Below are 261,847 nucleotides of genomic sequence, written 5' to 3'. Positions count from 1 at the left end.
ACCCTTCCTTTGACTACTCTCCAATGAGAGCCCAAGTCTTAAAATACACACAGATTTGTTGGATACTACAGAACATATACAATATTCCCTCTCTCGGTGAGCTTACTTCTGGCCAAGGATGATTAGAGGTGAGGGGGAGAGGGGGTGCTGTGTGGTTATGCCTAAGAATTCTAGCTGGCTGAGAAATTGGAAGGACTAATGAATCAGGAGTTAATGAGGCAGAACTGAGTTTGCACAAAAGTGATCAATATATCTCTCCCTTGGCCATTTTTGTGATTTTCCTTCATGGTAGGGAGTAAGGCAAGAACTAGGATGAGTCTCTAGGTTGGGGTTAGGGTAATGGTTGCCCTAACTCCAGTCATATTAGCAGTCTCCATGAAAGGGGGAAGAAGGAAATAAAGATTTATTAAGCACCTATTATTAAAGCACTGTGCTAAATACTTTAGAAATATTAACTTATTTAATCCTCACAACCCTGGGACATAGGTGCTATTATTTTCATCATATATTTCAGGAAACAAGAAGAAAGAGGTCAAGTGACTTACTCAGGGACATAATAGCTAGTAAATATGTGAAGGGAGATGTGAATTCAGATCTTCCTGATTCCAAGTCTGGTGCCTTATCCACTGCACCACCTAGTTGTCTATGAACAGAGGTTTCATTAATACCACCATCATTCTTTTTTTTTAAATGTTTTTTATTTATTTTAGGCAATGGGGTTAAGTGGCTTGCCCAAGGCCACACAGCTAGGTAATTATTAAATGTCTGAGGGCAGATTTGAACTCAGGTCCTCCTGACTCCAAGCTCTATCCACTGTGCCACCTAGCTGTCCCCATCATTCTTTTTAAAATGCAAATTGGGGCGGCTAGGTGGTGTAGTGGATAAAGCATGGCCCTGGAGTCAGGAGTACCTGGGTTCAAATCTAGTTTCAGACACTTAATAATTACCTAGCTGTGTGGCCTTGGGCAAGCCACTTAACCCCATTGCCTAGCAAAAACCTAAAAATAAAATAAAATAAAATGTAAATTAATTAATTTAAAAAATTTAATTGTTTTTATTCTGACCTTAAATTCCCTCCAAAATGGTTATCCCTAGCTGATGACCATGAAGATTGTATGTGAAACCACAAATCTCTATTTCATACAACATACTTTAAATAATTATAATAAATTATAATTTTTAAACTTTAAAAACTTTCCTACTTGTTTGTACTTCCTACAAACTTCCTTCTGTTTTTTCCTGTTAATTTTAAAATGTCCCAATGGTCCTCTTTATTTGGCATCATCAATTCTTTGTCTCCCAATTTTAAAAAATGAAAGAAAAAGTTCTTATAAAAAATAAACAGTCAAGCAAATGAATCTATAGTGTCCATGTCTAAAAATATATTTTTCTTTCTTCTTGTTGTCTACCATCATAGTCCTAATCATATTTTTAACATTTAGATTTTTTCTTTCTTCCTTCCTTCCTTCCTTCCTTCCTTCCTTCCTTCCTTTCTTTCTTTCTTCTTTTCTTTCTTTCTTTCTTTCTTTCTTTCTTTCTTTCTTTCTTTCTTTCTTTCTTTCTTTCTTTCGGTTTTTGCAAAGCAATGGGGTTAAGTGGCTTGCCCAAGGTCAATACAACTATTAAGTATTAAGTATCTGAGACTGGGTTTGAACTCAGATCCTCCTGACTCCAGAGCCAGTGCTCTATCCACAGCACACCTAGCTTCCCCTCATTATTTATTTTAAGCATTTTCTTTTTAAATTTTGTGTTCCAAATTCTCTCCCTTCCTCCTACTCCCGCCCACAACACTGAGAAGACAAGTGATATGATATCAATTATCCATGTGAAATCATACAAAAAAGTGAGGAAATTAAACTTTAATTTGCACTTAGATTTTATTTTTTTTTCTGGAGGTGGGTGGGTAGCCTTTTTTATAATCATGTGTCCTTTGGAACTATCTTGGATCATTGTATTGATCATCGTAAAGGCAGCTGGGTGGTTTATTGGAGAGATTATTGGGCTTGGAATCAGGAAGATTCTGAATTTAAATCTGAGCAATGATTTGATCTCTATTTGCCTCAGTTCCTCGTCTGTAAAAAGGGGAAACGCTGGAGAAGTAAATGGCAAACAACTACAGTTTCTTTGTCAAGAAAACCCCATGCATCAGATCTTGATGAGTCAGACACTACTGAACAAAAACAATTGATCAGTGTAACCAAATCTTTTATAGTTGGTCATCAAAATAATATTACTATTAATGTGATAGGATCTAATTCAGGTTATTTTGCATTGGTTTATATAAGACTTGTCATGTTTCTCTGAAACAACCTCCCTCATTTCTTTTAGCCCAGTAATATGCCCAGGCAATCATATGCTACAACTTGTTTAGTCATTCCCTAATTGAGAAGTATTCCCTTGATTTCTAATTCTTTGCCACTACAAAAAGAGCTGCTACAAATATTTTTGTATTCATAGATACTTTCCCTTTTTTTTGTCTCCTTGGAATATAGACCTAGTAATGATATCGTGGGGTCAAAAGGTTTGCATGGTTTTATTGCCTTTGGGGTATAGTTCCAAATTCTCTTCTAAAATGGTTGAAGTCACTTTTTGAGTAAACAGGAAGAAAGTGGTAAAGAGGTCAAGTGACTTACTCAGGGACATATAGCTGGTAAATATCTGAGGGGAGATGTGAACTCAGATCTTCCTGCCACGAATACCATTCAATCACAATTGGAGGATAGCATGGATAATTCACATGGATAATACTTTCCATATAGCTGGTAAAGTGATTTTCCTAAAACAAAAACCTGATTGGGTTACCTTTTACTCAATGAGCTCCAGTGCATCACAGTGAGCTGAAAGATCTAATATAAACTCTTGTATAATACCATTTAAAGGTTTTCACAACTCAGTCCCATTTTTATTTTCCAGTCTTCAAAAGTCTCCCTGCTCTCATCTTTGGCCCAACCAAGACCCAACAAACTGTCCATTTTGCTATTCCTTATAGTCCAACACAGATGGATCTACAGATTACATCTACACTTAACTTATAAGCTAATTCTTTTTTCGGGGTGGGGGTCAAGAACAAGGAGATTCTGTCAAATTAATAGTAATATTGTTTTGATGATCAACTGTGAAAGATATGGTTACACTGATCAAGTGTTGTTCAGTAGTGTCTGACTCAAAGAACTCAAGCCTAGGAAACTAGAGTCACCCCTTTGCTACTGGTCTGGTTTTCAGTCTATAGAGGTAATTGGGTCTGGAGTTCCCAAGACCTGAATGTAAAAGCTGATTTGAGACATTTACTAGCTATATCTGCTTCTAGACGTAACCTCTGTCTCTGTAGGAGAGGATTGCAATGATTCAGATAAAAAGTGATTTCAACCAGTGTTGTGATGATCACTTAGCATGGTACCTACACATGGTAGGTGTTTGATAAAGGCTTTCTCCATCCACTCCCATTTTTTGCCTTTTGGCTACACCTTTGCTTATCAGCCAGAGGAGGGGGTGGGGCAAGAAGGTTGATGAAGTGGAGAATCCATCTAGGACTGGAGTTTCCTTGGCAGCGATTCAGATGAAAGATTTGTTGGAGGTAGAGGTCAAAGCTCTTAGACAAAATGGGATTAGGGGTGAACCGTGTCTTTCAATTATCTAGCTTGGCCCTAGCTCCAGAGAGCATTGGTGAGCTAAAGTTGCACATGAAGGTAGAGTTCCTTTCTCCACATGAGCTTGTTTATGTGACACCTTGGCAAGGGTAGCAGGAAGTCAATGATACTCTGTTTAACCTGAGACTAAGAGGTGAAGAGTGAGCTAGGGTCACACAACAGGGAGCCAGAGGTTCTCCATTTACTGAACTCTTTCTCTTCCTTGATGTAAACTGAAAAGAAAGAGAGACATTTTTGGAATGACAGGAGCTAAAGAAGTTATTGGGATAGAGACTATGTATCATGAAAGGATTTGGATGATCTGGTCTCCTTACTCTCTTCATGAAGTGTGTTGGTAGTGTTAGTAGCTCCTTGTCACCGGAGCTACTAAAGGAGATGCTTTCCAAGTTCATCTCATGTTCCTTTTCAGGGGATGCTGTCTTGTCATTTTGGTAACTGAAGCTCACTGGTTCCTATTAAAGATGAAAATGGAACCATTGCTCTTGATGTAGGTGAATGAATATTCATGGGCCACCTTGAGTTTTGATCTGGGAAGAAGACAACAATAAAAACTTTGACCTATGGAGAGCAAGAGAACCTAGATAGGATGAGCTATCCTGCCCTTCATAGGACTATGGAAGCTAGTTGTAGACTTGGGCTTGAAATTAGAAGATTTAGAAAATCAGAAGACCATGACTAGTAGAATGACCTGAATGGGTCAATTAACCCTCTTGACCCACAGCTTCCTCATCTATAGAAATAGAGATAATACACCCTAGACTATAGGTGTTAGGATGACTTAAGATAAGGGGCAGCTAGGTGGCGTAGTGGATAAAGCACTGGCCCTGGAGTCAGGAGTACTTGGGTTCAAATCTGGTCTCAGACACTTAATAATTACCTAGCTGTGTGGTCTTGGGCAAGCCACTTAACCCCATTTGCCTTGCAAAAATATATAAAAAAAAAAGGATGACCTAAGATATAATATGTAAAGTACACTATAACCAGAAGGAAGTATTTTGGAAATTGCTTATTATAATTATCTAGTTTTGTCACAATGCTAAGAAAATTATCCAGTTGTAATGCCAACACTCACTCTGTGACAATCAATGTGTCATTTGTTTATATAGTAAAATTTTGACTAGTACCAATTAGATTAACCAGTCTTCCTCTATTACAATGCTTAGTCAGGGCCCTGAGCTATTTATTGTTAGTAGAATTGAGAGAAACAGGGAAAAAAATTTAAAAAGGGAGAGTGAGTCTGACCGAACTTCAGATAGGAGACTAAATTTGCAAGAGAGCAGGTTGTAGCTGGCTGAATTCCAAAGTCAGATATGAATTCATCCATTCAACAAAGATTAAGTGCCTGACAGGCAGTTATGGTGAAGTAAGATAGAGGCCACTTGGACTTAGACAGGCAGAACTGGTTTTAAGCTCTGGCTCATATCTATCCTAACTGTATGACTGTGGTCAAGCATTAAGCTTTCTAAGACTAGAAGTTATAAATGAGTTGTCAATCTGCCTCAGATGAAAGGTGTTTCCATGCTAGAATTTCCCCTATTGATATACTCACAAATAATGAAAGGCAACTCCATTAAGCATACAGGGAGACACTTAGAAGCCTGAGCTGTGATTACAAACTAATTAGATTGAGGTTTTTGTTTTTGAACAAACATGCCAGAACATGCATGACAAACTCAAACTTGTTTCCTTCAAAGTTCTCACCCTGGGAGGCTGTATACTTATTCCAACAATGTCGTTGCTCAAGTCATTTATTTTTCTGAATTTCCTTTTTTTTTTAAAAAAAAACAATTGCCTTCAGAGAAAATAGCACATATTTTTTAATGTCCTCAGTGGGGGCAGGGTAATTTTTTGTCCGTTGAGGGTTGATTTTATTTTTAAAAATAGCTTAAAGTTGTTTGGAGTCTCTTATGGTGAAAAAAATAGGCGATTAATCAGGACACTATTGGTTTTGCTACAAATGGTTCACAGAAAGTTCACAGAGCAAAGACCTCATGGTGAATGAGTCATTTGCAAAACCACAATTTACTCCTTTTGTCTCACAAAGGATCTTTGCAATGTTTTGAGGGTTATATATGAAAAGTCTGATAAATTGTTTGACCCTGTTGGATCAGTTCAGAATGCATAGTGCCACTGATATTAAAGAATGATCATTGAGTCAGGATCCTACAACCTCTAATTATAAGGATCTCATGATTTAGGAGAGAGGTTCACCTGCAAGTCTTAGGTTTGGGCACAGAGACAGGTTTGGGCACAGTTGCAGTGACAGCATTGATTCTAACTTCTAGGCTGGTGGATTGGGAGATTCCTAGCAGCAGATTAGCAGAATAGATCAGTGCATGAGATTCTCCCTGAGGACACTGGCATTTTGGGAGTACAGATACGGATGAACTTCCCTTCCAGAGTTATAATTCTGTGACAAAAAGAAGCTTCTCTTGCTATCTTTCTGATCAGTCAATTTTGCTGTAGAAGAACCGGTCTGGGAAAAACCAATCCAGAAGTCTGATTAAGTCAACTTTTTTTTTTAATTAGTTATAAAGGACCTCAGTTTGGGAACAAAAAGCTGGTGCCTTTCTTAGGCTTACTAGACACCCTGGTAGTGCTGCTTCCCTGACCCACAGATCAATTGTTCTGTTTCAATAATTGGGAAAATGTAGGATTCCCTTCACTAGTAATTTGGACATATTTGCTTTCTTGGACTTGGGAGATCAAATTTTTCTGTATTCATATTTTGTCTCAGACATATACTAGCTGTGTCACTCTAGACAAATCTCTATATTTTAGCTTCCTTGTTTACATAAATGGATCTGATAATGACATTGCCCTCGGAGGGCTAGTGCCATCAGATAAGACTAATATATATACAGTTTTTCACTGAGGTTCCTGTCAAATGACGAGGTAATCAGGGATACATAGACAGGAGCAGTAACTCACAGACTTAATCCTTTCAGGCTAGGGCAGAGATTCATTGTTTTGTTGATTGGAACTTGTCTTGTATGTGGGGATAGGGATTTACCAGGAGTCCTTTTTAGGGAGGATGGAAGTAATTCATTAAAAGTTTATCTTATCCCAATAACTTGGACAAAGGGATGGGAGTAGGGATCAGTGCAAAGGCAATAGATTAATTATAGAACATATTTCTCTGTAAAATATTTCTTTGGGGCGGCTAGGTGTTGCAATGGATAGAGTACTGGCCCTGGAGTTAGGAGGATCTGAGTTCAAATCCAGACTCAGACACTTAATAATTGCCTAGCTGTGTGACCTTGGGCAAGCCACTTAACCCGCTGCCTTGCAAAAAACCCAAAACAAAACAAATATTTCCTTTACTATATCAGGGGGCAGGGATTTACTGGAGTCCTTGTCAGGGGGCAAAAGGTGCTTCACTGAGGTTCAGTGACCTCATTATTTATGTATAGAAAGTGTTTTGCAAAACATAGACATGTGAAGTTTCATTCTTGTTTCCCCCCAATTCTCTAGGGCCTCCAAAAAGTTCAGAACAAAAATAAAATAGTGGTTCTTAGCCACATAATATTTGACATGGTCTTATTGGGAGATAGTTTTAGTAAAGAGAATGATGGACTCAGAGACAGAAAAATGGGGTTTGAATGTCCTTTCCAACATATATTTTCTGTGTGACTTTAAGCAAATCACTTGACCTCTCTGGGGCTCAGTTTCTTCACCTGTAAAATGAGTATAGTGAGTTAAATGAAATACACAGATCCTAAAGTTACAAATATGAATTATTATAAATCATTACAGAAACAGACTTCTATAGTGGCCAGAAAATGTGGTCAGTTTAGCATTTTAAGGGTTTGAGAAAATGTGAAAGAATTCACTTAAAAGCTTAACTCTTATCCAGAAGAATTAAGGGACAAAGAAAGTTTATTTATGTATTGCTACAAGTTAGTAGAGAGATTAGCAACAGCAGCAACAGCAGTGAGAAGATAAGCAGTAAGGAAAGGTATAAGAGCAAGAGAGTTTATCTGAGGACACTCCCCAAGAGTGGTCCTTTCCAAAGGAAGACAAGCAACTCAAATAGAGGGTGAACTTTTAAAGGGTCAAGAAAATGAGGTAATTTAGGTTTAGTTGATGGGGGCAGTAACTCAGAGAGCAGAGATGGGATACTGAGGGATATGAAGATGAGGCTAGTAGCTCAAAGACTTAATCCTTTCAAGTTTAGGGTAGAGATCCGTTGTTTTGTTGATGGGGGGGGGGGTTGTTTGGGGCCTGAGGGCAGGGATTTATTGAGTCCTTGATAGGGAGGGGCAAAGTATTTACTAAAATAGTTCACAGATGGGGTGGCTAGGTGACGAAGTGAATAGAGCACCGGCCCCTGGAGTCAGGAGTACCTGGGTTCAAATCCGACCTCAGTCACTTAATAATTAATTACCTAGCTGTGTGGTCTTGGGCAAGCCACTTAACCCTATTTGCCTTGCAAAAACCTAAAAAAAAAAAAAAAAGTTCACTGACCTCATCTTAATAGCTCAGACAATGAGATGGAGTTCTGTGTTAATGTAAGGTAAGCTCAATGATCAACTATTTGATAAGATTAGTGTAGAGGGAACAGATTAATTATAGAGCATATTTTCTTCACAGTTGAATATTTCATTTAAACCCTTCAGCTATTATTTCCACAGTTAATCATCTATTCAATCATCATTCAATACCTCTGATTTGGCCAATATCTTCATTATAGAAATTGGTTTTATCATAGGTATTTCCTTACCTTCCCTAGAATAGTGTAATTTTTTTGCTTTTTTTTTTTGCAGGGCAATTGGTTTAAGTGACTTGCCCAAGGTCACACAACTAGGGAAATTATTAAGTGTCTGAGGTCGGAGTTGAACTCAGGTCCTCCTGACTCTAGAACTGGTGCTCTATCCACTTTGCCACCTAGCTGCCACAAAAGCGCATATTCTTGACATTCCTTTATGACCTGAGGCTTCTCTTACCATATATCAGATGTCTCAATTGCAGCATTAGCTTTCTCCAAATTTTGATACCAATTTGTTTTTGTGTGTGTGTGTGGTTTTTTTTTAGTTTTTGCAAGGCAATGGGGTTACGTGGCTTGCCCAAGGTCACACAGCTAGGTAATTATTAAGTGTCTGAGGCAGGATTTAAACTTAGGTACTCCTGACTCCAAAGCCAGTGCTCTATCCACTGTGCCACCTAGCCCCCCAATTTGTTTCTTCTTATGAACCATTCTCCATTTTTAACCAATATGAAATAGGCAACATAAATGGTGCAGTCATTGCACCATAGGATGAGTCTAACCAGTTCTAAGCACTTCACAGCATCTTCTTCAGCTGGTTTCATGGCCTTTGGAACAAATTGTTCTCCTCTGCCCATTCCACCAGTGGAAGACTTCACATGCTTGGGGAAGAATTAATGTCAAGAGATTAGAGTGTCTCTCTGAGCAGGAACAGTTTGTTGCTAACTTGGAGGGAAAATTGAGCCAACACATAGCTGGCAATAGTGGAGTAGAAAAGTTATGGGCAGCTTTCAGAGATCTGGTGTACAACACTGCATTTGCTCATTTGGGACAGAATACTTGCACACACTAAGCTGCTAAATGAAAATCGAGAACTCCGCAGGGTTTGCCAGCAAGATAGTTCATCCATTTCTAAGGAGGCAGCATTTAATTCCATCAAAAGGAAAGTCCAAGTGAAGCTTAGAAAGAAGCAGGGCTCTTGGCTCAGTAAGAAGGCAGATGAAATTCAATTTTATGCTGACATTTGCAAACCAAAATGCTTTTATGATACCCTGAAGGCTATTTATGGGTCAAGCACATGGTGTATCTCAACCTCTCTGTGCTGATGGCTCCACATTGATTAATGACAGGGACATGATCCTAGAAAGCTGGGCTGAACACTTCCATAGCGTTCTTAACAGACCATCATCAATCAATGCAGAAGTCATTCACTGCTTACCTCAAGCTGAAGTCAATCAGTCCCTAGCTGAAGTTCCAACTCAAGAAGAGGCTTTGAGTGCCATTAGGCTCCTTTCAGTGGCAAAGCACCTAGTGCTGATTCTATTCCAACTGAGATCTACAAGGTGGGGGGTCCTTGCTCATCTAAAAACTGAATGAAATTTTCTGGGTTATAGGGCATGAGGAGGCTATTCCCCAAGAATTCAAGGATGCCTCCATCATTCATCTCTATAAAGGTAAAGAGAATAGATTGTCCTATGACAATCACAGGGGTGTTTCTCTTTTAGTCATTGCTGGTAAGATCCTTGCTAATGTTCCTTGCTAATGATCCTTCACCTGGAAATTGGTCACCTCCCTGAGAGCCAGTGTGGTTTCAGAAAAGGGTACAGGAACAGTTGATAGAGTGTTTGCTGCCCAACAATGGTAGGAAAAATGCCAGGAACAGAACAGAGGTCTGTATACAACATTTGTAGATCTGACCAAGTCTTTTGATCCTGTCAGTCACAAGGGTTTATGGAAAATTATGTCAAAATTTACTTACCCAGAGAAATTCATCAGTACTATACATCAATCTTATGACAACATGAATGCCTGGGTTCTGGATAGTGGACAATGCTTCTGAGATTTCACAGTCACCAGTGGAGTGAAACAAGGATGTGTCCTTGCTCCATGCTTTTTAGCAAAGGCCAAATTGGAACTCAGATACTCCTGACTCCAGGAGTATCCACTGTGCCACCTAGCCGCCCCCCAATTAGATGTTAATCTAGTTCTCATGCATTCCAGTTTTGCAGTTCTGCATTAAATCATATTGCCTGAGCAACTGCTTTTGGGGGGGGGTATATAGAATTTTATTTTTTCCAATTATATGTAACGATAGTTTTCAACATTCATTTTTTATAAGATTTTGTGTTCCAAATTTTTCTCCCTTTCCTCTCCTCTTCCCAAGATGACAAGCAATCTGATATAGGTTGTGCATGTTAAACACATTTTCACGTTGGTCATATTGTGAAAGAAGAAATAGAACAAAATGGAAAAACCATGGTGCAGAAAAGTGAAAATAGTATGCTTTGAGCTGCATTCAGATTCCACTGTTCTTTCTCTGGATGTGAATGTCATTTCCATCATGAGTCTTTAGGAATTGTATTTGCTCACAGTATTGCTGAGAAAAGCTAAGTCTATCAATGTTGATCATCACACAATGTTCCTGTTAATGGGTACAATGTTCTCTTGGTTTTGCTCACTTCACTCAGCATGTAAGTCTTTGCAGGGTTTTCTGAAAACTGCCTGCTCATCACTTATAACACAATAGCATTCCATTATATTCATATACTACAACTTGTTCAGTCATTCCCTAACAAAGACCATTCCCTCAATTTCCAATTCTTTGCCACCACCAAAAGAGCTACTATGAATGTTCTTGTACATGAAGGTCTTTTTCCCTTTTTTTATGATCTCTTTCGGATAAAAACTAGTAATGGTATGTATTGCTAGGTCAAAGGAAATGCATAGTTTTATTGCTCTTTGAATATACTTCCAAACTGAACAACCCACTCTTGCTGCTCTCATTTTATATTTGGATCCCTAAGCCTTTACACAGTGTTTTGCACATTTTAGGGGACTATCCATATCTTTGATTTCATTGCTAATGTAGGTGTAGGGAATTATCATTATGGAAACCCACTCCCCTGATGCCTATTCTCAACTCATTTCTAAATTAGAGATTAATGTCATTTCCCAATAGGTTTTGGATGTCATCTGATTATGTGAAGTCTTTTTCCTGAACTCTATTTTTTATTCTAATTCTAAGTGCAATGATTTTTTTCTTTTCCATAGCCTTTCAATTTCATATAATCAAGGAGAATGATGATATTATATCTAATATTTTTGTGTTCTGTGCGAATCACAAACTCAGTTCTTTTATGTTTAAATTAAGAAAAAACTTTTTAGATGATTGTTTATATCTGTCTTTTATAATCTCTTCTATTTCCACATCTGGTTGTGAATTCTTTCCATAATTTTGAAAAATATACCTTTTCATTCTTCTCTAATTTTTTATGGCATGGCATTTTCTATTTGTATCATTTAGTCATTTGGAATTTATTGTGGTAGATGGTGTGTTCCTCTTAATACAACATGCTTGATGTCAGAAAATCACAAAATTAATATAAAATACAGTCACTGTTCTCAGGGAGCTTACAGTCTGATAAGGGAAGATTTCAATATAGATATATAGATAGCTATATATTTCCTGATAAAATTTATGAGATGAAGGGGAAGACTATGAGTAATAATGAATATTTATTAAGTACTTATTTCATACAAGATAATTAACTAGGTGTTACAGATACAAAGATAGAAATAAAATAGTTCCTTTTCTCAAGTAGCTTACATTTTATCATGGAAGATATATAAACAAACAAAAGAATATGTATATATATATATATATATACACACATATATATATGAATTTATAAGTATATACAAATACATACACACATAGATGTAGAATAATATTGTACATGTAAAATATATATCTATGGAACAGGGTTTTTCTAAATGCATGTCCTGAGGAGTCCTTGTTAGATATTTGAGGAATTTTGCCTAATCCTCTTCAAGGGAAACTTTGATTTCTTTCTAGAAGTGAGCAGGGGTAAAGATCACAAGGCTAGATTCTTTGTTTTTTTTCCAAAGGGGGAAATACTGGCCTAGAATTATTTTTATCTACTCCCCACACTTAACCCTGTTTACCTCAGTTACCTCATCTGTAAAATGGAGAAAAAAATGGCAAAGAGGCTTTGCCAAGAAAATCCCAAATGGGCCCATGAAGTGTCTGAAATGACCAGTAACAACAAAAAACAAATGCTTGTTGACTAATCCATCAAGTGATTGATAACAAAAACAACAAACAATATCTTCAAAATGTTAATTTTAAATCCTAGATATAACTACATGAATTTCTTAAATGTTAGCATTTCTTTGCAGAAAAGTAATTTTCTTTTCTCTGACTCAACAATCTTTCTCTCCTTCTCCTGGTTTTAAATCTCTCTTTTCCTGGCATTTTAATTTTTTTTAAGCCAACAAAGGAGCTTTTTCCCTTTTCTTGTAAGCTTCCCAATCCAATGTATTATTCAATTATACCTTGACACTTCTCTAGTTTTTCAGCTTTTAAAATATTTTCTTTTTAAAGAAACCCTTCCATTTCCTTCTGTCAGTCTCTCAAATGCAGATCAGGTAAGAGACCCTTCAAATTCCTGATACACATGTCCATTGGGGGGCACCCTGTGCCTTTAATAACTTGTGAAAGAGTCGGGATTTTTGAGTCAAATTCCAATAAAAAGCCCAAGCAGTCTATTTCCATAGACCCAGAACTCCTTAGATTCCCCATTAGTACTGCTGCTGTCCTCTGGCATGCAGCATTTGACAATGTTAGATATGTTTACCTTCTTGAACTTTATTCTTGACTCTTTTACATGAAATATCTTAGCTTATTCTACCTCTCCTTTCTCTTTCTCCCAGTACATTTCCCTTTCACGCACTGACTCCATTTTTACAATATATTATATCTTCAAATTCAGCTCTCCTGTGCCTTGTCTACATATGCTCCTTCTAACTGCTCTAATAAACGAGAAGGTGCATATGAGTTTATCAGTGTCATCTTCCCATGCAGGAGTACGCACAGTTCAACATCATTTGAAACCCTCATAATTTACCCTTCTCATCCACCCTCTCTATGATTCATCTTGAAGATTAAACTTTCTGTCGAACTTTATTCTTGTCTAGGTTTTCATGACACTATACTAATCTAGTTCTTTTCCTGTCTTTCTTGTTCTCGTTCTCTCTCTCTCTCTCTCTCTCTCTCTCTCTCTCTCTCTCTCTCTCTCTCTCTCCCCTTTGTTCATATCACAAGAAGACAGAAAATCTGAATCCAGGAATGATTTCTTTTTTATCTGACTTTGTTCTCAGTGCTTTGCAAATATCAAGGTCAGTGATTATTGAAAATTTTGAATGGAAGAAATCTGATGATTCTATCTTGAAGGAGTCCTCTGTCAGAGGACTCACCGAAATGTGCCAATAAAACTAATCTTAGAGAAATCCCACTGGAGAAAACCTGATATTGAAACTCCAAGTGTGTCAGGGTCTAAATCCAAGATTCACATATTCTTTCCCCAAACACATGATATCCTATCATTATTCAATCTCTGCAATAAGGAAAGTGACTGAGCAACCCCATCCAACAGGCTTTTTTTGCTCTGCAAGGCTATGCAAGACCCTCCCTACCCCTCTTTGTTTTTTGTCTTCACTATCCAACTGCTCATCAGTTGATGCAAATTAACTTTTCATCATCTAGTTTATCTCCTGAATGACTGCCTAGGAATCAAACAGATCAAAAGTAAGAAGAGTTCTCCAGGAAGATCTTTGGACCCCTAGGTTGAGGATTCCCCCAAAAATCCTTAAGTCAGTGGAATGAAAAAATCAAGTTTGATAATGCTCCATGAAACAGAACTAGACTGAATATAACAAATACGATATTGGATTTAAACATTATTACATTGAACAAAGGAGACTGTTGTTAAAGAAAGATTTACCATCTGTTTCAAGATCCCTATCATCAATTCAAAGCAAAAGTAAACTTGACAAAAAAGAGCCAACAATGTAGTGAAAGCATAAAAAATGTTAATAAAGGAATGTAATCAATGAGAAATAAAATCATGAAATTGGAATTTAAACTGTCAGAATCAACAGCAAAACTAATATGTCAACCAGGAAAAGAAGGGAATGAGGTAATTTCCTTGGGTCCTCTTCAGGATAACCTTTGATCATCATAATTACTTAAAGTTCAGGGGTTTTTTCCCTTTTAATACTTGGATGTAGTCCTTGTATATACTGTTTTCCTAGTTCTGTTTACCACATTTTGGACCATTTATATGTCTTTTCATGCTTTTTTCTTTTTCTTTTTTGTATTGGAAACAAATTTTATAATTTTTTCTGTACTGTTAAAGTGTTTTTTTTTTCCTTCTGTATGCTCATGCACAGGATGCAGTAGATATTCCTTCACACCAGGTATTGATCACCCATTAAACTGAGGGCTGTTTCTCCTACCACAGAAGCATATTTAAAGAGGTCTGACCCTCTGACCCTCCCTTTTTCCTGCCAACTCAGCTTGGCAGCAGGTTGCCTATTTTCTTTCTCCTTTTCTCCAGGCTCTATTCATGTGATACTAATTCCTTTTGCAGTTGTACCCATGTGGTCCCAGATCTGTGCTACTGGGACCATGATGACCTACGCCCAGTTACCATGTTGTAGCTGTTTCCCTTAATTACCTTTCTTTACTATCTTTTGCTCATTTTGTAATTCCCTTCTTTACTTAACCTTACTGTCTTATTAAAAGCTCTTCTTTACCATGTTAAAAAACCCAATTTGTGAACTTTTTGTAGTAATCTGAACAACACAGGAATTAAAATCTATGGCTTTTCTTATCCTTTTGAGTCAGAGTCTGGTGATTTCATCACTCAAAACCAACCACAACTATCTCTCTTGTATCACCACACCCCAGCTGCTCTGGCAGCAGTTTCTTATATAATATTTCATTATCTTCATGCACCATAATTTGTTTAGACATTCCCTTATTGATGAACATCTATTTTGTTTCCTGTTCTTTACTATTACAAAAAAGTGCTATTCTAGATATATGTATATGAGAACTTTCAATCTGTCTTTGATTTTTTGGGGGAAAATGCCTAGAAGTGGAATCATATTGAGTGTGAGCATTTTAGTCATAATTTGGAATTATTCTCCAAAATGACTGAAACAGTGTTTCTTTTTTTTTTTTCACAACATGACTAACATGGATATATGTTTTACATTATTGCTCATATATAGACTATATAATATTGCTTAGAAGGGGAAGGATGGAGAAAAATGGAACCCAAAATTTTATATAAAAATGAATGTTAAAATTATCTTAACATATAATTGGAAAAAAAAATAGAATATTATCTACTGGGGGGGAAGCCCCAAAATTACTGGAACAATTCAAAGCTCTACTAACAGAATATACTAAACACTTTTCCCATAAAATTTCTCAAGAAAATTTCCCAGTAGTATTAAGTTTAAAGGACAGACTACAGATTAAAAGAATTTACTAGAAACACTCAGAATGAAATGTCAGGTTCAACTCAGTCTGATATGTCATCAAACTTCAGAGCTAATAAGAAAAGTCCAAATAATTAAAAGAAGAAATATTATTTATCAAGGCAGCCCAATCAAATCATAAATAATTGTTCTTCCATCATGAGAAAAAATATCAAAAAGCCAGATTTAGAGCAAATCTAGGAAATAAAACTTCCTCCCCAGAAATTTCCACTGTTAACTGAAAGATGATATTTGAAGATTTTTAAAAAAAGTTTTATCCCTTGTAACATTTTCAAGCATTTCTATAGGGACAGGAAGTTTCTATAAATACTATAAATTTCCATAGGAATAAAATGCCTTTGATTTGCTGGTCAATATAAGAACAAAACTCTAGGAAATTCCCAAAGAGGAAGCAGATGGGGATATTTGATAAACAAATAATTGGTGTGCCTCAGTTATGATCAGCTTTAAAACTCTGAATCACTAACTCTTTTGAAGACATAGAAGATCATATATGAATTTACATTATTGATTAGAGAAAGGAAAATTAAAACATCTCTGAGATGCTACCTCATACCTCTCAGATTGGCCAATATGACTAGAAAGGATAATGATCAACGTTGGAGGGGATGTGAGAAAACTGGAGCACTAATGCATTGGTGGAGTTGTAAACTGATCCAATCTTTCTGGAGAGCAATTTGGAATTATGCCCAAAGGCCATATCCTTTGATCCAGCAATATCACTACTGGGTCTGTAGATGCCACATATTAAAAAAATATTGTAAAATGTGTTAAACTAAAAACCATGTAAAAAATGATTGGCAAAAACTACTATTGCATATACTTGGAAAAAAACATAAAATATTTAAAATTTTTTTTAAGAAAGATCATAGATGGGGCAGCTAGGTGGCATAGTGGATAGAGCACCGGCCTTGGAGTCAGGAATACCTGGGTTCAAATCCAGTCTCAGACACTTAATAATTACCTAGCTGTGTGGCCTTGGGCAAGCCACTTAACCCCATTTGCCTTGCAAAAAAAAAAAAAGATCATAGATTTAAAACTGTAAGTTACCTTAAAGGCCATTTTTTTTTTAGATTTTTCAAGGCAATGGGGTTAAGTGGCTTGCCCAAGGCCACACGGCTAGGTAATTACTAAGTGTCTGAGGTCAGATTTGAACCCAGGTACTCCTGACTCCAAGGCCGGTGCTCTATCCACTGCGCCACCTAGCCGCCTCTAGGCCATTTCTTTTAATGAAAGATTTTATTTATTTTGAGTTTTACAATTTTCCCCCTATTCTTGCTTCCCTCCCCCCAGACTCCACAGAAGGCAGTCTGTTAGTCTTAGATTGGTTCCATGTTATACATTGGTCTAAGTTGGATGTGATGAGAGAGAAATCATATCCTTAAGAAAGAAAAATAAAGTTTAAGAGACAGCAAAATTACATAATAAGATAACAGTTTTTTTTTCTAAATTGAAGGTAAAAGTCTTTAGTCGTTTTTCAAACTCCATAATTCTTTCCCTGGATATAGATGATATTCTCCATCACAGACAGCCCAAAATTGTGCCTGATTGTTGCCCTGTTGGTATGAACAAGTCCATCAAAGTTGATCATCACCCCCATGTTGCTATCAGGGTGTACAATGTTTTTCTGGTTCTACTCATCTCGCTCAGCATCAGCTCATGCAAATCCTTCCAGGCTTCCCTGAATTCCCATCCCTCCTAGTTTCTAATAGAACAATAATATTCCATGACATACAAATACCACAGTTTGCTAAGCCATCTCCCAATTGAAGGACATTCACTTAATTTCCAATTCTTTGCCACCACAAACAGGGCTGCTATGAATATTTTTGTACAAATAATATTTTTACCCTTTTTTCATCACCTCTTCAGGGTATAGACCCAGTAGTGGTATTGCTTGATCAAAGGGGATGCACATTTTTGTTGCCCTTTGGGTGTAATTCCAAACTGGAATTGGTCAGTCTGAGAGCTGTGAGGTGGTGCCTCAGAGATGCTTTAATTTGCATTTCTCTAATAAGTGGTGATTTAGAACAATTTTTCATATGACTATGGATTGCTTTGATTTTAAAGGCCATGCTTTATAGATGAGGAAACTGAATGTCATAGATGTCAAATAATTTATCCAAAATTCCAGTACCAGAATTTAGCTAATGGCTTCTGTGTTTATATCTAATACTCTCCCTACCACAGGAAATTTCATCAAAATGTTGCATAGAGTTAGCAAAATAACAGTGTGAATATTATTCTCTGAAAATGTCTCAGGGTGTGAAAGGATAGAACCATGTAGGATATCTATTATCACTCTTACCAAATATTCAGAGGGATTGTTTTGAACTTTGATTGTCTTAGTGGTTTGGAGGAGATAATCTCAGGAAGGGAATTCCATTAAAATGTTGTATAAGGTTAATAGAAGAGCAGCAGACTGGAGAAAGATGTCTTCAAACAATAAGGCTAGAAAGCATATCTGAGAAGGTGCAGCATGATGACTAACATGTTTGTCATGTTTCTCCACTGGATCAAGCATGGAGGATCATCAAGACAACAAATAACTTTTTTTTTTGCAAGGCAATGGGGTTAAGTGGCTTGCCCAAGGCCACATAACTAGGTAATTATTATGTGTCTGAGGTCGGATTTGAACTCAGGTACTCCTGACTCCAGGGCTGGTGCTCTATCCACTGTGCCACCTAGCCACCCCTCAACAAATACTTAGCAAGAACATTTTTGTTGCTAAATAAACACAAATGTGCTTGGTAGGAGAGGAAAAGTTCAATGAGGCATCTAAGTGATGTGGTAGACAGAGCACTGGACCTGGAGTCAGGATGACTTGTATTTATATCCTGCCTCAAATGTTGTCTGGTTATATAATCCTGAGCAAGTCATTTAGTTTCCCTATGTCTCAATTTCCTCAACTAAAAAAATTAGGATAATAATGTACTATCTCTCAGGGTTGATGTGAGAATTAAATATAAGATAATAATTGTAAAGCATTTAGGAAAACGAAGTGTTAACAATACATCAAAGTTAAAAAAAAAGAAAGAAATTGTTTTTGGAAAAAATTCATGTCAGACTAATAATTCAGGCACAGTGACAGAAGGCTCTGGACCGCAAAAGTTCAACCTAGTACCCTGGATAGCTACTTTGGGGTGGGGGAAGTGCTTTTTTTGGGGGGAGGTTTGCAAGGCAAAGGGGTTAAGCAGCTTGCCCAAGGTCACACAGCTAGGTAGTTAGTTATTAAGTGTCTGAGGCCGAATTTGAACTGACTATAGGGCTGGTACTCTATCCACAGCACCACCTGGCTGCCCTGGGGTTAAGTACTCGAATGAGAATCTGGGAACATTCTGAGGGCTCTAATCCTCACACATATAACTTTATAGATTACTTAGACCATAGAGCTAGAGCTGGAAGGTATTTGTGAGACTTCAGACTTAGATGGGTGGTTCTGCTCTCTCTCTCTTTTTTTTTTTTTTTGAGTTCTCCATTTGTTAAAAATATCTTTGTCCTGAGGGGGAATCCTCCACATTTTGTCAAGAGCATTTTGTTTTCTTCTTTGGATTGAACATCCCTCTTCTCTCAACCCCATATCTTCTGTTTGATTCAGGGCTCCATAAGAATTCCCTTGGAACCTTAGGGATTTTAATATGCTGGTTGGGAGAGGGATGCCCCCACAGTAATACAGCACAGAAGCTAGCATTGTTACACCTGGGAGAGGTATGGTTAAAAATAAACCTAGTCAACAGAACTATGAGCTGGCAAACTTCTGTCATGTTTGAATCCCTACTTGACTTCCCTTTGCTTTCCCACTGCTTGTACGGAAAAAACATCTGGTTTGCTTTCATACCTTTCCATTACCCATTCACAACTTTTCATGGGTTTGTGTGTTCAAATTATACTTCTTTGATAGCCCTGAATTATAAAGACTTCTTTGCTTCATACTTAGTAAATTACTTTCCAGGTATCCGATTTACCTTGTAGTAAATAAGGGGGTGGGCAGAGAAATGATTAACTCACAATTGATAAACTTGGAGTTGCAAATGAAGGAATCGGCTTCAAGAGACTATATTGGATTCCAAGGACAGCTAGGGTGACTGTAACTAGAAAACACAACTTTGCAGAGGAAGATGAGACTGCTTATAGAAGAAATCAAATAGTGACTACAACAGTTGGTCTGTCCTCAACCAAGTCCAATAAGCTAGTATAAAACTTTTCAGGGCATCTAACTTTCTGGTTCATTTAAGCTTGAATCTACAATCAAACCAGGACATTCCTTTTATTTCAATGATCAAACCAGGATACATACTCTTCTAGTTACTGGTTAATTCCTCAAGTGTGTCTTCCCCTTATAAAATGTTAGCTCATGGAGGTCAGGGAACTGCCTTGGCCTGCCAGAATTCTTTCTTTCTGTCCTCCTTCCTTTTTCTTCCTCCCTCCCTACTTTCCTTTTACTTTCTTCCATCCTTTTTTTCCACCCTTCTTTCCTGTCTTCCTTCAATCTTTTCTTTCCTTCTTTTTTTTCCTTCTTTTTTTTTACACTACATTACAATTAGATGGCCCTTTCATAGAAAGTAGTATGGCAGAAGAAAAAGATTTTTGCCTTTCCCCTCCCCCTGTATTCAATAACAAGCAATGATATTAAAAAAAAAACCAAAAAGTTTAAATATTTTTATAAGGACATTATACTTCCTTTTTTTTTTTAACTGGGACTCCAATTTATCAGTATAGGTAAGGAGGTCTCAATGAAAAACTTCCTTTAGTAATGCAGAGCTCTACCTTTACTGCAATTTAAGAGTCTTAGAGAATTACAGGGGCATTTAGAGATTAAGTGAATTGTCTAGAGTGGCATAATCAAAATGCATCAGAGAGGACATGAACCAGGTAAGTAACCTGAAACTGAAAAAAAACAAGCAAACCTGTATATGACCTAAATGTCCAATGCCAGCAATAAGAAAATAGTTAATTAAATTGTGGTATGTTAATGTAACCATAATAGAATTATAACACAATTAAGAACAAAGAGTATGAGGGATTAAAAAAAAGTCTGGGGAAAAAATCTTTTGAAATAATGTAAAGTAAACTGAATGGCAGAATCGGGAAAATATGCACAAATGACAGTGTTTTGAAGAAACAAAAGAATTAATGGTCAAAGAATCTAATGGGGACTTAGAAGATGAGCCTAAAGAAGAGTGAAAATACTTTATTCATTTTAATTAAATTTAAAGTGCCCCTTTTTTTCATTCACAACTCAGATCAACCACTTGATACATGAGAATTTTCCTAGATTACTCAGATTACTCCTCTTAAAATTGCATGCTATTTATTTTGTATGTACCTCTGTAGGGTTATGTAAATGTCCTTATAAATTAACTAAATGTAGCTCATGAGATGACTTTGACAGCTATTTCAGGAATCTTTTCTGTAAGGTAACAAGAGATGAAACCTCCAGTAACCTGGCCACCCTGTTCTCAGAAAGGGAAACTGGACTAGAATTATATCTATCTGTCCCCAGTGTTGCTAGTTGTTGTTTTTGTGGTTTTTTTAGTTTAAAACTGGTTTTCTAGTTATTTTCCTTAAAGAGGAATGGGTGTTACACACACATCTGAAAGCTTTGTTCCTTCTCATCAAATTCTAGCTTCACAAAAGATCATCCCAGAGGGTGAATAATGAGGTAACCCATTTATTCAAGTTGATAGCATACAGAAATAATGGAAATTATATGGATTAGAGTATATCAAACACAAAGGAAATGAGTTCTTCCTTCTAAAGCTAGAAGGTCTCCAATCTCACCTAGAGGGAAATTCCCTAGTCTCCAATGAAGGCAAACTACAAATCAGGAACATATTGAGGTGCTGGCTCATCTATATGTCTTCCACTTCCCAAAGACTTCTTTCTCTCCAAAACTCACCTATTTTTCTCTCAAAATAGTAAGGAATGCTTCCTTTCTCCCAGGGTTTCTCACCTACTCTGTTCCTCCTGTAGGGCACAGAACATTGAATCATCCTTCTTTCCACCCATGAGGTTCCAGGCTTGAACACAGTTTTGCAGTTAAATGAATTGATGTCCACAGAGATTAAATGACCTGTTTCACCACCACCTAGGCAGTCCTTAATGAAGCTGTCATTTTAACCCAGGTCACAGGATCTGAGAACCGAAAGATACCTGAGAAATCATATAATTCAATCTCTTCATTTTACAGAGGAAGACACTGAGGCTTAGAGAGGTTGGGACTGGCTCAAGTCATACAAGTAGTGGTGTCAGATTTCAATCTAGCCTTCTCACTCCAAATCCTATTTTCTCTCTACTCTAATTTGTTGAGTCATGTGACTTAATAATAGATCTCAAAGTTACATTAAGAAATAGCAAGATGGGGGAACTTAGTTATAGCTTAGTATTGTGATGATTAGAGGTAGCTTTGGTTGTAATTTTTTATAGCTAAAGCATTGTAAGTAATAATTAATGAGCTTATTTTTATTATTTATTATACTATTAGTATAATCTATACTACTAGTAAATTGTATAGATAGAAATTTGATGTTTATTTAAACTTAGAAGATTAGGGGTTAATATATATTTATATATAATATGGCTATAAACAAACACATATAGATTTATATCAGTGTGGGCATACACACACACACACACACACACACACACACACACACACACACACATAAAAGCTGCCTTACCTTATTTACCTAAGTTTCCTCATCCTCCCAACCCAGGACTTCTTTCATTACATATAGAAGGGCTAGAAGGGTCATGATTCATTGGTAGTAACTGATTCCCTGCAGAGAAGGCAGAACACTCATGCAAGTATTATCAAGGATAAATAATCAAATCAAGCCAAAATAAGGAATATAGATTTACTCTAAATTTTTAGTCCCTAACAAAGTAGAACATAGCCATAGCTAAGAAGAAAGGTTTTTAAAGGTTTTGTCTTTGATGTTTTTTTGTTTTTACATCACCTTCATTTCCTAATTGTTTGCTTCACTTTGCAACAGTTTCAATAAGTCTTACTATACTTTGAAATATTTTTCATATTTAGCATTGCTTTCAACATAGCACCCTTGATTCTACCTCATCCTGCCTCCTTAGGCCACTGATTCCACTATCTTGTCTCCTCTCACTTTTATCAGCAATCTCTACCTATTTACAAGTTTCTTTTCTGGTAACTACAAACATTTCCAGGTTTCCGCTAGCCTTGAAAAATCCTCACTCCATCCCTGCCAGTTTATCATCTTCTAGCTCATCTCATTCTTAGTCAACACTTTGAAAAAGTAGTTTTTATTTGTCAATTATACTTCTTTTCCTTTTACTCTCTTTTTTTCTCCTTGAAATCCGATGATATCACTCAAATGAAGTGATCCCTTCTATGTTACAAATGAACCCTAGGCTGCCACCTCTAATGGTCTTTTCTCAATCTTCATCTTTGTTGACTTCTCCTGAGCACTGGTGGCCATTGAGGTCTCTGTCCACTCCTCCTGGTTCTGCTCTCCTCTATGTGTTTTTGTGAAATTGTTCTCTCTCAATTCTCCTCTTATTTTCAATCTCCTTTACTAGATCCTCATCAATGTCCCACTCATTCACTGAGGATATGCCCCAAGATTTTGTTCCAGACCCTCTCTTTCTCTTGGTGGCCTCATCATCTTTATCTTCCTGAGAAGGGGAGGTAGTATGTAAGTATATATAATATATATATATATATTATACATAATATATATATATATATATATATTATACATAATATATATATATATTATACATAATATATATATACATATATTTATGTATAATATATATTTTTGAGAATCCATTCCAATCTCCATGTCCACAACCACCATAGTGGTTTCTCTCCCTCTGCCTCATCTGAAATGTTGGATTTTCTCTGTTAGCAGAATGTTTTACGGCTGCCCCTGCTAAACATTTTTGCATGGAGAGGAAAGAGAGAAAGGCATGACGTGGTTAAACAGGAAGATTGGTTTTTTCCACCTAATTTCTGCACCTATGTTAGAAGACACATCCCAAACATCAACCATGTTTCACTGATGCTGTTATCTTTTTTTTTAATAAAAGAAAGATCTTACTTATTTTGAATTTTATAATTTTTCCCTTAATCTTGCTTCCTCCACCCCCCCACCCCCCACAGAAGGCAGTCTGTTAGTCTTTACATTGTTTCCATGGTATACATTGATCTGAGTTGAATATGATGAAAGAGAAATCATATCCTTAAGGAAGAAAAATAAAGTATAAGAGATAGATGCTGTTATCTTTAATGCCATTGAGCGAAGTATGCCAATTCAACAAACCTACCACTGCAGAAACTCTGTGCTAAATACTAAAAGTAAATTTTGATGTGGTTTCATACCATTGGAGCTAAAAGACATGGATTTCACTAAAAAAATAAAAACTTTAGATCAAATGAGTTAATCCATTCTCACCCAGGAATTTTGCATTGGTGGGGGGGGTATTAATTTGGCCACACAGTAATAATAATGGTTTGCAATAATAGGGTTTGCAAAAATGCTTTATATGGGTTGTCTTCTTTGATCCTCACTACCACTTGGTGAGATGTGGGGAGGGATGAATGTTGTTATGCTCATTTTACAGATGAGGAAATTAAGACTCAAAGAGGTTAGGTGACAGCCTTTCTAGTTCCAAGTCCCATGTTCTTTATCTATTTCCCCACCTCATTAGCACTACTAAATGCCAATTTTGTTTGGAGGCAGCACAGGATAGTATTAATCAGAAAACCTGAGCTTAAGTCCTCTCTCAGTCAGGTCACCTAAATTCTCAGTGCTCTAAGACAGTAAATCTAAGAGACCCCTTACAAGGTTCCCTCTACCTAGTTTCCTTATGCAGAGTTCTTAATACTAAAGAAGTCATGGGACTACTTTAAAAAATGATGAAAGCAACAACAACAAACCCTCAACTGGATTTCAAATTAAGACTCAGATTAATAAACTTCAAAGTTGAGCTGTGCAGGCTGGGGTGGTGGGGTGGGCAGTATCTTGGGCATAACAACTGCAAAGGGTGGGGTCTGAGTCCAAGGCCAAGTCTGAGTCCAAAGGATCAGAAACATCTATCTTACAGCAGGAGCTCAGTCACAGGAAACAGGGGCTGGCCAGGGCTCAGAGATGATGCAACAGTGAAGGGAATGGTTGACACAGAGAGAGCCAAGATTTAGCTGGCCAACAGCCTGGGGCCAGCTGCTGCCAATCACTTCCTGGTGGCAGTGAATGGAGGCAGGCCTCTAGGAGACACACTAGAAACATTTACTAATGCCAGTGACCTTGAGACCAGCCAAATCATTTTAAAGTTCTAAACCTTTTTTTTTTTTTTTTAATTACCATACAGAACTTATTAGGACAATTCATAAAACCACAGGCTCACTTGGATTCAGGATTATCTTGATTTGCCAGCCTAGCACTTTTCCATTTATGCGTTGGGGTAGTTCCTTGGGGTAATTCCTTTCCATTTATGAGTTGGGGTAGTTCCATTTATGAGTGGGAGTAGTTTCCCTGCAGAGAAATTTAGCCCCACGAGTTTGGGGACCTGTTGATTTTTGGTTTAATCTGACTGACTCAGTTGTACCCCTAATTCACTCCCACCTCCCAGAGAAAAAGAAAGATAAACAGGTACCTTATTGGAATTCCTTTTCTTTAGGGACATACCCAGACAATAGGAACTTTCTAGGGCTAAGTTCCATTGTGGGGAATCTGCAAGGAGCCAGCCCAAATCATACTTGGAAAAGTACCTCGCCAGCACCCCAAAATAATCACCTATAGGAAATGGGAGTCAGATACAGCAAAAATCATCTTGTGCTGATTTCTAGGTTCAAGCTCTGTTGACATATTTTTCTTCTATTAGACAGAGCTGGGGCAGGGCACTAGGTTATTTACATAGGTTTTCATCTAAACTATATTTCCCAGACTTTTATTTTAATGACATTTTTTTACAATAACATATAAAGACAATGTTTAACTTTTTTAAAATTTAGAATGCCATATTTTCTCCTTTCCTCCCTATTTTCTTCCCTGAGACAGTAAACAATGTGATTTGGGTTATACACATGCAATCATGTAAATCATATTTCCATATTAGTCATTTTGTGGAAGAAAATTGGAAGCAAGTATAAGCAAGTAAGTAAGAAACAAAGAAGGAAGGAAGGAAGGAAGGAAGGAAGGAAGGAAGGAAGGAAGGAAGGAAGGAAAAATATTATGCTTCAGTCTGTATTCAGACTCCATCAGTTCTTTCCCTGGAGGCAAATAGTATTTTTCATTATAATTCCTTTGAGATTGTCTTGGATCTTTGCTGAAAATTGCTAATTCATTGATGTTGATCATTATACAATATTGCTTTAACTGTGTACTATGTTCTGGTTCTACTCACTTCACTCTCCATCAGTTCAGGTAAATCTCTTCAGGTTTTTCTGAAATCATCCTGCTTGACATTTTTTTCTTTTGTTTTTTCAATTACTTGCAAAAGTAGCTTTCAACATTCATCCACTTTCAAGTTTATGAGTTTCACATTGCTCTACTATCCTTTCTTTCCTCTCCCCTTCCCATGGCAGAAAGCAGTCTGGTAAAAGTTGTACATGTATAATCATGTTTAATATATTTCCTTATTAGTCATGTTGTGAAAGAGAAATTAGAACTAAAGGGAAAAAACGTGAGAAAGAAAGAAAGAAAAAAACATAAGAGAAATCTACTTATTTTTTATAGCATAATAATATTTCATTACAATTATATACCACAACGTGTGCAGCCATTCTCTTCCATCTCTAAGTCTGAACCACTACAAAAAGAGCTGCAATAAATGTCCATGTATAAATAGGTCCTTTTCCTTTTTAAAAATAAATATTTTATTACTAATTTGTAAACATGTTTAACAAATTATGCTAGCCTGACTTTTCCCTGATAAGAGAAGGGGGTGGGAAGGGAGGGTGGAGGGAAATTTTGTAACTTTGAACTATGTATGTTCAAATGGATGAAAATAAATTAATTAATTCAAATAAAAACATAAATATTTTATTTTCCTCCAATTACATGTGAAAATAATTTTTACATTTGATTTTTTTTTTAGTTTTGAGTTCCAAATTCTATCATTCCCTCCCTCCTTCACTCCTTCCTGAAACAAAAAGCAATCTGACATAGGTTATACACATATAGTCATGTAAAACTTTTTCATATTAGTCATTTTAAGGAAGAAAATAATTTAAAAAATACTTTTTTTCAGTTTGTATTTAAACACTATTGGTTCTTTGGAGTCAAGGGGACTTTTTCTTTTTTCTTTTGAATTATAAAGATTTTATTTTGAGTTTTACAATTAGGCAATTTGCCAGTCTTTACATTGTTTCCATGGTATACACTGATCCAAATTGAATGTGATGAGAGAGAATTATATCCTTAAGGAAGAAAAAATAAAGTTTAAGAGATAGCAAGATCAGACAATGAGATATCAGCTGTTTTCCTAAATTAAAGGTAATTGTCCTTGTTCTTTTGTTCAAACTCAACAATTCTTTCCTCTGGATACAGATGGTATTCTCCATGGCATACAGCCCCAAATTGTCCCTGATTGTTGCACTGATGGAATGAGCGAGTCCATCAAGGTTAATCACCCCCATGTTGCTGTTAGGGTGTACAGTGTTTTTCTGGTTCTTCTCATCTCACTCAGTGTCAATTCATGCAAATCCCTCCAGGCTTCTCAAGAAGATTTTTTCATCACGAGTCCTTGGGGATTGTCTTGTATCATTGTAATACTGAGAATAACTAAATCATTCACAGTTGTTCATCATACAATATTGCTGGTACTTTATACAATGTTCTCCTGTTTCTACTCATATTAATCTGAAAAACATCATGAAAGTATTTCCAAGTTTTTCTGGAAATCATCCTGCTTAACTTTTCTCATAGCACAATACTATTCCATAGCTTTATCTATAAATCTAACAAGTAAACTATTTTATGTTTTCCTAATTTATTTATGGTGTTACTCTTTATGTCTAAATCACATACGATTTTGACTTTATCTTGTTATATGGTATGAGATGTTGATGACTAGTTTCAGCCATACTATTTTACAGTATTCCTAGCAGTTTTTGTCCCAAATTACTATGATCATTTACTACAATGTACTGTATACCTAATCTATTCCTTCGATCCACCACTCGATTTCTTAACCAGTACCAGATTTTTTTTGATGCTTACCACTTTGTAATACAGTTTGAGATCTGAAATGACTGGTCAAATTTCTTTCCCTTTTTTTTTTGTTTGGGGTTAAGTGACTTGCCCAAGATCACACAGCCAGGTAATTATAAATTGTCTGAGGCCAGATATGAACACAGGTCCTCCTGACTCCAGCCAGGGTTGGTGCTCTATCCACTGAGCCACCTAGCTGACCCCCTTCATTCTTTTTTTTAATAGATTACTTTGACATTCTTGACTTTTTTGTTTTTAATGATGAATTCTTTTTCTAGTCTATAAAATAATTTTTGGTAGTTCAATTGGCATGGTATTGAATAAGTAGACTAATTTATGTCAAATCATCATTTTTATTATTTTGGTTCAACCATAAACAACTGATATTTTTTCTGATTGCTTAGATCTGATTTTATTTGTGTGGAAAGTGTTTTATAATTGTGTTTATATAGTTCCTGGGTTTGTCTTGGCAGGCAGACTTTCAAGTATAGTATTTTATATTGTTTGATAGTTATTTTAAATGGAATTTCTCTATCTCTTGCTACTGTACTTTGTTGATAATATATATAGAAATGCTTATGATTAGGGAGGTTTATTTTATATCCTACAGCTTTACTAAAATTTTTATTTGAACTAGATTTAGATGATTCCATAGGATTCTTTTTTGTTAATCTTTTTTTTAATGTATTTGTTTTTGAATTTTACAATTTCCCCCCAATCTTGCTTCCCTCCCCCCCCCCAGAAGACAGTCTGTTAGTCTTTACATTATTTCCATGGTATATATATTGATCTCAGTTGAATGTGTTGAGAGAGAAATCATACCCTTAAGGAAATAAAAAAAATATAAGAGATAGCAAAATTACACAGGATTACAGTTTTTTTAATTTAATTTTTTGGTTGTTTTTCAAACTCCACAATTCTTTCTCTGGATACAGATGGTATTCTCCATCGAAGATAATCCCCAAATTGTCCCTGATTGTTGCACTGATGGGATGAGCAAATCCGTTAAGATTGATCATTGACTCCATGTTGCTGTTATGATGTAGTACAATGTTCTTCTGGTTCTGCTCATCTCACTCAGCATCAGTTCATGCAAATCCTTCCAGGCTTCTCTGAATTCTCATTGCTCCTGGTTTCTAATGGAAAAATAGTCTTCCATAATGTACATTTACCACGATTTGTTCAGCCATTTCCCAATTGATGGACATTCACTCAATTTCCAGTTCTTTGCCACCACAAACAGAGCTGCTATGAATATTTTTGTACAAGTAATGTTTTTACCCTTTTTCATAATCTCTTCAGGGTATAGACCCAGTAGTGGTATTGCTGGATCAAAGGGTATGCACATTTTTGTTGCCCTTTGGGCATAGTTCCAAATAGCTCTCCAGAAAGGTTGGATGAGTTCACAGCTCCACCAACAGTGTAATAGTGTCCCAGATTTCCCACAACCCTTCCAACAATGATCATTATTCTTTCCAGTCATATTGGCCAGCCTGAGAGGTATGAGGTGGTACCTCAGAGAAGCTTTAATTTTCAGTTCTCTGACAAGTACTGATTTAGAGCAATTTTTCATGACTATGGATCGCTTTGATCTCCTCATCTGTAAATTGCCTATGCATATCCTTTGACCATGGCAATTAGGGAATGGCTTGTTTTTTTAATGAATTTGACTTAATCCTCTCTCTCTCTCTCTATATATATATATATATATATTTTAGAAATGAGTCCCTTGTTAGAAATACTAGCTGTAAAAATTGTTTCCCAATTTACTACCTCTTTTGATCTTGGTTACAGTGCTTTTGTCTGTGCAAAAACTTTTTAATGTAATGTAATCGAGATTATCTAGCTTGTTTTTTAATGATGTTCTCCATCTCTTCTTTGCTCAAAAGCTGCTTCCCTTTCCATAGATCTGACAGGTAAACTATTCCTTGATCTCCTAGTTTACTTATAATATTGCCTTTTTTGTCTAAATCCTGTATCCATTTTGATCTTAACTTGGTATAGGGTGTGAGGTATTGATCTAATCCAAGTTTCTGCCATACTAACTTCCAATTTTCCCAACAGTTTTTATAGAAGAGAGAGTTTTATCACAATAACTGGACTCTAGGTTTATCAAAGAGCAGATTTTTTGCTATTGGACCCAGTCTGTTCCACTGATCTACCACTCTACTTCTTAGCCAATACCAGACAATTTTGATGACTGATGCTTTATAATATAATTTTAGATTGGATAGGGGCTAAGCCACCTTATTTTCCACTTTTTTCATTAAATCCCTGAAAATTCTTGACTTTTTATTTCTCCATATGAATTTACTAACAATTTTTTTCTAACTTATCAAAGTAATTTTTTGGAATTTTGATTGGTAGGGCACTAAATAAGTAGTTTGATTTAGGTAGTATTGTCATTTTTATTATAGTAGCTCGACCTATCCATGAGCAGTTGATATTTGCTTAGTTATTTAAATCTGATTTTATTTGTGTGAGAATTGTTTTGTAATTGTTTTCATAATGTTTCAGAATCTGCCTTGGCAGTTAGACTCCCAGGTATTTTATATTGCCTGAAATCACTTTGAATGGGGTTTCTCTTTCTAGCTCTTTCTGCTGTATCTTGCTAGTCATATATAGAAATGTTGAGGATTTATGACGGTTTATTTTATATCCTGCTACTTTGCTAAAGTTGCTAATTATTTCTAGCAACTTTTTAGATGATTTTTTGGGGATTCTCTAGGTATACCATCATGTCATCTGCGAAGAGTGCGACTTTTGTTTCTTCCTTCCCAATTCTAATTCCTTCAATTTCTTTTTCTTCTCTAATTGATGAAGCTAACATTTCTAATATGATATTGAATAGTATTGGTGATAATGGGCTTCCTAGTTTCACCTCTAATCTTATTGGGAATGCCTCTAGCCTATCCCCACTGCATATAATGCTTGTTGATGGTTTCAGATAGATATTGCTTGTTATTCTAAGGAACAATCCATTTATTCCTACACTTTGTAGTGTTTTTAGTAGGAATGGGTGCTGTATTTTGTCAAAACTTTTTCAGCATTTATTGATATAATCATATGATTTCTGATAGGTTTGTTATTGAAATAATTAATTATACTAACAGTTTTCCTAATATTGAACCAACCTTGCATTCCTGGGATAAATCCTACTTAATCATAATGTATTATCCCAGTGATAACTTGTTGTTGTTTTAATTGTTATACTAAGATTTTGTTTAAGATTTTTTGCATCTCTATTAATCAGAGAGATAGGTCTATAATTTTCTTTTTTTTTTTTTTTTTTTAGGTTTTTTGCAAGGCAAATGGGGTTAAGTGGCTTGCCCAAGGCCACACAGCTAGGTAATTATTAAGTGTCTGAGACCAGATTTGAACCCAGGTACTCCTGACTCCAAGGCCGGTGCTTTATCCACTATGCCACCTAGCTGCCCCCAATAATTTTCTTTCTCTGTTTTGACTCTTCCTTATTTAGGTATCAGCACCATATTGGTGGTGTCATAGAAAGAGTTGGGAAGATTTAGTTCCTCACCTATTTTTCCAAAGAGTTTATATAGAGAATTGGAACCAACTGTTCCTTAAATGTTTGATAGAATTCACTTGTGAATTCATCTGGCCCTGGAGATTTTTTCTTAGATTTTTTTTCTTTTGATGGCTTGTTTAATTTCTTTTTCTGAAAGAGGGTTATTTAAGTATTTAATTTCCTCTTCATTTAACCTGGGAAACTTATATTTTTGCAAATATTCATCGATTTCACTAAGATTATCAAATTTATTGGCATACAGTTGGTCAAAATAATTCAGAATTATTACTTTAATTTCCTCCTCATTGGCGGTGAGTTCAACTTTTTTTTTTTATCATTTATGATACTAACAATTTGGTTTTCTTCTTTCTTTTATTTTAATCAAATTGGCCAGAGGTTTATCAATTTTATTGTTTTTTTATAAAACCAACTCTTGATTTTATTAGTTCAAAAGTTTTCTTGCTTTCAATTTTATTATTATCTCCTTTAATTTTTAGAATTTCTAATTTGATATCTAATTGGGAGTTTTTAATTTATTCTTTCTCTAATTTTACAGTTGCATATTTAGTTCATTGATTTCCTTTTTCTCTAATTTATTCATATAAGCCTTTAAAGACATACTATACCCCCTGACAACTGCCTTAGCTATATCCCATAACTTTTGTTGTTTTGTTATTGTCATTATCTAGGATGAAATCATTAATTCTTATTATAATTTGTTGTTTGATCCTTTCATTCTTTAAAATGAGGTTATTTAGTTTCCAATTAGTTTCCAATTTAGTTTTATCTCTCCCTTGCCCATTATTGCATGTGATTTTTATTGCATTATGATCTGAGAAGGATCTATTCACTATTTCTCCCTTTCTGCATTTGATTATTAGGTTTTTATGCCCTAGCACTTGGTCAATTTTTGTGTAAGTGCCATATACTGCAGAACAAAAAGTATATTCCTTTCCATCCCCATTCAGTTTTCTCCAAAGGTCTATCATACCTAGGGTTTCTAACAATCTATTTATCTCCTTAACTTCCTTCTTGTTTACATTTTGGTTAGATTTATCTAAATCTGAGAGTGGGAGGTTGAGGTCTCCCACTAGCAGAGTTTTGCTGTCTAAGTCTTCCTGAAATTCATTCAGCTTCTTCTCTAAGAATTTGGATGCTATACCACTTGGTGCATACATATCTAGTATTGAAATTGATTCATTGTCTATGGTACCTTTTAGGAGAGTATAGCTTCCTACCTTATCTCTTTTAATGAGATCTATTTTTGCAGCTTCTTTGTCTGAGATAAGGATTGCTACCCCTGCTTTTTTCACTTCAGCTGAAGCAAAATATATTTTGTTCCAACATTTTACCTTTAATCTATATGTTTCTCACTGCTTCAAATGAGTTTCTTGTAAGCAGCATATTGTAGGATTCTGTTTTTTGATCCACTCTGCTATTTGCTTATGTTTTATGAGCGAATTCATCCCATTCACATTCAGAGTTATAATGACTAACTCTTTATTGCCTTCCATGCTACCTTTCCCTCTGTTTGTGTTTTTCCCCTTTTTATACTTTATCCATATTCCCCAGGATATTGTTTCTGAATACCACCACCTTCAATTTGCCCCCTTATATCCATCCCCCTCCCCTTTCTTTCCTCTTTCCCTTTGCCCCTTCTTCCTTCCCTTCCTTCTATTAATTCCTCTCTCCCCCCCCTTTCCCTTTTAATACTTGAAAGGTAAGATAAGTTTCTTAACTGAGTGTGTATATGTTAACTTTAAGCTAAATCTGATGAGAGTAAGATTCAGGTGGTTTTCACCCCCTCCCTTCTTCCCCTCTATCTCCCTTCTTTCCCTCTATGTAGGATTCTTTAAGTATACCATTACATCATATGCAAAGAGTAATAATTTTGTTTCCTCATTGCCTATTCTAATTCCTTCAATTTCTTTTTTTCTTCTCTCACTGCTATATCCCGCATTGAATATTAGTAGTGATAATTTCCCAGAGTACTTTAAAAGGAAGAAGGTCATGTGAAATTACCCTTGTGCATCTTTAATATTGGGTCGCTAGGTAATGTAGTAGTTAGTGTCAGAAGGACCTGAGTGCAAATCTGGTCTGGGCAAGTCACTTGACCCTGTAAAATGAGGATAAGAATAGCATCTACCTCACAGAATTGTTATGTGAATCAAAGGAGATGGTATTTGTAAATCATTTAGCATAGTAGTGCATGGAACATAAGAAGTCCTTATAAACACTCATTAACTTTCCATTTCTATTTTTGCTTGTTTTCTGTGTGTGTGTGTGTGTGTATGTGCGCGCGCGCGCACGTACGTGCGCCAGTGGAGTTAAGTGACTTGCCTAAGGTCACAAAGCTAGTAAGTATCAAGTGTTAGAGGTCCTATTTGAAATCATGTCCTCCTGACTCCAAGGTTGGTGCTCTGTCTACAGCATCACTTATCGCCCACTCTCATACTTCTTTTAACAAAGATTAAAGCTGTTCAACAAAATCAGCCAAAACTTCAACTCTGTCTGGCAATAGTTTTGGCTCCTGCTTAGTAATTTTAAAGATTTTACATTGTTGTGATTATTGTGCAAATTACTTTTTTGGGTTCTGTTTAATTCTGAATCTGTCACTATGTCTTGACATGTTTCTCTGAACTCCTCACAACTGACATTTTTTGCTATATTGTATTATTTTATATCACATTTAGGGTTTTTTTTTTTTTTTGCAAGGCAATGGGGGTTAAGTGGTTTGCCCAAGGCCACACGGCTAGGTAATTATTAAGTATCTGAGGCCGGATTTGCACTCAGGTACTTCTGACTCCAGGGCTGGTGCTCTATCCGCTGCACCACTTAGCCGCCCCATATATCACATTTAGATCAACCATTAGCTGATGCCTGGGTAACCTATTTTGTTTCTAAGTCTTTGTGCTTAGCATAGTGTCTGGCACATGTATTGTTCGGTCATTTCAGTCACATACAATTCTTCATGACTCCTTTTGGGATTTTCCAGGCAGAGATACTGGAATAATGGCTTGCCATTTCCTTTCCCAACTTATTTTACAGATGAGAAAACTGAGGTAAACAGGATTAAGTGACTTGTCCAGAGTCATATAACCTGGAAGTGTCTGAGGCCAGATTTGAACTCAGGAAGAAGAATCCTCCTGACTCCAGGCCTGGCATTCTCACTATGGCATCATCTAGCTGCCCAAAGTAAGCACTTCTCAAATATTTGTTGCCTGCCATATGTGGTTATGATTATTTTGGCATAGATTTGACATTTACTTCTCCCTTTGATCTCTTTGGAATATTTTTCCAAGAATGGGCTGATTGGGTTTAAGGGTATATGTTATGGAGCAAGATATTAGGGGAACTGGAGTATCTTGAGTCTTGAGACTCTATGGTCATATTATCAACTGAGGCTATTGGGCATCTTTGTCCAAAGTTGAATTGATCTGAGGCAAAACTATGGATTCTTTGAGCAGGGAGTATATAAGAACAGTTTAAGAAGTCTGACGGTACAAAGTGTGTGGGTCCTGAGATGACCCTCACCCCAATTTCCCTTTTTTCCTTCTATTATTTTCCTGTAGATTACTTTTTAATGTTCCTTCAATTGCTTTAACTTGAAAATCCCTGAGTATTGTTTTTTCTTAAAGGCACTGTTTATCTGAAGCCTCAGGTTTTGAGTGATTCATTGCACTTATAATCAAACCAGGAGTAGTAAAGAATTTAGTCACTTTTCTTGGGTAGTTCCAAAGTGATATCAAAAATGGTTGGAATAATCCACAGGTCTTTCAATCAAATATTGGTGTGCTAGGTAGTTTTTTGCTTTTAAAATGTTAGTGTTGTCTTTTGTTTTGTGTTACATATATTTCTCAACTTATCCCCTCCTTTCTTCCTTACCCAGAGAACCACTCCTTATAGCAAAGAATAATAGAAGGGGAAAAATAGTTGGGCAAAACCAGTGAATATATCAAAAAAGTCTGATATTCTATGTTAAGTTACATAGTCATAGTCTTCCACCTCTGCAAAGAAGTAGGGTCAGGAAGCATTAGGCATCTACCTATCTATCTATGTATCTATCTACCTATCATCTATCTTTCACTAGACATAATTTTATTTTTTATTTTTAATAGTATTTTTTACAATTATATGTACAGACAATTTAGACATAATTTTCAAAAGAAAATATGGATGCCATTACTAAAAAACAACAGGGTAGCCAAGCTAGGCTTTGGAATGTGAACCAGTTTTACAACAAAACAACCAAAGATCTTGGGAGAGGTTTTTCAAAGTAATCATCCTAAACTTTATTACTGAAGAGTGGTTATATACATTTGAATTTAATATTCAAGTGCCTTGCCCTTCAATTCATTGGCCCCAGAATGTATGGTTAAAACTGTAAAAATATAATGAGTTGACTTTGGAGAGATCTCTCTTCCCATACCTCCTCCTAAGCTGATGAAGTCATTTGTTTGTACCAGTTACCCATGCCCAATTTCAGGAACTCTTCCTGAGTGACAAGAAACCAGAAATAAGCCAAATTGGCACAAGTACTAGGCTGATTCTAACCACAGCTATGGTCATTACTTACTTCCCAAATTCTGGTGCCCATTGTAGGTGTGTATGCTGGAAACCCAGTATAATAACTCTTCCCTATGTCCTTCATCCTTCCTTTACACACACACACACACACACACACACACAGACACAATTCAGAGAAGAGACTTGGAATCAATACTGGAGTGGAGGAGGTTTTGCAACCAGTCTCTCCACTATGTGCTGATGGTAAAAATGTGCTTACAACCATGTTCTCTTACCCTGAATAAAGGCCTGTTTCTCCACATACTATTAAACTTTTTTTCCTTAAATACTGTAATAGAAATGCTGGGGGGTGAGTGAGATGAGGGATGGCCAATCAATTGCTTTCTTTTTTTTAATTTATTTTTATTAAAGATATTATTTGAGTTTTACAATTTTCCCCCCAATCTTACTCCCCCCACCACCACGGAAAGCAATCTGTCAGTCTTTACTTTGTTTCCATGTTGTACATTCATCCAAATTGAGTGTGATGAGAGAGAAATCATATCCTTAAAGAAGAGACAAGAAGTCTAAGAGGTAACAAGATCAGACAAGATATCTGTTTTTTTCTAAATTAAAGGGAATAGTCCTTGAACTTTGTTCAAGCTCCACATCTCCTTATCTGGATATAGATGGCACTGTCCTTTGCAGACAACCCAAAATTGTCCCTGATTGTTGCACTGATGGAATGAGAAAGTCCATCAAGGTTGATCATCACCCCCATGTTGCTGTTAGGATGTACAGTGTTTTTCTAGTTCTGCTCATCTCACTCAGCATCAGTTCATGCAAATCCCTCCAGGCTTCCCTGAAAAATCCTGTCCCTCCTGGTTTCTAATAGAACAATAGTGTTTCATGACATACATATACCACAGTTTGCTAAGCCATTCTCCAATTGAGGGACATTTACTTGATTTCCAATTCTTTGCCACCACAAAAATTACTTTCTTCTTCAAGGGTTCTTCACAGAAGTAATTTTGCTCCAGAAAAATCTTTAAGGTGCACCCCCTGTACTTAATCCTGATTTTAGGATTTGGGCCATTGGGGTCCTCTTAACTTTAATTAGTTTTATGTGCAAGTCATGATATCACTTTTCTGATGTTGTGATCTTCTTTTATACTGAAAAACAACTACCACCACTACCACCCAGTCCCACAAGGTCTGCTATGCTTATAATAGCAACAATAACTGAGTTTCCCCACTGAAAGGCATATTTTAGATTACAGTTTCACCGCTTATTTATAGATGGAGTGGGGAGAGGAGGTAGAATCAAATATAAAAGTACGTTTTAGAATGTTGAATTATTAAAATGAATAAGAAGTTAGAGAATGTAAGGGTGTTAAAGAGGTGTTAACAGTCTATAAAGGTCTTTAGGAGATGAGTTATAAACACCAGTAGTTAAAGAAATAAGACTGAGAATCCAGAACTCTTCAGTGACTTGCATTAAGTGTATGTTTGTATTCGGTCAAACCAAATGAATGATCTATGTATTAAGTATAAGCTTATCTCCCTCTTTTCTCTTTCCTTCACTTTTGGGTGAAGGGTCTTGAAGAGAAAATTGCCACACTCTAGGTTGTAGGGGCAATGAAGTGTACTTAAAAAGAAAGGAAGTGGAATTATAGGGGAGAAAATGAATCTGAAGTGCAGAGGGTAAACAAGACCTTTGTTAGGAGATTGAAGTAAAGAAGAATGTCACATAGAAGAGGAAGGGAAGAAAAAAGACAGCTGAACCCTTTGAGCTAAAATACATTTGAAGCTCTTCCTCAAGAGGAGGAAACTGAATGTTCTTAGAAGAAGGCAGCTATTTGTCCTCCAAAAAATAATAAATTTTAGTCACAGGAGACAATCCATTAATGGTTAGAGGAAGAAGAAAGGGGTAGTGGTGGTGGGTTATTCCTTGCTGAGGGTACTAAGGCAGCTATTCATGACCAACACTAGAGCTCTTGTCTTCCCAGGAGATGTATTCAAGATAAAACAGAGAACTTCTCAAGGCTTGTGAAAACAGATCACTACTACCCACTTCCAGTAAGCTAGGTGGTGCCAGAGAGCACAGAGTGCTGAGCCTAGAGTCAGGAAAACATCCATCCTGAGTTCAAATCCAACCCCAGACATTTACTAGCTGTGTGACCCCAGGAAAGTCACTTAACCCTATTTGCCTTAGTTTCCTGATCTGTCAAATGAGCTGGAGAAGGAAATGACAAAGCTCTTCAGTATCTTTGCCAAGAAAACCCTAAATGGGGCCATGAAGAGTTCAACTGAAAAAACAATTGAGCAGCCCCCACTTTTGGGGATTTGATAGATTTGAATGAAATTGTCAGAAGAAACCAAGAAAGTATTGCAAAATTTTCAGTCTTAGGCAAAAAAATCACAGAACAAAAAGTGGTATTTTCTTCTCCTGATGCTCATTGAAAGCATTTAGGAAATGAACGGACTAAAAAGATGGTATCTGAAAGAACAATTTCAGTGTCTTCTTTTTAAAAAAAAGATTTTATTTATTTTGAGTTTTACAATTTTCCCTTTAATCTTGCTTCCCTCCCCCCACCCCCACAGAAGGCAGTCTGTTAGTCTTTACATTGTTTCCGTGGTATACATTGATCTAGGTTGAATGTAAGGAGAGAGAAATCATATCCTTAAGGGAGGAAAAATAAAGTATAAGAGATAGTAAGATTATATAATAACAGGTTTTTTCCTAAATTAAAGGTCTTTATTCAAAGTCTACTATTCTTTCTCTGGATACAGATGGCATTCTCCATAGCCGACAGCCCCAAATTGTCCCTGATTGTTGTGCTGATGAAATCAGCAAGTCCATCAAGGTTGACCATCACCATGTTGCTGTTAGGGTGTATAGTGTTTTTCTGGTTCTGCTCTGCTCTCTCAGCATCAGTTCAGGCTTTCCCGAACTCCCATCCCTCTTGGTTTCAGTGTCTTATTATTATTGAAGGGAAATTTAGCATGTAGAATGCCACCCATGTGCAATAAGTATTGACTTAGACACTCCTTGGGAACTGTCCCTGTGGCATATTAGAGAGTACCTGGAGCCCAGGGCACCACCCTTTGTCCCACCTACCAGAACGGATATTGAGTGGAGTTGCTAGATGTAAACTCACTTTCTCTCTCTGATCTCTGTCTATCTGCCTGTCTGTTTCTGGCTCTGTGTCTCTGTCCCTGTCTCTCTCTCAGCTACAATATGGCCTTAACTCCATGTGGTTGGATCTATGTTAATTTAAGATTCTCTCTTTTTCTTTTCTCTGTCCTCAACTTTTTTTCTCTTTCCACTTTTTTTTTGCAAGGCAATGGGGTTAAGTGGCTTGCCCAAGGCCACACAGCTAGGTCATTATTAAGTGTCTGAGACTGGATGAGGTCCTCCTGACTCCAGGGCCAGTGTTCTATCCACTGCGACACCTAGCCGCCCCTGCCCCCTCTTTCCATTTTTAAATTTGATTATTTTCCCAACTAGTTATTGCTATGACTCTACTTTAATTTGCTATCTTATTGCCTCTCCAGAGAGCTTCACCTGTGAACTGTTTGTGGTCACCCCTGAACTTTATGTAATAACTTCTAAACTTTCTGTACTAACATGTGAACTTTCCAGTAAGTGGTGAAATAAAATTTAGCCTTTCTTAACTCCGGAGGTCAGTTGGTCTATCTATATTGGGTTTTAGAACAAACCCAAAATTTAAGCCACCTTCCCCTGAAGGGAGCATTTTCCTGTTATCATTATATATATGTCATTCTATCATTTTATATCATTATAGTTACCTCATAGAGTTTTTGTTATTCAGCCATTTCCATTGTATCCATCTCTTTGTGGTCCCATTTTGGGTTTTGCTTGATAGAGACATCAGAGTGATTTGTCATTTCCTTCTCCAGCTCATTTTAGAGATAAGGAAACTGAGACAGAGTTAAGTGACTTGCCCAGGATCACACAGCTAGTAAGTGTCTGAGTCTGGATTTGAATTCAGGAAGATGAGTCTTCCTGACTTAGGCCTCAGTACTCTATCCATTGTGCCATCAACTGCCCCTCATAGGAAATGATGTGTGTAAAGTTCAGTATCTATGAATGTACTGAGAATGAGTCCTGGTGTGCAAATTCCCTCTCCATATGCCACTCAGAACCTTGGGCAGCTAAGTGAAACAGTTGATAGAGTACTGGACATAGCAACAGGAAAATTTCAAACTGTGCCTCACTCTTATTAACTGTGTGATGATATACACATCATTAAGGGCTTACAGACTCAGTTTCTTCAATTGTAAAATGAGGGGGTTGGATTTAATAGCATCTAAGGTGCTTAGGTTTAAATCTTGTGATTTATAGTCCTATGACTTAACAAAAGATGACAAGCGTGTATTTGCCAGGTGTCTTTCTGTTAACACAGAAAGTAACTGCAGAGAAGAAAGAATAGCAGCTGAGAAATCCAGCTCACAGGTGACAAAATTCAGGAAAGGAGCCAATAATTGCTCATTGTCTCATATGTCTGTATACAAGTGCCCAAAATGTAGGCAACAATCCAGATAATCTAGAGTTCCTATTAAAAGAAAACAAATTGTATTTAATATTCTAGATATCTCTCAGATTTGGTGGGATGAAAATCATGACTAAAATACAATTCAGAATGGATATCTATATTTTTAAATAATACTTTTATTCCCTCAATATATCTAGAAACAATTTTTAACATTCATTTAAAATTTTTAAAAATTTATTTCTTTATTATTTTATTTCCCTCCAGTCACATTTTAAAATATTTTTAACATTCATCCTTTAAAACTTTTTGTCTTCAAATTCTCTCTTCCTTCCACTCCCCCTCACTCCATTGAGAAAGCAAGTGACCTGAAATAGGTTAAAAATGAACAGTCATGCAAAGTATTTCCATAATAGTCATTAACATTCATCTTTTAAAAAAGTTTTGAGTTTCAAATTCTCTCCCTTCCTCTCCTAAGCTGGTAAGCAATCTGATATAGGATATATATATATATATATATATGCAATCCTGTAAAACATTTCCATATTAGTCATTTTTGTGGGGGGAAAAAACTCAAACAAACAACAAAAAGAAAGTCAAAATAGTATGCTTCAGTCTGTGTTCTGAAACCATCAGTTCTTTCTCTAGAAGTGGATAGCATTTTTCATCATTTTCTTGAGGATGGTTTTATTGCTGAGAATAACTAAGTCATTCACAGTTGTTCATTTTACTGTACTGCTGTTAATGTGTATAATATTCTCCTGGTTCTACTCATTTCATTCTGCATCAGTTCATATCTTTCCATGTTTTCCCAGAAATTATGGATATATTTTGACAAACACTGAGTGGAGTTGCCAGGATCTCAGGTCACAGACCAATGAATTGCCTGGGGCTCACCAGATTAAGTCACTTTCATCTTCCCAAGATGTAGATTTTCCAAACTCCCCTCTCCAAAGATTCCCAAGCTTTCTTTAGGGAATTTTGCTAGTTATGTAAAACAACTTCCCTAGTAAAATAGGGAGATGCCTAACCTCTTCCTCAAGGAGCTTGGTCATTCTCTCTACCTTAGTAATTTATATAAACCTGGTTTCCAACCTCTTCCTGGGATACTCCCGTGATTGCTGTACCCACTTACTCTGATTAAAGATCTTCGTTGTAATGACTGCTGTCTTTTAAAATTCATATTGACAACTTTAATACAAAGAAATAAGACAGATGAAATAGAAGCTAGACCTAGAGTGAGAAAGCCTTGAATTCAAATATGGGTTGAGACAGGCTCACTTAAGGTCACTCAGCTTCTCTGTGTCTCAATTTTTTCTTTTATGAAATCGAGATAATGGTACCTTTCTCAGAGGGTTGTTTTGAGGATCAAAGAAATGAAGATATGAGAAGCACTTTTCAAACCTCAAAGAATTATTTAAATGTTAGCTGTTGGTCAAAAGGAGAGATGAATTTGCATTATAGGAAACTATATTCTTGTGAAGAAAAGCAGAAATGAGAGGGGAGAAGACTGGTGGAGAAGATTTGGGTGATGATAATCAGTGGAGGAAAAAACATTTTTGGCATCAGAGGTCAGAGTCTTCCCCTCCAAGGTTGCTGTGTATTTGGTTTGTATGTTTTATAAATGTTGTCTTCCCTTTCAAACTTCTGGTCTAAGGGGCAAGTAACCAAAACTAGGAGATAAAGCAGGGTGCATTTCATTCAGCTATCATTTACACCTCCTTCAGATTTGATTGAATTATTTTATATCTTGAAAAGGATACAAGTCTTTGATTAGGCTCATTTGTACCACAGAAAGTAAGTGAAACTGTGAGGAGTTTATTTGCATATGAAAAGGACAAGAAAACAGCTGGGTCCCTAGCCAAAACAATGAACTTGTCCCTTGAGCATACATTGCTTCTACTTTTTCCCCACCAAAAGAAAATTGATTATTTTTTTGAACCTAGTCCCATGAAAGCTAGATTTTTTGATTACTTGATTATTTGACAAATGGCTATTGCCAATCTTGCAGAGGTGAAGATTTGGAAAATAAACTGTATGGTTGCTTTATGCTAGAGTGAAATTTCTCACCAAGGGGCAGCTAGGTGAAGCAGTGGATAGAGTACTGGCCTTGGAGTTAGGAGGATTAGGAAATCCAATCCAGCCTCAGACTAGTTGTGTGTCCTTGGGCAAATTACTTAATCCTGATTGCCTTGAATCCAGGGCCATCTCCAGTTGTTCTGTTTCCTATCTGGCCACTGGACCCAGATGGCACTGGAGGAGAAAGTGAGGCTGGTGACTTAGCATAGCTTCCCCCTCACTCAAATCCAATTCATGTGCTTGTCATGGCATGGCATAGGCACCTCTCCAAAGTCATGGTCTTCTTTCAGAATGAAGGACAAAACAGAGTGAAGTTCACCAAGGTAACTTAGTTTTGTGTTAGGAAGAGGTGTTGAATGAGAATATTTCTGCCTAGCTCTCTTAATATTTCACTGAAGCAGGGTACAGGGAAAATGCTGTAATCTTTGGGGGCTTTTCTGTATTGTGGAGGACTTTCTCTATTCTCTAAGTTTCTGAAGCCATGTCAGACTCAAAGGTCATGCCCTTTGGAGCAGGAAAGGCTTCGCACTTGGTGCTTGTTGGGGTAGAGAATGCCATCCATGTGCAATGAGTACTGTCTTAGCCATTCCTTGGGGATGGTCCCTATAGCATAGGCATTGTAGAATATCTGGAGCCAGGTGTGCACCCTTGTCCCATCCCCTGGAAACATGTTTGAGAGGATTTCCAAGGAAGAACTCCTCCCCTTTTCCTGCTTGCTCTTCCCTACTAGAAGCAAGCTTTTCTTCTCTTGTCCTTTTTAATGTGATTATTTCTCTTTAACAATATGACCCCAGGTCCATGTGATTGCATCTATGCTAATCTAAGCATTTCTTCTCTTTCTCTCTTCCCTCTCCTAAGCTTTTCCTCTCTTCTCCTTTTTAACTTGACTACTTCTTTTCCAGCTTGTAACTACCAATATGGCCCCAGCTCCATAGTAGATCCATGTGGTCTAAGTCCAGTTACATCTTGTGACTGCTTCCTTTCCATTCTTCTTTTCCTTTAAGCACTTTAGCCTCAACTCTTGTTAACTAGCCTATCCTTTTAAGTAGCTCACTATCTTGTTGTCTCTCTAGAGGGGCTAACTTGTGAACTGTCTTCGGTGGTCTGTGAGTTTTAGGTACTAACTTATGAGCTTTCTGTAATAACATGTAAATTTTGTAGTAATCTGTGAATTAAAATGTATGACTTTTCATATCTCTGGGGTTATATGGTCTGCCTAGTGAGATATTCAATTAGAAGGAGCCCCAATTCTCTGAAGTCACCCCATTTTCCCATCATCACCACAACAACCTACAAAAATGTGATAGATTGAATTCTGATCAGGGTAGTCAAGAAAAAGTCACAGTGAGTCATTTTTTTTTTTTTTGCAATAAAAGGCAGCTTAGGAAAATAGACTAAAAGGTCTGAACACTGGGATGGGGGGTTTTTCAGGAGTGTAGCTTGGTGGCAGAGGAAATGGTAACAGATGAAAAGGAATGGAAATGGAAAGGGGGAAAGGAAGCCAAGACAGAAATCCCAGATGATCCCTGAACTAGAACTGGAGCAGGAATAAGTGCCATCTGACAGCTCTGTCACCCATAACCTTTGCAGGTCATAGATCCAGAGAAGAGGGACATGACTATGACTAATCGAGGAATTCTAACTGAATACTAAAGCACAAAACAAATTCAAGAAATTTAGCTGTTTGATCACAGAAGCAGAGCAGTGACGAAATTCTTACCTTTAACCTAGTACATAGTAGAATGTATATAGTAGAAAAATTAGGGTAGAAGTCAGCAGTTCAGTCACTATGAACCCATGGAATCTCAAAGCAGGTTTAAGGTACTAAATCCAGTCAATTATACACAAAGCAGTAGATCCAAATCTGGGTCAGAAACTTGCAGAGTTTAGATAAGGAGGACACTGAAAACCTGCAGGTCCTCAGGATAGTAAAAGGATAGTAAAGGATAGTAAAGATATCCCACCCAGGAAGTGAGCAGAACACAACATTAACATAAAGTCCAAAGTCCAAGAAGTAGACAAAAAAAGTGAGCAAACAACAACAAAAAAACCTGATCATAAAAAGCTACTATGGAAACAGGGAAATTTAAGGCACACACAAAGTAGAAGGCAATGACTTGAAAATATCTACAAGCAAAACCTCAAAGAAAAATATAGATTGGACATAAACTGAACAAGTATTCTCAGAAAGTTAAGGAAAGTAGATTTTTTTTAATGAGCAAAAAAATTGATATAAAAAAAGCCACATAAAAGTGGCTTTTTATATTTCTCTTGAGTCCTGTCTCTGAATGTCAAATTTTCTATTCAGCTCTGGTCTTTTCATTGAATGTCCTCCATTTTTTTCTTATGGGGAAAAATACTGGGGAAAAGAAACAAAAGATATGCAAGAGAGTTAAGAGAAGAGAATTGACAATATTTCTGAAGAAAATAACTCCTTAATAAATTGGTGGAATCAAAGCTAATGATGCTATGAGACCAAGAAATGGTAAAACAGAGTCAAAAGACTGAAAAAAAGAAGAAAATATGAATATCCCATAGAAATTACAACTGTTTTGGAAAATAGATCCTTTAAGAATCAATAGGGGAGGCTAGGTGGCGTAGTGGATAAAGCACCAGCCCTGGAGTCAGGAGTACCTGGGTTCAAATCCGGTCTCAGACACTTAATAATTACCTAGCTGTGTGGGGCCTTGGGCAAGCCACTTAGCCCCATTTGCCTTGCAAAAAAAAAAAACAACTAAAGAATCAATAGAGGCTGCTAGGTGGCACAGTAGATAGAGCATTGGACCTGTAGTCTGGAGGACCTGAGTTCAAATTTGGTCTCAGGCCCTTAGTAATTATTTAACTGTGTGACCTAGGGCAAGTCACTTAACCCCATTGCCTTGCAAAAACAAACAAAACAAAAATGAATCAATGCATTACCTGAAAGCCATTAGTTTAAAAAGAGCCCAAAATTCAAGAAATTCTAAAAGAAAACTGCTCTGGTATCTTCAAGTAGAAATTGAAAGGATTCATGAAAGGTCACCTTCTAAAAGAAACTACAAAGTGAAAACTCCCAGAATTATTGGTAGCCAAAATTCAAAATTCCCAAGTCAAGAAGAAAATACTATAAGTAACTATAAAGAATTATTACTGTGATTCCATAATCAGGATCACACAAGATTTAGCAGTCACCACTTTTAGAGAAAGGAGGGCTTAGAATATTATATTTTATGATTGTCTAGAAGGCAAAGAAATTAAAATAATCTATATGAAAAAACTGAATATCATTCTATATGGAAAAATGTTTAATTAATGAAATTTAATTAATTCAAGAGAAATATAAAAAGGAAAATGTGAGTGAGAATTCAAAGCACATAAAAAGGTTAAATTGGTTCCATTATTTTATGGGGAGATGATACATTTAATCCCTCAGAACTTTATCATGATCAGAGGACTTGGAGTCTAACAAGACAGAGAGTCTGGATGTGTTTTTATTATTTTTGGATGATCTCAAAAGGAGAAATGAAGGATCAGAAAAAAAAGACATGCACTGAATGGGGCAAAGGAGGAAAAATGGGGAAATTATCTCACATAAAGGGGGTATACAAGGAAATATCTGTACAATGGCAGGGGACTTGGGGGGGGGAGTGGACAATACATGAACCTCATTCTCTTTTTTTTTGTTTCCATGGTATACATTGATAGCAGTTGAAAATGATGAAAGAGAAATCATATCATTAAGGAAGAAAAATAAAGTATAAGAGATAGCAAAATTATATAATAAGATAAAGGATTTTTTTTTTCTAAATTGAAGGTAATAGTCTTTGGTCTTTGTTCAAACCCCACAATTCTTTCTCTGGATACAGATGGTATTCTCTATCGCAGATAACCCAAAATTGTCCCAGATTGTTGCACTGATAGAATGAGCAAGTCCATTAAGGTTGTTCATCACCCCCATGTTGCTGTTAGGGTGTACAATGTTCTGTTCACCTTGCTCAGCATCAATTCATGCAAATCCTTCCAGGCTTTCCTGAATTCCCAGCCCTCCTGGTTTCTAATAAAACAATAGTGTTTCATGACATACATAATACCACAGTTTGTTAAGCCATTCCCCAACTGAAGGACATTTACTTCATTTACAATTCTTTGCCACCACAAACAGAACTGCTATAAATATTTTTGTACAAGTGATGTTTTTACACTTTTTCATAATCTCTTCAGGGTTTAAACCCAGTAGTGGCATTGCTGGATCAAAGGGTAGGCACATTTTTGTTGTCCTTTGGGTGTAATTCCAAACTGGAATTGGTCAGTCTGAGAGGTGTGAGGTGGTGCCTCAGAGATGCTTTAATTTGCATTTCACTAATAAGTGGTGATTTAGAACAATTTTTCATATGACTATGGATCGCTTTGATTTCCTCAACTGTAAATTGTCTTTGCATATCCTTTGATCATTTGTCAATTGGTGAATGGCTTGTTTTTTTTGAAAATTTGACTTATTTCTCTCTATATTTTAGGAATGAGTCCTTTGTTAGAAATGCTAGCTTGGGGGTGGCTAGGTGGTGTAATGAATAGAGCACCGGCCCTGGATTCAGGAGTACCCGAGTTCAAATCCTGCCTCAGACACCTAGCTGTGTGACCTCGGGCAAGTCATTTAACCCTATTGTCTAACCAAAACAAAACAAAACAAAAAAGAAATACTAGCTGTAAAAATTGTTTACCAATTTACTACATTTCTTTTGATCTTGGTTACAGTAGTTTTGTCTGTGTAAAAGCTTTTTTTTGTGTAAAAGCTTTTTAATTTAATGTAATCAAAATTATCTAGTTTGTTTTTAATGATGTTCTCCATCTCTTTCTTGGTCATAAACTGCTTCCCTTTCCATAGATCTGACAGATAAATTACTCCTTGATCTTCTAGTTTGCTTATAATATTGTTCTTTATGTCTAAATCCTGTATCCATTTTGATTTTATGTTGGTATAGGGTGTGAGGTGTTAGTCTAATGTAAGTTTCTTCCATACTAACTTCCAGTTTTCCCAACGGTTTTTATCCCAATAGTTTATCAAACAGCAGATTACTAGAATCATTTCCTGCTATTGAACCTAGTCTATTACACTGATCATGTCCTAGGGCATAAAAACCTAATGATCAATAGCAGAAAGACAAATAGTGAATATGTCTTTCTCAGATCATAATGTAATAAAAATCATATGCAATATTGGGCCAGAGAGATATAGACCCAGAACTAATTGGAAACTAAATAACCTCATTTTAAAGAATAAGTGGATCAAGCAACAAATTATAGAAAGAATTATTTCATCCTGGATAATGACAATAACGAAGCAACATACAAAAACCTATGGGATACACTCAAGGTGGTTGTCAGGGATATATTATATCTTTAAATACTTATATGAATAAATTAGAGAAAGAGAAAATCAATGAACTAAATAAGCAACTAAAAAAATAGAGAAAGAACAAATTAAAACCCCCAATTAAATACCAAATTAGAAATTCTAAAAATTAAGAGAAATTAATAAAATTGAAAGCAAGAAAACTATCGAACTAATAAATAAAACCAAGAACTAGTTTTATGAAAAACACAATAAAATTGAGAAACCTCTGAGTCAATTTGATTTAAAAAAAAAGAAAGGAAAAAACCATATTGCTAGTATCATAAATGAAAAAGAACGCACCACCAAGGAGGAGGAAATTAAAGCAATAATTTGGAATTATTTTGACCAACTCTATGCCAATAAATTTGACACTCTAAGTGAAATGGAAAAATATTTACAAAAAATATAAGTTGCCCAGATTAAATGAAGAGGAAATTAAAAACCTAAGTAACCTTATCTCAGAAAAAAGAAATTAAACAAGCCATTATTGAACTCTCTAAGAAAAAATCTCCAGGGCCAGATGGATTCACAAGTGAATTCTATCAAACATTTAAGGAACAATTGGTTTCAATTCAATATAAACTCTTTGGAAAAATAAGTGAAGACGGAACTCTGCCTAACTCTTTCTGTGACACCAATATAGTGCTGATACCTAAATCAGGAAGAGTTAAAACAGAGAAAGAAAATTATAGATCTATATCCCTGATGAATATAGATGTAAAAATCTTAAATAAAACCTTAGCAAAATGATTACAACAAGTTATCACTAGGATAATACATTATGATTAAGTAAGATTTATCCCAGGAATGCAGGGTTGGTTCAATATTAGGAAAACTGTTAGTGTAATTAATTATTTCAATAACAAACCTATCAGAAATCATGATTATATCAATAGATGCTGAAAAAGCTTTTGACAAAATACAGCACCCATTCCTACTAAAAACACTAAAGAGTATAGGAATCAATGGATTATTCCTTAGAATAATAACCAGTATCTATCTGAAACCATCAACAAGCATTATATTCAATGGTGAGAGGCTAGAAGCATTTCCAATAAGATCGGGGGAAAAACAAGGATGTTCATTATCACCACTACTATTCAATATTGTATTGGAAATGTTAGCTTCAGTAATAAAGGAAGAAAAAAAGAAATAAAAAGAATTAGAATTGGGAAGGAAGAGAAAAACTCTCACTCTTTACAGATGACATGATGGTATCCCTAGAGAATTAAAAAAAATCATCTAAAAATTACTAAAAAGAATTGACAACTAGCAAAGTCTCAAGATATAAAAATAAACCCTCATAAAGCCTCAACATTTCTTTTTTTAATTTAATATTTATTCTCATTTTGTACAAATAATGTTTTTCATACATTAATAAAATATTCTTGTTTAAGAGTAAATGAAATACCCCCTCCCCCCATAAATATAGACTTGCTTGAGCAATAAAGTAAAGGGGAGAGAACAAAAATTAAAATAAAAAAATAATAGTAATAATTATAGGTATGACCAGGAGGTGCAATGGATGGAGGACCAGCCCTGGAGCCACGAGCACCTGAGCCCACATCCGGCCCCATACACCCAACAATCACCCAGCTGTGTGACATGCAAGCCACCCAAACCCCACTGCCCTGCAAAAAACCAAAAAAAAAGGTGGGAAAAAAAGACCCAAAATAAAATAAAATAGTAATAATAGTAGGGATGGCTGGGTGGCAGACAACGCATTGGCCCTTGAGCCAGGAGCACCCGGGTCCAAATCCAGCCTCAGACACCCAACAATCACCCTGCTATGTGGCCCCAGGCAGGCCACCCAGCCCCATTTGCCCTGCACCCCCCCCAAAAATAATAATAATAATAGAAAATGTGCTTGAGTCTTTGTTCCAACACCAACAACTCTGTCATGGGTGGATCACATTCTTTATGATAAGTCCATCACAAAAGCTACTTCCATATTTTTCCACTGTTGCCATTGCTGATCGCAACTCCCTCCTTTCTTATTTCTCTACTACCATGTACTATATTTTCTCTCCCCTTTCACTCTGACTCTGCTGTAGGGTAGCTGAGTGGCGCAGCAGATATATCCCTGGTCCTGGGACCAAGAGGCCCTGAGCCCCCATACCACCCCTTAGGCTCAGCATCCACCTGGCCTTATGGTCCCGGACAGACCATCCAATCCAAGCCCCTTGCAAGAAGTAAAAAAAAAAAAATGTGTTATATCTGACCACTCTCCCCCCATGGTCCATCCTCTCTTCCTTCATTCACATCTTCACCCCTTCCCCCCTGTCTCCCCCCTTATTACTCCAGATGCCTATACCCCATTGAGTATATATGATGCTGTTTCCTCTCCTAGTCACCTCTGATGAGAGCAAAGATTCCCTCATTCCCCCTTGCCTCCCCCCTTCCATATCATTGCAATAGCTCATTGTAATAAAGAAAAATCTTATTATATGAAATATCTTGGCCTATTCCCCCCTCTCCTTTTTCTTTCTCCCATTACATTTCCCTTTTTTTCTGTTGACTCCATTTTTACATCATATTTTATCTTCAAATTCAGCTTTCTCCTGTGCTTTAACTATAAAAGCTCCTTCTCCCTGCTCTGTTAACTCAGAAGGTTCATATGAGTATTATCAGTGTCATTTTTCTATGCAGGAATACATGCAGTTCATCATCATTAAGTCCCTTATATTTCCCCCCTTTCCTCCAATCTCTATGCTTCACCTGCATCCTGTATCTGAAGATCAAACCTTCTGTTCAGCTCTGGTCATTCCAACAGGAACATTTGAAATTCTCCATTTCATTGAAAGTCCATCTTTTTCCCTGGAAGAGGACATTCGCCTTGCTGGGTAGTTCATTCTTCGCTGCATTCTAAGCTCTTCTGCCTTCTGGTATATTGTATTCCAAGCCCTATGAGCTTCTAATGTAGCTGCTGCTAAGTCCTGTGTGATCCTGACTGCAGCTCCATGATATTTGAACTGTGTCCTTCTGGCTGCTTGTAATATTTTCTCTTTGACTTGGGAGTTCTGGAACTTGGCTATAATATTCCTAGGGGTTGGTTTTTTGGGATCTCTTTCTCAGGGGGATGGGTGGATTCTCTCCATTTCTATTTTGCCCTCTGCTTCTAGAATATCAGGGCAATTTTCCTGTAGTAATTCTGTGAAAATGATGTCAAGGCTCTTTTCCTGATCATGACTTTCAGGTAATAAAAAGATAATTTTTAAATTATCTTTCCTAAGCCTGTTTTCCATATCAGTTGTTTTTTCAATGAGATATTTCACATTTTCTTCTAATTTTTCATTTTTTGGTATTGAAGTATTGAGTCCTGATTTCTCATAAACTCATCAATCTCCCTGAGTTCTATTCTTTGTCTGAAGGATTTGTTCTCCTCAGAGAGTTTTCTTATCACTTTTTCCATCTGGCCAATTTTGCTTTTTAAAGCATTCTTCTCCTCAATAACTTTTTGAACTGTTTTATCCATTTGACCTAAGCTGGTTTTTAGCATGCTATTTTCTTCAGCATTTTTTTGGATTTCCTTGACTAAGCTACTGATTTCATTTTCATGTTTTTCCTGCATCTCTCTCCTTTCTTTTCCCAGTTTTTCTTCCAACTCCCTCATTTGATTTTCAAAGTCTTTTTTGAGCTCTGTCATAGCCTGAGCCCAATTTCTGTTTTTCTTGGAGTCTTTAGATGCAGGAGCTTGTGCTTCCTCATCTTCAGACTGAGCATTTTTGTTTTTGTTTTTGTTTTGCAAGGCAATGGGGTTAAGTGGCTTGCCCAAGGCCACTCAGCTAGGTAATTATTAAGTGTCTGAGACCAGATTTGAACCCAAGTACTTCTGACTCCAGAGCCAGTGCTTTATCCACTGTGCCACCTAGCTGCACCCAGACTGAGTATTTTGATCCTTCTTAGGCTCATATGCAAAATATTTCTCAATGATTCCTCTTGTTCCTCTGCTTGCTCATTTTCCCAGCCTGAGCCTGGTTTTTGGGGTGCTTCCTGAGCTTTTGGGACACTCCCATAAGGGTCTCAGTGTGTGAGGCTCTGTCCTCCCTCCTGGTCTGTGAATGACCATATGCACCCCCCTCTGCCACGGGGCTGAGGTGGAGGGGGCCCCTGCTGTTCTATGGGGGGCCTAGATGGCAATTGGGATCTGAATGTGGTCAGAACCCCAGAGTCCTGGTCCAGGGGTAGAGGACAGAGCTGCACTGGCTGCTCTCTGTGTGCCCTGAGGGCTGGCCTTCATGTGCTTGCTCTAGCAAAGGTCCCCCTGCTGTTCCCCCAATTTGTGCCTGATGTTCCCTGGGGTGTAGCTCAGGAGACTCGTTTTATGATAGAGCAACTAAGACAAGCTCCGTTCTTGTTGCCATCTTGGCTCCACCCCCTCAACATTTCTATATATGACTAGCAAGGTACAACAGGAAGAACTAGAAAGAGAAATCCCATTCAAAGTAACCTCAGACAATATAAAATATCTGGGAGTCTACCTGCCAAGGCAGACTCAAAAACTTTTTGAAAACAATTATAAAACACTTCTCACACAAATAAAATCAGATTTAAATAACTGGGCAAACATCAACTGCTCATGGATAGGTTGAGCTATTATAATAAAAATGACAATACTACCTAAATTAAACTACTTATTTAGTGCCCTACCAATCAAAATTCCAAAAAATTACTTTGATGAGCTAGAAAAAATTGTTAGTAAATTCATATAGAGAAATAAAAAGTCAAGAATTTTCAGGGATTCAATGGAAAAAAAGGGCAAAAGAAGGTGGCTTAGCCTTACCAGATCTATAATTATATTATAAATTATCAGTCATCAAAACTGTCTGGTATTGGCTAAGAAACAGAGTGGTGGATTAATGAACCTCATTCTCAGCTGAATTTGCATACAGAATTTCATTTCATCCAGAAGAGAAATAGGAAGAAAAGGGCTTAAGAAAAACGTAGGGGCTGAGGAGAAAAGGGAAGGTAGATTAAGAGAGGTAGTGGTCAGAAGGCAAGAGGACTCTTAAAGGTTGAACAAAATTAAAAAAAAAGAGGATATTATAGGATAGGATGAAATAATAATTATGAATATGAATAAGATGAACTTACCTGTAAAATATAACCAAGTGATTAAAAACCAGACTCTAGCAATATGTTGTTAATAAAAAACATACTTGAAAGAGAAAGATATTCATAGAGTGAAAATAAGGGACTGAAGCAGAATCTATTATGCTTTAGTGGAAGTAAAAAAAGCAGTGGTGGCAATCATGATCTCAGCCAAAGCCAAAGCAAAATAAGAACTAAGTAAAAGAAATAATGAGGAACACTACATTTTACTAAACAGTACCATATATAATAAATTATTATTCAATGGTATAATAATATCTAAATTCTTAAAGAAGGATGAATTGCAAATGAGTTACAAAAAAGAAATAGACAATTAAAACTATAATGCTGGGGGGCCTCAATTTACCCTTGACTGTAACCTCAATTTACAATTAGATTTGTTAGACCACTGGAGAATATTGAGTGGGAATAAGGAGTAGAGCTGTTTCTCCACTGCCAATGACACTTCCACAAAAATTGAACTTATATTATATAGTTAAAATCTCACAATAAAATGCAGATAAGCTGAATTTTAAATGTATCCTTTATTGACTACAGTGAAATAAAGATAACATGCAATAAAGGGACTTTAAAGCATAGATTAAAAATTAATTGGACCAATCAAAATTCCAAAAAATTACTTTGAGTTAGAAAAAATTGTAAGTAAATTCATATGGAGAAAAAAAAGGTCAAGAATTGCCAGGAGCTTAATGAAAAAAAAGTGCAAAAGAAGGTGGCTTAGCCCTATCCGATCTAAAATTATATTATAAAGCATCAGTCATCAAAACTGTTTGGTATTGGCTAAGAAATAGAGTAGTGGACCAGTGGAATAGACTAGGTGTAAAAGCAGGAGATGATTATAGTAATCTGCTGTTTGATAAACCCAAAGAGTCTGGCCATTGGGATAAAAACTCCCTCTTTGATAAAAATTGCTGGGAAAACTGGAAGTTAGTATGGAAGAAACTTAGATTAGACCAACACCTCACACCCTTTGCCAAGATAAGATCCAAATGGTTACAGGACATAGACATAAAAAACAATACTATAAGCAAATTAGAAGATCAAGGACTAGTCTACCTGTCAGATCTATGGAAAGGGGAGCAGTTTATGACTAAGGAAGAGTTGGAGAACATCACCAAAATCCAATTAGATGGTTTCAATTACATTAAATTAAAAAGTTTTTGCGCAGATAAAACCAATGTAACCAAGAACAAAAGAAATGTAGTAAACTGGGAAACAATCTTTACAACTAATGATTCTGACAAAGGACTCATTTCTAAAATATACTGAGAACTGAGTCACATTTTTAAAACAAAAAGCCACTCCCCAATTGACAAATGGTCAAAGGATATGCAAAGGCAATTTACAGATGAGGAGATCAAAGTAATCTATAGCCATATGAAAAAATGCTCTAAATCATTAATTATTAGAGAAATGAAAATTAAAGCTTCTCTGAGGTACCACCTCACACCTCTCAGATTGGCCAGTATGACCAGGAAGGATAATGATCATTGTTGGAAGGGATGTGGGAAATCTGGGACACTAGTACACTGTTGGTGGAGCTGTGAACTCATCCAACCCTTCTGGAGAGCTATTTGGAACTATGCCCAAAGGGCAACAAAAATGTGCATACCCTTTGACCCAGCAATACCACTACTGGGTCTATACCCTGAAGAGATGAGGAAAAAGGGTAAAAACATTACTTGTACAAAAATATTTGTAGCAGCCCTGTTTGTGGTGGCAAAGAATTGGAAATCCAGTAAATGTACCTTCAATTGGGGAATGGCTTAGCAAACTGGTATATGTATGTCATGGAACACTATTGTTCTATTAGAAACCAGAAGGGACGGGATCTCAGGGAAACCTGGAGGGATTTGCATGAACTGATGCTGAGTGAGATGAGCAGAACCAGAAAAACACTGTACACCCTAACAGCAACATGGGAGTGATGTTCACCCTTGAAGGACTTGCTCATTCCATCAGGGCAACAATCGGGAACAATTTTGGGCAGTCTGCAAAGGAGAATACCATCTGTATCCAGATAAGGAGCTGTGGAGTTTGAACAAAGTGTAAGGACTATTCCCTTTAATTTAGAAAAAAAAAACAGATAGCTTATTGTCTGATCTTGTAACCTCTTAGACTTCTCTTTAAGGATATGATTTCTCTCTCATCACACCCAATTTGGATCAAGGTACAACATGGAAATAAAGTAAAGACTGACAGAGTGCTCTCTGTGGGGGGGGAGGGGGGAGGGAAGCAAGATTGGGGGAAAATATAAAACTCAAATAATATCTTTAATAAAAATAAATTTAAATTAAAAAAATTAATTGGAAATGAAATAACTCAGTTTTAAAGAATGGATGCATCAAGGACAAAATCATAGATACAATAATTTCATTAAATATAAAACAACTAAGAGACAACATAACAAAATCTATTGGATATAGTTAAAGCAATACTTCACGGAAAAGAACAGATCAAAAAATCTGGCACACAACTAAAAAAATTAGAAAAACAAGAAATTAAAAACTTCCAGTTAAACACCAAAATAGAAATTCTGAAAATCAAAGAAGAAATGAATAAAACTGAAAGTTAAAAACTGTTATTGATCTAAAAATGAACCCATGACCTGGTTTTATGAAAACAACAATACAATAGTGACAACTCATGATAATAAATAAACTATTGGTTAATTTTACTTTATTTCATTTCAATTTTTAAGACATTTTTATTTAAAAGTTTGAAGTTCCAAATTTTATTCCTCATCCCTTCCTTCTCCTCTCCTAACTCTTCAAGTTAATGCACTTTTGTAAAATATTTTCTTATAAGTCATTTTGTACATGAAGACCAAAGAAAAGAAAAATGAAAGAAAGTAATAAATAGCATACTTCAGTCTGTATTCAATCAATGTCAGTTCTTTCTCTGGAGGGTGCCAATATGTTTCATCATTCACCTTTTGGAATTGTCTTGGATCATAGTATTGCTAAGAATAGCTAAGTCATTCACAATTCTCCATCAAATAAATAATATTGCTATTACTGTGTATAATTTTTTCCTGGTTCTGTTCACTTCATTATGCATAAGTTCATCTAAGTCTTTCTAGGTTTTTCTAAAATCATACTGCTTGTCATTTCTTACAGCACAATAATATTCCATTATAATCACATACAATAGCTTTTTTAACCATTCCCCAATTAACATCCTTTTGATACCCAAAAATATCCCTTTGATTTCCAATTCTTAGTCACCACAAAAAGAGCTAGTATAAATATTTTTTGAACCAATAGGTCCTTTTCCCTTCTTCTTGAATGCCTTTTGTTATAAACCTGACAGCGGTACTGGAAGATTAAAGGATATGCACAGTTTTGTTGTCCTTTGGGCATAGTTCCACATTGCTCTCCAGAATGGTCAGATCTCCACCAACAGTGCATTGGGGTCCCAGTTTTTCCACATCCACTATATCATCCAATATCTCCTTTTTTTCATAACCACATGAGATAATAGATAGTATTTCAGAGTTACTTTAATTTTCATTCCTCTGTTAGTGATTTAGAGCATTTTCTCATCCTATAGATAGTTTCGGTTTCTGTGTCTGAAACTGCCTATTCATATCTCTTGACCACTTATTAGGGTATGATTTTTATTTTTATAAATTTGATTTAGTTCTCTATATATTTAAGAAATGAGACCTCTATTAGAGATATGTGTTGCAAAAACTTTCCCTTGGTTTTCTGCTTTCCTTAAAATTTTGGTTGCATTGGTTTTGCTTGTGCAAAAGTTTTTTATTTTATATAATAAAAATGATCTATTTCACATTTTGTAAAGGTCTCTATTTCTTCTTTGGTCCTAGATTCTTCACTTAACCATAAATCTGACAAGTAAACTATTTCATGTTCTCTAATTTGTTTACAGCATCCCCCTTTATGTGTAAATCACATACCCATTTTGACTTTATCTTAGTATATGGCATGAGATGTTGGTCTATACCTAGTTTCGGCCATACTCTTTTTCAGTTTTCCCAGCAGCTTTTAGTCAAGTAATGAGGTTTTGTTCCAAAAGCTTGGATCTTTGGGCTTATAGTATACTACATTACTATGGTCATTTACTATTGTAGCTAATCTATCCCACTGATCTACAACTCTATTTCTTATCCAGTACCAGATTATTTTGGTAATTACTGCTTTATAATACAATTTGAGATCTGCTATGGCTAGACCACCTTCTTTTGCATTTTTTCATTAATTCCCTTGATACCCTTGATTTTTTGTTCTTCCAGATGAATTTTGTTATTTTTCCTAGCTCTATAAAATATTTTTATGAGTTTGATATATCACTGATAAGTAGATTAATTTATTTAGAATTGTCATTTTCATTTTTATTTGACTTGGTCTACCCATGAGTCAGGTTTTTTTTTGGTAAGGGTTTAAGTGACTTGTCCAAGGTCACACAGCTAGGTAATTAGTAAGTATCTGAGATCACATTTGAACTCAGATCCTCCTGACTCCAGGGATGGCGCTCTATCCACTGCACCACTTAGCTGCCCTACCCATGAGTTATTAATATTTTTTCCATTTGTTTAGATCTGACTTTATTCATGTGAAAAGTGTATCTTAATTGCATTCATATGGTGCCTTGGATTTGTCTTGGCAGGTAAACTCCCAAGTAATTTATATTGTCTACAGTTATTTTTTTCTTTTCTTTTTGCAAGGTAATGGGGTTAAGAAACTTGCCTAAGGTCACACAGCTAAGTATTAAGTGGGTCTGAGATGGAATTTGAACTTAGGTCCTCCCGACTCCAGAGTTGGAGCTCTATCCACTGTACCACCTAGCTGCCCCATCTACAGTTATTTTAAAAGAGAGGAGAGGGGAGGAGGGGAAGAGGGGAGGAGGGGAGAAGAAAAGGGAAAGGCGAGGGAAGGGGAGGGAGGGGAGAGAGGAGATTCTACTGATAATATATAGAAATGCTAATGATTATTTGGGTTTATTTTGACCCTGAAATATTGCTAAGTTTGTTAACAATTCCAAATAGTTTTCTCATTGATTCTCTAGGATTTTCTAGGTATAACATCATAACATCTACAAAGAATGATAGTTCTATTTTCTCATTGCCTATTCTAATTCCTTTAATTTCTCTTTCTTCTCCAATTGCTATAGCTAACATTTCAAGTACAATATTGAATAATATATATGATAATGAACAACCTTTCTTCATCCCTGATTGCACTGGAAAAGTTTCTAGCTTATCCCTATTATAGATAATACCTGTTGATAGCTTTAGATAATTATCTATCATTTTAAGGTAAGCTCTATTTATTCCTATGTTCTCTAGAGTTTTTAATGTATAGGAATGGATACTGTATTTTATCAAAAGCTTTTTTTAATCTATTAAGATAATAAGGTATCTGTTGATTTTACTATTGAAATGACCACTTACGCTAATAGTATTCCTAATATTGACCCAAACTTGCATTCCTTATATAAAGCCCTCCTGGTCATAGTGTATGATCCTTGTATATATATTACTTTGTCTCTCTGCAAGTATTATATTTTACATTTTTGTATCACTATTTATTAGGGAAATTGATCTATAATTTTCTTTCTGTTTTGGCTCTTTCTGGTTTAGGTACATCACCATATTTGTATCATGAAAGAAATTTGGTAGGACTCTACCAACTTTTTCCAAATAGTGTACATAGTATTGAGATTATTTATTTTTTTAAATGTTTGGTAGAATTTGCTTGTGAATCCATCTGGTCCCAAGTACTTTTTCTTAAGAAATTCATTGATGGCTTGCTCAATTTCTTTTTCTTAGATTGGGCTATTTAAGTATTTTGTTTCTTTTTCTGTCAATCTGCTAATTCATATTTTTGTAGATATTCATCCATTTCATTTAGTTTATTAAATTTATTGGCATATAATTGGGCAAAAGAGCCTAACAATTGTCTCAGTTTCCCCTTCATTGGTGATGAATTCATCTCTTTTATTTTTATTTTTTAGGGGTTTTTTTTTGCAAGGCAGTGGGGTTAAGTGGCTTGCCCAAGGCCACATAGCTAGGCAATTACTAAGTGTCTGAGTCTGGATTTGAACTCAGGTACTCCTGACTCCAGGGTGGGTGTTCTATCCACTGCACCACCTAGACAGCCACCCCTACCTCTTTCATTTTTGATCCTAGAAATTTGAATTTTTCTTTCCTTTTATTATTATTTTTCATAAAAGCAGCTTCTAGTTTAATTTATTAGCTCAATGGCTTTCTTACTTTCAATTTTATTACTCTTTGATTTTCAGGATTTCCAATTTGGTATTTAATTGGAGATTTTAAAATTTGTTCTTTTTTTACTTTTTTTAGTTGCATGTTCAATTCATCGATCTTTTTTCCCTCTATTTTATTTATTTATGTATTTATTTATTTATTTTTAGATTTTTGCAAGGCAGTGGGATTAAGCGGCTTGCCCAAAGCCACACAGCTAGATAATTAAGTGTCTGAGATCACATTTGAACTCAGGTCCTCCTGAGTTCAGGGGCAGCACTCTGTCCACCTCACCACCTACCTGCCCTTAGAGATATAAAATTTACCCTTAGTACCACTTTGCATTCCATATATTTTGTTGTCTCATTGTTGTTACTTTCTTTAATGAAATTATAGATTATTTCTATGATTTGTTCTTTGACCCACTTGTTTTTTAGCATTAGTTTATTTAATTTCCAGTTAATTTTAAATCTCTCTTTCTACTGTCCATTATTGAATGTAGTTTTTATTGGAATATGATCTGAAAAGGATGTGTTTCTATTTTGCTCTCTTGTTTGTTTTTGGATTTTTTTTGGGGGGGGGGTTAGGTTTTTGAAAGGCAATGGGGTTAAGTGGCTTGCCTAAGACCACACAGCTAAGTAATTATTAAGTGTCTGAGGTCAGATTTGAACTCAGGTACTCCTGACTCCAGGGCCAGTGCTCTATCCACTGTGCCACCTAGCTATCCCTGCTCTCTTGTTTGAATAAATCAGGGCAACTTTCTTTGATAATTTTTTGAAAAATATTGTTCAGGCTTTTTTTTTTAAGCATGGCTTTCAGGTAGCTTGATACTTCTTATGTTATTACTCCTAGATCTATTTTCTAAGTCAATTGTTTTTCCAGTGAAAAATTTCACATTTTCTTCTACTTTTTTCTCCTTTTTTGATTTTATTTTATCTTGGAAAGGGATTTTTTTATATTCTAATTTTATTTTTTATTTTTTTATTTTTTTTAATTATTTTGTACAAATTTTTTTTTACAATAAAAAAATATTCTTGTTTAAGAGTAAACAAAATACCCCTCCCCCCCATGAATATAGACTCGCTTGGGCGATAAAGTAAAGGGGAGAGAAAAAAATTTAAATTAAAAAAAATAATAGTAATAATTGTAGGTATGGCCAGGTGGTACAATGGACAAAGCACCAGCCCTGGAGCCACGAGCACCTGAGCCCACATCCAGCCCCGTAGACCCAACAATCACCCAGCCATGTGACATGCAAGCCACCCGATCCCCACTTCCCTGCAAAAACCAAAAAGAAGAAAAAAAAAGACTCAAAATAAAATAAAATAGTAATCATAGTAGGGGTGGCTGGGTGGCAGACAGAGCATTGGCCCTTGAGCCAGGAGCACCCGGGTCCAAATCTGGCCTCAGACACCCAAAGATCACCCTGCTATTTGGCCCCAGGCAGGCCACCCAGCCCCATTTGCCCCGCACCCTCCCCCAAATAATAATAATAAAAAATGTGCTTCAGTCTTTGTTCCAACACCAACAACTCTGTCATGGGTGGATTGCATTCTTTATGGTAAGCCCATTGAAAAAGTTGCTTCCATATTTTTCCAACGTTGCTATTGCTGATCGCAACTCCCTCCTTTCTTATTTCTCCACTACCATGTACTATATTTTCTCTCTCCTTTCACTCTGACTCTGCTGTAGGGCAGCTGAGTGGCACAGCAGACAGATCCCTGGTCCTGGGGCCAAGAAGCCCTGAGCCCCCATACTACCCCTTAGGCCCAGAATACACCTGGACCTATGGTCCTGGACAGGCCTTCCAATCCCAGCCCCTTGCAAGAAGTAAAAAAGAAAATGTGTTATATCTGACCACTCTCCCCCCATGGTCCATCCTCTTCTCTTTTATTCACATCCCCACCCCTTCCCCCTGTTCCCCCCCTCTTTCTTACTCCAGATGCCTATACCCCATTGAGTATATATGATGCTGTTTCCTCTCCTAGTCACCTCTGATGAGAGCAAAGATTCCCTCATTCCCCCTTGCCTCCCCCCTTCCATATCATTGCAATAGCTCATTGTAATAAAAAAAAAATTATATGAAATATCTTGGCCTATTCCCCCTCTCCTTTTCTTTCTCCCATTACATTTCCCTTTTTTTCTATTGACTCCATTTTTACACCATATTTTATCTTTGAATTCAGCTTTCTCCTGTGCTTCAACTATAAAAGCTCCCTCTACCTGCTCTATTAACTGAGAAGGTTCATATGAGTATTATCAGTGTCATTTTTCTATGCAGGAATGCATGCAGTTCATCATTATTAAGTCCCTCATATTGTCCCCCTCTCCTCCAATCTCTATGCTTCACCTGAGTCCTGTATCTGAAGATCAAACCTTCTGTTCAGCTCTGGCCATTCCAAAAGAAACATTTGAAATTCCCCAGTTCATTGAAAGTCCATCTTTTTCCCTGGAAGAGGACATTCAGCCTTGCTGGGTAGTTCATTCTTGGCTGCATTCTAAGCTCTTTTGCCTTCCAGTATATTATATTCCAAGCCCTACGAGCTTCCAATGTAGTTGCTGCTAAGTCCTGTGTGATCCTGACTGCAGCTCCATGATATTTGAACTTTGTCCTTCTGGCTGCTTGTAATATTTTCTCTTTGACTTGGGAGTTCTGGAACTTGGCTATAATATTCCTAGGGGTTGGTTTTTTTGGGATCTCTTTCTCAGGGGGATGGGTGGATTCTCTCCATTTCTATTTTGCCCTCTGCTTCTAGAATATCAGGGCAATTTTCCTGTAGTAATTCTTTGAAAATGAGGTCAAGGCTCTTTTCCTGATCATGACTTTCAGGTATTCCAATAATTTTTAAATTATCTTTCCTAAGTCTGTTTTCCATATCAGTTATTTTTTCAATGAGATATTTCACATTTTCTTCTAATTTTTCATTTTTTTGGTTTTGAAGTATTGATTCCTGATTTCTGGTAAATTCATCAATCTCCCTGAATTCTATTCTTTGTCTGAAGGATTTGTTCTCCTCAGAGAGTTTTCTTATCACTTTTTCTATCTGGCCAATTTTGCTTTTTAAGGCATTCTTCTCAATAACTTTTTGAACTGCTTTATCCATTTCACCTAAGCTGGTTTTTAGCATGCTATTTTCTTCAGCATTTTTTTGGATTTCCTTGACTAAACTGCTGACTTCATTTTCATGTTTTTCCTGCATCTCTCTCCTTTCTTTTCCCAGTTTTTCTTCCAACTCCCTCGTTTGATTTTCAAAGTCTTTTATGAGCTCTGTCATAGCCTGAGCCCAATTTCTGTTTTTCTTGGAGTCTTTAGATGCAGGAGCTTGTGCTTCCTCATCTTCAGACTGAGTATTTTGATCTTTCTTGGGTTCATATGCAAACTATTTCTCGATGGTCTTACTCTTCTTTCTCTGCTTACTCATTTTCCCAGCCTGGGCCTGGTTTTGGGGTGCTTCCTGAGCTTTTGGGACACTCCCACAAGAGTCTCAGTGTGTGAGGCTCTGTCCTCCCTCCTGGTCTGTGAATGACCATAAGCACCCCCCTCTTCCATGGGGCTGAGGTGGGGGCCCCTGCTGTTCTATGGGGGGGCCTAGACTGGGATCAGGATCTGAATGTGGTCCGAGCCCCAGAGTCCTGTTCCAGGGATGGAGCTTGGCAGTCTCTCTCTCTTCACTCCCCACCCTAGGTTCAATGGGCTCATGCCCTGGGGGCTCCTGCTTACTGGCTCTGCCTACTTCTGTTCCTGGAACTCTACTGTGCTGGCAATGCTGCTCTCTGTGTGCCTTGAGGGCTGGGCTTTACGTGCTCATTCTGGCAGAGGTCTCCTTGCTGTTCCCCCATTTTGTGCCTGGTGCTCCCCAGGGCATAGCTCAGGAAACTCCCCCACTGCTGTGAGCCACGGCTCCTAGCGCCCTGGGGCTGCCTCCGGGAGGCTGAAGTTCTTTTACTCTGGCGGGCCACCCCTCTGACCCTGGGGAGCAGAGCCTTTCTGCTCTTTTCCAGGTTACCTTGAGTAGAAGAACTGCCTCACTGGGTCCCTTTGTGGGTTATGTCTCTCAAAAGTTTAGTTAGAATCCTTAGTTTCAAGTTTTATCAGAGAGCACCTAAGACTCCATCCCTTCTTGTTGCCATCTTGGCTCTGCCCCCCAATTTTATTTTATCTTGATGTCTCATAGAGTCATTAGTTTTCACTTGTTCAATTCTAATTTTTAAAGAATGGTTTTCTTCAGTGAGCTTTTGTACTTCATTTTCCATTTGGCCAATTCCCTTTTTAGGGAGTTATTTCGTTGGCAAATTTTGGTATAACTTTTCCCATGAAATTGACTTTCATTTTTATGATTCACTTGCACTACTCTTTCTTTATTTTTCCAATTTTTCTCCTACTTTTCTAATTTTTTTTTTTTAGGTTTTCTACAAGTCAATGGGATTAAGTGACTTGCCCAAGGCGGCACAGTTAAGTAATTATTAAGTGTCTGATGTCCGATTTGAACTCAGGTCCTCCTGACTCCAGGGCCAGTGCTCTATCTACCTGACCCCTCTAATTTGATTTTTAAATTCTTTTTAAACTCTTCCAGGAATTCTTTTTGGGCCTTTTTGGGCCAAATTAGATTTTGCTTTGAGGTTTCACATGTAGTCATTGTGACACAATTGTCTTCTTCTAAGTTTATACTTTAATTCTTCTTGTAACAATGGCATGTTCTATAGTCAATTTTTTTGTTGTTGTTATACTTTCTGCTTTTTTGTGACTTGATGTTTTTATGTAGTAGTTTCTAAACCATACTAAGCTTTTTGGACTGAGGCTTAGGATCTTATCGTTGGCTTTCACTGCACTTAGCTGCTTGTTTTCTCTGATGGATGCTTTTTCCTTTCCCGCTTATATTGGGAGATGGAGCCTCCCTGTGTACACCTTCCCTGATGTGGGTTTTTTGTTGCAGGCATGTCTGAGAGATAGGGAACCTGCTCTCTCCTAGCAGGCCCTAGAGAAGTAATTTTATTGCTGATCTGTCTAAGGGGCAGGATCTTGCTGTTGGATTGTTATGGTGAAAAGATCTTTTGGTAGACCCCTGCATTGGAACCTTGTTTATTGGCCAGTCCTGAGATGGGGCTTCACCAATGGTCCACAAAGGTGTCAAGGTCTGATTGATGTCTTATGCTGGGGGTTGGGTCATTGGGGTGGGACCTTGCTGATCTGCAGGAGAATCACTTACCTAGGGGTCTGCTGGTTTGCAGGAAGACATGATCTCTCCAGAGGATTACCTCACTCTTAGAGCCTTGCTGCAGGTGCCCTGCTGTGAGGCTGGGGCTGTGGCTCTTGAACCTTGCTCCTCTCCCACCCCAGTGAGACAGCCCTTTCCTGCCTGACTGACAAGCTGCTTCTCTGATCCTAGATCAATTCTGAGGTCATTTTCTAGTTGTTTGGAGGGGAATTTGGGAAAGCTTCAGAGGGTTCCTTCTTCACTCTGCCATCTTGGCACTGAAAGTCAGCTAATTTGATTTTTAAATAAAGAAAAGAAAAACAAATTACTGGTATCAAAAATGAAAAAGGTAAATTCACAATCCATTCAGAAGAAATGAAAACATTTAATGATAGCCCTATTGCTCAACTAAATGCCAATAAAACCAACAATCTTAATGGAATAGATTGCCTAGATTAACAGAAAAACAAACACAATACTTTCTTAGAAAAAGAAATTTAACAAGCTATAAATAAAAAGAAAAAAGTTCCATAACCAGATGGGTTTATAAGTGTATTCTACAAAACATTTAAAGAATTAATTAATTTGAATACTATTTATACCATTTGAAAAAATACAAAAAGGAGAAATCCTAGTAAATAACTTTAAAATAAATATGATTCTGCTCCTTAAATCAAAGAAAGTCAAAACAGTACAAATAAAAAAAGAGAACATAATAGACTAATTTCCTTAAAGAATATTGATAACAAAAATGTAAGTAAAATACTAGCAAGAAGATCACAACAATATATCTCAATGATAATAAATTGTGACCCTCCTAGAAATCAAGGACTGGTTTAATATCAGGAAACTTTAAGCATGATTAACCATAGTAACAACAAAATCAATAAAAATAATATGATTATTATGATGTGAAACTATCTTTTGACAAAATATAACACATTCTTTCAAAAAAAAGAACAAGAGAAATGAATCTTTCCTTAAAATCTCATCTTTTGATGAGGATGAAGAAACTGAGGCAACCAGGCTTAAGTGACTTACTCAGAGTCACACAGCTGAGATTAAATTTGAACCCAGGAATTCTTGACATTCTATCCTTTGCATCACTCAAGTGTCCACAATCATAAGTAGTATATCTAAGACAAAGAACAAGAATTGTCAGTAATGAGAATAAACTAGAAGCCTTTCCAAAAAGATTGGTGTGAAGTAAGGATGTTCATCATCACCATCACTACTGGGGATTGGCAAAACAAGTTATGGTATGTAAATTTAATGGAATACTATTGAATAGTAAGAAATGATGAAGGCAGTGATTTAAAAAAAGCCTGGAAAGACTTGTATGAACTGACCCAAAATGAAATGAGCAAAACCAGGTGAAAATTTGCATAATAATAGGAATATTGTAAAGATAATTAAACTTGATTAGCTTAGTGTGCTGGATCATCATAGTGAACCACTATAGTTCTAAGGAATTCATAATGAATTCACTTCCAGGGAGAGAACTGATGGACTCAATGCAAATATTTCTTCTTATTCTTACTTTTTTTTCCCCTTTGGACCATGACTAATGCAGAAATTTATTTTTTATGTCTATACTTATTTGAAATGGATTTTATTTTTCAAGTCTTCTCAACAAGGATAAGGGAGGGGGAAGGAGGAAGTAGAGAATTTAGAAGTAAAAAAAAGGAAAATTGAATTTTAAAAAAGGAAAGAAAAGAAAGTCTAAAGATAAAGAATATTTGCTTGGTAGTTCACTCCTGTTCTCATACCTCCCTTGAGGGTTTCCTACTTGCCAGTCTCAGAACCAAAGTAGGGGAACTTCTACCTCTCTTGGATAAGGTTCCCTGTTCTTTTTGAAAGAGTCAAAAATTACAGCTGAGGCTGAAGGCTAGAGATGGAAGAGACTTATCAGTTACCTGGTGAAATCATTTTGAGGGAGAAGGAAGAGGAAGAGGAAAGTACATACACACATATACATATACATATACATATATATATATATATATATATATATATATATATATATATATACATAATGGAACTGGAGCAGTAGCTGAGAGAATCTATCTGAGAAAATCTGTGAGAATGGAAGGGCTAACTGCTGTGTTATAAATTTAGGATTCTGGGATTGAGGAATGAGTGTCAACACAGATGCTGTATTATTGACCCCCCCACTTCCACCCACTACAAACCCCAAGGCTGTAATTCTATATTTTCTTTCTTCCCTTGACCTCCCTTATGGGAACCAGAAGTTTTTTCTGCTTTGCTGTCTGTTCGCTTTACTTTGTTTTTGAAAGACAAAACTATAGGCATTTACTAGCCTAAGTATACTCAAGGGGACTGTAGTTGGAACAGGGCAATTCAGGGGGAGCATCTCAGGAAAAGATGAGAAAGAAATTGAAAGCTGAGGTGTTTTACAAAAGTGCTATCTCTGTCAAGAGATATATCACTGCTCAAAAATAGAAAGATAGAGAAATATATGTTATTCCTGTTACAGTTTCCAGAGTAGATAGAAAATATTTACATTGAAAAGTCCTTAATGAGGGGAGGAGAAATAATAATGCTTGAAGTTCATTGCTTACCAATTTATGTACTACACCTATTTATGCAATATGCTATTTTCTCCATTACAGTCTAAGTTCCTTGAGGCCTCCTTTTGTGTTTATATTGCTGACTTTCTGCATGGTACCCAACTCTTATTAGCAAGAGTTTAATAAATGCTTGTTGATTTAATTGATCAAATTATACTGTAGAATATCTGGACAGAAGGAAGAAATGAATGAAGAATTCAGAAAACATGGTACAGAGGCATTTTATCATAATGTAGGGGACTTCAGTTTTCCAGATGCTTGACCCTTTGTCAAAAGAAAAGCAGCTAATAATAACTTCTTAACTTGCTTTAATGATAAATTCATCCTCGAAAAACTGGAGAAAGAAATAAGGGTAAATTCTATTCTGGATCTGATTCTTGTTAACAGAATGAACTACTAGGATGGAAATGATGAGGACATTGAGAAGTGACCTCCAGGACTCTCTCCTATAATTTAGGATATAGGTGAGGAAAGTCATTCATAGTCTGACATGCTCTATAGATTTTTGAGAAAGCAGATATTAAAGGGTCCAAAGGAAGGCTAGGCATGATTTCTTACCTCATATTCTACCAGGATTGTAAAATTCTCAACAGGAAATTCACAAAAGACACACACACACAAAATCTGTTGAGGATGTGTCACTTACAATTGGGTATGTAATCAAATAATATGAACAATTTTCAAAAAAATCGCAAATTTGAAAGATTCTTTGAAATCACTAATAATAATATAAATGTAAATACAAACAACCCTGAGACTTTTTCTTCACATTTAACAGTTATGATAAAAATGAAAATAGTTCATGTGAGAGGGGATATGGAAAGAAGAATCCAATAATGACTTATTGGTAGGGATACAAATTGTCCAACCATTCTGGGAAGCAATTTGGAATTACGTTTAAAAAAATTGATTAAAATATTCATACCCTTTGACTCAGAGATTCTATTACTTGGAATATATCTTATAGGACAAAGACAGAAAGAAAGGTGCTATTATACACCCAAAATTCACAACATCTTTTGTATTATCAAGGAAGTGGAAACAAAATAGATGTTCCTCTAATAGGAAATGGCTAATTGTGATGTTAAAAAAAGAGATCAATAAAAATGTATTTTTAAAAATTGTTGATGGAGGAGTGATATATTGTTGTTGGAGCTATGAATTCATCCAGTCATTCTGAAAAGGATTTGTAATTATGCTAAGAACCTGGTTAAAATGGACTTTGATTCAAAGATTCTACTCATAAGCATACATCCTAAATTAATTGTATAAAAGTGATTATTCTCTCTTCCTCACTTCCCCACCCCCCACATGCCTAAAAGCTAGGCATATTCTATGTTATCTCTTCCCTTGAATTCCTTGGTACCCCAATTAGGAAAAAAGAGTCTAATCTCTGCCATTGACCCAAACTCCTACTGATTGTATTCCTTCAAATTAAGGGATCCCCAGAACTCCAATTTCCACTTTAATCAAAATAGTTTTTAAAATTAGTTTTGTTTGGGGAGTTTGGGGGGGGGGGAGTTTGTTTGTTTTTGGTGAGGCAGTGGGGTTAAGTAACTAAACCAAGTTACATATCTACTAAGTATCAAGTGTCTGAAGAAGGATTTGAAATCAGATCTTACCTGACTCCAGGGCTGGTGCTCTGTGCACTGAGTCACCTAGTTGTCCCCAAATTAGCTTTTAAAAAGAATATATACTTCAAAGTTTTAGCAAGAACAAACCTGCAACATTTTCCATTCCCCCAACAGGCAAGATGTCCTCTTAAATAAACTATTTATTCTCCTCAGGGGAAAAGACTCTTCTGTAAAGCCTAAACCAGTTACTATGTAGCATGGTCTCACCAAAGCTCCCAGGCCTCCAATTCTGGGCCTTGGTTTCTTAGGTCATCCTCACTGTATTGGCAGAAATATCCAGCCTGAAATCCTTACTCCAAGGTCTTGATAATTTAAGTTCCTGGGACTAGGGACTCTTGTTGTTTGTGCCCAGAAGTGAAAAAGAAAAATGAAACAAAACTCAAAAGCCAAGTCCATTGACTTGAAGGGAGGCAAGATGAACCTTTCTCCCATATCTTGTCTAGCAAATGGTGTTCATTCTGAACAAGCTCTTAACTCCTAGTGAAGACCCAAAAGAGATAGTAAGAGATTGTTTCAGTCCAATAATTTTAAAGACAATCAATTCTGGCAATTCAGCCAATGGAAAGAGTCTGCTCCCAATTCCCATGGTAGGGAATCACAGAACATCTTCTCCAAGAGTAGATCCCTGCTGTCTCCTAAATGGGTCCATCCACTGTGGGTGAATTGGAAATGTGCAAAGAAAAGTCTCATATTTCACCAAGATATTTATGTTGCCATGAGTTTGGTATTCCCCTGTGCCAAATCACTCCTTGACCCAGGAATGCAGGTGAAAAAAGAAAAATAGAGATTTGTTTAAAAAAAAAAAAGAAGTTACAACACAAAAGAAAGTGATAAAGAAGTTACAAAGAGATTAGAGAAAAGTCATGTGGATTGCTAATTAATCTTGGCAGACCAGATACTAGGTTAAGCAGAAGTCCAGAAACAAGAAGAGCAAGACCAAGAGTGAGAGAGCTGGCCTTTCTGAAATCTCCTTAAATCCCCCCGACAGGGAACATGAGAAGAGATGATGACTTGGGAGTTGCCCAAGTACAGAATTGGAGAAGTTCCCTTTGGGGAGGGGTTGAGGGTCTCAGATTCAGGTCTGAGTGGTCTCAGATGTGGTTTCAGTGCCTGCATAGCCTAGCTTGCCTTACCTATGAGAACACGGCCAAGGTCAGACTGGAGGTCAAGATAGAGGGTTTAACAGTGATGGAGGAAGAGTGAAGATTTACAAAATTTTGTTTCCAATTAATTTCTTTTTTTTCCCTTTTTTTTCCCCAATTTCAATATTTCCTGTGCCCATGATTCTCTGCATCATTTAGAACAAAGAACTGGGGCAGCTAGGTGGCATAGTGAATAAAGCACTGGCCTTGGTCAGGAGTACCTGGGTTCAAATCCAGTCTCAGACACTTAATAATTACCTAGCTGTGTGGCCCTGGGCAAGCCACTTAACCCCATTTCCCTTGCAAAAAAAACAACAACCTAGAACAAAGAACTGTAAACAAAATACATATTCACTGATTAAGGAATAGCTGAGCAAATTGCAGTACATGAATATATGAGAATATGAGAATATTATTGTACAACTTTGGGGAAACTGGAGAGCAATCTGGCAGAAAGTAAACATAGACTAACAATTTGCATTGTATTTCATAAGCTTCAAATGAATATATGATTTAGTCACAAATGCTGACAATATAAAGAAAATAAAGGAATGAGGAAGAAATTATGTCTTGGATCTATGGAGAAGGGAAGAGTACATGTCCAAATAAAGGATAGAGAGGATCACAGAAAATAAAATGAATAATTTATATAAAATTGGAAATAAAATCTGCTGTTAGAATTATAAGGAAAACTGGCAACGAGAGAAAACCTTTGCAGAAATTTTCTCTGATAAATGTCTCATTCTATATATATATATGTATATATATATACATATACATATACATATATATAAATAAATATACAAAGAATTGATTTGAAATTTTAAATAAGGGCCATTCCTAATAAACAAATATAAACTGGCAGTTTTATAGGAAGAAATCAAAACTATTGAAAAATATTTTTAAAATTCTCCAGATCACTAAAAATTAAAGAAATGAAAATTAAAACAACTCTTACACCAATCAGAATGACAAGATGTAAAAGGATAATAGCATTTATTTGAGGACTTTGGGGAAAACATGCACTATTGGAGGTGTGAATTGGGACAGTTACTCTGGAAGGCAATTAGAACTCTGTTCTAATCTGTGTAGATTCTTTGATCCAGTGATAACACTACTAGACCAAAAAAACAAAGAAAAAGGGAAAGGAACCATATGTAGACATGTATTTATAACAACTCTTTTGGTAATGGCAAAGAACTGGAAAAGAAGGTGGCCCCCATCAATGGGAAATGGCTAAACAAATTATGGAATTTTACTGTAACATAGGAATAACAAAGAGAAACCCAGAAGAAATCTAGGAAGATCTCTATAAACTGATGTGAAGTGGATAGAAACAAGTATAAAAAAATTTATATAATATCAGCATTATAAAGAATAACAACTTTGAAAAGACTTGAGAATTTTAATCAATTCAATGACCAATTAAGATTTAGATGATGCTACCAACCTCTTACAGATTTGATGAACTCAAGAAGGAGAATAATATGTACCTTTTTGAACATGGCCAACATGTGGGCATTTGCTTTGTTTGTTATAGGTATATACACACATACACATATACACATATAATTTGCCACAAGAGCTTTCTTTCTTTTTTTTCCCAATGTGATGGGGGAACATTAGAAGAGTGGAATAAGATAACAAAAAAAATAAAGAAAAGAAGGTCATTGAGGCATCTTTTTAAAAAATTCAGAGAAGAAAATAAACCAGAAAAAAGTGATAAACTATCCAGCTTTGAAAGCTATAGTTGAACTTATATACTAAAAAAGAAAAGCAAATAATACATTATGGAGATCTTCAGTTTCCTGTATAATTCTCTTTTTCTGTTCCATTGTTTACATGAAAATACATATTTTACTTGGGTTTATTAAGTTCAGAATACAACCATATTTTAAAAAAAGAATATTATTTGGAAATACATTTAACCTGATTGTATGTGTATGACCTATAACAGATACTTGCTGTCTTGGGAAGTGAGAAGGGAAGGGAGGGAGAGAGAGAAAAATGTGGAACTCAAAATCTTACAAAAAATGAATGTTGAAAATTATCTTTACACATCATTGGAAAAAATAAAATAAAACTAATAAAAAAGGAAAAAGATTATTACTATACATTTTGAAGTTATGGAAATGAAGAGTATTAAGAAACATGGACTGGCTGAAAGACTAGACTTGAAGAATGGTTGTCAATAATTCATCAATTTAGTAATAAGTCTACAGAGGTGTTTTCCAGGGATCTATGCTTTGTCCTTTATAGTTTAATATTCATCAATGACTTGCATAGCAGTGATATAGGTCTTACTCTCCAATAGCTTTGATTTTATTCCTTGTGAGGCAGGCTGACTGCATTTCTCCCTTTGTATTCCATGGGTTTACCTGAGGAATTGGGATAGACTTTCATTAATGCTATCAGCTCAAGTGCCCATTCTAATGTTCCACCCAACTGTTAATTGCCAGGAATTAAAGTCCTAGTTCCAGTTAAGTAATTAATATAAATTTTCACTTAAAACTTTCACTTATATTTACTTCAAAGATTTAGCAAAAGCACTTGGGAGGGCACACTCTGAATAGATTGGCACTAAAATCCATCATGGATGCTGCTCCTGGACTTCCCAGTGACTTGCCTTCCTGACCTTTCAAAACTCACAGGATCATGGTCATCTCTAATCTCCTTCACCCAGGGGTGGGAAAATATGAACACAACAGCATGTCCAGTCTATTCAAAGTTCCACACCTACACAGAGGTTTTCGGCAGTTATTTGTGAATGTCAGATGTCCAAGAAGAGACCATGTCAAGAGAGAAGAACTGAAATGATAGTACTTTTGAAGATACTTAACTTTTAGCTATATGGCCCATCAATGAAGTCCCTTTTTACCATGTGGTCAGCAGACTGAAACCATTTAAACACTGTTTGCATGTATTTTAATTTTTCCCAAGACACTTCCACTATGTGCTTTCTCGCCTTTCCTGAATTATGCTCTTCAATTTCTTTCATGTAGGAGATTGTCTCAGTTTCCCCTCTGATATACTTGAATAATGACATAGCATAATTATAAAATTGCTGCAACTCATAGCTAAGATATCAAATGATAGCAGAAGAATCCAAGAGCATCATGACAGACTGAAGTATTGGATAAGATGAAATTATTTTTTAAACTAATTTTATTTTTTGTTACATTTTAAGTTCTGAACTACCTTCCTCTCATCCTCCCTTCCCACCCCACACTAGAAAAGGCCACCAAATTTATGAACATATGTAAAAAATAAATATGCATATTTCTTTCTCTGGGGGTGAATAACATCTTCCATCATAGGTCCTTAATAATTAATTTGACTTTTATAGTACTCAGAATGACTTAACTGCTCACAGTTACTCTTTGAACAATATTGTTATTACTGTATATAGTGTTCTCTTGGTTCTGTTCACTTCACTTTCCATTATTTCATGCAAGCCTTTACATGTTTTCTAAAACCAACAAATTTATAGCACAGTAGTATTCAATCACAATCATATACCACAAGTTATTTAGTCATATCTCAATTGATGAGAATCTTCTCAATTTCTAGTTCTTTGTTGCACAAAGAGAGTGACTATAAATATTTTAAACCATATATTTCTTTTCCTTTTTCCCTAATAATCTTTGGAAATAGACTTTGTAGTGCTATTGTTGAGTCATTGGATATACACTGTTTTATGACTCTTCAGGCATAATTTCAGATTGCTCTCCAAAAATGGTTGGATGAGGGGCAGCTAGGTGGTGCAGTAGATAAGGCACCGGCCCTGGAGTCAGAAGTACCTGGGTTCAAATCCGGTCTCAGGCACTTAATAATTACCTAGCTGTGTGGCCTTGGGCAAACCACTTAACCCCCTTTGCCTTCAAAAACAAACAAAAAAAAAGGGTTGGATAAGTTTATATTTCCACCAATAGTATATTAATGTCCCAATTTTTCCACAACCCCTCCAACATTTGTCATTTTCCCCCTTCAACAATTTTAACCAAATCTGATAGTTGTGACATGATATCTCAAAGTTGTTTTAATGTGCATTTCTGTAATCAATAATGATTTAAAACATTTTTTCATATGGCTGTATATCATTTTTATTTATTCATGGGAAAAATGTCTGTCCATATCTTTTGTTCCTAAGTGAAAAATGATGCATATAAATTTAACAAGATCTTATAATATTTGAGATTTTCCTATAATTTTCTGCTTTCCTTTTAATCTTGGCTACAGTGGTTTTATTTGTACAAAAGCCTTTTAATTTAATGTGATTAGCATTCATTTTTACATCACAAAATATATTCTATCTCTTGTTTATTCATAAATTCTTCTCCTATCTGTAAGTAATATGTTCCTTGTATTTCTAGTTTTTTTATATTATCTTCCTTAATATCTAGGTCTTAATGTAAGATACTGATCTACACCCAATTTTTGTTGGACTGTTTTCCAGTTTTCCCAAGAGTTTTTTTCCCAAATAGTATATTCTTTTTTCCCAAATAATGTATTCTTATCCCCAAAGCTTAAATTTTTATATTTATCAAATATAAAGTTATTAAAGTAATTTATTACTATGTATTGTAAGATGAAATTCAAAGGAGATTTGGGGATCAAAAAATCAGTTTCCCAACAATAAAATGGGAAACTGTATTGTTGGATATCAGTTTATCAGAAAAAATTTCTTAAGACTTATAATGCATTTAAAGTTTAGCATATCTTAGTAGTGTGATATGGCAACCAAAAATTAAATGTGATTTGGGTTACATTAAGAAAAACATAGTTTCCAGGAATAAGGTGGTGGAAGTAGGTGTGGTGGAGCACTTGGAGGTTGGTCAGAGATAGAAGATGTCTAGTCATCTGTCACTGCCAGTCAGCCTTTTGTCTTGCCATAGAACTGTGATGACTCAGGAAGTGATAACATGGCCTCACTTAAATCCAATTCAAATATGATTAAAGACTTCACTCTATGATGCCACTGATCCTCTCCTTTTCAAAAACAAAGGATGACTAACAGTGACTGGTTGAAGTAACTGGTGTTCAAATATCTGAAGGATTGACTGTGGAAGAGGAATACATTTGCATTGTTTGTTCCCAGAGAGGAGAACCCTAAATAGTGGGTGAAAGTTGCAAAGGGACAGATTTAGGCTTAAAAGGAAAATATTCCTAACAAGTGAGAGCAATCCATAACTAGAATGGACTGACTCAGGAGACAGTGGGTTCAACCTCATTGGAGACCTTCTCAGATATGTTTTAGAAGTAGAAGTCAAAGGGAATTTGTCTTGACAGACAAGAGGCAAATTGGGATATAGTGAGACTAGTCTCTGTGATTGGGAGACAAGATTTAGGGATTGTAAGGGACCTTGGAGGCCATGAGTCTAACTTCCTCATTGTACAGGTGAGTGAACCAAGGTTAAAAGAAATTAAATGAATTGTGCTCAGTATATTGCTTTTAAGTGTCTGAGGCAAAATTCAGACCTAGTTCTTTCAAGTCCACTATATTAGCCATCATACCAGGGATTCGCAAAGTGGACTTTGATGACCCCGGAGATTCCCAAGATCCTTTCAAGTAAAACTATTTTCAAAATAAGATGTTGTTTGTCTTTTAAAATGCCACTCCCTTTTCCAATTATATATCTGTGTCAGGCAATCAAAACAACAGATCAAATACAGAAGCAGATAGGAGAATTCAATCACCATCTATTAAGGTAGATATTAAAGAGATTTGTAAATTCCTGAAGTAGAAGAAATACTGAACAGGAGAAGATTTTTTATAGTTATCAATCTATATCCTCTGTACTGACTGTCTATCACCTCTGTACCCTGCCATCCATAATCCAAGCTCTGGAAGAACTTTTGTTTTTGTTTTTTTAGGTTTTTGCAAGGCAAAAGTGGCTTGCCCAAGGCCACACAGCTAGGTAGTTATTAAGTGTTTGAGACCGAATTTGAACCCAGGTACTACTGACTCCAGGGCCAGTGCTTTATCCACTGCGCCACCTGGCTGCCCCTGAAAGAACTTTTAGTAAAGTACCTTGCCCCTCCCACTCCCAGGCAAAAGACAAGCCCCAATCAATAAAACAATGGATCCCTGAAGAGATTAATCTTTGACCTACCACCTCTCATTTATGTATATATAGATAGATAGATAGATAGATAGATAGATAGATAGATAGATAGATAGATAGATAGATATAGATAGATAGATAGATAGATATAGATATATAGATATATATTTTCTTGCTTTGGAAGGCAGCCACTCTGGGGGGGAACATCATCCACCAAACTCTCCTATCCCTTTGCCCTTCTCCATTACTAATATTGTTTACTACTTATGCTGCTTGTCTTGCTATGAAGTTAGCCTGCTCTGGGAAAGTGTACTCTCATACTCTTTCCTCCTTCTTAACTGTCCTTGATGTTTTCACCAACCCAGTTTGTGATTGTTTCATCTTTGCTTAACTCCACTATTTCTGCTGAAATTCACTATCTAGTTGCTTCTCCAAAGAACCTAACTGTGAATTTTTTGTAGTCACCCATGAACTTTATGTAACTTGAACCTTATACAGTAACCTCTGAATTTTTTGTAATAACCTATGAAATTTTGAAGCAACATATTAATTAAAATAAAAACTTTTCTTATTTCCCAAAGTCAGAGATTGATGAATTCTTCACACCACAACCCCCAAAGATCAATCTTAAGTCCCTCTCTCTTAGCCCCATTCTCCTATCTTGAAAAAAAAATGTTATTAACAACATTAGGTGATGATTAACTATGACTTGTTCATTTCAGTAGTACAAAAATCAAAGACAATTCTAAAAGACTTGTGATGGAATATACTATCCAAATCCAGAGAGGGCACTGTGGGGTTTAAATGCAGACCAATTTAAAAAAAATTGTTTTTAGGTTTTTGCAAGGCAGTGGGGTTAAGTGGCTTGTCCAAAGCCACACAGCTAGGTAAAATTATTAAGTGTCTGAAGTCGAATTTGAACTCAGGTACTTCTGATTCCAGGGCCAGCGCTCTATCCACTGCGCCACCTAGCTGCTCCAACAATCTTCAATTTTTAAAAGTTGTCATGTATTATGTTATTTTTTTCTAAGGTGTTTATTTTCTTCTATTTATATTTGATTCTTCTATTACAACCTGATTTGTATGAATCTATGTTTAACATAATTACACATGTATAGCCTATATTAGATTGTTTTTTGTCAGGAGGAATGTAAGGGAAGGGAGGGAGAAATAAAAACATAAAACTCAAAACCTTTTAAAAAATGATTTGCGAAGACTATGACTGCATATTGTTGAAAAAACATGAATAAAAATATTTTTTAAAAAAGAAAAAATCCTACTCTTTTCATTTTTGTTATAGAAAATTTCATTTTCATAAAAATATGTTAATGTGTAATAGGTTTATTATTGAAATGAATTGAAACATAGTTTAAAATTTTTATATTTTATGGCAAATATTGATAACCAATATAAACAAAAGTTCTTTGAGGCTCTCAATAATTTGTAAGAACATGGGGGTCCTAAGTCCAAAAGCTTTGGAACCTATAACATTAGAACATGCCTCTACTCTTGTCAGGGGACTAGTTGGATTGCTGCTTGGTCTGCACAGAAGACAGAGATATACATAGAAGTTAAAGAAAGAATTTGACTATAGATTGAAATGAATGTTGGTCTGGGAAAAACTGTACCAAATAAAGTAAAATTGAAAGACACAATCCCTGCAAAATGTGTAACTAAAATAAGTCACAGAGTGTGAAATGAACATCTGTGATTATCCACATTTGGCCTCCCTGGTGAAGAAGCAAGCTTTGCCCCATGACTTCCAGTGAGCACAAACATGAGGTATTGTTACATATTCATTAATCTCCCAGGTCAGGCAGGCATTAACAGCCTTATGAAAAGCTAGTTGTTCTGGGAGTCTTACTCTATAGGATTCCAAGCATACAGAATTACCAAAGGACTCACATTCCATATACACCCTACTTTCTCCTTGCTAAGTTCTTTTAGATTCCAGTCATTCTCCTTTACTGGTCAATTTTATCACTCACACAGAATACTTCATCTCTTGTCCCCTGGTTTTTGTACTGGCTATTCCCTATGGCTAGAATGTTTATCCTTTTAACTTCTACCTCTTAGAATTCTTAGCTTCCTTTAAAACTAAGCTCAAGGTGCCCTCTCTTTTGGGAGTTCTTTCCCAGTCCCCTAAATTTTGAGGGTCTTTACTTCTACTTTATCTTCCATTTATTTTTATCTTCTATTGATGCAGGGAACTATAGGCATAAGGAGTATTGAGACCAGTTGGAGGCAAATTTTGTAAATCTCTTCTTTGCATTGTTAAGGGAGAGTACAACTTATTTTCCTAGGTATTGTTAACCATAATTTTCCTAGGCTAAAAATGAAATAATAAATTTAGTTTTATAAATGAAGTTTTATTCTCTAGGATCTAATGAAACCTATAGGTAGATGGCATCCTTATGAATGCCAATGATGCTACAAAATTTGGGGGGCATTTTATACAGGAAGGACAAAGAATCATAAAAATTGAGTTAAGTAACCAATGAGATTTCACATAGGTGACATGGTTTTACACTATGATTCTCTTAAATCTTATAATATTTGCTTAAAATTCCTATTTGACAAGAATCCCACTTAGGGTGGAGAGTAAATGTTTACAAATAACAATAGGATTGTTCTCTCCTTATCCAAGAGGTCTCTTATCTTAAGGTTTATTCATCAGGTAAAAGGAATTTATTGGTGCTATCATTGAGATGACCAGATAATACTGACACAGGCCAAGTCAGCATAGTAGGAGACAGGCCTTACATAGCAAATTGATATTTTATAACTATTAGTTAAAAGTTAAGAGACTAACTTTTGTTCAGAAATATATAGATCAGAAATATTAATTCCAAATTAAAGAATATCAGATTAGGCAGTATAAAAAAGAAAAGAGATGAGCAGGCTGCTTAACAAGGAAGAAATGCAAAATATTCAGTAGAAAAATGCTTCAAATGCTAATGGCTAGGAAAATGCAAATTGAAATAACATGTCCATCAAGTTGGTAAAATAATATTTAAAGTGATTAAAAATGCTTTGCTAGTGTGAATAAGTAGTGAAAGTTGCTAATTGTATTGGTAAAGTTTTACTATCTTTTTGGAGAAAATTAAGCAATAGACAATATGAAACTGACCAGAGCTTTTGTTCCAGGAATCCTATTGCTAGGATACAAAGTTTTAAAAAAACCACATCCCTACAACTAAAAAGAAAAAGATCTGCCTATATAAAAAATATTCATTGCTCCTTTATTAGCTAATAAGGAGAGATTAACAATTTATGATCCATATTTAGAGAATGATTGAACCCGATATGCTATAACAACAAAATAATTCTACACCATTGAAAGTGAGCAATATGAAGAATATAAAGAAAGTGGAAAGAAATGAAACAGCAAAACAAAGAAAGCAGAACAAAGAGCTTACATATTAATTATAATCAAGTAAAGAATAACAATAAGGGGCAGCTAGGTGGCGCAGGGGATAAAGCACCAGCCCTGGAGTCAGGAGTACCTGGGTTCAAATCCGGTCTCAGACACTTAATAATTACCTAGCTGTGTGGCCTTGGGCAAGCCACTTAACCCCATTGCCTAGCAAAAACCTTAAAAAAAAAGAATAACAATAAAAATACACTAGAGATGGAAAAGAAACTAGAATTACTCATAAAATCAATAAGCATTAAATGATATTGTCACATTAATTTGTTATTTTTTTGAAATGTAAATAGTTCTGTGGTTCTGTTGAGTTTAATTTTCCCTCTTTTCATGTGTTTACTCATAAAAATAGTTTAATTGTTTTTGAAAAGCAATTATAATTATTTTATTATTATTATTTTTATACTGCATTAGCACAAGAAATGCAATTGATTTGTGTGAGCAATAGATGACTATATAAAGTTTAAAAAGTTGAAGAGATAATTTCTGAATAATTAATCATTTTATTAGTAATGTTAGCATTTTATTAATTAAAGTGTTCAGTGGTACTCTCAAATGTCAAAAACCTCTCATGTTGGTGAACTCAAAATTTTGGGTGTTCCTGAGGGTATTGATCAACTCTGACTCGCTAACAATGAGAAAATGATTATTACAATGAGAAGTGGTCTCACTTCTCTACACCCAGAACACCTTCGGAACTGAATCAGACAAAGGGCAATCAGACAAAAAATCTCTTTCCATCCAAACTTGGCTGAGTAGAATACAATAGGCAGGAATTCACTTTGTTTAAGATGGTCTAGGTGGGGTAAAGTTTTGGCAGAAGTCAGTAATGTCCTTCAGGAGCTGGGCTTTGAACAAGGAAACGGATGGTTGTCTTTTGTTCTTAAAGAGGATCAAAATGACTTCACTATGTTAGAGTCAAGTTACAATGTGATCAACTGTGGCTGATCAGACCAATGTGAGCTCAGAATGCTCTTCCACAGGTCAGGAACAAATAGTCATGTGAACGTTTGGGGTGGATTCTCTAAATAAATAGGACAGGGAAAAAGCTGTACCTCCCTATAATTGGTTAGTAATAATTATTTCTCTCAATTGGCACAGTAATATTGAAAAGTTCCCCCAAGCTTCCATTTTGTTGAAGCTGTAATTAACCAGTATATTTGAGCTATAAGAAGCAATCCACATTGCTGATGTTGATCCTTGAATCTTTTCCTACAAATCTGTGTTTGTTCCAAAAATGAAAGAAAGAAGAACTTGGCTAGAAACTGAACACACTAAGTATAGTCCATATCTTCCTCAGGTGCTTTTCCCTCTGCCTCTGTGTTATGCACCCTGTCTGGTTGTAGGTTGTAGAAGGGTATGTTTCATGTGTATATTACTGTGGTTGTCTGGTGTGTCTGCATCCTCACTGGTCCAGCAGCTTTGGGCTGTAGGCATGGCGATATCTAAAGAGAGCAGGTTGGGATTATTTTGTGCTGCAAAGTTATTAGTAAAAGCTATAGTTTTCACAGGTTACCCTGGACCAAACTTTTAATTTTGTGGTCTCAGTTTGCACATTAGACAGTAGGTGAAGCTGTTGTTTGGATTGTTTCATCTTTGACAAGATTTCCTTGAAAATATTTGACTTCATGTACAAAGTTTTGTTCAATTCTCAATGGTTCCAATCTGACACTTGGGATCTTAATTTGAAAGGCTAGAGTGCAGGATGCTAAGCATATGCATTATACAAATGCAAACAAAAAAATGACATTCCCTGCCCTTAAGGGGTTTATATTTCAATGGGGGTAGATATCACATAAAAAGGAGCCTGAAAAGCAAGGGTCAGGGGAGATCAGAGGGAAAGATGGTAGATTTTCAATGATGAAAAAAATTAATTTTGTCCTAACTTTCCAAGTAGATGACTAAGGAGAATATAATTAATTAAATATTTAAGGAAGGGATAATAACACATCCCTTTGCATCTTCAGACTTATTACAGTGCCTTGTACTTGGTAGGTTCTCAATAAATGTTTTCTGTTGGTAAAATAAATGAATACATAAATAAATGAAATTGAAAAAAGGAAGAGGGGTAAAGATAGGGGAAATGCTTATGTATAGATGGATAGTGTCAAAGTCCAAAGAGTCAGAAGCAAAACTGAGGAGAAGAATGAGGAATAGAAAGAACTTACCAATGGGAGAAGAGGACTGGAAATATAGAGGGATGGCACAGGTCTCAGTCCATGAATAAGTTTCCAGGGTGAGAAGGTAGCTTAGGTATGACAGGTAAGTTTGGAGAGTCAGAAGCAGAGTTGGGAGTAGACGCTAGAAATGACTTGGAGCAACTTCAATCTTGCAGATAAATAAGAACTTGAAAAGTTAGAGGACTTATCCAAGGTCACCTATATACAGGAAGTGATGCTATCAAACAAAGGAATCTTTATCCTGACAACTCCAATCCCCAGATCAGTTCCTGCTTGTTAAACCTTTGATTTCCTTAGAATTAGAATCTGTCTGTCTGTCTCTCTCTTTTTCTGTCTCTCTAACTTCTGAACTCTCATCAGAGTTTCCTTTACTACTTGAGGAAATTGATTTCTTGTATTCTATTCTCTCCAGAACAACAATTTTCCCCCCCCTTTTTCCCCCCTTCTTGATTGACTCCTTGCAGCAAATGCCATTTTATGGCACATACACAGACATCCTCTATCTGTTTCTGGAAGAAACAGTATTGGAAATTCAGGGCTACCCTCAGGGATATAGTGATCCATGCCAAAAGGATTTAGTGTTATAATATAATGTGATACAATCCTGAGTGGTCTCTCATTCTCTTTGCAGCAGAAAGGGGCAGAATGCTGGATCTTCTGAAAGAAGAAATAACTTTTGACTGGAACTGTCTTTTCTGTGGCTCTCCAGAAGGTCAAATGTGACTTCAGTAGGAGGTGAAGGGAAGGATAGGATTTTTCTTTTCCCTAGTGGCATGATAATCTTATCCACTTAACCCAGTGTTAGGGGATACAATTAGATAGACTTGTATCTGGATCCCTGGTGATCCTTGTTTCTTTTGTGTTTCCTTTACTTGAATAGGTGATCTTGTGAGTTTGAAAGAATTGGGAGGTCTGTGAATGGCATCAGATCAGTTAATTTTGATTGTGGCAGGAGGAGATTCAGAAAGGATGAGTCCCTGGCAATTACTGCATCAGAGAGAATGGCTACTGAAAAGAAGACTGACTCAAGTTTGGCTGTTTGGTTTTCAGTCATAATCTTAGAGAAATGTGAAAAGGTTAATTATCATCCTTGCCTACTATGTTATGAGCTTTAATACCAACATCCTAACAGACTGTCCCAGTAGGTATAAGTTTCAGAATCCGGTTTAAACCATTCTGTTAATGTACTCTGTGAATCTTTAAATTTTTTAGCATTTGTTTCTGGATAAGAATAAACTATCTATTCCATGCTTGACTCATATTATGTACTGGATAACACTTCTTTCCTACTTCCCTTTTATCCTAGGGAGGCCCTAGATGTGAACAATAAGCATAATTATCCTTGAGGGTACTGGTTTTAAAGAACTGATGAGAAAAAAGGGAGACTCCTTTTAGAAAGTATTATATGCAGTCCAAGAAATACATGCATGGGTACAAAACAAGGTGGTGCAGTGGATAGGGCACCTACCCTGGAATCAGAAAGACTTGAATTCAAATCCAGCTTCAGACACTTAATAGCTAACTCTGGGCAAATCACTTAACCCTCTTTACCTCAATTTCTTCATCAGTAAAATGAGATGGAGACATAAAAGGCAAACCACTTCAGTATCTTTACCAAGAAAATCTTAAATGGGTTCACAACAAGTTGGGCACTATTAAAATCAACTCAATGACATCAACAAACAGGGAGAGATGAAGAACTCCAGTCCCTGTGGCTGCAGCTGTGGTTCCTTAATGCTAGACTCTGCCTTTCCCTGACATGTATAATTTTTCTTTGGTGTATTCTTTTGTCTGATCCAGCACTATTTGTTCTCTTGGAGGGACCAGAAACATAGCTTGTTTATCCATCAATATGTATACATAAGACAAGGGACCACATGGTTTGGAGGATGGACTCTAGGCTGTGGGAGGCAGTAGAATGCAGGGAAAAGAAGATTGCAGTTGGAGTCACAATACCAACTTTGCCACTTGCCTCTGTCACCTTCATAAGCCACTTTGATTCTATGAGTCTCATTTTATTCACCTGTTAAATAAGGAGCTTGCACTAGATGACCTTTACCTGTCATTTTAGTCTTGGAGCTTTGATCTTACAATCGCTGTGGAGCTAGGATTTGGGTTCAAGTCCTGCCTCCGAAATATGCTCACTCTGTACCCATGGGTAAATTGCTTAATCTCTCAGTGTTGCTGTTAGACTTTCTCTAATTTATAGACAAGTTGTGTATCTGCCTTGGTGGAAGGAGTTTACACATCAGAACTTTCCTATACCAATGAAATCACAAGGCTGGGGGGAAAACTCAAGATGTCATCCTAATTGCCTTTGACCATGCAATGGGGCTGATCTCATATATTTCCCTGAGGTTTTGTTTCTAGGGGAGGGAAACAGTCAGAGCATTTACTGCACAGAAATAACAGGGATTGGGCATAGAACACTAGGGATTTGAAGACCAGGGAAGGGGGTGGGGATGACTGAATAAGAAAAGGGTGAGGGAAACTCTGGGGAATGTGGGCAGCACCAGTGCCCACCCAATGAATCAAGCAGAATTTTTGTGGTGAGATGATTTTTAAGACGTTAAGCACTATGTTTAGCTCATGTTCACTTCCAAGGCTCTGAGTTGTCACAGTTGTTTTTGCTTTCTTTCCTATATTTTCAAAGACAGCACTGATGGCAGAGTCCTCGTGGTCCTTAATTCCAGAAAACATTGACCTTGGAAAAGGACTCTTCACTCCTACTCAATTCTGTTTCTTCCTTGGAGTGTTGACCATGAAATGGATCACTGAGAACCACAAAAGGAGAGATGTGGGGGAAATGCCTAAAGTATGATGAGGCGAGGGCCAGATAAAGCCCACAGTATCCTCAAAAAATGGAACACGTGGCCACCTCCATCCTCTAATTATATGTCAAGAGAGAAGCAGCTCAGTGGTAGATTGAACTGGCCCCCTTCCCCATGGTAGGCAGGCCACAGCCTGTCCTAGCTTCTGGTTCTCTCCCTTTCTTGAACTCTTAGCACATTTCATCTTTTTTTCTCATGCATTTCCAATCATAGATTTGGTGCTAGGAGGAGGCTTAAAGATCATCTATCCAATTTCCTCATTTCATAAATGAGAATACTCAGGTCCACAGATATAATTTCTTGAGGCCAGTGCTCTTTCTTCTATACCAATGTTGTTTTATTTTATCAGTGTGGCTCAGGAGATAGATGCTGGACTAGGAGTTGGAAAGACATGGATTCAAATTCTGCTGCAGACATACAAACTCTGTGATTTTGGACAAATTATAAATAACCCTGGGCTCCAATTTTCTTATCTTTAAAATAATGTGAGATTTCAATGAAATAATATTAATGTAAAGTGCTTTACAAACTTAAATCTCATGTAAATCTAAATTAGTATATGAACAACCTCTCTGCACTACTCCAACTTGCTCTTATGAGTTGGATCCTCATTTGGAGGGGCAACTTGATGGGTATCTACTTCTTTTTTTTTAGGTTTTTGCAAGGCAAACGGGGTTAAGTGGCTTGCCCAAGGCCACACAGCTAGGTAATTATTAAGTGTCTGAGACTGGATTTGAACTCAGGTGGTACTCCTGACTCCAAGGCTTTATCCACTACGCCACCTAGCCACCCCGGTATCTACTTCTAAACTATGACTCATATGTTCCTATTAGTGTGCTTCCCATTGGCAAGCATCCAGCGAATACAATTAACTCTCAGCAAAGGGAGCTTAGTTAAAAATGGTAGGTAAAAACCATTCCTCCCATAAACCTAGGGTATACTTTCCCATAAATATACACAGTAAATGTGGGAAGAATGGGCTCAAATTTAAAGTACAAGGATAGTGAGGCATATGTTTGTGATGCAAGTATAATTAAAGTAACTCACAACTCCTGATACTGAAAAGTTTCCTTTCTCTATGTGATATTAATTCCATCTGGGCTTTTCAAGTTTTTCTGCTGAACTCCTTGGAGTTATTTTCTGATGTTTAGCTACTGTCAATCACCTCTAGCTTCAGGCTGAATGGTAATCCTAGGTTATGGTCCTCCTGTACTCTTGCAGAAAGAGCATGAACAGGCAAATGCCTTCCCAATTCAACTCCTTCAAGGAAGGAAGTAGGAGAATAGGGTCATCTAGTTATTAGTCTTTCCATTATTCCTTTTCAAAGCTCAGTTCCCTTGATGGGAGGTTTTAGTTCTGTATTCTATACATTTCCCAAATCTTCACTTTTGCAGGAGAGACCATCATCTAATGGCATTTGCCTAATAACCACATAGGAAGGATAGGGTTCAGGATTCCTCATTTTTAAAAAGAAAATACCCTACAATTCTCCTATTTGTCTTTGTTAATGAGTGGATAAGGAAAGGGTCTAAAGGTAATCTCTGCTCTAGTGTCAAGTTGAATATTTCTGTTGGTAACTTAGCTGTTTTCCTTGTCTTTGCAAACATACACACACACACACACACACACACACACACACACACAAACACACAAATGAGTTGCTCAAAGCCTCTATTCTTTACAAGGGTCAAATGATCTTACCCATTTGTTACCTTTTTCAAGGCATAGCATGATTCATTTATGTCTACATAAAGGCTGTGATGCTATCACTCGCTAAAATGATAGCATCTGTTGAGCAAAAAGGGTAGAAAGGGCAGAGATTAAATTACATGTGATCCACTCAAAAGTGAAAAAGAGACTTTTTTTTTGATTAGGTAATGAATGGGGTTAAGTGACTTGCCCAAGGTCACACAGCTAGGTAATTATTACATGTTTGAGGCTGGATTTGAACTCAGGTCCTCCTGACTCCAGGGCTGGTGCTCTATCCACTGCATCGTATAGCTGCCTCAAAAAAAGAGACTTTCTATAAGATGTGAACACAATCTGAAGAGAATGTACCCTTATATCTCATTGTCTCTGTAACTTTCTCTTATACCTGCAAATTTGCTGTTCAAGGGAAAAACATAATTATTTATATAGATTCCATATCATTTCTACAACAATGTAAGTTACTTGAAGGCAACTGTAAACAAATTGGAAATATGCAATAGAAATTTGGATGATGCACCCATTTCATGAAGAATTGTTTGGGATCTAGCAGCCTATCACAGGATTATTCTGAAGAAAATAATCTGTAAGCTACAAAATATTAAATAAATGTAAACTATTCTTAGTAGTAGTAGTAATAGTAATAGCAAAAGTGGCATTACCAGCAGCAGCAGCAGTAAATACCTGTATTTAACATGGTACTCTGAACATTTGTTGTTGTTCAATTGTCTAACTCTTCATGACCCCTTTGGGGGATTTCTTGGCAGAGAGTGATTTGTCATTTCCTTTTCCAGCTCACTTTAAGGATGAGGAAATTAAGGCAAATAGGGTTAAGTGACTTGTCCAGAGTCACACAGCTAGGTAAGGTCTGAGGCTGGATTTTAACTCAAGTTTTCCTGACTCTAGGCCTAAAGCTTTATCCACCTTGGTTGGTTGGTTGGTTCTTGTCCTTCATTATTGAAGACCAAAATGACATCACTGTGTTTGAGACAAATTACAGTGTGTTTGACTGTGGCTGATCAGATCAATATGATCTCAGAATGCTCTACCCCCAGATTGGGCACAAATGGTCCATGTGAATACCTGGAGTGGGTACTCTAAACTTATATATTTCATGTTTCTTTTGATTTGCTTCAACTCTGCCTTCCTCATACAGTATGGCACCCTCACTGATGAGGACACTCCATGTTGAGCAGTCCTGTGCCAGTGTCTCCCATGCCATACAGTCAATTCTTTTTTTTTTGAAAGGCAATGGGGTAAAGTGGCTTGCCCAAGGCCACATGGCTAGGTAATTATTAAGTCATACAATCAATTCTAAAGTTCTTCAATGAGATCTTCAGGGTATCTTGGTATCACTTCTGACTCCCATGTGAGCACTTGCCTTGGGTGAGTTCTCCATAAAATAGTTTTTTGGGAAAGAGTATGTCTGGCATTCTAACATGTCCAGCCCATCATAGCTGCACTCTCTGTAGTACTGTGGAAATGCTAGGCAATTTAGCTCAAGAAAGGACCTCAGTATCTGATATCTTCTCCTGCCAGATAATGTTCAGAATATTCCAAAGACAATTTAAATAGAAGTGATTCAGTTTCTTGACATGGCGCTGGTAGACTGTTCAGCTTTCACAGGCATATAGCAATGAGATCATCCCAACAGCTGTGTAGAACTTCAGTTTGGTAATCAATCTAATTAATACCTCTTCTGTTCCCACACTTTCTTTCCAAGCCTCCCAAATACTGAGCTAGCTCTGGCAATGTGAGTGTCAACCTCATTGTCAATGTGTACTTTCTTGGAAAAGACACTGCCAAGGTAAGTGAACTTGTCCACAGTACGCAAAACTCCTCCATTTGCTGAAATCAATGGTTCCACAGATAGAAGGTGTGTTGCTGGCTGATGGAGCACCTGGGTTTTCTTGGTGATAACTGTTAGACCAAAATGTGCACAAGCAGCAGAGAATCGATCCATACTTTGTTCCATCTCAGCTTCAGAGGTTGCATTGAGTGCACAGTCATCTGCAAACAGAAGATCATGCACCAACATTCTCTCTACTGTGGTCTTGACTTGTAGTCCTTTCAAGTTGAAGAATTTGCCATCAGTGCCATATTCATCCTCATTGAAGATGTTTGATAACATTGCTGAAAACATCATGCTAAAAAGTATGAGAGCAAGGACACATCCTTGTTTCATTCCATTGGTTATGGGTAAATCTCTAGAGCATCATTGAGGAATGACTGGGAAAGACCAATAAAATAGATACTTCCTTCTTAGATTAGAGAGGGGCATGGTCACATTGAGTTGGGGGTGTCATGCATTTAAATTTCACCAGTAAGTGCAGATTTGTCTCCAATCAAAGGAATACCATAGCAGGAGAACCTGGAATTCTTTGGCTCCAAAGTAGTAAACTATTTGAATAACAAAGTTTTCATTGACCTATTTTCTTGTTCTTTAATTATTTTTTTCAGTTGTCTGACTCCATTTGGGTTTTTTTTGGGCAAAGATACTAGAATGGTTTGTCATTTCCTTCTCCAGATCATTTTATGGGAGAGGAAAGTGAGACAATAGAGTTAAGTGAATTGCTCAGGGATAGCTAGTTAAGTGTTGGAGACCAGATTTGAAGTCAAGACAAGTCTTCCTGACTCCAGGTCTCCAGTACTTTATCTACTGGGCCACCTAGCTGCCCCTAACTCTAACTTTAGCTTAGTCACTTAATTTTTCTGGTTCTCAGTGTCTACAACTGTAAATGAATAGATTGATCTAGGTGACTAATCTTTTTCTTCTAGAGTTGGGCCTCCTAGATCACCTTAGTCCAGAGTAAAGAAAGGAATGGAGGTCCTTTTACCTCTCTCCTCTTGAAACCTCACTAGGTAAATAATAGTGAACTTCTTTTTTTTAAATTTTTGCAAGGTAATGGGGTTAAGTGATCACACAGCTAGGTAATTATGAAGAGTCTGAGTCTGGATTTGAACTCAGGTCCTTCTGACTCCAGGGCTGATGCTGTATCCACTGTGCCACCTACCTGCCCTCAATAATGAACTCTTGATTCTCAGCCCAGGGCTTTTTGCCTCATACCTCATAGGTTCCCCAAGAGCTGGGGCCTCCAAAAACTTAGATTTGCCAATTCTGAGACTCACTCCTAATTTCTATATAGGCTGTGATGCTATCACTCAGCCCTGCAAAACAAAATGTGTGGAAAGGGCAGGGACTAGATAATGTGATTATTTTTTCCATGTTCAAGAAAGACCATTGGAGTTAGTGGAAATTAATAAACTTTTCAAAAGAACTACAAACTTTTACAAACATAAAAAATAATGTTTCAAATCATTTATAATGAGAGAAATGTAAAATTTCACCTCACAACCAGAAAATTAATAAAGATGACAAGGTGAAAATAGTTAATTTTGGGCAGGAGTGTATTAAAAGAAGATAAATTAGTATTCAGTCGGTAAGGATATGAATTGTTTCAATCATCCTGGAAAACATTTTGGAAAAAATGTCCTTCTCTTTGACAAATAGTATGTAATGTTAGGTGAACAGAATAATGGAGGTCTAAGTCAGAAAGTTCCCTGAAATATCAAAATATTACCATTGGAATGTTTTATGGTATCAAAGAACTGTTATCAAAGTTCATAATCATTGATGGGGAATGAAGAATGGTTAAACAAATTGTGATACATTCATGTAAGGAATGATCATACCATAAGGAATGAGAAAAATAAAAAATTCAGAGAATATTGTAAAGACACTGAAACTTATTCAAAGTGAAGTAGGACTCTGAAAACAATATTTACAATGACAACAATGTCAATGAAAAAAACAATAGCATGAAATTGAGTGTTGTGCAATTCTAAGCTTAGTCTTCCCTTCCCTAAAGTGTTAAGAAAATGCATTCCTCTCCCTTAATTACAAAGGTAGGGTATTACAAGTGTGGAATGTTAACATTGTGGTTCTTTGTGGTTTTCTTTTTTCATTTATTTATTTAGTTTTTTTGCAAGGGAATAGGGTTAAGTGACTTACCCAAGGTCATACAGCTAGGTAATTATTAAGTGTCTGAGGCTGAATTTGAGCTTGGGTCCTTCTGACTCCAGGGCTGGTACACTACCTACTGCACCACCTAGCTTCCCCCTTTGTCATTTTCAAAGAGGACCCAGACTTTAAGGAGGTGATACTATGATATGCAGTAACTTATATGGTAACCTGTGAACTTTCTGTAATAACATGAACTTTGCAATAACCTGTGAATTAAAATATAAGCCTTTCTTACCCTCCTGAGTCAGAGAGCTGGTAAGTTTTTCACCCCAAATGTCATCAGCTTCAGTCTCAAACTCATCCTTTTTAGTCAGAACAGGACCTTATAAGCTTTCAAAGAACTGGAAGATTAAAACTTTTAAGTGAGGGAGGGCTGCACAAAGTCACCACTCACTTTCTCCTCCAGAGTCATCTGGGTACAGTGGCCAGATCCGGAGCAGGATGACTAGAGGTGGCCCTAGATGCAGTAGGAGAATTTGGCCTTTTTTAAGCTAAAATCTTTAACAGGTCTCAATTTGACTGAGGCAATGACCATTTAGTGATTAGGCTAGGTAAAAAAGAAAAAAAAAGATGAGATAAAGAATGGTCTCTTTTGCATAGTCAAAAAAAAAAATCAATTTGATAGGGAAAGTCCCCCAGGGTTTCTGGCCAAAACAGAAACTATATTGTCACAGTTACAACTCTGTGTGTGTGTGTGTGTGTGTGTGTGTGTGTGTGTGTGTGTCTGTGTGTGTGTGTGTCTGTGTGTGTGTGTGTGTGTGTTGATTGACATCTATGAAATATCTTTTTTTTTCCTTTTTAAATATTTGTCACAAGTACAATTTGTTGCATGGGAAGAAGTAGGCAATATATTTACAATTTAATGTGATATAAAAACAAAAGTTATTAATAAAATAAAATAAAAAGACCACTAAATTTATAGTAAGAGAACCTGGGTTTGAATCCTGAATCTGCCACTTACTCTAATAATGCGTAAATTGCTCAATCTTTCAGGTCCTCAGTGTCTACATCTGGATTGGACTAGATGACCTTTAAGTTTCTTTCTAGTTCTAAATCTATGATCCTGTGTACATTATGTTTCTGGTCTGGCTCAGTGAATCGTTGGTAGTTTTAGGTAGTATCCTTCATTTTCTTGTTGCCAAAGAAGGCAGAAGATGGAATTTGGGGAATGGAAGGAGGAAGATGGAGGGGAGAGAAGGGAGAACATGAGAGTTGTGTTCAATTATTCGAAAAACTGACAAATGAAAGAAGAATTATATTTGTTCTGCTTGGCTCTAAAAGACAGAGCTAGGAATAATGGAAACTGAAAAAATATAGATTCAGGTTTGACACACAAAATAAAATCTTTTTAATATTTAGATCTGTCCAAAATTGGGGATGGGCTGTCTTAGAAGGTCATAGGTTCTTTTTCATCAGAGGCCTTTAAGCAAAGGCTGGATGACCACGAGCTTGGTTTTGTCGTTGAGGGCATTCCTGTTTCAGAAATCAGTGTTAGATGACCTTTGAAGTGTTTTCCAGTTATTAGATTTTTTTGATCCTATGATTTAGGATCATAGGGGAGAAAAAAATTCTGCATAACTGTATGAAAATACAATTATGGTTTGAATCTATAATCAAAGTTCTATGCCATATATGTACATATATACATGGCTATGATATATATCTATATCTATATACATATATTGATAAACTTATATATAAAAACTTTTTTTGAACCCACAGTTTAAACTGACAAGTTGGATCTTCAGGGCATGAGGACTCTATCTTCCTTAAGAATCTAGAGATACACTTGAAGGTACTGGGGTTGTTTTTTTCTAATTTTCTATCTCAGGAGTCCTACCAGTTTTCTTCCCCCATGATTATCAATTAATATCAATTAGCCAGATTAATTAGCCTTTAGAAATTAATATTCTGCTGTGGCACATCTGGTACAAAACATTTTCACCAAGAGTTTGTGACATGCTTTTCTAAGTAAACATACAGAGTTCAGAGAAAGGTAGATTCAAGCTTAGGGAATACATGTAGGAGTGATTCAAAGCTCCTGGTTTCTAGAGGTACTCCCAGTTTCATGAGGTACTCCTGAAGTCTTCTTAGGAAAGATGCACCATTTCTGCAGAATTATTTAAAGAATTTTAAAGAGATCTTTTTTTTTTTTTTTCCCATCCTAGTATCTCAAGGTACTGCCACCTGGATGCTACCAGGGCATCCATGAAAAGTTTTAATCTTCCAGTCTCTTCAAAGCTTACAAGGTTCTGTTCTGACCAAAAAAGGGGAGTTTGAGACTGAAGCTGATGGCATTTGGGGTGAAAAACCAGCTCTGATTCAGGAGGGTAAGAAAGGCTTATATTTAATTCACAGATTACTGTGAAGTTTATATGTTATTACAGAAAGTTCATAAGTTCATAGATGAATCTTCTCCTGTCCCAAATTAATGTGACTAAAAGTCTAAGTAGTTTAGGAGCTTGGGAAATGGAGATCCCACAGAATAGAGGATGCTCTCCATAGTATAGAAAAGCCTCAAAAGATTACAACATTTTCTCTGTGCCCTACTTCAAGGTCACATCCACAAGTGATTTTTTTCCCTCCTCAATGACCTTGATAGAAGGCATCTACTCTAAGTTTCCATATTTTAATCTCCTAGGTTCTGAACTAACTTTTGGTTTTATACAAGCCTTCTATGACCTGACAAGTTCCTCACCCAATTTTCCTGGGAATTTCACTACAATTATCCAGTAGCTTCTAAGGACTTCTTAGAGTTACTCTAAAGTCTCAGCTTGATAATTTTTCCCTCTGGTTAAAGTATTAGAATACCAGGGGAATGGTGGTGGTGGGGGGTATGACTATGACTCAACAATGTCTTGTTTCAGGTGTAGTTTATAAATTGGTTTTAAAGATAATTCCAAAAAAAGAAATTTGAAAAGTTTTTTTTTTAACAATAGCTTCATTAGAATAAATGTCTCTTTTCTTTTCTTTTCTTTTGCAAGGCAACGGAGTTAAGGTCATACATCTAGGCAATTTTTAAGTGTCTGAGGTCACCTTTGAACTCAGGTCTTCCTGACTCCAGGGCTGGTGCTCTAGCCACTGCACTACCTTAGCTGCTCTAAATGCCTATTTTCCAAGGTGAATATTTTTTTTAAATAGAAAGATAGTACTTATTTGAATAATTAGGTTCTGTTTTGTTTGTTTTAAAAAATCTATCCTCTTTACTTCACTATAACATGGCAATGACCTAATGACCTTTAAGATCTATGGTAATAATCTGAACTATAGAAACTCTGACAAAATGAAAAGGGATTGAGCTTGGGTCCAAGAACTGACTTCTGTTATTTGAAGTCTACTAACTAAATTTAAAGAACTTCATTCACAAATAGTTGCCCCAATAAATGATAAATTTTGGGAGAATATAATATCTGATAAATAGCAAACTGAATTGCAGAATTACAGAGCTGGAAAGACCTAAATGGCAATTTAATACAGCTCATACCTGAAAAACAATGCCTTTTCTCTACTTATTGATTATCCAAACTTAACTTGAAGATCTCCAATGAAGGGGGTATCCATTGCTCTTTGAGGCAGTTAAGCAAATTAATTCCCACATTGGCCTTGATGTCCTACTTTGTCCTACTTTGGATAACTGATTCAAATTTTTCATTCTTCCTTCCTTCCTTCCTTCCTTCCTTCCTTCCTTCCTTCCTTCCTTCCTTCCTTTCATTCTTCTACATGGGATGACTTTCTGGGAGGGAAGGGGAATGATTTTATTTAGAGATGAAGGCATTGTAAAAACAAAAGTTAACAAAAACATTCATGACCAAAGGAAAGAGAGAATTACAGTTGATAAAAATGACTATAATCACTATATAAGTGATTATAAAACATTTTGAATGAATTTTATACTGATAAAACTAATGGTATTAAAATTAGAAAGGAAACAGTTAATTCATAAAAAATCTTTTCAACAAATTTCTCTGGCAAAGATCTTATATATCCAAGGAACTAGATATTCTATAGGGTATAGAACTATAAGGAACTGATTAAATTGTGAAGGAATAGAAGTTCTTCCCCAACAGATTGATGATGATATTTATCCTTCATTCTTGAAGAAGACCATGACATTGGGGGAGGTGATGCCATGACAAGCACTTGAACTGTATTTGAGTGAGGGGGTGCTGTGCTATGTTACCAGCTTCACTTTCTTCTCCCATCTGGGTCCAATGGCCAGATTTGAATCAGGAGGATGGGGATAGTTCTGAATGGGAGGAAATAAGGGTTAAGTGACTTGCCAAGGTCACACAACTAGTATAGCACCTTCCATCTAAGACATTGAGGAAAAAAAATAACTTGCAGAGGTGACCTTGAAGCAGAACACAGAAAAAATCTTTTGAGACTTTTCTGTGCTGTGGAGGGCATATTCTCCATTCTGACATATACTATATGAATAAGTAGTTCTCAAAGGAAGAAATCAGACCTAAAAACAAACAAGAAAGGAAATACTCCAACATTAAAAATTAGAGAAATACAAATTAAAGCAGCTTTGAGATTCCACATGATCCTCATCAGATTTGAAAGGCTAGCAACAGCAACAACAACAAAGAATAGTCACAAATGCTCTAGGGAAAATAGGCACATTCACACACTCTTGGTGGTACTGTGAATTGGTACAGTCATCTTGGAAGACAATTTGGAACCATGTCCCCAAAGTTAGGCTCATACTCCAACGAACCCAAAAGGAGGAAAATGATCCATATGTCCCAAAAATATATTTGTAGCAGTTCTTTTTTTTTTTGTAGTGACGAACCATAGAATTGAAAGCTATGCTCATTCAATGAGGAATAGCTAAATAAATTATGATATATAAATGTAATGGAATATTTTCATTCCATGAGAAGAGATGTAGACAATTTCAGAGGAAACTAAGGAGACCTCTGTGATCTAATGCAGAGCAAAGTGAGCAGAACTGAGAGAAAAAATTGAGCAATACCAAAGTTATAAAGGAAAACAACTCTGTGATCAATTGGATAAAAAAATCACTGATTCCAGAGGCCAGAAGATGAAGCACAATCCTCTCTCCTCCAGCCTCCACTAGAAGGGTGATGTTCTTAGGATATATGTTATATACATGTGTGTGTATATAGTGATATAAACTGATAGCTAATCATATATCCATTTCAATATTTCAATCATCTGTAATCATATTAAGTCATTGATGTAGATTACAACCTTTAAACACTTTATCATTCTACATCTTTTTTTTTTTTAGGTTTTTGCAAGGCAAATGGGGTTAAGTGGCTTGCCCAAGGCCACACAGCTAGGTAATTATTAAGTGTCTGAGACCAGATTTGAACCCAGGTACTCCTGAATCCAGGGCCAGTGCTTTATCCACTGTGCCACCTAGCCGCCCCATTCTACATCATTCTTAAGCATTTTTTTCATGTAAACCTTCCACAGAAGGATCAGTCAATATGCTGGAGACTTTCTCTTAGGTCTCTTTCCATGGTTCAATGCAATGCACAGATTGTTCATCTATTTTATTTTATTTATTCATCTATATATTTGATCTTACTATATGACAGGTTCACTTTTCTCAGAGGGGGAATATGCATCTTTTTGATAATAATAAGCTAAACCCTATTTAAATTCTTTTATTACTTACATTTTTTATTTCTAGAACACTGATATTCTCTGATTCATAGCCATATAGCAACACTGGAAGAATTTTGATGTTTAAAAGATTTTAAAAGATTTTGTTTCAGGCATCTGTAAAAATGGAGGAACTGTACTAGATCTCTTAGATTCTTTATAGATTTATACCAATGATATTATGATTTTATTAAATTTGGGGTCACTTATTGATCCAAGCATTCTGGAGAACAATTTGGAATTATGTTCAAAGGGCAATCAAACATACCCTTTGCTCCAGCAATACCACTACTAGGTCTGTATCCCACAGAGATCATAAAAAAAAAAGGAAAAGGACCTACATGTATAAAAATATTTAAAGTAGATCTTTCTGTGGTGGGAAAGGCTTGGAAATTGAGGGAATGCCTGTTAAGTTGAGAATGACTGAACAAGTTGTTGTAAATGAAATGATGAGCAGGCAGATTTCAGAAAAACCTAGAAAGACTTGAACTGATGCTGAGTGAAGTGAGCAGAACCAGAAAAAAATTATATATAGTAACAGCAGCACTTTGTGATGATCAATTATGATAGAATTAGTTCTTCTAAGCAGAACAATGATCAATGATAATTCCAAAAGACTCATGATGGAAAATGTGATCTACACCCAGAGAAACTATGGAGTATGAATACAGATGGAAGCATTCTATTTGCACTTTTTTTTTCTTTCTCATGTTTTTTTCTTTTGTTCTTTCTTCCTTCATTGCATGATTAATGTGGAAATATGTCTAACAAGATAATACATGATTAACTTATATCAGATTAATTGCCATCTTAAGGAAGATATAGGAAGAGAGGGAAAGAAAAATTTGAAACTCAAAATCTGATAAAAAAATTAATGTTGAAAATTATCTTTACATGTAATTGGAAACAATCAAATGTTACTTTAAAAAAGAAATTTGTAGTCAGTGAATGCACAGCACCATTTCCTCATTGCAATCCAACCCCAGGTTGAGGTCAGAAAGATCTACATTTAAATTTGGTTTACTAGTTATGTTGTCCTGGGCAGAAATACTCTGTGGGTCTCCCTTTCCTTGCCTCCTGTAAAATGGAGATAATAAAAGCATCTATCTTTCAGGTTTGTTGTGAGGCTAGGACCTGTCACATAGTATGTGATATATATACATACATATATATTTATAAATTCTTATTTCTTTCTTCTTTTACCACTTGTTTATTTAAAGCATATAAGGACTGAAAACTTTAACCTTGGCAGGATTGTAGGAATTAGCACCAGTTAGAATAACTATTGGTCGGAGTAAGAAGAAACTTAAGTGATTATTTGTAACACTTTTAGAACAGAATGGAACAGAGCTGTGATGTGATCCCAGAGATGGCCAATTGAGAAAGAGAGGTATGAACAAGAATAAAGGAAAAGAATGAGATACAATTTGAATTTAATAACAGAGACAGTGCCTCTTTAATAGATGAATACTTTAGAAGCAAAATTTTCAAACAATTAAAACCTTCAAATATAAGGAAATACAGGGCATTCCAAAAGTCCAAGTACAGCTTTAAGCTTTATTAGATTAAAAATCAAATTATATAGCCCAGATATTGTCCCTTATTTTACAAATGAGACACTTAGGCTACCAGACGTTATAGTTTGACCTGGGACTCAAACCCAGTGACAAGTCAAATCAAAATTTTTACTAAGCTTGCATGTTAAGGACTGGATGAAGATTGGTGAGTAGAAAATCTTAGTTCCTTTGTGTTAGTTCAAGGTCTTCAATAGCAGAGAAGGAAGAAAATTTCTATGATTTACCTTGTATATCTGGGGAGGTACTTGGAGTCTGTACTCCCTTGCTTTTTTCCTCCTCTTATTTCTACCCTTTTCCTTCTATCTTTCCTTATTTTTTTTTTTTTTGGCAAGGCAATGGGGTTAAGTGGCTTGCCCAAGGTCACAGCCAGGTAAATATCAGGTATGTGTTTAGATTTGAACTCAGATCCTCCTGACTCTGTTTTTAGTTTTTCTGATTCCCTTCCTCTTTCTTTCTGTAGCTACTTGTTTTACATTCCTCTTTTCATTCCTTCTACTTTTCCCTTCTTCTTATTCTCCTCCCTCTCATCCTTCCTCTCTTCCCCCTTCAATTTCCTTTTCTTCTCCCTTCCTATTCTATGTCTGCCTCTTTTCCTTATGATTCTCAGATCCTTCATGATTTCTTCCTCTTCCTTATTAGAGTCTGATCAGCTGTCACAACATGTTCTAGTGGGCTCACAGAGAGGGGACCATCCACAGCTATAGTTGAGAGGATTGTATAGTTACAGTGCATCTCATCTGAACTCTAAGTCAATGTCAGAGGCAAAAGAGCTGTCCACCAGGTAAGTGCTGACAGATCTTGTTGAGGTCATAAAAATTATGGTTCATAGGTGCAGAAGATGAGAAAGGGAACACTTGACTATGGCCACATGAGTCAAAATCAGATACATCTGTCATCCTTTGCAACTTCCGGTCTCCTCCCCAACTCACCTTGCTAATTAACCCCTTGCAAAAGGTCTAAGACAGTAGTAGGGAGTAAAGAACACTGATGTCTTGCACTAAACATAAACACACACACACAGACTCACTGAATTTGAGTCCCAGTTCAACCCATAATATCTGTGAGCCTAAGTTTCACATTTGTAAAATAAGGAAAAATGTCTGGGCTATATAAAAATAAATTATTTCACCACAACTTGCAAAACACATAAACATTATCTATTCCTATGGTAGCTATCCATAGTTGTTATATTGTGCTATCTTATTCAATTAAGAATAGTGTTAAAATAAATGCTAAAATTCATGTGGTCAACTAGAGGAAGAAAAACAAAACACACAGAAAAAAACAAAAAACACAAACACCCTTAACAAATCTGATAAACACTATATAAAAATTATCTCTTATGTATCTCTTTCCCTTAATGCTAATTCCTCATGCCCAAAATTACTAATTTATAAATATGCTTAACAAAATATGTATGTTAAATGCTAACCTGACTGTGCCCTATTGAGGGGAGGTGGGTAGAAAGGAAGGGTGGAGGGAAATTTTGTAACTTGGAAATATGCATGTACAAATGGATGAAAATAAAAAAAAATAAATTAAAAAAATAAAATAAAATTTATGTGGTCATAGTGCATGTTTTCTAGAACAGTTGCTGTTACCATAGATAGCACTAAATCTTATATTGGCACAGTAACACTCTTTCCCTGTTAAGTCATTCCTAGGTCTCCTATATTATTTCTACCTCTGGTAATAGTATGTCACTGGAATGCCTTCACTATGTAATTGTATAGTATAAGGGAATTATGCTTAAATGTTTGCTCTTCCTATGGAAACATCACAGTTGACATTATCTATGATTTAAGTGCTTAAAGTAATTTTTCCTGACATTTAACCAGCTTAGCCCCTATCATATTAATTTTATGAAAAAAATATTTATCAAATACACACCAAACATTTCAATTTTTTTCTTGTATATCTGAACATAATTCAACTTTTTCTTGGTAGCTTAGGATAGTCATTAGTAACCATATGTAGTTGGCATAGAGTAGGAGTTCTTAATTTTTTTGCATGTGATAGATTGACCCTCTCTCAGATTGTTTTTGAATGCATAAAACAAATACATAATATTATGAAGGAAATCAATTATGTTACAACATGGTTATTGAAATATTTTTAAAAACCTACATGTCATTGGAGTTCAGCTTAAGGATATGAAGCTGAATGACAACACATACCAGAAGTATTTTCTTTTTCAATGGTGTTGTCTGTCTCTTTGAGTATCAGTGGGGCATAGAGGATAGAGTACTGAAACTGGAAACAGGAAAACCAAGGTTCAAATCCTACCTCAGATACTTACAAGCTGTGATTCTGGGTAAATTATTAACTTTTCTGAATCTCAATTTTCTCATCTGTGAACAGCACCTGGGTTGTTGAGAGGAACAAATGAGATAATGGACTGAAAGTTTTTATAAATCTTAAAGTGCTTAAATTGCAATTATTTTACTTGTCAACAGAAGTCAAAACATTATCTACTGTATTATCGGTACTAATAGTAGTCTATGGCAGTCTACAATTCAACTTTTAGCTATCCTTTATTATCATTTGTATTGTTTCTTTATAGAATAGGAAGGATTTCCCATATCACTTCTAAGATTTGTTCAGGTCTTTATGCTAAGTGTTGCTTAATTCATTTTGGGAGACAATGATGCTACTATAGCTGTACTCAATAACCATTTCTTTCTTTTTAAAAAAAATTATTTATTTTTAGGGGTGGCTAGGTGGTGCAGTGGATAAAGCACCGGCCCTGGAGTCAGAAGTACCTGGGTTCAAATCTGGTCTCAGACACTTAATAATTACCTAGCTGTGTGGCCTTGGGCAAGCCACTTAATCCCATTTGCCTTGCAAAATCCTAAAAAAAAATTATTTATTTTGAATTTTACAATTTCCCCCCCCTAATCTTGCTTCCCGCCCCCCACCCCCTACAGAAGGCAGTTTGTTAGTCTTTACATTATTTCCATGGTATACATTGATCTAAGTTGAATGCGATGAGAGAGAAATCATATCCTTAAGGGAAAAAAATAAAGTATAAGAGACAGCAAAATTGCATAAGATAATGTTTATTTTTTTCCTAAATTGAAGGTGATAGTCTTTGGTCTTTATTCAAACTCCACAATTCTTTCTCTGTATACAGATGGTATTCTCCATCGCAGATAGCCCAAAATTGTGCCTGATTGTTGCACTGATGGAATGAGCAGGTCCTTTAAGGCTGATCATCATCACAATGTTGCTGTTAGGGTGTACAATTCAACAACCATTTTTTTTTTTTTTTAGGTTTTTGCAAGTCTTGCCCAAGGCCATATAGCTAGGTAATTATTAAGTGCCTGAGGCCGCTTTGAACTCTGGTACTCCAGACTCCAGGGCCAGTGCTCTATTCACTGCACCGCCTAACCGCCCCCTCAATAACCATTTCTTTCGAATTTCTGTAATGTTTGACTTCTTTTTTTTTTTTAAAGATTTTATTTATTTTGAGTTTTACAATTTTTCTCCCAATCTTACTTCCCTTCCTCACCCCCCCACAGAAAGAAATTTGTCAGTCTTACATTGTTTCCATGTTGTACATTGATCCAAATTGAGTGTGATGAGAGAGAAATCATATCCTTAAGGAAGAAACAAAGTATGAGAGATAAATGTTTGACTTTCAAAAGAATTTCAGCACAAACATTAAAAATTCTATCTTTAACATTATATTATATTCTTTATATTAATATATTTTTTTCTGCATAGTCAGTTTTTTGTGAGATTTTCTTGTGAGATTTCTTTTGAAGTAATGTTTTGCTTTGGGAATCCTTTAATCTTATTTTGCATATGTCTCTTTACTAATCTTGGTTTTACTACTCATGCCCTTATTATCTCTTATTGATTTTTTGTAAATCTTGTGGGCTCAAGTCTTTTTACTCTAGTATATACTTCAATGTTAATTTTCCTAACGTACATCTCTGATCATATCATTCCATAACTTAAAAACTTTATATAGTTTCCCATTGCCAAATATAGTCCAAATTCCTCTGCCTGGTATCAGCGATCCTGGTCCTCCACAGTCCAGCACTTCCCTAAGCTCCTCCAACCATGTTAACCTCATGATTTTTACTTCCTATCCCCACATTCACTTTCATAGTTTGCTATTCCTTATGCCTGGAATTCCCTTCCCCTCATCTTAGCCTGGTAAATCTATCCTTAAAAGTCATCTTTCTAATCTTTTTATTCAAAAGTGATCCCTCTTTCATTTGACATCTTAGAACTGTGTACATTCTTACATATTTATTATCCTAGTCTAATTTGTATCATATTTACCTATGTACATCTAGATTGTCACAGAGGCATAGAATTGTAGAGTTAGAGAAGACTTGAAAAGTCATCAAGTTAAAAATCTCTGCCAAAAACATGAATCACATCTTTACCAACCTTGATAAATGAGTGTCTAACTACCATCTGAAGATTTGCACTTTTACTGCAATCAGCACCCTTCTTACTCCATTTTTCACTCTCACCCACTTTGAGAACCTAATTGTTTGGAAGTTTTTCCTTAATGTTGAGCTTTAATTTACCTTCCTTTAACTTCTACTCACTAGATTTAATTCTATTTTCTGGAGCCAAGTCTAAAGAGTCTAAATCTTTTTCCACATAAAGAATACTCAAATACTTGAAGACAGTTATATTTTGTTTTTAAAGCCTTCTCTTCTCTAGACTAAACATCTCCAGGCTAAGCTCCTGGAGGGCAGGAACTGTGCTTTATTCATTTTGTATCTCCTTTTGTCAGTTCCAGCACATTCTGCACTAAGAAATGTTTGTTCAGTAAATAATTTAAATAACAGCCTGATCCATAGGCAAATTCAATAAACATTAGCAGGAATAAAGGTGGTTAAAAAACCAAAATTATTCTTGACACTAACCTGTATCCTTAGGAAGAGCTGGTTGTACAATTGTCTAGCAGCTAGCTGGTATCTTTTTTTTCTTTTTTAGCTAGCTGGTATCCTTAAAGTAGGCTATAATGCCATTGACATTCCCTGAAAATAGAAAAAGGTGATACAATTAGATAAATGAAAGAAGAAAAAAATGTCCCCCTTCGTTTATTCCTTAAGAATATGCATATTAAAAAGCAGTAGGTAAATGTGAGATTTTTAAAAAAGCTTTGGGTGGTGACATTTTCCAGTTATTAATGATTTTATTCTATGGGAACATGCAGCATCAGTACATGCAAAAATAATCATTCTGCTTGATTCAACAACACCTGCTAAGAAATTGGCAAGCATTAACAAAACAGACCAGTTTCATCCGGAGTGTCAAATTGTTCAGGGGATAAAAATGTATCCAGCAAGAACAGCTCTGATAAAAAGTCACAAAACTTTTTTGTAGCTTCCTGGTTAGCTGATTTAAAACAATAAATAACCAAACAACAAGCAAAATGATCTAGTTAGCTTTCCAACCACATGCTCTACTTTGAAATGTAAAGTCACATGTCAGGAAGGATACATAGCTATATCAACTGCATTGACTCCTAAAACTCTTTGATTTTTCACTTAGTAGTGGGCCAGAGAGAAAACCCCATCTTGATTTTCCCTTATGAGAATGAGCTATATAAAATTCTAGCTTCATGAATTGTACCAGAGCTTTTTAATTGACTCAGAACATGTGAAGAATTCAACCAAGTTGTCCTCATTGATAAATTACTATTGTACTGATCCATCAAACTATCATATGTTCACTTTTTCTGAATATGCAGACTTTTGAGTTTAGTGTAAGCTTTTTAAGCTTCTATTATTTTTTCCAGAGAATCATTGGGAATCCAAGTAAGGATTCCATGACATACTTATTTTTTTTGCTTATACAGTGCTCCACTGTGCTAACTTAGCTTGTCACAATACATGTAATGACTACCTTGCCATAATATAGTGTATATTTGTGACACACACACATACACACAAATGGTTGCTAGCTGGCATAGAGTGCCAAATAGGCCCATAGTCAGGAAGACTCTGCTTCCTGAATTCAAGTCTGATCTCAGAACTTACTAGGTATGTGACTCTGGGTAAGTCACGTAACCCTGTTTGCCTCAGCTTCCTCATTTGTAAAATGAGCTGGACAAGGAAATGGCAAACCACTGTGGTATCTTTGCTCAGAAAACCTCAAATGGGTCATGAAGAGTTAGACATGAACATGTTAATAGAGAATTATATCATATACATATATGTATATGTTTTTCTAATTACATGTTTTGAAAGTTTTTCAACATTTATCTCTGTTGCATATTCATAAGTTATGCAATTTTATAACACCTTTCCTTCCCATTCCCCCTCTCCTCAGCAGTGGACAGTCTAGTAAAAGGGCTACATGTTCATTTGTGTTTAATATGTTTACATATTAGTAGTCATTTTGTCTATGAGGAATTAGGACTAAGGGTAAAGAAAGAAAATCATGGGATAAGAAGAAAAAACAAAGTTTTAAAAAAATGATCATAATATCTATTCAGATTCTGAGTTATTTTTTGTTTTGTTTTGTTTTCCTTTGAATGTGGCTGATGTTATCTAGACCATGCTTATTATTCTAGAAGTGATTCTACTACTAGGACTTCTTCTCAAGACTCTCATTAAAAGGAAAAAGAGAACCTATAGACAGATATTTTATTTGCAATATCAAAAGATTGAAAACAACTTGTAAGTTCAATAATTTAAGAGTGGTTCATTTATGGTTTGTCAATGTAAAGAAACAGTCAAATAGTGGATATTAGTGGTAGAATTGGGAAGTTCAAGTACTGACTGACACATGCTAGCTATTTGATCAGGTAAGTCACCTAACCTAAAGAACTCAGGCAACTTTTATCCTAGGTTAAAAATGGATGAGTTGTACATTTGCACTGATAACTTTTTTTTTTAAACACAGGGAATTCCCTAAACAAATGAAACATAGATCCTCTCTTCCTTCCCTCTCCTCCAAATGTAACATATCATGGTGTTACAATATTTTTTAAAAAAGCAAAAAAATATGAAAAGATGTATTAGAAGAGAAGCTGAGACCAGTAAGTAGAGTCAGAATCGAATATATGTTGACAACTATTTACATTTTTAAAAGAACAAAAAACCAAAAAGAGATAGCAAAGCTTCAAACTTTGGGAGGGCAGAGAACAAAAATATTTTTTGCTTGTTAATTCTTGTCTACATGTCTGGAGTTATTTGAGCATTACTAAAAGCTAAAGATTTCAAATGTATTTTTTTTGTTGTTGATGGTTATTACATCTGTAATAATTTTTTTTTTTTAGTTTTTTGCAAGGCAATAGGGTTCCGTGGCTTGCCCAAGGCCACACAGCTGGGTCATTATTAAGTGTCTGAGGCTGGATTTGAACTCAGGTGGTGCTCTATCCACTGTGCCACCTAACTGCCCCATCTGCAATATTTTTTTTTAGAAAAAAAAACAGCAAAAAAAAAATAAGAAGACAATGGGGCCCGTTTTCTGTAGTGTTTATCTAACATTCCTGGCCCTGTACCGCAGTGTGCTGCCTCACCAGTGGCCTCCGCTGCTTTGCACTGTGCCAGCCTCGCCGACGCTAGCGCTGGGCACAAAATGCTGTGCGTGCGGATCAAGGCTTTGAGGCGGGCAGAAGCGGGGCGCCCCCGGTGCCACCTGGCCCTCGGCCGGGGCCGCCCTGCGCCAGCCCGCCCGCTGGCCCCGTTCCGTGCGGCCGCCTCTCCCCGCACGACTGCGCGGGGCCCGGGGCACGCGGGCGGGCCTCGGCCCTCCGGGGCGGCGCGAGGTCCCGCTGGTGACGCGCCGCTCCCCGCCGCCGGGCCGGCGCTCCCGCACGCGCGCCTGCGCACTCGTGCCCGGCCCGGGCAGCCTGCGCCGCGCTCAGCGCGCGGGGGGGGGGGGGGGGGGAGGGGAAGGTTCGCTGCCGGAGCAGGGAGGGCGGAGGGAGGACGTGGAGCGCTTCCCGTGCGGGCTTTCCCACAATGCACCTGGGCGGCGGCGGCGGCGGCGGCGCTCTAGCCGGGGCATGTCTGCGTCTCGACTGCTCTGGGAGGAGGAAGAGAAGGAGGAAGAGGAGGAGGAGGAGGAGGAGGGGGAGGAAGAGGAGAAAGGCGCAGGGGTGGGAGCTATTGCCGAAGCCGCCACCGCCAAAGTTTCTCCCCCCTCCCCCCCTTCCCCTCCTCTCACGGCCCCTAGAATGGCCGGGACCGCTGCCGCCCCCGGTTGGTGACCGCGCTGCTCGCCGCCCGCGGTAAAGAGCACGGCCTGGCGGGCCGGGCCTGGGCTCCGGGCGGGAGGGGGAGAGCGCGCGGCGCGGGGGGAGGGGGCGCGGGGAGCGCGCGGCGCGGGGGGGCGCGGGCGGCGCGGGCGGTAACGGCCGGGGGGAGGGGCGCAGCTGCGGGAGCGCCGGGGGAGGGCTGCGGGGGGAGCGGGGGGAGGAAGCGGCGAGGGGAAGCCCGCGCGGGCGGGCGGCGGGCGGGCGGGGAAGGGGCGCCGGGGCCGCGGGGGCGGGCGGCGGGAGGCGGCCCCGCGGGGGCTGTCAGCGGGGCCGCCGCCTGGAAGGGGCCGGGACCCCCGCGCGACTGAGGATGCGGGAGGGCACAGGGTGGCACCGGCGCGGTGTCAGCGCCAGTGACGGATGCACAGAGGGGCGGCCGGACGGAAGACGCGCAGGGTATCCCGCAGGAATGGGGCGCAAGTGATGCTCGGGGTGGGAAGATGCGTGCCAAGGGGGCCGGGTTGAGGGAGCCGCGGAGACCTGTGTGCCAGGCGAGGGTGGTGGGAAAGTGCAGCCCAGTGAGCGTGAAGGCCCGAGAGTGCCGCAAACTCCCGACCTCTTTATTTTGTCACTCTTCATCTAATGAACTGGACCGAGCCTGTGTGTTGGGCTCATTCTGGGGACGAGTCTTGGACCTTTAATTTGGTCTAGCCATTTCCATTGAGACCTATGCAGACCTGAACCTTTATGCTAGTCCTGGATTGAAGGCAACAGGCTACAATTTTGACGTGCAACTTTTAAGTAACGTATCAATAAACTGATTCTGCAAAATGACAAAATAGAACAAACTTTATTGGATGCGTTTGTCCACTATCTACCATATTGCCAATTTGATGCAAGAGAATCCGTGCCGTATTAACAGATTAAAGTGATGATAGACGAAAGGTAGACAAAAGCGCAATGTGCAAATGATACATTTAAGTTCCAGATTCTGGTTTGGAGGGCCCGGAGTGGGATGGGTTAGTTGAAAAGACTAGCTTCATAAAATTTTAGAAGTGGAATACTATTTTAAGGAATCATCTAGTCCAACTTCCTGTTTTTGCCAGTGAGGAAACTGAAGTCTCAGGTATGTTCACATGATGATGGGAAGGAATCCTTGAGATCCAATGGAAGTATTAGAGGAAGAGAAAAGGTATCTGATATAAAGGAATGTCAGTACTTACTCAAATTTCCTCTGTTATTCTACTTCAGAAGATGTTCTGTGAAGAAAAACGTATTGGATTTGCATCGATTCAGAATATCTCCTAAATTTAGTACTTGCTCTTCGTTAAACTGTAGTCTGAGTGTCTTTTGGGCACACAGGACACTCAGGAAGAAATACTAGAGTCTTTCCATAACAGAAATTAGACTGACTTTATCTGAGTTAGATCACTAATAGTTATTCTGGAATAGATGTCCAAGGAGGAACCCTGTTCTATAGCCATAAATAGCCATATAGTCATATTCCTTACAATTTGGAAATTCAGCCTGTTGGATTAAAAAGGTGAGCTAAATCTCTTTGCTTAACTGCTTTCAAAGGGAAGAGGATGACTTGTTGTAGGTGGTAGGGTGTCTTGGAAAGGTTATGAGCAGAGTGAAGAAGGGGAGAATTGAATATATGAAGTTTGAGGTTGAGTAGATGAAAGGAATTCCTCAAAGGTCAGGATGTTTTTGAAGAGGAAGAATCATTGGAAGTGGAACCTGGAAGATATATACCTAGGGACAGTGGGAAAACAGTGGTAAGGAATATGAGGGATAGTAAAGGGAAAAGTTGCTGGGTGGGTCTCTGAGGGATTAAAAACTGGATTAAGGGATGGAATAGGAGTCTCAGTATTCATCATTCTAGTCCTTTCTAGGACTACTTTATGAAATTGTGAGCTTTAGACCCTGGGGGAGGTGTGATGATGACTACTTGATAAATAAATAAATGCCTTGGGGGTCAGACTGACTATTTGGTCTCTAAGATTTCTTTATTTCCAAGTCATGTGAGCCAGAGATTTGTGGAAGTCTTAAAAAAAATGTAAATTGTAGCATAAAGGATTCAAGTTTCAGATTAATGAAGCTGCTGAATGGTGAGTTTTAGAACTTGAAAGTAGTTAGATTTACAGAATGATGTTCTTAGGGAATCCTGGAATTGTGTGTATGTGTTGGAGGGGAAGTATCTGGAATAGCAACTACTAAATATCCTTTTCAGTATGGTAGGTAGGTCTTCTGTTCTAAAAGGGGGCATTGCAGAATGGAAGTGGTAGCCAATTTGTAGAGGGGAGGATAAAATTATATAAAGGTGAATAACAATAGTTAATGGATCTGAGGGCATTTGAATATAAGTAATTGGAGGATTTTAATTATAGTCAGTGACAGTTGAAGTTTATGAGGAAAAAAAGTTTTATTTATTAGATGAAATTCAGACTCAAGTGATTTATCCATAGGAGCAGGGATCCTAGTATCCTAACTCCCAAGTATCTAATTTTTTCCCATTATATCACATTGCTTCAATAGGACAGTTGAGAGGAGATAATAGATAGTTGTAAAGGAAGTTTTTTGAGATATTCAAATGAATTGTACCTATGTATAATTTCTACAAGAATATGTAAAAGGCAATTTGGGCCATATTAACACATTTATGTAGTACTTTTAAATTTTAAAGAGTATTTTATTTTCTTCATGTGAACCTTATGAAATAGGAAGTGTAAATATTAATATCCCTTTTATATTTTATCCCCTTTTTGGTAACTGAGGAGATGAATTCAGGTTAAATGATTTGTCCTAGTCATAAGACTAGAAAGGGTTGGAACTGCGATCTTGATCTCCTGCTTCTAAGTTCAGTGGTGTTTCCATTAAATAGTGCTCTCTGGAACCAGGGTAATATATATTGATAAGGTTCATCTTTTTTTTTTTTTTTGAGGATTTTTGCAAGGCAAATGGGCTTAAGTGGCTTGCCCAAGGCTACACAGCTAGGTAATCATTAAAGTGTCTGAGGTCAGATTTGAACTCAGGTACTCCTGACTCCAGTGCCGGTGCTCTATCAGCTGCGCCACCTAGCTGCCTCCACCACCTAGCTGCCCTGATAAGGTTCATCTTAAGATTTCTTTCCTTAACAAACAGCTCCTGACTAAAGTCAACTCTTTATAATCTTTTCCTAATTTTTGATTACCTTTACACTTACATATAGTATAAACATAACACAGTAATACAACTTTATATTTTCCAAGAATTGTTCTAACGATTGTTTCATGTCCATCTCGTTTCCCCAACTAGATTTTCATGTCTTCAAGGATATCGTATTCTGGGAACTACAAGGGACTTGTATATTCTTTTCTTTCATATCCATTTTACTATCAGTACAGTGCTATCTACAAAATAATGATATAAAATGTTTGTTGAATTCCATGTTGAATAGCTAGCATTAAATTTTTTTTTTTTTTTTTTTTTTACAGTGGGGTTTAGTGGCTTGCCCAAGGCCACACAGCTAGGTAATTATTAAGTGCCTGAGGCCAAATTTGAACTCAGGTCCTCCTGACTCCAGGGCTGTGCTCTATCCACTGTGCCACCTAGCTGCCCCTAAATATTTCTTTAAAGTTTGTAAAGTATTTTACAAATATTACCTCATTTGATCCTCACAACTCCTGAAGGCAGCTACAATTATTATTGTTCAGTAGAGAGAACTTGGCTGACAGAGGCTAAGTATTTTACTCAGGATCACACAGCTATTGTCTGAGGCTGGATTTGAACTCTGTTTTCCTAATTCCAGGTCCAGTGCTCATATTCACTGATGCCTAGACCTTACATATGAAAATAATGTGTTACTATTGAGGAAAATGGTGGAACATTCCAAGATAGAGGGAGAAAAGGGTTGTGTAGTAGGAAGGTTTATATTTTTGGAAAACAGTATTCAGTTCGATTAAATTCCAAAGCCCTTTATTGAGTGCCTACTCCATGCCAAGCAGGCACTTTGGTCCTAGTATGCAAAGACAAAAATGAAAGTGCTGAAGGTAGTTTTGGCAAGGAGAGGAGAGAAAGAAATACTCTTTCAGGAGATAAAATATGGAAGAGATTTGAGAGGACAGGCTACATTAGATTTTAGGTGAAAATGAAAAGGTAGAGTGAGTGAAAATGAGACTTTTGGAGAGGGTTTACTTCAAACCTAATTCTTTTTGCTTTGGAGTTAGTCTGACCTGTAATAGAACTTGGTTTTAGTCTTTGGTTCCTCCACTCTAAAACTGTTTGTAAGCTGGTTGGTCCAAGGATTTGATTCAGTTTATGAAATGCCTGCTATTATATACTACAGAGGATAAGAAAAGTGTATAGGACATAATTCATTGCTCTTTTCAGGGAAAATAAAACAAATTAAACCAGTAATGTGAAGTGTCAGTATTGTAAGATTAAAAAAAAACACAATACCTTATTTGAAGTTACAAATGTGTGCTATTGTCACCCTGTAGAGTAATAAAGTTATTTCAAGGTGAAGTTGTTTTTTAACCTTGCATTGGTGAAAATGGTTTTTAGAATCTCTCTTTTGAAATTACTTTCAGAGCCATCTGCACAATTTTTGGAATATCCTCTGTGGTCCTTTGAACATGTTTTTAATTTTTGTGTAGAGCTAATTCATTCAGGATGAAGCTTAATGAATAAGGTGGGTGATCAAGCTGGATAATACTGTTTTTAGTTAAAACTTGTGACTTTAAGATAGTGAGAGTTATGTGTGGAAATAATGGGGGAGTTTATAGTTGGGTCTTAATGTTGTTCCAATAAAGCTTTTTTTTTTTTTTTTTTTTAAGTCTACCCAGGTGTAGATCATCCTACTCCACAGGTGAATACTTTGAAGGACAGCAGTTCCCTAGATATATGTATTCTGATTTACTAAAATGCCATATTATAGTCATGTTCCATTTGAGGAAATGCATAATTACCCAGAATGAGAGAAATCACAGATGTCATAGAAATGTAGAGAAGGGAGAAACCATTATGACCTAAAATCATTGGGAAAACTTAATGGATTTAGGCTAGCTTTTGAAGAGATTTTTGAAGATCCAGGAAGGAAACAGTATGGAATCAAACTGTTCTAAATGAATGAAAGCACTTTCATATAATTTTGGGAAATCACTGGTCAGACATTAAGAATTGGGTTTGAGGAATCAAGGTAGGGTATATGAAAATTGACTGTAAGCAATAAGTGAAAGAAATCTGAGATGGAATAAGCAGTGAAATATGTGATAGAGGAATGGAGGAGAATGGAAAAGGTATTATTGAAATGATAAAGGGGATTATGGTAGTTTTCTACTGTGAACTCTGAGACAGGGATGTTTTGGAGAAAAAGAAGAGGATTCTCTGAATAGAATTTCCTGGAGGGGCTGTCTGGAGGAAGAAGAGGAGAGTATATGAATGTTAAGGGAAGACTGGAAAGATTAATGGAGATAATTTATCAAAATTCTGTCTTTTAGTAATCAGTTCACATGACTGCCCTTTCCATGATGGCTTTGCAAAACCATGCTTACTTCTGATTTTATATAGTAACTTATGCTATTAACAATCATAACCAGGAGTTAACCAAAATAATATCTGGGAATTTGTTAGAGGGAGTAGAAAAATCAGAATAATAGTGGGGGGGGGGGAACTGAAATCAGATTAAATTCTTTTAGGTAGCTTCAAGATATTATAGGGGAGATAATTTTATCTCAGGCATAGTAACTTGCATTCAATAAATACTTGTTAATATACCTAAAATATAATGTAATATGGTTATATGAAATTATATATACATATATGTGTATGTGTGTGTGAGATGAATTCAGCATTTATTCCTTTTTTTTTAGCCTTTATTCAATAAATATTTATTGAGCACTTCCTGATTATAAGGCACTCTGACAAAGCAGTGTTCATATATTGAACTGTACCACATATAATCAAATCTTTACAATACTACACATATCTTCAAAGTAGTACAGATTAATTGCTCTGGGAATGCTGAGAAGTGAGGCATGGTTTTCATGTTGAGTTGATCAGGAAAGACATCATTGGAAAGATGGCATTTGAACTATACCTTGAAAGCTAGGCTGGGAAGGGCCAAGAGAATACCTGGAAAGAATAATGTGTATTTGGGGAAGAGGAAGGTATAATTGAGATTGCCTGGAAAACAGTTTATGTGGGGAAGTAGTATGATATTTTTGGCAGATTATGGAGAGGTTCCCAAATTGCAAAGAAGTCTGATTTTTAATCAGTAGCTAATGGGGAGCCATTAATTTTTTGATGACATGATCATAGTGATACATTAGGAAGTTAGAAATTATATATTGGGAAATGAGTAATCATAGAATGTAAAAATTAGAAGAAACTCTAGAAATTTGATTTAATTCCCCCTTTTTTGGGCAGATGAAACTGAGGTGCAGAGAGATTAAATAACTAGCCTACAGTCATATAACTAGTAAATGTAGAATTTGATCTCATATGCTGACTTCAGATTCAATACTCTTTGCACTATGTGACACTGGGAATGGAATTATAATAGTTAATAAAATATTTGTTATGGAGATATCATTATAGGAATTTGTTATAAGAATCTTAGAATTGGATAGGAAAGATTCAAAAGGAGCTGTTTTATGACAATATCTGGCAATTAAGATTTAAGGTAGGGGACAAAGATGTCAGATAATTTCAGACTTTCTTTCAAAGGAGAGAGAAAATAGCATATATAACCAGGATGAATTTTTTTGTTATTAAATATTGAATTGCAAGCAAAGGTGAGGCATTCATGTGTAGATGTCCAATGAAAGTAGTTTGGATTAGAGGGATTTGTGGAAGCTTTGACATCACTAAAGGAGAGACAATAGAGCTATAAGAGTGGTCAGAGGGAATAAATGATTAAGGGATAATGCAGTGACATAGTCATTAAGCATTTAATTGAGTGGGTTAGATAGCATCAAATGTGGTCAAAATGTTGAGGATGTAGACTGAGAAAAGCTTTGGAATTGGCAAATGGGATATCTTTTTTTTAAACCAATAACACATGCTTTGTCAGTGCAGGGTGGCAACTTCTGAAATTTATAATCTTAAGAAGTTGCCTAGGCTCTTTGAGATTAAAGTATTTGTGAAGACATACAGTGGGGATTGAACCTAGGTCTTCCTGCCCCCCGAGGCCAGCTCTCTATATCTAGTACAACAGGGCAGCTATAGAGGGCAGCCACTTCTGAAATCAGGATGACCTGAGTTCAAGTCTTGCCTCACTCAAATTCAATTCATGGGCAGGTCATGGCATTACCTCCCAAAGGTCTTTGAAAAATGATGTACAAACATTAGTACAATACACTGTATCTCATGAGAATACTATAGTGTTACAAGGATTTAGAGGTTATTTAGTACCTTTGTTTGACAGATGAGGAAACTGAGGCCTGGAGAGGTTCTGACTTGCCCATGGTCACCCAGTTAGTATGGAATAGGTCCTTTTCTCCTAAAACTTATATTGTACTTTGTTATCAGTGACCTTGAGCAGCTTCAGTTGCTCACTGTTGACCAAAACCATTTTGTAAGGGGAAGCAGAGTAAAATAGTGGTAAAGGAGTAAAAAATGACTTCTATTTTTAAGAGTAATTAATTTAAATTTTGTCAGTTAAAAAAATCTACCTTTTCTCCTTCCGCTCTTTGTCATAAAAAAGAGAAAAAACTTTTGTAACCACTATACACAGTCAAGGAAAATTCTCTAGTGTTGGTAATGTCTAATGTGTGTGTGTGTGTGTGTGTGTGTGTGTGTGTGTTGTGTACATATATTTTTTTATGATTTGTCACAAGTTTGTAGGTAAGAGGCAGCTAGGTGGTTCATCTTTCTGAGTTCAGATCCAGTTTCAGACTCTTTAATTGTGACTTTGGACAAGTCACTTAACCCTGATTTCCTATTTCCCCCCCTTCCTCCAAAAAAAGAAGTTTGAAAGTGAAAGAGTGGCAGCTTGAGGTGAGTGTATATATATATTAGGCAAAACTCTTATTGAGATTGTAGACAGGTCAAGGTAAGAGGAAGAAACTGGAGATAATCAGAGTGGATAGAGTGACCTACCTGGAGCCAGAAAGATCCTGGGCAAATCACTTAACGCTTGCCTGCCTCAGTTTCCTTATCTGTAAAATGAACTGGAGAAGGAAATGGCAAACCACTCCAGTGTCTTTGTCAAGAAAACCTCAGAAGAGGTCAAAGAGTTGGAAGCCTGAAAAATAACAACTACAACTAGGTAGCCTTGGAAGGGAGGAGGTACACATTCCTAGATAGGAAAAAAGATTTAGAAAAGGTTGAAGATTCAGAGAAATTTGAAGATAGAGAGGAAAGAAGTTAAGGAAGTTCAAGTCAGAAGGTCTCATCACTTTTTCTTAGCAAAATAAGTAGGGAAGTCATTAAGAAAGAAGGAAACAGGTGGAACTTGGTATTTGAGAGTAGAGTAAGTTTGGGAAATTTATTTCCTGGGGAATATCATAGCCAGTAAGCAAGCAGGAATGAGGACCTAACTAAAGTCAGATAGCAATGAATTAGTTATGACTTCCTGTAGTAAATTTTGGCACTATGGGCATGGCTGATGTTTAGACGTGGGCACAGCAGAAATCAAGGGAGCCAGGCTTGAGTACCAGAGAAGGCAAGATTAAAGTGGTTTACCATGGAGTTCAAGCTGGGTGGGGAAGTAGGTGAGACAAAAGGGATCCTGCTCTGACAGCACAATTTTGGTCTCCTGTTTTGAGGGAATGTTTTGAGAGCTGCTTAAGGGAGTGATCCAGGTAGAATGTTTTAAAGTGCTTTAAAAATATTAATTTTAATTTTAATTTTTTTCCAATTACAAATAAGGATAGTTTTCAACATTCATTTTCTATAAGATTTGAATTCTGCAATTTTAAATTAAAATTTTATTTAATTTTTCCATTTACATGCAAAATAGCTATTAGCATTAGTCTTATTTGCAAGGTTATGAGTTCTGCATTTTTCTACCACCCTCCTATTCCTCCCCCATGGTGACAAAAAAATTTGGTAAAAATTGTATATGTACTATCATGTTTAACATAATTTCATATTAGTTATGTTGTATAAGAGGAATTAGAATATTAGAGGAAAAATATGAGAAAGGAAAAATAAAATTTTTTTTTAAAAAGTGAACATAGTATTCTTTTTTCTTTGCATTCAGAATCCATAGTTTATTCTCTGGATGTGTATGGCATTTTTCTTAACAGGTTAGGGGTAGAATTTTTAAAAGTCCTTTATTATATTTTTTAGTTGTATTTTCAAATTTTAAAAAATTAATGTACTTTTCCAACCATTGTAAAGCAAAACTTAAAATCAAATCCCTCAATGTATAGTTGTGTTGTTCAGCAAACAATCCCCCACCTTAGTCATTTCTGAAGATATTTGTCTCTGCATTTTAAATTCCTTATCTCATGTTGGTATGTCATGTGAGTGACATTTCATTTTCATTCTTCTGAACTCCTGGTTTATCATGTCATTTATCCCAGTTTTTCAGAGTTGTTTTTCTTCCAGAAAATTGTTATTGTATAAATTGTTCTTACAGCTTCTGTTCACTATAGTTTGCATTAGTACATAAAAGGTCTTCTGGTTCCCTCTAAAATTGTTCATTTCATCATTTCTTATGGCGCAATGATATTCACTATATTTATGTATTACAATTGATTTAGCCATTCCCCAATAGAATGACTGCTTAGTCTCTGTTTTGTGGCTACTTTGAAAAGATACGCCACAACTATTTGTATACATATAGGTCCTTTTCTCATTTCTTTGGGGGTATAGATCAAGTCGTGGTATAGTTGGGTCAAAGGGTATGGCACAGTTTTCTTCCTGGGCATAGCTCCAAATTGCTTTTCAGAATGGCTAGACAAATTCAGATATTCATCAATAGTGTGTTAGTATACCAGTGTTCATATAACCACTGACATTTGACATTTCTCTTATTGCTTGTCTGTTATAATTGAGCAATGACTTGTTTTTTTAAATTTGAATGTTTCTTATAGACTTGGATATGAGACTTTTGTCTGGTCTCATATCCAAGTCTCTTTATCAGAGAAACTTGTTGGAAAGATTTTGCTCGGTTACCTGTTTCACTTTTAATTTTTATTACTTTGGATTTGTTTGCAAAACTTAAAATGTGTGATGTAATCAGGATTGTTCATTTTATCTTGTGTGGTTCTCGATCTTAAAAGAGTATAAAATCATGATAAGCAAAGAGGGGAACTCAAAATTTGAAATTGGAGTTGATTTTGTTGTGCTTCTAATGTGATAGCATGGTTGATATGTACTATATTGATGGATACTGAAGTCAGGTCTTATATGGACCATCAACATAGCTATTGAATTTGCCAAATATGATAGTAGGAGATGAAATGGTGAAGACTTTATCCAGATCCTGAAGTCATTAAGCAAAATAGACTATTCAGAAAAATCAGTAAATAATGGTAAGGTAGATATGGAAAAAGGTGAATTGTGGATAGCATGGACTTAAAAAGAGAAAGTTTTGTTGTTTATAGTTTGAAAGAGCTCAAGCAGATTTCTCTAACTTTCCTAGAAAGTGGTGTGGTAGAGGGGAGGATGCAAAGAAGTTGTGTCTCTTGGGTAAGGCTGTCTGAAGAGGGGGAGTAAATACTTATGTTAAAAACTTAAGGATCGGGGCAGCTAGGTGGTGCAGTGGATAGAACACTGGCCTTGGAGTCAGGAGTACTTGAGTTCAAATTCGGCCTCAGACACTTAATAATTACCTAGCTGTTTGGCCTTGGGCAAGCCACTTAACTCCATTGCCTTGCAAAAACTAACAAAAAAAACCCCAAAAAACTTAAGGATTAGTTCAGAGTTTGTTTATAATAGGAGAGGGATTCTATATAGGATTATTAGGTAGATAGGCAGTTGAAATGAACTTAAGAGGATTTGAAGGTGAAGGGTAGAATCAGCCATATGTAACAGATCAAAGAAGCAAAGGATTGGGAGGACAAAAATAAAAGGTATGTATTGAACTCTTACTGTGTGCTATATTACCCTGCTAGTTGTTGTGGGGAATTAAAAAATGGAAAACATTGGTTCCTGTTTTCCAGAAGTTTATAATATTGTGGGTGAAGATAAATTGTAGTTAGGCAATTCAGTAACATTAAGTATTAGTATAAGGCATTCTATAATTGTTGAGATTAAGTGACTTGTTCAAGTGATAAAGATGAAAAGCAAGATAGGCCCTTCTCCAGACTATTTCGTGCCTAAACTTCAATAACTCTGAAATTGGGTGGTGTATATATTTATGATAAGCATTAGATAAAATTAATAGAAACCGGATGGATAGAATTAAGGAGGTAATATCCTGAGGGATTTAAAATAATACTACTGTGTTTTGCTTTTTCTTTATTCTTCTAGGTCCATTTTTTTTGTGTCCTTTGTTAATTTCTTTTTTACCTTGGCCTTTAACTAAGCATCCTCAAAGACTTAGTTCTGAATTTGTGTACATAACTTCATTCCATTTCAAATGGTTTCTTTTGCCTGCCATTTTCATGATTTCCACATCTATCACTACAGTACAAAATATTCAGCTTCTTTCCTATTTTTATTTCTTTTGTCCATAGAATTTCTATGAACATAATCAATTTTTATGTAATATTCTTCATAATCCTCTTTTCTAACTTTCACATTCTGATATAATGTATTTTAAGTTCTTCTGTATTATTTCTTTGATTTTTATCACTATCGTGATAATTTTTTGGGGACCACAATTTTTTTTTTTAGTTTATGCAAGAAAATGGGGTTATAAGTGGCTTGCCCAAGGCCACACAATTATTAAGTGTCTGAGGCCTGATTTGAGCTCAGGTACTCCTGACTCCAGGGCTGGTGCTCTATCCACTGCGCCACCTAGTCACCCCTGGGACCACAACTCCTTTTTTTTTAAATTTATCTTTTAATTAATTAATTGATTAATTTTTGTTTTTGTACAAATGATGTTTTTTCATAAATTACTAAAATACTCTTGTTTAAGAGTAAACATAATACCCCTCCCCCCCAAAAAATAGACCCTCATGAGCAATAAAGAGAAAAAAGTTAAAATTAAAATAAAAAAATAATAATAGGGACAGCCAGGTGGCGCAGTGAATGGAGCACTGACTTTGGAGCCAGGAGCACCCAAGCCCAAATCCGGCCCCAGACACCCAACAATCACCCAGCTGTGTGACCCTGCGCAAGCCACCCCAACCCCATTGCCCTACAAAAACCGAAACCCCCCCCAAAATAAAATAAAAATAATAATAATAATGGGGGTGGCCAGGTGGCGCAGTGAACAGAGCACCAGTCTGGGAGCCAGGACCACCCAGGGGGACCACAACTCTTAAGAAGATCTTAGCTCTAGTGAGATCTCCAGCCTTTTACTCCTTATCAGCAAGATGGACTTTTATCAAACACCCCTTTCTGTCATTTCTTCCTTCTCTCCAATTCCCTTCCCCCCCCAAAAAAAACCTCAATACTAGAACCCTAAAAAAGTTTCTTAGTTCTTTTTGTCATTTAGGAGTTTGAGTCCTTTCATCAGTGTTCATTACCACTTTTATTCTAACTTCTTTTTTTTAATTTTAGAAAGGTTTTATTTATTTTGAGTTTTACAATCCCCCCCCCAATCTTGTTTCCCCTCCACCCCCCTTCAGAAGGCAGTTTGTTAGTCTTTACATCATTTCCATTATTTTAACTTCTTACCCTTATTCCAGACCATGTAAATTTGCAAACCATTTCTCACACAGGACAGACTATTTCTTTTTAAAAACCTATTGTTTTTATTGATAGCTTTTGTTTTTATATTATCCTCACTTTAAGATAACATTGCTCCATTCCCCTTCCCCATCTATCTCTTGTAAGAAAGATTTTAAAAAAGTAGGGGGAAAAAAAAAAGAACTTCAGCATACCTAATTAGCATATTTGTTGTAGACAATATAATATTCCATAGCTCTCCATTTCTTCAAAGAAGGTATATTTTCTCTAAACCTAAGATTTAGCCATTATCATTGGAATATTTAGTTTCTTTATATGATTGTATAATCAATGTTTGTTGTTTTCCCATGATGAACTTTCTACTTTCGAGTGTCAGACCTCCCTTACAATCCTCACCTAAAGCACTTTCCTAGCATTCTCTATGCCAGAAGAAGACTGTCTTGTGGTTTAGGATGTTTGGGTGGATAGTGTGTCTAGAAAAGGACAAGGTTAGGATGGAAGTATGAACTGCGAAAGGAGAAGAATGTGTCAAAACCACCATTAGTTTGTTTTGGGCCTTTTGCCCACCCTTAGTATTAATTTGGTTCATGTTAAGCCTGAGGGTACTTGTTCACTCTGGGGGGAGCCAAGGGCCATCTGGTCAAGTCATGAATTTTTGAAGTGAATTTGGAACCTGGGGCTATTCCAGAACCCCAAGGTTTTGATTTGTTTTCAAGTTCTTCCCTGGATTATCCCAGGTCTTTCATTTTAGACCAAAGAAAAAATACTGGATCAATTTAGGATTCAGATTGTATGGCTTCAGTTTCGACCAATTGGGGTGTGGGGGTGGGATGAGGAAAGGAGAGACTGAATGAAGATAATCTCTGAAGGAAAAATATTGGAAGATGGAAATGGAGATATGAAGTGGTATTTTAAGACAATATTTAGGAAAAGTGAATGGAAGATAGGGTTTGCCTGCTTGGAACTGTATGTTGAGACAGGTGGTTTCTATATAGGGTTAGAATTTAACAACCAAGAAAGTGCTTATTAGTGTTATACTATCTTGTTCTCTCCCTTTCTATGATTTTAAATACTCAAGAATTTGAGAGCTAGAATTTTAGATCTTGGATATAGTGTACAGCTGGGAGACTGAAGATTAATATAGCGCTCCTGTCATTTCAACTTCCTGGACCTCAGGGAATTTGACTAGATAGTTCCAAGATCCATTCTAATCAAAATGTTCTGAGGCATAATGGCATCCCCTTCTCTAAGCCTCTTCAATAAGTCACTTAACCTTCTTAAATCTTACTTTTTGTGTTATGCTTGGTCAAGACTTCATTTTCACAGATTATAAAGTAAGCTCAAAATCATAACTAGTTAGTAGAGTTATCAACAGACATTAAGTATCTACTATTTTATTGCTAGCAGACAGTCTGCTTGGTGTTGGGAATACATTTGCAGAAATGAGGGGTTGGGTGGTCTCCTGTCCTAAAGGAAGAGTACAGATACAGAATTATTGGTTTGTAATGTGATCTAGAGAAACTTGATTTGATTTGAGTTTCATCATTAGTGGCTTTGGGAAATAAGTTAGTTTAGTGGTAGAGGTTTTGAATGAAAAAAGAGATGATGACTCAATTATGAATTATTAGAGAACTATTGAAAAGATCATTGCTAGATAATTGCTGGGTATATATCTAAGAGGTGGCCTTTTCAATGTGGACCGTCATTTGATAGGGATTATTGTGGGTCAATAAAATTAGGATAGAATCACCAAGGCTGAGGGGCAACATGGGACTTGTTTTTTAGATTAGAAAGATTGAAAGTAGTCAAGAACATTCCTTATTTAGAGACTATGTTTGTGAAATATAGTATTTGAGGATGTTCTTCAGCAATTTATTTGGTGGAAAACTGATGATTGTTGAAGTTATTTGTGGAGGAGTTTTGTATAGATAATTGGGGGATGTCTAAAGAGATTTATGAAGAAGCTAGAATTAGGAAGAAACAAAGTATACTAATTTCAAAGAAGTAAAATAGGATATAGGAGAGGATAGTGGTTTGGAGATGTTTATTTTGTAGGGAGATTGTATCTTAGGGGAAAATAGAGTAGGGGAGGACTAAAATATTAAGATTGGGATGGGATTTTTAGATGGGATGATTGAAAAGCAGTTGGTTTTTGGGATGCAGTTGGAAGGTGATTTTTGTGAGGGGGGGTAGGTGATACATTGGAATACGGCTTTGAAAAGAAAAAGGGAGCTAAGTTTGAGGTGTAGTTCGCAGGGCTGAGAGCATGTTCGGAGGGGCAGTTAAGAGTTAGTTTTCTCTGTGTCCGTGCCTGGCAAGAGCGTGGCAATGGGGACGCTGGTTTTCCGAGGAGCCCAGAGTCCAGGTCCGCCGTGTTTTGGGGTGGCCCGGGAGTGGGGGATGGGCCGGGGGATGTGGCGGTGGGACCTCGGGCAGGGAGGTGGTGAGCCGTGGGCAGGCCGAGCCGGCCCCGGGCCGTGGCCAGCCTGCCCCGGGGGGCCCGGCCATGGGGGGCCGCGCACAGACGGCCCCACGTGAGCGCCAGCGCACAAACTTTCCACACACATCCCGGGAAGCCAGTAAGTGACCGGGCCCGGACCCCGTGTGTGGGCTTGGGGAGGGAGAGGGAGGAGGAGCCAGCCCTTCCTTTCCGTCCAGCACGCGACTTCCACTGCCCCCTTTTGTTTTGCTTTGTGTGTCTGTGTGTCGGTGTGTGCTAGAGGTAGGGGAGGGTGGCGCTGCAAAGCCGGGGGTTTTCCTGCCTGTGCTGCGCGGTGTGGCGGCAGGCCGGCCGGCTACGTGGGCCCTGGAACTCCGGTAGGGCCGGTGGGCCCTGGTACCGCGGCAGGGCCGGTAGTCTTCTCAGGGTGAAGCAGGCCATACGACCCACCGGACTGAGCAGTCTCAGCCAAGACACCCAGTCACCTGAATTTCCAGAGAAGAGATTGCTGCTTGGCGCCTTGTGTAGATGGGCTTAGGATTTAGCACCCTTCTCTGGCTCAGCCTACGCCTCCGAATAGGAAACTTTGTAGGTGGCCTCTCACTTGGGCAGGGAACAAGTGTCTGTCAGAAGGCTGGAGGGGTGAGGGTGGTGTGTTATGGAGGAGATGGAATGCTGATCTGAAGTTCTAGGCAATTCAGTGATTATTTCAATATGTAGCCTCCATCCCTTGTTTGATTCATACTTCTGCTCAGTATTTAAAAAAAAAGCAAAACAAAAACAAAAAATCTGACAAGATGCATGTAATTGACTATCAGACAAGGGAAATTGCTTTCCCCTTAGTATAAGTTCCCCCCCCCCCAATAAAAAGACACTACTGTGTCTTAAGCCAGTTATGCAAGCAAACCCTGCATGTATGGTATTATTTTGAAAGGGAACAGTCTCTTCTAGGCCACTCCTTTTAGTGCTGCCAAGATTAAGCCATGGGGCAAACGTTTAAAGCCACCTCCTCTCCACCTTAAGGAACTTTGTTTTTGCCATCAGAATTGAAATGTGTTATTAAAAAAGGTATTTTAAAAGTGTCAAGAAAGCATATATACTAGTCTAAATGAAAGGAAATACACAAAGTGAAATTTATAACATAGCAACTTGTACATAAAACATCTTTTATAGTTCAGTTCATAGCAACTTGTACTTATTAAAACATCTTTTATATTTCAGAAATTATTTCTTTGATATGCTTATAGTATTTAACCCCAGGGCATAGTTAAAATATGCTAGAAAAAAAGAAACTGGTTATCACTTTAGAGTAAGTAAAAATTAGACGACATGTGAATTTTAGATTAAAGTAATACTCTTCTTTATACAGTCCTTTAGAGTTTTTAAAACCCATTCTAAATAATCAATGTAGTGAGTGAGATATTCTTCTCATTTTATATAGAAAGAAACAGACTTAGGCCTAGTCACATAGGTAGTAAATGTTAGAGTTAGGAACTTGAATTCAGAACTTCTGAAACCCAAATCCAAATATTTCTAGTTAGGGGTTTAGAATTTCTTAAAGTAAAACAAGTTTCTGTCACTTGAGTGGTGGGCTCTGAAGCTAGTCCTAGCTTTCTTTGCTCAGTTCATTTTCAAATGGTCTTCAGCAAATGATGGCCCCATAATATAGTTTAAAACTCAAACTTGGCAAATGAGTTACTTACAGCAAGTCTGGTGGATCTGAGAACAGATTTTTGTTCCCTTTTTCACAGTCTGATGACCCATCTAGGAATAGCCCAAGTAAACTGAGTATTTGTTTTAGTGGAAAATAGGAAAGAATTCATTTTAGTATTAAGTACTTAAGAGCCAGAAAATGAATTTTTTCTTAGTTTGCTGTTGGAGCTTGGTTAAAATTCCATTTTCCTTACATTGAATTTTTTTAAGCTTTTTGCAAGGCAAATGGGGTTAAGTGGGTTGCCACACAGCTAAACCCAGGTACTCCTGACTCCAGGACTGGTGCTTTGCCTTGCCACCTAGCCGCCCCTCTTTTTTTTTTTTTTTTTGCTTTGTTTTGTTTTTTTTAGGTTCTGATTAGCTTTGCAACAAAGTTATACCCATTTAAACAAAAAATGCACTAATAGTATTTAGCTAGGAATAGATTTTCTCATTCAGGAATTCTCAGCTTGGAATCAGCAGGCAGTCTGCTATTCCCATAACTTCAAGGGAGAATGGGAACTGTGCTAGCTGTATGAATCCCTGTAGAAAACTTTGTGATCCCTTTTGAGTATGCTTAGGTCAATTCACTTTTTTCAGTTTGAGATATTGTTCAAAATGTTACATGATAGCATTATCATTACAATGTATTGTTATTCACACACAAAGAGCTTTTAAATGTTTCAAATTGATTTCTTAAACAACATCTTTAAACCAGTATTTGGGAAGTAAATGATGCTTGCTTCTTAAGCATTTCTATTGCTTCTTGTTCCTTGCTTTCCCACTCCTTAAAGCAAGTGATTATTTGACTTGCAACCCTCAAACAAGAAGCTAATTGGCCAAGAAACTAGCCATGGAACATTTCAAGCTAATGGTTTGTGAAGAATACTTTTCAAAGAATGCTTTGAACCTTTAAATATTTTTCATTTATTGTGAACTTGATTTTCAGTGACACAGCTGTTCAAAATCAGTTACTCTACAGGTAAGGGCTTTGTCACCATTAGCAGCACAATAATTCAAAGGAGGAAGTCTGGGATTCTTTGACACATTTAGTAATTGACTGAATCTAAATTAGTATCATGGATTTTCTTTTTAAATAATTATATATTTTTAGTGAGTACAAATCTACCTAATTTCCCTCATTTTTCCCTTCCTTCCCATTGAGAATTAAAGAAACACAAAATGTGTTAAAACATGTACAGTTGGGTGGCTAGGTGGCATAGTGGATAAAGCACCAGCCCTGGAGTCAGGAGTACCTGGGTTCAAATCCAGTCTCAGACACTTAATAATTACCTAGCTGTGTGGCCTTGGGCAAGCCACTTAATCCCGTTTGCCTTGCAAAAAAACCTAAAAAAAACCCCAAAACATGTACAGTCAAGCAAAACCTGTGTCCACATTGGCCATGTCATTCACACAGACACATATATTTATATACCTATAAGTATTTTTGTGTTTGAGTCCTTCATCTCCATCTGGAAGTGAGTAACATGTTTTGTCTTGAGTTGTGTGGAATCATTGTTGCAGATTACATTTATCAGAGTGCCTAATTCTTTCAAAGTTGTTTACTAAATTGCTGTCACTGTATAAATTATTTTTTTTGTTCTCTCTGCATCAGTTTATATATGTCTTCCCAGGTTTCTCTAACATCATCTTCTCTATCATTTTTTCCATCACACTGAGATACCATATATATCCATCCCCCAATATATATATATATATATATATATATATATATATATATATAGTTATTTATTCAGATCCTCATTTTGCCATGTCAAAAAGAGCTATAAATTTTTTGCACATCTTTAGTTTTTTTTACTTAAGATTAATTTCTTTCTTAAACTACCTTCCCCTAATTTCTCCTCTTTTTTCCCCATTTCCTTTTGAGTGAGTTTTTTTTTGCACTTAACTCTGTGTTGTGTATGTTCTTACTTCCTTTTATCATTTCAGATAAGAATTAAGATTCAAGGATTAGGCTTTTTCCCACCCATACCTTCTTGTTTTTAATAAATACCTACTTGTAAACCCTGATAATGAGATAATTTCACTGACTTTCCTTTTTTTTTCTTGCCTTGAATTCCCTTTCCTTTCACTTTTCCATTTTTCTATTAAGATCATCAAGAAATAAGTACCTCTTATGCCTTTTTTCTAATTAGACTTATATTGTGACCCCTGAAGATGATAAGGTTCAGACATATGTATCATATTTCTCCTATTAGATGCAGTTTATGCTTGTTTGGTCCTTTATCATTTTTTTCATGTTTACTTTATGACTCCTCTATACTTGAATTCTTATTACTTTCAGTGTTTTTTCCTTTGATCTAAAATTCTATATTTTGGGTATAATGTACCTGGAAATTTTCATTTGGAAGTTTCAGGAGATGATGGATTAATTTTTTTCACTTTTTTTTCTAAGAGTTTTAGACTGGTTTGTTTGTTTCTTTTTCTTTTTTTTTGCAAGGCAAAGGGTTTAAATGATTTGCTATTGATTTTGATATTACTATTAATCTTGTTAGCCCCAATTCTTTTTTTTTTGTATGTTTGTTTTTGCAAGGCAATGGGGTTATGTGATTTGCCCAAGATCACAGAGCTAGTTAATTATTAAGTGTCTGATTTCAAGTTTGAGCTCAGGTCCTCCTTACTGGGACCCATTGGGCTGGTGCTCTATCCACTGCACCACCTAGCTGCTCCTTTAGGCAGGGTTTGTTTTTTTTTTTTTTTTTTTTAGGTTTTTGCAAGGCAAACAGGGTTAAGTGGCTTGCCCAAGGCCACACAACTAGGTCATTATTAAGTGTCTGAGACCTGATTTGAACCCAGGTATTCCTGACTCCAGGGCCCGTGCTTTATCCACTGTACCACCTAGCTGCCCCTAGGCAGGTTTCTTTAAAAATTTCTTGAAATATGTTTAGGTTCTTGTTTTGGTCATGACATTTAGATAATCCAGTAATTTTTTTTTTTTAGGTTTTTTTTTTTTGCAAGGCAAATTGGGTTAAGTGGCTTACTCAAGGCCACACAGCTAGGTAAACAGCTAGGTAATTATTAAGTGTCTGAGACCGGATTTGAACCCAGGTACTCCTGACTCCAGGGCTGGTGCTTTATCCACTATGCCACCTAGCTGCCCCATATCCAGTAATTCTTAATTTTTTTTTCTCTTTGATCTTTTTTTAGGTCAGCATTTTTGCTATGAGAAATCTTATATTTTCTGCTTTCTTTTGGTCTTTTAATTTTTTAAAAATATTTTTGATTTTCTCATGGAATCATTGGCTTCTGTTGGGTCTAATTTTCAGGGATTTGGTTGCTCGAGAAATATTTTATATAGCTTGTGCCAACTGTTAATTCTTCTTCCAATTTTTTCTTTAATAGCTCTGATTTTGGTTCTAATCTTTTCCCACTCATGCTTTCATTTTGCTGACAGAAAACATTTTTCAAACTTTAAAACACAAACAAGCACACGAAAAAAAACTTGGTTTCATTTCTTCCAAGAAATCAGATTGAACTTGTGCCCAAACTGTGTTTTTCTTTGAGACTTTACTTGTGGATGTTTTGGAATCAGTCTTCTTTTGAGTTTGTCTTCAGCATTCTTCTTACCATAATAGTTTTTTATGATGTGATTCTTTTTTTTTTTTTTTTTGCTCATTTTTCCAGCCTAGTTTTTGTTGATGTTAGGACCAGGCTTTGTTTATTTCTGTAGGGAAGTCCTGGAGGTAGTCCTGTTGCTGCTGTCTTAGAATATTGAGAGTTGTAGTGTTCCAGGATCTCAGGGACAGCTCCAACTGGGGACTGCAAGTTATCACTATGTAGATACAGAATAAAGTGTAAAAGCAGACATGTCCAATCCATAGATGGCCTCAAAGCTTATTTATGCAGCCAGGTCCAACATTGCAGCATCACAGGCAAACTTAACCCTTAATTAACATAGCTCAGCTTATTCACATAATATTGTGACATTTAGCCACAAGCTGTTTTTTTATTTTTATTTTTTTTGCAATATATATATATATATATATATATATATGGATTAGAATATTTTAAAATATTACATGACTCATTATAATTGCAACATGTCACTATTGTGCTCAGTATTTGCTTTTTTTGTCACAGGAATTTGATAATAGATTTGAAGATTTTAGGAAACATCAACTGCATAGAGTTTCAATTAGATATGCAACTTAGAGAAAAATTATTCAAATGTCTTTATTGGATTTTTTTTTATAAATTGTACCTTCTTAAAGAAAAATCTCCAGCATTTCATGAACATACCTCATTCATGATGTCTCTTTTGGGGAGTACATCACCTCTGGATTCAGATAATTATTCCACTTTGGATCTGTGAGCTGGTTTTAGGTAGGAAGTAACTGAGTGCTTTTTGACATTGTCCCCCTTGAATTACCAAGGTATGGATCTGGGAATGCTCTGTTAAGGGTAAGGGTATGTGCCCACTGTTCTGAATAGAACTGTTCTTACTGTTCACAGACTTTCTTATGCTGACCAGAGTTGGAAATATGACTCATTGTGACTTTGTTTTGGAATTACCACCAAAATGCAATTTAGTATCTTTTCTAGGTTTGTTTGGAGGTGTTTTTTTGGTGGTGAAGGAAAGAGTACTGCCTGCTTTATTTACCACAACTCTGCCATCTCCATCTTGACTTGGTCTACTTGACATTTTTTTGATTCTGACTTTTCATGTTCTTGTGCTATCTCCTCTCTTTTGACTAGTCCCCCCCCCCCCCCCCCCAGTGGGGTGGGGATCATTTGAGAGAGGGGCAGGACATTTCAGGTTAAGTGATAGTTGAATATATTGGGAAAAGTAATTTTCTCAAAAGACTACCATCATCCTTCTGATCAGTCTGGTTTGAAACCTTGAAGTCATCCTTGAAACCTCTCTCTCTCTCTCTCTCTCTCTCATATGATCAATTGCTGCCTCAGTATTTATAGTGAATTTCAAATGCATTAACAATTTAATTTTTGTTGATTTATATGAAGTTTAAAAATGATTAAATTGAAATTAAATTAAAAATAGAGAATCTCAGGAAAGAAATTTTTTAAGAATTTATAATTGATTATTTAGATAAATATAGTCTTTATAACTAATAAGGTATTTTCCCATTCAACTTCTATAGTATTTTTGTACCAGATTCATTTTTCCTCAATATGTCTATCTCTCTCATTGAATTCTACAAAGCTAAATTCTAGCAAAATGAATTATTTGAGTCTAATATTGTATGTGTGATCTTCCACCTGACCTTATGCTTCATCCTTACCTTGATCTCCACTTCCAGTCCCTCCACCTCTCAGTTCTTAACAGGGCATTACCACCTGCACATTCTACATTCTCTTCTCTATCTTGACTACTTGGGGGGAATCACTTCAACTCCACACTATCTTTTACTTTGGAATAACTTGTTCCTTTATCTAATCATGCTTTGTCAAGTATAACTCCTGATCTTACTACCATTAACTGACTTTACTTTTCTCCATGTGATGCTGAAAAAAAGCTACAAATTTATTATTAAGTTCATTACAAATTTATATTGTGTAGTCTCAAGATAGTCCTTCTACACTTTTGGTTGATTCACTATTCCACTCACAAAAGTGGTTTTGTCAAATCTTTTCATCCCTCATTAATTATTTTTTTCTCCATCCCCCTTCTCCCTTCCCCCACATGGCTAAGAGCTGCCTCCTATTTTATGGAAAAAAATTGAGGTTATTCATGAGAGCTCTTCTTTGTCTCAGATTACTCAGATGTTTTCCCATGCTATCTTCTCCACCCCTCAACTGAAGAGATGACCCTGCAACTTTGCCAAGACTGATTTCTCCATATGCACCCTTAAACCTCTTCCATCCTGTCTTCTCTAGGAAATTGGCTGTCCCCGAGGCTGTCCTTGGACATAATCAAGTTTATCATTTCCTATGGATTAAATGAGTACTTCTATGTAGATGGTTCTAAGCCTATCTTCTAACCTACATCCTCACATATCCAACTATCTATTGGAAATCTTGAATTGGATGTCTTCTAGACATCTTAAACTCAGTATGTCCAAAACTGAACTTCCCTACCAAACTCTCTTCCATTTTGAAATTCTGTATTACTGTCCGAGTCACCTTGGTATCAGTCTTGTTTCCTTACTCTCTTTAGTTCCCCATAGCCAATCTGTTGCTAAGTTCTATCTATTTTACCTTTATAACATCTTTCATCTATGTCTCTTATTCTTTATTTAGATGCTGCCCCCACCTTGGTACAAGACCATATTACTTCATGCCTGGCCTATTACCAGTTTTTTGGTTGGTTTCTCTGCTCAAAGCTTTCCTCTTTCATATCCAGCTATAAAAATGATCTTCCTAAAGTGCAATTATGATTATTTTACCTTCTATTTAGTATATTCCATTTGTTCCCTGTTACCTCCAAGACCAAAACAAAATTCTCTTTAGCTTTTAAAGTTCTTTGCATCTTGGAACCTTCTTACATTTTTAGTATTTTTTACATATATCTCCCCTCTGGAGAGGTCTCCAATCCTGTGAAGCTGGCCTCTGCTGTTTTTCTGAACCATACTTGAAATGCTCAGCTAGATTTTGACCTTCTTCAGGAAGCCTTTCAGGTTCCTTTTAATGTTAATGTCTTCTCTCTGTCCTGTAAAGATCTATGTCCAAAGTGCTTTGCATACTAGCTCCCCCATTATAAAGTGAGCTCCTGGGGAGCAGGCACTGTTGTTGACTTTTTTTGTATCCCTAACACTTAGCACGATGCCTGGCACATAATAAAGGCTTAGTCAGTGCTTGTTGGCTTAATTTTACCTGAGGACAAAAATTTTTCCCCCCCTTTTTTGCTTCTGTGATCCAGAGTGGCCCTTACAGCGTGTGTGTGTGTGTGTGTGTGTGTGTGTGTGTGTGTGTGTGTGTGTGTGTATACATATATATGTATATATAGAGACATATAGATGTAGATATAGATGTATAGTAATATGAAAATTCATATTAAAAGCTCAATATTGACTATCTAAATGTGTTGGAAAATTCATATTTAACATAAAAAGTTGAAGGACTTAGAAAAGTAGCAAGTTCTTAGTAATTGAGTAAATAGATATTTTTTACAGAAGATGTGATAGGACCAGGATCATGTCTTATTAGGGTTGTTTCTCCCTTGTGTCTAGCACAGTGTGTTCTACATAGTAGACACTTAATAAGTACTTGTTGAATGAATGAATGAATGAACGAATGAATGAATGCAGGCATAGTTATCACCATTTCAATAGGAGTGATCCAGAGAGAGAGACACAGACACAGACACAGACACAGACACAGACACAGACACAGACACAGACACAGACACAGAGACACACTAATAGAACTGTAGACTTGCCTACCATTAAGCGGCAACCTGCCTGAGAGATCCAAATAGCTAGTTTGTTGATTCATAGACCTATTCATTGCTTGTAGGAAATGATTAATATGTTTATGTAAACATTGAATTGTGTGGATTTCTTAGAGCAGGGCTGGACCTTTAATTTCATTGGCATCTGAAAATCTTGATGAGACTTGTTTACAAATGAAAGTCAGCACCATTTCTGTATTGCAGCTAGTACTGAGGGGGTAAATGACTCATTCAGGGTCACTAAGTCAGTCTGTTTATGTAAGAGGTGAAATTTGAACCCATGTCTTCCTGGCGCTGAGGTCATCTATCTCCTGTAAAATACGATTCATATTTTTGAGCCTGTGTTTTTTAAAACAGGACAGATGGAATGAAAAATTAAATCTAAGGAGCAATGATATGTATTATTTAACAAAATTAAGAAGTAAAAGAGGAAACCATTTCTTTCAGTTAAAAATGGGTCTTTTAGGTTACAGCTTATCCCAGATTTAAGGCTTTAACAGACTAAACTGCACTGAGACATTTGGGACATAGCCTGTATTACTGAGATGTTCAAATTTATTAACATTTCAGATTAAGTTCTATATTTTGAAATATGATGATAGCTAGAACCATAGGTCATATTCTTTCTATAACTGCAGTAAATTACTCTTGGTATTTGAATTTTATGGCTGTGTATAGAAAAGAATAAGTTTTGGGTGGGAATAACACTGGTTGTTATGTGTAGGATACTTGTATCTTAATTCTGAATTTTCCACTAGTTGGAAAATTATTTAAGTTCCCTGGACCTTGGTTTCCTCATCTGTAAAATGAAAGATTTGAAATAGATCATTTGTAAATACCTTTCTCAGTCTAAAACTGTAGTTTGTAATTAATTAGGAGCTAGATTTTAAAAAAAAATGATAGAAAATTAGTGATTTGATTAGTAATACAGTAGTCACGTTAAAAGTCTGACTAAAGGCCTCCTCCAGAAGAAATAAAAATTCCAGTGTCTGACACACGTTAATTGCATGACTATTGGCAAGTCACTTATCCTCTCAGTGTCTTAGGCAGCTTTTTCAGTCCATAAGTTGTAGAACAGGTGCTGATCTATATTAAAGGAGGTGTTTTCTATATACAGATAAAATCTGAATCAGAGCAAAAGCAAAAAAAAAATTTATATTACTAGTCAATGGAAGTGTTTCACTTGTTCTGTCAGAATATTCCAAAATAGAATAGCAAAAATACCAAAATAAATTGTCAAAATTTTCTCCCTTTTACAGCTTGGTCTCTTTCTATGTTTACAGCCTTATTGCAAGTACTTCCTTCCACATCTACTGTGTTCCAGTCATACTGAGTACCTGTGTTCCTTATATTGGATACTAGTCTTGAGACTTTGCATTATTTCAACTGAATATAATCTTTTCCCACCTCCCAGGACTTAGACAAGCATTGAGTAGATGTTGAATAGGTTGGGAATGGAAGGCTAATGGGAAGAGCTACAGGTAGATGTCCCAATCTTGACACCTTTTGGATGGTTATTGAATATTTTTAATATACAGATGAAACTTTGAAAATACAGTCCTTTGGGAACATCTTTAGTTTTTTCGAAATCTTAATTCTTCAATTGTATTAACATGTTTTAAAATAAACTTTATATTGTTGTGACATTCCAGTTGAAAGAAAAACTTAAGGAAAAAGTAATTTAAAAAGAATCAAGATAGAGTGTGGCATTATTAAGCTTTGCTGTTAAATTCTACCAATGTGAAAACTTCTGGATCTTGACTTACTTTGCCCTGATTTTTGACTGGAAAGTGTAGGTATTGTGCATTTTTAGTTTTTGGATAAGATAGAGAAAATTTGTTTACTCAAAGTATATAATTGAAGATTCAATAAATACTCCCCAGATATTAATGCACAGTTTAAGATAATATATATATTTAGGTTTTTTGCAAGGCAAATGGGGTTAAGTGGTTTGTCCAAGGCTACCCAGCTAGGTAATTATTAAGTGTCTGAGGCTGTATTTGAACCCAGGTGCTCCTGACTCCAGGGCCAGTGCTTTATCCACTGGGCCACCTAGCTGTCCCAAGATAATATTTTCAATAGTTCTAACAAAAGAAATGATGATAATGTATTGTATCCAGTTATTTACATTTCTCAAAGCTCAAAGCACTTTAGTGTAAACTTTTTATTTACTTTCATGGTGCCCCAGTGAGATTAAAAAAGAAAAAAAGAAGAAACTAAAAAATCACAGTATTGTTTAAAAATCCAAAATATGGGGGTGGCTAGGTGGCCCAGTGGATAAAGCACTGGCCCTGGAGTCAGGAGTAACTGGGTTCAAATCCGGTCTCAGACACTTAATAATTACCTAGCTGTGTGGCCTTGGGCAAGCCACTTAACCCCATTTGCCTTGCAAAAAAAAAAAAACAACCTAAAAAAAATCCAAAATATAATAACATGTTCTGTATAGGATATTTAAAATTTCTATCATTTCCATTTCCTGAGTTGGTTCTTGATATTTGAAATCTTAATGTTGCGTCTGGGTGAAGCCAAGACAGACAATCTCCAATGTGCAAATAAATGGTTGTGTTCCAGAAGTTAGTAAGTAGGTTGTTTGTTTCTGTGGGAAAATGTGTTCCAAGTTTTAGTTTGCTTTTTCAACTGTAGGGTGAGAGGAGCTTCTGTGATCTTAGAATCAAATCACATTTCTATAATACTACAACTAAATAACAAATATGTTCATTTTAGAGTGAGAAGGGAATCTCAACAACATCTAGTTTATATTTGTACTATGTCCCTTGCCTTGGTCACAAAAAAATGGCCTCTTGGCAATTAAGCCTATGGTGAGAAAAGACAAGTTCATTTTCTTTTTCTCATTTGACTTTTTAAAAGTATTTTACTTATTTTTCCAACCAAGTGCAATTGTAGTTTTCAACATTCATTTTTTTTTTTACAAAGTTGAGTTTTGCTCACTTCTCCCACCCATTGTCCTGATAGAAAGCAATCTAATGGGGCTATTCATGTATACCCATGCTAAACACATATCCATAGTAATTATGTTGTGAAAGAGGAATCAAATCAAAAACAGAAAAAAAAAGTTAGAAAAAAACACAAGATAACTTTTTAAAACTTGAAGATAGTAAGCTTTGGTTTGCATTTTAACTCCGTAGCTCCTTCTCTAGATGTGAATGGCATTTTCCATCACATTTTCTTTGTGTATTGTACTGCTGAGATAATAAGCAAGTCTTACCATAGTTCTTCATAACACAATGTTGCTGTTAATGTGTACAATGTTCTGGTTCTGTTCACTTCACTCAGTGTTAGTTCATTTAAGTTTTTCCAGGCTATTCCGAAATTCTGTCTCTCATGACAAGGGCATTTTCTTTTTGGAATAGGCAGATGACCTGTCCCCCTATGTTCAGGAAGAAGCATTAGGTGGACACTTGGCTTACTGGCACTCTGAAATTCTCCAGCCTCAGCTGTGGTATGGTTTAGCTGTTTGTATGGACAGGAAGTTTGTAAGTTGGGTGTTCATAAGTTGGAATATGATTTTAAATATTTTTAAAATCCTGTTTTTATAACTAAAATGAATTTTTCATTGTCATATAACTCCTTCAGATTACATTAGATGTAATTGAATTTTTGTGAGCCCTCATGTCTACACTATTTGACTTAATATTTGTCTCTGTATTTCCCTTCCATTGTGAATAATGGGAAAAAATTCACAATGAAATACCAAATTATGATTCATTTAGCAAACATTTTTTTAAGTGCCAGAAGGAGGACCTTATTACATTGGAATGAGAACAGTATATACACAGAAAAATTAATATAAAATTTATACAAAGTAACTTTTAGGTAGACAGTAGGAGGACATTAGTAATTTGGAATAAGGATGTATTTCTTATGGGATATGTCACTTCAGGTGATCTTTTTTTTCTGTTTTTTTTTCAAGGCAATGGGGTTAAGTGGCTTGCCCAAGGCCGCACAGCTAGGTAATTATTAAGTGTCTGAGGCCGGATTTGAACTCAGGTACTCCTGACTTCAGGGCTGGTGCTCTATCCACTGTGCCATCTAGCCACCCCTTCGGATGATTTTTAAAAAAAGCTAGAAGAGGCAGAGGTAAGAAGGGAGTAAATTCTAATCTTAGAGGGGCAAATTGTAAAACAGCATGGAGACAGTAAATGAAATGTTTTGCATGGAAAACAACAAAGTGGGCCACTTTGGATGAAATGTAGATTGTAGGAGAATAATGTGCAAGAATGTTATAAAAGGTAAACTGTAACTAGATTAAGCCAGACAGGAATTGGCAGTTTGTATAGCTAAGAAATAGTCACTGGAACTTTTTGAACTCAGGTCTTCCTTACTCCAGGGCCAGGGTGTTCTATCCACTGTACTACCTAGCTGCCCCTAGTTACTGGAACTTTTTGAGGAAGGAAGTATCCTACTTAGAATTGTGCTTTAGCTTTAGAAATATCCATTTGATAGCTTTGTGGAGGATAGATCAGTAATATTATTTTTAAATATAAAAGTTACATACATTTGCATATTGAATTCCAGGTAAAGATACAGGTGTCAAATTCAGTTACAAAAATATCAGTGTAATGTGAAGATATATCTTATTTGCCCAATAAGCACATTGGATGTTAAATTGCTAAAACAAAATTCAAGTGGCTCAATGGAAGAAGTACAGGCCTTAGAGACAGGAGAATGGGAGTTCGAATTCGTCCTCAGACACTTGACAGTACTATTGTGTGACCTTGGGCAAGTCACTTAACCCTGATTACCCTGTATCCTGAGCCATCTCCAGTTCTCCTGATTCCTGTCTGGCTACTGGACCCAAATGGTTCTGGAGGAGAAAGTGAAGTTGGTGACTTAGCAGTAATTCATGTGCTTGTCATAGCATCACCTCCCTTATGGTCTTCTTTGAGAATGAAGGACAAACATCAGACAACATCATCAGTCACACATTGTAATAAGAATTGACTTGTATTTTCAAATAAATTTTAGTTTTTTGTTTTCATCCGATTTTTCAGTCAAGTCAGCCAGTTATTGTGCCAAGTACTAGGTATATATACAAGGACAAAGCTACAAAAACAAGGAGCTTATATACTAAGTGGGGAGACAACATGTAAATAAATGATCCCATCTAAGATACTTAGAAGAAAGAATATAGCTTTATAGGAGAAGGTATTCAGGTGGTCCAGGTATTTAGAAGGCCTCCTTTATAAGGTGATATTTCAGTTGAATCTTGAAAGTCAGATCTATCATCTAGTTAAGGGAAAAGCATTACAGATATGAGGAATAGCTATTGCAAAAGTATTTAATCAGGATAATATGTTCCAGGAGAAGACTAGAAAGGTAGAAAGGAGCTAGGTTGAAAAGAGTCTTAGATACCAAACAGAGAATGACAACAGTTAAGGTCATTTAAATACTTCAACTATGATTATAGGAATTTGTCCCTTTTTGAAAGTTACCTTTTAATATAAATCATAATAGGTTAAATACAATTAGGTAGTAACTCAAAACTGAGATCTCTTTGAAAGGAAAACAGATATTAGGTATATCCTATATAAAGGTTCACAGAATATGATTATAAGCCACTCTAAAGTTTTATTTATACAAGGAAGACTTTAGAGGGAAAAGTGTCACTAGTGTGTTTTTTATGTTTTTTTAATTACATCTAAAAATAATTTGTAACATTTGTCTTATAAAATTTTTGAGTTCCAAAATTCTCTTCCTTTCCCCTTTTCCTTCCTTGTGAAGACAAGCAATTTGTGTGGTCATTCAAAACGTATTTCTATATTAGTCATGTTGTGAAAGAAAATATAGATTAAAAAATAAAAATAATTATCACTATAAATATTTTTGTACAAATAGGACCTTGTCCATTTTTTAAAAAATCTTTTTCTGATACACATCTCCTAGTGATATTATTACTTCAAAGAGTATGCTGCTTTCACCTTGCTGTCAAGGTAGCTGTTGCTTATCTAGTACCTTAATTCAACAATGCTATTGATTTTTTTTTTCACTTTAAATTTATTTATTTATTTTGAAATTTACAATTTCCCTCCCCAATCTTGCTCCCCCCACCCCCCACAAAAGGTATTCTGTTAGCTTTTACATTGTTTCCATGGTATACACTGATCTAAGTTAAATGTGATGAGAGAGAAATCATATCTTTAAGGGGAAAAAAATAAAGTATAAGAGATAGCAAAATTACATAAGATAACTTTTTTTTTAATTAAAGATAACAGTCTTTGGTCTTTGTTCAAAGTCCACAATTCTTTCTCTCGATACAGATGGTATTCTCCATCGCAGATACCCTAAAATTGTGCCTGATGGTTTTTCACTGTTGGAATGAGAAGGTCAATTAAGGTTGATCATCACCCCTTGTTGCTGTTAGGGTGTACAATGTTCTTCTGGTTCTGCTTATTTCGCTCAATGTTACTGATTCTTAAGCTGGACAGTAGATGACAGTATTCTGCAGCAATAAACTTGCCAAAGTAATTCCTTTAATTTATTGACTTAAAGCTATTTTTTCTTTGTCCATTACTTCTGTGGCCATTTAGAGGTTTCTACACACTCAATTCAGGAACTATTTCAAGCACCTATTAAGTATAAAATGTAATAATACTAAGTAATGGGGAATTGAAGACTAAAACAGTCCCTACCCTCAAGAAGTTTCTGATTTACTGGAGGAAAATAGCATGTATGTAGAGAAATACATTAAATACATGTGGGGGTTGGAAAGGCTAGCACTTGAACTGCATCTTAAAGGGAGATACGGGTTCCAAGAAGTAGAAGTAAGGAGAAAGAACATTTCCAGGAATTGAAGAAGGACGCAGCCTCTGGAAAGACACAGGGGTCAGAGATCAACTGTTGTGTAAGAGGAATAGCAAGTAGGCCAGTTTGACTGGAATGTCAAGTGTGTGAGGAAGAGTAGTAATTGGTTGGATTGTAATACAGAAATTGATTGGGAAAAAAGTTGTGAAGGACTTTAAATGTCATACAGAGGAAGAAATTTGTATTTTATCCTAGAGGTAATGAGCTATTGACACTAATTGAGGAGACTGACATATGACATGGTCATTCTTGGGCTTTATGAATATTATTGGGGAGATAAAGCACCAGCCCTGGAGTCAGGAGGACCTGAATTCAAATGTGACCTCAGACACCTAATAATTAACCTTAGCTGTATGATCTTGGGCAAATCACTTAAATCCCATTGCCTTAAATAAAAAATTTAAAAAAACCCCAGTGTAATAAATATTATTTGGCCAGACAGCAGAACTAAACAGTCTTACTATCTTCATTGTCATTTGAACATAGTATGCTCATTTTTATTTTTTTACTTTGTTCTCTTCTAATAGTAGGATCCAAATTTTGCTTTTATTTTTAAGGTGCAGACTTAAGGCTCATCTCTTATCTTTGAAGTCAGCCTATTTCAGTCCATAATTTCAAATTTCAAACATTTTTATACTGTTTTTCTTCAGTGGTTGGCTACTGTTTTATGGGTTAGTTGTTAACTACTATTTTGGTTCTGAATTTGGAATGCTTTTAATTTCCTTTATCTTTCCATTTATTCTCATTAATAAATAAAACATGTTTATTGAGTAGAAAAAGACTTCCCCATTAAAATACATAGTAATTTTGTATAATTTTTCCTCTTTTAGCTATATTTAAATCACTTGTTTCTTTAGGGCAGAGACTGCTGTATGCTTTTTATTCATTCATTCATTCATTTTATTTACTTATTTGCTTTTTGCAAGGTATTGGGGTTAAGTGACTTGCCTGAGGTCACACAGCTAGGTAATTATTAAGTGTCTGAGGTCAGATTCATCTCAGGTTCTACTGACCCCAGGGCAGATGTATCACTGTACCACCTAATTGCCCCACCCAACTGCCCCTGCTGTATGCTTTTTAATGTTCACTATATGGTACCTTCTCAGTAAATGTCGATTGATTATACATTGATTTCTTACTTTTTGAAGGCTACTAAAAGTTTTAGTTCATCTTTTTGTCAAGCACCCCAAAGGATATCTTGTTGACTTTTAGAATGTGGCTAATAAGTACAAAATGCCACCATAAATCAAAAGTGGGAAATGTTAGAAGAGGCTTTTGTGCCAGTGTTGTAATATTAACAGTCACACAAATTTATCTCTATTATAAATGGGAACTCACAACAAATTGGTACATGTGATGAAAAAACTCAATATTCTGATTATAAATGGGACTTGACACATGCATTATTTAATGATAGAAGACCACTTTGATTTTTATCAAAACATACTGATACTTCTATTTTAGGTTGTGTATGTGTATATGAAAATAAATGACAGCTTGATGTAGTAGAGCTAGAAAGTTTTGGATTTAAATTGTCTTATTTCATTTGTGCAAGTCTTTTAAGTTTTTTGAGTCTTATAAAGGGCAGATAATAGTTCTTGTATCTATTTCACAGGGTTGTTAGGTTCAAAATGAATAAAGCACTTTACAATCTTTAAAGTGCTGTATAAGTGTCAGTTGTTTATACACCTGTTTATATTTTTTGTTTGCTACTTTTCTAGGCTTTAAAATGAGTAACTGGGGAAGTAAACAGTAAAACTTTAAATCAAATAATGAAGTGATGAACATGAATTAATAAGATAGTGCAGACCATTTGCTCTGTGAGTGTAGGTTGGAGAGAAGTCTGTTTGAGTAAATGTCCAGAAAACTTTTTCCACATTCTCTCAGCTTGGAGTGGCACAAATTTCAACCCAGGATACTATAAGAACCTAGAAATAAATGGGCAAAGGGGAAGGAGTGAAAGGAAGGACAAATACAGGAGGAAGAATAGAACAGGTAATCACAAATGGGGGGGTTCTTACAGTTCTTTGGAAAGAGACTGGATGTGAGTAGCCTAGTATTGTGGAAGATAAATGTTAGAAAAGTTGTGGCATTATAGGAGATCAGGTACCTAATTTGTTTGTTTGGGTACATGGATTTGAATTTAAACCATTCATTCCTTGAATATCATATTCCTTTTTCCTCCCCTTCCCTTGATTTCCTTTTTTTCTTTTTCCTATCAATGGTAATATACTTTAACTGTTAGCATTGATTTACTTTTTAAATAAAAAGTGATATAATAAGGGAGTAGATTTTCTAGCAGAAAAAGTTTCTCAAAATGATTTAGAATCAACTATTAGGTAATATTTTATATAACTATGTTTGCAAAACACTTATCATGTATTTTCTCATTTCATTCTTACAATGCCTGGTGAGGTAGGTGCTATTATCACCTACTTTTCCACATGAGGAAACTTGAGTCTTAACTAGTTGAGGAAGCTTGAGGTCCTGACAGGTTGTGACTTAGCCAAAATGATCAAAGTAGTAAATGAAAAAGCTGAGATTAAGACATAAATTTTCTGACTCCAGATTCTGCTTTATTTTTTTCCCCTGCAGCAGATTGTCTTCCATTTTACATTTTTCATGACATCTGATGATTATAATGTAATTATGTTGAATTTCGTGACATTTTTAGATCCCCCCCCCAAAAAAAAGATAATCCAGTGCTGGAATGTAGTAATTTGGTTGAAGGTATTAGCTGGAAGTGACTTTTGAGACGATTTATTAATTTAAAGATATGGATTAAAAATTACAGATAATAAATTGAATAAATTAGAAAAGGTAAGATTGAGCTAAAGTGACCAAGATTATACAGAAAATAAGTACTAAAAGAAGATTCGAACTTTGGACCTCTTTGCACTACTCCATGTTATCTTTTTTTTCTTTTAATACTCCTTTTTAACATTTTGAGGTTTTGCAGTACAACTTATTTCAGGATGACTGGAAAGCTACCATATATACCATTCCATTTAATTCCTACAATTATGAGACTTTCCACCAGTTCATAAATATAAAATATGGAATTGATCCCAATGTAGTAGTGAATGAATAAGAATAGCAAAACCAAAATTAAATATTTTATACAGTTTGGAAAAAAGAACATATTTTTGTTTCTTTTTAGGCAATGGGGCTGTGACTTGCCCAAGGTCACACAACTAGGCATTTAAGTGTCTGAGGCTGGATTTGAACTTAGGTCCTCCTGACTCTAGGATGGGTTCTATATCCACTGTGCCACCTACCTGTCCCCATCTTAATTTCTATAATTTACTTATGGTTTTATACCATCTTGTTTTGGTTGTTAGTTTTGAGAAGAGTTGATATTATTGATGTAGTAGGATTTTTGTGACTTGTAGGTGTAAGTGTAGTGATCTCTCTCTCTCTCTCTCTCTCTCACACACACACACACACACACACACACACACACACACACACAGACACGATGTCAAAATACAGAGCTTAAAGCACACATTGAAAAGAACTTGTCCCAAGAAAAAAAAGAAAAGAACTTGTCTTAAAGAATGTTCATGTAAATGAATAAAAACAGGTCTTCTACATACCAAATAATAGAACAAATATCCAGTTAAGATCAAATAGTGAGTGTCTACAGATACTGGTTTAGCAACAGAATTCCTGGAAAAAAGGATTCAGAAAATATTATAAAGGTCATAGTGCTTGTAATATACTGATAAAATTATAAGAATCTGTAGGTTTCATTTATTTCTGTGCTTGTTTTTTCTGAAATTTACTTTTTAAATTTCTGAATATCATTTTTTTACCAGTTTTTTACTTTTAATTTATGAGTATTTATTGTCTGTCTGCTATTTGTCTAATGTAGTACTTTTAATCTTTATTTTTACCTAAAGGAAAATATTTGAATTAGGCATGTTCTTTATTTCTGAGACTGCTAAATTTTCACAAATTCAGTCTAAAGTTTCTACGTATTCTGAGAAAAATATCTCCACTTAATTGACAGAAATCTACTGAGCATATATGGTGTCAGGTTTCTGTAATTATTTCTGCTTTATCTCATGGCATGACTTAATCTTTTAATAATTATATAACTTCAACCCATCTGTGGTTGGGTGAAAGTCAGTGAAAAAGGTTTAGTATTTTTTTGCTTGAAAATATTAAGATCTGATGTGGTTTTTATCAAAAACAAAAACAGTCATCTAAGACCTGTAAATTCCTAGTATCTGTAGACTTATGGACCTGTATAAACTAATGTTCTCATAAAGACTATCTTATAGGTATCATTTTAGTAGTAGTGTTTTTTTCACATCAAATTCTAAACACATTATACCTTATTTCTTTTTCAAGTGTACTCCATGGTCACACAATTCTTATTAGCCAAACATCCAGCAAAGTGAAATCATTTCATGAACCATTTGTAAATTCCTCCCCCCCCCAAGCATACTCCCTCCAATTGAAACCAAAGTGTCAAGCAAAGCAAAATTGGTATTTTCATGTACAGTCCCTCAAAGTATACTTTCTCCTTTTATCTCCATAGTACTCCAACCATAGCCCCACAGCCCTCACCAACCATGGTACTAAAACCCTCTTTAACTACAGTATGGATTAAGACAAGATCCTAAACTCATTATGTCCAACCCATTCTAAGGTTGTATTGCAAACCTCTAGGTATCTTGTAAAGTAATTTCTGATTTAATTATGTTTAGAGCCTCTAAGTACTCTTAAGTACTACGACACCCTGAAAGTCTGTCTTAAGAATTTTAGAATTGATTGTAAGACATGAGAGATACTGGTACAAGACCGCTCAGCATAGGGTGCCCTCATCTGAGAAAGTGCTGAACTCTATGAGTAAGGCAGAATTAAAGTAGCTCAAAGGAAATGTGAGATACAAAAGTTTAGAGTAATTACGCCCTGTACCTGTGCTATTTGTGTCCTGACTGTGGTAGAGCATTCTGAGCTCCTGTTGATCTCAGAAGCACTGTAATATATCTCAAACATCGTGATGTCATTCTGGTCTTTGACAAGGAAGGACAAGAATCATCCATACCCATATCCTCTAAGTACAGTCTTTTCAATTATATTGAACTTTGCTCAGAGAAATACAATTCTCAAGAGTTACAAGTGTTGTCTTCCCTCGTAGGATTGTATACAATTTAATGTTCTTAACTAATATTTCTTATTTTTCCCCTTTTCTGCTTACCTTTTTATTCATCTCTTGAGTCTTGTACCTGAAGATTGAAATTTCTATTTAGTTCTGATCTTTTCATCAGAAAACTTTGGAACTCCTTTCCTTCACTGAAAAAATCTATCTTTCCTTTCTTTATTGGGCCTGGTCCCCATTATTTTTCTGATTCACTAGGTCCATAATGTTTATTGAGTGCAGACTGTGAGCAGTGGAAATGTTGGAATTGGAACACTGTATGGAACACTATATGATACTTAGAACTGATACAAAAGAATTGCAAAACATGTCTCCTATCAAGAACTTCCAATAAATTTAGTTGGTCAAGTTTCACTTAACCATAAAAAAAAAAGAGAATCTATCTTTTTCCTTGACAGAATATGCTGAATTTTGCAGGGTACTAAATTCTTGGTTGTAATCCAAGGTCCTTTGCCCTCCAAAATATCATATTCCAGGCTCCCCTGATCTTTTAATGTTGAAGCTGTTAAGTCCTTGTAATTCTGATTGTGCTGCTTTTGTATTTAAATTGCTTCTTTTTGACTGCTTGGAGTATTTCTCCTTTATTTGAGAATTCTGGAATTTGACTGTGATAGTCCTTGAAGTTTTTTATCCTGGGATCTTTCTGTATACATTTTCTCAAGGATTATTAGTTCCTCTTAATCTATTGGGACAGTTTTCCCTGATTAATTTCCTGAAATTATCCTGATCTAGGCTTTCTTTTAGACCAATAATTCATAAATTATCTCTCCTGGATCTCTTTTCCAGGTTATTTATTTTTTTTGCCTTTTGATTTTTTTTGATGGAATCCTGATGTCTCATTAGATTCATTATTTTCTATTTGTCTAGTTGTAATTTTTAAGATTTTATTTTCTTCAGTTAGCTTTTGTGTTTCCTTTTCCAGATTGTTAACTTTTATTTTCTGCTAAGTTGCATTCCCTTTCCAGTTGTTCGATTTCATTTTATGAAGATTTACATTCTTTGATAGGTTATTTCTACTTTTAAAGGAGTTATTTTCTTCAGTCAGTTTTTCATAATTTCCTTGTATGGCTCTCATTTCTTTTTTCTATTTTTCTTCTTTCTCTCTTTGGTTTTTAAATACTTTTTTAAGCTCTTCTGTGAGACGTTGATTTGAGTCCAGTTCATAGATTTTTTTGAGATTTTTCATGTGGGTAATTTGTCACTGCTTTCTTCTGAGATAGCATTTTTATCATCTCTGCATAGTACTTTCTATGGGTAGTGTTGTGTGGTTTTTGCTCATTTTGATTGTTGAGTTTTGCTCTTGGGGTGTATATAGTCCTGAACTTTTTTGTGCAGGGTTTGGGTTTCTGATCCCTGGCTTATCACTGGTTAAGGTGCTGCCTGCAATCCAGGTGTTGCCTATGTCGACTTTTGTTTTCTACCTTGTATCCAAGCTCTGCTATGCAGTGGTTTGTTCCCACCCCAGTCCAGTCTTTTGCCCAGTGTTCCAACTTTGTCTGGGGTTGGGACCCTTCTGGCTCATTTGCTATCTAGATGCTGGGACCTGGGATGCATTGTGGCTAAAAGCCTCCTCCTGGTTTTCCGTTGCTTTTCTCATTCTTCTGCCTAGCTGAGCTTAACTTCCTTTCCCATTCCCCCCCCCCCCCCCCTTGCTGGTAGAGATAGACTTTCACTGAAGATGACAAGTACAGTTGCAAACTTGTTTCCATTCTTTTTTATTTTTTTTGGTGGGATCTGTGTGGAGGTTTCCTTTAACATTGTGTAGGGAAAAGCTCTGGGGAGCATGCTAGCTTCATGCCACCATCTTGGCTCTAGCATTGAATTTTTAAAGTACATGTTGATATTAAGATGACTTTTAAAAGATGACTTTTAATATTTTAAAGATGACTTTTCTTCTGTTGTGAATTAAATTTGAGATGAAAATGAAAGATAAATAGAAAATAATAATTTAATTAGTTTAAAATATTCTTTTACTATTGTGGTGAATGATTAATATGAATTTGATTTGGGCAGAATGTCAGTCATAATCAAATATGTCTTATAAACTATTACTACACATTAAAAGATTTTCTTAAAAATATTTTTCTCTTAGTTTTTTAGAAAATCTACCCAATGGTATTTGGGTTAACTTGTATTTTTGTGTTTTTATAGGATAAAGGGAGGAAACAACAGATTGGAAGTTCAGCCTAGAGATTTGAGATAATGGGAATCTACTTGGCCTACTATATGGAGGTAGTCCAGTTCTGGTTTATTTGTCCCTCAGATTTTACATGTACCACATAGTAGAAACTCATTAAAATAAGAAGTTTTAAGTAGTATTTAAGTGTACCTAGAAGCCCCAGACAACCCATTAATTTATTCTTTTGTTTATATTACATTGATTTATTTTTCCAATTACATGCAAAGACAGCTCTCAAAAATCACTGTCCACATCCTTCACATTTTTCTCCCTCCATCCTGCTGACAGAGAGCAATCTAACTTAGGTTATATATGTATAACTATATTAAGCATATTTCTATATTAATCATGCTGTGAAAGAATAATCAGAACAAAAAGGGGGGAAAGAAATAACTATAATACATGAGAGAGGAAAAAAGCCCCATAAAACATAAAACAAATTTGAAAACATTGAAAACAATAAGTTTTGACCTGCATTTGATTTGCTCTGAATGTGTATGGCATTCTTCATCACAAGTCACTTAGAATTGTTCTTAAATCATTGTACTGCTGAGGATAAGTCCATCACATTTGGTTTTCACCCACAACATTGATGTTAATGTGTACAATTTTTTTCTTGTTCTATTCTCTTCACTTAGCATTAGTTTATGCAAGTCTTTCCAGGCTTTTCTGTAGTTCTGCCCTTTATGATTTTTTTTACAGAACAATAGAATTCCATCACAGTCATATATCATAGTTTGATTAGTGTCCCTTTAATTTCTAAATCTTTGTCACTACAAAAAGAGTTATGATAAATATTTTTGTACATGTGGATTTTTAAGCCTTTTTTATGATCTCTTTGGACTCTAGACCTCATAGTGATATTACTGGATCAAAGGGTATGCACGGTTTGGGTATTGTTCTAAATTGCTTTCCAGAAAGGTTAGATCACTTCACAACTTTACCACCATTGTTTTGGTATTCCAGTCTTCCCACTTCCCCTCCAACATTGATCATTTTCCTTTTTTGTTATATTGGCTAATCTGATAGCTGTGAGGTGGTTCCTCAGAGTTGTTTTAATTTATATTTATCTAATCAGTAATGATTTGGAGCATTTTTTCATATGACTTTAGATAGTTTTAATTCTTTTGAGAAATATCTGTTCATATCCTTTGACTATTTTGCAATTGGGGAATGACTTGTGTTCTTATGAATTTTGACTCAGTTCTCTATATGTTTTAGAAATGTGTCCTTTATCTATAATATCACCTTTTTATGTCTATATCATGTTCCCATTTCTACCTTATCTTGATGTATGGGATGTGAGATGTTAGTCTATGCCTAGTTTTTGCCATTCTAATTTTCTAGTTTTCCTGGCACTTTTTGTGAGTGAGTTTTTATGCCAGAACCTGGAGTCTTTGGGCTTATTGAAACAGTAGGTTATTATAGTAATTTCTTTTTATCTTATCTGATTTACCAGTCTTATTTCTTAGCTGTTCCTAACAGTTTTAATGACTACTGCTTTATAATATAATTTTAGATCTGGTATGGCTAGACCATCTTCTTTTGCATATTTTTTTAATTAATTCTCTTGATATTTGTGACCTTTTTCTCCATATGAATTTTGGTACTATTTTTTCTAGCTCAATAAAGTAATTTTTTGATAGTTTGGTATGGCCTTGAATAGTAGAAGTAATTTAATTTTGGTAGAATTATCATTTTTATTTTATTAGCTTGGGCTACCCATGAGCAATTGACACATGGCCCCAAATTTATTTATTTACCTATTTATTTTTAGTTATGATTTTTTTTAATTGAAATTTTATTTTTACATTTACATTCAAAAGTAGTTTTCAACATTCATTCATTTGCAAGTTTATGAGCTCCATATTTTTCTACCATTCTCCCTTCCCTCCCCCCTCCCCAGGAGAGCAGGCAATCTGGTAAAAGTTATATATGTATAATTGTATTTTCCATATTTCCATATTAGTCATGTTATGAAAGATGTCCAATTATTTAGATATGATTTTATTTGTTTGAAAAATGTTTTGTAATTGTTTTATATGGTTTCTGAATTTGTCTTGGTAGGTAGGCTTCCAAGTATTTTGTCATCTACAGTTACTTTAAATGGAATTTCTATCTCATGATACTGTGCTTTGATGGCAATTTATAGAAATACTGATGATTTATATGGATTTCTTTTATATCCTGCAACTTTGCCAAACTTGCTAATTGTTTAAAGTAGTTTTTTAGTTGATTTTCTAAGACTCTCTAAGTATACATCATATCACCTGCAAAATTTTGTTTCTTCATTATCTATTCTAATTCCTTCAATTTCTTTTTCTTCTCTTATTGCTAAAACTAACATTTCTAATACAATATTGAATAATAATGATGTTAACATGCATTCTTGTTTCACCTCAAAGTTATTGGGAATACTTCTAACTTATCCTCCTTAAATGTAATATTTGCTTATGGTTTTAGATAGATACTACTTATTTTTTTTTGCAAGGCAGTGGGGGTTAAGTGACTTGCCCAAGGTCACACAGCTAGGTAATTATTAAGTGTCTGAGGATGGATTTGAACTCAGGTCCTCCTGACTCCAGGGCTGGTGGCCTATCCACTGCGCCATCTAGCTGCCCCCTACTTACTGTTTTAAGGAACACTCCATTTTTTTTCTATGCTCTCTAGTGTTTTAATAGTATTGGATGTTATATTTTGTGGAAAGCTTTTTCAACCTCTATCGAGATAGTCATATGATTTTTGTTATGTTTGTTATTGATATGGTCAGTTATTCTGATAGTTTTCCTAATATTGAAAACCCTGCATTCCTGGTATTAATTCTACCAGATTTATAGTACATTATTCTAGTGATAACTTGCTGTAATAGCTTTGCTAAAATTTAGAATTGCACCAAGGGACAGCTAGGTGGTGCAGTGAATAGGCCACCAGCCCTGGAGTCAGGAGGACCTGAGTTCAAATCCATCCTCAGACACTTAATAATTACCTAGCTGTGTGACCTTGGACAAATTACTTAACCCCATTGCCTTGTTAAAAAAAAGCTAAGTAAACAAACAAATAAATAAAAATAAATAAACAAATAAAACAAAAAGCCTGAATAAAAATATATAAAATAAAAATAAAATTTCATCAGTATTCATTACAGAAATTGGTTTATAATTTTCTTGCTCAGTTTTATCCTTCCTGGTTTAGGTATCAGTACTATATTGGTGTCATAAAAGGAATTTGGCAAAACTCCCTTCTTCACCTCATTTTTCAAATAGTTTAAATATAATTGGAATTAATTGTTCTTTAAATATTGGTAGAATTCACTTGTGAACCCATCTGGCCCTAGAGATTTTTTTCTTAGGAATTCTTTGATGGCTTGTTCAATTTCTTTTGCTGATATGGAGTTAAGTATTTAATTTTCTCTTCTGTTAATCTGTGTAATTCATATTTTTGTAAATATTCATCCTATACTTAGATTGTTGAATTTATTGGCATACAGTTGGGCAAAATAGGTCTGAATTATTTCTTTAATTTCTTCCTAATTGGTGGTGAATTCACCCTTTTGATTTTTGATATTGGTAATTTGGGTTTCTTCCTTTTTAAAAATCAAATTAACCGGGGTGGCTAGGTGGCGCAGTTGGGGCGGCTAGGTGGTGCAATGGATAAAGCACCCACCCTGGAGTCAGGAGTACCTGGGTTCAAATTCGGTCTCAGATACTTAATAATTACCTAGCTGTGTGGCCTTGGGCAAGCCACTTAACCCCATTTGCCTTGCAAAAACCTAAAAAAAAAATCACATTAACCAAAATGATCTATTTTATTTTATTTTTTTTTTACAAAACCAACTCTTATTTATTAGCATAATAACCTACTAATAATTGCTTTTATTGTATCTCACAAGTTTTGGTATGTTGTTTTATTATTGTCAGTGTCTTTGATGAAATTATTTTTTCTGTGATTTGTTATTTGACCCACTCATTCTTTAAAATTAGGCTATTTAGTTTTCAAATTTTTTTAGTCTGTCTTTACTTGACCCTTTATTAGCATGTAATTTTTATTGCATCATGATCTGATGCATTTAATATTTCTTCCCTTCTGCATTTGATGTGGTTAATTTTTGTGTAGGTGCCATGAATCATTGAGAAAAAGTTATTCCTTTCTGTCTTCATTCAGTTTTTTCCACATGTCTAACTTTTCTAATATTCTTTTTACTTTCTTAATTTCCTTCTTATTTATTTTGTGGTTAGATTTATCTAATTCTGAGAGAGGGAGGTTGAGGTCCCCCATCAGTATAGTATTGTTGGTTTTCCTATAACTCATTTAGCTTCTTTAAGAATTTAGAAACTACACTGCTTAGTGCATGTATATTTAGTATTGAAATTGCTTTATTATCTGTGGTACCTTTTAGGAAGATATGGTTTCCTTATCTGTTTAAATTAGATCTTTTATTTTGTCTGAGACAAGGATTGCTGACCTTTTTTCATTTCAACTGAAGCAAAATATATTGTGTTTATGTCTCTGCTTCAAATGTGTTTCTTCTAAATAGCATTTTGTAGGATGATGATTTTTAATCCATTCTACTATCTGCTTCTGTTTTATGGGAGATTTCACTCTATTCACATTCACAGTTATAATTACTAGCTTTTCTTTCTCTCCATCCTCTTTCCTCAATTTGTACTTTTCTTTCTGCTTTCACTGTATCCCTCCTCACCAGTGTTGTTTTTTCTTGAACTGCTTCCCTCAATCTGTGCCCCTTCTATCAGCACCCTCCATCTTTTTCTTGATCTTTTTACTTTTTCCTTCCTTCTGTCAGTCCCTTCTTTCCTTCTCTTCTTTCTCCTACTAATGCTGAAGAGTAAGAAACATTTCAAAACCCAACTGAGTGTCTTTATTCTCTCTTTGAGCCAAATCCCAGGAAAGTAAGATTCAAGATTCTTTTTCCTCCTCTACTGTAATACAGGTCCTTTGTGCCTCTTCATGTGATGTAATTTACCCCATTTTCTACCTCTCCCTTCCTCCTGTCCCAATACAATTCCTTTTAAAAAATATCTTATTTTTTAAAAATCATAAATTTACGTCCATATGTTCTAAGTATACTCCCATTAATAGAGATGCAGTTCTCAAGACTTATGGCTATCATTCTCACATGTAGGAATGTAACCAATTTGATCTTACTGAATAACATCCTTTTTCTTTTCCCCTGTTTACCTTTTTATGTATCTCTTGAGTCTCATGTTTGAAGATCAATTTTCTGTTCTGCTCAGTTTTTTCATCAGGAAAATTTGAAAGTCACAAAATATGGTAAATGTCCATCTTTTCCTCTGAAAGAGTATGCTCAGTTTTGTCGAGTAATTAATTTTTAGTTGTAATACAAGCTTTTTGCCCTCCTGAATATCCTATTCTAAGTCCTTTGATCCTTTAATGTTGATGTTGCCAAATCCTGGGTAATCCTGACTGTGACTCCTTAGTATTTGAATTGTTTCTTTCTTGCTGTCTGAAGGGTTTTCTCCTTGACTCAATAATTCTGGAATTTGGCTGTAATATTCCTTGGCGTTTTCATTTCAGTATCCCATTTAGGAGATTATCAGTGGATTCTTTCAATTACTATTTTGCCCTCAGGTTCTAGGATATTAGGGTAGTTTTTCTTGATGGTTTTTTTTTAAAGATTTTATTTATTTTGCGTTTCACAATTTCCCCCCCATTCTTGCTTCCCTCCCCCCACCCCCCACAGAAGGTGTTCTGTTAGTGTTTACATTGGTTCCATGTTATACATTTGATCTCAGTTGAAGGTGAGGACATAGAAATCATATCTTGATGATTTCTTGAAAGATATTGTCTAAGCTTATTTTTTTGATCATGGCTTTCAGGTAGTTCAAGAATTCTTAAATTATCTTTCCAGGATCTATTTTCCAGGTCCATTGTTTTTTCCCATAAGGTATTTTACATTTTCTTTTTTCTTTTTTTTAAAAAAATTTGTTTGACTGATTCTTCATGTCTCAGAGTATTAATCTCAATTAATGCAATCTGTTCAAGGAACTGTTTTCTTCGGTTAGCTTTTGCATCTCCATTTCCATTTGGTCAATTCTATTTTTAAAGGAGTTGTTATCTTTTTCCATTTGCCAAATTGTATTTTTTTTTTTTTGGAAGTGGTATGGAGTTGTTTTATTTCAATGCACACAGAATGCAATGAAGAGACATCTGATGCCCAACTGCACATGACAAACTTTAGGGGGAGAAAGACAAAGAACTCAAAAAAGGTCGACAACAGAAAAAATACCTTCTTCTCTTAGCAGTACTAGGGTTGTACAGGGAAAGACTTTCTGGCAGGGAGGTTGAGGGTCATGGGCTTCCCAGTTTGAGTGAATGACTTGTCTGTTCTCAGCTGAGGAGGGATGGGAGTGAGGTCAAAACAGCATGTCTATAAGGTCACTGTCTAGGACATTGCTTGCCTCATGCACACTACATCTAACACTGTGACTATCTATTATAGTGAACTATTAAAATGTAAATTCAAAAATAAACCAACAAACCAAAAATGAAGGCATAAAGATCATCAGTGGTTCCAGTAAGGCTTCAGCACTTGCTGGCTCAGTCTTTAACAAACTGGGCTGGCACAGTGGGTGATATTTTGAGATTCCACAGAAAATCAAATACTCAAAATGATAATAAGAAACCAGTATCCTCAAGTCAAAGAGTCAAAAAACTGTCTTTCTTTGTTAGTAATTCACATAAAACAAGTTTTTTATTTCTTTTAAAAAAAGTGTGTATGTGTGTGCATCAATACACATATACATACATACACACACACACACACATATACATGCTTCTCTATTTCCTTAAAAAATTTATCATTTGATAATGTTACAGGAGCCCCCAGTGCTTGTTCTTACCATCCTGGAGCAAGTATGTTAAGGCAAAGGCGACTTGGTCAGTGACATGTCCTCTCCCTCACAATGATAAAGCTGTCTTCCATGTCAAAGTAGACTCTCTTTAGTCATATTGATAGAGACCTGTGCCCATGGCTCCTGACAGCATTTTGATGGCCATATTCTCTTCACTTCATTTATGTACCTGATCAGACTTACAGTTCAGCAGAAAGTTGCTATTGTCCATCATCACAAGGCCATCTGCAGCTCAACCACTCTTCCAAACCTCCAGGTTAGGGCCTTGGTCAAAGGGACATAGACCATGGGAATGACTTCAATGGAAATGGCCCAGTGGTCACCTGAGTTTCTTTGAATCCTTCCTATAATCAGCAATAACAATGAACCTTTGGCATAGCCAACTACAATCTTCTTCTGTGTCAGACAGCCTCCACTATCTTTGATGAGACTGAATTCAGTATCAATTTCATCAGCACCATCATTAGCAAGATAAAAATCTTGAGTGTTGGTCCAGGTCACTTAGGGGTTAGCCATTCTGAAGAATTAACTGCTGGGCTTGAAATATACAGGAATACAGACAATGTCCAGGTTTTCTTATTTTACTCTTTTCAGCTATTCTCTGTATGATGTGGACAACAGTAGAACTGTTGCTGAGCCCCATCACTTGGTTATTCTTCATGTAGTTCTCCACGGAGGTACAAGATGCTTGGCTTTCTTGATCTTGGATGTGATGTGGACTGTGGGTGGTGGGGGCACCAGGTGCAAGTGTGAATGCACGAATGCATGTCCCCAATTGTATTTTTGAAGGAATTGTTTTTGCATTTGCTCAATTATATTTTTAAAGAATATATTTTCTAAAGTTAATTTTTGTGTTTCCTTCTGTAAGATGTTGAATTTCTCTTGCATATTTCTCAATTTTTCTAGTTGATTTTTAAAATTCTTTTTGAGCTCTTTCAAGGCTTTTTTGGGGGGGAGGGGCAGGAGACCAATTCATATTCTCTTCTGGGCTTCTCATGTATTACTTTTTTGGCTGTCCTTGTCTGAGATGATATTTTGCCTGCCCTTATCTCAAAGTAGCTTTCTATTGTCAGGGCTTTTTCTTATTCATTGTAGATTTTTCTGTAACAAGCTTCTTGTATTGGGGGAGGGGCCTGCCTGTAGACTTTCTGCTTCAAGAACTCCTGAGGGGTGCAGCTAGGTGGCACAGTGGATAGAGCACCGGCCTTGGAGTCTGGAGGACCCGATTTCAAATTCAGCCTCAGACACTTTACCTGACTGGGTGACTTTGAGCAAGTAACCCCATTGCTTTGCAACCCCCCCCCCAAAAAAAAAAAAACCCCAACCTCTTGAGGTTTGCTTATTGGACTGAGGCCTTGTGCATTGGAAATTCTAAGTGTTTGCTCTCTGGGCTGGGGCAACCAACCCAGTTGCATCAGCTGAACAGGGGGATTTGTATACCTGTATGGGAACTCTCTTAGCTGACTTGTACCATTGGTCTGCTGAGCTGGGGCTCCCGTGGCCTTCTGCTGCAGCTCTTCCCTTTAGCTGAGAACCTCCAGGAGTGTGTATATTGGTTTCAGTTCCCTGTCCTGTGTACACTCACACTCCCTGGGAGATAGACCTTGCTGAACAATACTACACTTTGTTCTTTTGTGGGTTCTGTTGCTCCAGAAACCTTAGAGCCTTAGAGCGTTAATTGATGTTTCAGAGGGAAACCTGGGAAAGCATAAAAGTTCTTGGCTTCTTTCTGCTATCTTGTCTATGCCCCCCCCCTTCTTTTTTTTTTTTAAAGTTTTTTTGCAAGGCAATGGGGTTAAGTGGCTTGCCCAAGGCCACACAGCTAGGTAATTATTAAGTCTCTGAGGCCAGATTTGAACTCAGGTACTCCTGATTCCAGGGCCAGTGCTCTATCCACTGAGCCACCTAACTGCCCCTATTCCCCCCTCTTAGACAATTTATTAATATTTCTATAAATATTTAATAGTGGACCATCTTGCACTCTGGTTACATGAACATTATTAATATTAGGCTATGAAAATAAGAATACATATGCTTTAACTGATATTAAAGTATTTGTAATTAATATTCATTTTTAGGACAACATTTAAGTTGTCTAAGAACTCCGATTGTTTATTATTTACATTATTTTAAATCCTTTTTGAGCCCATTTGTTATTTAAGTATTTCTATTTTTTGGTCATGCTAGTATGAATATGTAAATATATAATTCCTAGTTTCCTTTTTAATTAATTCATTATGTTTTTTTCTCTTATTCTTTTTTGCATTTTTCATTTGTTTTACCTGTTGGTTTTGAGTTAAATGTGTCATAAAGACATGGAAAAATGATAATTAAGATGGAAATTAAGTCAGTAAGCCTTTAAACATTACTCTGTACTACTAGCACTATATTATGTACTAGTTTTACAAAGAAAAAGCAAAAATTGTTAAACACAAATCGAGGAGAAAACACTGCAAAAAATTTGTACAAACATTTACAGGATAGATTGGAGATAATTGAGGGAAGGCACTATCATTTAGGGAGATCAGAAAAGACTTCTTGCACAAGGTGGAATTTAAAGCTGAAATTTAAAAGAATGAAGTTAGGGAATAGAGATGAGGAGGGGAAGAATTTCAGGTGTGGGGGACAGCCAGTGAAAACACTAAAGATAGGAAATACTGTATTGTGTGAATAACAGCAAGAAAGTCGTTGTTGCTGAGTTAGTGTTTTATAGAACATTCATAATATCATCATTCCTGATAGCTGATTGTTAGAAAAGCTCTTATCTTATTTTCCTTTCTTTAGTTCTGAATTTTTGTAGAATTATGCAATCTCCATTTATCTCACTTATTTTCTTGCTTTTGGGCAAGGGATAGATGCAGTTAAACTGTACCTAAAAGATTATTGGTATAGGAAAATGTATATTCTTTTATATATCAGTATTAAATAATACTTATTTTCAGTAAATTATCAGTAAATCCTCTATGCCTAACTCATGAGCCTTCATGACATATATCTTGGAGAACAGCTGGTACTGTTTTATATCACTCTTCTCATTTTTCTGTCCCTTTCTTGTCAAAGTTTATCATACTGATCATATACTTATCCAAGAATATAAATGTACCTATGAACTATATTCTTTTCCATATGTGTATATTCTGCCTGTTAGCAACTCCTATTTGTGACTATTTCTTTACTGTATACTATGTATGAAGCATACATGAGGAACAGAAATTTTTGAAAAAAATTAATTTTTTCCCAATTATGTATGTAAAGATAATTTTCAACATTCATTTTTGTAAAGTTTTTTCCCTCTTATCCTTCCTTCTCCCCACTCAAGGACAGCAAATCATCTGATATAGATTATACATGATCAATCATTTTATACATATTTCCATGTTAATCATGTGGTAAAAAAATAATCAGAACAAAAGGGAAAAACCACTAGATGAATAAAACAAAAAACAAATTTTAAAAATGAAAATAGTTTGCTTTGATTTGCATTCAGATTCCTAGTTCATTTCTGTGGATGTGGATGGCATTTTCCTTTTCAATTATTTTAGAATTGCTTTTGATTGCTGTATTATTGAGAAGAGCTAAGTCTGTCATTAGTTATAGTTAATAGTCATAGTTAATCATCTCATGGTGTTGCTGTTAAAGTATACAGTGTTATCCTGTTATTCAGCATCAGTTCATGTAAGTCTTTCCAGGATTTTCTGAAATCTGTCTGCTCATTGTTTCTTATAGAGTAGTAATATTCCATTACATTCACCACAACTTGTTCCCCCCATTCCCTATGGACAAAGCTCTCAATTTTCAATAGCTTATCAGTACAAAAAGAGCTGCCAGTGAATATTCTTATATATTATGGGTCTTTTCCCCTTTTTTTCTGATCTCATTGGGATACAGATGTGGTAATAATATCAAAGGTATGACCCTTTGGACAAAGTTCCAAATTGCACTGCAGGGAACAGGAACTTTTAAAAGTTATCTCATACCTATTTCTTTGTTCTTTTAACATTTTTCTCATGACTTTTTTTTTTCAGATTCTTTTTACCATTTTAAAATGATTTTTCCCCTCTAGATTTCTATCATCTTCCAAGCAGAATTCAAAAATACTTTAATAAAGATTTACCCAGCACTGTAATAATGAAAGTATTATTTCATGACTATTACTTTGTCCATTTTCTGAATGTATATAAACAGATTATTTTTTCTTCTACAATTGTATGGTTGTGATTCATATTCAGCAATCTTTTTTTTTTTTTTATTTTATTTAAGGCATTGGGGTTTAGTGACTTGTCCAAGGTCACAGAGCTAGGCAGTTACTAAAGTGTCTGAGATCAAATTTGAAGTCAGGTTCTCCTGATTCCAGCGCCAGTGTTCTGTCCACTGCACCACCTAGCTGCTCCCCACCCCACACACTTTTTAAAAAAGGTTTTTGCAAGGCAGTGGGGTTAAGTGGCTTGTCCAAGGTCACAGAGCTGGGGAATTACTAAGTGTCTGAGATCAAATTTGAACTCAGGTTCAGTGCTTTATCCACTATGCCACCTAGCCCCCCCCCCCCCTTTCTTTTCGAAAAGGAATTCCTTAGTGGAAACTCCCTTCAGTAGAGTTCAGTAACTCTATTGCAATTTATATTCTTGGTTTTTGTACCACTTAAAGAACTCTAGTAGGTGTCAGAGGTAGAAATTGAACATAAATCTCCAAGTATGACCTTCTGTTCCCTATACCAGAGTTTCCTTTCTAATATGTTGCTAGTATTTTTTTATATTTATACATTTTGTTTTCCTTTTCAGGGTAGTCTTATAGATGTTTAAGAAATCTGTTGATAACATTGCTTAAACTTTTATTTTCTTTTTTTCCTTGCAGGAATAGAATGGCACAAGTGATTAAAGAAGTGTAGAGGATTTCTCAAGTCTGAAAAGGGTGGAAACTCCATCATGATTTCATTTTCAACTCTACAACATCCCCTTCCTTGAAATTTTTGTTTTTTTACTGTAGTCTCAGGTAATTTTAACTTTTTTATTTTTTATGACTAGCAAATTATTTTTTCTTGTAACAACTTAACTTTTTTAGTTTTTTCCTTGTACTTAATGTTGAAAATTTGAACTTTACTATGATTCTCTTTTCTTCCCTCCTCCCTCCATTCTCTTCTATCCCCTCTCCTTTCTTCTTCCCTCCCATCCTGTCTTTTTTTTTCTGTAGATCTTTTTCAGATCTGTGGAGCTAATAGGTTTTTTTTTTTTTTGCTGTTGGGAGGATGAAAAATTGCTGCTGAAGTTTTAGATAATTATATTTGACAAATATATTAACAAAAATGTATGTAACTTAAGTGGTATAAATATGTATACATATACATGCATACACACATATACACACAGACACACACACACACACGCATAATTTGTTGTAATTTGAAATTAAAGTTAAAGATTCTAATTTTTAGGGGTGGCTGTGTGGCGCAGTGGATAAAGCACCAGCCCTGGAGTCAGGAGTACCTGGGTTCAAATCTGGTCTCAGACACTTAATAACTACCTAGCTGTGTGGCCTTGGGCAAGCCACTTAACCCCATTTGCCTTGCAAAAAAAAAAAAAAGAAAACTAAAAAAAAGTTATTCTAATTTTTAGATAGTCTTTTACATATGACCAGCCAGCCTGAAATAGCTAATGGCTATAGAAACTCCTCTTTCTGATGCCATCACTACTGTTTATACTATCCCTTTCTATCGCTTATCTCCTTCTTCCTTCCTCTTTTCTAGCTGTTGCCTAGTACTCCTTGTCCATCTAATTTCTATTTATAGAGGTAGGTGGTGCTTCAGTGGATAGAACACTGGGTCTGTCAAGAAGATCTGAGTTCAAACCTGAAGTTAGACAGTTACAAGCTATATGATCTAGAGCAAGCCATTAACCTCTGTTTGCCTCAATTTCCTCAACTGCAAAATGGGAATAATTTATAACATCTGTTTTACAGGGTTGTTGTGAATCTCAAATGAGATTATATTTGTAAAAGCTTTTATTATCTAGTACCTGACACATAACAGACATTTGTACAACTACTTAATATAAAACTTTCCATTTCTTTGCTTTAAGCATATAAAAATTAATCTTTATTGCCTGAGAATATACTAATTAATGGTTGTATATAGAAATTTAAAATTGTACCAGGGCTGTGGTATTTCAGCCTAAAAGTATATACTCAAAGAGTTCTAAGAATTGGTATTTTAAAACAGACCTTAGTTGAAGGATTAAAATCTTTTTGGATTGATGTCAAGAAAATAGGGAATTATATCAAGTGACCACATCATTTGTATTTTTTACTTTACACTGTAAATATACTGTGTGAAGTAACTTGTATGGACAAAAGCATTGAAGCAATTTTTGGTAAGAGTTAAGTGTTAACTCATTCTCCAAGATTTATCATATTTTGAGTAGTTCAAAGATAAAATATTTTAGGTGGTATTAAATGTTAGTTTATAGTGCTATAAATAAACTACATAAATATTTTGAATCAAAACCCAAATAGCTTAATTTTGTTATATTTTATTAAAGATTTGAAAGATAGAATATCAGTTTCTTTCAAGATTCCATTTTATTTTACACTGCATTCTAAATTAAGTGACTGATTTAGAATTTAGACAAGGATTAATTTATTTAAACAATTCTGTTTTTGTATAATATTTTCAGTTTCAAATTGGTACATAGCTTTATACTATTTTCCCGGGTGTCATAAGACATATTTCATTGGCAAATATAAAGTACATTCAGGACATTATTGCACTTATAATAGCTCCTATTTATACTGTACTTCAAGGATAACATTGTTTTCCTTTGAATAACTCTCTGAGCTAGGTAGAGTAAGGATTGTTACTTTCATATTACAGATGAGTAAACTGAAATCCAAAGAGGGAAATGATTTGCTTTAGTAACCACTAGTGAGCACAAGACTAGCCAGTGTTATAGCTAGGTCTTCTAATAAATAAGATATTCTTTTCACTAAGCTATGCAACTCATTTATTTGGCCAAACTATATTGTTGAAATAAAATATAACAAGATACATCTAACTTAGGTGATGTTTTAGGTAATTCATTTTATTTATTTTCACAAGTCCAAGTTAGTACTATGTAGGATGTTAAAATGACTATTGTGACTGTTGTGGTAAATATCTAGTCAGATACTTGTTTTTAAAAATTTGATATTATGCAAATACTGTGCTAATAAGAACAGAAAATTTAACTATTTTTGACTTAATTTTTACTGTCACTACTGTAGTTTATTAATACTTTCATTTGTGAACTGTTAACCATAGCTTATTGTTTTCTTTATAGTATAATTGTTCCCTTAAATGATTCTTTGATTATATTTAAACAGATATAAATTTGAGGGTTTTTTAATTCCTCTAAATATAGTCACATTAATATGGGAAGGCTTGGGAAGGCTTTAGTGATGAGAATTTATATTAAAGAATATACGTAAGAGGTTTTGGTATATTATTTTTAGTGTATTAAATAAATATATAGGAAGAATAGATACTCTACTTAAAAAATTAATCATTCTTATCACCCTTTTATTTTAGCTTAAAAAGAATTACACTACATCCATCCACAAAAGTCAACCTTTAGTGTCTCCCTCTGATAAATCAGTCCCCTATGTTCTTAAAGGCTATAACCACTAAAATAAAGTTTAGAACCTGGCTTGTTAAACAGAAACCTAATTGTAATGTAAACATTATTTCAGACAGGCTACTCTGAATTCAGACTTCCTGACTTTCAGAGAAATACCAGCCGAAGTTTGAAGCATCTCATTACCAGTGGTGATTTTTTTCAATTATAGCAACTCATGAATACTGTATATTAGTTGTGGGTAAGTTGGTGATCTGCATTGGAGAAAAGTATCCAACATTGATGAAATCAAGGATCCTTGCATTATTAAAATGTTGTATGCTGTATAAATTAGGATTTGATGCTTGCTAGCAAGATTGTCAAGATAATAATGGTTGTGTTGATGCTTTCAGTTGTGATTCATGTTATTTTTGAACATCTATGCTAGTATTAAGTAGAATTGTTCTGTAGTCTCTGGTAAGATGTTTTGCTCCTAGGATAGTTTGAAATAGCACTCAGATATCACATATAATTTACAAAATATATTTTCTGAGCACAAATTGTGGTAAAACTGCTTTCTGGGGGTGGCTAGGTGGTGTATAGTGGATAAAGCACCGGACTTGGAGTCAGGAGTACCTGGGTTCAAATCTGATCTTAGACACTTAATAATTACCTAGCTGTGTGGCCTTGGGCAAGCCACTTAACCCCATTTGCCTTGCAAAAAAAAACAACTGCTTTCTGAAATTTCTCTAGATCTCTTAGCATAACCCAGGTTACAGGTAAGTTAATCTTTGTACAAATCAAAGTGGCAGCATTTCTTAAGTTTAAAGCACAGGTAAACAGCTATAAAAATTCTTGAAAAAGATTAGAACTCCTAGCATTGTCCATCCTTTTACTTCTTTATCTCAGGCCTTGGAGAGATAAAGTCAGAAGCAATTTCTTGTTTATCTAGTTATTTGTAAAGTAGCATGGAAAAGAAAGATTTAATATTTTTTAAGGAAAAAGGTAAATAGATCAATTTTATTGGAATACAGAATGTCTAAAGGTGTATAATATGAAATCAATTTGGAAATATAATTTGGAACCAGATTGTGAAACACTTTTAAATGCCAAAAAGTAAAGTTTATATTTTCTGCCACTGGCTAATAGAGAATACACCAAAACTTCTTTAAACAGGATACTATTATGTGTTTTAGATGTGGAAATGATAGGAAAACTAGTTAGGTTCCTGTAATAGTCAAAGGAAGGGGTGATGAGGGACTAAATCAGATTGATTATATGAATGGAAAGAATACATTTCTGAGAATGGTATTACAGAGGTAGAATTGACACAACTTGTAACTGATTGGATATGGAGAATAATGGAGAGAGACTGAGATTAAGATTACTTTGAGGGTTGTAAACCTGGGTGCTTAGAAGGATAATGTGCTCTCAAAGAGAAAATCTAGAGATGTGGGTTAAGTTGGAGGGTTTGAATTCTTCTTAGGACCTGTTAAGTTTGAGATTTCAGTGTGATATCCAAGTGGAAATATGAAGCAAACTTGGTGATGTGAGACTGGAGTTTAAGAGATAGGTGAATACTGGGTATTTAGATTGGGAATCTTTTCCAAAAAGAGAATATGGTTGTATACTTGGGAGATGAATAGACCATGGAGAGTATAAAGAGAGAAGAAAACGGCCCACTACAGAGCCTTGGTTGCACTGGGTGAGAATGTGGATGGTTGATCCATCAGAGGATTCTTAGAAGAAACACTTGGAACAGGTTGGAGGAAAATTAGGAAAGAGCAATGTCATGAAAACAAAGGGAAAAGTGGGTTCAGCATTGTCAGGTATTAGAAAGAGGTCAATGAAGTCTAAGGAATGAGAAAAGTTCATTGGATTTACCATTTAAAGAATTTATTAGTGACTTTTAGAACAGTTCCAATTGATTAGTGGTGTTGGAAGCCAGATTTTAAGAGGTTATGAAGTAAGCAGAATAGCTCCATAAATAACTCTTTGTAGGAGTTTGACTAAGAAGGGGGGACTTCCCATGCACATATACATATAGTACTTCAGAGGGATGCTAAGATCAAGCTTGTTATGGATAGGGGAGTTCTTGGCCTTTTTATAGGTACCAGGGATAGAACTAGGGGATAAGGCAAGATAGAAAGATAGAAAGAAAGGGGCATGCTACTAGGGGAGTTAGGAAAGTTTGAAAAAGGATCTGGCCTTAGTAAGAAATTCCTAGTCTTTTGAGACTAGAGCAAAAGAAGAGAGAAAGGGTATGAATGACCTTGAGGAGGGGATAGGAAGTGAAGAATTTAGTAGAAGAGGGAGCTTGCAATGGATGATCTTAGTTTTTTTTTTTTAAAGTAAAGTATGAAGTCTTTTGAGAGAGAGAGAGAGGGACCTGGTCAGTTTTTGGTGATTTTTGGAGAGATTTGATTTAGGACTGTGGTTTATTTGGTAGTGACTTAGACTAGAAAGAATAAAAGAATTAGCTTTAAGAATTGAGAACTCTGGCCAGCTAGGTGGTACAGTAGATAGAGCACTGGCCCTGGAGTCAGGAGGACCTGAATTCAAATCCAGCCTCAGACAGGTAATAATTACCTAGCTGTGTGACCTTGGGCAAGTCACTTCCCTTTATTGCCTAGCCAAAAAAAATCCAAAGCACTTTGGGGCAACTAGGTGGCAGAAAGTGTCAGGCCTAGAGAGAGGAAGACCAAAGTTTAAATCCATCTTTAGACTAGTACTAGCTATGTGACCCTGAATTAGCAACTTAACCTTATTTGCCTTGGTTTTCCTCATGAAAAAATGAACTTGAGAAGGAAATGACAAACTACTTCAGTATTTTTGCCTAGAAAACCCCAGTTGTGGTCACATGTAGCTGGATATCACTGAAACAACTGAATGACAACAAAAATGCTTGTTATTTTAAAAGTTTTATTTAAGGCAGTGGGGTTAAGTGACTTGCCCAAGGTCCCACAGCTAGACAATTAAGTTTCTGAGGCTGGATTTGAACTCAGGTCCTCTTGACTCCAGACCCAGTGCTCTAACTGCCCCCCCCCCCCCCCCGACTCTTAAGAGCATGTCAGATTTATCTTGCTTTTGAAGAACTAGAGGACAACTTAAGGGGACAGGAATATCATGAACTGGGAGGGAGGCAATGGCAGAGAAAAGGAAATACAATTGGGCTAAATGTAAATTTGCCCTTCATAAGATGTTTTTCACTAGTGCTGGCATTTAATCATTCAGTAGACGTTTATTAAATGCCTTCTGTGTTTCAGGTACTTCTCATTTAGGTCTTGCTTCCTCTCCATTTTCTGCCTGCCAGATGTAGTTTTCATTTCTTTTCCTATTTATAGTCTATATTTTTCCTTTTCAGTTCCTCTTCTCAGGTTTTCTTTTTTCTTTTTTCCCTGCCATTAAGCAAGGCAAGGGGGGGGAGGAAGAAGATTGAACCTATTTAGAAATTAGTGAAAGATACTCTAAATAAAAGGTATATTCCTCAGGTGAATGAAGGAATAATTGATATTCTAAGTCATTTTTTTTTTTTTTAACGCAGCCTAGCAGAAATCATTGACAACTTGATAGTAAGGGGAAAGGAGGTAGCATGAGGATACCATGCAAATCTGGATACTCTGAAGTCAGGGGCCTTGAGTTCAGATCCTAAGGCTAGTGCAACTGTGGTACTATGAACAAGTCATTTAGCCTTCATGGGCCTTAGTTTTCTTATTGGTAAAGTAGAAGATAGCCTTGAGGATCCTTCCAATTATAAACTATAAATTAAAGACTAAAAATTAGGAAAATTTAGGGTCATTTTTAAAAACAGGTGTGACTTGGACTTTTCACTTTAAAGGGATATTATATAGAGTACAGTACAATTGTATTCATAAAAACTTCAAAAAGGTTAATATTCATTATATAGAAAGTCCCCACCTTGTGAATAGGCTCTGTTTCAAAACTCTTAAGTGGATTTGGAACTTGGAATTTTTTTTTTTTTGATAAAAAATATTAAATTTTGGTCAGATTCTGAGGCTAGCTCAAAAAATCCTTTTTAATGGATTTAATCGTGATGGTTAATTGATTGGAAGTGAAAGGGAATTGCTTTCCCTTTGTGACCAGAATTAACCATATACAAAAATTTAATTACTTTTCACATTTTTTTAGGTTTCAGTTTGCTCTCCAAGCCCTAGTGTACATTCAATCCAGGTGTATTTAAGTCTCCTACAATGCTAAAAAATTTACTCATCACCTTTTCACCTTCAATTAAAATTGCTAATCAGAATTGATAGTATGATGAAATCAGTCTGATAGAACTAATTTCCATTAAGATGTGACTTACTGAAAACAACAATTCACCTAAGGATATTTGAATTTTAAAGGATGGTTGTTACCCCTCAAATAAATTTCTAAGTGGTAGATTTTTCAGGCAATGTAATTAAGTGGAAAAAAAAAAGTAAAGTTTTTTTAACAATCTTTTAAAAACGTATATTTACATACATACACACAGAGACATATATACACAAATACATACACACAGATGTGTGTGTGTGCGTGCATGTGTGTCCCTGTGTGTCCCCATCACCTAAATATCCTCCTGAGAATTGTCTGCTTCTAGAACATAATGACTGACTGTTTTGCAGCCTTACAGATTTTCTAAAAACTCAATGCTTCTAACGGTTGCCACCATAGTAGCTGCAATTTGGGGTGGTATGCAGAGAGAATGTGACAAACTCAAATATTTGAACTCTGTGTGTGTGTGTGTGTGTGTGAATTATAACCAGCTTGTATTCCATTTAAGAAATGGGGAAGTGAATTTTTTTTAAATTTTTTTTAGGTTTTTGCAAGGCAAACAGGGTTAAGTGGCTTGCCCAAGGCCACACAGCTAGGTAATTAAATGTCTGAGACCGGATTTGAACCCAGGTACTCCTGACTCCAGGGTGGGTGCTTTATCCACTGCGCCACCTAGCCGCCCAAGTGAACTTATTTTTTAAAGATTTTCATTTAAGGAGCATAAAAATGAATGCTGAAATATCAGCACTTAGAGACTTAAGCTTTGCTTAGTTTGAAACTTCATTTTCCATGATGTTGGTTAGAGATTAGAAAGAGGAGGAAATTACTTCAACCAGGCAGGTAACTCCTCTGCAATTTATGGTCTAGAGAGTTTACTAGAGTACTGGGAATTAAGTGACATGTTTTGGGGATTACAGAGAATGTAACCATGATTTAGCTCACTCTTGTTGTGAGGCCATCTTTCTACCCACTAAGACAAGGATATCTCATGTAGGCTAAGTGAAGTTTTACCTTATTTGAAGTGCTTATTTGATTGTAGGGGTTTTTTTTTGCAAGGCAAATGGGGTTAAGTGGCTTGCCCAAGGCCACACAGCTAAGTAATTATTAAGTGTCTGAGACCGGATTTGAACCCAGGTACTTCTGACTCCAAGGCCGGTGCTTTATCCATTACGCCACTTAGCAGCCCTGCTTATTTGATTGTAAAGCTTAAACTTAATTCCTTTAATTTCAGATTTTTATGGTACCTTGACTTCTTAGAACTGTAGCTAATTTTTAGGAGCATAAATTGAAAGAAAGTGATGACTTGCATTGGTAGGGGTTGTTTCCTCACTTGTTAGGATTCCCCATATCCATGAAATCACAGGTCAGTTTTTATCCTTAGCTGCTTATATAGCATGAAGAGAGGAAATATTAGTAAATTTTGTTTTGTTTGGCTTGCTGTTGCTAAAGATAACTTTTTTAAATTGCTTGTTCAATTAAAGTTTCTGCCTTAATTTTCAACATAGTAATGAAAATGTATTTTGACTTTAGAGTTTTACTTCATAAATCGCAATTGGGAGATAGACTTATTACTTTACTGATAGCTATAATCATGACAGATGCCTTTAATTATTTTAGGGAATAACAAGCTAGATAGAAACAGTTCATAAATTTTGTAATTGTTTTTCCTGCATTTTGGACTAGACTATCTATTTCTGTACTTTTATCTGAGCTTTCTCCCTCCGTTTTCTAATTAATTCTTGCATTTACTTTTATGTATTTATGTTAGTGTATGTTGATGACAAAAACAGAGGAAAATATAAAGGGCTAATTAGTGATGTCTTAGTCTTTAAATTGAACTTCTTTCTGAAGTTATGATAGGTTAAATATCTTTGGAGAGTTAAATATACATTCAGAGAAAACAAAGTGTTAATATCCTTGATTTAAAAGTAAATTTGATTTTTTCAAACTTATAGATAATGAATCTTAAATGATACAATTTCTATTTTCTAATGATTACCACCTATCAAAATTATGTGAACATCTATAATTCTTTTAGTGATACATGTTATTAACATCATATTTGTATCAGTGAAATGAATCTGTTAAAAGCATTCAGATTTACAAAAATGCTGTTATAAAGATAAACCTTTAAACCTTTAGGATTTAAACTTTTCAACTTAGGTAAGTTGGTTGTATCAAAGTACACCATTGGCAGTAATGTTTATTACTGGAAAGTGATGGGAACAATAATTTTTATTTTAAAAATATGCCTCTTCAGATTTCAAGCCTCTCTCCATTAGTTGCTAGAGTTTTTCTTTTCTTTTTTTAGCATGATGGATTTGTGATAGGAAATCAAGCTCTATTTTCATTAAGCAGTCAATTCAAGATATAAGTTTTATCTAGGGATGAAAATCTTGTGCTTTGCTGTCTAGCTGCCTTTACAGTTTTGGTTTTATATAGTCTTAAAATTACAGGCAGTTGAAAGTTTACATGTTCAAGTGTTTTTAATTTAAGCATGAGTAAATAGATTATTCCAGGAGATAATTTAATAGCTTATATATTAGACATTTTGAAGCTATCAGGTAGACATGTAAAACTGATTTCATGTGCCTATTTACTAAACTTGATCTTTTTAGGCAGTTACACTTAAGCATGAACATTGAAGACAAATTGGAAGGATTATTTCTTAAATGTGGCGGCATAGACGAAATGCAGTCTTCCAGGGCGATGGTTGTAATGGGTGGAGTATCTGACCAATCTGCTGTGTCTGGAGAGCTACAGGAAGCAGTGCTTCAAGATCGGAGTTTGCCACATCAAGATATCCTTGCAGCGGATGAAGTGTTACAAGAAAGTGAAATGCGACCACAGGAGATGATTTCACATGATGAACTCATGGTCCATGAGGAGACAGTGAAAAATGATGATGAGATGGAGACACAAGACAGGCTTCCTCAAGGGCTGCAGTATGCAGTTAATGTCCCTGTAAGTACTTACTGTACCCATATTTAGCTATAATTAGGAAGGGCATCTTAGTAATAAAGAGGTTTAAGTAATGGATAAATGATTGAAATACTTATTATTAATAGTAGAATTGACTATGGTGAATCACTGATTTATTCAGTATATGTACTGAAAAAGATTTATATAACGCTGACAAATCACATTTTAGATGACAAAAGTAACTGTTATAAAGAAATTTTATTATCCCTATTACTGTTTTTGTCAGTTTTTGAATTATAAGCACCTAATATTTGTTAGACTGAACTTAGCTGATAAAGCGAAACCTAAACAGAAGGCTTTCCATTGCTAACTATCACTGAAGGATTTGGGTCTCTTGTTCAAAGATTACCACCTGTAAACTGACCATTTTTCCTTCAATGGTGCTCCTTTAGTTTTTTTAAGCATAGTGTAACAGCCATCTAGTTTAGGCTGTACATGCTATTTTAGTTTTACTACATTGCATTTAGGGATTTTGGAGAAATTCCTGTCTATAGATCAGAAAAATAGCATACAGCAAGTACATAGTCTTATATTTCTTTTATAACTTGACCCAACAATTTGAATTCTTTTCAAGTCAGCTTAAATTTCTCTGAATAAGTCCTTTCTACTGTTCTGAGTCCAATTAGGGCTTTTCTCTCAGCTCCTTAGGTCTCTTTTTAACTTGGTAATCACATGAACTCTCATCGGGTTGCCCCCTCACATCCACCAGATGAATGGTATCTGAAAAAGCAGTTTGAAAGCAGCTTAAACTTGGTGAATGTTCTTGCTTTTGTTTTGTTTTGTTCTTGTAGCCATTTCTTTAGCATGACTGAACTTTTTTCTCTATCTTCATTTGTATCAGAGAAAAATAGTTAAGCAAAATCTGTTAGTCTAACAACTACATCTTTTCTTATTGATTCCATTTTCCCTTTGTCATCATTAAACATCTGAATATAATATTGGTCACTACATTTATTTGTTTGCCTTTTTCGATGGTTTTATTTTTATAATTGCATATATTATTTTGCTTACTTTACTGTGCATCTGTTCACATAAATCTTCCATTTTTTTCACTAATTCCTCATATTTGTTTTCTAAAGAGAACCTTTTTTATATTTAACTATATCTGCTTTACTTTTTATTTAGAGCATTTCATTATCCTTTTAGAAAATTTTTCCAAACAACTACTGTACTTTACTTTCAAAACTTTTTACAAGTTAAATAGTATATTCTTGTGTAACTGTCTATTTATTCCTTCAGGGTCAGTCAGCATAACCTGTCTTTTCCTTTTAGTTTCTCATCCTTTTTGAATTCAAGTTCTTCAAAATGGCATCCTTTATACTTCATCAACTAGTACCTATCTTTCATGGTAATCGTTTCTGTCTTTTATTTGTTTTTTTACTTAGAAATTCCCAAGGACTGGTATTTTTTTTTTCTTAATTTTCATGCCTCCTTCAGATTAACTTTTTTGGTGACTTTTTTAAAAATTGTTAGCTATTTCTCATTATGACCTGTTTTGATTCCTTTTGGCTTCTGTTATCACCTGAGTATAACTCACTCATAATGAATTTTTAACAGTGCTTAGGAATAGAACAATCTTTTTTTTTTTTAAACGGTGGGGTTAAGTTACTTGTCCATGGTCATACAGCTAGGTAATTATTAAGTGTCTGAGGTTGGATTTGAACTCAGGTCTTCCTGACTCCAGGGGCTGTGCTCTATCTAGTGCGCCACCTAGCTGCCCTGAATAGAGCAACTTTTTGATGACCAAGTGAGCAAAACAGGGTTCCTTTATTTTTCATGTTTGCTTTTGATCTTTAGGGATTATTGAATTCATCTAGTTTTGAAAGTGAATTAATGGATTCTCTGCCTGAAGCAGTTATATCTACTTTACTAGTTCGGTGGACAATTTGCTGTAGGACATTATTCAATTTTCTATTACTGTATTCAGTCAACCATTTATTTATTATCTATGGTATTTTTCCACTGTACTAGCTAGACATTGAGGATTAAAACAGAATGAATGAGACAATTCCCACTTGCAAGGAGCTTGCGCTCTAATGCAGGAGAGAAAAGAACAATATAAGCACATTTGTAATGTAACCAACCACAAATTATAATCCTTTTCTTCTAGAATAGTAACTTAGACACCTATGTCTGTATCACTTGAGCAGAAAGAATCTTCTAACCAGGATATATCTAAATTTCAAGTGTGCTATGTAATTATGTAGTTATGTAGAAATTGATAGACTTATTTTAGGTACAGTTCAAATTGCATAAAAATATTTATAAATCTTTGTATATTTGTATATATCTTTTGGCTTAGTGCCATTCATCCTTACTTTTGTCTCGTCATTGGATTTTGATGATTCTGGATGAGAAAGTCAGTCTGGAGATTTTCTGTAACTCTGCCTCACTTAAACCAATTTTACACATAAGTCAAGATGTCATCCTGTGATGTCATTGATCTCTTAAAAAAGGATGAACAAAACTATCTTGTGGCTTAGTGTTGGCCAACAAGGGAGAAGAAAATGTCCATGGTGTCTTAACATCATCTTTTCTCAGTGATGATGGCAGAGCCATTATTTTTGTTCTCTGTGTGTGTGTGTGTGTGTGTGTGTGTGTGTATGTGTATGTGTGTGTGTGTAAATATTCACTTCTTCCTCAGTCAAATAATTTGTATTTAATTAGAAATGATAAAGACAACTTTTTAAAAAAAAAATTTTTAACCTCCAGTTGAAAAAAGTCAAGATTTTGCGGCTACATTCTTCAAATATATTTTGCAAGAAGGAGAGTGTGTAGGGTTAGTTGACTTCTTTTTAAAAATAAATATTTTATTTTCTCTTTTAAATAATTCTATATAGTTAACTTGTTCTATGCGCTTTGTAATCTATCTTCAGATATGTTGGGCTACTTGTATCAGTAATTTGGAATGATCTTTCAAATTCATTATAGAAAAGGTCAAACTGCCTTTTCATGCTTGTGACTTCAATTCCTGTTTCTGTTAATTTATTTGCTTATGAAATAATTTGTTGCTGTGGCTCACATTTGATTTATGCAGGTTTGCGCAGTGTATTCCTATAGCTTGATATGAACCACATTATGGCCAGTTTTGATTACTAATGAGTCTACTTTAAGGTTTGAGAGCGCCAAAAGATGTTTTGACACATATATTAACTATCTATTGTCTTATATGGGACAACTTTAGTGACTTGCATCTGGGATTCCCCTCAATGCCATATGCTTCATGGAAGGTTTAACAACTAGTCCTTTCCTCCCATATTGCTATAGCTTTTGAGCGTTGTATTAAAGACAAGATTTGTTCGTCTTTGTCAAAGCATCAGAGTATTAATCATGTGGAACTTTATAGTTTTACTTAATATTTCAGCCACATGTTCTATAATTTTTTCTACAAGATATAATCTGTAATTTGAATTTTTTTTGCTGGAAAAATCCAAGGTGAGAATAGTTTTCTAACATTTTGTGATACTATGATAATGTTGTTTCTTACTGTTATTTAAGAAATAAGATCTGATAGGGTTTTTTTTAGATTTTATTTTCATTTAAGGCAGTGGGATCAAGTGACTTCTCAAGGTCACACAGCTACGCAATTATTGTGTCTGAGGTCGCATTTGAACTCAGATCCTCCTGACTCCAAGCTTGGTGCTCTTATCCGCCACCTAGCTGCCCCCTTTTCTGATTTTTAAGGGAATAATCCTAAAATTGTTTAATGATCCTAATTAGCCTTGCTTTTTTTCCAGAGATGGGCATAAATTTAAAGCATTGTAGCAGGACTTCTGGATATCAAGCAGTGAATTATAAAGCATTTATAAAGTGTCTACCATGTGAGAAACAATATAGTATAGAGAATAGAGAGCTGAGCTGTGGTCAAGCCCTATCTCTGATATTGCTATCTGTGTGACACTTAGGAGGTGAGGGAATCAGTATTTATTAAGTTCCTGCTTTGTGCCAGTCACTGGCCTATGTGATTCTCTCATTGACTTCTCCCAAACCTGGTAGGTTGATGCTTATGATATTCCCCTTTTAGAGTTGAGGAAACTGAGGAAAACAGTGGTGAAGCTCAGAATCATCCAGATAGCAAGCCTATCTGGGAGGTTGGTGCTTATATTATCCCCATTTTACTATTGAGGAAACTGAGGTAAACAACAGTGAAGCCCAGAATCATCCAGCTAGCAAGTATCTGAGGTTCGATTGGGAGGTCAGAGGTCTTCCTTACTCTGGACCCAGTGCTCTTGTCACTGTGCCACCAGCTGCTTCTAACCTTGGCAAATTGCTTTGACCAACTCTTAAGACTAAGATACAGAGAAGTTACCAACTCACATTGGTAGAAGGTGTTTATTTATCCCTGGAAGTTCCTTATAGTAAATAAGATAACAGATCCAATCCTTACTCCTTTCTGTCAGAAACTGTCTTGATCCTAGGGTCAACTAGGTGGTGCAGTGAATAGAGCACTGCCTTGGGAGTGTGGAGGAAATAAGTTCAAATCTGGCCTCAGATACTAGATTCAGATGGCTCTGGAGGAGAAAGTGAGACTGGTGACTTAGCATAAACCCCCTTCACTCAACTCTGATTCATGTGCTTGTCATGGCATCACCTCTCTGATGTTGTGGTCTTCTTTGAAAATGAAGGACAAAACATTTTTATGATGATACTGGGGAATTCAAATGGCTTTTTTTTTTTTTTAACAGTGTCTGCTATTCTGTAGAAAGTACTCTTTGCTGTTGTTGGGGTTTTAAAAATTAAATATTTTATTTATTTTTTCAACTACATGGAACAGAAGTTTTCAACAATCATTTTTTTGCAGCGTTTTGAGTTTTACATTTTTCTTACCTTTCTCTCTCCCTCCCCTCCCCTTGACAGAAATCAATCCAACATTGGCCATACATGTATAATCATAGGTGTTAGATATGTTGTGAGAGAAGAATCAAATTGAAATGGAGAAAAAAAAGTTCAGAGAAAATAAGGCCTAAGATAATTTTTAAAAATTGAATATAGTGAGTTTTGGTCTGCATGTAAGCTCCACAGTTCCTGCTCTGGATATTGATGGTGTTTTTCATCACAAATCTTTTAGAATTGTCCGATTATTGTATTGCTGAAATGAACAAGTTCATCACAGTTGATCATCACCTAATGTGACTGTTAGTGTGTATAATGTTCTTCTGATTCTGCTCGTTTCACTCAGCATCAGTTCTTGCAAGTCAGAAAGTATTCTTTGTCCAGTAGTGTCTGTTCTTTTGCCAGGATCAGCTTTTCACTGGAGTCACCAAGTCATGTACAATGAAATCTCTATATCTGGAATTTTCACGTTGCTTTTTCTGATTGTGTTGTTTTTTTCTTAACTATTTAGGTACTTGTACTCGATGAGGAATAAACATGAACCATGTCTTTTTTGACCTTCTACTCCATGTAGGAAGGAACTTTAAAAAAAATTATTTCTTTATTTATACATTACTAAAATAGTCTTATTGTAAGAGTAGACCCCCCCCCCCACAAAAAATAGAAAAACCTCATGAAAAGTAAGGTGAGAAAAAAAAATTGGACTTCAGTCTGTATTCAGATTCCATCATGTCTGTCGCTGGAATGGATCAAATTAAGTCCATCAGAGAAGTTGCTTCAATATTTTTTTCTTACAATTGTATTTCCCTCCATCCATTCCTTCCCACTCCTGTTTATTCTGTGCTCTCTCTCTCTCCTTTCACTTAATTCCTCCTTAAAAGTGTATTGTGGGGCAGCAGGCAGAGCTCCCACTGTGGAGCGAGGAGTACCCAAGCCCAAATCCTGCCCTAGACACTCAACACCTGGGTAGGCTGCCCAACCCCCACCACCTTGCAAAAAAACAAAATAAGTGGGGCGGCTAGGTGGCACAGTGGATAAAGCACCAGCCCTGGAGTCAGGAGTACCACCTGGGTTCAAATCCAGCCTCAGACACTTAATTACCTAGCTGTGTGGCCTTGGGCAAGCTACTTAACCCCCATTTGCCTTGCAAAAACCTAAAAAAAAAACCCCAAAACAAAAAAAAGATAAGTGTGTTGTGTCTGACTGTCCTCTCCCACAATCTTCCTGCTCCTCTTATCATCCCCCGCTATCCCCTTCCACTCCTTTTTCCTCTAGGATAAGATAGATTTCTATACCCTATTAAGTATGTATGTTATTTCCTCTCTGAGCTAATTCCAGTGAGAATGAAGGCTTACTCATTTCTCCTCACTTTTCCCCTTCCACTCCATTGCAAAGATTTTTTTTTCTTGACTCTTATATGAAACATTTTAGCCCATTCTGCCTTATTTCCCTTTCTCCCAGTACATTCCTTTTTCACCCACTGGCTCCATCTTTATATAATGTATTAAATTTACATATTCAGCTCTCTCCTGTGTCTTGTCTCTATATGCTGTAGAATATGTAGAATATTAAAGAGGTACAGTTAGATGATTTCCAATATTCTATATGTCTGTCAAATGCTAAACTGGGATTTAATGAAAGTGGACAGTAGGACATATGTGTTCTGTCATGGGTATTAATAATTCATATTCTGGGATGGACTAATAAAATATAAGCATGTTGTATCTGAATTGGTTGGTAAAAGTTAATGTCCTAATGACAAGAAGGCACCAAAAATCTATCCTATGCTCCCTTTATTAAAGAGTGTGATTAAACACATAGCACAAGGGACTCATGGGTCCATATAAATAAAAATATATAAATACATTATTTTAATGTTTGTCCTTCATTTTTGAAAATGACCACAATATCAGGGAGGTGATGCCAAGACAAGCACATGAATCAGAGTTGAGTGAGGGGATGATGGGCTAAGTCACCAGCCTCTTTTTCTCCTTTGGAGCCATCTGGGTCCAGTGAGTCCAGTGATTAGCTATGAATTAGGATGACTGGAGATGCCCTGAATGCAAGGCAATCAGGGTTAAGTGATATTTACCCAAGGTCACACAAGTAGTAAGGGCCAAATGTCTGAGGCTGGATTTGAACTCCTGTCTTCCAGACTCCCAAGGCCAGTGCTTTGCCTGCTGTGCCACTGAACTGCCCTTGGTACATTATTTTATAGCCTACAACATGCCTCATAAGAGTTATGTTTTGACTCAATTGGATTTAGAACAGTTTTTCTGTCTTACCATTCATTACATATGGTAATTACATTCAGATTGAATGAAGACTTTGCAAGTAAACTGAGTTGTCAAAATAGTTTCTTTGAATTGCTCATTGGGGCAGTCTTCTGTGAAGATCAAAATGAAGAGTACCTCAGAGAATAGCCATCCACCTTCTCTATATAGCTTTAAAAATGAAGCCTGAGAATGGTTTAATTATGCTGTCCTTAAGAATATAATCGTGGGGTGGCTAGGTGGTGCAGTGGATAAAGCACCAGCCCTGGAGTCAGGAGTACCTGGGTTCATATCTGGTCTCAGACACTTAATAATTACTTAGCTGTGTGGCCTTGGGCAAACCACTTAACCCCATTTGCCTTGCAAAAACCTAAAAATAAAAATAAAAAAGAATATAATTGCCATTCAAGGTTTAACTAGTTGTCTAGCCAGTGTGATTTAATACCAGTCCAATTTTTTTCCTTTTTTCTCACCTTATTTTTCATGAGGTTTTTCTATTTTTGTGGGAGGAGAGGGAGGTTATGTCTACTCTTACAATAAAAAATGTACTTCAGTCAGTGTTCAGATTCCAATGGCTCCATCTCTTGGGTGAGTTGCCTTCTTGATCAGAATTCCACCAGAGAAGTTGCTTCAATATTTTTTCCACAGTTGCTGTTACTAGCTGTATTTCCCTCCACTTTATTCCTCCCCACTCTATTCCTCTAATAGAGGAATGAAAATGTTTGTAAGATAGCTATTCTTCCTAAAGCTGACTTTATGAAAATTAAGGAATTAGTTCCAGGGATCCCAGTTTATATTAATCCATTATGGCTGGGGGTGGCTAGGTGGTGCAGTAGATAGAGCACCAGCCCTGGAGTCAGGAGTACCTGAGTTCAAATCCGGCCTCAAGACACTTAATAATTACCTAGCTGTGTGGTCTTGGGCAAGTCACTTAACCCCATTTACCTTTCAAAAACCTTAAAAAAAAGAATTTACATGTGCTATAATAGGAAGTGTGAGTAGAGGAAGGTAGAGTGGAAATAGAGTAGTGATTTTAGTCAGAAGACCTGACTTTGAATTCTAGGATGGGAACATAAATTCTGTAAAATAAAAGATGTTGGGCTAGAGTAGGTTCTTTTTTTCTTTTTTCTTTGTATTTTAATTTTTTCCAATTATATGTAAAGCTAGTTTTCAACATTCATTTTTTATAGTTCCCCATTTTTCTTCCTTCTGCCTTTCCTTCCTCCTTTTCAAAATAGCAAGTAATTTGATGGAGGTTATTCATGTACAATTATTTTAAACATTTTCATATTAGTCAAGTTGTGAAAGAATCAGTATAAAAGGGAAACAACCATGAAAAAGAAAAAAATACATTTTAAAAAGTGAAAATAGTATGCTTTAGTTTGCACTCAGACATTTCTGGATGTGGATGGCCTTTTTAGATCGTGTTTGTTAACCTGGGAACCATAGAACTTCAAAGAATTTGTTTCTAGACTTCAAGGAATTTCTGAATTTGGATAGGAATTTTATTTCAATAGGAATCTTTTTTTCAATATAATTGACTTTCTCTGCAATTCTATGCTTCTAAAAGCATTATTCTGAGGTATCCAAAGTCTTACTGGATTGCCAGAGAGGTCTGTGAACCAAAGGGGAGGTTACAACTCTAGGACTAGATGATATCTAGGATGAGTTTTAACTTATATTAATTAAGTTCAGTTTTAACTACTGTGTATGTTGTGTGTACATGTATGTGTGTGCATATATCTAGCTTAAACTACCTTTTGGAGATAATGGTTGCTATAAATTTACTAGCAGTTGTATAAAATCATAATTTTTTTGTCTTAAATTTCTTTAAATTTCTTTCAACTTCACAGGATGCCTTTGATTTTGAAGTACTGTAATTTGATGAACTAATCTTTTGTTCAGCCCATCTAAATTATGTATTTGTTTTTTGTACTATCTGAATGATGAGGTTGAGCTAATTTACCTTGAACATCCTTTCCTTCTCTATATTCATGGTCCTGTGATCTCTCAACTTTTGTATTTTACATAGAACAATCATGTCTTAAAGGACACATTTTGGATATATCCATTCATTTTCTTTCTTTTCCTCTTTCTATATTATAAAGCCGTATTTTTTCTTTCCAAAGTACAACAGAGTAAACTGTACTCCTGGCCCATTCCAAGTGTTCTAGTCTTTTTGTACCTTGTTTTTCTCCATATAATGTGTGGTCCAGTGACATTGACTTCATTATTGATCTTCATGTTATACTCTCATCTTAAGATTCTAAGCATGGGTTTATCACCCATGCCTAGAAATATCTTGCCCTTTTTCCTTCTGACTTCTGACTTCCTTCATATTTCTCTGCTAAAGCCCCACCTTCTTCATTTCTTCTTAATTTTAGTGCTTTCCTGTTGAGACTATCCTCTGTTCATCCTGTCTATAGCTTGTACAGGATTGTCTGCATGCTGTCGTCTTCATTAGACTGTGAACTCCTTTGTCTTTGTATCCCCAATGCTTAGCACAGTCAGTGCCAGACACATAGTAAGGGCTTAATTGTTTGTTTGCCAGATATTTACTTCAAAGGTTTCAGATGAGAATTATCTATTTTATTTCCTATAGCTTTCCTGATGAATACTGTGAAAGCATTTTTTCTTTCTTTTTGACTGCAACAAGATATTGAGCTAAAGTTTGTTATTGGGTACACAGTCTGGACCATGATCCCAGGTTCTTTTCATGTTATTCATTAAATATCATTTAAATTATTTTCTCTAAATACATTTCCTAATCTTTAATATAGAGTTTTTATATATTTTTTTTTTTTTTTTGTTTTCACTAACTCACATAGCCTAACACGTTCTTCTATCTGGAAAACCTGAATGTCTCAGGGTAGTGATAAATGAACACTTTTCTAGACAACAAACTGAAAACATTAGGGTACTTAGGAATCAGTGTTGAGACTGGTCTTATTTACTATTATTATAAATGTTCTCAAGACGCATTATGTCATAGCTATCCTTGAAGCCAGGAAGATCTCAGTTCAAGTCCTGCCTCTGGCAAGCATGAGGTGTTGGATCCCTTGGAAATCACTCTCAATACCATCAGGAGTTCTCTAAAGTTGCAGATTGGTAGAGCTGTCTTCCTGGGTAGTTATCGAAACCAATGAAACTATAGGTCAGCCTTTTACAAATGAATGTGACTAAGGAGTTCCACTTGAAACTCAGGATTGTAGTAGACACCAAGATTTGGCAAGACTTATTGGTAGCTTGGATATAGATGTGAAAGAAAGACAGGAATCAAATATGATATCTAGGTTTCTAAATGGGCAACTAACATAGTATCCCTTTATACCATGGTAATAATACTTTCCAGTTAACATTATCATCATCAATGAACAAAGAGTGCCTTCTCTCTATCATTTACTGTGGGTGTAAAGAGGTTTCAGAGGTGGACTGTCTTTTTTTTATGAACATTTTATTTGTTTTACAATTTTATATATATATGTAAATAATAGTTTCTTCCAATCATTTTTTTGCAAGATTTTGAATTTTGCGATTTTTTCCCCTCTCCCTTCCCCCCATCAGAAGGCAATCTGATAGTCTTTAACATTGTTTCCATGATTTGCTTAGATCAATACTGAATGTGTTGAAAGAAAAAATATATCCTTAAGGAAGAAAGAAAATGTTATAGACAACTTTTAAAAAAATGAAAGTCATCTTTCTTTTTTGGTTTATTTTATATTATTACAATAATCTTGTTGTAAGAGTAAACATAAACTCTCCTCCCTCTCCAAGAAGATGAGAAAACTCAAGAATAGTGAGGGAGAAAAAAAATGTACTTTAGTCTGTGTTCAGATTCCATTGACTCTGTCTCTGGGGTGAGTTGCCTTCTTTATCAGAAGTCCACCAGAGAAATTGCTTCAATATTTTTCCCACAGTTGCTATTACTAGCTGTATTTCCTTCCACCTTATTCCTCCCCCACTTTCTTTTATTCTGTTTTCTCTCTCCTTTTGTCCTGTCCCTGTCCAAAGGTGTGTTGTATCTTTCCCACAATCTTCCCTCTCTTCTATCACCCATTCCCCCTTTTCTTCCCCCTATTCCCCCTTATCCCATTCCTTTCTTCTCATTTTTCTCTAGGGTAAGATAGATTTCTATATCCTATTAAGTGTGTATGTTATTTCCTCTTTGGGCCATTTCTGATGAAAATGAAGGCTCACTCATTCCCCCTCTCCTCTCCCCATCCCACTCCATTCAAAAAGCTTTTTCTTGACTCGTGATCATGTGATATATCTTAGCCCCTTCCTCTCCTTTCTCTTCCTCCCAGTATTTTCCTTTATCACCCATTGACTCCATTTTCTTACTATATTATACCATTATATTCAGTTCCTTCTTGTGCCCTGTCTATATGCTCCTTCTAACAGCTCTTATAAATGATAAAGTTCATGAGTTAGCAATATCTTCTTCCCATGCAAGAATACAAACAGTTCAACACCATTAAGTTCCTTATAGTTAGTCCTTCTTCTCCACCCCCTCTATGGTTCACCAGAGTCCTGTACTTGAATATCAGACTTTCTGTTCAGCTCTGGTTGTTTCAGTAGGAAAGTCTGAAAGTCCCCTGTTTTCATCGAAAGTCCATCTTTTCCCCTGAAAGAGGATGTTCAGTTTTGCTGGGTAGTTGATTCTTGGTAAACCAAGAACTTTTTGCCTTTCAGAATATCATCATCTTCCAATTCCTATGAGGTCTTAATGTAGATGCTGCCAGATCCTGTGTAATTCTGACTATAGAGCCATGGTAGTTGAATTGTTTATTTCTGTTTTGGAATTTGGCTATAATATTCCAGGAAGTTTTTCTTTTGTGATCTCTGTCAGGAGGTGACCGGTGAATTCCCTCAATTTCTTTTTTACCCTCTCTTTCTAGAATCTTTTAGGGCAGTTTTGCTGTATTATTTCTTGAAAAATGAAGTCTAGGCTTTTTTTCCTGGTCATGACTTTCAGGTAGCCAATAATTTTTAAATTGTTTCTCTGGATCTGTTTTTGAGGTCAGTTGTTTTTCCCAATGAAATATTTCACATTTTCTTCTAATTTTTGATTTTTTTGGAAGTTTTATTTCTTCCTGATTTCTTGCAAAGTCATCAGCTTCCTTTAGTTCCATTCTGCATTTGAAGGAGTTATTTTCTTCAGAGAACTTGTTTATCTCCTTTTCCAGCTAGCCAATTCTACTTTTTAAGGCATTCTCCTCATTTGCCTTTTGTTTTGCTTTTTCTATTAGGCCTAAACTGGTTTTTAACATATTACTTTCTTCAGTATTTTTTGTATTTCTTTCACCAAGCTGCTGATTTGGTTTTCATCATTTATCTGCATCTCATTTTTCCTCCACCTCCCTTAATTGCTTTTCAAAAGTCTTTTTTGAGCTCATCCATAGCCTGAACCTATTTTCTATTTCTCTTAGAGGCTTTGGATAGAGAAGCTTCGAATTTGTCATTTTCTGAATCTTCCATGGGACCAAAGTAATTTTCTATGGTCAGATTCTTCTTTTTCTTTTGTTTGCTCATTTCCTCAGCCTAAGACTAATTTACTTCACTTCCAAGGCTTTGAGGATTTTTTGGAACACCCCCCCCCCCCCAAGGTCTTATGCTCTCTTGCTTGTGCTTTGCTATGTAGATGACCACATGCGTTCCCCTCTGCCCCAGAGCTGTGAGGAGGGTCCCTACTTGGTTATCTTAGTATGAAAACCCAAACTGAAACCTGAATCTGAGTGTGGGAAAACAGCAGAGTCTGTCCTCAGGGAGAGCAGAGAGAGTTCTTCGATCTCTCCTGACCCCCTTACTGTCTGTAGGCTGTGCTCTGGAGGTGCAGGCTGGCTTCCCTGATTCCTGCTGCAGGTACTCACCACAGCTCCTCACTCCACACTCACTCTGGTGCAGCAGAGTTCTCTCACTGCCCCTCCAAACTGTTTCCCAATGATCCCTGGGCTGTGCTGCACTGCAGTGGCTTTTTTCCAACCCCCAGTCTTAGTGAAACACACCTTTCCCATGGAACTTCTAAGTTATCTTGGACTGGGAAATTGTTTCACTCAGTCTTTCTGTGGGTTCCCCCCCCCCCCTAAATTTTGCCTAGAGTCATAATTTGATGGCTTTTGGAGTTTTTTGGGGAAGTAGTTTCCAGGAAATGCTTCCTTCATTATTGCCATCTTGACTCCTCCCCGACAACTTTCTTAAAAATTGAAGATAATAAACTTTGATCTGCATTCAAACTCCATGGTTCTTTCTGTGGATACTGATGGTATTCTTCATCACAGATCCTCCAGAATTGTCCCTGATTATTGCACTGAAGTGACAAAATCCTTCAGGTTTGCTAAAGTGTACAATGTTGTTCTGGTTCTGCCCATCTCACTCAGCATCAATTCATGCCAGTCTTTCCAAGTTTTTCTGAAATTCCATCCCTCTTGATTTCTAATAGAACATTAGTGTTTCATCACATACATATACCACAATTTGTTTAGCCATTCTTCAATTGATGGACATACTTTCAATTTCCAATTCTTTGCCAGGTAGACTGTGTCTTCTAGAATTTACTATATAGCTGTGAATCTAAAACATAAATATGAAGAGATGTGTAGCAGAATTATTATTAATCGTACTACTATTATTATTATTATTATTATTATTATTATTATTACTACTACTACTACTACTACTACTACTACTACTACTACTACTACTACTACTGTATAAATTTCCAATGAGTAAGCTTCATATAAGTATTAAGTCCACAAGAAGTTAAGGACTGGGATCTAGAGCATTGGTGGAGCCGTATCCTTGGATGGAAGAAAAATGCTTTTTGTTTTGAGGGGGCAGGAATGATGAAAGATTAGATGAGGAAACCAAGGAGTATTCAGGTTTTGATAGGAGGGTGTAGTAACAGCAAGATCTTGTCAAGGAGATGAGAAACTGAAGGAGTAAATGCCAGTTCTTATAAAAACAAGTTTAGAAGTTCAGAATTGATTTGGTTAGTGAAAGAGAACTTTGTAAGTTCTTACATGGGAATGGAGAGTGACAATATGATATTGATATTTTAGATTTGACTGACAGAATATAGAATAAATTATGGTGGAGAAAAATTGAAGTTAGGACCAATAAGGAAGTTCTGTTATGGAAATCTTCTATTAGTTGCTAAGGATAGTGTGTTATAACATAAGGAGTAATGGATCTGTAGTCATAACACATGGGTTCAAATCTTGGCATGATTTAACTTAATGGGACCTTGAGAAAGTCACTGCAGTGGGATTCAGTTTCTCTTTAATATCCCTCACAGGTCCCATCTCTTAAGATTCTTTGAGTGATTTTTAAGGGTTCTTTTTTTCATAAATCCAATAATAAGAACCTGGACTATGGTTGATAGTGGTGAAAAATAGAGGAAGGCCCTGACTTTAGAGAGGCATCAGAAAAGAAGGTGAAACTATATAACAGGGAATGAAGAAAAGTGATGCGTTAACAATAATTCCAAGGTTTCTACTTTGGAGGATTGAAGATCAGTATAACTACTAATATGAATAGGATACTTGGAAAGGGAAGCTAATTTGGGGAAGAATATGAGGGACATGTTACAGTCCTGAAACAACTAGCAACGATAAGATTATATCTCATTTATATCTCATTTGGGCAATGGGAGGAATCTAACCTTTGCTTTTAGGAGACAAATATAATCAGATGTTAGATTCTACTCTTATCTCTGACTCTTCACTTCTCAATCTAGCAAGGTCAGTCCACCTATCTTTCAAATGTGACTCACCTGCAAAATGATCCTTTTTTCAGTTGGAAAAGAGACTTCCTGCAGCAATTTTTTTTGTCTCTCCCATCAGCACCACCCCCTTTACTAATTTTCTCATTTCTTACCATTACTTTGACATAACCAGTAATTCCTGTATACTTTCTCATTCCTGACTCTTTCTAACTCCTGATTTCAACCTTTTTTTTTTTCACTAGCTGGTTTTTAGGCATTTCCCCAAGCCTGGTCTGCTTCCATGGCTTCCCACTTTTTGTTTTCAGCTTTGCCTTGTTTCTGCCAGCCTTATCTGTTACCTATACATATTTATACCTAGTTACCAGCATGATACTAAATTTATTGACTCCCACCTTAGGCTATAAACTTCTTATTTCCAAAGGTAGAATTGTGCATAGCAGATTCAAGGACTTAGAATAGTTTGACTAGTGGAGACAACTTTTCATAAATAAATTTATGGGAGATAAAGTTGGAAAGGTAGTAAAAGACCTGAAGATCAGTTTTAGGGGTTTTTGTTCTATTATGTTTAAAAACATGTACTCTGGTATAATACGTTTAGATCTCTTTTTAAATTCAGGTCAGGGAACATTCAATTAAAAGTTTTGCCTTAATTTTCTATAAGCCAAGGCAAAAATTGTTGTTCTTATTATAACTTTGTTCATTTGCTAGGGGACTTGTGTATTAGAAAGAGACTGTTTGACATGTCAAAAAGTCAGTTTAATACCGCACCAGTATGCTTAGCTCACATGATAGCACTTACTGGATTAGGTAAAATAGTTGGTAAACCTATATTTATGTACATCCCTTGCTACTTACCTTTTCTTTAAAAAAAAACACAACAAACAAACATCAAAGTATAGTCAGTTAAGCTCTCTCCTGGAGTCTTTTTTTTATTTTGAGGAAAGTATACTGTAAAGCTTAAACATACCTGAATTTTATTGTTAAGAGTAAATGTCAGAAAATAGTACACGACAATAGATCTTTTTGGAATTTAGAAAAATGAAATACTTAAGAGACTGCAATGATTAGAAAAGACTTGTAAGCTCCTGAAGGGGAAGACTGTTCCGTAGAGTCATATATTAGAGAATAAACAGTTATTTTAGTCTTCTCCTTTTTTTCAGTTGAGAAAATTATTAATTAATTAAAATTATTAATGCTGCATAACATTGCATTAGCTTTTTAGGGTGTGACATAGCCCTCCTACTTACATCGAGCTTGTAATCCAGTAAATATTCCATATCTTTTTCACATGGATTGCTTTCTAGCTAAAACATCTCTGCTTTACTTCTACAGTTGGTTTTGTGAACCCAAGCATTAGGCCTTTACATTTATTTCTATTAAATTACATTTGATTAACTGACTCACTAACTCATAGTTCACTCATCACTTCCAGACATTGTTTTAAACATTGAACAGACCAATACTAAAGACAGATCTCTAGAGAGTTCTATTAGAAACTTCCCTCCAGGTTCACATTATTAATTGGTATTCTGAAAAGTTAGTCATTACAGAACATCTAATGATTCAGTTTGCATCTCCTTGTGTTAAGTCTCAGGAAACTTAAGTAATCAAGTGCCCTGCTGAAATCCTGTAATTTAAGTGATGGTTTGGGCTTTCCCTTGATATTGCGGTCTAAAAATTCTATCTAAAAAAGGAATTTAACCTTCTAAATTCTTAATGAATGTTGAGTTCCAATAATCACTTCTTCCCTTTGAAATGAAAATAGGTGTGATTTTGATTATTATATAGTTTGAAATATCTACCTTTCCCCTTTTAGAGCACCAGGACCAGCAGAGATCACTAGGTGCAGTTCAGCATTTACATTGCATTTTTTTTTCAATTTAGCTGGATATAATTAATCCATCTAAATAGAATTCATTGGGGTCATCTAGGTGCTCTCAGGACCTTCCTGTATTTTGGATTTTAGTTTCTTATTAACTGTTTGTGTCTATCTCAGCCTGAAGACTGTTCATTGTAGAAGTAGAATATGAGGGGCAAGACTGTATAAGTAGAAGTAAAATATATGTTGAGTAGCTTTGCTCTTTTTCTCTCATTTATTTTCCTGTTCATCCCATTGTGCAGGGTTGAATGAATGAAATTGACCCTGGAAATTGTGATATATAGATGGAGATGAGAGGAAAGTAATTCAGAGGCTGTGGAATGAGCATAGAATATTAGGAATGGGGCCAGTGAATAGACTAATGCAGTTGATTGTAGTTTACCAGTCAGAGAATAATGTGAAATGATACTGGAAAGACTGGGTGAGGCTAGAGTTATTATCAGGTTTTGAGTGCCAAGAAAAGAGTCTTTAGACTTGATTTTCAGTTTCCTCACATGTAAAATTAAGAGGTAATCTGTCTCTAGCTCTAAATTTCTGTATTTCTGTGACTATCCTAGTGGAGGTTTCTAAGTAGGACAATATTATGATAAAAGTAATATTTTAATAAGATTAATTGGGCACTAGTGTTCAGATTTTGGAGGCAGTGAGTGGCCTAAAGAAAGGAAACGGTTTTAGATGCTAAAAGGAAGAGAGACCCAGCTAATATAGTATAGTTAGGTGGGTGCAGATTTACCTTACTGGCCAGACTAATATGATGACAATATGATGAGAAAGATGTCTAATGGAGTGCTCTAGGAATCTGTCTTTGGCATTGCTCTGTTTAACAATTTAAAAATAACTTGTTAGCATTCCCCAAACTCTTCTTTTTTCCTGACTTTACTATTACTATTGAAGGAAACAGCATCTCTTTAGTCACTCAGTCTTACAATCTAGGTGTCATTCTTGACCTTTTTACTTTCTCACACCCTTCTTCCCTTCTCTTACCTCCCCCCACCATAGTCAATCAGTTATGATAGCTTGGTTTTTTTTTTTTATCTTTGCAGCATCTCTTAAATATGTTCCTTTTTTTCCCTCTTGCCCTGACTTTCTTCAAGTACCAGCTAAAATCTCACCTTCAGGAAGCTTTTCCCAATTCCCCTTAATTCTGGTACCTCCTTTCTATTCCAGTTTATTCTGTATATGGCTTGTTTTTATATAGTTGCTTTCATGTTGTCTTCTCCCATTGGACCATGAGTACTTTGAAAGAAGGAATTGGTTATATTTTTAGTTTATTATTTAGTTTTATTTTTTTTACCATTCTTTTTATCTCCAGAGCTCAGCATAGTTCCTGGCTCATAGTAAGAACTTAATGCTTCTTGACTGAATTCTTGGGTGATAGAAGACTTGAAGTGGGAAGGAATGAGTTAATAGCAATGACTGCCCGAAGTGAACCTACTAGCAAGTAATAACTTAATAGAAATAAATGTAAATTCATGTACTTGAGTTTGGAAGACCAGCTGTATAAGTATAGGGAATGCAGAGAGAAAGATAGATTGAATAGATATTTCAAGGAGTTGAAAGGACTTGATTACGGTGTATAGGGAATGAAGATTGTCATAGAATGAACATATTTAAAATTATATTCATGTTATCTATCTTTGTGACTTTAATTTATCTTATTGATGAGTGATTTGGAAAAGGAATTTTCTAAAGCCTTTTCCATCCCTAAATTTCATGAATTTATTATGGTATTTTAAATATGAGAAAGATGAAGTTATGGATATGAATATGACTTATGAAAGGTCATATATAGCAAGAAGGAATCGAGTCTAGGTTTGTTGACTTGCAGTCTAGTCTTCTTTATACTGTGCTATACCAATTTTTCAATATTTGCATACCCCATAATTAATTAATACTATTCTAGTCTCTGAATATAAATTTTTACTAAGAATAGTGCTTGAGGTTGTACTCTACTTTAGATAGAGAAGAGAACTCATAAGTGCAAATAAGAAGGTATCATTTATATGTGAGAATACTGTTGGGACATTCAGAAATATTCTTTTGTACATAAATATGCCTTTATCATTTTTTTATCAGCTGTGCAGTTGTTGACATAATAGTTGGAGATACCGTTCATACTTTCATGTTTTTTGCTTTCATTGTATTAAAAAGTGTGCAGTAAAAATTATCATAATGACTTCCCCCCATATTCATAGGCATATCTGAAAGAAAGTTACTTTCAGAAGCACACACAAAACTATTCTTTAGTTTATGATTTATAGTTCCTGTTTCTGCTTCTTAGACTCATATTATTCTTCATGGTTTAGCTCAAATGTAGTAATGTACTCATTACTACATACTAAATTTTGGTTAGTTGGACCTGACTGCTCATTACAAGTGGCTGATAGTAATATCTGAAGTTTAAGCTTCATAGTCTCTGGTGTGAAGCATAAACATACAAATACTGTTTGAATAACTTGCTGACATTCATCTTCTTTACATACTAGAGAAATTGAGTTGCAGCAGAGATCATTATATCACTAGAACAATATTAATGCTGCCAAATTTGACTCTTTCTTTGGCTATGTGTGGGGATGGGGTAGGGGACAGATGAATAATGCCATAGAATCAGCTAAAGAGACTGATAGAGAAATTGGAGCCACTTAGGCATGTATTCTATCCTAGTTCCTAACACAAGCACATTTGTAAAGCATTTAAGGTTTTCATTCCCTATTTACATAAGAGTTGTTTACTTTTGAATACAAATAAATAATTCACCAAGGGGTGGAAGGTGGATTGCAGAGCCTGAAATAACTGTCTGGATCTTAGGTCTTTGGTAATGCCTGCTCAAATTTGGCCAAAGGGGACCCAGGGTACTGTTACACTTGCATATGTATCCTTGCTATATCCTTTGTTTAGATTGCAGTAAATCATGGTTGAATAAATTCACTGAACTTCAGTTTTTTCTCTCTCCCTTGAATTCATAAATGAAATGGTAACACATAAGTGTATTATGAAAATGTTATTGATGAAGCTTTATAAGAAGTCTATGAAATGAATTGGCTATGTACATTTACATAGAATCTGCATTATCATTTTGCATACTTTGTTTTAGGAATGGAGTTTACTCTCAGTTTTGCCTTTGTCTAAAAATGTCTCAGATTTGATTTGGATTTTTAGATCCTTCTCAATTTAGGATGTTATGGAGATTGTATGTTTTTAAAATTTTAGTATTTATTTATATTTTAATATTTCATGACTATTTCCCGGTAATTAACTAGATTTTGTACAATATACTCTCCTGTCTCCATCTTGACTATTCTTTTCTGGATCTGTTCCACTTTCCTAAAGTGTTTTGTCCAAAACTGAATATAGTAAGTTAAATTTGGCTTGACCAGGGCAATTAGTCCTAGTAGTTCCAGCTTTTTTTTATCATCATCTTATTTCCAAATTAATTTATCAAAGCAAAACAGGACATCTTTTTGTTCTCTTTAGCATTCATCCCAACCTCAACTTAATCTGAGCTTTATTGTTCTTGACACTCTTGAATTTATCATCAGTTACTTGTCCTGGCACCTAACATTTGTACATATTGTTTTAAAAGTTTGTTGATTTTATAATTTATGATCATTAGCTCACAGAAATTCCTAGATTAGTCTCAAGGGCTTCTGGTGATGTTCAAGGCCGTTTGACTTGAAAGAGTTTTTTCAATTTAGTTACTTTATGTATTTATGAGCTGGGTACCCCTAAATATTCTGACCAGGAGATCATTCTGCTTTTACACTTTTTTCATCAGGTTTAGTTCTATAAGTATGTTTATTTTTTTCCTCCTGTTTATCCTTGATTGGATCTATTTTCAGTGACTAACTGATTCTTTCTCTTTCCATTGTCTCTATACCTTACGTCATCACTTCTCTCTCACCCAACCCCACCCAATTCTTTAGTAGTATGCTATAAACTATGTACTGCAAGGAAGAGAATCTCCTTTGACTCAGTAGTCATTTAATCTCTTAAAAGGAGCATATATTCAAGGAGAGATACCATGTTGATTCATTTTAAGATAGCTATTTGTTGCTGCACAAAATATGGACAGTTTAACTACAAGAGATTCTCTTAGAACTGTTGAAAAGAGAGGGAGGGGTGGTTCCTCAGAACCTCTTAATTTAATCCAGAGAAATGCACGACTTGCAAAAATGTTACATTCTATCCCGAATATCACCAGTAGGTGACAAAATGTTCCATTATGTTATCCTGAAAAACGACTTCAGGGGACTGTTAAATGCTGTGCTATTAGCAAAACAAATCTTTGGTCACCATATATTTAAAGGCATATAATGCCCATAGAGACCTATTGCCATGAACATTTAGCAAGAGAAGCAGTGATAAATAAAGCTAATGTGGGGTCATCAAAATAGATTGGGGCCAACTCAGCTCATTTCCCTTTAGATCAGTGAGCAATAACTGTACATTTGTAAATATAAACATAAATATTTATAATTATAAAGACATTTTGGTTCTCACATAGAGGCAAAAAACTTCATGAACACAACAATCAAAACAAATATAAGCAACAATAATAATCACACACACACACACACACACACACACACACACATATCTTTGATCTCACCACAATTTAGAGACCACTAGGAAAGCTTCTCTCCTTGCCGGAAAAACAAGCTATAGAATCTGTAACAATTTGAGATAGATTCAGAATTTCATTCCTGTTTATTTGGAGTCCCCTAATAGTGAAGTCAATAAGGCATTATATTAAGAGCTTAAAATGTGCCCTGTACTATGCTAAACTCTGGAAAAGAAAGAAAGATAATCCCTCCTCCCATTAAGAACCAGCATTCATTCTAATGGGGAATGCATCATGGAAAAGGGAGCTGAAAAGCAGATTGGTTTGGGGGAGGAGAAAGCACCGTGTTGGTGGCACGGTGGAGAAAAAAGTACAGAATTAGGGTTGCTTTGTGAAGAAAGAAGCAGTGAACATAACTGGCCTGGGCCTTTTCCTTAAAATGGAGCTTCTATGTAGAACCAACCAATTAGAGGAAGGGACTGAAGAGGCAGAGTGTACATTCAGGGTGAAGAGGCCATTGTGGCATGTAGAGAAAAGTCCATAGAGTTAAGAGCAAAGAGAAATGAATGAGTAAAAAACAGGATACCTTAGACCCAAGGTAGGTGTTAAGTTCAGATTCCTTAACCATGAATATCTTTAATGTTTTAATCAGAGAGGAGTACTACATTAGTTTCTTTCACTTAGCCAAGCCCCAATAATTCTTGTTCTCAAACACAAAAATTTCTGAGTTTCCAGTTTTGGTAAGTTATTTTCCTATTGCCAGAATCCTGAAAAACAAAACTTTTCTTAGCATTCACCATATTTCTTCCTGTAGGTAGTGTCAAATTTCCACACCATCTAAGATTTAATAATTTCCTTCTTCTTCCTCTCCAGGGAACATCACTTTTATAAACTGTCTCTGAAGAGGTCTTTATATTAGTACTGAAAGGGACCAAAGGTCATAGCTTTTAGTGACTTTTGCTATTCTGTGGTCAACCTGTTTTTAAATGCTCTTTTTCCATATGGCTAGCAGATTATATTTGTTTCTGGGAAGAAGAGTTTATTGTATCCTTATAATGCTTGTTCTTGACTTAACTTTGCTCCCCCACCCCCACCCCCATGCTCCAGCTACAGTATCATTTATTGCAACAACTGAAAATAATTGTTTCATTTTTTAGGAGAATTCTATTATCACTGGTAACTTTCCCTTTCTTTTCTTTTATCATTGAACCTAGTTTAGTTTTCCTCTGGCAGGTCTTCAAGTGAGACCAGAAAAATGAGGGAAATCTGTTGAAAGTTGTCTTAATATAGAAAGGGAAAATTTTCGCCAATAGGTCATATAGTTAAGAGGGAAGAATTAAGACTCTTTTAAAGTTTTCTATATCTTCTAAGCTGGATAAGCTGACTTCCAGTTGACTCTAATGGATGCTAGGAAAGTTATCTCATTAGAGGAGCAAGTATATTGTTAAATAACTGGGAATTTCAAAATTATTTTTTCTGAGGAAGAAGGGTACCATAGATCTATTTCTCCAGATTTCAGTAATTATTAGACTACTTCTAGCTTTTACTCACTAACTTATCATTTTGATTCTTTTTTCTTAGTATTCCTTTCTCCCTATTCATGGGGCATCTAGATTCCACCTTGCCTTTTTCTCTCAATTGCTCCAGCAAGATAAGTACTCTTGATCCTTGTTTCCTTGATGTCCTTCAGTCCTTTAATACTTAACTAGCTAATTAGCATATACAAATGGGAACATTTGCAGAACAGTCACTAGTTATCATATCTCCCTCAAAAAATAAACATGCAAGGAGTTGACTTTTGTCACATTGAATGTTTAATTCTTTTCTAAAAATGGCTTTTTTCCTCCTAAAACAGATAAGTGTAAAACAGGAAATTACTTTTACTGATGTAGCTGAACAACAAAAGCGAGACAAAAAGCAGATTCGAGAGCCTGTAGACTTACAGAAAAAGAAGAAACGGAAACAGCGTTCTCCTGCTAAGGTAAGAAACAGCTTAAGGCAAAGGTCTTCAAAGTTTTGCCATGTAATTATTTTGCAAGGGATTTTCTGAGAGCGAAACAAAGACAGAGACAGACAGAGAGAGAGAGAGAGAGAGAGAGAGAGAGAGAGAGAGAGAGAGAGAGAGAGAGAGAGAGAGAGAATGGAAGCACCTTGTGGATATAGGTGGGACATCTGAGATTTTTTTTGACTGGATTTAATCAGAAGGAAGAGAAGTTATTGATCAAGTCTGGGTACCATTCCTCTTGTCATCCACATTGATTATTTATCCAGAAAGATGAAATTTTTTCTTTTCTCTTCCAGTTTTCCCTTCTATTTCTTCTCCCAACACCTTCTTCGGCACTTAGTGATCCAAATGCCACAGCCTGCCTTCTCATTATATATATAACTGAAGAAAAGTATAAAGTTGTCAAGCTATAGTCTTCTTCATTGTCTTTCATCTCTTTCTTCCTTGTCAGTTTCCATAATTCTCTTTCCATCTCCTGTTTGATATCTTTATATATTTTCCCTTCCTTCTTCTTTTCCTTTTATATGTCCTTTTCTGAACTGTTCTCCCTTTTGCATCTCCATTTCCTTGAACTTCTATAGATTGGCTAATGACAGCCAATACCAGTTCTTTGGTTAGTTATTTGTTTCTCCTATGTTGAATATTTTCAGTTTTTATAAGAAAGAAGATTATAATATTTCCAGTAACCAGTAACTCATAGTAAATTCTTTGTCCTTGTTAATCAGCCACATATGATAAATTCCACAATGACTTTTATTGGAATTTTATTTTCATATTTTTAGCAAATGATATTCCTATGAATGTCCTGGAAATTTGCTAGAAATTCCTTGCCCCCCCCCCCCCCCCAAATAAATTTGATCCATCTTTCAGTACTCTGCCTTTCTCACCATTCTCTTTTTGGAGGATTAACTTGCATTTGTAAATCATCAGATTTTTGAATTTGTGATTTGTGATCCATTGTTATTTGTGATTCAGTCATCAAATTACTTCTCTGTAGAAGAAAATTGTGCTTTGAAAACTAAAAAAGAAATAATAGCGAACTTTTATATAGTGTTTATTCTAAGTCAGACACTGTGCTAGATACTTAAAAATTATTTTCTCATTTGATCTTTCCAACAGTCCTGGGAGGTAGATGCTATTGTCATTTCCATTTTACATATGAGAAAACTGAGGGAAAGAGGCTAAATGACTTGCCCAAGGTCACACAGCTAATGCTCGTCTTAAAGCCAAATTTTAATTCAAATCTACTTATAAATCCAGGCCCAGTGGTTTATCCACTGTGCCACCTAGCCATATATTATGTACTTAATACATTTATTTATGAAATGGTTAAGATTCTGAAAGAACTATAGCCCTATGTTCACTGTTGAGTTAGGAGGAATTATAGTTCTGAATATAATATGAAGAGTAAAATTTTATATCCAGATTTTAAAAGATCATTAATTTCAACAAGTCTCAAATTTCTCTTGAGTATTTTATTGAAAAGATCTTTCTCTGTATTTACATTTTTGTCAGTACTGTCTTTTCATAAATTCTATACAGCAACTCCATATTCTATTCATTCATCCTTTTGTGCATTCAAAAATATTTATTAATCAAGTAATTTTTGAGTACCCATTATGTGTCAGGATTTGAATTTGGTTCATTTTTCATGCTTGTATCCTTGTTACTTACCTTTTCTTGCCTTCAAATGGGAGAGAGAGCTAGTACACAAAATGATTAGGTACCCACCATGTAGCAAAATCAGAAATGAAATAGATTTTTTCTTAAGGCACCTGAATTTTCCAGGGATAAACAACATTTGCTGTTAAATCAACTGTTCTTAACTTTTTTTTTTGCTTTGTGAGGATATGGACGCCTTCTTAGAGTAATGGTTTTAAATGTTTAAAATAACTAAACCAAGTATATTGAAATGCACTTAACAAAATAATTTTTAAAAAGACCCCTGATTAATATTCACTGTAAGTAAATGTGAAATATATCCAAAGTAAATACAGATTAATTTCAGGGGGTGTGCACAAGCTTTTGACTACCTAGGTAGAGCTGTGGACAGAGTACCAGGCTTGGAGTTAACAAATATTTGTACAAATACTGAAATACTTAGTAGTTGTGTGACCCTGGACAAATCACTTAATCTTTCTTGACCTCAGTTTACTCATCTGTAAAATGAGTGACTTAACCTTGGTACTCTTTTCAGGATCTAAATCTAGTTCTATAAACTAGGAGGATCATGAAAAGCCTTAGGAGGAGATGGTAGCTCTTGAACTGAACTCTGAAGGAATCTTTAGAATTGAGGTAAGGATGAGAGGTAGTGAACTCAAGGCATTTGCTAGGGGGTGAGGTGGGGAAAACAGATTAAGCAAAGGTATGAAGGTAGGATGTTGTGGATAAAGATCAGCACATTGTTTAGTTTGACAAGAATGTGTAGGTCCTAAAGAGGTGTAATATCATACTGATGTTGGAAAGATATATTGGATTCAGATTTGGAATGCCAAAGAGTGAAGCCTGTCTGTTACTCGAGAGCAGTTTCAGTTTTAAGCAGGAAATCAGTGCTTCAGGCATATCAGTTTGGCTGTTTGTATGGGAGATGGATTGGATGGGGGAGAGTCAGGGAGACCAATGGTTATAATTGGTGGATATTCCAAAGGTCCACATAAAAGATGATGAGACCTTGAACTGGGGTTGTGCTCATAGGAATAGTCAGAAGAAAATGGATAGGAGATAGGATTGTCAAGATAGATTTATAGGAGTGGAAGAGAATGAAGAATCCGGAATGACTCTGAGGTTGTTAGACCTATAGCATTACTAGACTGGAAGATATTGATGGTACCCTTCTTAGAAATGGGAAAATTAACAAGAAGAGGTAGCTTTAAGGGGGAAAGGTGATCTGTTTTGGATATATGTTTCATATGCCTAAAAGATATCTATTTGAAAGTGGCCATTAGGTGGGTGATGATGCAAGACTAGGACCCTAGGGCATCATCTATATAGAGTTGATAATTGAACCCAGGGGAGCTAATACAATCACTAAGTGAGAGAGTGTAAATAAAGAAAAGAGGATAACCCCTTTTGGAAAAATTATATTGAAATCTTTGCCAGGTTTTATACAACTAAGATATTTATAAAAATAGAGATTTTAAAGATAATTTTTTAATAATTTTAAACTCTCAGATTGGTTTATTTCATTAATTTTAAGATAATACTTTTTGACTCTCTCTATATATACATAAATCACACTTATTTTGAATATTTCTTGAAGCATTATTTCTTAAGTTTTTGAAGAAAAATATTTGTATAGCTTTTATGTAGTTGCTAGATAAAAAATTAAGTCTATACTAGATATGAAATTATGAGGAATTTTTAACATCATTATTAAAATTACTTAATAATTTCATTGTATTTGATAGAAAAGAAGGTCAGAATCAGGCTTGGTTCACTGGTGAGATAACAAAACTATGTAACTTATTTTGCTTCTATTTTTTCTGCCAGGGAAAATAATCTTTGGATTGGAAAGGGCAGAACAAAAATAACATAGATTATAATTATTCATATAGGTAATCAGATAAGAGAACATCTAGCTATCCTTTATGAATTCAGATGGCTAGACCTGCATTTCCACAGACTGAAAGAATTTTGGAAAATGTGATTTTGAACTACTTTCAGTGATTTTTGAAAAATCATGGGAGTATGATAGAGTCGTTAGAGAACCAGAGGCAAGCAAATGTCTTGATTTTCCAAAAGCTTGAAGAGACTGAAATTTATTAACAAAAAGCCAGTGAGCTTGACTTTTATTCTTGGTCTTTGAGTACCACTGGTATAGATGGTTTTTCTGGTTCTATTTATCTAGAATATATTCTTGGTTTTTTAAAATTTTATTTTATTTAAGGTAATGGGGTTTAAGTGACTTGCTCAAGGTCACACAGCTAGGCAATTATTTAATGTCTGATATGGATTTGAATCCAGGTCCTCCTGACTTGACTCCAGGGCCAGTGTTCTATCAGTGTACCACCTAACTGCCCCCTATTTAGAATATATTCTTATGGGAATGACCAATAAAACTCTAGAAAAGAAAGTAATTATCACAAAGAGCTTAGTATGGCTTTGTCAAGAACTGTCATGTTAGACTAATTTCATCCTTTTTGTTGATAGGGTAAATTGTTGAATCAAGGGAATGCTAAGAAATTTACTACAATTTTTAAAATTTTTTAAATTTATTTAAGGCAGTGGGATTAAGTGACATGCCCAAGGTCACACAGCTAAGCAATTATTAAGTGTCTGAGATTAGATTTGAACTCAGGTCCTCCAGACTTCAGGGCGGGTGCTCTATCCATTGTGCCACCTAACTGCCCCAAATTTACTATAATTTTAACAAATCATTTAACATAGTTTTTCATATGATTCTTCTACATAAGATGGAGAGATGTGACATAGATAATAAAAAAAGATGTGCATTGAGTTTTTTTGAAAGTTAACTTCCTTCTTACCTTGGTGCCACCCCCCCCCCCCCCTTGGAGGGATCTAGAAGTTATTTTGTAGAGTTTCTCCAAGGAGCTGTATTTGACCTGGTGATGTTTACCATTTCTATCAGTGGCTTGGATAAAGGCATAAATGGCATACTTACTAAAATTACATATCTCACAGAACCAAGAGGTGTGACTAACATTTTTGAGAAGGGTTTTGATTCAGAAAGACTTAAGATAGAATGTAAGTTCAAATTGAATAACATAAAATGTTAGAAAATATAAAGTCTTATACTTGGGTTATAAAACAAAAAGCAAAAACCTTCGCCAAACATAAGAGAGGAAGGAATTAACCAGAAAAAGATGTAGTTGACCTAGAATTACATAAACATAAATGCAGAAAGAGATGAACAAGCTCTCAGAGCTCATCTAGTTTAACCCCCTCATTTTATAGATAACAAAATTTAGATCCAAAGAGTTTAAATAATTTGCAGGATCAAACAGTAGTTTTGAAATTTCAGATCAGATCTTTTGACTAAAAGTTCTGCTCTCTTTTTTTTCTACCATACTTCCTCCCATTTAGTTGTATGAAACTTATTATAAGTCAACAGTGTAAAATTATAGCTAAAAAAAGTGAATGTGATATTAGACTGCATTAGAAAGACATAATACTCAGTAAGGAATTGATAGTCTAATTATACTCTGCCACATCTGGAAAATTATGTTCTGGACCCTGCATTTTTTATATAAATATTTTATTTGTTTTCCAATTATATACAACAGTAGTTTATACCAATCATTTTTTGCTAGGGTTTTGAATTTTAGAATTTTCCCCCTTCCCTCATCTCTGCAACAGAAGACAGTCTGGTAGCCCTTAAATTTGTTTCCATGATATGCATATATCAAAATTGAATGTATTGAGAAAACATATCTTTAAGGAAGAAAGAAAATATTAGAAATAGTAAAATTATATAATATACAAGATGACTTTTTAAAAATTGAAGATAATAATCTTTGGTCTTTGTTTAAACTCCATGGTTCTTTGTCTGTATACAGATGATACTCTCTATTACAGATCCCCTAAAATTGTCCCTGCTTATTGCACTGATGGAGTGAGCAAGTCCATAAAGGTTGAGATCATCACCTCCATGTTGTTGTTAAGGTGTACAGTGTTCTTCTGGTTCTGCTCATCTTAGTCAGCATCAGTTTAAGCAAGTCTTTCCAGGCTTTTCTAAAATCCCATCCCTCCTGATTTCTTATAAAACAGTAGTGTTCCATCACATACATATACCGTAACTTATTTAGCCATTCCCAGTTCATGGACATCCCTTCAATTTCTAGTTCTTTGACATTACAAACAGAGCTGCTTTGTTTTTGTAAAAGTGATATTTTTACCCTTTTTCAAGATCTCTTCAGGGTATAGACCCAGTAGTGGCATTGCTGGATCAAAGGGAATGCACAGTTTCATTGACCTTTGGAAGTAATTCCAAATTGCTCTCTAGAAAAGTTGGATCAGTTCACAACTCCATCAGTAATGTATTAGTTGGGGGTGGCTAGGTGGCGCAGTGGATAGAGCACTGGCCCTGGAGTCAGGAGTACCTGAGTTCAAATCCGGCTTCAGATGCTTAATAATTACCTAACTGTGTGGCCTTGGGCAAGCCACTTAACCCCATTACCTTGCAAAAAACAAAACAAAACTAAATAATGCATTAGTTGGACTTCACATTTTGACAAAGTTTATAGTTACCCAAAGGAGGGCAACCAAACATGCCCACGTGACAATCATTTGAAGGAACATAGAACATTTTAGCTTGAAAAAGAAAAGAATTAGGGGGAAACAGGATAACTGTTCAATTTTTTTGAAGGCTTTCATTGTGAAAGAAGCTTTAGATTTATTCTGCTTGACTCTTAAAAGTGGTACTAGAAATGCAGTATGTGTCTTAAGTTGCAGAGTGGAAGACTTTGGGTTGTTGTAAGGAAAAACTAACAGCTATTCAGAATGGGCTGATATATGGAGTTAATGGGTTCTCTAGAAGACTTCATGTAAAGGTTGATTGCTCATTTTCTGGGAATAGTTTTAGACTGTAAAACTTTTTTCAGGTATGGCTTTGATTTGCTGACTTTTCAGGCGCTTTCCAACTCTTAGAATCTATGATTTTGGGTGAAATTATTAAAAATGAGTGAATGAATATGCATTTATTAGGTGTTCATTCTGTACTAAGAATTTGATATACTATACAAAAGTGACATGGTACCTGCCCTCAAGGAACTTACTTGGGCAATAGGATTAAAGAACTTCCCCAAGGTCACATAGCTAGTAATATTAAGTGTCTGAGGCTAAATTGGAGCTTATGTCCTCCTGACTCCAGGGTTCTCTCCACTGCAGCTATCTACCCCAAGCTTACCTTCAAAAGTGAGAGCTTTCCTTTGAAAGGGAGTGGTGTCTGAAGGAGGGTATTTTGGAAAGTCACTGGGATCATTGGGGAAGGTGGGGATGGGGATTGACCTACCTTCTTTAAAAGCAGTGCTGATATTGATTTGATTATGGATCTATAACTGAAAAGTAGTTGGAGTTGTGTTGAGGGTATGTGAGTCATAGAAAGATGACTGAAGAAGAATAAAATGAAGGGTGTCTAGGGGTGCAGTCTAATTAGAATTGGACTCACCAGTAGAGTGGTAGGTAGACATATATGGAAGCACTTTGAAAAATTGTAAAATAATTATGCAGATTCTTTTCGTCAAATCTGTTCCTTTTGACTTCATTTTTTTCAATCAGTGGCACTTAACATTCACTAAGTTTTTGTTAGTATTACCTTTAAACTCTTCCAAAACTTGTTTGTTACATCTCTGAAATAGCTTTTTCATATATGCTTCCCTTGCATCCAGCTGGCAATTGCTTTTTATCTAAGGCTGATCTTGCAATTCAACAGACATGGAATTAAGAGGACTGAAACTTATCCCTGTGTTCTTTGTTTATCCTGAGTCACTTAACCTTTTATGGACCTCTGTTTTCTCTTCTGAACAGTGGTGATATTCTTGTACTAAATACATGACAGAGTTGTGAAGCTATTGCTATGAAATTTTGTGTGTGTGTGTGTGTGTATGTATATTTCATATATATATATGATTTCTTGATGCTATGAATTATGGATATTAAGTATGTAATATATAGGAATATCAATTTTCTTTGGTGTTCTGTACTAAATAGGTATAGATTATTAGATCTTTTGATTTCTTGACAACTTTATATTATTTCCTTTAAATTATTGCTTCTAATCTGTTATGGTCTAGGAAAACAAGTAATCAAGTTGTTAGAAATAAGTATAAAGTAAAAGTATGTAGGAATTGTGTGAAGATCTCCTTTCTTGGTAAAATTCATGAATTTTGTGAGCTCTCTTTTGGCTTCTTGGAGATTATTTTTATGGTTCTTTCCTAAAATGTTTCCATTAGGTTCCTGGAGAATTATAGTTGCTGAATAAGTGAGTTATGGACTGAGAAATATAGCAACTTTACTTTTGGCAACTAATTTGATTTCAGTTTTAAAATTTGTTAGCTTATGTGATATTGTGTAAGCCTTTATACTTGAGTTTACCTATCTGTAACTTATTCACAAAAACCAAGTTTCTGTATATGTAAGTAATATATTTATACATATATATTAATATATGATTAATATTGTTATCTAGCCCCAGAATTTCAAAAGAATTTATAAATCTCTCTAGTTTTCACAATTCTAATGTGAACAGTGTACTGAACATTGTGTTCACTATTCTTTTTCTTGCCATGTTCCTTTTTCTCTATCAGAAGTAAGAACTAGAAATATGTCTATTATAGTATTTTAGGTAGTTTTAGTACACAGTGAAGTGATTGTAGGTCACAGTGAACTTGAGGAAGAACAATATATAACAAGTACTAAAATTTTCAGAAAGTACTTTCCTGTTGCTCATCTTGAAAGCCTGATTGATGCCATTTCCCAGATTCTGTTGTTGTATTGTCTTAAAATTTCCCTCATGAGAACACTTTATCAATAAAGATTTGTCAGGCTAAATCTTTGTAATATTTGGAAGAGGAAACTGAATGAGGAATTAAAATGCAGTAATGCTTATTTTTCCAGTGCATAGTATATAATAGCATGGGCTTTTAATAAATGTTTGTTGAAATCTAGTAGAATAAAGAAATTAAGTGTTTGGATAAGTGAACATTTTCAGTTAATGAAATTAAACCTTTTAAACTTAAACTAGTTTTGACGGAAATTTATCTAAAATGTAGTAATCGCATGCCTGATTTGAGTTTGCAGAATATAATCTAATCTTTTTTGATAAATGAGAGTCATTCTTTGTAGAACAGCAGTTACTATTTTGTTCTTAAATTTAGTATTGTCACCAAGCTTTTGAGAGTATGTTGGATTTAGCTTGTTCCTTGACTGAATTCCCCTAACTTGATGTACTATGGTTTATAAATTTGTCCCCCCCCCCCAGCCTAGATGGCTGTAAATTGCTTTAAGATTTAGTTTTTTTAACTAAGTAACTTACTGAGGAAAGTGTTGTGTCTTTTTATTTGTTGTCTTGTTTCCCATCCCATTGTTTACCTTTGGGAGGTAGTTTTGTTTCTTACATGTTCTATTTTGTAAAGCTTGTTCTCACAGTTAGCAGATACACTGCTTCCTTCTGTAATTTTTACCCTGAAATCTGACTGAATTGAATTTAAAAACTTTAAACTTATTTTGTAGTACTGTGAGTCTTTTCATTTTTTAATGTTTCATAATTTTGAGATTGCCTAAAGTTTGCTGATTAAGAAGGGTATTGCAGTGAAGGAATCTTTAGTAAGGAAATTTGATCATTGATGAAACACTCTGAAGCATTTAAGGGAGTATAATCTATATATCACTGGGCAAATATTACTGGACTATTAAATTGATTATGGAAGTGAAGGCCAAAGTTAACCAGGGCAATGGAGTCATAATGATGATGCTTTTCCCTAATTTATGTTTGGAATATTCTACTTATAGATAATTATTTCTAAGTTTAGCATTGTTTTTAAATGTAAAAGAAATAAATATTTGGACACCTTTGGAGCATGAGACAACATTTCTCATGGAAATGGAACTTAATTTTGTTGTTGCACATGTAGATATTTTAGGGTTTTTTGATTTTTTTTTTGAGAACTGTCACTGAATTTGTCTAGATTGATTTACGGAGGAGCTTATTCAGCATAGCAAACTATATGTTGTTTAAAAATCATTCAAACAATGGCAGGATAGATCTTCTTTAGTAGTGTTTTGTTTACTTTAGGGTGGTAGGGAAATGTTTGTGCTACTTTAAGAGATGAGAAATTGAGTTCATGAGAGACTCACTCTTTGAAGATTTCGGTTAGAGATGATTAGCAGTTCTACAGTCAGTCAATAAAGATCCCTGAATAGAGTATTCCAGGGAACCTTTGACTTGTAGAAAAAATGGTACATGAAAAGTAATAAGTTTAAATTTGAAATAGCCCTGATAAAGCCTGTCTATGAATTTCCTAATTAATAGAAGATTAACTTAAAGTTAGGATAATAGTTTTTAAAATTTTTTCTGTTGTTTTATAATCCTTGCTTTATTTTGAATACTTGGCAACAATAGTTTGAATTTAACTCCTATATTGATTAAATAGTTTAAAAGTGATAATCATTTAATGAGTACCCTATGTACCAGGTTAATGAGATTATAATTTATGACATCTTTTTCTCAGTTTTCTATGCTAAAGGAAACCTGCTACCGAGGCCTTCATAACAAGCACCGAAGTTTACCTAGTAATAGGGACCAGAATTAAATCAAAACATTAGGAAGATCATTACTTTTTTCACAGTTGCTTGAAATTCAACATTTTTGAATAATATCAGAGCAGGCTGTTATAAAAATTGTGTGTGTGTGTGTGTGTGTGTGTGTGTTTCCCAAATTAAGAAAGGGTGGAAATGGTTATAACACCCACTACTATTTTTCTACCAAGCACTTCTCTCCTTGACTTCAGTGATTAGTCCCTGAAGCACTGAGGTCAATTTCTCATTTTGCCTTGGGTTCAAATACCCTGTTTAATTTGCTTAGCTATTTGATCATTTTGCATAAAGTATTGACTGAACTCTCCACATATCTTTTGAAAAATGTAAATTTTTAAAATTTGATATGCTGTAAAGAAAACCATTTCAAAATATTTGTCATAAGAAGCTGACAAATGCAGTAAATAAATCTCTAAGGCACAGGTTCTCAAAATATATCAGTAAATCTCATAGCCTTATTTCTGTAAAGAGCTGGTTGCCTCTGCCAAATTAATTTCCTGTTTTTGATTTATCAACACTTTCAACAGGAAGGATTTGAAGCCTACATTGACACTTTGCTTACCAAGGTATTTTAATGATGGTACCCAACATCTCTCAAACAGACATATAGTCATTGTGTTCACTGTGGACAGTAAAAAGATTTTGTTGGATCATATTTTGAATTAGAAAACTTTTAAGTACTGCAATATAATTCTGCGAGGATTACAGAGGCTAGGGGAAATAAGGAGAGGTGCAAAATGCAAATAAGTCACCTTATGAATTTTAGACTATAATCTTCCTTCACCATTTTAGACAAACCCCATTTTTTTCAACAGAATGAAACATTCCTATGATATTTATCTAAAGTAGTAAAAGGAATGATTGAATTGGAAATATGAAAATATAAAACAACTAGGAATTCTTTTGATTTGCTGTCAGTTTTAACAGTATACTAGTTTTTCTACTTTTCAAATATTCTCATGGAAGAGATGTCAAGTTAATCATTTTTTATTAAATACTGGATTTGTTGTCACCAGTGCAAGAAAACAATGGCCTAGATCCCTGGATTCTTCATAAAAGACTTTATATTAAAATTTTTTTTTACTTAAGGCAGTGGGGTTAAGGCATTTGTCCAAGGTCACATAGCTAGGCAATGATTATGTGTCTGAGATCACATTTGAACTCAGGTCTTCCTGACTCCAGGGCCAATGCTCTATCCACTGTGTCACCTAGCTGACCCTCATAAAAGAGTTTTTGCAAGCAAGTCTACGTCTATTTCTCAGGATTTTGTTCCTACAAAGAGCTATGTTTTCTTTGCTGTTGCTATGCCACAGAAACTAGTAAACTACCTTTTATTGACACTTAAATTTGTGATCAGCATATCTCAAAAAGTAGTGTACTACTTTTAGCTGAAATTTTTGTGATTTTTTTGGGTATATTTTAGCTTTTTAGTACTTTAACTACTCTTTGCTAAAATAGTTTGGAGCACTGTTTTAAAAATAGACTGGCCATCTACTCTAGGTTTCCATTTTGACATACTGTTAAATTGCATATTACTTTGTGAATGTTGTAGTGATATTACATAATAGTGTTTGACTTGAGTGGTTAAAAAAATTTGACACTGACTGACTAGAGATGAAACTGTGTTCTTATCTTAAGGAAATTGGATGATACCCACCACTGTTCTTCTGCCAGACACTTCTCTCCTTATTTTGGTTATTAGGCCTTGAATCATTGTGGGTCAATTTAGTAGTTTGCCTGGGGCCCAATTACCCTGTTTAATTTGTAAGGTTATTTTGTCAGATTGTTGCATGAAATCAGACTGAACTTCTCTATATGCCTTACAATAAGATAAATTTTTAAAATTTGAAATTATCTTATCCTGTCTTTGCCTTTCTTCTTCCTTGTTTAGGTGGGGAAAGTCATAGCTTTGTTTTCTGAAAATCTCAACTTGTCTCTTGTAAACATCTGTCCCTCCATGTGATTTTTTTCTGATCTTAGTTTCTTCTCATTCATCTTGCTGTCTACTTTTTTTTTAATTGAGCTGTTGTTTTTAATTTCTTGCTTTTCTATTATTTTTATTCTAGTCTGCTTTTTCAAATGCATTTTGTTGTAAACTTTGTATCTGTTTAGAGGCATTCTCTTTATAGGCATTAAATTATTATTCCTTCAGGGAAACAGCTCCCATAGCAATGTCTCCCTGGGGTCCAGACCTGTCTGAATCCTAAGATTCTTGGAGATACCATGTTGATTCTCCCTATGTCATTTCTTCCTATTTCCTAAAATATCTTAGGAATTTTGGTAGCAACAACTCTGCAAACTTGAGGTAGCTTTGGGATCTAGTATCAGATTAGACTCCAGAGCCAGCCTCAGACTGATCTGAAAAGAATTCTAGATAGGAGGCATTTAATTTATTAACAGTACTACATACTGCTGCCAGATTAACCCCTCCAAAAACCACTTTCATATCATCCTTTGGCTCATAATCCTTTTTGTTGCTTTTCGTTTCTTTGGGATGATGAGTTTGATGGGTTTCTACACTCAGATGTCTAAGGGATTTTCTCTCATCGGAGGCTAAAGTTTTGAATTATTTTTTATAAAAAAGTTTTTGCAAGCAAAACTACATCGATTTCACAGAAAATCCGTACATATCTGAGGTTAGAAATTCATCAAATTAAAGATTGTATAACTTTCTCTTAATTGTTTTGTGGGAAATAGAGAAATAGACTTTAGTTCCTGTAAAGAACTTAAGTTTTCTTCGCTGTTAGTATGCCACAGAAGCTAGCAAATTACCTTTTTTGACACTTAAATTTGTGATCAGCATATCTCAAAAAGTAACTAGTGTACTACTTTATTTTTTTATTTTTCCTTTGCAAGTCAATGGGGTTAAGTGACTTGCCCAAGGCCATACAGCTAGGTAATTATTAAGTGTCTGGGGTCAGATTTGAACTCAGGCACTCCTGACTCCAGGGCCGGTGTTCTATCCACTGCGCCACCTAGCTGCCCAAAGTTTACTACTTTAGCTGTGATTTTTTTGATTTTCAGTAGATATTTTAGTCTGGCATTCAAAACTCTCCTTAACTGGTCTCATTCCCTTTTCCAACGATATTTTCCACTCCTCAGCCTAAATTCAGTAATTTTTGCTTCTGTTCACTTTACCTCTAAACCTTTACTGTCACTATTTCCCCATATATAATGCCCTCTCTTGCCTTCTCTGCAGTCTAAAACCTTATCCCATAAGACCTGATTTAAGACCTGTTTTTTTCTATGAAACCTTTGACTGTTGTATCTGACAATTTCTTTCTTAAACATCTATATTCAGTATGTATTGAATATACCACTTTTTTGGTACTTAGACTGCTTTGAGCAAAAATACTGGTAAATATTTTACTTTGCATATCTGTATGCATCTTTATTGAGGTTATAAAATGGTGAGAGTGATTATGTTCTTATTTTATATCCATATCAGAATTGCTGTATAAAGTATTAATAAAATTGTGAATGAATGAATAAATTGATTCAAGAATCATTCAAAACTTTAACCTTTGATGGGAGAAAATCCTTACATATCTGAGGTTAGAAACTCATCAAATTAAAGATTGTATAACTTTCTCTTAATTTTTTGTGGGAAATAGAGAAGTAATGTTGATAATTAGCTGAGTAAGAGACTTAATATTTGTCAGTATTGTTTTTATATTGGAATGCTAGGTTCTCCTGTGTTGTTTTAGAGAAGTTGTGGCTCTTAGTTTTGGATTCCAAGTATCAAGCACAGTACTTGTCCAAGACACAAGATTTTTGGTTTGACTGAGCATGAAAATTTGAAATTGAAAACACAGCAACATTGTTAAACTAAGAGCATCCAAATCTCTGTCACTCAGAAGACATGCGGAGAGTTGTGATAGCTTGCCTGTTCTCATTTATTTGTTTAGTTAGATTTTTATTCTCCCTCTGAATTTTAGTGCAGCTTTACATTTGAAAATAGTTTTAATAGTTTTGTTCAGATAGTTGAGAAAAGATGTTTTCTTTCATATTTGCTGATGACAGTTTTTTTGGAACCAAAATAGGTAATGTGGCATGATTTTTTAAAGATTTACACTCATGTATATTTTAAGAAACTTTTCTTTTTTTTTTAAATAGATACTTACAATAAATGAGGATGGATCACTTGGTTTGAAAACCCCTAAATCTCATGTTTGTGAACACTGCAATGCTGCCTTTAGAACGAACTATCATTTACAGAGACATGTCTTCATTCATACAGGTATTTCTGTCTTAAAATGAATTCATGATGATTATTTTTTCATTCAGTTTTTTCAACAGTGATAAGAGATATGTTCTTAGAAAATATTTCTAGTTTTTAAATGTAATTTCTAAGAATTTAGTAGTTTGATATCTAAACTATTGTATTTATCAAAGTGTCAAAAATATTTAAATATACTAGTGTCAGCCAGGGATGGGAGGGCTGGAGAAGGAACCAGGGGAAGGAAACCTATTTGGTGTAGATATGTAAGATGACAGAAATAATATTTTGTACATTTTTTCCTCTTTATAAGAAATGAATGGGAAATTTATAGCTTAGTTGCTATAATTAACCCCCATTTATAACATGTGTTCTCGATACTTAGCCTGATGTTTTTTTGCTTAGATAAGAAAATAAAAATGCTTATTCTCTCCCAAATCTAAATTCAGTTTTATGCTGGCCTTTCTTCTTTGAGTAAATTAGATCCATCTTTTATGACATTTCCATTTTGATATGAATGTGAATTCTGAGAAAAAAAAATGATGAGGAAATGAAATCCTATTTCATTAATGAAAAGTGTCTAAGATTTGTGAGAGAATGAGTTATAATATGCTCAAGTTTAGACTTTGAAGTATACTCTTCCTGTAAACTTATTTTCAGTAACTAATTTATGAATGTGAAATTATTTTAAGGTGAAAAACCATTTCAGTGTAGTCAATGTGACATGCGTTTCATACAGAAGTACCTTCTACAGAGACATGAGAAGATTCATACTGGTGAGTGGCATTAAAAATCAATATACTAAATTCGAGAAGGTTTTGCAGCAAGTATTAACACTAATATAATATAATCTGTGGTTTTATACATCTTAATATTAAGCATAACGATGCCCTCTTTTTTCTTGTGAATTTTGACTTAGATAAATCTATACATATGCCATAATCCAATAAATTATTTTGAGACAAGACTCCTTAATAAGTTTATCTATCTATCTATCTATCTATCTATCTATCTATCTATCTATCTATCTACACACACACACGTGTGTGTGTGTGTGTGTGTGTGTGTGTTTGTGTGTGTATAAATTCATAAAAACACTGTAAAATATTAGGTCCTTTAAAAAAGTTCCAATGAAGACTTCAAAAATTTTTTTAAAACACTTCAAGTATGTAAGATTTTCATTCATGATTAGAAACATAAAAACTAGAAGTGGAAAGGATTCTCAAGGTCATTTCATCCAATTTTACTTTGCATTTTAGAATCTAGCATCCACAGAGGTTAAGTGATTTGTCCAAGGTCACACTGCTAGTTTATGAAGGGTAGAGTTTAAATAAAAACCCTGAACTCTTTACTCTGGTGCTTTTGTCCTTTATCTGCTTTCCTCCAGTTAGCTTGATGAGAATTCAAAAGGGTGAAGCCTCAGTGTATTATAATATGAATGTTTTATCGTGCTCCATGATTACTTTGACCTAGTAATAGAACATTCCAGAACAATTGGGTATGAATCATTTATTATGATTTGAATTCTGTTTTCTTTTTGATCACCATTGACAGTGACTCCTAACTACAGAATTTTTTGCTTTTTAGCCAGTTAGTTAATCATCTATAAACAAACATTTGAGAATCCTGGGGAAGGTCATTGTTTAACACGGAGTTTCTTAACCTTTTTTGTGTCATGCACTCTTTGGCAGGTCTGATGAAGCCCATGGATCACTTCTCACAGTAATATTTTTAAATGAATAATATACACTAGATAATAAAAGAAGACAATTATGTTAAAATATAGTTACCAAAATATTTTTTTAAAAAGTTCATATGTTTCAGATTTAAAAAACCCTTGTTTAAGTAAGCCCTATTGTAAATTCTTTTATATGTGAATAACCATTTCCTAATTTATTTGGTTTATACATTTGGATTTTAATTTTTGAGGCTTTTCATATTTTCAGGGAACACTCAAATTTTGAAAATAAGCATTTAAAATGAACAGTTTTAATTTGTGTGTGTGTGTATATATATATATATATATATATTTGTGTTTGTTTTTTATTTATAAAACCAAGTTTCATAAATTGTTCTGACATTGTGTTTCATGGCTTTTTTGATAACTTCTTAAGCATGGTGTGATATAGAAATTTATTTAGATTTGATGCCAAACTCTTGGCCATTATCATGATTAAAAGAAAATAGGAAAAGTGAGTGATGATACTCTTGTTTGATTGTAGCATTTAAATCTTATACTTGAGTGCAAATGTTGGAAAATTAGTTGAAGAGTGGAGTCATACATTTGTGTGTGAATGCATGCATGTGCATGTGTGTTCGTGTATGCTGTTAGCAAGGCCAGTTGAAGCGAATAGTTGCATAGAAGCAGCTTTTCTCTTTTCATTTTTCTCCAGCTTCTTTGTCCTTGAAACAAAGAGATGTGAATGTAACTGCCTTGCTTGGACTTGAGCTCCAAGGATAGACATTGTTTTAAAGCTATCACTTTATTTAATGAGATTGTTTTCCATATCACTCAGCTTACAATTCTGAAATTTTACCAATATAGTACTGTGAAGAACTGAATATTAGAATTATCCTTTTTTTAAAAAATACATTTGAATATGAATACTTAGTTTAAATATTAATAGATTAAAAAAAACTGTTTTGCCCAGTGGGGGGAAAAAATCTTAAATTCCTGGTGGATTTTGGAAATGCCTTTTATCTATTTTTTTCCTTCCTTTACCTTCTTTCCTTGAGTCTTACCATAGATAACTTCAGAACTTTCTGCATTAGAGACAAATATTTGTTTTTTGTTAGGGATCTTCATCATAGACTAGTTTCCTAAACACTTAAATTTTATTTTCATTATTTGGGAAATAAATATTTGCTTTTTTGGGAGCTCTATGACTAAGATGTCCCTGGGATAACTTGCATGTTCTCAGTAGGACCTTACCGATCTCAATTTTTGAACTTTTTTCTCTGGGACTTAGTAACATGGGGACTGGAAAGAGGAAACAGATGAAATGATTTCTTACAATTGGAAAAATCTGAAACTGGTTTAAAATTTAAAAATCTGAAACTGGTTGATAAAGAAGAAGAGCAAAGGTGCCAACAAATTTGATTTTATTGTAGTCCCTTTAGAAGATCATTTCTTTCAGAATAATGCTTTTACCTTTATACATGCATTTTTTTCCTCAAAGAAGGAAACTGATATTACTGTGAGGGCATAGTTGATCATTTTGCCCTATTTCATTTATGTATAAATAATAAAGTTGATAGGTTTTTAAGTAGAATCTTGTATATTGATAATTTTCCCACTCTCCTCCTTGTTCTTTGTTGTTCTGATGCTTTGTTCATCTCTTGAATTTATCTTTTGATTGCTGTTATTGGTGAAATTTTTGTGGTGGTGGAGCTGACACCAAAAGATTTCATGTTTCACTTTAAAGCAGACAGGTAATAAGTCACCTGCTAACTTGCCCTTTCTTTGAAAATACAAAATGTGAATGGTATCAATGTAGAAGGAAAAAAATATATCTAGAGGTCTTAAGGAAATATTTTGATTTTTCTTTTCCTCCATAGTCTTACCTTTAGCCACAAGTATACTATTCTCCTTGCCTTGATGTGAGCTTCCCTTTTCCTCATTCTATCTGCCCATCACACAATATTTAAGATATTGGATATATAAATTCAGTTTTATTTCTTACCAGTTACTTGAAGGGATTAGAAAACATTGTAAAGACTTCTGGATAATTTGTTTAAATTCAGTATCCAAAGCAGATTTGAGTTGCAGATAAGAAGCTTTTGTAGTGTAGCCTAGAAAACACGTCCTTTCCCCTGACTTAACAGGGAAGCTGAGTAGATGCTTTCTTGTACAGTATAATTTGTCATAGAATCATAACTCTAGAACTGGTAGTATCCTTAAAGATCAGTTAATAAAGCCCTTCATATTTCAGGAGTATTAGGATCCTGTGATCCTAAAAGATCTCTTTTCATCCATTATTCAGGGTCTGCAATTCCATGAAGTTAAGAATCACATTCCATTGGTTTAAAGCACTTTCTTCTAAAATGTAGCTACTTGAAAAGGCATAATATTGTGAAACTTTTATCATACATTTCTACTTTGTTTTGAAATTTCATTGCATTACCTGATGTCACACTTTTGAGATTAGAAGAGAGCAGGAGGGACTTTGGTATTGAAGGAGGACAATAAGGAGTCTTGAATTACTGAAGGTACATTTTGCTTAGATAAAACTGTAGATCAGGCACATTCTGATGTTAAACATTGACCTTAACTGGTAAATATTTACTTTATGATCATCTCTTTAATTATAAGCCTTCCCCATTGCAGGTATTTTCAAAATGCCAAGTAAATAAATCTGACATTGATTTAGAGTATTCAAAAGTTTCATGCTGACCTATTCATTGTGTCATTTTACTACATCCTAAGAATTCTCTGGTCTCTTTGCTATTAGAATTCACCTTGACTGAGGTGAAAATATTTTGCTATATTCTTTACTTTTTCTCTAAGCTTATTTAACCACCAGATAGTTGACCATGCAGGAGTTTTTCTTGTGGCCTGCCTTTATTATATTATTATTATTATTATTATTATTGTTGTTGTTGTTGTTGTTATTGTTATTATTTAATATTATAACCAATAATAATACTTTTCTATATTTCTTATTTTTATAGCATAATGGTTTTTATTCTAGTATATTAGTAAGCAAGTAAAGGCTTAAAAATGATCTTCCCCCATTTTCTAAATTGAGAAAGTATATTAGAAGTTCATATAGGGGGCGGCTAGGTGGCGTAGTGGATAAAGCACTGGCCCTGATGTCAGGAGTACCTGGGTTCAAATCCAGTCTCAGACACTTAATAATTACCTAGCTGTGTGGCCTTGGGCAAGCCACTTAACCCCATTTACCTTGCAAAAAAAAAAAACACCTAAAAAAAGTTCATATAACTTAAAGTTTAGTAGATTTCTTTTGAAACTGCTTCTCTGCCCCCCCCCCCCGTTTCTGACTCATAATGATCAAAAACTTTAGTTGAGTATTGAGAAATACCTCTTCTAGATTTTTTTCTAATTACATTGTACCGTGAATTTCATTTACAACTCTGAAAAACAGTTGAATAATAAATTTAAAAAATGAGTTGGATTACTGATTGGATATGCACTTTGGCTTTCCTGCAGATACAGAAATTCCAGTTTTTTTTCTCTCTCTCTAAAGAGCCAGTTGCTGATTACTTCCTCCCCTTCCATGAAAGGATTTTTATAGAAGAAGAAAATAAAGTCTATTTTAGCTTTAATTTAAGGAACTGAATATTTTACTGTGTGCTTAAGAATCATCAGAATTCTAAGCTACTGGTGAAGACAGATAAAATTGGTATGGATAGAAGTCTTAATAATTTGTACTGAAGAAAAATCAGACAGGCATAAAACTTGGATTTATTTTTATTTTTTTAAGAAAGAGTTTATTTATTTTGAGTTTTACAATTTTTTCCCCTTATTCTTGCTGCCCTCCCCCCACCCCTGACAGAAGGCAGTCTGTTAGTCTTTACATTGTTTCCATGGTATACATTGATCTAAGTTGAATGTGATGAGAGAAAAATCATATCCTTAAGGAAGAAAAATAAAGTATAAGAGATAGCAAAATTATATAATAAGATAATGTTTGTTTTTTTTCTAAATTGAAAGTAATAGTCTTTGGTCTTTGTTTAAACTCCACAGTTCTTTCTCTGGATACAGATGGTATTCTCCATTGCAGGTAGTCCAAAATTGTCCCTGATTGTTGCACTGATAGAATGAGCAAGTCCATCAAGGTTGATCATCACCCCCTTGTTGCTGGTAGGATGTACAGTGTTTTTCTGGTTCTGTTCATCTCACACAGCATCAATTCATGGAAATCCTTCCATGCTTCCTAGTTTCTAATAGAACAATAGTGTTCCATGACATACATATGCCACAGTTTGTTAAGTCATTCCCCAGTTGAAGGATATTCACTTAATTTCCAATTCTTTGCCACCACAGATAGGGCTGCTATGAATTTTTTGTACAAGTGACGTAAAACTTGGATTTATATTGGCAATTATGCTGATTGCATTCTCTGCTTGTATGAAGCATTCACTCAGTCATCTTCCTTTAAAACTTAACAGTTTGTTAACTAACAGTAAAAGATGCAGTTAAGCATTGAACTTACAGAAAACATGCCACTTAAAATATCCTTAAGCAATAAGATAAAAAGATCAGTGTGACATTTTTTCTTACTTTATGATACACACTTTTTGGGGGTAGAGAAAAAATCAGGAAATTGTGATACTGTATACTTTTCCAAGTTTCATTTATTTATCTATTTATTATTTTTTGTGCTTTAGTTTGTATTCAGATACCATCAGCTGTACCTTTCGAGTGGATCACATTCTTTGTCACATGCCCATCAGAGAAGTTGCTTCGATATATTTTTTCTCGCAATTGCTATTGCAAATGTATTTTCCTCCATTTTATTTCTCCCCACTCCCATTCTATTTTCTCTCTCTTTCCTCTCTGTTCATCCTCAAAAAGTGTGTTGTATCTGACTACCCTTTGCCATGGTCTTTACTCTGCATCCCCTTCCCCTCCCTTTCCTCTTTTCTTTTTCCTTTAGGGTAAGATTGATTTCTATACCTTATTGAGTGTGTATGTTATTTCCTTCCTGAGCCATTTGCAATAACAGTGAAGGCTCACTCATTCCTTCTCCCCTTCTCCCCGCTTCCACTCCATTGCCTCTTTTATGTGAAATAACTTAACCAGTTCTGCCTCTCCTTTCCCTTTCTCCAGGTACATTCCTTTCTTCCCATTAACATTAACTCTGTCTTTTAAAAATATATATCTTCAAATTAAACTCCCTCCTGTGCCTTGTCTCTGTGTGTGTGTATATATATATATATATATATATATATATATATATATATCTCCTAACTGCCTGAGTAAATGAGAATGTTGAGATGAGTTATCAGTATCTTCTTCCCATGAAGGAATACAGAGCAGTTCAACATCATTAAATCCCTCATAATTAGTCCTTCCTGTCCACTCTCTCTATGCTTCTCCTGAGTCTTGTACTTGAAGATCAGACTTTCTCTTCAGCCCTGGTCATTTCATTGGGAAAGTTTGAAAGTCCTTTATATCATTGAATATCCATCCTTTCCTAGATACTTGAGTCTTGGATGCAATCCAAGCTCTTTTGCTCTTTTGGAATATCATATTCCAAATCCTATGAGCCCTTAATGTAGAAGTGCTAAATCTTGTATAATCCAGATGGTAGCTTCATGATATTTGAATGGTTTCTTTCTGACTGCTTGTTGTTATATCTTCTCCTTGACTTGGGAGTTCTGGAATTTGACTATAATATTCCTGGGAGTTTTTATTTTGGGATCTCTTTCAGGAGGTGACTGCTGATAGATTCCCTCAATTTCTATTTTGTTCTCTGCTTCTAGGATATCAGGGCAATTTTCCTGGAAAATTTCTTGAAAAATGAAATCTAGATTGTTTTGCTGGTCATGACTTTCAGGTAGTCCAATAATTTTTAAATTATCTCTCCTTGTTCTGTTTTCCAGGTCATTTGTTTTCCAATGAAATATTTCATATTTTCTTCTAGTTTTTCCTTCTTTTGGTTTTGTTTAATTGTTTCTTGATTTTTCACAAAATTATCAGCTTCCCTTAGCTGTATTCTACATTTGAAGGAACTATTTTCTTTAGAGATATTTTGTATCTCCTTTTTCATCTGGCCAATTCTGCTTTTAAAGGCATTCTTCTCCTCATTGGTCTTTGACCCAAACAGGTTTTTAAGATATTATTTCTTCAGTGTTCTTTTGTAATTCAAGCTATTGCTTTTGTTTTCATGATTTTCCTGCATTGCCCTAGTTTCTCTTCCCAATTTTTCCTCTACCTCCCTTACTTGATCTTCAAAATCTTTTTTGAACTCTTCTGTAGCCTGAGACTAATTCTTATTTTTCTTGGTGGTTTTGGATAAGTAGATTTGACTTTTATCTTTTGAGTGTATATTTTGATACTCCATAGGATCCAAAGTTATTGTCTATGGTCAGATCGCTTTTTCTTTGTTATTTGCTTATTTCCCCAGCCTGTGACTAGATTTTTAACTCATTGTTAAAATGGGACTCTGTTTCCAGAGTGGAGGATGAACTATCCCAAACTTTTGAGGGTTTTTGTGCTGTTTTCAAAGACCCCCTTTATCCCCCCACAATTCCTTCAAAGTCTTATGAGAGGCTCTGACTATTCTTCTGATCTATGCTCTGGTTTGTGAATGACCACAAGCACTCCCCTCTGCTCCTTTTTCTGAACCTGGGATCCAGACTGCGACTTGGATTTAATTAAGAATGGCTAAAGCAACAGAGTCCTGCCTCAGGGATAGCAGAAGGACCTCTGCAGTCTCCTCCAACCCCTTTACCGACCACAGGCTGAATGCTCTGGAAGCTGCAGCTGGGTGTTTCTGCAGGCCTGCTCCTGATTCCTGGAGCTGGGTCTGTGCTGAGGCATGTGCTGGATTGGGCTCTGTGCTGTGCTCACTCTGGTGTGGCTGTTTTCCCACTGACCTTTGAAGTTGCCCTTGATATTCCCTGGGTTGAGAGTTCTGGGAACCTCCCTCACTGCCATGGGTTGTTCATGGATTACTGTGGCCCTGTCTAACCCCAGTGTCTAACCTTTGCCAAGTTGTCTTGGACTGGAATATTGTTTTATTCAGTCTTTCTGTGGGTTCTGCCACTTGAGAATTTGGTTAGAATCATTATTTAGAGGTATTTGGAGTGATCTGGGGGAGAACTACTGGAATTTCTTGCTTTTGTTCCTCCATCTTGGCTCTCAAGTTTTATTTAAACCTTTGGCTTTATACCATAGTCATTTCCTGATTATATTCTTCGTCCTCTACCCCTTGGAATAAAGAAATAATATTCTCATGTAACAACAGCACATACTACTTTCTGAACCCATCAGCCCCCATCTTTCTATACAGAGAGAGGGTCATAGGATCCTAGAACAAAATGTCATAGATCTAGACATGAAGTGTAGATGAAGAAGAGGCAGTCTAGTCCTATCCTTTCATTTTACAATTGAAGAAATGAGAGTAAAAGTGACTTACTCAAGGTTAACACTGATAAGAAACAGGGGAAAGTTGCAAACCCATTTTTCTTTAATTTGGGATCTAGGATTCTTTCCACTGGACCAGAGTGTCTTTTGATATGCTCCCTTTGGGACCAAGATTGATTAGTTATTATAATTATTCTGTAATATTATTTTCAAGTTACCACTTACAGCTACTTAATAATAGTAGCTCACATCTATATGGCTCATTAAACACATGTTTCAAAGTCTGAAAGGAACAGTCTAAGGAGTATTATCTCCATTTTGTAAATGAAGAAACAGGTTTAAGGGGATTAAGTGGCTTGTCTCTTAATAGCTTGTCACATGACTTAATAAAGAAGTAAAAATCAGGATGTTTAGAAATCTATTGTGCTTTCTATTAAGAATATTCTAAAGGTGATAATAGATAGTAATGTGGTACTTTATGTGATTGTAAAGTGTTTTATATGCATGTGATCCAAATAAGCTATGAGGTAGGTTTTAAGCAGTTCTAGTAACCTTTTATAGCTGAAGAAACTGAGGCATCAAGTTAAGTATCTTGTATAAGGTCACATAATAGGTGAGTGTTTGGATGCAAACTGACTGCTACTTTTTCGTCTTAATCAAAATAAGTTAAATAAATATGACCTGATTTATGTGAGGATATACATCATAACTTGGTTGAGCCTATCTTTGTTATACAACTTTAATTTATTTCCTCCCATAACTTTTCCATAATGGGGTCCATCTTCTCTTGATATTATGTGGATGGCAGTGGAATACACAATCTCTTTTGGTCCTTTATCTTTTTTATTCATATATTTCTTTGATGATATATTTTTACATCTCTTTGCCTTTATAATATGCTACAGTCTGGCACAGCAGGGTAGTGCAGGGGATAGAGTACTGGGCCTAGAGTTGAAAGTCCTGAGTTCAAATTCAGCCTCGGGCACTTACTAGCTATGTGATCCTAGGTAAGTTATTTAATCCTGTTTGCCTCTGTTTCCTCATCTGTAAAATGAGCTGGGGAAGGAAAAGGTGGCAAACCACTTCAGTACCTTTGCTAAGAAAACCCCATAAAATGTTACAAAAGAGTTGGACATGATTGACAAAATAATAATAGTCTACTCAGCAACAGCCATTTATCTTTTTATTGTAATAATCACTTTCTGTGCTTCAGAACCTATTGTTCCATGCCTTGTAACCATAAAAAAGCATTGGAAGAATGTTAATATTATAATGATTGGTTTTTGTTTTAGGTTGAAGCATAGAATCATTTAAAAAGCAATCCAGATTTCCCCTTTCCTCCCACTTTTTAATTCTGTGCTCATGTCATTGTCATTTTTCAGTTTGTCCAAATTAAATATATCAATAGATGAGCTGATTGATTGTCCATCCATGTTGTAGTTTGGACATTAGGCATACTTTATCTACTTGGCTTTTTATTGGTTGGAAAATTGGTCCAAACTGTTTTGAATGCTTATTAATCTAATGCAAGAGGCTATGAAGGCTTTTGGGCTTTGTTGGAATCAGTACTTTGTCAAAAGGATTTGAAGACATATATGGGTGGTTCTTTTGAGTTGGACTCTGTTATGGAGTGCATCCATCATGGTGATAAACCTATAGGGTAGCATATATAAGGTAGTTATATACAAAGTTAGCTTTTGTATCTTTCAAAAATATCGTGTAAAATATTGATGTATGTATGCAATATTTTGATGGAGATGAACCTTTAAGATGACATTTTGTCCTACTAAGTTAAAAGATTTTGTTGTCAGCAAATAACCCAGTGGAATCTTGTATTCTGTACATTTTCAGTCATAAGATAAAGATGTGGTTTATTATGAAATACTATTTGCAAAAACCTACCTTTTTAATTCTTTGCCAAGAGTATTCTCAGTGCATGTTTAATCATAAATTTAAATGGATATATGTTCTCATCAACTTGGATATTTGCTCATACCTTGCTGATCACAATTCATCCAAATCTGCTCTTTTTTGTGCAGCTCTTAGCCATGACTTCACTCTGTACTTGTGTTTCCATAAGTTTGTCATAGGTGATCCTTTGAATGTGTCACAGATCCGATTTAAAAAAAAAAAGCTACTTATTTTGTATTTTTTTTGTTATTATTTTTGTCCAAGGTCACACAGCTAGGTAATTGCTAAGTATCTTGAGGCCAGATTTAAACTCAGGCCTTCCTGACTCCAGGACTGGATCCACTGTGCCACCTAGCTACCCCCCATTTTGTAGTTTAAGCCTATCTGTTCAAAGTCTGTCTTTCCCTTCTAATATGACAAAACTATTTACTTTGCTTTTATCTATTTTCATTTGTAGCAAGATTGCCAAGCTTTATATGATTCAATTTGTTTAGTAATATGTCCATTCCTTGATCATTGTATAAAGATTTTCATATTCACAGTGCCAATAGGTTAAAGTTTATAGCCTTTCTGCATTATCATGGCAGAAAAATTAGGAAGGTTATTACACAAAATTAAGAGTTATATTGTATTTTGTTTGTTTGAGTTGCCATGGCTCAAGAATTCATAACCAAGCAGCCAGTTTATTTGTGATGATTGTTTCTTGATTAATTGGATTACTCCTTGGAAAACAAATTCATTTTGTCACTGAGGCTGTAATTGAAGGTTGTCTAACATCATAGTGCCTGTCAAGAGCTTAGACTTCAAGAACCTAAAGTCACCTTGGTGTTATGATAAGGTATTAAGGTATGATTCTGTCAAAGCCATATAGATGGTTATCAATATTTTCTTGTTTTTCGGTAACATCTAAGAATTTTTCATTCCATTAATATCTTGTCTCAGCATTCTCACAAATTTCCCACATTTCTTTGATCTAGTCGTCTTTTTTAATTTTTTATCTAGTCTTGCCCATCTTTGGTATCTTAACATAACATTTCTACTTTTTTTTTTTAGTTTTTTTTGCAAGGCAAATGGGGTTAAGTGGCTTGCCCAAGGCCACACAGCTAGGTAATTATTAAGTGTCTGAGACCGGATTTGAACCCAGGTACTCCTGACTCCAAGGCCAGTGCTTTATCCACTACACCACCTAGCCGCCCCTCTACTTTCTTTCTAAGCAGATCTGGTACTGTTAGTAAAACTAAACACTTAGAACTCTTAACAGTTTTAAAATTAAACAGTTCTTTTTTGGGGAAAAGCATTGGTTGTAAAATTCTTTTTTCTTTTAAGTTAGTTTTTAAATGTCATCTGCATTTCTTATTATATTCCTCCCCTCTCCTCATCCAAAATACTCTCTCTTTTTTTTAATTTTTTTTTTTTTTTTTTAGGTTTTTGCAAGGCAGTGGGATTTAGTAGCTTGCCCAAGGCCACACAGCTAGGTAATTATTAAGTGTCTGAGGCCGGATTTGAACTTAGGTACTCCTGACTCCAGGGCCAGTACTCTATTCACTGTGCCACCTAGCCACCCCTGGAATATTATCTCTCTTAATAATGAATAAAAAAAGAAGGGGGTGGGGGGAAGGCAGTTCTGCAAAATAAAGCTTATAAGCTTAATATGAAGTTCTCTCTCTTCTTCTGGGGCCTGATTTTTTAAATTATAATTACACAGAATTCAGGGTTTTTAAAATTTGTTTCTGTTTACATTATTGTTGTCATGTATTTTTTTTCTGTTGCTTTTTGCTTCATTTTGTATCAGTTCTATCCTTCTCTGATTCTTATTCAATCTTTGTGTCAAAATAATATTCCATTCGATGACTTAAAGTTTGATTACCATTTCACAATCAGTGAGCATCTACTCTACTTCTAATTAATATTAAATGGAAAAAAATTGCTATTATAAATGATTTGGGTATATGGGACCTTTCTGTCCTTTTTTTAATCCTTGGGGCAGTAGTTGGGTTTTTGGGTCAAATGATATGGCTTTTTCCTCAAACTCATTCTTTTGAGCCTCTCTGCATATTTAGACACTATTGATCACCTTCTCCTTGATTCTTCTTTCTAGATTTGATTTTTTTTTAATACCACTTATTTTCTTGGTTTTTCCTTCTACCTTTCAGACCATTCTTTTTAGTCTCTTTTGCTAAATCCTTATCTAGGTCATGTCTCCTAATTATGATTGTCCCACAGGGACAATCCTGAGTCCTGAGTTCTCCTCTTTTCTCACTCAATCCCATTTCACTTGATCTCATTATCTCCTATGGATTTGTTATTTCTATACTGATGTTTCTCAAATCTACCTATCCAACTCTTAAGTTTTTCCCTCATCATCTCTTATATTTAACTATGCTTCAGACATTTTGATCGGTATGTTCAGTTGACATCTTAAGCTCAATATATACAACTCTGAACTCATATTGTTACCCCTAAGTTCCACTTCCAACTCTTCCTCTTATTGTTGAGGGCTTGCAGCATAGGTTCTGTTGCCAAGACCTGCTGGTTTCACCTTTGCATTATCTCTCAGATATTTCCCTTTCTTTACTTTGACACTGACACCACCCTACTTCGGTCCCTCATTAAGTTTTCTTGTATCCGCCAGCTCATAGCACAGTGCCTGGCATATAAGAAAGCTGAATAAGGGAAGTATTTTACTGAATCAAAAACAAAATCTAAGAATGTACAAAACTATGTATTTGACTATTGTATTAAAATTAAAATTAGAATCTGTTATAAGCTGAAATAAAATATAAAGATAATAATGATTTCAAATAAAGGAAAAGCAAAATTCAAACTAATTAATATAAATAGAGAGGGAAGCACTGTTAATGAAATGTATTACAGAGAGTAAATTAATATCAGTATCAAAAGTTTATGTAACATGGCAAAACATCTAAAGGATTAAAAAGAAAAGTTAAATGAGTTGCAAAAAGAAACAAAACTATATTAGTGGGAGATTGCAATTTACATCTCTCAGAGCTAGACAAGTCTAATAATAAAATAAACAAGAAAGAAAAAAAACTGTAAAATAGGTAAACCATTAGCTGCTTTGCTTACGAAAAAGAAAGAAAATCAAATTCCTATCCTAAAAAATGTAATAGGTGATTTTGCAACCAGTAAAGATGAAATAACAGCAATTAATTAAGAACTATTTCACTCTTATGCCAATAAAACTGAGAATTTAAATGGAATGAATGAATATTTTTAAAAATGTAAATTGTCCACATTAACAGATTAGGAAATAGAAGATTTAAAATATTTAAAAATCCTTTCTTAGAAAAGGAAATTGAACTAGCTATAAGTGAACTCCCAAAGAAAAAGCCCAAGGACCAAATGGAGTTACTAATGTCTTCTATCTGACATTTTAAAAATAATTCCAATACTATATAAGCTGTTTGAAAAGAATCAGGAAATTCCTTATATGACACAAATATGATTTTGATATCTAAATCAGGAAGATACAAAGTAGAGAGAAAAAAGCTATAGACCAGTTCCTCTAATGATATTGATGTAAAATTTTATAATAAAATATCAGCAAGAATGTTACAGCAGTAGGGGCACCTAGGTGGTGTAGTAGATAAAGCACTGGCCTTGGAGTCAGGAGTACCTGGGTTCAAATCCGGTCTCAGACACTTAATGATTACCTAGCTAAGTGGCCTTGGGCAAGCCACTTAACCCCATTTACCTTGTGCAAAAGCCTAAAAAAGAATGTTACAGCAGTGTATCATAAAGATTATACACTATGATTGGGCTAGATTTATGTCAGGAATAGCACTGGTTCAGTATGAGGAAAGCTCTAAGTATAATTGACCATATGAAAAAGGCTAACAAAATCATTTGATCATTGCATTAGAAGAATAAGTTTTTGACAAAATACCGCATCCATATTTTTTTTTATCCTTTGGGCATTTATTAATTGGAGAATTACAGATGTAAATGCATATATATATATATATATATATATATGTATACACACACACATATATATATATATTTACAGATTTTACCGAGTTCTTTAAAAATTTGAGATCTGAGACTTTCAACTGAAAAACTATGTATGAATTTTTTCCTAATGAGCTTACCTACATTGGTTTTATTTGTTTTTTTCTTAAGATTTTATTTATATTGAGTTTTATAATTTTCCCCCATTCTTGCTTCTCTCCACTACCCCCACAGAAGGCAATCTGTTATTCTTTCCATGGTAGAAATTACCTGTCAGATCTATGAACAGAGGAAGAATTTATGACTAAACAAGAGATGGAGAGCCTCATCGGAAGTAAAATGGATAGCTTAGATTACATTAAATGTTTTTGCCCAAATAAAACCAGTATACCTAAAATTAGAAGGGGAAAAAAAAGCAGGAAGCTGAGGGGAAATCTTTGCACCAAGTTTCTCTGATAGAAAGTATGTAAGGAACTGTGTCAGATGCACAAGAGGAGCTATTCCCTGATTGATAAATTGGCAAGGGATTTAAGTATACAGTTTTTGAGGAAATCTGAGCTATCAATAATCTTATGAAAAAATTTTTCTCAATTACTAATAATTTGAGAAATATAAATTTTTTTTATTTTTATTTTTTAATTTAAATTTATTTTTATTAAAGATATTATTTGAGTTTTACATTTTCCCCCCAATCTTGCTTCCCTCCCCCCTCCCCCCCACAGAAAGCACTCTGTCAGTCTTTACTTTGTTTCCATGTTGTACCTTGATCCAAATTGGGTGTGATGAGAGAGAAATCATATCCTTAAAGAGAAGAGAAGTCTAAGAGGTAACAAGATCAGACAATAAGCTATCTGTTTATTTTCTAAATTAAAGGGAATAGTCCTTGCACTTTGTTCAAACTCCACAGCTCCTTATCTAGATATAGATGGTACTCTCCTTTGCAGACAGCCCAAAATTGTTCCCGATTGTTGCACTGATGGAATGAGCAAGTCCTTCAAGGTTGAACATCACTCCCATGTTGCTGTTAGGGTGTACGGTGTTTTTCTGGTGCTGCTCATCTCACTCAGCATCAGTTCATGCAAATCCCTCCAGGTTTCCCTGAGATCCCGTCCCTCCTGGTTTCTCTTAGAACAATAGTGTTCCATGACATACATATACCACCGTTTGCTAAGCCATTCCCCAATTGAAGGACATTTACTGGATTTCCAATTCTTTGCCACCACAAACAGGGCTGCTATAAATATTTTTGTACAAGTAATAATGTTTTTACCCTTTTTCCTCATCTCTTCAGGGTATAGACCCAGTAGTGGTATTGCTGGGTCAAAGGGTATGCACATTTTTTTTGCCCTTTGGGCAAAGTTCCAAATAGCTCTCCAGAAGGGTTGGATGAGTTCACAGCTCCACCAACAGTGTAATAGTGTCCCAGATTTCCCACATCCCTTCCATCAATGATCATTATCCTTCCTGGTCATACTGGCCAATCTGAGAGGTGTGAGGTGGTACCTCAGAAAAGTTTAATTTGCATTTCTCTAATAATTAATGATTTAGAGCATTTTTTCATATGGCTATAGATTACTTTGATCTCCTCATCTGTAAATTGCCTTTGCATATCCTTTGACCATTTGTCAATTGGGGGATGGCTTTTTGTTTTAAAAATATGACTCAGTTCTCTGTATATTTTAGAAATGAGTCCTTTGTCAGAATCATTAGTTGTAAAGATTGTTTCCCAATTTACTACATTTCTTTTGATCTTGGTTACATTGGTTTTATCTGTGCAAGAACTTTTTAATTTAATGTAATCGAAATCATCTAATTGGTTTTTGGTGATGTTCTCCAACTCTTCCTTAGTCATAAACTGTTCCCCTTTCCATAGATCTGACAGGTAGACTAGTCCTTGATCTTCTAATTTGCTTATAGTAATGTTTTTTATGTCTGTGTCCTGTAACCATTTGGATCTTATCTTGGTAAAGGGTGTGAGGTGTTGGTCTAATCTAAGTTTCTTCCATACTAACTTCCAATTTTCCCAGCAATTTTTATCAAAGAGGGAGTTTTTATCCCAATGGCCAGACTATTTGGGTTTATCAAACAGCAGATTACCATAATCATCTCCTGCTTTTACACCTAGTCTATTCCACTGGTCCACCACTCTATTTCTTAGCCAATACCAAACAGTTTTGATGACTGATGCTTTATAATATAATTTTAGATCGGGTAGGGCTAAGCCACCTTCTTTTGCACTTTTTTTCATTAAGCTCCTGGCAATTCTTGACTTTTTTTATTTCACCGTATGAATTTATTTACAATTTTTTCTAACTCATTAAAGTAATTTTTTGGAATTTTGATTGGTAGGGCACTAAACAGATAGTTTAGTTTTGGTAGAATTGTCATTTTTATTATATTAGCTCTACCTATCCATGAGCAGTTGATATTTGCCCAGTTATTTAAATCTAATTTAATTTGTGTGAGAAGTGTTTTATAATTGTTTTCAAAAAGATTCTGAGTCTGACTTGGCAAATAGACTCCCAAATATTTTATATTGTCTGAGGTTACTTTGAATGGGATTTCTCTTTCTAGCTCTTTCTGCTGTTTCTTGCTAGACATATATAGAAAAGTTGAGGATTTATGAGGGTTTATTTTATAACCTGCAGCTTTGCTAAAATTGCTAATTGTTTCCAGTAGTTTTTTAGATGATTTCTTGGGATTTTCTAGGGAGACCATCATGTCATCTGCAAAGAGTGAGAGTTTTGTCTCTTACTTCCCAATTCTAATTCCTTCAATTTCTTTTTCTTCTCTAATTGCTGCTGCTAACATTTCTAATACAATATTGAATAGTATTGGTGATAATGGGCACCCTTGTTTCACCCCTGATCTTATTGGGAATGCCTCTAGACTCTCCCCATTGAATATAATGCTTGTTGGTGGTTTCAGGTAGATACTGCTAATTATTTTAAAGAACAGTCCATTTATTCCTATACTCTCTAGTGTTTTTAATAGGAATGGATGCTGTATTTTATCAAAAGATTTTCAGCATCTATTGATATGATCATATGATTTCTGATAGGTTTGTTGTTGATATAATTGTGTATACTAACAATTTTCCTAATATTGAACCAACCCTGCATTCCTGGAATAAATCCTGCTTGATCATAATGTATTATCCTAGTGATGACTTGTTGTAGTCTATTTGCTAAGATTTTATTTAGGATTTTTGCATCTATATTCATCAGGGAGATAGGTCTATAATTTTCTTCCTCTGTTTTAACTCTTCCTGGTTTAGGTGACAGTACCTTATTGGTTTCATAGAAAGAGTTAGGCAGAGTTCCATTTTTCCCTAGTTTTCCAAAGAGTTTATATATGATTGGGACCAATTATTCCTTAAATGTTTGGTAGAATTCACTTGTAAATCCATCAGGCCCTGGAGATTTTTTTTTAGGGAGTTCAGTGATGGCTTGTTGAATTTCTTTTTCTGAGATAGGGTTGTTTAGGTATTTAATCTCTTCTTCATTTAACTTGGGCAATTTATATCTTTGTAAATATTCATCCATTTCACTTAGATTATCAAATTTATTGGCATAGAGTTGGGCAAAATAATTTCAAATTATCACTTTAATTTTCTCCTCATTGGTGGTGAGTTCACCTTTTTCATTTATGATACTAGCAATTTGGTTTTCTTCTTTCTTTTTTTTAATCAAATTGACCAGAGGTTTATCAATTTTATTGTTTTTTTCATAATACCAACTTTTGGTTTTATTTATTAATTCAATAGTTTTTTGCTTTAGATTTTATTAATTTCTCCTTTAATTTTTAAAATTTCTAATTTAGTATTTAATTAGGGATTTTTGATTTGTTCATTCTCTAATTTTTTTAGTTGCATGTTTAGTTCATTGATTTCCTCTTTCTCCAATTTATTCATGTAAGCATTTAGAGCTATAATATATCCCCTGAGAGTTGCTTTGAATGAATCCCATAGGTTTTGGTATGTTATTTCATTATTATCATTATCTAGGATAAAATGGTTAATTCTTTCTATAATTTGTTTTTTGGTCTACTCATTTTTTAAAATGAGGTTATTCAGTTTCCAAGTTCTTCTGGGTCTGTATCTCCTTGGCCCAGTATTGCATATGACTTTTATTGCATTGTGATCTGAGAAAGATGTATTCACTATTCCTGCCTTTCTGCAGTTGATCATTAGGTTTTTATGTCCTAGTACATTGTCAATTTTTGTATAAGTTCCATGTACTGCAGAGAAAAAGGTATATTCCTTTGTATCCCCATTCAGTTTCCTCCATAAGTCTACCATATCTAATTTTTCTAACAATCTATTTAACTCCCTAATTTCTTTCTTGTTTGTTTTATGATTCGATTTATGTAAATGTGATAGCAGGAGGTTGAGGTCTCCCAGTAATAGAGTTTTGCTGTCTATGTCTTCCTGTAGTTCTTTCAGCTTCTCTTCTAAGAATTTGGGTGCTGTCCCACTAGGTGCATATATATTCAATATTGAAATGACTTTATTGTATATGGTACCTTTTAGGAGGATAAAGTTTCCTTCCTTATCTCTTTTAATGCTATCTATTTTTGCTGCTGCTTTGTCTGAGATAAGGATTGCTACCCCTGCTTTTTTTACTTCAGCTGAAGCAAAATATATTTTGCTCCAACCATTTACCTTTACTCTATATGTATCTCTGCTTCAAATGAGTTTCTTGTAAGCAGCATATTGTAGGATTCTGGTTTTTAATCCACTCTGCTATTTGCTTAGGTTTTAAGGGAGAGTTCATCCCATTCACATTCAAGGTTATGATTACTAATTCTTTATTGCCCTCTGTGCTATCTTCCCTGTTTGTATTTCCCCCTTTCCCCCCTTTTATCCATATTCCCCAGTGTTTTGTTTTTGAAAACCACCCCCTTCAGCCCCTTCAGTGTGTTTGCCCTCTTATATCACACCCTCCCCTTTCTTTCCCCTTTCCCCTTTTCCCTTTTCCCTTCCCTTCATTTTGTTATTTCCCCTTATTTCCCCCCCACTCCCCTTCTTTTCTCCGTCCCCCCTACCCTTTTCCCCTTTTAATACTCGAAAGGTTAGATGTTTTATAAGTTAACTGAGTATGTGTAGGTTGACTTTAAGCCAAATCTGATGAGAAGAAGATTCAGGTGTTTCTCCTCTGCTCCCTTCTTCCCCCCTATTATGATAGGTTTTTTGGTACCTCTTAGTGTAATGAGATTTACCCCATTCACTCCCCTCCCTCCTCTTGTCTCTTTCCTGTTTCCCTTTTTAGGGCGGTACTGTTGGGTTTTTTTAAGATCGTTCTGTCTAAGTCATAGAAAATTCTGAGTGTGTGTCCCTTCTAGTTCTGTATATTCTATTGAATAGAGTCAAAATTCCTGAGAGTTATTAGAGTCTTTCTCCCAAGTGGGGTTAAAGCCAGTTACATCCCATTAGATAGCAGTCTCATGGATAGGTCATGAATGTCCATCATTTATGGCTAGGTATATTCTCTCTGTTAGAGTTACATTTCTCAAGCTTTATGAGAATCTTTTTTTTTTTTTACCCGCATGGTGAGATATAGCCAGTTTCAACTTACTGGATTGCATTTTTTTTCCTTTTACTGCTCCCCCCCCCCCTTAACCTTTTCGTGTGTCTCTTGAACCTCCTGTTTGATGTCTAAATTTTCTGTTTAGCTCTGGTCTTTTCATCAGAAATTTTTTGGAATTCTTCCATTTCGTTAAATGTCCATCTTTTTCCCTGGAAGAGAAGGCTCAGCTTTGCAGGAAAGTAGAATCTTGGCTGCATTCCAAGCTCCCTTGCTGTTTGAAATATCTTGTTCCAGGCCCTTCGATCCCCTAACGTTGATGCAGCTAAGTCTTGCGTGATCCTTACTGTGGCTTCTTGATATTTAAATTGTTTCTTTCTGGCTGCTTGCAGGATTTTTTCTTTTATCTGACAGTTCTGCAATTTGGCCAGAACATTCCTTGGTGTTTTCATTTTAGGATCTTTTTCTGGTGGGGATCAAAGTACTCTTTCAGTAACTACTTTGCCCTCTGATTCCATGATATCAAGGGCAGTTTTCCATCTCTAGATCTTGTAATATTAAGTCCAGGCTTTTTTTCTCTTCAATGTTTTCAGGAAGTCCTATAATTTTCAGGTTGCCCCTCAAGGTCAGTGGTTTTGTTGTTGAGGTATTTTTTCTGTTTTGATTTGTTTAACTGACTCTTGCTGTCTTGTGGAGTCATTACTTTCTGTAGACTGTGTTCTTTTTTTGGGGGGAGGAGTTTTCTTCATTAACCTTTTGCAACTCCTTTTCCAATTGGTCAATTCTACTTTTGAAAGAGCTTTCCATTTGGCCAACTGAGGTTTTGAGAGAATTAATTTCTTTTTGCATTTGCCCATTTGAGGATCTGAGAGATTTATTCTCCTTTTGTGTTTGTCCAATTGTAGTTTCTAAGGTTTTGTTTTCTTGTTGCAAGGTATTAATTGTCTCTCCCAAATTTTTAAGCTCCTTCCTTATTTCTTCAAGGAAGTCTTTCTGTGCTGGAGACCAGATTGTATTTTCCTCAGAGGTTCCAGGTCTCTCTGGGTTGGGGTCTTTCCCTTCCAGGAATTTTTCTATGCATCCACCTTTCCACTGACCCTTCTTCATTATGCTAAGACCTTGAGTTGGGTGGGGCTGGTTCACCTGGGCTTGGGATCTCTAAAGGCTTTACTGAGTGCAGTTTATCTGGCTGGCCAGTAGGAGGTGCTTGTTGCCCTCTCTGGGGTGTCTGTGACCTTGGTTGGGAGGCCTTCTCCCTTTGCCCGAAGGCAGGAGTTGGAACTATTGAATTCTTTTGCCTTCAGTCAGTGGTGGGCTTTACCCTGGCCTGAGGTCATTCCTCAGCTGGGCTGGTTCTTCTGCTCACACACCTGGGCCTGAGGCAGAAGTAGTTTGCATTTGTTTTGGAGGAGGCCTCAGTGCAATGGAGGCGTGGGCTCAGAGTTTCTCAGACCCCAGGAGCCCAGGGATGGTGTCCTCAGCTCTCCTGTACCAGACCTCTCCCCGCAGCCCCTTCCCTAAGCTCCAGGGGGACAGCACCAACATCAGCGCCTGTGCTTCCCCGCGGACCCAAGCCCCCTTCGTCCAGCCCCACCGCTGATCCAGCAGGTCCACTCTCAGGCCCTCAGACTCCCGGTTCCGATTCAGCTGTTAATCTGGCTGATCTGGGGCTGATCCTCCCCTGAGCCCAGACTCATCCAACTAGATTCGGCCAAGGCTGCTGCGGGAGAGAAATCCTGAGGTAGGTGTTCTTTTTCTTAGCTTTTTTTTTTTTTTTTTTTTTTTTTTTTTTTTTTTTTTTAGGTTTTTGCAAGGCAAATGGGGTTAAGTGGCTTGCCCAGGGCCACAGAGCTAGGTAATTATTAAGTGTCTGAGACCGGATTTGAACCCAGGTACTCCTGAGTCCAAGGCCGGTGCTTTATCCTCTGCGCCACCTAGCCGCCTCTTTACTGGCTTTTCTTTCTGGGTTTTGTGGATCGGATTTCTTTTAAGAGGTTTGTTTTATGTGATAGATGGGGAAGAGATCAGGAGACTTTAGAACTGTGCCTGTCTTTTCTCCGCCATCTTGGCTGGAAGTCGAGAAATATAAATTAAAACAACTTTGTGATACTATTGCATAGCCATTTGGCAGAAAAATGGAATATGACAGATGCTCAAGAAGGGGTTGAGGGGACTGTTAGGAATAATGGATACATTGTTGGTAAAACTATAAAATATTTCAACCTTTCTGGAAAACAGTTTGGAACTATGCTTTTCAGAGCTATTAAACTTTCAAATGCTTTGATCTGTCTGCTCCCATTCATTGTTCTAAAGAGAACAAAGAAAGAAAAAAAGTACATATATACACACAAATAAGTGACTTTATTTTTAGGTTAATGACAAAGAATTGAAAACAGAGGGGATGTCCATAAATTAGAAAATAACTGAAAATATTAAATTATAAGAATGGGGTAAAATGCCATTGTGTTGTCATAATTGGTTTCAGAAAAATTTGGAAAGATGTGTATGAATTGATGCTAAGTGGATAAGAGAAAGGAAAACAATGTATACAATAACAATACTGTAAAGATAATCAACTTTGAATCATAACACAGTGACCAACCACAACTACAAAAAACTCATGGTGAAATGTGTTATCTACCTCGAGAGAGAAGAAAATGATGCACTTAATCCAAATTGAAGAATGGTTTCTTCTCCCTCCCTCCTTCCTTTCTTCTTTCCTTCCCTCCCTTACTTCCTCCTCCTCTTTCTCCTTCCTTCCTTCTCTTTTTTTCATGATCGCATAGTTATAATGGGTTTAATTTCTTTTTCAAAAAATAGAGATTTCAGAACTGAAAATGAAATTTAATTTTTAAAAAGATACTATTGTGGGGCGGCTAGGTGTCACAGTGGATAGAGCAACGGCTCTAGAATCAGGAGAACCTGAGTTCAAATTTGGCCCCAGACACTTAATAATTACCTGTGTGACCCCGGGCAAATCACTTAACCCCACTGCCTTGCAAAAAAAAAAAAAAACGGTAAAAAAAAGATAGCTATTGTGTTCTCACTCACTATTGAGAAATGTGGATTGATACAATTGTGAACTATACATATTGAATTGTCTAAAAGGATTGGAGGAGAAAATGACAAGTGTTGGAAGGAATGTAGGGAAATTGAGCCATTAATGTACTGTTGGAAAAGTTGTGAAAGGATTCAACAATACTTTAGAGCAATTTGGAACTATATCCAAAGGGCTGTAAAACCATGTTTACCCTTTGGATTATTGGTGCCATTGCTAGCTTTATTTTTTTGAAGAGGTGAAATATGGGAAGAAAAGAGTCTATATGTATAGGGATATTTATAGCAGCTCTTTTCTGGTGACAGGGAACTGGAGTGGTTGGGGAATGACCAAACAAATTGTGGTATGTGATTGAAATGAAAATGCTGTTCTGATTAATGAACAGGATACTTTCAGTTTTAAAATAAACCAACTTAAAATGCAATGGGAAATATGCTATATTCAAAGTAACAGCAATATTGCAGGATGATCATCTGTGAACGACCTGTCCTTTCTCAGCAATTCTGTGACCCAAGAGAACTCTGAGGGACTTGTGATAAGGAATACTGTCCATCCCAAAGACAGAGCTGTTGGTTTCTGAATTCTGATTGAAGTGTGTTTGTTTGTTTTTTTTTTTTTCACTTTATTTTTCTTGAGATTTCTCTTTTTTGGTGAAGGGGGTTATGTTTACTTTTACAAAATGACTATTGCATTACTGTCTTTCATGATTATACATTTTTAACTTATATCCAGTAACTTGCTTTCTCAATAAGGGAGAAATGGGTGGGAGGAAGGGAGAAAACTTGGAACTCAGGCTTTTGGAAATGAATTTTGAAACTTGTTTTTGCATGTGTTTGGGGGGAAAATAAGGTAAATTAAAAAAAATTTTAAAGTAAAAAAAGATACTATTATGTTATACAAATGATAAAAGGAACAATTTCAAAGAAACCTGGGAAAATTTGTATGAAGTGATCAGAACCAGGGGAACACCATACAGAAACAACATTATTGTAAGACAGATAACATTATAAGCCTTAGGAGCTCTGATCAACCAGTAACCAGTCACAATTCTATAAGATTCATGATGAAACATCCTAATAGAGAGAAGGAATCATGTAAAGAGTTACATTGTTTTACTATACATGTTTATAACAATCATTTTTTTTCTTAATTAGAGGGTAGGTAGGTTGAAGATTTTTTTTGTGATTAAAAATGTAGCATAATTAAAATTACATCAATGACCAACCATTTCTCCAGAGGAAATCATTTCTACATATTTGTTACTTGTTTCACATTATAGATTGTGAACTCCTTGGGGGCAGGACTGTCTTTTTTCTCTTTATATCTCTAGTGTTTAGTACATAATTGAACTTAAGAAAATGCTTAATTACTAGCTGACTGACATGGTTCATACTGTTTGACCTGTGTTTTGTATTTTAGTGTCATTTCTATAAAATTATTTTAATCATTTTTATTATTAGTTTGGGCTATACTTCTATATCACTGAAATATTTACCGTGTTTCTCAGAATCCTTCATACTTGTCCATTCCTATGGTGTAGACTTTTTCTTTTATATCTGTATACCTATCTGGTGAACTTTTAGATTAATAATTTAAAAGAGGAGCATTGTTTCACAAAGTGTTTGGACCAGCCTTAAGGATAGGAAGATAAAAGGTTCAGGTACTGTCTATGACATATATTAGTTGGTGTGATGATGGCTTTTCATATAACCTCTTAGTGTTCTTATCACATCTCTATAAGAGATTGCCCATGTGTTTTGGATGGGCATCCCAATAATGGGAATTCCATACCTGAAAAAAATAATAAGATGATCAGTTTAAGTTCCATATTTATCTCTTGTACTCATTTCATTCTTTTCTTCAGCTTCCAACCCATTCCAATTTCAGGAACTTAAAATAGCCTCAGAAGTGATCCCTCAGTTTTCATTATTTTCTCTACCATTCATCCTCATTACAGCTGCCAAAGTGATCTTCTTTAGGCACACTCCCTTGCTCAAGAACTCTATTGTCTTTACGATAAAATAGACTCTTCTGTTTGTCACTTCATAGTCTGGCTCCAGTCTGCCTTTTGAACTGTATTTCATATTAGTTCCTTCTATGTAATCGGTGGCTCAGTCAAATTGAACTCTTTCTTGAATTCAGCATTCCATCCCCTGCTGCTCCATGTATTGACAAAAGCTGATTTTCGTGCCTGGAATCCCTTCTCTCCTCACTTCTGACTTTCTGAATCTTTGTCACAGACATTCTTTTATGCTACATCTTATATGAGGCCCTCATTCACCTAGCCAACTGGTGAACTCTCCTAAATTATTTAGATTTACACACCTACTTACACACCCCATTTCTTGGAAGATAGGAACTGTATAGACCATTAAATAGACATAATACCATTAATAAATATTGATTTTAATTATATGATTTTTTTTTGCCAGCATGAATAGTATAGACAATGAACACGTAGAAGCTCTGAGAAAGAAGAGATCAAAGTGGATCCAGGTAGTTGGGAAGGAAGATTTCATGGCAAAGGTGATATATAAGGTAGTCTTGAAGGAGGGTATTTCAAATATGAGGCCCTGTCAGTCCTAGAATCACAGTGCTGTAATGGAAAGCTGGGCTTTAGAGAACCATGAGTTTGTTGAAGTCTGCAATCTGGGCCAGGTAAAAAACTATTAAGTACTCAGGACTTCAAATACATACTTCAATTGAATTTAAAGTGAAGTGGAGTCAAAATTCAAGCTGGAAAGCATATGTCAAAGCATATCTAAACATTTAAATTTCTCTCTCTCTCTCTCTCTCTCTCTCTCTCTCTCTCTCTCTCTCTCTCTTTATATATATATAAATATAAATATATGAGGATTAGAACCAGGACCCCATGACTGAAGAGAAGAAAGGCAAGTACAGAGAAAATAAAGGCTCCTAGCAAGTAAATTCAAGAATCAATTTGAGGTGCTAGCATCAGAGAAATGTTGGAATTGATGACAGTTTGCTTTTCTGGCTCAGAAATCTCTTATATACTCTGCCAGTGCAGGAAACCGTTCTCTCTTTAAGCTAAAGATTGTAGGTAGACATAAGTAAGTAGATGATACAGAGTGATAGGCTTAAAGTGAGGCAAGGAAATAATGACAGTGAGGAAAGGGTTTCATGAGCCTCATGTGACTGGTGCAGAAATTTCATGTTTGGGCGCAATGGAAGATTCAGTGGCAAAAGAAGGTTGGTAAAAAACTATGGAATGCTTTAAATGCCAAACTGAGTTTCCACCATATTCTTTAGGGAATCTGGAACCTTTTCCATCTGTAGTATCTCACTTGGTGGTCACCTCAACTTCCATGGATTAAAATCTCATCTCTGATACTACATGTGAGACCTTAGATAAGTTACTTAGCTTCTCTTTGCCTCACTTTCCACATCTGTAAAATGCCAAGTTCGATTATATTATCTTTCGGCTTTTTAGCTTTGATTTCTTGAGAGTGGTATTTCAGAACTTCTGTCTATATGGTACCTTGGGAAGCCTTATGTTTTTCTTGTTTTTAAACTCCTTCCCCCTATTCCTTTTCTTAAAATACATTCCAACAAAACAAATTCCTGCATACAAACGTATATCTTTTTTATTTTTTACATTCCAAGTTAATCACCTCTTTGTCAAGAAGTGAGGAGCTTGGTTCATCTTCCTTCTTTTGGATTCATAGTTTATCCTTTCGTGATATTTTGACTTTATAGCTCTGAAGTCTTTCAAAGTTGTTTTTCTTTGTAATGTTATTGTGCAAATTGTCCTTGTTCTGCTTATTTTGTTCTACATATGTGTATGTATATACACATATATATTATAAAGAGCTTTTCAATTTCTTCTGAAGCTGTCCATTTCACATTTTTTATATAGCAGTATAGAATTCTGTTATGCTCATATATCACAATTTGTTTATCCATTTCCCAATGGAAGGCATGCTACCTTAGTTTCCAATATTTGGTTATTACAAAAATCCTTTCCCTCTTTGATGTTTGATTTCTGTGGTATGACTTAGTCACAAAGTATGCATAGTTTAGTGTCTTTTGGGGTATATTCCATGTTGCATTCCAGAAAACTTTGACCAGTTCACAGTGATCCTGTTTTTTCACCACCCTTCTAAAATTGTCTTTTTCTGTTTTTATCTTATTTGCTAGTTTAATGGGTTTGAAGTGGGACTTTGAAGTCTTCTATGGCTCCCTGTTGTCTCTAGGGTAAAGCATTAACTTCTCAACTCAGTATTGAAAGTTTTATGTAATTGTTCTCTAGCCTTCCTTTTCAGGCTTTTTACCATTGCTCCTCTTCACACATTTCTAAGTACAGCAAGAATAACCCACTGTCACCCAGGTAGCACCACTCCCTCTTCTTCCTTCATGGTGCCACCTTCTCCTGATAGCTTTCAATGAGCCTCTCTTCAAGTTTGCTTCTTGAAATAACTTTGTATTTATTTAACTTAGGTTTATATTGTATCCTTCTAACTAATAATCTCTCTTAGGGAAGACTTCGTTTTTGTTCCTGTTTTCAAGATTGCATGGTATATAGTAGGAGAAATGTAGTGAATGTGTTAAATTGAATTAGGAGCCAGTTTTGTCACTTTGATGTCAAAGTGAAACACTTGGGTGAAAGTTAGTGAAGGAAATATGGTCTTGGTCAATAAAAAACTACTTCCAGTATTCATTTTTAGGTAATTACAAAAACATTTTAAAATAAATTGCTTCCTTAAAATTTGATTTTTAAAAAATCATCTTTTGTGCAAATATGGCAGGTCATATTACTATACCACTTTAAGGTTTAAAAAATTTTTCCTCACAACACCGATGATATGATATCTCCATTTACATTTCACATGGTGGGAGTAAGACTGGTAAAGTGACTTGCCCAAGGTTTCAGAGCTATGACTCCAGATTTCCTAACACTTTTTACCATGCTGTTCTTATTTTTTACTCATGTAGTTATTCAGAATACTTTGTGTGGTAATTGCATATAGTATTTGATTTCCTGGAGATCAGAGAATTCTTTGTTGATGATATTGACTTTGAAAATTAACATTATTTAGAGGACATCTAGATTAGAACAAAAGTACTATTCTTATACTTTTTATTATAGTCCTCATTTTTAAAAGATGTTTAATTTTATATTTAAAGATTTCTCTGGTATTTAAAAATCCATATTTCATTTGACAATATTTGCAGATCATATGTTTTCCCTCAAAATAGTTTGGCCTGTAATTTACTGATCTATAGAAAAAAACAATTGCACCATGTATAAATTCCAGTAATGGCATTTCCTCAGAGGTAATTTTATTCACTCTCCAGTGTCCTAGGTCTCACCTCATTGCTAAAATTGGGTAGGTAATTTCATCACAAAGCATCAGATTTTTTTTTTAAAAATTCACCTGTAATATAGATATTATGAACATGTATTAGTGAAGACAAAATAAAAAATATTCTGAATATAAATACATTTAAATTACTACTTTTTGATAAGGTAACTAAATTTTAATAAGTGACTGTGTTTGCTGTTACTTTCTTTTTTCTTTTCTTTTCTTTTTTACAAGACAATGGGGTTAGGCTTGCCCAAGGCCACATAGCTAGGTAATTATTAAGTGTCTGAGGCTGGATTTGAACTCAGGTATTCCTGACTCCAGGGCCGGTGCTCTGTCCACTGTGCCACCTAGCCGCCCGTACTGTTACTTTCAAAACCAATTGATTTACCCCTACCTCCTCTCTGTTCTGATCCTTTTGAGCAAGTTGGACAGTAAGCATCGTGTTTCTAATTTACTTTTTTAAAAATAGATTTCTATTCATTTTGTTAATTATTTCCCAAGTATATGTAAGTAATTTTAAACATTTTGAGTTCCAAATCCTTACCCTCTCTGTCTTTTCTTCTCTTTGAGAAAGCAAGCAATTTGATAATGGTTATTCAGGTGAAGTCATGTAAGACATTTCCATATTAGCCCCATATTGCAAAAGAAAACACAGACAAAAAAAGAACTTGTTAATTTCTGCAGGAATATTTCAAGTCAACAAAAGAAAACCTGTAAGCGTAGAAAACTCTAAATCCTTCTCTTGGCAAAAATGTACTTTAGTCATTCATTGGAGAGATGTACTTCATTGCTTATTGTTGTTGTACAAAAATTTTGATAATTTGGTAATGCTAATAATTTTATATTATAAATAATTGAATTGTATTTTTTACAAATCATTTGGAATTATATAAATTTGGGAATTATGTGTATGTTTTAACAAAGTCATTCCAAAACTATTTGTAATTTCTATTTTATCCATTTCTTTATTGGGGGGGAACTAATTTTGAAAGGGGATGGTGGGAGTAAAGGAAGAAATAGACAAAACCATTTTTCCCTTTAATTTTTTTCTGGCTTTGTTCATCCCATAATAAGACAATGGAAAAATATTGGAGGTTTTTTTTTTGCAAAAGGTTCACCTGAAAGTTATATTTTAGGAATATTAACTTGGTTCTCAGAATAATTTAGAGACTTAAGGTTGAGAGGCTATTGAGAATGTAATTTATGGTTGAATTAGTGTGGTCTTGGGAATGCAAATGGAAGAGACATATTAGAAAGAGAGGAGAGATCCTAACAATATAGTACAACTATGGACAAGTCACTTAACCTCTTGATATTTGAGTTTCTACTTTTACAAAATGGGGTTAAAAATGTTTCCTTTATATCAAGCTAAAATTTATCTCTGTTTTTAAAAAAAAAGATAAAACAGACACAGGTATAATTTTTAAATGAACTAGAGAAAAATGTAGCAACCCTAGAGTTATTGCTGATTCCTCATTCCTTATTCTCCCCCTCTTTTCCTTTCCTGCCTCCTCAGCCACCTTTCCAAAGTGTTAGTCCTCAAGTACAAATCTGACCATATCACTTTGTCTGCAGTAACCTTAGCCCTGTTACTTTGGAATGAATATAAATTATTTTTGACATTTAAAGACCTTTGTCTTTGTAACTCACTCTCCAAGGATTATTGCACATTATTAACTTCTAGAATACATTGATCCAGAAAAGCTGATCTTATTGTTCTACACATGTGATGTTCCATCTTCAGTCTCCATGACAAAAAGCTGTCCTCCAGGCTTAAAAAACACTCTCTCCACTCCTTTACCTCTTAAAATCAGCTTAAATGCCATGTCCTATTATCTTTTCCTTATCTCCCTGGCTGCTATCCTATTTATTACCTTCTTTTCTCCCAAATTACCTTGTATTAACTAAAATATGGTTTGTATGTATATCTTTTGTTAGTAAACTGGTAATAAGTAGGAACATTTAATTGTTGTTTTTGTATAGATGGGAAAACTGAGTCCCAGATTGGAGAAATGACTTAACTACTGAAGGTGGCATTTCTGGAAGAAGAATTGGCAAAGGGAATGACCTTTGAATTAGAAAGGATGAAAAAAATGAGTCAGAAATTTAATACTCAATATAAGTAAGGTGATGAGAGCACCTAATTGTCCATGATAAGCTGGAGGCCTCCGACTGAAAGAACTAGTAGATTACAGTCAGTCATATCTGAAAGATCTTAGATAATGGATGATGTATGCAGGACTAGAGAATGATAGATGTCCTGATTTTTTGTAACTTGCTGAAGGATATACAAATAATACCTAAGCAGGATTAGAATTCAGATCTAATGATAATAATTACTATTTTCTGTGTAATACACCACAATTTTTCCTAGCAATTGTTCATTCTTAATATTTTGGTGGAAGCTCCTCCAGTAGCAGAATTTTCTCTCCTTTAGCAACAACAATGACAAAAAAAATCTTTCTTCAACTTCTATAGTAGTTATTTTATATGACTGTACATAAGTCTTCTATTTATATGTTTGGTTGTTCACAAAACAGGTATATGTTTTTAAAGTTATCAGAATCACAGAATCTCATATTTGGAAGGGACCTGTGTTAGGGGAGAGTAGATTTCCAAAGATTTAGAGCCCGTGAATTGAATTCTACTGGGAAGTTGGACTAGGAAGGGGATAGGAAGTTCTCAAGAATGAATACTGAGGGAAAAAAAAGAAATAATTGTAATATGCAGGAAAGAGCTGTCTGAAGAAAGTAGTGTGGATACATAAAGAACTCATCAATTTATACATATGTAGAAGATGGGAAGGCAGTTGAATACAAAAGTTTGACAAAGTATTTTAAAAATGCCAAGAATGCTGAAAATTCAGAATGAAGTAAATGGGTGGTAAGGAAAGTTAAGGATTACAAAAAATGTTTTCATGGGGGTAAATTTTAGTTATTTTGAGAAAGAAAAAGAGAGATCAAAGAAGGGCCAGGATTGCTGCTCTGGGTAGGTAGAATGATTATAACTGGCAACAGAAAAAATAAATCTGCAATTTTTAAAATTTTTTTTTTATTCTGTTGTTTTTCTGCCAAAAGGGAATGATCTTTGAATTAGAACAGATGAAACAAAATGAGAAATAGAAATTTGATACTCAATATAAGTAAGGTGTTAAGGGCACCATGATAAGTTTGAGGCCCCGGACTGAAAGAACTAGTAGATTTTATTGCTGGACCACAGTCATTCATATCTAAAAGATCATAGATAATGGATGATGTATGCAGGTATAGAGAGTGATAGATGTCCTGATTTTTCTTTTCCAATTATATAATGTGCAAAGCAATGAGTCTGCCTTTGATTCCTAGCAGAATTGTAGAACTGGACTTATCCTTGATTTGTATATTCCCATGGGATCTGAGAAGCTGAGGGAAAGGGTGAAGGAGAAACATATATTTAGTAAACAACTACATCATCCTTTTGAAATTTCTCATATGTCTATATATAGGCAAAATTTTAGAATTTATTTTTATTCATATTGATCTATGGTAGAAATTTTACTGAAAGCCACTCGACCTAAAAAAACTTTGGAAAATCTTTTTTCTAGAATGTCTTATTAGAAATAGTGAATAACCAACCAGAAACATAACCAACCAGAAAGTGAAACAGTTGATTTCTGAGGATTGGGCCAGAGCAGTTTCATCAAGAACCAATTATAATGGGGCAGCTAGTGGTGCACTGAACTCCACTAGCCCCTGAAGTCAGGAGTACCCGGGTTCAAATCTGGCCTCAGACATTTAATAATTACCTAGCTGTGTGGCCTTGGGCATGCTACTTAACCCCATTTGCCTTACAAAATCCTAAAAACAAACAAACAAACAATTATACCAAATAATCTTTTTTTAAATAACCAAAAAAAACCCTCCAAAACTCTTTGTAAATCAAAGGAATGCTGCAAATAAAATTTTAACAGAATATTTGATAAAGTGTCTTTCTGTTTTTGCATAAAATATGAAAACATTTTGGCTAGATTATACTACTGTGAGATGGATTTGGAATTATTTGTCAGGAAAGGGAATACCTTTGGGCTTGTGATGTGTAACATTATTGTTAATAATTAGAAGTAGATATAATTGATACTATTTTCAAATTTACCAATGATACAAGGACTAGATGAGATGACCTAGAAAGAGCAGAATATTGAGAAGAAATCTATTGAGAAGAAATTTAATAGTTAATAAAAAAGATATATAAAGTCTTAAGAAAAATCAACTTCACAGGCACAAAATGAGAGAGTTACATTTACAAGTTTGTCAAAAAAATGTCCAAGAGTATTAATGGTCTGATTGCTTAATATGCATCAACAATGTGGCATTTCTGCCAGAAAAAAAAATGCATGGTCTTGGGCTGCATAAAGATAACTCTAAAAGAAAGTTATACTCCTTTTATACTTTGCCCGGGTCAGACCACATCTAGAATGTTTTATATAGTTCTTGGAACCATATTTTAGGGAGGACATTTTAAAAGGAGTCTAGAGGAAGACAAGAGGATCTTTTAAGTTCCTGTCATTAGTGTCTTGGAACTAGGGATATGTTAGCTTAGAAAGAAAGATTCTGGGTCGAACTGATTTTTATGTGTTGTGATACCTATTAGCTCTGTTTAGTACTAGAGGACATGACAAGGAGCAGTGGGGAGGAATTGCTAAGAAATTCAGAGCTATGTCAACAGTGGGCTATTGAAAGAAGTTTGTTTCAGTTGCATATTTTTGAGAAAGGAAAATATTTAGGCAGTGTATAAAATTTATAAAAGCAATTTGTTTTGCAGATACATGTGTTGGACTAGATGGTTGCTGAGTTTACCTCTGAAGCGCTTTGCTTGTATATATCCTTAAGAGAGCATCCAGCCAAGGGCTATTATCCCTTTTCTAGACTAGACGGCTCTTTTTCCTTCACAAGTGTATTTGTGTACAGAATAAATATAAAAAGGACAAATAATACAAAGTAGTTAAGTTTTAAAAAGGGAAGGCAATAATAGTTGAAGACTTGGGAAAGGTTTTGTATAAAAGTCAGTATTCAGTGAACTGTAGAGACTGAAAGAGATTCTATGAGACAGGGTAAAGAGCGAATACATTCTAGGGATCGAAGAGTGGTGGAGTGTCTTGTTAGGAACATAGAGAAGAGCAGGGTGACCAGATCACAGGTGAGGCTAGAAAGAGGTTGAGGGAAGATTATGAAAGGATTTTATTCTAGAGGCTTTTGAATTGACATGGAGGAATCTACACAAAAGGAAGCTGATTTTGCCAGCAATAATTGGAGGGCATACTTGCCATAAGGAGGCCATTTTAATAATCTAGGTAAGAAATGACAGGATTGTAGCTCATGATCAGAAGTGACTATTTTTAATCCTTTTGGCAAGAAATGGTCTGCTCCTTTCTAGTTACTTTGAATTGACTGACTATATACTGTAGAAAATTTTCTGCCTAGTTCAGCCTCATAGCTACCCTTTCCAGATGAGTCTTGTAACAGAGAACCTAATCAGTAAAGCTGATAGCCTCAAGTTATAAATGTTCTCAATCCCCTGCCCAAAGACATAATCTGAAAGTTTTTAAACGCTTGTGTCCCAAAACATTTCTGTAATAATTTCAGTGTATCCTGTATTCTTCATTTATTTCATATATGCCGTTAAATACCAGAAGCTATGTAGGCCACTTGCTTTCTAGAGGTAAGTAAATGCTTAAATAAATTTAAGCTGGATATGGCCCAGGAATCACTAAATACTTTCCCCTCCTAATGTTGCAAGTCACTAGGGATAGTCATTGGATTTGGAGAGTTACAGTGATAGCCATAGACAATAGATATTGGACTTGGCTTTGTTTGAGTGCCAAAATAGAAGCTCTTCCCTTTGATGGGAAGTAGATGTTTGGCAAGAAAATTGAGAACTTCTTAAAGAAGGGCAGGAATATCTGAGCCCATGTAACTATAGCTGTCACCATGCTACTAAGCCTTATAGCTTCTCTTAGCCTGCCATTGTACCATCTTTGAATCAGATTTATTATTCTTTTGGTAGGGAATCTGAACAAAGCACTAGTTCCTTCCAGAAAGGTCAGATAACTGACTCCTGCTTTTCTCTCCTCCTTTCCTTTGTTTAGGAGATTGGCTAATAGCTCTTCTGTCAAAAATAAGGTCCATTTCATGTCTTAGCACATCATTTGAAGCATGTCTCACCCATCATTTTATAACTCTTTTCTTGGTTTTTAAGAATGACTGTCCACAAGCATTAAATTAACTTTGGTATTCTATATACTGTCTGATGATCAACATGTTGACATACTACTGGGATAACTTTTTTTTTTTAGGTTTTTGTAAGGCAAATGGGGTGAAGTAGCTTGCTCAAGGTCACACAGCTAGGTAATTATTAAGTGGCTGAGGCCAGATTTGAACTCAGGTACTCCTGACTCCAGGGCCGGTGCTCTATCCACTGCTCCACCTAGCCGCCCCTGGGACAAATGTTAATAGTGAAAATTAGTTCAACAAGCATTAAGCATTTATCTACCATGAGCAACAATTCTAAGAGCTAGGCATAGACAAATACAAAGACATTCCCAGCTCTCAAGGAGTCTGCATTTTACCAAAAGAATATATATCTATATCTATATCTGTATCTGTATCTGTATCTGTATCTATATCTATACCATTTGCCTTGATAATCAGATACAATATTATCTGAGCAAGGAGAGAGCAAAAATTGGTGAGTTTGGAGAGAGGTGGGATGGAAGGGAAGGGAGATAAAATTAGAAAACATATAAAATGGTTATCAAATGAAAGGCTCAGTTAGCCCATAGGCATTTATTAAGCACCTAATATATATCAAGTGCTGTCCTAGGCACTGGAGGATACATATGTGAAGAATGAAAAAATCCCTGCCCTAAGGGATTTACAGTTTATTTTAATAGAATTATACACCCTTATACCCACATACAACCTGGTAATTGGGAATATGGGAAACTTAATTGTTGGAAGAATTGCAAATGACTTCATAGAACTTGAATATAAAGCTTTGACAGAAATGGATTCTAAGAGAAGATAAATTGCATTCCAGAGCTTTATTTTTTTTAAGAGGTATTAGGAAGCAATTGGAATTTACTGACATAACCAGACCTTGTGCTATAGGAAAACTACTTTTCTGACTGTGTGGAATAGGAATTGTAATGGAGTAAGACTTCCTAGGCTTTTATAATACTCTAGATGAGGGGTGATGAGGGCTAGGATGGTAACTGTGTGAGAAGGAAGGTGACTGATGTAAGAGATAGTGAAGAAGTGAAATAGCAAGATTTAGCAATTGATTAGATAGGTGTGTTGAGGTCTAATGAGAAGTCAAGGTTAACTCTAAGCTTATAAAAATGGGTGACTAGAAGGATAATGGTGCCTTTGACATAAACAGGAAAGTTTGGAAGAAGATGATGTTTGGGGAAAAGGTAATGAATTAGTTCATTTGGGGACTTGTTGAATTTGAGAAGATGATAGAATAAAATGACATCTAGATAGTTATATGGAAAAAGAGACTAGATATATAGATAATAGGAATCATTTGCATAGAGTATAATTGAACTCATTTGAACTGATAAGATCACCAAGTGAAAAAAGAGAAGACGGCCCAGAATAAGAGAACACTGATATTTAGAGGGCATTATACAAATGATGAAACAACAAAGAAAACTAAAAAGTGATCATAGGGTAAGAGGGCAACTAAGAGAATGTGATTAAATGTAAATTATATAGAAATGACATCTTAAATTTGAGTTTGAAAACCATATTTTAGGAAGGACATTTTAAGAAGAGTCTAGAGGAAGACAAGAGGATCTTAAAGTTCCTGTCATTAGTGTCTTGTTTCTAGGGATATGTTAGCTTAGAAAAAAGAAGATTCTAGGGGTGGCTAGGTGGCATAGTGGATAAAGCACCGGCCCTGGAGTCAGGAGTACCTGGGTTCAAATCCAGTCTCAGACACTTAATAATTACCTAGCCGTGTGGCCTTGGGCAAGCCACTTAGCCCTGTTTTCCTTACAAAAAAACTAAAAAAAAAAGGAAAAAAAAAGAAAAAAGATTCTGGGTGGAACTGATTTTGTTGAAAAAGCTGTTTACTTTAGTGTGGGGGTGGATCAGCAGGAGAAAAGTGAAGCAATAATAGTTTGTAAAAAAGATTAGAGCATTTTAATGAACTACAAACCTAAAATAAGAATTGTGATATGGTGGACCAAAACAAAACCAAACCCCTCCATCCTCTCAGGTAATATTAGACTGGACTAATTAAGGCATAGCTTCTGGAATGAAGTAGGTCATAGTATCACTGTATTCTGCCACTTACCACATCAATTTGATATATGGAAAAATTTCTTTATAGAGTCATTGTAAAAGTCCAAATAAAATTGCTTGAGGGAAACAGTATGTGCACTCCCACCCCCCACCCCAGTCTCCCCATTACCCGAGATTTTCAGAAATTGAGTGATCATTTGTCAGTAATATTGTATAGGGGTGCCTGCTTAGGATTTATTTTTACTATGTGATAGAGGGTTTCCAATTATCAGAGTCTTATATTCTAGAAAATTCATGTTTATTCAGAGAATCAAATAATTGCTCTCCTTTTACCTGGGAGAAAAACCATTTCAGGTTCAGGTCATTTCTGTCCTCTGATCATAGCCATAAGAATTTTCACAAAGTGCTTCCTGCCTGGTGGTGACTTGGCTTTTAGAATGCCACAAAGGTATCTTCTTATAACTAGGTGATTGATTAATCAAAAGGAAGAAGGTTTTTTCGTCCTTCTGTGTATATAACATTTGAGCCATACTAAGCTCAAAATCTGAAATACACTAATGATTTCATGATCCTTAATATTCTTTTTTCTTTTTTTAGAATTTAAGGGATGGGGCGGCTACGTGGCGCAGTGGATAAAGCACTGGCCCTGGAGTCAGGAGTACCTGGGTTCAAATCTAGTCTCAGACACTTAATAATTACCTGTGTGGCCTTGGGCAAGCCACTTAACCCCATTTGCCTTGCAAAAAAACAAACAAACAAAAACAAGAATTTAAGGGACAATGGGGTTAAGAACTCGGTTCCACCTGATTCCAGGGCTGGTGCTCCATCCACTGTACCACCTAACTGCCCCCAATCCTTAATATTCTTAAAAATAATTTAAAATATACCAATGATCCTTTGACACTTAAGAAGATGGCATTTGAAGATTCAAACACATTTTATACATTTTTTTTTCATTTGAGGCTTACACAAATCTTTGTGAAGTAGAAACTATGAGTACTGTTACACTGTATTTTACAAAGGAGGAAATCTAGATACAGATTGAATGAAATACCTGTAGTCATGCTTATAAATGTCTGGATCCAAGTTCTGTTAACTTCCACTTAAGTACTCTGCTTTACCACTCTGATCCTCCAATAGGAAAAGTTCACTTTTGGATACTACTTAGAGCTATCTTATATTCCAAAGAATTTAATTTCATGTGCCCTGTCTTCATTTAAGACTCTAAAATCCAGCTGGCATAGCCAGCCATTTAGGTAGAATGAAGAATGCAGATTCTGCAAAATAACTGCCTTAGTGCTTAGTTAGGCCTCTTAACATCCACTTTGGTTATTCTTTTTTGCTACATCATACTTAGAAACTGTAATTGGGGCGGCTAGGTGGCGCAGTGGCTAAAGCACCGGCCCTGGAGTCAGGAGTACCTGTGTTCAAATTTGGTCTCAGACACTTAATAATTACCTAGCTGTGTGGCCTTGGGCAAGCCACTTAACCCTGTTTGCCTTGCAAAAACCTAAAAAAACAAAGCAAAACAAAAACTGTAATTGATTTTCAAAGCCCAATGTGCTAAATATTAGCTCAGCTTCTCTTCACCTGTATTTCTTCCAGAAATATCTGGCATTGTATACCTAAAAGAAATATCTCAAATATAGAGCTACCCCACAATAACCCTCCTTTCTCTGAAATCAATGCAATCACTATTACTCTTCTTTTTTTAATGTTATTTTATTTTATTTTTTCCAGTTACATGCAAAGATAGTTTTGAACATTAATTTTTTGTAAGCTTTTGAATTCCATATTTTTCTACCTCTTTCCCTTTACTTCTCATGACAGCAAATAATCTGATATATATATATATATATATATTTTACAGTCATGTTTAATATATTTCCATATTAATCTTGATGCGAAAGCACAATCAGAATTAAAGGGGGAAAAAGTCATGAGAAAGAAAAAAAAGTAAGTTTTAAAAAGTGAAAATAATATGCTTTAATTTGCATTCAGTCCCCATAAATTTTTTTCTCTGTATGTGGATGGCATTTTCTATCTTAAATCTTAGAGAATTATGCTTGATGGCTGAACTGCTGAGAGGAGCTAAGTTTGTTGATCATCACAGAATATTGTTATTAATGTTCTCCTAGTTCTCCTCACTTCACTCATTCTTATATCATGCAAGTCTTTGCAGGCTTTTCTGAAGGTCACCCACTCGTGATTTCTCGTGGAACAATCACATACATATACCACAGTTTGTTCAGCTATTTCCCAATTAATGTACATCCCTTCAATTTCCACTACAAAAAAAGAGCTGCTAGAAATATTTCCAGACTATTCACTATTGGGTTTCTTTTGGACTAGGTTACAAGACAAAACTCTCTATAACAATCTTTTAGAATGAAAGGCAACTTATTTCCCTTATAAAGCAAGAGGACCTTTCATTCTGTAGGATAAACTGGTGACTGTTAAGTGTATCATCAACTGGTTAGGAGAAGAGGGAATGGAAAGTATTTTATTTAGCTGCATGAAGTCCATCAAGGTCAGACCTTGTTTACTGAGCAACATAATTCTAGATCAGAATAATATTCTTAAAAAGAGAGCCCAGGTGGCAGCTAGGTGGCACAATGGACAGAGCACCAGCCCTGGAGTCAGGAGTACCTGAGTTCAAATCTGGCCTCAGACACTTAATAATTACCTAGCTATGTGGCCTTGGGCAAGCCACTTAACCCCCATTGCCTTGCAAAAATCTAAAAAAAAAAAAAGATATGAAGTTTGGGGGCGGCTAGGTGGCATAGTGGATAAAGCACCGGCCTTGGAGTTAGGAGTACCTGGGTTCAAATCTGGTCTCAGACACTTAATAATTACCTAGCTGTGTGGCCTTGGGCAAGCCACTTAATCCCATATGCCTTGCAAAAACCTAAAGAGAGAGAGAGAGAGAGAGAGAGAGAGAGAGAGAGAGAGAGAGAGAGAGCGCCAATGGGACTGCAGACTTAATAAACTAATAGTCCACAGACTTATAAATAGAACTAGAATCAAGGATAGAAGAAAATATTTGCTTGGTATGATTTAGGTATTCTTAGACCTCTTTGATTTTGAGATGAATAGATTACCCAACTACTGTTCAAATTGATTTTTGGGAAAATCTATTATCTGTCTGGGATTAATTCAGTGTCTGTTTGTATTTGATTCTAAATCCCTTCCCCTCTCTCTTTCTGGTACCTGGTATATTGGTCTGGCAAAATTCCAGAACTGTGGAGGGCTGCATAATTTTTTCTCCTTCTCACCTGTGTCCATGGGAAAAAAGAAAAAATAAGAATGACTTAATTAGTCATATTTGTTACAAAACAATTCCTACATTGACCATATCCCAAAATTTATATCTCATTCTGCATCTTGAATTCATTATCTCTCTGATAAAAGGTGAGTAGCTTTATTCATCATTAATTCTCAGAAATTGTAGTTGATCATGATTGGTCACAATTCTTACATCAACATTGTTTGTCTTTACAGTGTTCTTAATCAAATTGTATCACCTCTTTCTGATTGAAACATGATTCTTTTGTGCTGAATCTAACTGTCCAGGCTCTCAGCCCCTTTGCAACTTTTCCAACTTTTCCCCTTTATTTAGAGACCCATCTCCATTTCCTTAATATTCGAATGAATAATTCTTTGGCCAGACCTGAAGGAAGCTCCTCCCAATCTGATATCAGAAGATCCTAGCTGCTTAATAACAGTCATCATAAACATTTCTTTCCAAAGTAGAAATGTTTCAAACTGTGAATGCAGGGCTTTTGTATGTAATATGTACACTCTGTTCACTAATGATCCCAAATGAAAATATGAATATATTTGAAACTCTTCCAAAGTGGCATTCAGCTTCCATATTAACCAAATACTTTGTTGTTCCAATTCTGTCATCTTCCTTTCAATACTTCTTTTTTAACCCAGGTGCAAGAAGATAATTGTTTTTATCTATAGATATTAAAGGATTTCAGAAGTAAGAATTGTCTCTAAAATACTTCATATTCTCTGTGGGCTATTTATTTTCCAAAAGACTTCTATTTTATTAATAGATTATATGTTCAACTTCTTTCTGTTCTCGAACATTATAGCTCACTTAAGGTAGCTATATACAGAGCTTCTAGGTATGTTTCTCATAAGAAATCAACAGCATAGTCATCTGGTTCTTTTCATACCTGTTGTTTGACTTTAACTTCCCTCTAGAGTACATGGATCCAACTTTAGTAGTTATTTTCAGTCTTAAATTTGTTCTTCAATTCAGGTGATTTAGCTCTATTTTCAGTCACGTCTGATTACTTGTGGCCTCATTTAGGGTTTTTTTTTTTCAGACATACTGGAGTGGTTTGCCATTTCCTTTTCCAGCTCATTTCACATATGAGGAAACTGAGGGCAAACAGTTATTTTTTTCCAGGATCACCAAACTAGGAGGTAATCTGAAGCTTGATTTAAGCTCAGGCCTGGCATAGTATCCACTGCACCACTGAACAGGGAAATGAGAATGGGGAAAAGTTGAAGGGTGAGAAGGAAAATCAAGACAGTATAAATACTATATTGTATATATAGCAGTACAATAATACTAGGTATATTTTCCCCTAAAGCACACAAGAAATTCCATCATGTAGTTTGAAAAATGACTGTTACTGGCAAAAAAAAAAAGGAGCAATAGTAAAACATTTTTGCAGTAGTTCTAAAGAGAAAATATATATATATATATAATATATATATATATTATATATATATATATTTCTAAAGGAAGACAGAGTAGAAAGTTTTGATGAAACAGTATATATAATGTTTTATTTTTCTTAGAGCAGCACTGGTGCATTGTAGCTGATTAAATACTTGTTGATTGCGATATCAAAATTAAAAAAGTAATACCCCAGATTTTTGTGCTGTTGTTTAGCCAAAGATGTTGAACAGTACTATGTAGTATACCTAAAATACAAATTCAGATAACTGATTTTGTGAAAAATTCTAAAATTTAATGAAAATGAGAATTGATTAAAGCCAATGAACTGGATTGGTGACCTTGTCCTCTGTGTTACTGTTGACCACCCTTCTCTCCTATTCGATCTCTCTGTCTCTGTCTCTCTCTGTCTCTCTCTGTCTCTCTCTCTCTCTCTGTCTCTCTGTCTCTCTCTGTCTCTCTGTCTCTCTCAGAGTGGGGATTGAGGAAATGGAATTAAACAACTTGCCAAGGTTACATAGCTAGTAAGTATCAAGGTCTGAGCCTGAATTTGAACTCAGTCCTCCAGACTCCAGGATTTGTATTCTATCTCTGTGCCAGCTAGCTTCCCCTCTATTTCTCTCTTAATGACACTTCTTTCTCCTGGTTTTTCTTCTACTTGTTAGGCCATTGTTTCTTGTTCTCTTTTGCTTACTCTTAATAAGTGTATAACTGTACCTCCAGGCTCTGCTAAAGGCTCTCATCTCTTCTCTATATTCCTTTACTTGATAACTGCATCAGCTTCTAAGAATTCATTTAACATCTCTTTGCATATACCTCATAGATTACCAGTTACCTATTGGATGTTTCAGATTCTTATGTTCTCAATCAAAACTCAACATTTCAGAAATAATTCATCTTTCTCTCATCAAAGACCATCTCTTTGCTTCCATGTTTCTCTAGCCACTTGGAATTGTGTTATCCTGTACATTTTTCTTTGCCTTACCCCACAAATCCATTCAGTTGCTAAATCTTTCCATTTCTACCTCTACAACATCTCTTGCATCCAGCTTTTTCCTTCTTACTCACAAGGTCACTATCTTAGTGCAACCTCTCATCACCACTTGCCTCTGGGTTTTTTCCTTCCCTCTAAGGCCCTTTCCAGTAAGTCCTTCAAGTCCTGAGTCAGTCTAGGATTTAGTCACTTGGTCCCTGCCTCTTTAGGCCCCTCCCTGTGAACTTGCTTCAACTAAGACCCACCCATCAATTTCTAGATCTCTGTCTTCCTTTCAAGACCTTCTGTTCATTTACCATCTTGTCTTCACCCAGGGTCATTCTTTAGTTCTGCATACCAAACTTAACTATGACTGATAGTCCATGCCTCCCAGCTACTTTCCACTAGACCACCTTTTCCTACTTTTTTTGCTTTGAGGCAAGCCTGCCAAGCATCACAGGACATCATATATATCATCACTTGTCTTGAGGTTGGATCTTCAGTGATGCCTCTGAACAGTCTAAAATTACCTACCTTCCTCAGTGAATTTTTCTGCAACCATATATACTGTCTAGGCTGTCTAGACTCATTTATCAGTGGTTAGCATACTCTCCTCATCTCAGTTATTCTGAACCATTGATTGCCACTATACAACCTCCTTCCTTCCCTATTTCTGGCTGTTCACTTTCTTAACCCCACCCCCCCTCAATCTTATCTTTACAGTATCCCACTTCAGATACTGTGGAATATCTGTACTGTAATTAGCAAGTTTGTTTTTATTGCTTGAAAAAATTTTTTACTCATTTTAATTTATTGTATTTAACAAAACAAGGGAGAAAACATTTTTGGGTACACAGCAGAACATAGAGGATTAAATATAAAAACATAAATTTAATTTCCAAGTAAAACTTTTCTGTGTTTCCTTCTAAGTTTTCTTTTGTTCTCTGATGTTTACTTTTTTCTTTCTCCCCACCACACTAAAGGAGTTAAATGTGACTAGGGAGGAGTTAAATTAAATGTGACTAGGGGCAGCTAGATGGGGCAATGAATAGAGAACACTGGCTCTGGAGTCAGGAGTACCTGAGTTCAAATCTGGCCTCAGACACTTAATAATTACCTAGCTGTGTGGCCTTGGGCAAGCCATTTAACCTCATTTGCCTTGCCAAAAAATAAAAACCCTAAAGAAAAAGTCTGTCCTGTCTGTCTCCTTTTTCTGTGTACATATATACATATGAACACATGTACATATATACACATGTATGTTTGCATGTGTCTATGCATTTATTCATCTATCTACATATGCACTTAGTCATATGTAAGACACTAATATATATTTTCATATTTATCACTGATTTCTCTAGAGGTTGATAGCATTTTCTTCTATAAATCCAAGTCTCTCTAAAATTAACTAGCTCATCATTTATTACATCACATTTGGATTCCATTATAATCTTAAACTGCAACTTTTAACCATTCCCCAAATGAAAGGTATCTGTCATTTTAACCAATCTTATAGAGTAGAAGTGGTATCTCAAAGTTGTTTTAATTTGCATTTCATGAGTAATGATTTAGAACTTTTTATATGACTACATACATATAGTTTTGATTTCTTTGTTGAAAAATTTCTCTTCATATCCTTTGACTATTTATCGATTGGAGAATGTCTCATATACTTATAAATTTAACAAAATTCTTGATATATTTGAGAAATGAGACCTTTATTTGAGGCTATATTTTATATATACATATATGTGTACATATATATATATATATGTATATATATATGAATTATATTCAAGAGGGTGATCATCTAACTGCATTGTCATAATCTGAGCCATTTGTATCTTCCATTCACTTTTTATTTCCATATTAGAATAGTCAGTGCTATGGATTTTCTTCAGTTAACTTCATAGTGTTTTGGGACTCAGTGCAATTAGTTTAATGTCATATCTGCAAATAACATCAATAAAAACTCTCTGCAGTAACAGTTTTAGAAATATTCAGTGTCTAGTATACATAGTGTCCAGTAATATATTTTAGTGTTCAGAGCATGAGAAATGTTTTGCCCCTTGCTTGAGAGACCATGTTTTTTTAAATATTTTTGTTATTTTTCCAGCCACATTGCAACCTAGTTTTCAACAATTTTTTTTTGCAAAAATTTGAGTTTTACATTTTCCCCCTCTTCCCTGCCCCCTCTACATTACAGAAAGCATTTACATGAATAACCATGCTGAAAACATAGATGGAAATGAAAAAAAAAGCATTTGAGAGGGGGAAAAAAACCATAATACCAAAGACAACTTTTAAAAGTTGAAGATAGTAAGCTTAGGTCTGCATTTGGTCTCCATATCCTTCTCTGGATATGGAAGGTATTTTCTATCACAAGTTTTTTAGAATTCTCTTTGATTATTGTACTGTTGAAATAAACTTGTCCATCATAGTTGATCATTACCCAGTGTTGCTGTTAGTGTGTATAATATCACATGTAGGTATTTTACCCTTCTTCATGATCTCTTCTTATTAGACCATGTTAAAAAAAATTAGTGTTCAGTTTCTTTCATGTTTTAAGTAGAATCCTGCCATACTAGAGTTTAACCAGAGGAATGAGTTTACAATAGTATAAGGTCTGGAAATTTTTTTATCTGAGGAATGTTTAGAAGAATGGAGAAGATAAGACTAAGGGAGAGACTCTTTGTAACTCCAGAGGACAGAGATAAGACTAATGTGTGTATGCTATAGGAAAAAGATTCTCCCCCCCCCCCCCTCAGCTATTCCAACTATTTTAATAAGAGTTCTCTGCAAGGCATTTAAAACACCAATTTGTGAGGATAAACTCCATTGGAGATGTGGAGCTGAGGAATTTTCTTGGTTTTGGGCAAGAGCTGAGAGTCCACTGCTTTCTGATCAGTCTTGCGCTGCTCTGTAATCTCATATTTCTCTTTCTCTGTGTCAAAAATCTCTCCTTCTTAGTGTCTGAGTTTACAAAGCCTCTTCTTCTTAAAGTAAGCATCAGTAAGATGATTTGGAATTTTTACACCAGAAAGGTTAACCCTAGTAGAGGTGGCAATGACAAATTTCTGATGGGTCCTTCATAGAGGAACCCGATAGATGGTCAGAGGTCCAGTCACCAGTAGCAAACCACTAGCCAGCTGTGGCGGCCAGTGAGCATAATCAGAACTGTGCCTGGGGTGATGCTAGACCCAAGTTTCCTCACATGCTGCCTGAAGGGTTTTTTGCCATGACTTAGGATTTTTCTCAGCACATCTTCAGTAGGGTAATACCTGGGCATTTTGCGAATCTTTACCACCCGGTGTCCTCCATTTTATCACCACCAGCTGGCTTTTAGATAGTAGTAGGGACCTTGTCTTTCTTTTTCCTTTCAATTGGGGCTTTTGGTGCAGCATATTTCCACTTGTATGTGGCTCTGCGGGAATACATTGCAGACCTGGAGTATCTGCTGATCCCTCGGGCCCAGACTGGGTTTCGACTGCAATGCTTTCGAGGTTTTTTCACCACCTTTTCAGCCCCATCTTCCTTTTTGGCCTTCCTTTCCTTTTTTTCTTTTCTGACCTTCTTTTCCTTTGGAGGTTTTGGGGGGTTTTTTTGTCTGCCATCTTGAGAGAAGGGGAAAGAGCAAAAGATTTCTTTTCAGTAAAATGGAAGAGTTTTATAATAAATAGGGTTATCTGATTAGATTAACTCCTTCAGGGAATGAGTTTTCTGTCACATGAGATATTCTAGTCCATGGCACACCCCATTGAAGCTGACTTATTGGGACTTTTTGAATTCTTTAAATCTTGTCTTCCCCCTGAATTTTCTGATAGATAAAATGTTTGTATCCACATAGTTTCTCCCATACTAGGATGGTAATAAATTTTTTGGTCTTGGCAAATATGGGGGAAAAGGCAAAATGACTTTCCAGTACTACATGCCTCCCTTCACTTCTAAAAAAGTATTATATTTTGGTGTTTTTTTTAAACTACCACAACAATAATGTTTCCCAATGATTAATGATTCATTTCTTATTCCTCCTCCCATTTATTCACAGTGGGAAAAAATGGAAAGATGGTACTAAGAGTCACAAAGTTTTTAGATTGTAAACAGCCAATAAGTTGATACCCTACTGGAGGAAATGAATCATATCAACCTTAACATTCTTAATATAAACAAAATCAGAAGTGAAAAAAATTTTGCAGCTAAATTGATTCTCAGTTAGATTCTCATTTAGATTCTCATAGGTTCTCAGTGAGACAGAGGAGTTGGCAAAATTGAGTTTATTATGAATCCAAAAGTGCTAGTAAATATCATTATATTGAACAGTTGACTATCTTATGTTGCATGATTCATAATAAGCATTTGCAAACGAATGCCTTGAAAATAATTTTAGCTACTATAGGATTTTTAAGCATGTTATATGCTAAGGTAGTGTTTTATAAATATTCTTTTTTAATTTGTGTGTGTGGTTTTTTTTTTTTGCAAGGCAGTAGGATTAAGTGACTTGCCCAGGGTCGCACAGCTAGATAATACTATTAAGTATCTTGAGGTTGAATTTGAACTCAGCTCCTCCTGACTCCAGGACCAATATTCTATCCACTGTGCCACCTAACTGTCCCTACAAGTATTAAATTATTTGATCCTTACCTGGAAGATTACTATTATTATCCCCATTTTATAGTTGAAGAAACTGAGGCAGACAAGAAAAGTGATTTGCCAAGCCCAAGCTTAGTGTCTGATACCAGATCTGAACTCCTATCTTCCTGACTCCAGGCTCAGCACTTCATTCTTTGTGCTGAGGAATCTCCCTCAGGGAATGAAAGGGCAGAGAAATTCTACAAAAAATTTGTTAGGATTTCAAATTTCAGATTTAATCTACATATACTTTGAAAGTTGGTGCAAAGATAGTTTGATGCTCAAGTTCAAAAATTGTGTTAAAATGTTTTTAAAATATGGGAAAATGTTTAAAAAATACTAATCAGGATATCCATCAGGAGTGAGTGATGAAAGGTCAGAGACATGTAAAGTATACAGATGTCTCATATGTATATTTCTTGGGATATTTTCTTTGAGAAAAGAATCAGAAGATACTTGACAATAATGTGTATGAAATATTGAAACTCTTATTTTATAAAGAACTGTTTACTGAAATATGATTTTTCTTGAATCAGTTGTATACAATTAAACCTTCAGGTTGTTAAGGGAAAGATCAAAATTAGTACAAAACTGGGGGGGGGGGGGAAATGAATGAAAGCAACTCCAGGCTAAAAATGAGAGGAATAATTGGAGGGGGAAAAAAACACTTTTACCAAATTAATTTTCTGCCATTTTACGTCACATGAATCAATTATCCCAGTAGAAAGGATCTATTTATTATTCATAAATATACTTTGTACATTCCCTTCTCTTTAAAATCTTTTTGAAAACCATTCTGCATATCTCTGCTATCCCAAATCCTACCTACTTAAGTTACACCATTGATTTTAATCACCAATTCAGTCCTCAATTTCTCAATCCTTATCTCTCCTGACTCTCTGCCAACCTTTGACAATGTTGATCACTTTCTTCTTGAGAACTCATTTCTTTCTTGGTTTTTGACAAATTATTCTATTCTGGTATTCCTATCTATCTCACTGTTCCTTTTCTGACTCCTTTGCTGGATCTTCATCATCCACATCATGTCTGCTATCTTGTATGTCTCATAGGGCCATCCTGGAACCTCTTCTCTTCTCCCTGTATATTACTTGACTTGGTGATCTTATCAGCTCTCCTGATCTAATCATTATCTTCATGTTGATTTTTTCATATCTCCTTATCAAGGCCTAACCACTTTGATGACAGTCTTTCATCTTTAATTGCCTGTCTAGACAGCTTGAATTGGATGTCCAGTAAGACATCTTAAACTCAATAAACTAAATCATTCCTCTAAACCCTTCCTGCTTCCAAATTTCCTTCTTATTGAAGATATGACTATTCTCCCAGAGCCTCAGGTTCACATCACTCTTGCTCCTTCCCACTTCCCCCAATATCCAGTCTTTCCGAGGCCTGTAATTTTTCCCTTGGCAATATCTTGAATGTACACACAACTGCCTGGTACACGATCTCATCTTCTCATACCTGCTCTACTGGCAATAGCTTGCTGGTTGCTTTGTGTTCCTCAGTTCTCTCTCCTCTCTATAGTTCATTCTCAAATACTCAGTAGCTAAAATACAGTTCCATGTCATCCCCCTAAATAAACTTCAGTGACTGTCACCAACAAGATCAAATATAAATTCCATTTTGAAGATCAAAGCCCTGTGAACCAAAACTTGTTCCCTACACACACACACACACACACACACACACACACACACACACACACACACACTTTTCCAGTCTTCCTACACACTGTATGTTCTAATGACACTGGTTTCCTTATACCTTTCGTCTCCCTACTCTAGATATTTTCACTGTCTGGCTCATGCTTGGAATGCTTTCTTTACTCTTTTCAGTCACCTGGCTTCCCTGGCTTTCTTCAGTTCCCAACTAAAATTCCCTTTCTACAGGAAGTCTTTCCCAATCCCTCTTAATTCTAGTAGCTTCTTCTATTGATTATTTTCTATATCCCTTAGATACATGGTTGTTCATTTTTGTTTGTTGTCTTCTCTAGCTGATTTTTGACTCCTTGGGATAGGGATTATCTTTTACCTTTCTGTGTATCCCCAGGACTTAGAATGGTACCTAGCACATGTAGATATTTAATGTTCATTGACTCTGTGAAGGCTTTCCTGGACCATATATCAACCCAGAGTGATTTCTTTCATTGTACTTTAACATTTGTCTCATTTGCTGCCTTTATTATTAAAGAGGAAGGATAATTAATTTAATTCACAGGAGTTTTACCATTTTACAAAGACTTGGCCTCAAATTTATCCTCTAACACTAATTGTATAACGTTGAGCAGTGCTGTTATGAAGATTAAGAGTAGTAATAACATGTAGACCAAACCTTAAAGTGCTATGCAAATGTCAATTATTGCTACCATTTTTTCTTTGGTGAATTTTCTATTCTCTCTTACTAGATTTGAGCTTTTTTAGGTCAAGGACTGAGTTTTAGATTTTTTTTTTCTTTCCTATGATAAAAGCATGACAGTGCTATGATGGAACAGATTATGTAGTAAACAATGTGTTTATTGAATAAAAGTTAGAATTAAATTCTGGGACAGGAGTGTTGATTGAAGTAATTGCCATACTCTGCTTTTTACCTGGACTACAATTAAAAATTAAATTAATCTCCATAACAAACTTCATAAATCCTTATGAAACAAAGATCATTTTTCTAAGCAGGTATTTCAATTTACTACAAAAAAAAATAAATACAATAAAGGTACTAGTTTGAGTCAACAAAAAGAAAGCTTGTATTAGTGTCTTAGATATGTCTCAGTGAAAGGTAATCATAATATAAGCTTTTTCTCTAAAACTTGTTTTTTTTTTAAGTTTTTGCAAGGCAGTGGGGTTAAGTGGCTTGCCCAAGGCCACACGGCTAGGTGATTATTAAGTGTCTGAGGCCGGATTTGAACTCAGGTACTCCTGACTCCAGGGCCAGTGCTCTATCCACTGTGCCACCTAGCTGCTCCATAAAACTTGTTTTAATCAATTTGTTAAAAAACCTTGTCTTTCACGTTTAGATTGAAAAACAAAATTGAAAATATTAAAAACTTAAAATTGTTGAACAGTCAAATTAGTTTATCCCTCCAGTGTTTTCAAAAAGCCGTTTGTTATACCAGCAATCACTAGTGTATCTTATGAAGAAAGTATGCATGTACATGCATATTTATAATCAGTAAGTCAGAGAAACTAAATGTGACATGCATTTTTTGTCTATGTAATTTTAATTGGAAAAGACTTGTGCCAATCTATTTAAGTCTTAAAAAAATTTAAGTTCTCATTTATTAACCTTTTTTCTGTCTTGGACTACTTTGACCATCTAATGAATAGCCTATAAAACCCCTTCTCATAATAAAGTTTATAAGTGAATGAAACAAAATAATAGGATTGCAAAGGAAATAACTTAGAGATGTGATAATCAAAATATGTTTTCAAACAAATTCATGAATTTCAATTTACATATTCCTGATTCAGGGCAGCTAGGTGGTGGTGCAATGCATAGAGCACTAGCCCTGGAGTCAGGAGGACCTGAGTTCAAATCCGGCCTCAGACACTTAATAATTGCACTTAATCCAATTGCCTTGCAAAAACCTCCAAAAGGATCCCTGATTCTTATAAAAGAAGTTTATAGAAAAATCTTTTTCATGTAAAAACAGAATGGATTGACTTCCTAAATTAAATGATTGATATGGAGAGTCTATTATGTGGTCATGTTTTGTTTTACATTTTCTTGTTATGATTTGTTAGGTGAAAAACCATTTCGCTGTGATGAATGTGGTATGCGATTCATACAGAAATATCACATGGAAAGGCATAAGAGAACACATAGTGGAGAAAAACCATACCAGTGTGAATACTGTTTACAGGTAAGACGATAGTTTGAAATTAATTTCTGTCCTAAATGATTAAGCTTAATAAATTAGAAAATGTAATCAATCATGCATTGAAATTATTTGAATGTCTTATAATCAGATCTGCAATAGAAAAGTAAAATGTTTAGGAGTTAATTGTATTCTTATGCTTATCAGCTTTTATATTTATTTAGAATTCTTTCTCTTCTTTTCCCCCTTCAAAAAAAAAATCATCAACCATCTACCCAACTCAACAGTATTTTTCCCGGACAGACCGTGTATTAAAACATAAACGTATGTGCCATGAAAATCGTGACAAGAAACCAAACAGGAATGCCACCAAGGGTGGTCTTTTGACATCTGAGGATGATTCTGGCTTTTCTACACCTCCAAAAGACAGTTCACTGCCAAAAAAGAAAAGGCAGAAAACAGAGAAAAAATCTTCTGGGCTGGACAAAGACAGTATGATGGACAAGTGTGACCCGAAAAAAGATAAGAATGATTATTTGCCTCTTTATTCCTCAAGCACTAAAGTAAAAGATGAATATATGGTGGCAGAATATGCTGTTGAGATGCCCCATTCTTCAGTTGGAGGGTCACATTTAGATGATGCTGCTTCAGGAGAAATACATCCACCTAAGTTGGTTCTCAAAAAAGTTAACAGTAAACGAAGTCTAAAACAGCCACTGGAGCAAAGTCAAACAATTTCACCTTTATCCACATATGAAGATAGCAAAGTTTCAAAGTATGCCTTTGACCTTGTGGATAAACAAGCCTTAATAGACTCAGAAGGCAATCCTGACATTGACCAGGTTGATACCTTACAAGAGGGGCCCAGCAAACCTGTCCACAGTAGCACTAATTATGATGATGCAATGCAGTTTTTGAAGAAAAAGAGATACCTGCAGGCAAGTAGTAATAACAGTAGAGAGTATGCACTGAATGTGGGTACCATAGCCTCTCAACCATCTGTAACGCAAGCAGCTGTGGCAAGTGTCATTGATGAAAGCACCACGGCATCCATATTGGATTCACAGTCACTCAGTGTGGAGATTAAGAGTAATCATGACAAAAATGTTATTCCAGATGAGGTATTGCAGACTTTGTTAGACCATTATTCCCACAAGGCTAATGGACAGCATGAGATATCATTCAATGTGGCCGACACTGAGGTGACATCTAGCATATCGATTAATTCTTCAGAGGTTCCTGAGGTCACCCAGCCAGAGAGTGTTGGAACAAGCTCCCAAGCATCCTCATCAGATAAAGCCAGTATGTTGCAGGAATATTCAAAATTTCTACAACAGGCTTTGGACAGAACTAGCCAAAACGATGCCTATTTGAACAACCCGAGCCTTAACTTTGTGACTGATAACCAGACCCTTGCAAGTCAGCCAGCATTTTCTTCCATAGACAAGCAAGTCTACGCAGCCATGCCCATCAATAGCTTTCGATCAGGAATGAATTCTCCACTAAGAACAACTCCAGACAAGTCTCACTTTGGACTAATAGTTGGTGATTCCCAGCATTCATTTCCCTTTTCAGGTGATGAGGCAAACCATGCTTCTGCTACATCAACACAGGACTTTTTGGATCAAGTGACTTCTCAGAAGAAGGCTGAGGCACAGCCTGTCCACCAAGCTTACCAAATGAGCTCCTTTGAACAGCCCTTCCGACCTCAATACCATGGATCAAGAGCTGGAATGGCTTCCCAATTTAGCACTGCCAATGGACAAGTGAACCTCCGGGGACCAGGGACAAGTGCTGAATTCCCAGAATTTCCTTTGGTGAATGTAAATGATAATAGAGCTGGGATGACATCTTCACCTGATGCCACAACTGGCCAGACTTTTGGCTAACTAAAAAAATGTAAATAATATTGGCACTTTAGAACAGATTAATCAAGAGTGGGTTTGCTCTGTAAAAGATGGAGTGCTGTACAGACTTAAGAGCAATGTGTTATAACAAAAGTAAGCTGATATGAATAGCAAGATAATCCAATAATGGAATTTTTTTTCTTTTTGGTTAGTCATCATTCATTGAACTGCCTTACATGTTGCCACCTTTATAGAAGCAATGTATTACTTATTTTAGACCAGAAACTTGCTATTCTACCTACACCAAGTTTAAAAAAGAAAACAAAACAACAGCAACAAAAAATAAGACTTTCGCACAATTGTTTCCTGATATCATTGTACATTCTTGGGAAATTAGTAATTGTGTGAAATTTACGCATACTGTTTATAAGTTTTTCAGCATAGACATTGCACTTCAGCAGGGAATCTTAATATACTTTGCAGACAGAGTGAACTTAAAAGTTTAAATGTCAAGAGATTATGGCTTAAAATTAATGTATTCTATAGGGAAAAATCTTCCATCTTTTAAAAAAAAGAACAATATGCCATATACCCTTGATTTTCATTTTGCATTATATTGAGCTGTGTTTTCTGAGGGGAAAATAGTAATAAAAATCTGATAGTCTAAGACTCCACTATTTAAAAGCCTAATTACTTAAAAATATGCATACTTTCAACACATTTACCAAAATACACAACTGCTGAAGCATTTACTTCCAGACTGAAGTATGCATATTGGTGTCAGTTTCTTTGTACAGTTGTACCTAGATATTTTTTATGATTTTTTTCATGTGCAGGTATCAAGGTTTTGAGGTTTTAGTCGAAGTATTCTGTAGATTACATTCCCAAGAACATAATGCTTTCACAGACTGTATATTCCAAGTTTTGAAGCTTAATTGTATTTTACTTTACATATACACTTTCACTTAACATAGAGCACTTAGAATCTATTTGATATTTTTGATTTCTCAAAGTAAAAATTTTAGATTTTTAGGTTTGATATGGTTGTGTCTTAATCATCTCATAAATGACAGTTTTAATTTTTGGCAATAAAAGGAAATTGGGATGTCTTTGGATTTGTAAAAACTGGTTTAATTTTTCCCTTTCTAGATTCTTGATAGATCAGATTATTAAACAGAATACAGACAAACTAAAGAACTGGGCATTTTAATTGCATATTTTACCTTCAGCAACTTCTTGATGAACACTGTTCATTATAATTTTACAAACCAAAAGTGTTTACTAATCCTAGTAACTACAATTTCATTTTCTGCCTAGTTGAGTATCGGAAGCATTTTGTTGCATTTCAAAACATAAATAAACTACAGACTTTATCCTCACACCATGAATCTTTTTTTTTTCCTGAAAAGGCATGATTCGAGTAACATGTTGGGTAGTTTTTCATTTTTTGCATTGTATAACTTCAGTGATTATTAATTCTGGTGTCCCCTTCCAAACTTTTTTCCCCCCCAACTTTTTGGTTTGCTTGCTAAAATTTCTTTCTCAAACTGATGTATACACCAATATAAGTATCAATAGAAACCTTGGAAGCTGACACTTCTTTATAACATGGCTTTCCCAACCTAAACTTTGGTGGCCCTACAGATTTGTGCACCTTGAAATATTGTTTCTCACATAAATAATTTTATCTTTTTTTTTTTGTTAGCCCTTAACTATTCTTAGATAGAAAGGTAGCAAGCAATATTTGCAATCACCACATTTCGTATTTGTGTTCACCATATTGGTATTTTAAAATAAGGACCATCCATTCAAAAGATTCTGCCAACTATTTTTAATGTAATTTCTTCCACACTTTATTCATTACTCTGTGACTTTGAAATTTTATAAATTTCCATTTGGCAGGTTTTTCCCCCTGCCAAATTTTGGAAAGAACTAAACTCTTTAGAAGCAGAAATTCAGTCCTGCCATTATTGGCTCAGTCATTTCATCATTTTAAACTGGGTGTGTTAAGTGTCACATGGTTGTAAGAAGGCTTCTTTTCAATGTGATCTTAAAAACTTGGGGTTATGTCCATTCTGGATGGACATTAAATATTCCACAGCACTTTTTAAATAAGGGTAGGAATTTGTAGCCTTGGTAAGGATTTTTTTCATCTGGGCTGAAAATTTTTGTTCAGCTGAATGCCTGATTTAATACTAAGGTACACATTAATTTGGGGAGAATTTTTTTTCAACATCATGGTTTTAACCAGAATACTTCTATGAATATGGCTCAACAACTACTTAGCAATTATATAGTAAGCTTAGAGGAGGCTTTTGGTAGATAAGTATATTATGCAAGTAAAACGTGAGTTGTTGCATTCCTGTTTTAAAATAGCCATAGTTCTTTAAATCCAGATACAGGCTTTCCCTAAGAAGTTATACTTTAAATTGTTGTTGATTGTCTTAGTTCAAGTATGGAGCCCAAGTCAAAGTTACCTTGTATTGTCACCATTATTATATCTGTTTTTTTGGGTTTTGTCCCTTTTGTTCACAAAGTTATTTGGCAAATATCAGTGCATATAGGTAGAATGGAAGCTTCATACCCTACCCTGGGTTAGAATGTCATGGGTTTGGGAATTGTCTTTTGTAGCTTGTTTCTTTTTCAGCCTTCCCTAATAGACAAATTGTGTATACAAATATCTCCCATATGCTTTTTCTTTGATTAACGCTGAGATATCCATTTGCACTTCTGCTATATCTAGCACTACACCTTGAGGATGAGAATCAGGTCAGCATTCACTTTAAAGCAGTAACTGTTAAACAGCTTATAATGGATTGATTCTGCCTAAATTTCTCAACAATGCACAGACATTCAGTTTGGTTTTGGAATATTTGAGTGACTTATGAATCTTTGGATGTCTATATGCAAAATGTCTTCTGGGTATATTGATACATAACTGCTAGAAATAATACTCTTGAGTATTTGCCAAGGATTCTCAGGAGGCAGGAAGATCCTTACTATTTGAGAGGCAGAAAGCACCTTGTCCTAGGGATACTTTTATTTTTCACTAGAATAGAGGAAAGAACTTTTGAAATGTTCAATTGGCCTACTAAAACTCCTTTAATTGTCTTCATTTGGGTTTTAAAAGGGCTGTTCACTAGAAGCTGGGCAACATTCATGTTACTATAGTTCATGTTTCTTAGGCATTTAGCTAGAATTTGCCTTTTCACAGAGCATTTCCTGAGGAAGCACCATTACAGTCAATGGAAAATGTTTTCGAAATCTCCAGTTTAAACTTTTTCAGTTTCAAATTGTTTTATTTCAGGGAAAGAATTTCCCTGTTGCTTTTGCTATACACTGCAAGTAAAAACTTTTATGTTTCCCTTTTCCACTTAATTTTTGGTAGGAAACAAACTGAAGCAGGCAAACATTTCTTAGTTGTGTTTGTTGCTTTCTTTAATCCAATGGATAGAAAGGTAAAACCCTATAAACGTTATTTTATTTTTTTATGCAATACCATGCTGTAAATATGGTTTCTCAATTAAGGATGTACCTATGATTGAATCTTTAATTCTGCACAGTTAGAGTTTATATATAAATGTGTCTTGACAATCAAGGACTTTTATGTGAGTCTTCCTTTATGATGTTTATTAATGTTATGCATTCCATTTGTTTAAAGTGAGTACCAATGTGCTAATTTGTATTGTCTGAAAGTATGTAATGTTTTTACAGCTTGTTTTTAAAAATCTGTAAATATGTACAAACAAATCACAGTACTGCTTTATGTTAGAAGGCATATGATGTTGTACTGTATGTAAGCAATAATCCATAGCAGTGCTAACTTTACAAGTAGCATCAGAATAGTTCTAAAAACTGTTTTGGAGTTCATAATTATTCTTATTTCAGTTGATGATGACTAATCTTTAATCAGTTTTTAATAAATAAATTCCATTGTCCTCCTGTTGGAGCATAACATTGTTTACACAGCATAATTTCAGTCGCAGAGGAGACAGGCTTAAATCTGACTTCATCTGTACTCACTTTCAGTAAGCATTGAATGGCCTTACCACTCTTCTGCAAGATGGAGGAAGATCGCAAAACTTAGTAGCCATCACAGTGAAGGAAGGGGTATATCTTTCTGCTTCTGTACTGCTTCCTACCTATTCTTGTGATTTGCTTTGGGAGGTATTTTTTGGTTTGTTTTTGTTTTTCATTTTAGATTCAAGTCCATAGTTTCTGAGGTGACTTAAGCCCCATTATAAAAAAGAGTAGGTCTCTTGATGTTTCATAAATGGTTATAAAAATCTAAAATTTGTACATTGATTTTTAGATACTTATTTTTCAAGTTTGAGTTCTCAGCTGATGAGATGAACTTATTCAACTTAAATACAAAAAGACAAACCTATCATAGCTTGAATTGAGTAGATATACTGTACAGAGCAGCATAACTATTTGAACACAAATGTCACTGCTTTAGAAATAAAACCACCGGTTTATAAATGTATATGACCTACATTTTATAGGAGAAATGTTTTTAAATGCTAGTCATTTATATAATATGTGCTTTGAAGGATTTGCTAGTCCACTTCTGTCACTTTTAGTACACTGGTATCTTTTATATGTAATGTATGCTTTTTATTATTGTGGCAGAGAATTTCAGTAGAAAGAATTTTGCAACAATATGGGGGAACTTTTTCATTGTTGGATTTGAATTATACTGGATTTTATCTGTGTAGTCTTACTTGTCTTTATTTTAATGCTGTCTGGAAGGGAACTTGGTATCCAAATAAAGCAGGTAACCTCATTTTATTTCAAGGGCATACTGTGTAGTGCTGAATTTAATCTGGAAACCTGATGATTTTGAAAAGGAAGAAATTAGTTTATAAAAATTGTACAGAATAAATTGTGTGTGATGGAACCCTTGGTAATAGATAGTATACAGTGAATTTTCTGATATATAGTGTTATTTTCCTGAGATCCATATGCCTTCTTTGTATTTCAGCTAATAAAAGAAGCCCTATCATGAAAACTGGTAGGGTAATAGGTTATTTCAGTGAATATACAGTATTACTTTACTTATGCCATTTTCTTACCCTTTCGTTATCATTGTAAAATTTGATTTCCCATTGGTAATTAAGAATGTACATAATATAGATGATTTTGTATAAAACTGAATGAATTGGGTCTAAGTTTTATGACTGAAATGATAGAGTGGGCTCATAATTGCTTGAAATTTCATGAAATTTTTTGAGAGTTGTAGGGGGAATGAGGGTAGTGTAGTGTGTATGCTGGGAGTGTGATGGCAAGTTGCCCCACAACCTGCCAGAAATTTGACAAAAGATTTAACGCAAACATATTTTAGGTTTCAGATATAAAACAAGCCTTTTCTTTCAATACTGCCTAGGAGCATTGA

General features: G+C 35.6%; 1 protein-coding gene and 1 pseudogene across 3 annotated transcripts; one reads left to right on the top strand and one right to left on the bottom strand.

Annotated features, from left to right (window-relative positions):
* The first annotated feature begins 105,294 nt into the window (after positions 1-105,294).
* On the top strand, positions 105,295-257,121 carry ZNF148 (zinc finger protein 148). 3 transcript variants are annotated; one of them, XM_074214701.1, is made up of 9 exons: positions 105,295-105,473; positions 155,589-155,726; positions 158,454-158,579; positions 165,211-165,556; positions 188,699-188,824; positions 203,237-203,360; positions 204,032-204,115; positions 254,532-254,650; positions 254,893-257,121. In XM_074214701.1, exons 4-9 carry the CDS (start codon positions 165,227-165,229, stop codon positions 256,492-256,494), a joined length of 2,385 nt encoding a protein of 794 aa, XP_074070802.1. In that variant the 5' UTR covers positions 105,295-105,473; positions 155,589-155,726; positions 158,454-158,579; positions 165,211-165,226; the 3' UTR covers positions 256,495-257,121. The 3 variants fall into 3 exon arrangements, with proteins under 3 accessions (XP_074070802.1, XP_074070800.1, XP_074070801.1); XM_074214699.1 differs by lacking the exon at positions 158,454-158,579 and having other exon boundaries at positions 105,296-105,473; XM_074214700.1 differs by lacking the exons at positions 105,295-105,473; positions 158,454-158,579 and adding an exon at positions 143,667-143,900.
* Positions 150,764-162,989, bottom strand: LOC141505535 (ribose-5-phosphate isomerase pseudogene; annotated as a pseudogene).
* Positions 257,122-261,847: the final 4,726 nt, after the last annotated feature.

Source organism: Macrotis lagotis, chromosome 1, assembly GCF_037893015.1.
Source record: "Macrotis lagotis isolate mMagLag1 chromosome 1, bilby.v1.9.chrom.fasta, whole genome shotgun sequence".
In the NCBI taxonomy this organism is placed as follows: domain Eukaryota; kingdom Metazoa; phylum Chordata; class Mammalia; order Peramelemorphia; family Peramelidae; genus Macrotis; species Macrotis lagotis.
Note: the sequence above shows the minus strand (reverse complement) of the source record. Positions and strands in the feature narration are given on the sequence as shown.

Bases quoted from the DNA above. Each gene is read 5' to 3' on its own strand.
- ZNF148 (XM_074214701.1), top strand. From the start codon at position 165,227: ATGAACATTGAAGACAAATTGGAAGGATTATTTCTTAAATGTGGCGGC. The intron at 188,825-203,236 runs GTAAGAAACAGC...TTTTTTAAATAG, and splicing joins AACAGCGTTCTCCTGCTAAG to ATACTTACAATAAATGAGGA. The intron at 203,361-204,031 runs GTATTTCTGTCT...AATTATTTTAAG, and splicing joins ACATGTCTTCATTCATACAG to GTGAAAAACCATTTCAGTGT.